A 288,358-nucleotide genomic window follows, 5' to 3' on the forward strand; every position below is an offset into this window, starting at 1 on the left:
CACCAATTCACCACTCAGTGCACACGACGTACAAAGTTTCCTATAAAAACACCGGACTCGCTTAATGAGAGGGGGACATTTCCAGGACGCTCAAGTGAATGCACTGTTCCTGTGATGCAGATGTTGTTTCCTTCTCACTAATCGAGTCCCTCCGATGAGAAAGGATTGCTACAACATACGGTAATGTTGATGCATATTTCTGTTATTGTATAAGATTCTATGACTATAAAGTAGTTCTAATGCCTATGCACCATTGATTATTCATGCGCTATTAAAATAAATAGTATCTTGCTATAAAGAATCTTAGTATTCGTGCCTGCTTAGGATATCAGTGAGCGCTTAGTAAGTACGGGCTTTCAGACCCTTTTTAGGAGAATTTAGCAAGACATTCCCATACACGGTAAGTTTTTTTTAACTGCAAGAGAGGACACACGCTAGGGACCCCAAAGTAAGAGAATACCGTGACAAGGTGTTGGGGCTCTGTTGCATTGATCAATTCAATAGCTAAATTTCTCTTTATTCTTAAAGTTCATGGCAGTTATGCAGATTTCATTGTCATATTTTCATTTTTTCATAGAGCTATTGTATTTTTCATGTCAGTATTCACACAGCAGTTTTTGCTTTACATTTATTCCCCTTGCACTGTCACTGGTGTGCAGCCCTTCTCTTTATACAATATCTAAAGGGGGCTTTACACGCAGCGATATCGCTGGTGAAAACACCCGCCACCGTCGTTTGTGTGTCACGGGCGACAAATCGCTGCCCGTGGCGCACAATATCGTTAGGTGCCGTCACACATACTTACCTGCCTAGCAACGTCGCTGTGGCCGGTGAACCGCCTCCTTTCTAAGGGGGCAGTTCGTGCGGCGTCACTAAGCGGCCGCCCAATGGAAGCGGAGATGAGCGGCCGTAACATCCCGCCCACCTCCTTTCTCAATGCCGGCGGCCACAGGTAAGCTGTAGTCCTTCGTTCCCGGGGTGTCATATGTAGCGATGTGTGCTGCCTCGGGAACGACGAACAACCTGCGTCCTCAACAATCAACGATTTTTTGAAAATGAACGACGTGTCAACGATCAACAATAAGGTGAGTATTCTTGATCGTTAGCAGCCGTTCGTTGGTGTCAAATGCAACGACGTCGCTAACGATGCCGGATGTGCATCACGGAAGCCGAGACCCCGGCGATATATCGTTAGATCCGTCGTTGCGTGAAACGGAGCCTTTAGTCCCAGACCACAATTTTAAGGCTTTCTGCACAGTCAATGAAAAAAAAAAAAGAAACAATTGTACAAAATGTACATGGTAAGTATATACACTGTAGAGCTGATAGAGTCCGGACACACTGATGATCACAAACCTATATTGAGACAGGACACAACCTAAACACGGCCATTCCTCCAGCCCAGACCTGGGCAAGGGGCGGCCCGCGGGCCACATCCGGCCCGCCTGCTCTCTGTGACCGGCCCGCCCGTCTTCAGCCGGTGCAGTGGAGCCGGGCTGCAGCGTGCCGAGCAGGGAGAGATCCTGTGCAGGTCCGCACAGTCAGTGCAGGCAGCGGAACGCAGGAGTCTTTCCTCTGTTCCCTGCCGGCACTAATTGTCAGTGACACACGCGCGCGCGCTCTGACGTTGTCAGTACTGCGCTGCGTGTGTCATTTCAAAAGTTCCCGCTGGGCAGGAGAAAGAAGCAGCACAGCAGACGGAATAATTCATCTTGCAGGACCTGCGATGATGTCACGCCCATGTGACTGTGTGGGAGGAGACACAGGATGCCGGGCAGAAAGCAAAGATACTGAATCCTGAAGGAGATGTGGACACATGATGACTGGTAATGAGAAAAGAGGGGACATGAGGGGGAGGGAGGCTGCAGGGTGAGTGGCATATGAGGGAATATGGAGCTGCAGGGTGAGGGGCATATGAGGGCTGCAGACTGACAGAAGGATGTAAAGGGGTGCAGAGTGTTTGAGAGGGGTAAGTTGGGGTACAGGCAGGGTGAGATATGTGGGCATGGTGTGTGACATATGGGGGTGTAGTGTGTGTGATATGGGGGTGCAGGCTGTATGGGGTGTAGTGTGTGTGATATGGGGGTGCAGGCTAGTGGTGTAGTATATGGGGGTATAGTGATGTAGTATATTACAGGTGTGCTATATGGAGGTGTAGTATATTACAGGTGTGCTATATGGAGGTGTAGTATATTACAGGTGTGCTATATAGTGGTGTAGTATATTACAGGTGTGCTATATGGAGGTGTAGTATATTACAGGTGTGCTATATGGAGGTGTAGTATATTACAGGTGTGCTATATAGTGGTGTAGTATATTACAGGTGTGCTATATGGAGGTGTAGTATATTACAGGTGTGCTATATAGTGGTGTAGTATATTACAGGTGTGCTATATGGAGGTGTAGTATATTACAGGTGTACTATATGGAGGTGTAGTATATTACAGGTGTACTATATGGAGGTGTAGTATATTACAGGTGTACTATATGGAGGTGTAGTATATTACAGGTGTACTATATGGAGGTGTAGTATATTACAGGTGTGCTATATGGAGGTGTAGTATATTACAGGTGTGCTATAAGGAGGTGTAGTATATTACAGGTGTACTATATGGAGGTGTAGTATATTACAGGTGTACTATATGGAGGTGTAGTATATTACAGGTGTGCTATAAGGAGGTGTAGTATATTACAGGTGTGCTATATGGAGGTGTAGTATATTACAGGTGTACTATATGGAGGTGTAGTATATTACAGGTGTACTATATGGAGGTGTAGTATATTACAGGTGTACTATATGGAGGTGTAGTATATTACAGGTGTGCTATATGGAGGTGTAGTATATTACAGGTGTACTATATGGAGGTGTAGTATATTACAGGTGTACTATATGGAGGTGTAGTATATTACAGGTGTGCTATATAGTGGTGTAGTGATGTAGTATATTACAGGTGTGCTATATGGAGGTGTACTATATTACAGGTGTAGTATATAGGGGTGTAATGATGTAGTATATCGGAGGTGTATTATATAGTGGTGTAGTATAATACAGGTGTATATGGGGTGTAGTATATTACAGGTATATGGAGGGAGTGTAGTATAATACAGGTGTAGTATATAGGGGTGTAATGGTGTAGTTTATTACAGGTGTAGTATATGGAGGGGGTGTAGTGATGTAGTATATTGGGTAGAACTGAGGTAATTATATTAGTCCGGCCCTCTAAACCAATCCCAATTTCTCATGCGGCCCCATGGGAAAATTAATTGCCCACCCCTGCTTCAGCCTGTACCTGCCTTCCCCAGCTGTAGGGCCTGGAGGAGGCTGTGCAGCAAATAAAAGGACTTCTACAAGACTCACTCCCGTATGGCTCACATACACAGGCAGCGCTGTACAGTGGGAATATCTGGAGTGCTGCTCCTGTACAACTCTGAATACAGGAAACAAAATAGTGGGATTTCCCATGTGTACAGAGGATTTCCCCTCAAACAGTTGTGTGAACAAGCATTTAGGCCCTGTGCCCACACTGCGGATTTTGATGCAGATTTTCAGAAATCTGCATGTCCATTGTGAAGCCAGCAAAGTATAGGATTCAGAAGTGCTGTGCCCACGTTGAGTATTTTTCCCTTGCGTATTTGGTGCATATTTCTTTTTTTCTGCACCAAATCTGCACCAAATACACAAGGGAAAAATAAGCCACGTGGGTACAGCACTTCTGAATTCTCAGACTTTTCTGGCTTCACAATGGACATGCAAATTTCTGAGAACACGCGTCAAAACTACACAGCATGGGCACGGGGCCTTATGGCGGCCGCACAGACTTACAGAGAACAGGACAGATGATCCGTGCAGTGTGATCAGTGGCAGCATGCGTCAGGGCCTGGCTGTATAATCATGGCCAGGTAGGTTTGGGCTGCAGCGCTTCCGACAGAAACATCAGAAGAAGCTGGTGGGGACCGAGCTGCAGGGGGATCTAGTCAGACAGGCGGGTCCCCGGGGGCTAATCCTTGCTGTTTTGCAGGTACAAGTCTTCACCCATGGGCAGGACCCAGCACCAACTAGTCACCCGCTCCAGTCATGGGGAAATTAACAAAAATTGCAAGGCTCTGAAAATGGGGACAAACCAATCATTTTTCTTTCCTGATAAAACAAAATACACTATGGTGGCTTTTTTTCCTCAGCACTTTTATTTTTTTTTTATTCCCATTTTCAGTACATTGCAAAATAAAATGGTGTCACTGAAAAACACCTCATCTCAAAAAAAAAAAAGTGAAAAAAAGAAACAAAAACAAACAAGCCCATGTACGGTTAAAAAAGGTACAGGAACTTCTCTTGGAAGAAGAGAGATATATAAATGAAAAAAGAAAAAAAAAATGCTTGCAGTAGGAAGGGGTTAAAAGGTCCTTTCCATAAAGGAAGATCTGGTGGGATCCTAACAGGGGGGCTCCGTAAATCAAACACCACACTCACAGGTTGTAGACACAAAAGTGCGTTATCCTGTGGGGTCTCCTATAACTTAGCCCTGTTTTTTCTCCCTAGAGGACGAAGTTGCCTTATAACCCCGGGGCTCCCCCTGATCCGGACGACACTTTGCCTTTACACATCCAACTTTGCCCACATTAAAGATGGCCGCCTGTAGCACCGTGATGCCGCCGCTTATTGGCTAATGATTGATCACGTGAATCCTCTGCAGCAGTCTTGTCTTTCTTTTTTGCCACCTTTTGCAGCGATGCACTGACTGCCCTATATAACAAGTATTGGGCCGAGAGAATGACGCCAGCCCCCATCTTACCCGGAGGGCACTCGGGGCACCTCGAACACTCAGCACAGCACGCCGCCCCGCAGCTGATATCAAAGCCGCCATCTTTCAGTACTACTATTCAAAATCATTCAACTTTATTGACTACATACTCATGCAACATAACCACGTGACCGTCGTCATCAGCTGTCCCTGTGGACTGTGACCTGTGTGTCAGGAGCTGGGTTGCCGCCAGTCCTATCCAAATCCCGTCCACTGTCAGTATAGGTTATAATAATGAACATGCTTTGTTATATGTCCTGTGTTTATGTACATGTAGCGAACAGGTGCAAGAAGGTGCAACTACAAGGTCCAGCATGTCTTCCTATAGTCACCAGCAAGCAGATAATGATTGACAGTGTGAGCGAAAATGTGCCCTTATCTGGAGAGTGTCCCTGTATACAGTATCTAGAGAGTGCCCTGTATACAGTATCTAGAGAGTGCCCCTGTATACAGTATCTAGAGAGTGCCCCTGTATACAGTATCTGGAGAGTGCCCCTGTATACAGTATCTAGAGAGTGCCCCTGTATACAGTATCTAGAGAGTGCCCTGTATACAGTATCTGGAGAGTGCCCCTGTATACAGTATCTACAGAGTGCCCCTGTATACAGTATCTAGAGAGTGCCCTGTATACAGTATCTAGAGAGTGCCCCTGTATACAGTATCTAGAGAGTGCCCTGTATACAGTATCTAGAGAGTGCCCCTGTATACAGTATCTACAGAGTGCCCCTGTATACAGTATCTACAGAGTGCCCCTGTATACAGTATCTAGAGAGTGCCCCGTATATAGTATCTAGAGAGTGCCCCTGTATACAGTATCTACAGAGTGCCCCTGTATACAGTATCTAGAGAGTGCCCCGTATATAGAATCTAGAGAGTGCCCCTGTATACAGTATCTAGAGAGTGCCCCTGTATACAGTATCTAGAGAGTGCCCCTGTATACAGTATCTAGAGAATGCCCCTGTATACAGTATCTAGAGAGTGCCCCTGTACACAGTATCTAGAGAGTGCCCCTGTATACAGTATCTACAGAGTGCCCCTGTATACAGTATCTAGAGAGTGCCCTGTATGCAGTATCTGGAGAGTGCCCCTGTATACAGTATCTAGAGAGTGCCCCTGTATACAGTATCTACAGAGTGCCCCTGTATACAGTATCTAGAGAGTGCCCCTGTATACAGTATCTAGAGAGTGCCCCGTATATAGTATCTAGAGAGTGCCCCTGTATACAGTATCTACAGAGTGCCCCTGTATACAGTATCTAGAGAGTGCCCCTGTATACAGTATCTAGAGAGTGGCCCTGTATACAGTATCTAGAGAGTGCCCCTGTATACAGTATCTAGAGAGTGCCCCTGTATACAGTATCTGGAGAGTGTCCCCATGTACAGTATCTAGAGAGTGCCCCTGTATACAGTATCTGGAGAGTGTCCCCATATACAGTATCTAGAGAGTGCCCCTGTATACAGTATCTAGAGAGTGGCCCTGTATACAGTATCTAGAGAGTGCCCTGTATGCAGTATCTGGAGAGTGCCCCTGTATACAGTATCTAGAGAGTGCCCTGTATACAGTATCTAGAGAGTGCCCCGTATATAGTATCTAGAGAGTGCCCCTGTATACAGTATCTAGAGAGTGCCCCTGTATACAGTATCTAGAGAGTGCCCCTGTATACAGTATCTAGAGAGTGGCCCTGTATACAGTATCTAGAGAGTGCCCCTGTATACAGTATCTGGAGAGTGTCCCCATATACAGTATCTAGAGAGTGCCCCTGTATACAGTATCTGGAGAGTGTCCCCATATACAGTATCTAGAGAGTGCCCCCGTATACAGTATCTAGAGAGTGCTCCTGTATACAGTATCTAGAGAGTGCCCTGTATACAGTATCTGGAGGGTGCCCCTGTATACAGTATCTGGAGAGTGCCCCTGTATACAGTATCTGGAGAGTGCCCCTGTATACAATATCTAGAGAGTGCCCCCATATACAGTATCTAGAGTGCCCCTGTATACAGTATCTAGAGAGTGCCCCCATATACAGTATCTAGAGAGTGTCCCTGTATACAGTATCTAGAGAGTGCCCTGTATGCAGTATCTGGAGAGTGCCCCTGTATACAGTATCTAGAGAGTGCCCTGTATACAGTATCTAGAGAGTGCCCCTGTATACAGTATCTAGAGAGTGCCCTGTATACAGTATCTAGAGAGTGCCCCGTATACAGTATCTACAGAGTGCCCCTGTATACAGTATCTAGAGAGTGCCCCTGTATACAGTATCTAGAGAGTGCTCCGTATATAGTATCTAGAGAGTGCCCCTGTATACAGTATCTACAGAGTGCCCCTGTATACAGTATCTACAGAGTGCCCCTGTATACAGTATCTAGAGAGTGCCCCTGTATACAGTATCTACAGAGTGCCCCTGTATACAGTATCTAGAGAGTGCCCCTGTATACAGTATCTAGAGAGTGCCCCTGTACACAGTATCTAGAGAGTGCCCCTGTATACAGTATCTACAGAGTGCCCCTGTATACAGTATCTAGAGAGTGCCCTGTATGCAGTATCTGGAGAGTGCCCCTGTATACAGTATCTAGAGAGTGCCCCTGTATACAGTTATCTACAGAGTGCCCCTGTATACAGTATCTACAGAGTGCCTCTGTATACAGTATCTAGAGAGTGCCCCGTATATAGTATCTAGAGAGTGCCCCTGTATACAGTATCTACAGAGTGTCCCTGTATACAGTATCTAGAGAGTGCCCCTGTATACAGTATCTAGAGAGTGCCCCGTATATAGTATCTAGAGAGTGCCCCTGTATACAGTATCTAGAGAGTGCCCCTGTATACAGTATCTAGAGAGTGCCCCTGTATACAGTATCTAGAGAGTGGCCCTGTATACAGTATCTAGAGAGTGCCCCTGTATACAGTATCTAGAGAGTGCCCCTGTATACAGTATCTGGAGAGTGTCCCATATACAGTATCTAGAGAGTGCCCCTGTATACAGTATCTGGAGAGTGTCCCCATATACAGTATCTAGAGAGTGCCCCTGTATACAGTATCTGGAGGGTGCCCCTGTATACAGTATCTGGAGGGTGCCCCTGTATACAGTATCTGGAGAGTGCCCCTGTATACAGTATCTGGAGAGTGCCCCTGTATACAGTATCTAGAGAGTGCCCCCATATACAGTATCTAGAGTGCCCCTGTATACAGTATCTAGAGAGTGCCCCCGCACACAGTATCTAGAGAGTGGCCCTGTATACAGTATGGAGAGAGTGCCCCTGTATACAGTATCTAGAGAGTGCCCTGTATACAGTATCTGGAGAGTGTCCCCATATACAGTATCTAGAGAGTGCCCCTGTATACAGTATCTGGAGAGTGTCCCCATATACAGTATCTAGAGAGTGCTCCTGTATACAGTATCTAGAGAGTGCCCTGTATACAGTATCTGGAGGGTGCCCCTGTATACAGTATCTGGAGAGTGCCCCTGTATACAGTATCTGGAGAGTGCCCCTGTATACAGTATCTAGAGAGTGCCCCCATATACAGTATCTAGAGTGCCCCTGTATACAGTATCTAGAGAGTGCCCCCGCACACAGTATCTAGAGAGTGGCCCTGTATACAGTATGGAGAGAGTGCCCCTGTATACAGTATCTAGAGAGTGCCCCTGTATACAGTATCTAAAGAGTGCCACCATATACAGTATCTAGAGAGTGCCCCTGTATACAGTATCTAGAGAGTGCCCCCATATACAGTATCTAGAGAGTGTCCCCATATACAGTATCTAGAGAGTGCTCCTGTATACAGTATCTACAGAGTGCCCCTGTATACAGTATCTAGAGAGTGCCCCTGTATACAGTATCTGGAGAGTGCCCCTGTATACAGTATCTAGAGAGTGCCCCTGTATACAGTATCTAGAGAGTGCCCCTGTATACAGTATCTAGAGAGTGGCCCTGTATACAGTATCTAGAGAGTGCCCCTGTATACAGTATCTGGAGGGTGTCCCCGTATACAGTATCTAGAGAGTGCCCCTGTATACAGTATCTGGAGAGTGTCCCCATATACAGTATCTAGAGAGTGCCCCTGTATACAGTATCTAGAGAGTACCCCTGTATACAGTATCTAGAGAGTGGCCTGTATACAGTATCTGGAGGGTGCCCCTGTATACAGTATCTGGAGGGTGCCCCTGTATACAGTATCTGGAGAGTGCCCCTGTATACAGTATCTGGAGCGTGCCCCTGTATACAGTATCTAGAGACTGCCCCCGTATACAGTATCTAGAGACTGCCCCTGTATACAGTATCTAGAGAGTGCCCCCATATACAGTATCTAGAGAGTGCCCCTGTATACAGTATCTAGAGAGTGCCCCTGTATACAGTATCTAGAGAGTGGCCCTGTCTACAGTATGTAGAGAGTGCCCCTGTATACAGTATGTAGAGAGTGCCCCTGTATACAGTATCTAGAGAGTGCCACCATATACAGTATCTAGAGAGTGCCCCCGTATACAGTATCTAGAGAGTGCCCCCATATACAGTATCTAGAGAGTGCCCCCGTATACAGTATCTAGAGAGTGCCCCTGTATACAGTATCTAGAGAGTGCCCCCATATACAGCATCTAAAGAGTGCCCCTGTATACAGTATCTAGAGAGTGCCCATATATACAGTATCTAGAGAGTGCCCCTGTATACAGTATCTGGAGAGTGCCCCTGTATACAGTATCTAGAGAGTGCCCCTGTATACAGTATCTAGAGAGTGCCCCTGTATACAGTATCTAGAGAGTGCCCCCATATACAGTATCTAGAGAGTGCCCCTGTATACAGTATCTAGAGAGTGCCCCTGTATACAGTATCTAGAGAGTACCCCTGTATACAGTATCTAGCTAGAGAGTGCCCCTGTATACAGTATCTAGAGAGTGCCCCTGTATACAGTATCTAGCTAGAGAGTGCCCCTGTATACAGTATCTAGAGAGTGCCCCTGTATACAGTATCTAGAGAGTGCCCCTGTATACAGTATCTAGCTAGAGAGTTCCCCTGTATACAGTATCTAGAGAGTGCCCCTGTATACAGTATCTAGAGAGTGCCCCTGTATACAGTATCTGGAGAGTGCCCCTGTATACAGTATCTAGAGAGTGCCCCTGTATACAGTATCTAGAGAGTGCCCCTGTATACAGTATCTAGAGAGTGCCCCTGTATACAGTATCTAGCTAGAGAGTGCCCCTGTATACAGTATCTAGAGAGTGCCCCTGTATACAGTATCTAGAGAGTGCCCCTGTATACAGTATCTAGAGAGTGCCCCTGTATACAGTATCTAGAGAGTGCCCCTGTATACAGTATCTAGCTAGAGAGTGCCCCTGTATACAGTATCTAGAGAGTGCCCCTGTATACAGTATCTAGCTAGAGAGTGCCCCTGTATACAGTATCTAGAGAGTGCCCCTGTATACAGTATCTAGAGAGTGCCCCTGTATACAGTAGAGAGTGCCCCTGTATACAGTATCTAGAGAGTGCCCCTGTATACAGTATCTAGAGAGTGCCCCTGTATACAGTATCTAGCTAGAGAGTGCCCCTGTATACAGTATCTAGAGAGTGCCCCTGTATACAGTATCTAGAGAGTGTCCCTGTATACAGTATCTAGAGAGTGCCCCTGTATACAGTATCTAGAGAGTGCCCCTGTATACAGTATCTAGAGAGTGCCCCTGTATACAGTATCTAGAGAGTGCCCCTGTATACAGTATCTAGAGAGTGCCCCTGTATACAGTATCTAGAGAGTGCCCCTGTATACAGTATCTAGAGAGTGCCCCTGTATATAGTATCTAGCTAGAGAGTGCCCCTGTATACAGTATCTAGAGAGTGCCCCTGTATACAGTACCTAGAGAGTGCCCCTGTATACAGTATCTAGCTAGAGAGTGGCCCATATACAGTATCATCTGGAGTTTATCAGTCACCACCATCAGTCACTGTACCCCACACATACCACCATCAGTCACTGTACCCCACACATGTCATCATCAGTCACTGTACCCCACACATGTCACCATCAGTCACTGTACCCCACACATGCCATCATCAGTCACTGTACCCCACACATGTCACCATCAGTCACTGTACCCCACACATGTCACCATCAGTCACTGTACCCCACACATTCCACCATCAGTCACTGTACCCCACACATGCCATCATCAGTCACTGTACCCCACACATGCCACCATCAGTCACTGTACCCCACACATGCCATCATCAGTCACTGTACCCCACACATGCCATCATCAGTCACTGTACCCCACACATGTCACCATCAGTCACTGTACCCCACACATGTCACCATCAGTCACTGTACCCCACACATTCCACCATCAGTCACTGTACCCCACACATGCCACCATCAGTCACTGTACCCCACACATGCCATCATCAGTCACTGTACCCCACACATACCACCATCAGTCACTGTACCCCACACATACCACCATCAGTCACTGTACCCCACACATGCCATCATCAGTCACTGTACCCCACACATACCACCATCAGTCACTGTACCCCACACATTCCACCATCAGTCACTGTACCCCACACATGCCACCATCAGTCACTGTACCCCACACATGCCACCATCAGTCACTGTACCCCACACATACCACCATCAGTCACTGTACCCCACACATTCCACCATCAGTCACTGTACCCCACACATGCCATCATCAGTCACTGTACCCCACACATACCACCATCAGTCACTGTACCCCACACATTCCACCATCAGTCACTGTACCCCACACATGCCACCATCAGTCACTGTACCCCACACATTCCACCATCAGTCACTGTACCCCACACATGCCACCATCAGTCACTGTACCCCACACATGCCATCATCAGTCACTGTACCCCACACATGCCACCATCAGTCACTGTACCCCACACATACCACCATCAGTCACTGTACCCCACACATGCCACCATCAGTCACTGTACCCCACACATTCCACCATCAGTCACTGTACCCCACACATGCCACCATCAGTCACTGTACCCCACACATGTCATCATCAGTCACTGTACCCCACACATACCACCATCAGTCACTGTACCCCACACATGCCACCATCAGTCACTGTACCCCACACATGCCACCATCAGTCACTGTACCCCACACATGCCACCATCAGTCACTGTACCCCACACATTCCACCATCAGTCACTGTACCCCACACATGCCACCATCAGTCACTGTACCCCACACATTCCACCATCAGTCACTGTACCCCACACATGCCACCATCAGTCACTGTACCCCACACATGCCACCATCAGTCACTGTACCCCACACATGCCACCATCAGTCACTGTACCCCACACATGCCACCATCAGTCACTGTACCCCACACATTCCACCATCAGTCACTGTACCCCACACATGCCACCATCAGTCACTGTACCCCACACATGCCACCATCAGTCACTGTACCCCACACATTCCACCATCAGTCACTGTACCCCACACATGCTACCATCAGTCACTGTACCCCACACATGCCACCATCAGTCACTGTACCCTACACATGCCACCATCAGTCACTGTACCCCACACATGCCATCATCAGTCACTCACTGTACCCCACACATTCCACCATCAGTCACTGTACCTCACACATGTCACCATCAGTCACTGTACCTCACACATGTCACCATCAGTCACTGTACCCCACACATGTCACCATCAGTCACTGTACCCCACACATGCCACCATCAGTCACTGTACCCCACACATGCCACCATCAGTCACTGTACCCCACACATGTCACCATCAGTCACTGTACCCCACACATGCCACCATCAGTCACTGTACCCCACACATGTCACCATCAGTCACTGTACCTCACACATGTCACCATCAGTCACTGTACCTCACACATGTCACCATCAGTCACTGTACCCCACACATGCCACCATCAGTCACTGTACCCCACACATGTCACCATCAGTCACTGTACCTCACACATGTCACCATCAGTCACTGTACCCCACACATGTCACCATCAGTCACTGTACCCCACACATGTCACCATCAGTCACTGTACCTCACACATGTCACCATCAGTCACTGTACCCCACACATGTCACCATCAGTCACTGTACCTCACACATGCCACCATCAGTCACTGTACCCCACACATGTCACCATCAGTCACTGTACCCCACACATGTCACCATCAGTCACTGTACCTCACACATGTCACCATCAGTCACTGTACCTCACACATGTCACCATCAGTCACTGTACCTCACACATGTCACCATCAGTCACTGTACCTCACACATGTCACCATCAGTCACTGTACCTCACACATGTCACCATCAGTCACTGTACCTCACACATGCCATCATCAGTCACTCACTGTACCCCACACATGCCACCATCAGTCACTGTACCCCACACATGTCACCATCAGTCACTGTACCCCACACATGTCACCATCAGTCACTGTACCCCACACATGTCACCATCAGTCACTGTACCTCACACATGTCACCATCAGTCACTGTACCTCACACATGTCACCATCAGTCACTGTACCCCACACATGCCACCATCAGTCACTGTACCCCACACATGTCACCATCAGTCACTGTACCTCACACATGTCACCATCAGTCACTGTACCCCACACATGCCACCATCAGTCACTGTACCCCACACATGTCACCATCAGTCACTGTACCTCACACATGTCACCATCAGTCACTGTACCCCACACATGTCACCATCAGTCACTGTACCCCACACATGTCACCATCAGTCACTGTACCTCACACATGTCACCATCAGTCACTGTACCCCACACATGTCACCATCAGTCACTGTACCTCACACATGCCACCATCAGTCACTGTACCCCACACATGTCACCATCAGTCACTGTACCCCACACATGTCACCATCAGTCACTGTACCTCACACATGTCACCATCAGTCACTGTACCCCACACATGCCACCATCAGTCACTGTACCCCACACATGCCACCATCAGTCACTGTACCCCACACATGCCATCATCAGTCACTCACTGTACCCCACACATGCCACCATCAGTCACTGTACCTCACACATGTCACCATCAGTCACTGTACCTCACACATGCCACCATCAGTCACTGTACCCCACACATGCCACCATCAGTCACTGTACCTCACACATGCCACCATCAGTCACTGTACCGCACACATGCCACCATCAGTCACTGTACCCCACACATGTCACCATCAGTCACTGTACCCCACACATGTCACCATCAGTCACTGTACCTCACACATGTCACCATCAGTCACTGTACCCCACACATGCCACCATCAGTCACTGTACCCCACACATGCCATCATCAGTCACTGAACCACACACATGTCACCATCAGTCACTGTACCCCACACATGTCACCATCAGTCACTGTACCTCACACATGTCACCATCAGTCACTGTACCTCACACATGCCACCATCAGTCACTGTACCCCACACATGCCACCATCAGTCACTGTACCTCACACATGCCACCATCAGTCACTGTACCCCACACATGCCACCATCAGTCACTGTACCCCACACATGTCACCATCAGTCACTGTACCCCACACATGTCACCATCAGTCACTGTACCTCACACATGTCACCATCAGTCACTGTACCCCACACATGCCACCATCAGTCACTGTACCCCACACATGCCATCATCAGTCACTGAACCACACACATGTCACCATCAGTCACTGTACCCCACACATGTCACCATCAGTCACTGTACCTCACACATGTCACCATCAGTCACTGTACCTCACACATGCCACCATCAGTCACTGTACCCCACACATGCCACCATCAGTCACTGTACCCCACACATATCACCATCAGTCACTGTACCCCACACATACCACCATCAGTCACTGTACCCCACACATACCACCATCAGTCACTGTACCCCACACATGCCACCATCAGTCACTGTACCCCACACATGTCACCATCAGTCACTGTACCCCACACATTCCACCATCAGTCACTGTACCCCACACATGCCACCATCAGTCACTGTACCCCACACATTCCACCATCAGTCACTGTACCCCACACATGCCACCATCAGTCACTGTACCCCACACATACCACCATCAGTCACTGTACCCCACACATACCACCATCAGTCACTGTACCCCACACATGCCATCATCAGTCACTGTACCCCACACATACCACCATCAGTCACTGTACCCCACACATGCCACCATCAGTCACTGTACCCCACACATACCACCATCAGTCACTGTACCCCACACATTCCACCATCAGTCACTGTACCTCACACATGCCACCATCAGTCACTGTACCCCACACATGCCACCATCAGTCACTGTACCCCACACATATCACCATCAGTCACTGTACCCCACACATACCACCATCAGTCACTGTACCCTACACATACCACCATCAGTCACTGTACCCCACACATGCCACCATCAGTCACTGTACCCCACACATGCCACCATCAGTCACTGTACCCCACACATGTCACCATCAGTCACTGTACCCCACACATTCCACCATCAGTCACTGTACCCCACACATGCCACCATCAGTCACTGTACCCCACACATTCCACCATCAGTCACTGTACCCCACACATGCCACCATCAGTCACTGTACCCCACACATACCACCATCAGTCACTGTACCCCACACATACCACCATCAGTCACTGTACCCCACACATGCCATCATCAGTCACTGTACCCCACACATACCACCATCAGTCACTGTACCCCACACATGCCACCATCAGTCACTGTACCCCACACATACCACCATCAGTCACTGTACCCCACACATTCCACCATCAGTCACTGTACCCCACACATGCCATCATCAGTCACTGTACCCCACACATACCACCATCAGTCACTGTACCCCACACATGCCACCATCAGTCACTGTACCCCACACATGCCATCATCAGTCACTGTACCCCACACATGCCACCATCAGTCACTGTACCCCACACATTCCACCATCAGTCACTGTACCCCACACATACCACCATCAGTCACTGTACCCCACACATGCCACCATCAGTCACTGTACCCCACACATGCCACCATCAGTCACTGTACCCCACCCATTCCACCATCAGTCACTGTACCCCACACATGCCACCATCAGTCACTGTACCCCACACATGTCATCATCAGTCACTGTACCCCACACATACCACCATCAGTCACTGTACCCCACACATGCCACCATCAGTCACTGTACCCCACACATGCCACCATCAGTCACTGTACCCCACACATGCCACCATCAGTCACTGTAGCCCACACATTCCACCATCAGTCACTGTACCCCACACATGCCACCATCAGTCACTGTACCCCACACATGCCACCATCAGTCACTGTACCCTACACATGCCACCATCAGTCACTGTACCCCACACATGCCATCATCAGTCACTCACTGTACCCCACACATTCCACCATCAGTCACTGTACCTCACACATGTCACCATCAGTCACTGTACCCCACACATGTCACCATCAGTCACTGTACCTCACACATGCCACCATCAGTCACTGTACCCCACACATGTCACCATCAGTCACTGTACCCCACACATGTCACCATCAGTCACTGTACCTCACACATGTCACCATCAGTCACTGTACCCCACACATGCCACCATCAGTCACTGTACCCCACACATGCCACCATCAGTCACTGTACCCTACACATGCCACCATCAGTCACTGTACCCCACACATGCCATCATCAGTCACTCACTGTACCCCACACATGCCACCATCAGTCACTGTACCTCACACATACCACCATCAGTCACTGTACCCCACACATGTCACCATCAGTCACTGTACCCCACACATGCCACCATCAGTCACTGTACCCCACACATGCCACCATCAGTCACTGTACCCCACACATGTCACCATCAGTCACTGTACCCCACACATGCCACCATCAGTCACTGTACCCCACACATGCCACCATCAGTCACTGTACCCTACACATGCCACCATCAGTCACTGTACCCCACACATGCCACCATCAGTCACTGTACCCCACACATGCCACCATCAGTCACTGTACCCCACACATGCCACCATCAGTCACTGTACCCCACACATGCCACCATCAGTCACTGTACCCCACACATGCCACCATCAGTCACTGTACCCTACACATGCCACCATCAGTCACTGTACCCCACACATGCCATCATCAGTCACTCACTGTACCCCACACATGCCACCATCAGTCACTGTACCTCACACATACCACCATCAGTCACTGTACCCCACACATGCCACCATCAGTCACTGTACCCCACACATGCCACCATCAGTCACTGTACCTCACACATGCCACCATCAGTCACTGTACCCCACACATGCCACCATCAGTCACTGTACCCCACACATGTCACCATCAGTCACTGTACCCCACACATGTCACCATCAGTCACTGTACCTCACACATGTCACCATCAGTCACTGTACCCCACACATGCCACCATCAGTCACTGTACCCCACACATGCCACCATCAGTCACTGTACCCCACACATTCCACCATCAGTCACTGTACCCCACACATGCCACCATCAGTCACTGTACCCCACACATGCCACCATCAGTCACTGTACCCTACACATGCCACCATCAGTCACTGTACCCCACACATGCCATCATCAGTCACTCACTGTACCCCACACATTCCACCATCAGTCACTGTACCTCACACATGTCACCATCAGTCACTGTACCTCACACATGTCACCATCAGTCACTGTACCCCACACATGTCACCATCAGTCACTGTACCTCACACATGCCACCATCAGTCACTGTACCCCACACATGCCACCATCAGTCACTGTACCCCACACATGTCACCATCAGTCACTGTACCTCACACATGTCACCATCAGTCACTGTACCCCACACATGCCACCATCAGTCACTGTACCCTACACATGCCACCATCAGTCACTGTACCCCACACATGCCATCATCAGTCACTCACTGTACCCCACACATGCCACCATCAGTCACTGTACCTCACACATGTCACCATCAGTCACTGTACCTCACACATGCCACCATCAGTCACTGTACCCCACACATGCCACCATCAGTCACTGTACCTCACACATGCCACCATCAGTCACTGTACCCCACACATGCCACCATCAGTCACTGTACCCCACACATGTCACCATCAGTCACTGTACCCCACACATGTCACCATCAGTCACTGTACCTCACACATGTCACCATCAGTCACTGTACCCCACACATGCCACCATCAGTCACTGTACCCCACACATGCCATCATCAGTCACTGTACCCCACACATGTTACCATCAGTCACTGTACCCCACACATGTCACCATCAGTCACTGTACCTCACACATGTCACCATCAGTCACTGTACCCCACACATGCCACCATCAGTCACTGTACCCCACACATGCCACCATCAGTCACTGTACCCCACACATGCCACCATCAGTCACTGTACCCCACACATGTCACCATCAGTCACTGTACCCCACACATGTCACCATCAGTCACTGTACCTCACACATGTCACCATCAGTCACTGTACCCCACACATGCCACCATCAGTCACTGTACCCCACACATGCCATCATCAGTCACTGTACCCCACACATGTCACCATCAGTCACTGTACCCCACACATGCCACCATCAGTCACTGTACCCCACACATGCCACCATCAGTCACTGTACCCCACACATGTCACCATCAGTCACTGTACCTCACACATGTCACCATCAGTCACTGTACCCCACACATGCCACCATCAGTCACTGTACCCCACACATGCCATCATCAGTCACTGTACCCCACACATGCCATCATCAGTCACTGTACCCCACACATGCCACCATCAGTCACTGTACCCCACACATGTCACCATCAGTCACTGTACCCCACACATTCCACCATCAGTCACTGTACCCCACACATGCCACCATCAGTCACTGTACCCCACACATTCCACCATCAGTCACTGTACCCCACACATTCCACCATCAGTCACTGTACCCCACACATTCCACCATCAGTCACTGTACCCCACACATGCCACCATCAGTCACTGTACCCCACACATGCCACCATCAGTCACTGTACCCCACACATGCCATCATCAGTCACTGTACCCCACACATGTCACCATCAGTCACTGTACCTCACACATGTCACCATCAGTCACTGTACCCCACACATGTCACCATCAGTCACTGTACCCCACACATTCCACCATCAGTCACTGTACTCCACACATGCCATCATCAGTCACTGTACCTCACACATGCCACCATCAGTCACTGTACTCCACACATGCCACCATCAGTCACTGTACTCCACACATGCCATCATCAGTCACTGTACCTCACACATGCCACCATCAGTCACTGTACTCCACACATGCCATCATCAGTCACTGTACCTCACACATGCCACCATCAGTCACTGTACTCCACACATGCCACCATCAGTCACTGTACTCCACACATGCCATCATCAGTCACTGTACCCCACACATGCCACCATCAGTCACTGTACTCCACACATGCCATCATCAGTCACTGTACCTCACACATGTCACCATCAGTCACTGTACCCCACACATGCCATCATCAGTCACTGTACCTCACACATGCCACCATCAGTCACTGTACTCCACACATGCCACCATCAGTCACTGTACTCCACACATGCCATCATCAGTCACTGTACCCCACACATGCCACCATCAGTCACTGTACTCCACACATGCCATCATCAGTCACTGTACCTCACACATGTCACCATCAGTCACTGTACCCCACACATGCCATCATCAGTCACTGTACCCCACACATGCCACCATCAGTCACTGTACTCCACACATGCCACCATCAGTCACTGTACTCCACACATGCCATCATCAGTCACTGTACCCCACACATGCCACCATCAGTCACTGTACTCCACACATGCCATCATCAGTCACTGTACCTCACACATGTCACCATCAGTCACTGTACCCCACACATGCCATCATCAGTCACTGTACCCCACACATGCCATCATCAGTCACTGTACCCCACATTTCCTTCCGCACCAGTAAAACTGTTCGAGTTGTTGAATCTAAGAGATAAGTGAATTGAGTGAGAGCTGAACATGGACGCTAAACCTCTCAAGCAGGTAAGGGTGGAAATCTTATCAGGTCTAGCTGAGCTATGCAGCATGTAGTGGCTGGATGGATGATGATTGTGTAGGATTGTTGGCACTGCCGGGCACAGCTGTACACTGGCAGCAGAGCTCAGAGCGAAAGCCACTGCGACTAAATTCCGTGCATAGCACAGCTATGACCACCAGGTGGCGCTCACGTAGCACATTTCATATGGATATGTGCTGAAAGTAGACAGCGCGGGAGTGCGTGACGTCACGACTGCGCGACTGTGTACACAGAAGAGAGAGCAATGTGGAGGCTGGAGAGGGAGAGTGCGGGAGGTAATGGGGCTGCGAGAGGTAATGGGGCTGCGGGGGAGGTAATGGGGCTGCGGGGGAGGTAATGGGGCTGCGGGGGAGGTAATGGGGCTGCGGGGGAGGTAATGGGGCTGCGGGGGAGGTAATGGGGCTGCGGGGTCTGTGTGCAGCGGCTGCCGGCAGCATGGAGGCTCCATAGGGGATGTCCATAGTACCGACATAGTGTGAGCTGCTGGTTGTAGTGGAGGAGACGTGCACTGAGGGTCCCTGAGCTGAGTCCAGGTGTAAACTAGGTGAAGCCCATACGAGTGGCAGAGAGCCTCTTATATGTGTGTGGATTGTAGTACATTGATGGATCCTTCCTGGGTGTCTTGCAGCCCATACGTGTATATGCAGACGGTATAGCAAAATCTATGGGAAGTCCACACTTAAAGGGAATCTGTCATGAGCTGCTTTTTAGAGGAGGAAGCGTGGTTGGTGTAGCAGGTGTGTGCCATGTATTCCGGGAAATAAGGTCTTGGTGATAAAATGTTTGTTATAAGTAAATAGCACACAGCCTGATAAAAGACCCATAGCTGAATTCTGTTTGTTAACCCCTACTTCATGCTGTTCTCCGATTACATAGCAAAAACCTGCTGACCAATTGCCTTTAAGGCTGGTTTCAGACGTCCGTGTTTCAGGTACGTGTGACATCCATTTTTAACACTGATGCCCCACGTACCCATGTTATTATATGCTGTTACTCACACGTCTGTGTTTTCAAACGGATCATGTGACCCCTCGTGGCCCCACACGCAGACATGTCCGTTTTTTCACCAACAGCACGGATGTCACACGGATCGTGTGTGTGACACCAGTGTGACAGGTCCCAGAGAAAACACAGGTCTTTTTAATAAAATGATTTTCTATATTTACCTGTATCCAGCTATCCTGTCTATGGCTCTGCTGCCTCCCGCTCCTGACCCCGCTCATACTCACTGAATATTCAGTGCCCTGTGGAGCTGGAAGTGGGGACAGCGCTGGAGACTTCATTGCTGGGGACTGTATCACTGGAGACAGGTGAGTATCCAGCATAGTGTGTGTGTGTTCAGTGTATACATGCATGTGCGCTATGTGTGTGTATGTGCTCAGTGTATCCATGTGTGTATTATGTACTCAGTGTATACATGTGTGTATAGTGAGAACTTGGAAGCCGGAGCATCGCTGGGACTCATCACATTTCCCAATGAACTCTGATGAACCCGTGAAGCTGTAGCGTGGGTGTTGCGGATTGTCATCTGGATGTCACCAGAGTTCATTGGGAACTCCAATGACCTCCTGGATGTCACTGGGCTTGTAGAATACTCACCTGTCCCCACGATGCTCCGGCTTACAGGTCCTGAGTGCGGTGAATAATCAATTAATATAATGAGCGGCGGTCAGGAGCGGGAGGCAGCAGAGCCGAAGAAAGCAGGTAAATATGGAAAATTTTTTTATTAAATCTTATTATTTCACAGACCCGTGTTTTCTCCGCTATCTGTCGCACACGTGACTATAACCATGCGTGTGACTTGTACCTGATTAAATACGGATGTCTGAAACCGGCCTAAAGGCTGCTTTACACCAGACAATCTATCGTGCGATAGATCGTCGGGGTCACGGTTTTTGTGACGCACATCCGGCATCGCTGGCGATACCGGCCTATGTGACACCTCCTAGTGACGCAGTATCGCTCACAAATTGTGAGTCGTGTACTGCTCGCTAGGTTCCATATTATTGTTTAATTTAGTTGTTCATCGTTCCCGGGGTAGCACACGCCGCTCCGTGTGACACCCCGGGAACGATGAACAGCAGCTCACCTGCGTCACGCGGCCGCCGCCGGCTATGTGAAGGAAGGAGGTAGGCGGGATGTTTACGTCCCGCTCATCTCCGCCCCTCTGCTTCCATTGGCCGGCGGCCGTGTGACGTCGCTGTGACGCCGAACGTTCCTCCCACTCCAGGAAGTGGACGTTCGCAGCCCACAGCGAGGTCACACGGGAGGTAAGTATGTGTGACGGGGGTTACTGACTTTGTGCGCCACGGGCAGTGATTTGCCCATGACGCACAAACGACGGGGGCGGGTACGATCGATTGTGAAATTGCACAATCGGTCGTACCGTGTAAAGCCCCCTTTACTGTGTTAGGGGCCCTTCTCGTGTAGTGCAGCTCCGCTTGTATTGAAGTGAATAAGGGCAGGATTGCAGCACACCGTCCTCTACGCTGTACACAGCTGTGCCGTCGGGTCCAGTCACTGTCTCATCCAGCCTAACTCGTCATTATTATATGTGCCTCTTAATAAATTGGTCCATATTACTTCATCATACTTTTAGGTTTTCAAGGTTTTTTTTTTTAGTTTAAGAAAACCCTTGTTCTTTAGATGCAGTTTTTTTTTTTGTTTTAAAGTGCTTTACTCCTTCTTCTCAGGTCCAGCGCCAGTCTCCACAACTGCTTCTAGTGTCTTTTTGTCTGCAGCGCTGATGTGATATCCACAGCACTGAAGCCAATCACTGAGCTCAGCGTTTCCCTAGTTGATGGCACGAGCTGCTCTGATCCCCCTGAACTCACCGATTGCCTGCAGTGTTGTTGACATGGTGTTAGCGCTTCATACAATAAGGTGACAGCGGAGACTTAGCTCTGCACCTGTTTAAGGTGAGTCAAGCACAGTTTTGGTTTTTTTTTTTTAAGTCAGAAAAATCCTTTAAGAATCTCTATTTTCTTAGCATTGTCAGGATACAAGGTCTGGTCCTGTTGCAGATTACTTGCGCTGGACTAGTAATCCCTTGTAATACAGTTACTGAGTCTTCAGTGACACTCGATAGTCTCAGGGCATAAAGCACAGCATAGGGTTTTCCACAGATTATATACTGAGGATTTATCCTTCCTATTGGTAATTAATATCCGATCAGTGGCCATCTAACATCTGGCACTCCTCCGATCAGCTGTTGCCAGCTCCACCCGCAGCTGTATTTAATGGTGTATGATACAATGATTTGAGAAGAGCTGATCTGTAATCCCGCAGCTGCCATGGATCTGCAGCGTGTCTGCGCCTGGATTAGCTCCATTTAATGGGGGATAGATATCCTTGTGTGGTTATGCTGAAGTGCCTTTGTCACGGGGCCCTTCTCCAATATCACACAATCAACAGAGCGAGAGATGATTGAACAATCCAAAGAATATTCCATGCAATCCAGAATGTCCATCAAATAATCACACAGAGGGTAAATTAGTCCAGAAACCTGTATATAGTCCAGTAAGTGATAAATGTCCAGGTCTCTCTGGGGAGCCTCAGTTTCTCCCCCAGAGGATGAATCCTCCTGCTTCTCTTTTGTCTTTCTAAAGCCTGCTTTACACCTTGCAATTAAGCATATGATTTCGTATGCGATCGTACCCGCCCCCATCGTATGTGCGGCACGTTCAATTTGTTGAATGTGCCGCACAAACGAGTAACCCCCCATCACACGTACTTACCCGTCCATACGACCTCGATGTGGGCGGCGAACATCCACTTCCTGGAGTGGGAGGGACATTCGGCGTCACATTGACGTCACACAGCAGCCGGCCAATAGAAGCGGAGGGGCGGAGATGAGCGGGACATAAACATCCCTCCTCCCTCCTTCCTTCCGCATTGCCGGCGGGAGCCGCGGGACGCAGATAAGATCTGTTCATCGTTCCCGGGGTGTCACACACTGTGATATGTGCTACCCCGGGTACGACGAACAACCTGACGTTCAATTTGTAGGAATTGAACGTTTTACCGTTCAATCGCAATCGCACGTAGCTGTTACATGCTACAATGTACCTTACGATGCCGGATGTGCGTCACTTATAACGTGACCCCGCCGACACATCGTAAGATACATTGCAGCGTGTAAAGCGCCCTTCAGTCAGAATGAACAATTCGCCAGGTAAGCAGATACTTTAGTTGGATCCCAGGCCCCCCTCCCCTAGACTAAAGGTGGCTTTACACACTGCAACATCGCAAACGACATCGCTGTAATGTCACCGGTTTTGTGACGTTATAGCAGGGGTGGGCAATTAATTTTCCCATGGGGCCGCATGAGAAATTGGGATTGGTTTAGAGGGCCGGACTAATATAATTACCTCAGTTCTACCCAATATACTACATCACTACACCCCCTCCATATACTATACCTGTAATAAACTACACCACTACACCCCTATATACTACACCTGTATTATACTACACCCCCCATATACACCTGTATTATACTACACTCCCTCCATATAAATGTAATATACTACACCCCCATATACACCTGTATTATACTACACCACTATATAATACACCTCCGATATACTACATCATTACACCCCTATATACTACACCTGTAATATACTACATCACTACACCCCATATACTACACCTATAATATAGTACACCCCCATATAGTACACCTGTAATATACTACACCTCCATATAGTACACCTGTAATATACTACATCACTACACCCCATATACTACACCTGTAATATAGTACACCCCCATATAGTACACCTGTAATATACTACACCTCCATATAGCACACCTGTAATATACTACATCACTACACCCCATATACTACACCTGTAATATAGTACACCTCCATATAGTACACCTGTAATATACTACATCACTACACCCCTATATACACCTGTAATATACACCTCCATATAGTACACCTGTAATATACTACCCCTCCATATAGCACACCTGTAATATACTACACCTCCATATAGTACACCTGTAATATACTACACCTACATATAGCACACCTGTAATATACTACACCTCCATATAGTACACCTGTAATATACTACCCCTCCATATAGCACACCTGTAATATACTACACCTCCATATAGTACACCTGTAATATACTACATCACTACACCCCATATACTACACCTGTAATATAGTACACCCCCATATAGCACACCTGTAATATACTACACCTCCATATAGCACACCTGTAATATACTACACCTCCATATAGCACACCTGTAATATACTACACCTCCAGATAGCACACCTGTAATATACTACATCACTACACCCCTATATAGCACACCTGTAATATACTACACCTCCATATAGCACACCTGTAATATACTACACCTCCATATAGTACACCTGTATTATACTACACCCCCATATGTCACACACCCTGCTTCCCATACAGCCTGCACCCCCATATCACACACACACTACACCCCCATATGTCACACACCCTGCCCACATATTTCACCCTGCCTGTACCCCAACTTACCCCTCTCAAACACTCTGCACCCCTTCACATCCTTCTGTCAGTCTGCAGCTCTCATATGCCACTCACCCTGCAACTCCATCTTCCCACATATGCCACTCACCCTGCAACTCCATCTTCCCTCATATGCCACTCACCCTGCAGCTCCATCTTCCCACATATGCACTCACCCTGCAGCTCCATGTTCCCACATATGCCAATCACCCTGCAGCTCCATGTTCCCACATATGCACTCACCCTGCAACTCCATCTTCCCACATATGCACTCACCCTGCAGCTCCATGTTCCCACATATGCCAATCACCCTGCAGCTCCATGTTCCCACATATGCACTCACCCTGCAGCTCCATGTTCCCACATATGCCACTCACCCTGCAGCTCCATGTTCCCACATATGCCACTCACCCTGCAGCTCCATGTTCCCACATATGCCACTCACCCTGCAGCTCCATGTTCCCACATATGCACTCACCCTGCAGCTCCATGTTCCCACATATGCCACTCACCCTGCAGCTCCATGTTCCCACATATGCCACTCACCCTGCAGCTCCATGTTCCCACATATGCACTCACCCTGCAGCTCCATGTTCCCACATATGCACTCACCCTGCAGCTCCATGTTCCCACATATGCCACTCACCCTGCATGTCCATGTTCCCACATATGCACTCACCCTGCAGCTCCATGTTCCCACATATGCCAATCACCCTGCAGCTCCATGTTCCCACATATGCACTCACCCTGCAGCTCCATCTTCCCACATATGCACTCACCCTGCAGCTCCATGTTCCCACATATGCACTCACCCTGCAGCTCCATGTTCCCACATATGCCACTCACCCTGCAGCTCCATGTTCCCACATATGCACTCACCCTGCAGCTCCATGTTCCCACATATGCCACTCACCCTGCATGTCCATGTTCCCACATATGCCAATCACCCTGCAGCTCCATGTTCCCACATATGCACTCACCCTGCAGCTCCATGTTCCCACATATGCCAATCACCCTGCAGCTCCATGTTCCCTCATATGCCACTCACCCTGCAGCTCCATGTTCCCACATATGCACTCACCCTGCAGCTCCATGTTCCCACATATGCACTCACCCTGCAGCCCCCCTCCCCCTCATGTCCCCTCTTTTCTTATTACCAGTCATCATGTGTCCACATCTCCTTCAGGATTCAGTATCTTGCTTTCTGCCCGGCATCCTGTGTCTCCTCCCACACAGTCACATGGGCGTGACATCATCGCAGGTCCTACAGTGCAGGATGAATTATTCCGTCTGCTGTGCTGCTTCTTCTCCTGCCCGGCGGGAACTTTTGAAATGACACACGCAGCGCAGTACTGACAACGTCAGAGCGCGCGTGTGTGTCACTGACAATTAGTGCCGGCAGGGAACAGAGGAAAGACTCCTGCGTTCCGCTGCCTGCACTGACTGTGCGGACCTGCACAGGATCTCTCCCTGCTCGGCACGCTGCAGCCCGGCTCCACTGCACCGGCTGAAGACGGGCGGGTCGGTCACAGAGAGCAGGTGGGCCGGATGTGGCCCGCGGGCCGCCCCTTGCCCAGGTCTGCGTTATAGCGACCTCCCCAGCGACATTGCAGTGTGTGAAACACATCAGCGACCTGGCCCCTGCTGTGAAGTTGCTGATCGCTACAAATCGTTCAGGACCATTCTTTGGTCCTTTGTTTCCCGCTGTGCAGCATGATCGCTAGAAAGTCTCAGTGTGTAAAGGGGCCTTTACAGCGACTTTGTTAGCGACTTCCCTTTCAAAAAGCTGCTTTACAACGTCCCCAATGACTAGCTAGGTCGTTCTGCAGGTCCGGATCGCTGTTGCGTCGTTGGCCAGGTCTGCCTGTTTGACAGCTCACCAGAGACTTTGTAGCGATCCCGGCCAGGTTGGGATCGCTGGTGGGATCGCTAGAAAGTCTCAGTGTGTAAAGGGGCCTTTAGGGACAAAAGCCCGGCAGGGGGTGATTAGCCTGCAAACAGGACAATGTACACAGAATGGACATAGCACCACGCCTAAAATACGAACCTACACAAAATTATACATAACCCCCCCATGTTCCACCATCACAGCCTTGTCATTTATTGAAATGGTTTTCAGACCTGTGCCATAAAGATCGCTTCTACTATCATCCGAGTGACAGCACAGATTACGCATGGGCAATTGCTGGGGCAGGTTCTCAGGCAAATGTTTCTTCATAAAAAAAAATAAGAAATGACAACGTGGCCTTGGATTGTATGAGGCATTACTTAAAGCGTATGAGAAGCAATGCAAAATCTGTAACAAGGCCCCCAACTATCATTGGTCTTCACGTATGGGTCAAAGGAACATTTTAGACTTCCATAGTTTCGAGCGCTCCAGTGGAAATTACCACCCCGGTACCCACATAAGTCATGCATCTTATGGGATGAATGGCAGAAGGATAGGAGTGATATTCTGTGCTCCCGATATATAGATTCAAGGAATCAAAAGACACTTAAGAAATGTGACCATGCGGATTATGCTCTACGCGTTTCCATGTTGTAATGATGACTAACCTTTTTTTTTTTTTTTTGGACTGGACCCACAGCCTGTGGTGTTATCTTTCATTCATCACTTTTTTACTTTTTTGTTAAAGTGTCTCTTTCAGTACAGAATGACTGTTCAAACCCTATACAGGTGCTCATACTTCATAGTGGGGATATGCATTTAAATGTTTGGCCCATCATGATGCACTGAGGGCCTGTGTTGGGTCTGAACAGTCATTCTGTGCTTTAACACTAGAAGTCCCAGAGAGGGGTCATTTAACATTTCTACCATTGAAACCCTACGGAGCTCGAAATTCCTAGGACTTCTAGTGTTAACCTGGCTGAATAATCCTCATTCTGTTGTCTCATCGGGGACCCATCTCTGTATCTCATGCCGAATTATTCCAAGTAGTATTACCCTGGTTAACCAAATACCTCTGGTCAGCTCCAGCACAGCTCCCAAGTACAAACATTGCACCCGACGAAACAGAATGAGGATTATTCATCCAGCCTAACAAGCAATGATGTATAAAAAATAATGCCACAGGCTGTGGTCCCAGTAACAAAAAGTTAGTCCACCTTCGAAATGCGTAGAGAATAAACCGCATGGTCACATTTCTTCAGTATCCCTTGAATCTACACATCGGCAGCACAGAATATCACGCCTTTCCTCCTATCATTCATCCTTAAAGGGACTCAGTCAGGTGATTTTCTAGTACAACACCAGGGGTATCCATAAGTAAGGCTTGAGCAGCCCTTTCAGGATCAGTAACTTTTATTGCTCTACCTTCTCCGGTCTTCTTGCTGTAAGTCCCTGTAAATTAACGGTCTCCCTCTGGCTACTCACGCAGATGTTAATCCAAAATGAATATGCGCGGTTTCCCATGCTGGCGACAGTGATGGTAAATCCAAAATAAATATTTACTGCTCCTCTCGCCGGTGTTGGGGGTAACAAATCCAAAATGTATATTCACTGCTCCCCATGCCCATAATCCCACCCACCTCCCGACACCGGTGTCATTGATAGAATAACTACTGTAACACCGCAGAGAGGTGGGGAGAAGTGAATATTTGTTTTGGATTTACTATCACTGAGGCCAACTATCTGAGCAGCGAATATTCATTTTGGATTAACATCTGCTTGACTAGCCGGTGTGAGACACTGAATTTAAAGGAGCTTACAGCAAGAAAACCGGAGAAGGTAAAGCAATAAAAGATACTGATCCTGAGAGGGCTGCCCAAACCTTATTTCAGGATAGCCCTTGTATTGTACTGGAAAATGGCCTGACAGATTCCCTTTAAAGGTGGGATATCCTGACCTGAGGGGGCTGCAACAGCCGATAATATTTGATTCCTCCGTTATGGGTTTACAGCTCTGTAAGGTGAGCAGTTTCCTATCCCTCACCTAACCTGCCTTTCCTATAATGCCCTATTGCACTTGCTGGCTTCCTTTTTCGTGCATCTGAAAGGACCTATCATAGGGACCTATCTAAAGTCTCCACCAAATGAATGGGGGACCCTACATTTATGAATAAATTGACAACTTTTAGGAAGAGGAACAGGAATGAGTCACACAGTGTATCTGTAAGAAACAATGCTCCAGACCTCCTACAGGGGTGACAGTACAGCGCTCGCCGGAGACTCTGCAGACCTCTCCAGGGTTTCCACACTACAGAGATACTCGTCCAGGGTCACAGAATGAGTGGTTTAGCTCTTTCGTGATGTTTTCTTAGGAGATCCAGCTCGTGTGCTCCTGTCATTCCCGTAACATTGTGTTCTCTCGTCATTCCCAGCACTGACCCATCACTTTCTGACCGGCACTGACTACATTGTGGGGCGGAAGAACTGTGCCATATTGATTGGAGATGACCAGTCCATCAGTAGAGCTCATGCCACGCTTTCTGTCAGCCACCCGCTCTCCAGCCTGGTAAGTCACTAAATAAACTATTGTTTTATAGTAACTTTTTTTTATTTATTTTTGAAAAAAATATTGATTTCATTTATTTAACATCACTATTTAATAAATAAATGAATACATTTTTCTGTACAGTGACCCGTCAGCCCTAATATTAGACTTGTACTTCCAGTTGGACACACACATTAGTGCGCCATATGAGGATTCAGAACCTACTGGATGGTTTTGATGTTTATAATGACCGAGCACTCAACAGGGTCAAGGTCAATGTGACATCACCTGATCGAGGGGTCCTGTGTTTTTCTACTTACAAGGTGGCCATAAAATAACCTATGTGCGCACTGAGTGTTTTTCGCGGCATTTTTGCGCGTTTTCCGGGTGCGTTTTTGGGCTCAATACTGCTTGACTTTGCTTCCCCAGAAAAGTCTGAGTTTTCATTTTTGCTGTCCACACACAGCTTTTTTTTTCTGTTCTTGAGCTAAAAAAAAAAAAAAAATGGACATGTTAATTTTTTTCTGCGTTTTCCTGTGTTTTTTACCCATGCAATGCATTGGAAAAATGCAGCAATACGCAGTGATAAAAAACAGAGCAAAATGCAGCCAAAAACGCACCGAAACATGGTATAAAAGCATATGTTTTTTCCACGGGTGCGTTTTTGTGCATTTTTTTGCAGCCAAAAACGCAGCGTTTTTGAGAAGTGCAAAAACATCATAGTGCGCACATAGCCTAAAGGCTGCTTTACATGGTACGACCGATTTGTGCGATTTCACAATCGATCGTACCCGCCCCCGTCCTTTTTGCGTCACGGACAAATCGCTGCCCGTGGCGCACAAAGTCGGTAACCCCCGTCACACATACTTACCTCTCGTGCGACCACGCTGTGGGCGGCGAACGTCCACTTCCTGGAGTGGGAGGGACGTTCGACGTCACAGGGCCACCGGCCAATAGAAGTGGAGGGGCGGAGATGAGCAGGATGTAAACATCCCGCCCACCTCCTTCCTTCCACATAGAGCCGGCGGCTGACGCGGGAGGCAGGTACGCGATGTTCATCGCTCCCGTGGTGTCACACGGAGCGACGTGTGATGCCACGGGAACGATGAACAACCGGTGCCCGATTTCAGAACCGATATTATGGAACCTAGAGACCAGTACACGACTCACGATTTGTCAGCGATACTGCGTCGCTAGGAGGTGTCACACAAGCCGGCATCGCCAGCGATGCCGGATGTGCGTCACAAAAACCGTGACCCCGACGATCTATCGCACGATAGATTGTCTGGTGTAAAGCAGCCTTTAGGTGTTTGGAGCCGTGTGCAGACTGACCTAGGGGACAGAATTAGCTGAAAATTGGTATGTATGCTATTCAAGGCATGGAGAACCGGAAAACATCTTAAAACATTTTTTAGACCAAAACTCCCCACCAGGTGAAAAAGTGGCTCTGTACAGTGAGCGTGCCTTACAGCTCTGTCTGCAGGATGCCGGTCTCTTTGCCGAATCGTTCGCTGTTAGTGCGGTTGTTATATGAGAATGATGGGAATGCTACAGCTGCACTGAGAGCCTTTCATCGTTTGAAAGCTTTTCACACACGTAACGGTCCAATGGCTGTCGATTCGCTGAGACAGATGACACGTTTTGAGGTAACAGGGTTACTGAGTGTTCAGCCAGGGCGCGGGTGATGACCGGTAAGCAGAGAGGTTGTGTTGGACATTGTCACTGCCGTCGTGGAACAGGGCACGAACAACCCTGCCGGGAACAGCAGTGCACGCAGTGTTTCCAGGAAATTGTGGAAAGTTCTCCGAAAGGTATTGTGGGCATACCCATGCAAAATTAGCCATCATCAACAATTATACCCACATGACATTTGCATTCATGTTTCTGGCGAGAGTGGAAGTGGATGGCACTTGGCCATAGAATATTCTGTGGTACGACGAATGGAACGGTGAACACACAAAAGTGTCGCATATGGGCTACCGAAAATCTGCATTTGCCAAAGTTAACAGTTTGGTGTGGCTTTACCTCATCATTCAACCTTGGACCGTTCTTTTACAAAGAAACGGGGCCCACTGGGGTTGCTACCTGTTCTGTGACAGCAGCGAGATACCAGACAATGCTGGACACAGCGGTCGTTCCACAACTCCAACAGCGGCAGTGTCTTCAGGCAACCACCTCCATGCATGATGGAGACCTCCTCACATCGCAAATCGTGTGGAGAACGTTCTGCGTGCTCATTTTCCCGATGACAGGATTTTGAGCCGCTCCTTCCCTATCGCATGGTCACCGCGTTCGCCCGATCTCGATCCTTGTGATTTCTGGTTGTGGGGACACTTGTCTTTATTGGGGAAATGTCGACACCCTGGCTGACCTCAAAGACCGCATCATTTTGGAAGTGAGCAGCATCCCACCAGACATGTTACATGCAAGTTTCGAGCATGTTATGCATAGGATGAACATGATCATCATGCATGATGGCGGCCATATTGAACAGTTATGCTAGTCTGTGGAACAGTTGTGACATCTCCAGTTATCGGCACATGGTTTTTGGGCCGCTCACTCACTGTACAGCGCCACTTTTTCACCTGGTGGGGAGTTTTGGTATTTTTTTTTTTTTTTTTTTTTTTTTTTTTTTTTTAAATGCCTTTTGTTTCCCCATGCCTTGAATAACATACATACCAATTTTCTGCCAATTCTGTCCACTGGGTCAGTCTGCACACGGCTCCAAGCACCTTAGGTTATTTTATGGCCACCTTGTATATAGCAGTGTTATAAGTAATTGTATAGGAGGAGGAGGAGGTGAGCTGGGCCATCACATTATGAATGATAGGCACTGTTATCAGCTGTGTGCAGAGATATTACCTTTTTACTGTAATTCTGCTGAAAAGTTTTCTGTACAGAAAATTAAGTGTTTTTCTTTTTTTTATTAAAGTTTTATATCAAGAGTCAATACGATACATACATAAAATAGGATCAGAACAGCCACTAATACCTCATATAATTAGAAGGAATGTAGAGTCAATACAAGACTTTTAATTTACATTCAATCAAACAGCTAACGAATAATGAAAACAGCCACTTCTATCTTCATAACTGCATTTTCCCAGCCTAGATGCGAGTCCAGTCCAGTTTCCCAGTAAGCCCTAGTTAATGTCTCTTAGGCTAACAATACCTCTTACTCCGCAATCTTCTCATTTAAAGGGAACCTGTCATCAGAAATTTAGCTATAAAGCTAAATGTTTCCCCCTCTGCAGCTCCTGGGCTACATTCTAGGAAGCTTCCTATAGTTTTTTTGGCACCTTTTATACCAAAATAAACACTTTGTAAACTGGTACCTTTTCGTATGCAAATTTCTAAAATCGTCCATGGGGGCGGGCTGCCTGGGGTCCGTTGCTGTCCTTCTGCAGATTTACGCTGCCCCCGAACGCTGAATTTCAAAAGCTCAGGACGCCGCCCCTGGGTGCCCGTGGTCCCGCGCATGCGCTGTTCCACTGTAGCGGTGCCGTGCACTGCGTGCACGTGTGACCGCTAGTGACGCTTTGCGCGGGCACGAGGTTATGGGCGGCGCTGTGAGTGTCATCAGTAAGTGCCGCCCATAACCTCGTGACCGCACTTTCCCCTATGACTCCAGCGTTATGCGCAAGCGCTCGCTGGCCTGATGCCCGGACGTCCCCTCCTTCCCATCTATTTCCTGCTGCTGAGCAGGATGGGAAGGAGGGGACGTCCGGGCATCAGGCCAGCGAGCGCTTGCGCATAACGCTGGAGTCATAGGGGAAAGTGCGGTCACGAGGTTATGGGCGGCACTTACTGATGACACTCACAGCGCCGCCCATAACCTCGTGCCCGCGCAAAGCGTCACTAGCGGTCACACGTGCACGCAGTGCACGGCACCGCTACAGTGGAACAGCGCATGCGCGGGACCACGGGCACCCAGGGGCGGCGTCCTGAACTTTTGAAATTCAGCGTTCGGGGGCGGCGTAAATCTGCAGGAGGACAGCAACGGACCCCAGGCAGCCCGCCCCCATGGAAGATTTTAGAAATTTGCATACGAAAAGGTACCAGTTTACAAAGTATCATAGTATCATAGTTTTTAAGGTTGAAGGGAGACTCTAAGTCCATCTAGTTCAACCCGTAGCCTAACATGTTGATCCAGAGGAAGGCAAAAAAAACCCCAATGTGGCAAACAAGTTCCAATGGGGAAAAACTTCCTTCCTGACTCCACATCCGGCAATCAGACTAGTTCCCTGGATCAATACCCTGTCATAAAATCTAATATACATAACTGGTAATATTAAATTTTTCAAGAAAGGCATCCAGGCTCTGCTTAAATGTTAGTAGTGAATCACTCATTACAACATCATGCGGCAGAGAGTTCCATAGTCTCACTGCTCGTACAGTAAAGAATCCTCGTCTGTGATTATGATTAAATCTTCTTTCCTCAAGACGTAGCGGATGCCCCCGTGTTCCAGTCGCAGGCCTAGGTGTAAAAAGATCTTTGGAAAGGTCTCTGTACTGTCCCCTCATATATTTATACATTGTGATTAGATCCCCCCTAAGCCTTCGTTTTTCAAAACTAAATAACCCCAAGTTTAATAACCTATCTTGGTATTGCAGCCCACCCATTCCTCTAATAATCTTGGTGGCTCTTCTCTGCACCCTCTCCAGTTCAGCTATGTCCTTCTTATATATCGGTGACCAGAATTGTACACAGTATTCTAAGTGCGGTCGCACTAGTGACTTGTACAGAGGTAGAACTATATTTTTTTCATGAACACTTATACCTCTTTTAATACATCCCATTATTTTATTAGCCCTGGCAGCAGTTGCCTGACACTGTCCACTAAAGTGAAGTTTACCATCCACCCATACACCCAAGTCTTTTTCTGTGTCTGTTTTACCCAGTGTTCTACAATTAAGTACATAATCATAAATGTTATTTCCTCTACCCAAGTGCATGACCTTACATTTATCTACATTAAACTTCAATTGCCACTTCTCAGCCCAAACCTCCAATTTACATAAATCTCCCTGTAATATAAAATTATCCTCCTCTGTATTGATTACCCTGCAGAGTTTAGTATCATCTGCAAATATTGAAATTCTACTCCGCATGCCCCCAACAAGGTCATTTATAAATATGTTGAAAAGAAGTGGGCCCAATACTGACCCCTGTGGTACCCCACTATGAACTGAGACCCAGTCCGAGTACGTACCATTAATAACCCCCCTTTGTTTCCTATCACTGAGCCAGTTTTTAACCCAGTTACACATATTTTCCCCTATCCCCATTATTCTCATTTTATGTACCAACCTTTTGTGTGGCACCGTATCAAAAGCTTTTGAAAAGTCCATATACACAACATCCACTGCATTTCCCTGGTCCAGGCTTGAACTTACCTCTTCATAGAAGCTGATCAAATTAGTTTGACAGGATCGATCCCTCATAAACCCATGTTGATACTCTGTCATAAGGTTATTTTTCTTGAGATACTCCAGTATAGCATCTCTCAAGAAACCCTCAAGGATTTTACCAACCGTAGAGGTTAAACTTACCGGCCTATAATTTCCCGGCTCAGTTTTTGTCCCCTTTTTGAATATTGGCACCACATTTGCTATGCGCCAGTCCTGCGGTACCAACGCTGTTATTAAGGAATCTGAGAAGATTAAAAATAATGGTCTATCTATCACAGAACTCAATTCCTGTAGTACTCTGGGGTGTATGCCATCCGGGCCCGGAGATTTGTCAACCTTAGTGATTTCGAGGCGGCGGCGTACTTCCTGCTGGGTTAAGCAGGTAATATTCAAGGGTGAATTTATGGTATCACTGGTCATGTCACCTGCCATGGCATTTTCTTGTATAAAAACCGTAGAAAAAAAGTCATTCAGCAAAAGTGTTTATTTTGGTATAAAAGGTGCCAAAAAAACTATAGGAAGCTTCCTAGAATGCAGCCCAGGAGCTGCAGAGGGGGGAACTTTTAGCTTTATAGCTAAATTTCTGATGACAGGTTCCCTTTAAAGAGAACCAACCAGCCGGATTTTGCTATATGAGGTAAAGGCAGCGCCATACAGGCACTAGGATGCTGATTCCCGGCATAGCTTTTGTTGATAGATTGGATGCTTGGTTGATGAAATATCTGTAATCAAAGTTGCAGAAAAGCACTGCCTATTTTCCACTTTCCTTTCATTTACGTTTCTGAGATCTTGTCTCATCAGAGAGAATTCCTCTCTAAGGCTATGTGCGCACTTACTGGATTTTGCCGCGGATTTTCCGCGGTTTTGCTGCATGTTTCGCTGCAGAAAATGTTCATAACATCTCTGCAGTGAATCACCAGCAAATCCTATGGAGAAAAAAAATCCTGTGCGCACTGGGCGGAATTTGACAGCTGCATGTTTTGCTGCGGGATTCCCGCAGCAAAAACAAGTGCATGTCACTTCTTTTCCGCACATCGCTGCGGGATTTCACTCCATTGACTCCAATTAATCATGAAATCCCGCAGGGAATAACGCAGGCAGCAAATTCTGTGCGGTTCACTGCGTTTTCCTGCGTTATTCCCTGCGGTATTTCGCGGTTTACCTCCGGTAATGTACATCGCCTGTCTGCGGTTTGCAGGGAAGTGATGTCATTACAGGAAGAGGAAGCCGTGCAGAGAGTAAACACACACACACATCACAGACACACAGACATCACAGACACATAGACACAGACACATAGAACACACATAGAAAGAAAACGGAAATATAGAAAACAAAGAACGTGGGCTCCGCTGCATATTTACCGTCCAGCCGAGGTAAGCACACAGCGGCGGCCCGGTATTCTCAGGCTGGGGAGGGAGAGGGGCAGGGATAATGTCCCCCGCCTCACTCCCCCTCCCGCAGCCGAGAATATCAGCCGCAGCTGCCCTGGCACTGTCGCATGCATTATGCGGCACTACCGGCGTGTCCTCGGCTCTTCTTGCCGCCGTGTAGCAGTGGCAGCAAGGTAATACAAGGGGTTAATGGTGGTGGGGGACCACCGCAATTAACTCCAGGCTTGATCATGGCAGCGTCTATGTGACAGCTGACATGATCAACCCATAAGTAAAGTGAATAAAACACAGACACCGAAAAATCCTTTATTTTAAATAAAACAAACAAGCCTCGTTCACCATTTTATTAACCCCTCCCGCACCAAAGCTCCGGCGTAATCCACCGCTCCGGCGTAATCCACAGGTCCCGCGCTGCTTCCATCCAGCCGCGACTGTCACAGACACAGCGCTGAATGAAAGCAGCAGACAGCAGAGGTAATTACCGGTCATTTCCCACGGCCGGTAATGTGAACTCACTGCCGACCGTGGGAAATGCAGCGATCTATCTATCTATCTATCTATCTATCTATCTATCTGTCTGTCTGTCTATCTATCTATCCCTCTATCTATTCTTCTGTCTATCTACTATCTCAGAATTAAATGACTTTTCTTTTTTTCTTCAATGTGCTTTATTGCATTGAATGCAATAAAGCACATCCCAACCCGCACGCGGCAAAACCGCAGCAAACCGCGGCAAACCGCATGCGGTTTTCGGGTGCGGTTTCCCGCGGTTTTTTACCGCGGGTGCGGTAATCTTTGAGAGCATGCGGAATTTTCTCAAGGAAATTTCATTTCCCAGTGCGCACAAGGCCTAAGTATCCCCACCTGCAGGCTAAGGCTATGTTCACACAGAACGTTTTTGCTGCTTTATTTTTCTGCAGCAAAACCTTATCTCCTTGTCTCCTGGTGGTTTTCTGCATTTTTGGTATGGTTTTTGGCCGGGCTTTTTTTGCGGTTTTCTACTGTTTTTTTGCAGCGTTTGTTTACTGTGTACATTGCACTTCCTCAGGGAGTGATGGCCGGACCAAGTCCAGACCTGCGTGGGTTCAAAGGTACCAGAGTGCCGGGCCGGGATTGATCTGGATCCAGCACTCTGGTAATAATTGTAAAAAATAAATATATAAAAATAAATCCAGTGCACTATACTTGTTTCCAGTGAAGATGTAAACTGCTCTCGCAGTCGCTTCTTCTTCTACTTCCGGGGCCGCTCATTAGCCTCACATTCACTGCTTTCCTCGCTCACAGGCTTCTGTGATTAGCTGCAGTCAGACGCGCCCCAACCGTGAGTGACAGCCTGTCTGACGTTTTCAGTCACAGGCGCTGTGTGCGTCTATCGTGGTATAAAAATAAATAAATGAAGAAAAATTAGCAAAGGGTCCCCCATATTATGATACCAGGCACAGATAAAGCATACGGTTACAGGCTGCAGCCCCCTACCATGCGCTTAGCTTGGCTGTGTATCAAAATAAGGAGAACCGCATGTGGCTTTTTTTTTTTTAATTATTTAAATAAATAATTTGAAACAGCATGCGGTCCCCCCAATTTTGATACCCAGCCATGATAAAGCCCAACAGTTGGGGGCTGGTATTCTCAGGCAGGGGAGACATGCTTATTGGGCCCCACCAGCCTAAACATAGCCTGTAGCTTCCCAGGATTGTTGCATTCATTAGATGCGACAATCCCAGAACTTTACCCGACTCTTCCCAATTGGCCTGGTGCGGGAGTAATAACGGGTTAATACAGCCCACAGCTGCCACTCAGCCCTAGATTAGTAATGGGTGGCGTCTATGAGACCGCCCCCCAATACTAATCTGTAAGTGAAAAGAAATAAACACAATCACCCAAAAATCCTTTATTTGAAATAAAAGACAAAAAAAACACCCTCTCGCCATTTTATTGACCAGCAAAACACCCCTGTAAGTCTCACGTTATCACACTAGGTCCCATGACGATTCTATCTCTGCTTTATCTAAACTCCATTCGAGCGGTCATAGAACATGGCCGCCCTCTGTGAGGTTCAGGCAAGAGACTAGGTGAACCGCACGATCATCAGTGACATCGCTCAGGTGATGGTCACAGTTGGAGATTCCCACTGTCAGCCCTTGATCTTCACTTTCGTCTCTTTGTAACACATATCTGTAGACCATTATAGAGGTATCCGGACTTTCCCAGCTTATTCTCATTTGAGCCTAAGGGACCACTGTGGTGGCACAGTGGCTCAGTGGTTAGCACTGCAGTCTTGCAGCGCTGGGGTCCTGGGTTCAAATCCCACTAAGGACACCATCTGCAGGGAGTTTGTATGTTCTCCCCGTGTTTGCGTGGGTTTCCTCCGGGTTCTCCGGTTTCCTCCCACTCTCCAAAAACATACAGATAGGGACTTGGATTTTGAACCCCAATGGGGACAGAGTTGCCATTGTCTGTAAAGCTCTGTGGAATTAATAGCGCTATATAAATGAATACATATTATTATTTGTATGATAAAAGTCAGATAAATACCAAGATTCATCTGGAGCAATGATTAATTACTTCTCACATGTCTGTGCGATTCTCCAACCCTCCTCAATTACTGCTTTCCATACACCACACACTTTGACACGAGCGGTAATGTAATATTCACAGTGGTAGGTGACTAATTGAAAATGGGCATCATAGTGTGAGCAGAAAAAAGGATTAATTGAAATGTAACTGCAATATCCTTATTGCCCACAGGATGTCAGCAGAGCTCCATGTGTGCTTTGGAATGAATACAGGCCACGTCTCCCCTTATGTTCTCTTATGTGCACTGCACACGTTGAGTATTTGGTTGCAGAAGTTTCTGCATCTCTTGGGAGGGAAAATGCAGCACAAAAACCTGCATCCTTGCCTCATTTTTAATGCGTTTTTACATTTTGTTTTTTTCATTGCTTTCGATGATGAAAAATCCAGGCAAAACCGCTGAAAGAATTGACACGCTGCAGATTATATTTTGCTCCAAATCTGCAAGGAAGAAAACTGTACACGTGCACAACACTTCAGGATTCTCATTTTGTTTGCAGGTTTGTGACGGCTGCACCAAAAAAAAAATGCATCCTAAAATGCTATAAAAATGTACTATGTCCACACACCCTTAGACTTTATCACTTCACTACTGTAACACAAAATCACGGGGAAGGGGGATGTGCGCCCTCCAGACACCTATCAATCACCATCAGCATGTCTATCAGCCAGGTAGGAGAAGAGAAACCACAGCGCTCCTTCTTACCTCTCCGCTACAGACAGGCTGTGGTAAGCACTGCGTCCAGCCCGGATCTCCTCACCACTGCCTGCCGGCCCACTCTCCAAGATGGCACCCACGTCAAGTCCACACTCACCAGATAGATGACTCTTCAGGGCTGCACCTCACTCCTTCCAGACCTGCTCCCCCCTCTCGGTCGTGCAAGGACCCCGCGGTCTTCTGCCCTCAGTGTTGACTGCTCCGTCTTTAAGCGCGTACTGCCCCACTCTGTGTTGCGCTGCAGGGCTTCTGGATCGCGGTCCTTAATCCGGCCAGACACCCACCTCCGTTCTTCAGGTCACCGCATCCAACTACCGCGACCCTTCTTCCTCCCAGATGGTGCCCTCCTTTTTTTTTTCTTTTATACTTAAAGTGCAGATTCTGCATAATTAATCAGTATGAGCCGCCGGAGCTCCTGTGCCACACGTCCTCCTCAGTTGCCGGTGAGGCCACCCCCTGGATGAGTGATTCTAGTACCGGGCCTAGTGACCGGTGGAAATTTCTGCTTTACTGACATTCATTATGTATTTCCCACACATTTATTTTAGATCTGTGTGTGATAATGTGGTGTTGGGGTTGTGCCATTGAAAATGTAATGTAGATTTTATATAGGCTGGCCATCTTCAGTGATCCGGTCCAGTATATGGATATGTAGGATACATACATAGCCATATACATTAGATACAACTAAGCTGAAGGTGGCACAGGCCTTGTAATAGTGGTTGTGTGGATGCCCTTACGCGTTTCAGTCCTTACTGGACATTGGTCTTTCATCCTGGCCGCGTATGTGATCCCGGATGATTCCTCATTCTTTACAGAAAGGTCATTCGTGACTTAGCCACAATTGGGTGAAAATATTAAACTCTGGCGACTTCTTTCCAGATGATTAGAGTCGATCAACAGTCGACTATGGTGATTGTTCTTTATAATTGAAATCCATTCCACTAGTTTAGGGATGTCAAACAAAAATTCATAAACCCCATTAAAACTTAACATTTAATTACTCGATATTAAAAGGATTAAACACCACATTACATGAATATGTGCACAGAGGAAAGAGGGAAAAATTCCCTACAATATCCACTCCCTCCTGTGCTCTACCTAGCCGCGGAGGTTGGCACCCTATATTCTGCGCAGCGGCGCCCCCGCTCCTCGACGGCTATCCCTACTATGGCCCTGTGAGTCCCTAGCCAAGACAATAAAGTGCGGTGCAAAAAATCAATTAAAGTGCAGTGCAGACCATAAAGTGATAATGTGCCAATATGGAACTCACAGTCACCCTCTAAATGCAAGGGGGTGTCAGCCTTGTCACAATGATTCTGTTCGAATAGCAGGGATATAACACTTAGCTTATGCTGCCTCTCAGGCTGCCTCAACGCGTTTCCCCATTTTCTGGTTCATCAGGAGGCCGATATAAGTCTCTTGTGGTATGATAAGACCGTGGCAGTCAAAATGCCAGATTCACATGATGCTAAAGGGGCCACCAGGTGACTGATTTCCCCTATAACCCCTCAGACGTCCTCCAGGATCAAGCGTCACCCAATGGGCACAAGGCTACCAATTACCTTATTGATTAATGCCTGTGTCCGATTACCATTCCAACACAATGTGCAGGCATACACTTCCGCGTTCCACACTGGACCGCACGCAAGCCCGCCCCCAAACGTGGGGCCGCGTCACCCAATGGGCACAAGGCTACCAATCACCTTATTAATTAATGCCTGTGTCCGATTACCATTCTAACACAATGTGCAGGCATACACTTCCGCGTTCCACACCGGACCGCACGCAAGCCCGCCCCCAATCACGTGGGGCCGCATCACTGCGCTCCAGGGTGGTAACCCCGGAAGTACGCAGACGCGGCTCCCACACCCCCATGTTCATCTCCGCGTTCCAACCTGGAGCGCACGGATGCCCCGCCCCCGGCACATGGGGCCGCGTCTACGTGCGCTCCAAGGGGCGGGTACCAGGGCACACAACCACTACGTCACCTAATCATCCCACAGTTTGGGAGGAGCCAAAGTGCAAGCCAGCATAACCGGGTATGACTATAATCCTACCGCACTCTAATGCGGAGGGCATAATGCTGGCAGTAGTGTACTACACACCCGTGCCCTGATTGTTCAGATACACTATTTCCCTATACCCATATGGGCGCACACAGAGCGATATCTCATGTCCGATACAGGGGTTATTAAAATGACCTGTCCCCTTATAGAGAAATTGATATATTAAGCAGGTAAAAAAAGGGGAACCAGCACGATCTGAAATTGGCATGCATCATATAAAAAGTGAAAATTCACAAATTTATTCCAACTGTACTATAATAAAAAAATGAGATTTTTAGCAAATAATTGATCAATTTTTTGAGCCACCCCTGCCAACGTCACGGCAAATCTCAATAGGGGGGTCCTACTCTACATTCTGTATTTCATGTGCCATGCGGCCTCCTAGATAAAATTAAAAGCAGAACCATAATGGAGCACACATACCTGCAACCTGTATATAGCCGCTTCCATGTTGCAAAAAAGGCACTTGTGGATAGAGACCAGCCCAGGTCCCAGCATGTGGAGAAAGCCCCACACATACCAGGACTATATCAGAACTGACCCTCCCAGTGCCAAACAGCAACCATTGATAAAGGCGGACCAGATCCAAGAATGGTGCTTAATTAGCATTGCCTGTGGAAAGGGGTGAGGTAACTGAGTCTGAACAGCTACCAACAGGAGGAATATATTGCAAACCAAAATCAGGCGTGCATGGTATGGTGTTGGTCAGACACCAGATTTGTAGCATAACTACGGTCAAAACAGAGAAAAAAAGGGGAACCAGCATGATCTGAAATTGGCATGCATCATATAAAAAGTGAAAATTCACAAATTTATTCCAACTGTACTATAATAAAAAAATGAGATTTTTAGCAAATAATTGATCAATTTTAAGCACCATCTTGGATCTGGTCCGCCTTTATCAATGGTTGCTGTTTGGCACTGGGAGGGTCAGTTCTGATATAGTCCTGGTATGTGTAGAGCTTGCTCCACATGCTGGGACCTGGGCTGGTCTCTATCCACAAGTGCCTTTTTTGCAACATAGAAGCGGTTATATACAGGTTACAGGTATGTGTGCTCTATTATGGTTCTGCTTTTAACTTTATCTAGGAGGCCGCATGGCACATGAAATACAGAATGTAGAGTAGGACCCCCCTATTGAGATTTGCCGTGACGTTGGCAGGGGTCGCTCAAAAAATTGATCAATTATTTGCTAAAAATCTCATTTTTTTTATTGTAGTACAGTTGGAATAAATCTGTGAATTTTCACTTTTTATATGATGCATGCCAATTTCAGATCGTGCTGGCTCCCCTCTCTCTTCATATTAAGCAGGTAGAAAGGGGGGAGGGGGTGGGGTGTGGACATTCCATGATGTACATATCTTGCGGATCTATAAAGCACCCGAATTGGTATCCTTTATTACACACTGGATCCTGGAGGACAACTGTACATTAATATAATTCCATACTTAATGCTACCCCATACACAAGGCAGCTAAGGCCATAGCTCCCCATTCGAGAACCCTATAGGTGTTACCCTGTTACAGAAAACACGCATAAGACAACTGTTCATTGATTCCATTGGGGGTCAAGGAATCAAATCTAAATGTCCATTCACTTTCTTTTTGAAGTATACACTTGTCAAAATCACCCCCTCTAGGGTTAGGCTTCACAACCTCAATGACACAGAAGGACAACTGGTGTGGGTTTCCCCCATGTTTTTCAATCACATGTCTAGCCAGGGGGGTGTCACGTTTTTTGCGGATGTCACCCAGATGCTCACCCACCCGCCTCCGGAACTCTCTCCTAGTCTTTCCCACATAGTCCAGGGGGCAGGTGCAGGTAGCCACATAGACGACCCCCGCAGTTTTGCAGTTAGCGAAATCTCTTATGAAGAACTCCCTGTCATTAAATGAACTCCTGACAGACTTAGACGGTCTCATATAGCCACAATAGGAGCAGTCCCCACAGCGAAAAAATCCACAAACCCTTCTATCCAGCCATGTCCCTGATGGTGTGGGCTTCCTGTAAAAGCTGTGTACAAGATGATCCCTAAGTGAACGACCCCTCCTATAGGTGATACTCGGCTTTTGGGGGATAAACCTATTGATGTCTGGATCCGCCAATAGCACCCCCCAGTGCCTTTTGAGAATCTCAAAGATGCGGCCATTCTGGCAGTCAAACGTCCCTATCAATCTAGTCAGGGAGTCTCCCTCCTCATGTAATCTCCGGGGATTTAATAGATTCTCCCTGTTTTGCCTCTCCGCATGTTCACGTGCTGGATAGAGAACCTCCCCAGGATAACCCCTATCCATAAACCTTCTGGTCATGTCATTTGCCTGATCTCTAAAATCCTCCAGCCTGGAGCAATTCCTACGTAACCTGAGGTACTGACCCCTTGGGATGCCTTTCTTCAGCGGAGGTGGATGGTGGCTATCCCACTTCAATAAATTATTCGTGGCTGTCGGTTTGCGAAATGTTTTTGTTACAAGATTCCCATCAGCTCCGTGTGTGATTAAAATATCCAGAAATGGAAGGCATGTCCAATCATGCTCTGATGTGAATCTGAGTCCTATATCATTAACATTTAGGACCTCCACAAATTTCACAAATTCCTCTTCCGACCCGGACCATAGTACAAGTACATCGTCGATGTACCTGGACCATAACATGATCCGTGAGTGCCACCAGACCTCCTCATCACCAAACACAATGGTTTCCTCCCACCAGCCCAGGAACACGTTAGCGTACGAGGGAGCACAAGGGCTCCCCATCGCCGTGCCCCTGAGCTGGTGAAAGTACTTCCTGTTAAAATTAAAGAAGTTGTGCCGCAGGATGAAATTCATCAAGTCGACCATGAAGCAATTGTGTCTAATACATTCGCTATTGCGGCTACCAAGATAATGGCGCATTGCTTCAAATCCTTTCTCATGTGGGATGCTACTGTATAACGCCTCCACATCTATGGAAGCCAACAGCACATCCCTACCTACTGACACCCCATCCAACTTCCTCAACAGGTCCATGGTGTCTCTGGTGAATGAAGGCAAGGCATCAACAAAGGGGCGTAGGATGCGATCCACATATATCCCACAGTTTTGGGTCAATGATCCTATCCCAGATACGATCGGTCGCCCCTTAAGGGGCTCCAACCCCTTATGTACCTTGGGCAATGAATAAAACGTGGGTGTTATCGGGAAGGTTGGTTTGAGAAATTTATACTCATTGAGGGACAAGATCCCTTCCTCCCTAGCTGCTTCAAGGATTTGTGACAGAGTTTCAAGATATTCTTGTGTGGGGTCTCCCGGGATGATCTCATACGTATCTTTATCATTTAGTATAGCATTACACATATCCAGGTATCTCTTATGGTCCATTATTACCAAATTCCCCCCCTTGTCAGAGGGTTTTATGATCAAGTTTTGGTCTCTTTCAAGTTTTTACAGAGCCGTCCATTCCTCCTCCGATAAATTGGACCCCATCCCTCTGTTCTTACTTGGGATTTTGCGGAGGTCTCTTTCCACCAGGGTCAGAAATATATCCACACTAGTTGTGTCGCTTCCTGGTGGCATTTTGGTGCTGCCAGCTCTTAAATCAGTAAAGGGACCAAGACCGCCCTGATGTACCCCTGTCTGCTCCTGTGCCAAACCCATAAGCGTCTGATAACACTCGAGATCATCCTCTGTTAGTCCCAGCTCTCTACATTTCTCTCTGTCATTCCTAAGGAAAAACCTCCTCCATTTTAATTTCCTACAAAATAGGTTCACATCCTTAACCCAATGAAAGGGCTAGACATGTGATTGAAAAACATGGGGGAAACCCACACCAGTTGTCCTTCTGTGTCATTGAGGTTGTTAAGCCTAACCCTAGAGGGGGTGATTTTGACAAGTGTATACTTCAAAAAGAAAGTGAATGGACATTTAGATTTGATTCCTTGACCCCCAATGGAATCAATGAACAGTTGTCTTATGCGTGTTTTCTGTAACAGGGTAACACCTATAGGGTTCTCGAATGGGGCGCTATGGCCTTAGCTGCCTTGTGTATGGGGTAGCATTAAGTATGGAATTATATTAATGTACAGTTGTCCTCCAGGATCCAGTGTGTAATAAAGGATACCAATTCGGGTGCTTTATAGATCCGCAAGATATGTACATCATGGAATGTCCACACCCCCCCCCCCCCCCCCTCCCCCCTTTCTACCTGCTTAATATATCAATTTCTCTATAAGGGGACAGGTCATTTTAATAACCCCTGTATCGGACATGAGATATCGCTCTGTGTGCGCCCATATGGGTATAGGGAAATAGTGTATCTGAACAATCAGGGCACGGGTGTGTAGTACACTACTGCCAGCATTATGCCCTCCGCATTAGAGTGCGGTAGGATTATAGTCATACCCGGTTATGCTGGCTTGCACTTTGGCTCCTCCCATACTGTGGGATGATTAGGTGACGTAGTGGTTGTGTGCCCTGGTACCCGCCCCTTGGAGCGCACGTAGACGCGGCCCCATGTGACGGGGGCGGGGCATCCGTGCGCTCCAGGTTGGAACGCGGAGATGAACATGGGGGTGTGGGAGCCGCGTCTGCGTACTTCCGGGGTTACCACCCTGGAGCGCAGTGATGCGGCCCCACGTGATTGGGGGCGGGCTTGCGTGCGGTCCGGTGTGGAACGCGGAAGTGTATGCCTGCACATTGTGTTAGAATGGTAATCGGACACAGGCATTAATTAATAAGGTGATTGGTAGCCTTGTGCCCATTGGGTGACGCGGCCCCACGTGTTTGGGGGCGGGCTTGCGTGCGGTCCAGTGTGGAACGCGGAAGTGTATGCCTGCACATTGTGTTGGAATGGTAATCGGACACAGGCATTAATCAATAAGGTAATTGGTAGCCTTGTGCCCATTGGGTGACGCTTGATCCTGGAGGACGTCTGAGGGGTTATAGGGGAAATCAGTCACCTGGTGGCCCCTTTAGCATCATGTGAATCTGGCATTTTGACTGCCACGGTCTTATCATACCACAAGAGACTTATATCGGCCTCCTGATGAACCAGAAAATGGGGAAACGCGTTGAGGCAGCCTGAGAGGCAGCATAAGCTAAGTGTTATATCCCTGCTATTCGAACAGAATCATTGTGACAAGGCTGACACCCCCTTGCATTTAGAGGGTGACTGTGAGTTCCATATTGGCACATTATCACTTTATGGTCTGCACTGCACTTTAATTGATTTTTTTGCACCGCACTTTATTGTCTTGGCTAGGGACTCACAGGGCCATAGTAGGGATAGCCGTCGAGGAGCGGGGGCGCCGCTGCGCAGAATATAGGGTGCCAACCTCCGCGGCTAGGTAGAGCACAGGAGGGAGTGGATATTGTAGGGAATTTTTCCCTCTTTCCTCTGTGCACATATTCATGTAATGTGGTGTTTAATCCTTTTAATATCGAGTAATTAAATGTTAAGTTTTAATAGGGTTTATGAATTTTTTTTTTTTTTTTTTATAATTGAAATCCTCCATATCGATCAACTTTAGACCATTATATTTGGTAACCATTAGTTTGGTGCAACAAGAGTAAAGTCCCAGCAATCACCGGAATAATATCTAAAGGCCGCTTTACACGCTACGATATCGCTAATGTGATGTCGTTGGGGTCACGGATTTTGTGACGCACATCCGGCCGCATTAGCGATGTCGTTGGGTGTGACACCTATGAGCGATTTTGAATCGTCGTAAAAACGTTCAAAATTGCTCATCGGTGACATGGGGGTCCATTCTCAAATATTGTTGCTGCAGCGTGTACGATGTAGTTCGTCGCTCCTGCGGCAGCACACATCGCTCCGTGTGACGCCGCAGGAACAAGGAACCTCACCTTACCTGCCGGAGGCGGTTCGCTGGTCACAGCGACGTCGCAGAGCAGGTAAGTAGTGTGACTGGTCCGGGCGATGTTGTGCGCCACGGGCAGCGATTTGCCCGTGTCGCACAACCGATGGGGGTGGGTACGCTCGGTACCGATATCGCAGCGTGTAAAGTGGCCTTAAGTCATAAACAAAAAGGTCTATAATATTGTCATGTGCCATACTCAAGGGTAACTACTGGGAAAACATCAGAAAAGTAGGAAATATTCGAGGTGAGGAGGACTCTGAGGCAGGGAATGTATTGTGGGCAGACACAGTCTGGATCTTATATTCTTCTCTTGTTTTTCATGTAATACAGCGATAAACGTAACGATCCATCAGAGGCTGTTCTTAGATTCATCTGACCACAGTAATGCCTGGCTAACCTTTGCAGCATTGTGTAACATGCCTAGATACAAGGCAATCAGGTCTTGACGCTTAACGAGCCAGAAAAAAGTTATAGGAAATAATGTGAAGAACCTGCATGAATTAGATTCAAATACATATAATCAGCTCAATACTAACGAATAAATACTTATAATCTGCACCTCTAACACAAACATAACGCCACTCACACCCTCCAAACCCTCTGCCCTCATTGTGGATGTAAGAAGACACCAGACTATTGTGGAGCACATTGCCCCTTCTGTTATATTACCCTACGTGGACTTAGAGAGCTGTATTTGTCATTCGCGATCCCCCACCCTCCTCATACGTTCTGATCTTTGTTTGCACATAAACCTCAGTAGACTGAAATGTAGGAAAATCTAATTTTCTTCATCGTTCCTTATGGGAGACCCAGACCATGGGTGTATAGCTTCTGCCTCCGGAGGACACCCAAAGTACTACACTCAAACGTGTAGCTCCTCCTTCCTAGCATATACACCCCCTAGTAGCCAGTCCTAGCCAGTTCAATGCTTTGTGTTCAGGAGGTCACACACACATGCATTCTCTGATTTTTGATTTTTTGGATTTCAAAGATTTGGAAGAAAAGCGGGTCCAGTCTGGACCCCCGGCATGTCCCTTCTCACCCCACTGTGTCGGCGGTGCTGTGAAGGTTGATTTTACAAGGCTGGAGCCTTCACATGCCGCGCTCCTTCACCATCCCCTGGGGCTCTGGCTTGAAGTGGGAGCCATCACGGTTCTCACTGCTTTGCAGGAGACCGGTCTCCATCCGCAGCCCTTTCAGGATTCTGCCGGACGGAGCGCTCACCTCCCAGGGACCTGGCACCTGCGTCTCACAAGCTAAGTACTGAGACGTTTTTACCACAGAAAGTGGTCTTTCCAGGGGTCCCTTGTACTTTATATATTGGGGAGAGTGTGTTATATGACTGTGTTAACATCTCCGGCTGGTTCTCCAGTTTTCACTGGAGAACCGCGCCGATGGTGCTTGCACGCTGGCCGCATGTTTAAATCTAGGCCCCGGCTTCGCCTGAGGCCTAGTTTCGGTTTCACTGCCCCTGCATGTCAGTCATGCAGAGGGACAGTGCGGCTCCGTCCAGCGGCTGTTCAGCACAGGGAACGGACACTCCTCACTGAGGAAAGATTCCCTCCCCTGTCTACCTCATTTGCCCGCTCTCAGAGTAGGCCCCGCCCCCTCTCCTCGCTCCGGTCGCCATTTTCTCAGCGTTCTCAATGTCTGCATAGGCACAGAGATACCACATTGTGACAAATGGGGGCCTGGGCTGGGGGACTGGAGGGCACAGAATGTATGTTAAACGGTCTGGCAAGCCACAACCTCCGGTTATGCAGCTGCTTATATTCTCTGTTTATATACTCTGCTGGGGGTCATTCTGGACAGAGCCCCCACTTCTGCAGCATGTCTCACATCAGAGCAAGGCTGCAAGGCTTTTCTTAATATGCACTGCATGTAGACTCGTACTGCCCGTACCGAGCACATAAACACAGTGGTCCCTCAGCCTGGAAGCTCATCAGTGGTCCCTCCAGCTGCTCCGGCTCCGGTGTTGCTGAGCATGCATTAGCCCCCTTCTCAGGGCGCTTCTGCTGCTACGGCTCGCTCAGCAAAGCTCACAGAGGACTCTTCATCTGGTCTCAGACCCCGTCCTCCTAAAATGGAGACGCAGGGTCCCCTGTCCTTCCCCGTCCCGCAGCTCTGATTCACGAGCTGACTCACAGGACGAGGAGGATGTCTTTACTAGGGGCTCGGACGCTACTTCATGTACCATTGATCTGTCCAAAGGTGATGCAGATGCTAATGATTTGATTGCGTCCATTATATTTGTACTGGACCTCAATCCGCCTGTATCAGGGGAGCATCCCCCTCTGGCAGAAAGGCATCAGTATACCTTAAAGAGAACAAGGAGTGTGTTCCTTAACCACTCCAGTTTTCAGCCCACTGTGACCAAGCCCAGAGCCTGTCCTGACAGACGCTCCCAAAGCGTGGTTCTGATGACTGTTTCCCCCTTCCACCAGAGGTGGTCAAGGAGTGGGCTCATTCACCAAGGGTGGTCCCTCCGGTGTCTAAACTTTCAGCCCGGATAGTTGTATCAGTGGCTGACGGCACCTCTCTAAGGATCCCACTGTACATTAATTCTGTACTGGACCTCAATCCGCCAGTATCAGAGGAGCAACCCTCTCTGGCAAAAAGGCACCAGTTTACCTTGCCTAAGAGAACAAGGAGTGTGTTCCTTAACCACTCCAGTTTTCAGGCCACTGTGACCAAGCCCAGGGTCTGCTCTGACAAACGCTTCCCAAAGCGTGGTTCTGATGACAGTTTTCCCTTTCCACCAGAGGTGGTCAAGGAGTGGGCTCATTCACCAGAGGTGGTCCCTCCGGTGTTTAGACTCTCAGCCCGGACCGTTGTATCAGTGGCTGATGGCTCCTCACTTAAGGTTTTGCTGTCCCCCAGGTTGTCCTTCTGGCCAAATCTGTATGGAGGCGGCAGGGGCCTCGTTCTCCCCAGCTTTTGAAGCAGTGCGGGCTTTCAAAGCCATCTCTGCTTCTCTAGAGGAGATGCATTCCCTCACAGGGACTCTATGCCCGAAATGGTTGCCTTAACTTCCAGACTTCCATCTTTTCATCCTAGGCCATGTCTGCCATGCTGGAGACTCTCACCGCACTGCGGTGGCCTCGGCTAATTTCCTCGCTATCCGCAGGCTCCTGTGGCTTCGGAAGTGGAAGGCAGATGCTTCTAAAGAAGTTCCTTGCTGGGCTCCCTTTTGCTGGGACCAGACTATTCGGGAACAACTGGATGAAATTATTAAGGAAGCTCTTGGCGGGAAGAGTTCTTCCATGCCACAAACCTAAACCAGGAAACCTGTCCAGGGCAGGAATCAGTCGAGGTTTCGTTCTTTTCATTCCTCCATCTGATCGTTCTCTAAGCCCTCGGCCTCGTCCACTAGCTCAGCCAAGGATCGTAAACCCAAATGGCGCACGAAGCCGCGTCCTCAGAAGACCGCAGGAGATGCTGCCACTAAGTCAGCCTCCTCCTGGCTATCTGGCCACGCCAGCAACGTCCTTGGTCGGTGGCAGGCTCTCCCACTTTGGCGACGTATGGTTTTAACACGTCTCCGATCAGTGGGTGCGGGATACCATCTCCCACGGCTACAGGATAGAATTCTATCCAGCCCGCCAAACAGATTTTTTTCTGTCAACTCCCCCCTGCTCCAAGGCCGCCGCCTTCTCTCAGGCCGTGGCATTCTTGCAGGCCAATGGAGTAATTGTACCGGTTCCCGACTGGGAACGGTTCTGAGATTTCTGCTTAAATCTATTCCTAGTCCCCGAAGAGGGCGGTGCCTTCCGACCTGGATCTCAAGCTTGTCAAGCATGTTCAGGTGCGGCATTTTCGCATGGAGTCTCTGAGATTAATCAATGACCCAAGGAGATTCCCTAGCATCCATCGACATCAGAGATGCCTATCTGCATGTGCCAATCGCAGTTTCACACCAGCGTTGGCTATGTTTTGCAATCGGAGTGGTCCAATTCGTGGCTCTTCCTTTGGGGTTTGCCACGGCCCCTCGAGTATTCTCAAGGTCGGGGCAGCTGTGATTGCGGTCCTGCACCTCTAGGGGTTGGCAGTGATCCTTTTGTCCTGGACGGCCTTCTAGTCTGGGCTTCATCCAGTGCAGACTGTTAGCGGAGTGCCTCGCTCACTCTCGCCACTCTAACCAATTCGGGTGGCTTGTCATTCTGTCCAAGTCCACTCTGACTTCGACCCAGAAGTTCACGTACCCAGGGACGCAATTCGAGACTCTGTCGGCACTTGTGAAGCTGCCCTTAGTCAAACAGCAGTCCCTCCGCTGGCGGTCGACGTCGTTCCATCAGGCACCTAATACAGGTGCTGGATCAGATGGTGGCGTCAATGGAAGCGACTCCCTTGCCCAGTTCCATCTGCGTCCTCTGCGGCTGGATATTTTCCGCTGTTGGAACAAGCGGACTTCCTCCTTCCACGGGGTGGTGGCTTCGCCACAGACCAGGGGCTCGTTTCAGTGGTGGCTTCGGCCCCTCTGTCTCAAGGACGCTCCTTCCTGGCCCCGTCCCGGGTGATTCTCACCAGGATGCTAGTCTATCCGGCTGGGGAGCAGTATATCTCCACCATGGAGCGCAGGGCACTTGGACTCTGTCCGAATCAGCCCTCTGGATCAATGTGCTGGAAATCAGAGCTGTGTTTCTAGCTCTCTAAGCCTTTCACCATCTGTTGGCGGCCAGGCACATTCGAGTCCAGTCAGACAACGCGACAGCGTTTGCCTACATCAACCTCCAGGGCGGGACACTCAGCCGCCTGGCAATGTTGGAGGTTCAACGCATTCTTCAGTGGACGGAGGACTTCTAGTCCACCATATCCGCAGCCCACATCCCAGACGTGGAAAACTGGGAGGCAGATTATCTCAGCCGTCAAACCGTGGCTCCACGATCCTCAGGCTTTTGCGGCAGACGCACTGGTTCAAGTTTGGTCCCAGCTTCGTCTGTCTTACGTGTTTCACCCTCTAGCTCTTGCCCAGAGTCCTGCGCAAGATCAGAAAGGAGGGCCGTCGGGTCATTCTCATTACTCCAGACTGACCCAGGCAAGCTTGGTACCCTGACCTGCTCCATCTGTCCGTAGAGGTGCCATGGCATCCCCCGGACTGTCCAGACCTTCTCTCACGAGGTCCGTCTTTCCGCCAGAATTCTGCGGCTCTCAGATTGACGGCGTGGCTTTTGAGTCCTGGATCTTGACGACTTCTGGTATCCCTCCTGAAGTCATCTCCACTATGACTCGAGCTCGGAAGTATCCTTTGGTCTTTTTGCCTTGCCGACCCTCCTGTCCCTTCTACAGTCCGGTCTGCAACTAGGACTATCCCTCAATTCCCTTAAGGGACAGGTCTCGGCTCTGTCAGTGTTGTGCCAGCGGCGTATCGCCCGGCTGGCTCAGGTGCGCTCCTTCATGCAGGGCGCATCTCGCATCATTCCGCCTTACCGGCGGCCTTTGGAGCCCTGGGACCTTAATTCGGTCCTCACGGCTTCCGGAAACCCCCCTTTGAGCCTCTTGTTTCGTCTTTCACAGAAAGTGGTCTTTCTAGTGGCCATAACTTCCCTCAAGAGAGTCTCTGTTTTGGCTGCACTCTCTTCGGAGTCACCCCTTTTTTGGTTTTTCATCAAGACAAGGTGGTTCTCCGTCCGACTCCGGACTTTCTCCCTAAGGTGGTTGCTGCTTCCACCTTAACCGGGGCATTTTCCCTGCCTTCCTTTTGTCCGGCTCCTGTTCATCGCTTTGAAAAGGCGTTGCATACTCTGGATCTGGTGCTGGCGCTCCGGATCTATGTGTCTCGCACCGCTGTTCTTAGGCGGTGCACCTCTCTTTTGTGCTGACCACTGGTCAGCGTAAGGGCCTCTCGGCATCTAAGCCGACCCTGGCTCGTTGGATTAGGTCGGCCATTTCCGATACCTACCAGTGTACTCAAGTGCCTCTCCCGCCGGGGATCAAGGCACACTTGACCAGAGCTGTCGGTGCCTCTTAGGCTTTCAGGCCCAGACTACGGCTCAGCAGGTCTGTCAGACTGCCACTTGGATTAGTCTGCATACCTTTTCGAAGCACTACCAAGTGCATGCTCATGCTTCGGCAGATGCGAGCTTGGGCAGACGCATCCTTCAGGCGGCTGTCGCCCATTTGTGAAGTTAGGTTTCGCCTACTTCTCAGTTTTTCTGTTTATTCCCACCCATGGACTGCTTTGGAACGTCCCATGGTCTGGGTCTCCCATAAGGAACGATGAAGAAAAAGAGAATTTTGTTACTTACCGTAAATTCTTTTTCTTATAGTTCCGACATGGGAGACCCAGCACCCTCCCTGTTGCCTGTTGGAAGGTTTCTTGTTCCGTGTGTTTTCACCGGCTGTTGTTGTTGTAGACAGAGGTTCCGGTTGTTCCGGGTTTTGCTCTGTCTCTACTTGTGGGTGGATGTCCTCCTTCAGCTTTTACACTAAACTGGCTAGGACTGGCTACCAGGGGGTGTATATGCTAGGAGGGAGGAGCTACACGTTTGAGTGTAGTACTTTGTGTGTCCTCCGGAGGCAGAAGCTATACACCCATGGTCTGGGTCTCCCATGTCGGAACTATAAGAAAAAGAATTTACGGTAAGTAACAAAATTCTCTTTTTTCATGCATAAATAGTGTCTGTAATTTTAGAACATGACCGTACAGAGTGTAAAATGTGCCACCTACAGCCGTACATCTGACACACAGCACAGGGACTGGCACCTATATTTGCAGGCATTTCAGGCATGTAATACGCCCTACCTCTAGGTATTTGGATTGAATCAGAAAATCTTTCACACTCACAAATCATGTGTAGTAATCACTTTCAACCTTCTTCCAATCCTCTTCTGGTAATACAGACCTGTCCGATGTCCATTTAGCTTATCAAGAGGCTTGTTAGAGGAGGACTGGAGTAATGGGACAGGGGATTAGGTAAATTCAATGTCCCCCAAAATGCATCTTCAAGTTTGAGAACTTGGCCAATGTCTGTAGGGTACCAGACTGAGCACACGATGCGTGACGGAGCTGCGAACATTGAAAATTGGTGCTTCTAGGTAGTAGAGTTGATGTGAATCAATGAGCATGGCCCAGTCCATTAGCTATGACAGTTGTCTGCAGCCGCTATGGAGGAGCAGGTCAGCTGCCTTTTACCTGACCGCATGTGTGGTTCTTCTATTTATTAGCAGACCTGGCGCAACATCGCATGTGCATCATACTGCAACGATGATGTGGGAAGGCTGGCTAATCAAATGAAGAGTCGCGGAAGCCATAGTATCAAAGGTGGCCACAGATCACTGATGTGACCAATAGACTAGGGCTTAGTAGGTAGCTCCTCAGAATGTGAAAGTATGTGACTAACAAACTTGATGCCCAACCTTACCCAAATTACCACTTTTGGTAGAAAATGTAAGTGCGGCAGCTGAGGATTAAACCATACTGGTATTCGGGGGGATAAATATGGAACCACTCTCCCAGAGCAGCTCCTGAGCAGTCATCCATAGCTTTCAAACACCACGTAGATTTGAGTACATGGTGTCCAGTTTTGGACTCTTCTCCGCAGGAACATCGATCTGTTCTATTTCTCTCATTCTGGCAATTTAACATGATGTGAACTTCAGTTGAAATGAGGGCAAAAAACCCCTGAAACTCCTCTAGGGGAAAACAGTAATTGGGATGTGATTAATGACGACATTGAAATTGCGGATAGGAAATCGTCCAAAAATTGGTCAACGACCTAAGTGTGAATGCTCTTGTATATACGGCAGCATGGATCATCAGATGTGGTGCTGCATATCGAAACGTATGATCTAACCTGGTCTAACACTTTATCATTTAGGGTCAACCAGACATAATCCCTAATTTAACGATTAAGGACTCCTCCAAATATGGCACTTTTATCAATGAAGAAAAGATGGAGATTGGCAGCTCCAGGACCCTGAAATCTGGAGACAAGATCACATTTGGTGTTTATAACAGCACCTACAGGTAAGGGCTTCTTGGTTACCAAAGCTGTTTTTGTTTTTTTTTTTTTTCTTTTTTTTTTTTTTTTCTTCAGTGTGATTTGAGGAAATGACTGAAGTCCAAACCATATAAATGGATTGGTATAAATTATTTTAGGACTAGTTATTCTACTTACTACAGTTAGGTCCAGAAATATTTGGACAGTGACACAATTTTCGCGAGTTGGGCTCTGCATGCCACCGCATTGGATTTGAAATGAAACCTCTACAACAGAATTCAAGTGCAGATTGTAACGTTTAATTTGAAGGTTTGAATAAAAATATCTGATAGAAATTGTAGGAATTGTACACATTTCTTTACAAACACTCCACATTTTAGGAGGTCAAAAGTAATTGGACAAATAAACCAAACCCAAAAAAAAATGTTTATTTTCCAAATTTTGTTGCGAATCCTTTGGAGGCAATCACTGCCTTAAGTCTGGAACCCATGGACATCACCAAACGCTGGGTTTCCTCCTTCTTAATGCTTTGCCAGGCCTTTACAGCCGCAGCCTTCAGGTCTTGCTTGTTTGTGGGTCTTTCCGTCTTAAGTCTGGATTTGAGCAAGTGAAATGCATGCTCAATTGGGTTAAGATCTGGTGATTGACTTGGCCATTGCAGAATGTTCCACTTTTTTGCACTCATGAACTCCTGGGTAGCTTTGGCTGTATGCTTGGGGTCATTGTCCATCTGTACTATGAAGCGCCGTCCGATCAACTTTGCGGCATTTGGCTGAATCTGGGCTGAAAGTACGGTATATCCCGGTACACTTCAGAATTTATCCGGCTACTCTTGTCTGCTGTTATGTCATCAATAAACACAAGTGACCCAGTGCCATTGAAAGCCATGCATGCCCATGCCATCACGTTGCCTCCACCATGTTTTACAGAGGATGTGGTGTGCCTTGGATCATGTGCCGTTCCCTTTCTTCTCCAAACTTTTTTCTTCCCATCATTCTGGTACAGGTTGATCTTGGTCTCATCTGTCCATAGAATACTTTTCCAGAACTGAGCTGGCTTCATGAGGTGTTTTTCAGCAAATTTAACTCTGGCCTGTCTATTTTTGGAATTGAATGGTTTGCATCTAGATGTGAACCCTTTGTATTTACTTTCATGGAGTCTTCTCTTTACTGTTGACTTAGAGACACATATACACCTACTTCACTGAGAGTGTTCTGGACTTCAGTTGATGTTGTGAACGGGTTCTTCTTCAGCAAAGAAAGTATGCGGCGATCATCCACCACTTTTGTCATCCGTGGACGCCCAGGCCTTTTTGAGTTCCCAAGCTCACCAGTCAATTCCTTTTTTCTCAGAAGGTACCCGACTGTTGATTTTGCTACTCCAAGCATGTCTGCTATCTCTCTGATGGATTTTTTCTTTTTATTCAGCCTCAGGATGTTCTGCTTCACCTCAATTGAGAGTTCCTTAGACCGCATGTTGTCTGGTCACAGCAACAGCTTCCAAATGCAAAACCACACACCTGTAATCAACCCCAGACCTTTTAACTACTTCATTGATTACAGGTTAACGAGGGAGACGCCTTCAGAGTTAATTGCAACCCTTAGAGTCCCTTGTCCAATTACTTTTGGTCCCTTGAAAAAGAGGAGACTATGCATTACAGAGCTATGATTCCTAAACCCTTTCTCCGATTTGGATGTGAAAACTCTCATATTGCAGCTGGGAGTGTGCACTTTCAGCCCATATTATATATATATAATTGTATTTCTGAACATGTTTTGTAAACAGCTAAAATAACAAAACTTGTGTCACTGTCCAAATATTTCTGGACCTAACTGTATGTCCCAGATACAAGATCTGTGCTATTAAATAAAGCTGGTAATATTTTAAATTTATTTTATTAAAAAGTATATATATTTTTTTACATATATGTGTGTATATAATATATATATATATATATATATATATATATATATATATATATATATAATATATAATATATTCCGCATATCTAAATAACTAAATAAGAATAAGATGCATTTTTCCCATAGCACTAAATATGGGGAAAAAACGTAAGGTTGGATCTGCTCAGAATAACGCAGGGTGAAATTAATCTTTCACAATGGTTTGCATAAAAAAAAAAAAGTTTCTCTGCCTTCTTCTTATGGGATCCCAACCCTGTTTTAGGCATGAAGTACATACACTATATAATATAAGTGAGTACACCCCTCACATTTTTGTAAATGTCTGATACAATGTAAAGTAGTCGGTGTGCAGCTTGTATGACAGCGCTGGTTTGGTACTCTCGAAATAATTGAACACACAGGTATTAATGTCAAACTGCTGGCAACAAACGTAAGTACACCCCTAAGTGAAAATGGTCAAATTGTGCCCAAAATGTCAGTGTTCTGCTTGGCCACTATTATTTTCAACCACTGCTTTAACTCTCTTGGGCATGGAGTTCAGTAGAGCGTCACAGGAGCTGCTGGATCCCCTTCCATCCTCCATGATGACATCACAGAGCTGGTGGATGTTGGAGACCTTGCTCTCCTTCACCTTCTGTTTGAGGAGGCTCCCACAGACGCTCAGTAGGGTTTATGTCTGGAGACATGCTTTGCCAGGTCAGCACCTTTACCCTCAGTTTCTCTAGCAAGGGAGTGGTCATGTTGGAAGTGTATTTGGGGACATTATCATGTTGAAACACGAAGGGAGAGGATCATGCTCTGCTTCAGTATGTTATAATACATGTTGGTATTAATGGTTCCCTCAATGAACTGTAGCTCCCCACAGCCAGCAGCAGTCATGCAGGCCCAAACCATGACAATCCCACCACCATGCCTGACTGTAGGCAGGGCACACTTTTCTTTTTACTCCTCACCTGGTTGCTGCCACACATGCTTGACACCATCTGTATCAAATAAGTTAGTCTTGACCTCATCAGACCACAGCACATGCTTTCAGTAATCCATGACCTTAGTCTGCTTCTCTTCAGCAAACTGCAGCTTTCTTGTACATCGTCTTTAGAAGAGGCTTCCTTCTGGGACAACAGCCATGCAGACCAATTTTATGCAGTGTGCACCGTATGGACTGAGCACTGACAGGCTGACTCCTACCCTTGTAACCTCTGCAGCAATGCTGGCAGCACTCATACGTCTATTTTTAAAATGGCGACCTCTGGTTATGACGCTGAGCACGTTTACTCAACTCCTTTGGTTGACCATGGAGAGGTCTGTTCTGAGTGGAACCTATCTTGGTAAACCTCTGTATTGTCTTGGCCACCTTGATACAGCTCAGTTTCAGGGTGTTTGCAATCTTCTTATAGCCTCGGCCATCTTTATGTAGAGCAACAATTCTTATTTTCAGATTCTCAGAGAATTCTTTGCCATGAGGAGCCATGCTGAACTTCCAATGACCAGTAAGAGAGAGTGTGTGAGTGATAACACCAGATGTAACACATCGGCTCCACATTCACACCTGAGACCCTGCAACACTAATGAGTCACATGACACTGGGGAGTGAAATATCTAATTAGGCACAATTTGGCCATTTTCACTTAGGGGGTGTACTCATTTTTGTTACCAGCAGTTTAGACATTAATGGATTATGTTGAGTTATTTAGAGGGCACCAAATTTTAACTGTTATACATAGTATCATAGTTTTTAAGGTTGAAGGGAGACTTCAAGTCCATCTAGTTCAACCTGTAGCCTAACATGTTGATCCAGAGGAAGGCAAAAAAAAAAAAAAACCCCAATGTGGCAAACAAGTTCCAATGGGGAAAAAATTTCCTTCCTGACTCCACATCCGGCAATCAGACTAGTTCCCTGGATCAATACCCTGTCATAAAATCTAATATACATAACTGGTAATATTAAATTTTTCAAGAAAGGCGTCCAGGCTCTGCTTAAATGTTAGTAGTGAATCACTCATTACAACATCATGCGGCAGAGAGTTCCATAGTCTCACTGCTCGTACAGTAAAGAATCCTCGTCTGTGATTATGATTAAACCTTCTTTCCTCAAGACGTAGCGGATGCCCCCGTGTTCCAGTCACAGGCCTAGGTGTAAAAAGATCTTTGGAAAGGTCTCTGTACTGTCCCCTCATATATTTATACATTGTGATTAGATCCCCCCTAAGCCTTCGTTTTTCCAAACTAAATAACCCCAAGTTTAATAACCTGTCTTGGTATTGCAGCCCCCCCCATTCCTCTAATAATCTTGGTGGCTCTTCTCTGCACCCTCTCCAGTTCAGCTATGTCCTTCTTATATATCGGTGACCAGAATTGTACACAGTATTCTAAGTGCGGTCGCACTAGTGACTTGTACAGAGGTAGAACTATATTTTTTTCATGAACACTTATACCTCTTTTAATACATCCCATTATTTTATTAGCCCTGGCAGCAGTTGCCTGACACTGTCCACTAAAGTGAAGTTTACCATCCACCCATACACCCAAGTCTTTTTCTGTGTCTGTTTTACCCAGTGTTCTACAATTAAGTACATAATCATAAATGTTATTTCCTCTACCCAAGTGCATGACCTTACATTTATCTACATTAAACTTCAATTGCCACTTCTCAGCCCAAACCTCCAATTTACATAAATCTCCCTGTAATATAAAATTATCCTCCTCTGTATTGATTACCCTGCAGAGTTTAGTATCATCTGCAAATATTGAAATTCTACTCCGCATGCCCCCAACAAGGTCATTTATAAATATGTTGAAAAGAAGCGGGCCCAATACTGACCCCTGTGGTACCCCACTATGAACTGAGACCCAGTCCGAGTACGTACCATTAATAACCACCCTTTGTTTCCTATCACTGAGCCAGTTTTTAACCCAGTTACACATATTTTCCCCTATCCCCATTATTCTCATTTTATGTATCAACCTTTTGTGTGGCACCGTATCAAAAGCTTTTGAAAAGTCCATATACACAACATCCACTGCATTTCCCTGGTCCAGGCTTGAACTTACCTCTTCGTAGAAGCTGATCAAATTAGTTTGACAGGATCGATCCCTCATAAACCCATGTTGATACTCTGTCATAAGGTTATTTTTCTTGAGATACTCCAGTATAGCATCTCTCAAGAAACCCTCAAGGATTTTACCAACCGTAGAGGTTAAACTTACCGGCCTATAATTTCCCGGCTCAGTTTTTGTCCCCTTTTTGAATATTGGCACCACATTTGCTATGCGCCAGTCCTGCGGTACCGACCCTGTTATTAAGGAATCTGAGAAGATTAAAAATAATGGTCTATCTATCACAGAACTCAATTCCTGTAGTACTCTGGGGTGTATGCCATCCAGGCCCGGAGATTTGTCAACCTTAGTGATTTCGAGGCGGCGAGTGCTGTAGGCAGTGTGTTTCGAGGCGGCGAGTGCTGTACCGAGTGCTGTACATCGTATCAAGTGTCAGATCTTCAGTGTTGCCCATGAAAGATGTAATAAAATATTAATAAAAATGTGAGTGGTGTACTCTTATGATGTAATATAGGTCATGGTTGTATAATATATATTCATTCTCCTGTTCTTACCTTCAGGGTGATATATGAGCCCCTGGTGGCTTGTTCGTCATGTCTAAGTGGCTCCGAGAAGACTTCTTTAACCCAGTCTGTGCTGGCATTAGGAGGCCACGTTGTGAGTACCTGGACCCCGCACTGCACACATCTGGTCATGACCTCAGTGAAAGTTACTATCAAGGTAAGTGAATACAGGACAGAGATTTACTCTGCAAAATGGCACAATTCTGGTGGAAATAGCTCAAATTGGAGTACAGACTCCACAATTATTTTTTCCTCAAACACCTATGGATATAACTTTCCAAATCCACATGATGGTGCCTGGAATATACTTGCTGCCAATTTTCACCATCCGGTAAAAAACATTTTCTGATACAATCGAAAAGTGTCCAAAAAACGCAGCGTATTGTGGATCTGTTTATTTGTATTTGGGTAACTTGCTTTCCGAAAAACCTCCAAAAACGTGTGGCATATCCTATGTATATGCTCTAAGGTCATGTGCCCACGGGAGAACGTATCTGCGGACTTTTTTGCAGGTATTTCCGCAGGTTCACGTAGCAGCTCCCCGGAATCCGCAGCTATCCGTTGATGCAGAATGTCTGCAGAGTTGTTGCGGTAAACCTGCGGAAACAGTGCGGATTTCGTGCGGAAAGGCAGGAATTCCACAGATAATGCCGCATGAATAATTGACATACCAGAAGAGAAAGGAGTAATTTTCAAAAAAGATAAAAACAGCTTTATTTATCATGCTATTAAAACCGATATCAAAACAGTGTGCAATTTCTAACATACAATAAAAGCTGCAAACATGAAATGACATGTGAGGAGAGGTGGAAGAAGCCTGTGCCAGTGCTAGCAATACACCAAGTGGAATGCTCCCAAAAAGCACGGATGGATGGATGATCATCCATGAGTAAGCAAACAGTATAGCGAAACGTGCGTCTGATGCCTTGGGGGGTTTCCCTTGTCCACCGCCTGCCTGTTCCAGTGCTTTTCCTGACTGGTAATTATTGATCCTTTGGTTTCTCTCCCTCCCTCCTGCTGGGACTTACTGTTCGCCACTGGGCTGGTCTGATCGCTAGGAGGTTATTCTGGGAGCTGGTAACCATAGACCTGTGGTCTCTCTCCCTCCCTCCTGCTGGGATTTACTGTCCGCCTTTGGGCTGACCCCATGCCAGGAGGTTACTTTGGGAGCATTCCACTTGGTGTATTGCTAGCACTGGCACAGGCTTCTTCCACCTCTCCTCACATGTCATTTCATGTTTGCAGCTTTTATTGTATGTTAGAAATTGCACACTGTTTTGATATCGGTTTTAATAGCATGATAAATAAAGCTGTTTTTATCTTTTTTGAAAAATACTCCTTTCTCTTCTGGTCTCTCAATTTAATGGAGTAAACAGTGAGCCTTTGCTCTCATGGTATTGCAGGGCCACTGTCACTTTGCATTATGTGTCATAAGCTTTTTGTTTTATGAATAATTGACATGCAGTTACGTGCAGCTGTGGGAAATCCGCAGCATATTCTGCAGCCGCAAAAACCGTAGCATTGATACAGCACTCCCCAAATCCCACAGGATAACATGGGGAGTGTCTGTACTTGCGTAAACCTGCGGATTTATCTGGAAAATCTAGAAAATCTGCGGGTTTTCGGCAGCAAAATTTGCAGTTACTTTCTCCCGTGGGTACATAGCCTAAATATCTAAGATGGGAATACACAGTGAGAATGTGGGGCTCGGATCTGCCATTTGCTGTATCCCAGTAGACATTTTTGTAATCCCTCCTAACTGTCCATGTAGTGATGTATATGTGCAATAATATACTTGCTGATCATTGACCTTAGAGAGTCGTTCTGGTCCCAGGAGACCATTTGTCAGCATTGCCGGCTCACGCAGGGACGGTTATGGGAGGGCAGTTCTAAATCCATCAATGTGAGCTATAGAGCCTCAGAACTTGTCTCCATAGGGCTCATTAAACATTAGTCCTTTCTTTATCGTTCCTATGGGAGACCCAGACATTGGGTGTATAGCTTCTGCCTCCGGAGGACACAAAGTACTACACTAAAAAGTGTAGCTCCTCCCTCTGAGCATATACACCCCCTGGATAACCAAATATAGCCAGTTCAATGCTTTGTGTTCAGGAGGCACACATCCACACATGCATTCTCATCTGATTCTGATTTTTGGAAAGAGTTTGAAGAAAAGCGGGTCCAAGCCTGGACTCCCGGCATGTCCCTTCTCACCCCACTGTGTCGGCGGTGTTGTTAAGGTTGATTTCAGGGCTGGAGCCTTACATGCCGCGCTCCTTCACCATCCCTCGGGCTCTGGCTTGAAGTGGGAGCCAGCACGATTCTCCCTGCCTTGCAGGAGACCGGTCTCCATCCGCAGCCCTTCATTATCCTGCCGGACGGAGCACTCATCCCCAGGGACTTGAAACCCTGCGTCTCACAAGCTAAGTATCTGAGACGTTATTTTCGGGGGGGTCCCTTGTACTTTATTGTTGGGGAGAGTGAGCTGTGTATCTATTCTGACATTTCCGGCCGGTTCTCTGGTTTTCACCTGAGAACCGCGCCGATGGTGCCTGCGCGCCAGCCGCATAGTTAAATTTAGGTCCCGGCTTCGCCTGAGGCCTAGTTTCGATTTTACTGCCCCTGCATGTCAATCATGCAGAGGGACAGTGCGGCTACGCCCAGCGGCCGTTCGGCACAGGGGAGGGACACTCCTCTCTGAGGAAATATTCCCTCCCCTGTAAATCTCCTTGGCTCTCCGGATCCCGCTCTTAGAGTAGGCCCCGCCCCCTCTCCTCGCTCCGGCGCCATTTTATCAGCGTTCTTATGCCATGTCTGCACAGCGATCGGCGCTGGCTGCAGCATCTCTCTGGGGGTCCGGGCTGTGGGATCTGGAGGGCACAGAGACGTCCCAATGTCAAACGGTCTGGTAAGCCACAACCTCCGGTTGTGGACCTGCTTATATATTCTTTGGGGGTCATTCTGGCTCAGAGCCCCCACTTCAGCAGCATGTCTCACACGAGAGCAAGGCTGCAAGGCTGTACTCAATATGCACTGCTTGTAGGCTCGTACTGCCTGTACCGAGCACATATCCACATTGTGATGCCTGCTCTAACATGGTGGTGCCTCAGCCTGGAGTCTCATCCCCAGTCGTCCCTCCGGCTGCTCCGGCCCCGGTGGCTGAACCCCCGGCTTGGGTAGAATCCTTCTCTAAGTCTATCTCCCAGTCTTTTGCCGACTCCATGAGACAGCTGTCCCGGACTCTGCTGAGCATACATCAGCCCCCTTCTCAGGGCGCCTCTGCTGCTACGGCTCGCTCAGCAGAGTTCACAGAGGATTCTTCATCTGGTCTCAGACCCTGTCCTCCTAAAAGGAGACGCAGGGTCCCCTCTCCTTCCTCGTCCCGCGGCTCTGATTCACGAGCTGACTCGCAGGACGAGGAGGATACCTTTACTGGGGGCTCGGACGCTACCTCCATGTGCCCCATTGATCTGTCCGAAAGTGACGCAGATGTTAGTGCTTTGATTGCGTCCATTAATTCTGTACTGGACCTCACTCCGCCTGTATCAGAGGAGCAACCCTCTCTGGCAGAAAAGCACCAGTTTACCTTGCCTAAGAGAACAAGGAGTGTGTTCTTTAACCACTCCAGTTTTCAGGCCACTGTGACCAAGCCTAGGGCCTGTCCTGACAGACGCTTCCCAAAGCGTGGTTCTGATGACCGTTTTCCGTCACCAAAGGTAGACCCTCCGGTGTCTAGACACTCAGCCCGGACAGTTGTATCAGTGGCTGATGGCACCTCACTTAAGGATTCCACTGACCGCCAGGTTGACCTTCTGGCCAAATCTGTATATGAGGCGGCAGGGGCCTCGTTCTCCCCATCTTTTGCAGCAGTGTGGGCTCTCAAAGCCATCTCTGCTTCTCTAGAGGAGATGCATTCCCTCACCAGGGACACTATGCCCGAAATGGTTGCCTTAACTTCCAGGCTTCAGCCTTCTCATCCTATGCCATGTCTGCCATGCTGGAGGCTTCTCACCGCACTGCGGTGGCTTCGGCTAATTCTCTCGCTATCTGCAGGATCTTGTGGCTTCGAGAGTGGAAGGCAGACGCTTCTTCAAAGAAGTAACTTGCTGGGCTCCCATTTGCTGGGTCCAGGCTGTTCGGTGAACAACTGGATGAAATTATTAAGGAAGCTACTGGCGGGAAGAGTACTTCCATGCCACAAACTAAAACCAGGAAACCTGTCCAGGGCAGGAACCAGTCGAGGTTTCGTTCTTTTCGTTCCTCCAACTGGTCATCCTCTAAGCCCTCGGCCTCGTCCAAACTGGCGCACGAAGCGCGTCCTCAGAAAACCGCAGGAGCTGCTGCCACTAAGGCAGCCTCCTCTTGACTATCTGGCCGCGCCAGCAACGTCCTTGGTCGGTGGCAGGCTCTCCCACTTTGGCGACGTGTGGTTTCAACACGTCTCCGATCAGTGGGTGCGGGATATCATCTCCCACGGCTACAGGATAGAATTCTCTTCCAACCCGCCAAACAGATTTTTTTCTGTCAACTCCCCCCTGCTCCAAGGCCGCCGCCTTCTCACAGGCTGTGGCATCCTTGCAGGCCAACGGCGTAATTGTACCGGTTCCCGCCCGGGAACGGTTCAGAGGTTTCTACTCAAATCTCTTCCTAGTCCCCAAAAAGGGCGGTTCCTTCCGGCCCATCCTGGATCTCAAGCTTCTTATCAAGCATGTTCAGGTGCGGCATTTTCGCATGGAGTCTCTGCGATCAGTCATTGCCTCAATGACCCAAGGGGATTTCCTGGCATCCATCGACATCAGAGATGCTTATCTGCATGTGCCAATTGCAGTTTCACACCAGCGTTGGCTACGTTTTGCAATCGGAGAGGAACTTTTCCAATTCGCGGCTCTCCCCTTCGGGTTAGCCACGGCCCCTCGAGTATTCACCAAGGTCATGGCAGCAGTGGTTGCGGTTCTGCACCCCCAGTGGTTGGCAGATCCCTTTTCCTGGACGACCTTTTAGTCAAGGCTTCATCCAGTGCAGACTGTCAGCGGAGTGTCTCGCTCACTCTCGCCACTCTAGTCCAATTCGGGTGGCTTGTCATTCTGCCCAAGTCCACTCTGACTCCGACCCAGAAGCTCACGTACCTAGGGATGCAATTCGAGACTCTGCCGGCACTTGTGAAGCTGCCCTTAGTCAAACAGCAGTCCCTCCACTGGCGGTGCGCTCTTTGCTGAGGCCCGCCGTCATTCCATCAGGCACCTAATGCAGGTGCTGGGTCAGATGGTGGCGTCAATGGAAGCGGTTCCCTTTGCCCAGTTCCATCTGCGTCCTCTGCAGCTGGACATTCTCCGCTGTTGGGACAAGCGGACTTCCTCCTTGCACAGGTTAGTGGCTCTGTCGCCACAGACCAGGGGCTCCCTTCAGTGGTGGCTTCGGCCCCTCTCTCTGTCTCAGGGACGCTCCTTCCTGGCCCCGTCCTGGGTGATCCTCACCACGGATGCCAGTCTATCCGGCTGGGGAGCAGTATATCTCCACCACAGAGTGCAGGGCACTTGGACTCCGTCCGAATCAGCCCTCTCGATCAATGTGCTGGAAATCGGAGCTGTGCTTCTAGCTCTCTTAGCCTTTCACCACCTGTTGGCGGGCAAGCACATTCGAGTCCAGTCAGACAACGCGACAGCGGTTGCCTACATCAACCACCAGGGCAGGACACGCAGCCGCCTGGCTGCATCCGGCAGTGTTTCGGTCAATCTGCCGCAAGTGGGGCACTCCGGAAGTGGATCTTAGCTCCCACGATCCTCAGGCCTTTGCAGCGGACGCGCTGGTCCAATATTGGTCCCAGTTTCGTTTGTCTTACGTGTTTCCCCCTCTAGCTCTCTTGCCCAGAGTCCTGCGCAAGATCAGAATGGAGGGCCGTCGGGTGATCCTCATTGCTCCAGACTGGCCCAGGCGAGCTTGGTACCCAGACCTGCTCCATCTGTCCGTAGAGGTGCAGTGGCATTTCCCGGACCGTCCAGACCTTCTCTCACAAGGTCCGTTTTTCCGCCAGAATTCTGCGGCTCTCAGATTGACGGCGTGGCTCTTGAGTCCTGGATCTTGACGACTTCTGGTATCCCTCCTGAAGTCATCTCCACTATGACTCGGGCTCGGAAGTATTCCTTGGCCAAAATCTATCACAGGACCTGGAGACTTTTCCTGTCCTGGTGTCGCTCTTCCGGCCATGCTCCTTGGCCTTTTTCCTTGCCGACCCTCCTGTCCTTTCTACAGTCCGGTCTGCAGCTAGGACTATCCCTCAATTCCCTCAATTCCCTCAAGGGACAGGTCTCGGCTCTGTCAGTGTTCTTCCAGCGGCGTATCGCTCGGCTGGCTCAGGTGCGCACCTTCATGCAGGGCGCATCTCACATCATTCCGCCTTACCGGCGGCCTTTGGATCCCTGGGACCTTAATCTGGTCCTCACGGCTTTGCAGAAACCCCCTTTGAGCCTCTTAGGGAGGTTTCTTTGTCTCGTCTTTCACAGAAAGTGGTCTTTCTAGTGGCCATAACTTCCCTCAGGAGAGTCTCTGATTTGGCTGCGCTCTCTTCGGAGTCACCTTTTTTGGTTTTTCATCAAGACAAGGTGGTTCTCCGTCCGACTCCGGACTTTCTCCCTAAGGTGGTATCTCCTTTCCACCTTAACCAGGACATTTCCCTGCCTTCCTTTTGTCCGGCTCCTGTTCATCGCTTTGAAAAAGCGTTGCATACTCTGTATCTGGTGCGGGCGCTCTGGATCTATGTGTCTCGCACCGCTGTTCTTAGGCGGTGCACCTCTCTTTCTTTTTCGCTCCTAATTGGGAGACCCAGACAATTGGGTGTATAGCTACTGCCTCCGGAGGCCGCACAAAGTACTACACTTAAAAGTGTAAGGCCCCTCCCCTTCTGGCTATACACCCTCCCGTAGGAGTACGGATTCCTCAGTTTTAGCTTTGTGCGAAGGAGGTCACACACGCACGCATAGCTCCATTGTTTTTAGTCAGCAGCAGCTGCTGACTATGTCGGATGGAAGAAAAGAGGGCCCATACAGGGCCCCCAGCATGCTCCCTTCTCACCCCACTGTATGTCGGAGGTGTTTGTAAGGTTGAGGTACCCATTGCGGGTACGGAGGCTGGAGCCCACATGCTGATTCCTTCCCCATCCCTTTTTACAGGGCTCTGGGTGAAGTGGGATTTACTGGTCTCCAGGCACTGAGACCGTGCTCCATCTACAGCCCCTGGAGAAGATGCTGGATTGGAGCGGAGTACATCAGGGACATGGCCCTGCTTCCTCAAGGTACTCTGTGTCCCCGTGCATTTCGCGCTCACACCGCAGCATGCTGGGTGTTGTAGTGCGCCGGGGACATCAGCGCTGCGGCGCTTGTGCCATGGCCTCATTTCAGCTTCGCTGAAGCGGGCACACTTTTGGGGAACGGTCGCGCCGGCCGCTGGGACTGCGGCGCGGCTGGCACTTGTGGTGCGCCGGGGACTTCAGCGCGGGCCGCGCTTTTACGGCGGCCGCGCTGATAACTCGAGTCCCCGGCTTTTGCGGCCTGGTTCCGTTCGTTCCCGCCCCCAGACCTGCCAGTCAGGAGAGGGGCGGGACGCTGGTCAGTGCATCAGCGCTGAGGGCTGGAGTCGTTTTTACATACTCCAGCCCTCACAATAGGCACAGAGGGGACACTGTTTCCCGCACTTTTGTTTGGGAACTCCCACGGGCCGCCCCTCTCCACAGACGCCGGCAGCCATTCCTGCTGACACGCTGAGCTGCAGAGGGGAGCCGGGGAGACCCAGACAAGGAATTCTGCGCCTCTTACCCGCTATTCAGCGGGCGGTAAGCAGCCCTCCGGGCTCACCCCCTCTTGTGCCAGTAGTAATCTTAGTATTTTGTTCCTGCAAATACTTTGTACTGCATAGCGCTGGTCGCCTTTTGGCTATAGACTCTCTCACATTGCAGAGAGCCAACAGCATGTCGTCCACAAAACGCAAGGGTGCCAAGGCACAGACATTATATGCTTCCTGTACCGCATGTGGGACTTTTCTACCGGCAGGCTCCAATGACCCCCATTGTGTGCAGTGCTCGGCCCCTGTGGCACTTGCACAGCCGGGACCTCCGCTGGACGTGACCCAGGGTGTACCACCTGTGAATGCTGTCCAAGTGACAGGAACTGAGTTTACAGCTTTTGCTGACAGAATGTCTCTCACTATGTCACAAATTCTTGACACATTGCGGGCTAGGCCTGTACTTCAGGCCACGGACACTGTGCAATCATTGCCCCCTGGTCCCCCTCAGCTGAATTACTTCCAAGCTCCGGGACGGGCACATACACCTCAGGGTGAAGACTCTGACTCGGACGATGGTCCCAGGCAACCTAAGCGGGCTCGCTATGAGAGGCCTTCACATTCATCTCAATGGTCAGGATCCCAGCGAGATGAATCTATGGGTGATGAGGCGGACGTAACTGATCAGGATTCTGATCCTGGGACCGCTCTCAATCTAGATACACCAGATGGTGACGCCATAGTTAATGATCTTATAGCATCCATCAATAAGATGTTAAATATTTCTCCACCAGCTCCTCTTGTAGAGGAGTCAGCTTCGCAGCACGAGAGAATCCATTTCAGATATCCCAAGCGTACATTAAGCACTTTTCTGGACCACGCTGACTTTAGAGACGCAATCCAGAAACCCCACGCTTATCCGGAAAGGCGTTTTTCTAAACGGCTTAAAGATACACGCTATCCTTTTCCCCCTGAGGTGGTCAAGGGTTGGACCCAGTGTCCAAAAGTGGATCCTCCAATTTCCAGGCTTGCAGCTAGATCCTTGGTTGCAGTTGAAGATGGAGCGGCACTTAAAGATGCCACTGACAGGCAGATGGAGCTCTGGCTGAAATCCATCTATGAAGCTATTGGAGCGTCGTTAGCGCCATCTTTTGCTGCCGTATGGGCACTCCAAGCTATCTCAGCCGGGCTTGTGCAAGTCGACTCAGTCACACGTGCATTTGCCCCGCAGGTAGCACCATTGACCTCGCAAATGGCGGCATTCGCGTCGTACGCGATTAATGCTGTTCTTGACGCTACAAGCCATACGGCAGTGGCGTCAGCCAACTCCGTTGTTTTGCGTAGGGCCCTGTGGTTGAGACATTGGAAGGCAGATTCTCATTCCAAGAAGTGCTTAACCAATTTGCCTTTTTCTCGTGACCGATTGTTTGGAGAGCGTTTGGATGAAATCATCAAACACTCCAAGGGTAAGGACTCATCCTTACCGCAACACAGACAAAACAAACCCCAACAGAGGAGGGGTCAGTCTGGTTATCGGTCCTTTCGAGGACCGTGCAGGTCCCAATTTTCCTCGTCAAAAAAGACTCAAAAAGATCAGAGACGCTCAGATTCTTGGAGGTCTCAGTCACGCCCAAAAAAGACAGCCGGAGGAACCGTTGCCAAGACGGCGTCCTCATGACTTGCAGTCTCCGATTCCCACACCCTCGGTCGGTGGGAGGCTTTCCCACTTTGGCGACATTTGGCTGTCACGCGTCAAAGACCGTTGGGTGAGGGATATTCTGTCTCACGGGTACAGGATAGAGTTCAGTTCTCGTCCGCCAACTCGTTTCTTCAGAACTTCTCCACCACCAGACCGAGCCGATGCTCTGTTGCAGGCGGTGGCCGCTCTAAAGGCGGAAGGAGTGGTGACCTCCGTCCCTCTTCAGGAACAAGGTCACGGTTTTTACTCCAATCTGTTTGTGGTCCCAAAAAAGGACGGATCGTATCGACCCGTCCTGGATCTAAAGTTGCTCAACAGACACGTAAAAGTCAGGAGGTTCCGGATGGAATCCCTACGCTCCGTCATAGCCTCAATGTCTCAAGGAGATTTTCTAGCATCAATAGACATCAAAGATGCGTATCTCCACGTGCCGATTGCGCCAGAGCATCAGCGTTTCCTACGCTTCGTCATACACGACGAACACCTGCAGTTCGTAGCGTTACCTTTCGGTCTGGCAACAGCCCCCCGGGTCTTCACCAAGGTCATGGCAGCAGTAGTAGCTGTCCTGCACTCGCAAGGTCACTCGGTCATCCCGTATCTAGACGACCTGCTTATAAAGGCACCCTCTCAAGAGGCATGCCAACACAGTCTGAAAGTGGCACTAGACACTCTCCAGAGTTTCGGGTGGATTATCAACTTTCCAAAGTCTCATCTAACCCCGACCCAATCACTGACTTATCTTGGCATGGAGTTTCATACTCTCTCAGCGATAGTGAAGCTTCCACTGGACAAGCAGTGTTCGCTGCGGACAGGAGTGCAATCTCTCCTTCAGAGCCAGTCACACTCACTGAGGCGCCTCATGCATTTCCTAGGAAAGATGGTAGCAGCAATGGAGGCGGTCCCGTTCGCGCAGTTTCATCTGCGCCCTCTACAATGGGACATTCTACGCCAATGGGATGGGAAGTCGACGTCCCTCGACAGGACTGTCTCCCTCTCTCAGACTGCCAAGGACTCTCTGCGTTGGTGGCTTCTCCCCACCTCATTGTCACAGGGAAAGTCGTTCCTACCCCCATCCTGGGCAGTGGTCACGACGGATGCGAGCCTATCGGGGTGGGGAGCGGTGTTTCTCCACCACAGGGCTCAGGGGACGTGGACTCAGGAAGAGTCCACCCTGCAGATCAATGTTCTGGAAATCAGAGCAGTCTATCTTGCTCTGCGAGCCTTCCAACAATGGCTGGAAGGCAAGCAGATTCGGATTCAGTCGGACAATTCCACGGCGGTGGCGTACATCAACCACCAAGGGGGAACACGCAGTCGCCAAGCCTTTCAAGAAGTCCGGCGGATTTTGACGTGGGTGGAAAGCAAAGCGTCCACCATATCCGCAGTTCACATCCCAGGCGTGGAAAACTGGGAAGCAGACTTTCTCAGTCGCCAGGGCATGGACGCAGGGGAATGGTCCCTTCACCCGGACGTGTTTCAGCAGATCTGTTGCCGCTGGGGGACGCCGGACGTCGATCTGATGGCGTCACGGCACAACAACAAGGTCCCAGTTTTCATGGCACGGTCTCACGATCACCGAGCGCTGGCGGCAGACGCCTTGGTTCAGGATTGGTCGCAATTCCGACTACCCTATGTGTTCCCACCTCTAGCATTGTTGCCCAGAGTTCTCCGGAAAATCAGGTCCGACTGCCATCGAGCCATTCTCGTCGCTCCAGACTGGCCAAGAAGGTCGTGGTACCCGGATCTGTGGCATCTCACGGTAGGCCAACCATGGGCACTACCAGACCGTCCAGATTTGCTGTCTCAAGGGCCGTTTTTCCATCTGAATTCTGCGGCCCTGAACCTGACTGTGTGGCCATTGAGTCCTGGATCCTAGCGGCCTCAGGTTTATCTCATGAAGTAGTTGCCACAATGAGACAGGCTAGAAAACCATCCTCAGCTAAGATCTATCACAGGACGTGGAAGATATTCTTAGCTTGGTGCTCGGCTCAGAGGGTTTCTCCCTGGCCATTTGCATTGCCAATTTTTCTTTCCTTCCTGCAGTCTGGGTTGGAAAAAGGTTTGTCGCTTAGCTCTCTTAAGGGTCAAGTCTCCGCGCTATCCGTATTCTTTCAGAAGCGCTTGGCACGGCTTTCTAAAGTACGCACGTTTCTCCAAGGAGTTTGTCATATCGTTCCTCCTTACAGACGGCCATTGGAACCCTGGGATCTAAACAAGGTTCTCATTGCTCTCCAGAAGCCGCCTTTCGAGCCTTTGAAAGAGGTTTCCCTTTCTCGGCTTTCACAAAAAGTGTTTTTTCTTGTGGCGGTCACGTCTCTTCGTAGAGTGTCCGAGCTAGCGGCGTTATCTTGCAAATCTCCCTTCCTGGTGTTTCACCAAGACAAGGTAGTACTGCGTCCAATTCCAGAGTTTTCTCCCAAGGTGGTTTCTTCCTTTCATCTCAATCAGGATATCACTTTGCCATCTTTGTGTCCGCATCCAGTTCACCAATTTGAAAAAGGTTTACATCTGTTGGACCTGGTGAGAGCACTCAGGATTTACATTTCTCGCACGGCGCCTATGCGCCGTTCTGATGCGCTCTTTGTCCTAGTCGCTGGTCAGCATAAGGGATCGCAAGCTTCCAAATCCACCCTGGCGCGGTGGATCAAGGAACCAATTCTTCACACATACCGTTCTGCTGGGCTTCCGATTCCATCTGGACTGAAGGCCCATTCTACCAGAGCCGTGGGTGCGTCCTGGGCATTGCGGCATCAGGCTACGGCTCAGCAGGTGTGCCAGGTGGCTACCTGGTCGAGTCTGCACACGTTTACCAAACACTATCAAGTGCATACCTACGCTTCGGCAGATGCCAGCCTAGGTAGACAGGTCCTTCAGGCGGCGGTGGCCCACCTGTAGGAAAGGGCTGCCTGACAGCCCGATCACGAGGTATCTTTTTACCCACCCAGGGACTGCTTTTGGACGTCCCAATTGTCTGGGTCTCCCAATTAGGAGCGAAAAAGAAGAAGGGAATTTTGTTTACTTACCGTAAATTCCTTTTCTTCTAGCTCCAATTGGGAGACCCAGCACCCGCCCTATTGTTCTTAGGGTTTCGTTTTTCGGGTGCACATGTTGTTCATGTTGTTTCTTAAGTTCTCCGATCTTGTTATCGGATTGAATTTGTTTTTTGAAACTGTTATTGGCTTTCCTCCTTCTTGCTTTGGTACTAAAACTGAGGAATCCGTACTCCTACGGGAGGGTGTATAGCCAGAAGGGGAGGGGCCTTACACTTTTAAGTGTAGTACTTTGTGCGGCCTCCGGAGGCAGTAGCTATACACCCAATTGTCTGGGTCTCCCAATTGGAGCTAGAAGAAAAGGAATTTACGGTAAGTAAACAAAATTCCCTTCTTTTGTGCTGACCACAGGTCGGCGTAAGGGCCTCTCGGCTTCTAAGCCGACCCTAGCTCGTTGCATTTGGTCGGCCATTTCCGATGCCTACCAGTGTACTCAAGTGCCTCCCCCGCCGGGGATCAAGGCACACTCGACCTGAGCTGTCGGTGCCTCTTGGGCTTTCAGGCACCAGGCTACGGCTCAGCAGGTCTGTCAGGCTGCCACTTGGTCTAGTCTGCATACCTTTTAGAAGCACTACCAAGTGCATGCTCATGCTTCGGCAGATACGAGCTTGGTCGGACGCATCCTTCAGGCGGCTATCGCCCATTTGTGAAGTTAGGTTTCGCCTACTTCTCAGTTTTCTGTTTATTCCCACCCATGGACTGCTTTGAGACGTCCCAATGTCTGGGTCTCCCATAGGAACGATAAAGAAAAAGAGAATTTTGTTTACTTACCGTAAATTCTTTTTCTTATAGTTCCGTATTGGGAGACCCAGCACCCTCCCTGTTGCCTGTTGGCAGTTTCTCGTTCCGCGTGTTATCACCGGCTGTTGTTGTAGACAGAGGCTCCGGTTGTTCCGGTTCTTGCTCTGTCTCTACTTGTGGGTGGCTATTCTCCTTCAGCTTTTGCACTAAACGGACTATATTTGGTTAACCAGGGGGTGTGTATGCTCAGAGGGAGGAGCTACACTTTTTAGTGTAGTACTTTGTGTGTCCTCCGGAGGCAGAAGCTATACACCCAATGTCTGGGTCTCCCAATACGGAACTATAAGAAAAAGAATTTACGGTAAGTAAACAAAATTCTCTTTTTTCTCATGCAAAAAAAAAAATCACTAAGTTTCTTTTTATCAGTTTCATCAGAATTTGGTCAGTTTTTCCATTAGTTTGGTCAGAGTTTCATCAGCTTGTCTCAAATGAAAGAAAAAAAACACTCTTCGGCCCCATTCACTGTTATAGGCATGAGTGCTCTCTGTGAAAAGCACACGTTACTTGTACAATAAAAAAAGACGTCTAAACTAAGCCTTAAAGTGAACCTGTCATCAGAAATTTAGCTATAAAGCTAAAAGTTTCCCCCTCTGCAGCTCCTGGGCTGCATTCTAGCAAGCTTCCTATAGTTTTTGTGGCCCCTTTTTATTCCAAAATAAATACTTTAAAAACTTGTACCTTTTTCTTATGCAAATTTCTTTAATCGTCCATGGGGGCGGGCTGCCTGATGTACGTTGCTGTCCTCCTGCCGATTTTACGCCGCCCCCGAACGCTGAATTTCAAACCTCAGGACGCCGCCCCTGGGCGCCCGTGGTCCCGCGCATGCGCTGTGCTACTGTAGCGGTGCCGTGCACTGCGTGCACGTGTGACCGCTAGTGACGCTTTGCGCGGGCACGAGGTTATGGGCGGCGCTGTGAGTGTCATCAGCAAGTGCCGCCCATAACCTCGTGACCGCACTTTCGCCTATTCCTCCAGCGTTCTGCTCGCTGGCCAGATGACCGGACGTCACCTCCTTCCCATCCTGCTCAGCAGCAGGAAATAGATGGGAGGAGCGGACGGAGCAATCTGTGCCCGTGCAAAGCGTCACCAGCGGTCACACGTGCACGCAGTGCACGGCACCGCTACAGTAGCACAGCGCATGCGCGGGACCACGGGCGCTCAGGGGCGGCGTCCTGAGGTTTGAAATTCAGCGTTCAGGGGCGGCGTAAATCGGCAGGAGGACAGCAACGTACATCAGGCAGCCCGCCCCCATGGACGATTAAAGAATTTTGCATAAGAAAAGGTACAAGTTTATAAAGTATTTATTTTGCAATAAAAGGGGCCACAAAAACTATAGGAAGCTTCCTAGAATGCAGCCCAGGAGCTGCAGAGGGGAAAACTTTTAGCTTTATAGCTAAATTTCTGATGACAGGTTCCCTTTAAATTTAGATAGCTAACATAAAAAGACTGATCTGCACATCCAGTAAGATGTGAACAGGTGCACACTGAAAATTCAACAAAGTTACAAAAATATGTACAGCAGCACTCTGATAAGCTAAATATGTAAACATGAAATATAGGAATATTGGCACTGCATTACTGCTACTGGAATAAATGAGATACCTGGTTTACAACATTGCCAATTCATGTAAGCCCCGCAGCCAACATCAAGGCGTACCTCTCTTTGTCAGGACCTTATCCGGATTAAAAAAAACCTTCAAGTAATGCGCAAGTAGAAGCCATCTATTGAAAACGCTCTGACTGAAGGGCGGACTACTTCGTCAGAAAGGAATGGAATACTAATATAAAAAGACTGACCAGCACATCCACTAGGTGTGAACAGGTGCACACTGAAAATTCAACAAAGTTACATACATATGTACAGCAGCACTCTGAAAAGCTAAAATATGTAAACATGAATTATAGGAATTTTGGCACTGCATTACTGCTAGAGCACTATGCCCTTCAGTCAGAGCGTTTTCATTTAGCTGGAGCCTACCTGCCGTAGGGCAGTGCCCATTACTTGTAGGTTTTTTTTTAACCCAGATAGAGGCGTATTTGGATAGGGATCTGACAAAGAGAGGTACGCCTTGTTGGCTGTAGGGCTTACATGAATTGGCCAATTTGTAAATAAAGTATTTTTTCCAGTAGCAGTAATGCAGTGCCAATATTCCTATATTTCATGTTTCCATATTTAGGTTTTCAGAGTGCTGCTGTACGTATTTTTGTAACTTTGTTAAATTTACATAGCGACTTGCAGTCCCCTGTCTTCAGGTCACACGAGCCAAAAGATGACCGTTGCGACACTGGAAACAGGGGAAGATGACTAGTTTTCTGGATTTTTAGCAATTGAAATACATTTATATGGCGTTACATGAGGTCTGCAAGCAGAATCCAATATATTCGTAGTTCAAAAGGCTCCTGTAAGCCAATGCACATTAGAGATCCATAGTACTGGCCGCAGCGCCCGCCACCGCCGGATGGAAGAATTCTGCTATACTGTCTAAGGCCTCCTTCATAGAAAACAACACATGGGAAAGAGTGGGCACAACTACACCAAACATATACTGGAAAATCCAGAATAATGGAATGAAGCAAGAGGAATCCCTTGTTGCATGCAAAAAGTGTAAGCAAGTTTATTAATAACACAGAGAAATATTATTAAGAACACTTAAAACTGGGGAAGATCAAAGGGGTGATCCACCCATGAACAGTTTAGCACATCACCACTGAAACCTCATGGAATAATACAGATGGAATAAATCACATAGGCTCAAAAATAACAGTACCAGAGAACAGTATACAGCAATACATAGTCACCAAATGTAGGACTAACATAAATATGGTACAGATCAGAGAGAGCCAATACAATACCAGATGAGTAAATAATGAGAGAGGAGGTGTGGGTGCGCCTTCCCCACGCGTTACGCCACCATGTGTGGCTTCATCAGGGGTCATTTATATGGCGTTACATGAGGTCTGCAAGCCGAATCCAATATATTCGTAGTTCAAAAGGCTCCTGTAAGCCAATGCACATTACAGAGATCCATAGTACTGGCCGCAGTGCCCATCACCGCCGGATGGAAGAATGCTGCTATACTGTCTAAGGCCTCCTTCACACGTTAGTGAAAAACACTGACGTTCTTCACGGACGTTCTTCACGGACGTTCTTCACGGACGTGTAAAACACGCACATGTCCCTCCGTGTTCCGTCATTCACGGCACACGTGGGTTGTCCATGTGCAATCTGTGATTGCAAATGGACATTACTCACCTGCCTTCACGACTGCTGTCCATGGTGCTGAACTCCTCGGCTCTGCAGCGTCCGCCCACCACTCTCTGCAGCTACTTCCGGGTCGGCTGTTCCTGCTTTCATGAATATTTATGAGCCGGGCAGGAGCTGCTGAGAGCGGAGGCTGCACAGCGAATTGCTGGAAAGGTGAGTTGAAAATGTTTATTATTTAATATGTCAGTGTTTTTCTGGCACATATTTAATGGGTCACACCGTAGTGTGGTCCGTGGGTCATCAGTGATTCCAGAAAAAAATGGACTTGTCTCCGTGCAGAATCACGGACACGCGTGTACGCTGCACGGAGACACGGTCAGTGAAAAATCACTGACGTGTGAGCAGACCCATTGATTATAATGTGTCTGTGTACGTCAGTGATTCTGGTACGTACAAAAAAAAGCACAAACGTCCCAGAATCACTGACGTGTGAAGGAGGCCTAATGCTGTGGTGTGTAACATGAGGCGTAAAAGGAGATTCTCCTGTAGAAATATCAGCTCCTTTCCCACAAATGAAGGAAGATCTATCTATCCAGTCGAGTTGAACATAAGAGGAAACCTGTTCTTTCCTCATCCTCTATCAGGAGATTCTTGCTGTTTGGTGTGGCAACACATGTAGATCCATGCAAAACAAAAAAGTAATATGCAAGCCCCAACTGCTTTTATTATTGTCAGAGGGACGATGCCTGCAGGCGATTATGTAATGAATGGATAACACCGCTCCTTCTTGTACTCAATGTCTGGGACATGAAAGTGAAAGGGAAAAAGACGATTGGAAAAGTACAACCCTCGTAATATCGTCTGTAGCAGCTCTGCCTCTTGGATATTGCATCTACTTCCAATAATTTATTATTTTCCAGGTATTTTATTAAAAACATACAATGAAAATTGGTGACTTTATCTACAAATTAATCTTGGGGATCAGGCTGGTGCCAAAATATCAGTATTCATCATTTATCAGTTTTCGCTTCATTTGGTTTGAAGCAATTACAGTAAAATGTTAGATGCCGTATTACAGCACATTTCTGATCTAAGAGGTTTTTAAATACTGTATATTTGAACTGTACAATACATGCAAAACTGTACACCTGCACACTGTGTGCGCGCAGATATATGGAAACATGAAACATATCAAATTTCACACTGCACTACTGCGATATAGATAATACTGCAACACTGCTATATAGATAATACTGCACCACTACTATATAGATAATACTGCTCTATTGCTATATAGATAATGATGCACCACTGCTATATAGATAATACTGCACTACTGCCAAATAGATAATACTGCACTACTGCTATATAGATAATACTGCACTACTGCTATATAGATAATACTGCACCACTACTATATAGATAATACTGCTCTATTGCTATATAGATAATGATGCACCACTGCTATATAGATAATACTGCACTACTGCCAAATAGATAATACTGCACTACTGCTATATAGATAATACTGCACTACTGCTATATAGATAATACTGCACCACTACTATATAGATAATACTGCACTACTGCTATATAAATAATACTGCACTACTGCTATATAGATAATACTGCACCACTACTATATAGATAATACTGCACTACTGCTATATAGATAATACTGCACTACTGCTATATAGATAATACTGCACTACTGCTATATAGATAATACTGCACTACTGCTATATAGATAATACTGCACTACTGCTATATAGATAATACTGCACTACTGCTATATAGATAATACTGTACTACTGCTATATAGATTATGATTATACCGTACTACTATATAGATAATACTGCACTACTGCTATATAGATAATACTGCACTACTGCTATATAGATAATACTGTACTACTGCTATATAGATTATGATTATACCGTACTACTATATAGATAATACTGCACTACTACTATATAGATAACACTGTACTATTGCTATATAGATAATACTGCATTACTGCTATATAGGTAATATCGCACTACTGCTATATAGATAATACTGCAGTACTGCTATATAGATAATACTGTACTACTGCTATAGAAAATACTGTACTACTGCTATATAGATTATGATTATACTGTACTACTATATAGATAATACTGCACTACTACTATATAGATAATACTGTACTATTGCTATATAGATAATACTGCATTACTGCTATATAGGTAATACCGCACTACTGCTATATAGATAATACTGCACTACTGCTATATAGATAATACTGCATTACTGCTATATAGGTAATACCGCACTACTGCTATATAGATAATACTGCACTACTGCTATATAGATTATATGATTATACTGTACTACTATATAGATAATACTGCACTACTATTATATAGATAATACTGTACTACTGCTATATAGATAATGCACTACTGCTATATAGATAATACTGTACTACTGCTATATAGATAATACTGTACTACTGCTATATAGATAATACTGCACTACTGCTATATAGATTATAAAATGTATAACTTGTAAGTACTTGGTGAACAAATTGGTTAAAGATTGTGTGCCCATCAGCTACGACAAGGAGTACTCTATGGATAGGAACCTACATTTTTAGTCTTGCCCGTACTGGGCCCAAGCCTACAGATTTAGAAGGCAGGTAGGATCTAGCTCTAATTGAAACCTGCCTTAGACTGATCACTTTGGCCCCAGAGTAGGTTCCCATCAACAGAGCACACCTTGTTGTGGCTGGTGGGCATACATGAATTTGCCAATTTGTGATCTAAATACCTCCAGGTTTTTATGTATAGTCTATATAGCAGTAATGCAGTTCAGAATTCTTATGTTAAATCTTTGCCATCTTACCATATACAGAGGCTGCTGTGCTCTGTGTTGTATATAATGCAATCATGGCAGCTTGCACCTGTTCACACTTGCTTCAATCTTTGTGTGTGTTTATGTATGTGTATAATATATAATTTTTGCGTATACATACAATTTACTTATCAGGTGATCCTTGGTAAGCACCCAGCTTTCGTAGGGCAAACCGTAATGGGCGTCATGGTTATTTGATGCTGAATAGAGATAGACCTGATCCTCAGAATTCTGGTCCTTCAGGTCAGTAATGTGACCTCTGTGCCATAGGCCTTCGACTCTCCTTACCGGCATCCCTCACTCTTCTTTTGATGAACCAGGACAGTGTGACATTGGGTGGGCATCACACTGCAATGATGACATTATGGCTGCCCAGGTAATCAAAAAAAGAGCTGGGAAGTAAGGAGATTAGCAGATTACTGACCTGGCCAATGAATCAGAGTCCTGGAACTCAATTCACTCACTTGTGCTTGGGAGCAAGCCTAGCATTATAGTAGAACATGTATGTGAATGTAGATCTAGTAGTCTAGAAATACTGTATACAATTCCCCCCCCCCCCCCAAAAAAAAAAGCTCTTCACACAGAACCATTTATTAAATCATATGGGGCTGATCTTTTCTTGAAGAACGTTCCTTCACCCGATGACTAGACACGTATGTAGCCTGCTTTCTAATGTGTGTGGCCAGATTATGATGTAATGTAGTGGAGGGATATTGGTTGCTTTAGACAGAGGCTTCATGCTGCAGCCAAATTGTGTTTTCGTAACCGGATAAATGCGCCTGTGTTTGTCCTCTGACCTTTTCTTTCTCAGTTGATGATTTCACACCGGCAGCCTGTGGATCTGCGTCTGCTGCTCATTATCTGGCCTCACTATAACTGAGGGCGTCACTAATACCTGTAATCACTGAGCCATAAGTGACTTTTGTTATTTATTTTAGAAATCTTATATTCATGAGGTTCTATCCAAGTAGTGCAAACTAAAACTAGGCCTCGAACAATAAGTAAAGTATATAATTATCCCTTGATTGCATTAAAACATAAACCGGCAGATATAGCTGTCTGTGGATCCAGCGCAGGCCGCTCCGGAGATCTTGTGCCTGCTCCTGATGTGGTGTCTGCACCATCATATGTCCCCGCAGCCTGTAATTGGTTACCTCGGTCTGGTGATCAGAAGAGCACATCATTATAGAAAAATTCCCTTGTTGTCCATCATCATGATACCATAACCAGTAACCTTCCTCCAGCACATCCTTCCGTTCTGCAATGAGGTCTCTACCACTGTCCAGCATTGTGAGGTCCTTAGCAGGAGGGAGCCTTGTCGACCATTGAGCCACCATAATTGAGTACAAAAACTGTTACAATGTTTATATGTGACATATTTTACAGCCAATTATCTACCCACATGATTTTTCTTTCCCCTCTCTTCTTGCCTTCTAGACATTGTGTGCATTAATCTGCGGCAGATCCATCATAACGCCAGAGTACTTCTGTGAGTTGATAAAAGCCATCCAGCAGAAGCAGCCACTACCTGCACTTGGAAGGTATTGTAACCGGTGACACTCAGGACCCCCTGTAATGTTCCTCCATATAAATCATGACTTTCCTCATGTCTATCTCCGGCCCACTAACCTGAGGATGTTGGGGGTCACGATGTCCAGGGGGCGCGCACACACACACACACACACACACACACACACACACACACACACACACACACACACACACACACACACACACACACACTAATGGGCGTGAAACACGTAGAGAATCCTCTGTGTCTGGACTTCAATATCATTTGTCAGATTGAGGAGAAGCTAATATTCTGGTTCTCACACTGAATAGGAAGTGATGCTGCGCCATATTGTCCCTGGACCTAAAAAGTGACTATGGCTTTCTGGAATACAGAGGAGGAGTGATGGGAATGTTGACGCTAGGATAAAAGTAGTAAAAGTTTGATGTGAGCTAGTACCTACCAAAAGTGGTCAAAGAAAAGACAACCAGTGAACAGGAGTGTGGCAAAGGTCACAAGAGCGTATAAAAAACATGCAATTTTTATCCATGATTTTCTGTTGGTATGGTCATCCCTAAAAGTCAGCAGTTATTAAAATTACAAGATCAAATACGGTTTCCTATGCTAAAAAATTGCAATATATCTATAAAAAGTGGATGGTGTATGGGCAATCTGTGTGGTAGCCGATTTATTTATTCTTGTACGCTCATAGACTTGAATAGGCAAGTCCCATCCGAAATACAGAAGAGAATAGTGCATGTTGCGATCTAATTTTTTACGGACATTTGGTCGATGAAAAATACGAAACAAAAACACTCCTCTGATCAGCTCCATCAAGTAACATTAGCTCTGGTGCTGGCCTTGTGATTTTATATATTTTTTTACGCACCGCGCTCAGACCGAAAATACGGTCTCGTGAACCTCAGGGCCATGGGCCTTTTCTGGCCCATTGATGCACATGTGGCTTAAAGACCCCACTGACCCCGACCTACAGAAGAGCTACTACAGTACACAATGCAAAAAACATTACTGCTGCTTTCATAGGAAGAGACTGAGTCCGGTTTATGGCTGAAGGCGCCTACAGTGGTCACATGAAAATCTGAACTCGACCATAAGGCAAATAAGACTATATATATATATATAGTCTTATTTGCCTTATGGTCGAGTTCAGATTTTCATGTGATATATATATACAGCAGACAAGAGTAGCCGGATATATACACACAGGTCCAGAAATATTTGGACAGTGACACAAGTTTTGTTATTTTAGCTGTTTACAAAAACATGTTCAGAAATACAATTATATATATAATATGGGCTGAAAGTGCACACTCCCAGCTGCAATATGAGAGTTTTCACATCCAAATCGGAGAAAGGGTTTAGGAATCATAGCTCTGTAATGCATAGCCTCCTCTTTTTCAAGGGACCAAAAGTAATTGGACAAGGGACTTTAAGGGCTGCAATTAACTCTGAAGGCGTCTCCCTCGTTAACCTGTAATCAATGAAGTAGTTAAAAGGTCTGGGGTTGATTACAGGTGTGTGGTTTTGCATTTGGAAGCTGTTGCTGTGACCAGACAACATGCGGTCTAAGGAACTCTCAATTGAGGTGAAGCAGAACATCCTGAGGCTGAAAAAAAAGAAAAAATCCATCAGAGAGATAGCAGACATGCTTGGAGTAGCAAAATCAACAGTCGGGTACATTCTGAGAAAAAAGGAATTGACTGATGAGCTTGGGAACTCAAAAAGGCCTGGGCGTCCACGGATGACAACAGTGGTGGATGATCGCCGCATACTTTCTTTGGTGAAGAAGAACCCGTTCACAACATCAACTGAAGTCCAGAACACTCTCAGTGAAGTAGGTGTATCTGTCTCTAAGTCAACAGTAAAGAGAAGACTCCATGAAAGTAAATACAAAGGGTTCACATCTAGATGCAAACCATTCATCAATTCCAAAAATAGACAGGCCAGAGTTAAATTTGCTGAAAAACACCTCATGAAGCCAGCTCAGTTCTGGAAAAGTATTCTATGGACAGATGAGACAAAGATCAACCTGTACCAGAATGATGGGAAGAAAAAAGTTTGGAGAAGAAAGGGAACGGCGCATGATCCAAGGCACACCACATCCTCTGTAAAACATGGTGGAGGCAACGTGATGGCATGGGCATGCATGGCTTTCAATGGCACTGGGTCACTTGTGTTTATTGATGACATAACAGCAGACAAGAGTAGCCGGATGAATTCTGAAGTGTACCGGGATATACTTTCAGCCCAGATTCAGCAAAGTTGATCGGACGGCGCTTCATAGTACAGATGGACAATGACCCCAAGCATACAGCCAAAGCTACCCAGGAGTTCATGAGTGCAAAAAAGTGGAACATTCTGCAATGGCCAAGTCAATCACCAGATCTTAACCCAATTGAGCATGCATTTCACTTGCTCAAATCCAGACTTAAGACTGAAAAACCCACAAACAAGCAAGACCTGAAGGCTGCGGCTGTAAAGGCCTGGCAAAGCATTAAGAAGGAGGAAACCCAGCGTTTGGTGATGTCCATGGGTTCCAGACTTAAGGCAGTGATTGCCTCCAAAGGATTCGCAACAAAATATTGAAAATAAAATTTTTTTTTTTGGGTTTGGTTTATTTGTCCAATTACTTTTGACCTCCTAAAATGTGGAGCGTTTGTAAAGAAATGTGTACAATTCCTACAATTTCTATCAGATATTTTTGTTCAAACCTTCAAATTAAACATTACAATCTGCACTTGAATTCTGTTGTAGAGGTTTCATTTCAAATCCAATGTGGTGGCATGCAGAGCCCAACTCGCGAAAATTGTGTCACTCTCCAAATATTTCTGGACCTAACTGTGTGTATATATATATATATATATATATATATATATATATATATATATTATATTATATTATATTATATTATATTATATTATATTATATTATATTATATTTTTATATATATTATATTATATATATATATATATTATATATATATATATTATATATATATATTATATATATATATATTATATATATATTATATATACATTCCATGTGGGCACTATGTCTCCTAGAGGTGCCATCCTGACGGACTGCCATATTTTTCGGAAAATTAAAACTTTAAACCTCTTTAAACAATACAATTTTTCGTTGAAAAGTGAAATGGTTAAAAAAATAAAAAATGGTATTTCTGCCTTTTTTGGATTCTATATTTTTTTTTTTTTGTATAGGTTTTCATTGTGCAGTAAAGTTACCCAGACACTTGAGACTTCTTGTCAGTACAATGACAGCAATATCATACTTGTAGTTTTATATAGAGTTATATCACAAAAGTGAGTACACCCCCTCATATTTTTGTAACTATTTTATTATATCTTAATGGGACAACACTGAAGATATGACACTTTGATACAATATATCCAGAGATTTCAAAATAGATATGAGTGCTGCCAGCATTGCTACAGGGGTGGGGGGGCCAGCCTGTCAGTGCTTGGACCGTACGCCGCACACTATATCACACCGGTCTGCATGGCTGCTGTCCCAGAAGGAAGCCTCTCCTAAACATGATGTACAAGAAAGCATATGTTTATTAAAGAATGGCAACACAAACATATGTGGTTTTGTTTTTTAAGCTCTTCGTTACTTTATTCAAATTTTATTGAGTGTGTATGTATATGTGTATAAGATATACCTTTATCTGCATAGCTATTCCAAGACTATTTCCAAGCATCATTCTCAACTGGAAGCTTCTTCGATCAGCCAGAATTGCTGGATTAGCCTTTGGATTACAAATAATGCCCTTAAACCGAAATATGGAGATGAGATGCATGTAACTCCCAACAAACTTTTCCATCAAAAATGATAAATCACGCTAAAGCCATATCAACCACAGCTAGGGGTTCATCTGTAACCAAAAGAGCACCAAATAACAAGCCTTCTCTGCTGGAATCCATAAGATCCGACTCCTTACCTGAAACAAACCCTTGCACTGTGAACCGAGTAATTGCCCAAACATCTCTTCGCAATAAAGACTCTCCTGCTAGAAAGAGGAATCCCCCAGGCCTGTAAGACCAAGAAATCTGCATCAGCATTAGCAGAATTTCACTTTTACGAGGATCCGTGGTCAGCGATCTTGGTACACTGCAGCATACAGAAGGTACCTCTGTCTCTCAGGGGAAGGAGTCCCTGCACAGAGTCCTCACTAACCGGAAACTCTGAAGAGGATATCCCTATATGTGATAAAGGGCTCTTCTCTATCGATTTATAAGCTCCACAGCCACTGAGATCAACAGAAGTTCCACAGGAGACACAAAAGAATATATCGGTATCGTACTTCAAGGATCAGGTAAGCACCCTAGAAGCTGTGCAGATAAAAATCTACCACTCACAAGAGTTAGATCTACCATCCTTAGGGGAATATATAATCGTTTAGCACTTGTTTAACCCTTCCCCTGCAACATCTGATAATGCCAAGCCCGGCATGGAACGGAGTTGTTAAGTCTCACTCAAACTCAAGAGTCCCTACACACACACACACAGAGTCCCAGCTCCTTGGGAGCTTTGATAAGGACTTCCCTCTACACTATCCCTTGCAACCTATTACCAATTTGCTATTAGCCCTTGTGAATAACACCAAGACTGTCAAAGATGCCATATATATTAAACAAAAAGGAAATCTAGTTTCAAAGAAAGAAATTACTGGGATGTGGCAGATCCTGATGAAGGTGCCTTTAACAAAGGCATGATAGATGTAAGGGGAAAGAGAAAAGAAATGGAGAATGATAGTAGGGTATTGAAAGAGACAACTGACTTATTCCATGAGGAATCCGAAGAAGAATCTGAGGACTACCTTCCTAATACAAGCCCAAACAAACATCGACCCAGACTAGATATGAGTAGGTTCTTTCCCCCACCCCTTGATAATGTGAGTAACGATAATTTTCCTTTATCGATATTTGATACTCTAACTCAGGGGTGGGCAATTAATTTTCCCATGGGGCCGCATGAGAAATTGGGATTGGTTTAGAGGGCCGGACTAATATAAATTACCTCAGTTCTACCCAATATACTACATCACTACACCCCCTCCATATACTATACCTGTAATAAACTACACCACTACACCCCTATATACTACACCTGTATTATACTACACTCCCTCCATATACCTGTAATATACTACACCCCCATATACACCTGTATTATACTACACCACTATATAATACACCTCCGATATACTACATCATTACACCCCTATATACTACACCTGTAATATACTACATCACTACACCCCATATACTACACCTGTAATATAGTACACCTCCATATAGCACACCTGTAATATACTACAACTCCATATAGTACACCTGTAATATACTACATCACTACACCCCTATATACACCTGTAATATACTACATCACTACACCCCTATATACACCTGTAATATACTACATCACTACACCCCATATACTACACCTGTAATATACTACACCTCCATATAGCACACCTGTAATATACTACAACTCCATATAGTACACCTGTAATATACTACATCACTACACCCCTATATACACCTGTAATATACTACATCACTACACCCCTATATACACCTGTAATATACTACATCACTACACCCCATATACTACACCTGTAATATAGTACACCTCCATATAGCACACCTGTAATATACTACAACTCCATATAGTACACCTGTAATATACTACATCACTACACCCCTATATACACCTGTAATATACTACATCACTACACCCCTATATACACCTGTAATATACTACATCACTACACCCCATATACTACACCTGTAATATACTACACCTCCATATAGCACACCTGTAATATACTACACCTCCATATAGCACACCTGTAATATACTACATCACTACACCCCTATATAGCACACCTGTAATATACTACACCTCCATATAGCACACCTGTAATATACTACACCTCCATAGAGCACACCTGTAATATACTACACCTCCATATAGCACACCTGTAATATACTACACCTCCATATAGCACACCTGTAATATACACCTCCATATAGCACACCTGTAATATACTACACCTCCATATAGCACACCTGTAATATACTACATCACTATACCCCCATATACTACACCACTATATACACCTCCATATAGCACACCTGTAATATACTACACCCCCATATGTCACACACCCTGCTCCCCATACAGCCTGCACCCCCATATCACACACACTACACCCCATACAGCCTGCACCCCCATATCACACACACTACACCCCCATATGTCACACACCCTGCCCACATATCTCACCCTGCCTGTACCCCAACTTACCCCTCTCAAACACTCTGCACCCCTTCACATCTTTCTGTCAGTCTGCAGCCCTCATATACCACTCACCCTGCAACTCCATCTTCCCTCATATGCCACTCACCCTGCAACTCCATCTTTCCTCATATGCCACTCACCCTGCAACTCCATCTTCCCTCATATGCCACTCACCCTGCAACTCCATCTTCCCTCATATGCCACTTACCCTGCAACTCCATCTTCCCACATATGCACTCACCCTCCAACTCCATCTTCCCACATATGCACTCACCCTGCAGCTCCATCTTCCCTCATATGCACTCACCCTGCAGCCCCCCTCCCCCTCATGTCCCCTCTTTTCTCATTACCAGTCATCATGTGTCCACATCTCCTTCAGGATTCAGTATCTTTGCTTTCTGCCCGGCATCCTGTGTCTCCTCCCACACAGTCACATGGGTGTGACATCATCGCAGGTCCTGCAAGATGAATTATTCCGTCTGCTGTGCTGCTTCTTCCTCTCCCGGGCGGGAACTTTCGAATTGACACACGCAGCGCAGTACTGACAACGTCAGAGCGCGCGCGTGTGTCACTGACAATTAGTGCCGGCAGGAAACAGAGGAAAGACTCCTGCGTTCTGCTGACTGTGCGGACCTGCACAGGATCTCTCCCTGCTCGGCACGCTGCAGCCCGGCTCCACTGCACCGACTGAAGACGGGCGGGCCGGTCACAGAGAGCAGGCGGGCCGGATGTGGCCCGCGGGCCGCCCCTTGCCCAGGTCTGCTCTAACTGCTCATCTGACACTTTCAGAAAAATTCCTAAAATAACTAATTATGAACTCCTCCAGTCAACTTGAATCTAATCCAAGTAAAAAAAAAACTCGGTGGCCTTCAAATATCTCTAGCTGAAGTCCAAAACAAAAGTAATTGAGACTGAGAAAAAAGTGGATGCTGTTTAACTCGCTAGTAGTGATGGGCGAACCCGAATTGAAAAGATTGGGGTCCGTGCTGGATACTTAGTATAATGACATTAATTATGTTTGGGGTCTCGAGTAACCGAGGTTCAAAGATCTTTCTTATTCATTTTTGCTGAGTATTGGTATGCTCTTGAGATTACCTTTTGTGGATATCCTGTGCCCACAAATCTCTTAGTAAGATCTCTTGCCGAATCTGCCATGTTGCTGCAATTTCTTTGGAGCCACATGAACTGTCCTGGGATGCCATTCCGTAGCTGTGTTGTGTGAAAACTCGTATAATGCAGCAAACTGTTTGTTGCTGTTGGTTTTTGAAATAAGGTGGGCTTGATGTTTGTTGCCTCCAAAGAGATCTTGAGGTCCAAAAAATCTGTGAAAATGATATGTAATAAGGTGTCAGGGCAATATTCCAAAGATTATCGTTCAGGGGGGGAAACAAAATTTTGACATTCTTCCATGTTGCCGTTCTATAACATTTGAATGTCATCTATGAACCTGTACCATTGAAAGACATTTTGTTGGCATGCTGCCATCTTTTGTACCTGAGTCTTCCCATAATCCAAGAAAAAGAGTTGCATACGATGGGGTGCAACATGCCCCCTATGCTATCCCTGACGTCTGTCTGTAAAAGACATGGTCAAAGACAAAATACTTGTTATTGAGGACCAAAAATAGCAAATCGAAAATGAACGAGTCCTGCTTCCTGCCACCAGTGGTTGAGAGTCCATAAATAAGGAGACTGCCCCTATGCCAAGGTTATTTCCAATGTTTGTATATATAGGAGCTCTACGGCCAAGTTGACCAAAATAGTACGTGATGGAATGAGTGTGTCCAGGTGCTGGATAAGGGCTGAAGAATCTCTGAGATGTGATTCTAATAAAAGAACCAATGGTTATAAATAAAAATACAGATCGATTCATGGATTTTCAAAAAGATCCCCTATGCCAAAGACAATGGGTCTACCTGGTGGTTCTTTTAGGGATTTGTGAACCTTTGGGAGCATATAAAACGTGGGAATAATTTTGTTCCCTGTAGTAAGGAAATCCATTTCATTTTTGGTTGTAATGCCACAATTAAATGCAGATGAAAGCAAGCAGTCAATCTTCTATTTGAAGGACAGTATGGGGTCTGAGGGCAAAACCTGGTAACAAGATTTGTTCAATGTTGACCTAGAGTGAGGGGAGCCAACACGATCTGAAAATGGCATGCATCATATGAAAAGTGCAAATTCACAGATGGATTTCAACTGTACTGTAATACAAAATTAGATTTTTAGCAAATAATTGATCAATTTTTTGAGCCACCCCTGCCACGTCACGACAAATCTCAATAGGGTGGTCCTACACTATATTCTGTATTTCATGTGCCATGCAGCCTCCTAGATCAAATTAAAAGCAGAACCATAATGGAGCACACATACCTGTAACCTGTATATAACAGATTTTATGTTGCCAAAGAAGCAATTATGGATAAGGAGCAGCCCAGGTCCCAGCATGTGGCGCAAGCTCTACACATACCAGGACTATATCAGAACTGACCCTCCCAGTGCCAAACAGCAACCATTGATAAAGGTGGACCAGATCCAAGTATGATGCTTAAATAGCAATGCCTGTGGAAAAGGGTGAGGCTCTTGTTGGTAGCTGTTCACATTCAGTTGCCTCACCCCTTTCCACAAGCATTACTAATTAAGCCCTATACTTGGATCTGGTCCGCCTTTATTTATGGTTGCTGTCTGGCACTGGGAAGATCAGTTCTGATCTAGTCCTGCTATGGTCAATTTTGAGACCCTGAATGTCTCCATAGACCGTGTAAAAAAAATATTTGAATGGCTGGAAGGAGGGAAAATGGAGTGGTCTGAGAGGGCAGTCTGCCAGGAAAACCGGTTCCCCTACCTGATAAATCTTAGTCGTCATACAGTAGGACAATCAGATCCTGGAACACGGCTCTCATCCGGTGACAGTGTATCAATCACAGATGGTTGTTGATAGAGAAGTTTAAAAGTCAATTGCCTGCAGAATAAACATGTCTTTTGTGAGAGTGAATGTATCCATTATTCATGGGTTAAAAAGATAAACCCTTTGTTAACAATCACCTTTCAGTTTCTGTAAATGTATAATTGGACAAATTGATTATTCTTAAAGAGGTTGTCCACTACTCTTAGGCTATGTGCTTACAGTGCGTTTTTCGCGGCGTTTTTGCACGTTTTTCGGGTGTGTTTTTGGCCTCAAAACTGCAGGACTTTGCTTCCCCAGCAAAGTCTGAGTTTTCATTTTTGCTGTCCGCACACATCTGTTTTTTCTTTGTCGCTCCATTGGGAGACCCAGACAATTGGGTGTATAGCTTCTGCCTCCGGAGGCCACACAAAGTATTACACTTTAAAAAGTGTAACCCCTCCCCTCTGCCTATACACCCTCCCGTGGATCACGGGCTCCCCAGTTTTATGCTTTGTGTGGAAGGAGGCACACATCCACTCATGCATTCTCATATTAGTTATATCGGTTGGAAGAAAAGAGGGCCCCCACGGGGCCCCCGGCATGTTCCCTTCTCACCCCACTACGTCGGCGGTGTTGTTAAGGTTGAGGTACCCATTGTGGGTACAAAGGCCGGAGCCTCATGCCGTCTCCTTCACCATCCCTTAGCGGCTCTGGGAGAAGTGGGATCCTAAGCGGTCATCCATTTACTGGGACCGTGCTCCCTCCGCAGCCCCTGTGGGAATCTGCCGGACCGGAGTATATTCAACCTCAGGGACCGGGCCCTGCAACTCTAAGGTACTCTGTGTCCCCATTGGGGACTGTGCAGGGAGCGCACCTTCTTCCCGGACACTGCGGCAGCTGCTGAATTGAGAAGGCCGGCGGACTTCCGTGCCGACCGTGCCTGCTTGTCGGGCGCGGTCTCAAATTTAGTCCCCGGCTTCATCGCGGCCTAGTCGCAAAAATCCCGCCCCCGGGCCTGCCTGTCAGGGGTAAGGGCGGGACTGCCAACCTGACGTCGGATGTGAGGGCCGGAGCAACCTGTATGTTTCCTCCCTCCTCACTGATCACTGTAGGGACCCAGATTCCCGCACTTTCCTGGCGCCGCCCACGGCTCCACTCCTCCCCTGAGAGCTCCGGCAGCCATTTTTTGGCATTCTGCCGGTGGAGGATTCTCAGTGAAGAGCTCTGCAGCTCCGGGGGACCTAAGGCAGGGAATCTGGAGGACACACACTCCGCTTTTTAGCGGTCGGTAAGCCACACCGGTCACCCGGTGCTGGTCCCCCTAGGGTGCCGGAATAGATACGTATTTATATATATATTTCTGTTCGGTCGGGCTGTATACCCCTTTCCCATATACCCTCAGTGATCACTCTCCTAGGAGACAACAGCATGTCGTCCATAAGGAGCAAAGCTGCTAAGGCACAGGTTTTTTTTGCGGCCTGTACCTCTTTTGGGGCTATGTTACCTGCGGGTTCCACCTACCCTCACTGTGAGCAATGCTCGACCCCTGTTTCGCTTGCTCAGCCGGAGCCTCGGTCACTAGTGGGCCCCTCGGCTCATGTAGACCCCCCTGTTCCCCCTGTCCAGGCGGCAGGGACAGAGTTAGCCTCTTTTGCTGAGAAACTCTGAGTCACTTTCACAATCCATGGCTCAGTCTATGGACAAATGGTCTGCCAAGCTGCTAGAAGCTTTGCAGTCCAGACCGGTCCTTACACAGGCCCCGGCCCCTGTTGGATCGTCGCCTCCAGGCCCCTCTCGGTCCGCGCCGCAGCGCGCTCCCAGGTTGGGCCCTAGGTCTCACGTGGAGGACTCCTGCCCGGACCACAGTCCTAGACAGGCTAAGCGGGCTCGCTGGGAATCTTCCCCGACTTCTTCACGCTGCTCGGGTTCCCAGCTTGAGGACTCGCTGGAGGACGAGGCGGACGTCGCAGCTCAGGGCTCTGACCCTGACGTCGCCCTCAACCTTGATACACCTGAAGGGGACGCCTTAGTGAATGATCTTATCTCGTCCATCAACCAGGTGTCTGATCTCTCTCCCCCGCCTCCTACTGTAGAGGAGTCGGCGTCTCAGTAGGAGAAACACCAGTTTCGGTTCCCCAAACGTACACGTAGTGCGTTTTTCGATCACTCTAACTTCAGAGATGCTGTCCAGATCCTAGAGCGGTTCCGGACAAGCGCTTTACTAAGCGCCTCACTGACACGCGTTATCCCTTCCCCTCTGAAGTCGTTAAGGGTTGGGCTCAATGTCCCAAGGTGGATCCTCCAGTCTCTAGATTGGCGGCTAGATCTGTGGTATCGGTTGCAGATGGCTCATCGCTAAAGGATGCCACTGACAGGTAGATAGAGCTCCTGGTGAAGTCCATCTATGAAGCCACGGGCGCGTCTTTTGCCCCGGCCTTTGCAGCCGTGTGGGCACTCCAAGCTATCTCAGCTTGTCTGGCTGAGATTAATGCTGTCACACGTAATTCTGCTCCGCAAGTTGCGTCTTTGACTTCTCAAGCGTCAGCTTTTTCTTCCTACGCCATGAACGCAGTCCTAGACTCTGCTAGCCGTACAGCGGTGGCATCCGCTAACTCTGTGGCAGTCCGCAGGGCCATGTGGCTGCGCGAATGGAAGGCAGACTCGGCCTCCAAGAGGTTCTTAACCGGTTTGCCGTTTTCTGGCGACCGCTTGTTTGGCGAACGATTGGATGAGATTATTAAGGAATCCAAGGGAAAGGACTCCTCCTTACCCCAATCCAAACCTAAGAGACCGCAGCAACGGAAAATACAATCGAGGTTTCGGTCCTTTCGTCCCTCCACCAAGCCCCAATCCTCTTCGTCCAGCAGGCCGGAGAAAGGCCAGAGGAACTCCTATGCGTGGCGGTCCATGTCACGCCCCCAAAAGGCCGCAGGAGGCACTGCCTCCAAGGCGGCCTCCTCATGACTCTTGGCATCCCCGAGCCGCATCCTCGGTCGGTGGCAGGCTCTCCCGCTTTGGCGACGCCTGGTGGCCACATGTTCAAGACCGATGGGTGAGAGACATTCTGTCTCACGGTTACAGAATAGAGTTCAGCTCTCGTCCTCAGACTCGTTTCTTCAGAACCTCTCTGCCCTCCGCTCAGGCCGACGCACTTTTTCAGGCAGTGGACGCCCTGAAGACAGAAGGAGTTGTGATCCCCGTTCCCCTTCAGGAACGTGGTCGCGGCTTTTACTCCAACTTGTTCGTGGTGCCAAAAAAGGACGGATCATTCCGTCCCGTTCTCGACCTCAAACTACTCAACAGACATGTGAGAACCAGACGGTTTCGGATGGAATCTCTTCGCTCGGTCATCGCCTCGATGTCACAAGGAGACTTCCTAGCATCGATCGACATCAAGGATGCTTATCTCCACGTGCCGATCGCACCCGAACATCAACGCTTCTTGCGTTTCGCCATCGGGGACGAACACCTTCAGTTCGTGGCATTGCCTTTCGGCCTGGCAACAGCCCCACGGGTTTTCACCAAAGTCATGGCATCCGTTGTGGCGGTCCTACACTCTCAGGGCCACTCGGTGATTCCCTACTTAGACGATCTCCTAGTCAGGGCACCTTCTCGGGTGGCGTGTCAACACAGCCTTACCGTCGCTCTGGCGACTCTCCAGCAGTTCGGGTGGATCATCAACTTCCCGAAATCCAAGTTGACACCGACCCAATCACTGACTTACCTCGGGATGGAGTTTCTTACACAGTCAGCGGTAGTCAAGCTACCGCGGGACAAACAGCTTTCTCTGCAGGCAGGCGTGCAATCACTTCTTCGGGGTCAGTCACACCCCTTAAGGCGCCTCATGCACTTCCTGGGGAAGATGGTGGCAGCGATGGAGGCAGTGCCGTTCGCACAATTCCATCTGCGGCCACTCCAATGGGACATTCTCCGCAAATGGGACAGGAGGTCGGCTTCCCTCGACAGGAACGTCTCTCTTTCCCTTGCAACCAAGACGTCTCTTCAGTGGTGGCTCCTTCCCAATTCTCTATCGCAGGGAAAATCCTTCCTACCCCCAACCTGGGCTGTGGTCACCACGGACGCGAGCCTGTCAGGGTGGGGGGCGGTTTTTCTCCACCACAGGGCTCAGGGAACCTGGACTCCGATAGAGTCATCCCTTCAGATCAATGTTCTGGAGATAAGGGCAGTGTATCTAGCCCTATTGGCTTTCCATCGGTGGGTGGAGGGCAGGCAGATCCGTATGCAGTCGGACAACGCCACTGCCTTCGCATACATCAACCACCAAGGCGGCACTCTCAGTCGTCAAGCCTTCCAGGAAGTCCGGCGGATTCTGCAGTGGGTGGAAGCCACAGCCTCCACCATCTCCGCAGTTCACATCCCGGGCGTAGAAAACTGGGAAGCAGATTTTCTCAGTCGTCAGGGCATGGATGCGGGGGAATGGTCTCTACACCCAGAAGTGTTTCGAGAGATCTGTCGCCGCTGGGGAACGCCGGACGTCGATCTCATGGCGTCACGGCACAACAACAAAGTCCCGGCATTCATGGCTCTGTCTCAGGATCACAGAGCTCTGGCAGCGGACGCGTTAGTTCAGGATTGGTCGCAGTTTCGACTTCCTTATGTGTTTCCTCCTCTGGCGATGCTGCCCAGAGTGTTACGCAAGATCAGGTCCGACTGCCGTCGTGCCATTCTCGTCGCTCCAGACTGGCCGAGGCGGTCGTGGTACCCGGATCTGTGGCATCTCACGGTGGGTCAACCGTGGGCGCTTCCAGACCGCCCAGACTTGCTGTCACAAGGCCCGTTTTTCCATCTGAATTCTGTGGCCCTCAACCTGACTGTGTGGCCATTGAGTCCTGGCTCCTAGCGTCTTCAGGGTTATCTCAGGATGTCATTGCCACCATGAGACAGGCCAGGAAGCCAACGTCCGCCAAGATCTATTACAGGTCTTGGCAAATCTTCTTATCCTGGTGCTCTGATAACGGTTTTACTCCATGGCCGTTTGCCTTACCCACTTTTCTTTCATTCCTTCAATCCGGAATGGACAAGGGTTTGTCACTCGGCTCTCTCAAGGGCCAAGTATCGGCGCTCTCCGTATTTTTTCAAAAGCGCCTAGCCAGGCTTCCGCAGGTCCGCACGTTCCTGCAGGGAGTTTGCCACATAGTCCCACCTTACAAGCGTCCGCTGGAACCCTGGGATCTTAACAGGGTGCTAACGGCTCTTCAGAAACCACCTTTCGAGCCGCTGCGGGATGTCTCTTTATCACGTCTTTCGCAGAAGGTGGCCTTTCTAGTGGCAGTTACATCACTCCGGAGAGTGTCTGAGCTTGCAGCGCTGTCATGCAAAGCCCCCTTCCTGGTGTTTCACCAGGATAAGGTGGTTCTGCGTCCGGTCCCGGAATTTCTCCCTAAGGTGGTATCTCCTTTTCATCTCAATCAGGATATCTCCTTGCCTTCATTTTGCCCTAATCCAATTCACCAATGTGAAAAGGATTTGCACTCCTTGGATCTAGTGAGAGCACTCCGACTCTACGTGTCTCGCACGGCGCCCCTGCGTCGTTCAGATGCGCTCTTTGTCCTTGTCGCTGGCCAGCGTAAGGGTTCGCAGGCTTCCAAGTCAACCTTGGCTCGGTGGATCAAGGAACCGATTCTCGAAGCCTACCGTTCTTCTGGGCTTCCGCTTCCTTCAGGGCTGAAAGCCCATTCTACCAGAGCCGTGGGTGCGTCCTGGGCATTGCGGCACCGGGCTACGGCTCAGCAGGTGTGTCAGGCAGCTACGTGGTCTAGTCTGCACACTTTCACGAAACACTATCAAGTGCATACCTATGCTTCGGCAGACGTCAGTCTAGGTAGGCGAGTCCTTCAGGCGGCGGTTGCCCACCTGTAAGAGGGGGCCGTTTCGGCTCTTTTTATTGAGGTATTCTTTTACCCACCCAGGGACTGCTCTTGGACGTCCCACTTGTCTGGGTCTCCCAATGGAGCGACAAAGAAGAAGGGAATTTTGTTTACTTACCGTAAATTCCTTTTCTTCTAGCTCCTATTGGGAGACCCAGCGCCCGCCCCTGTGCCCTTCGGGCTGGTTGTTCTTTTGTGTACACATGTTGTTCATGTTGAATTGTTCTTTTGGTTCATGGTTTCAGTTCTCCGAACATCCTTCGGATTGAATTTACCCTAGACCAATTTATAAGTTTTCTCCTTCCTGCTTTTGCACCAAAACTGAGGAGCCCGTGATCCACGGGAGGGTGTATAGGCAGAGGGGAGGGGTTACACTTTTTAAAGTGTAATACTTTGTGTGGCCTCCGGAGGCAGAAGCTATACACCCAATTGTCTGGGTCTCCCAATAGGAGCTAGAAGAAAAGGAATTTATGGTAAGTAAACAAAATTCCCTTCTTTTACCTGCGTTTTTGAGTTAAAAAAAAAAAATGGACATGTCAGTTCTTTCCTGCGTTTTTCTGCGTTTTCCACCCATACAATGCATTTGAAAAACGCAGCAAAACGCAGAGATCAAAAACGCAGCCAAAAACGCACCAAATCGCGGCAAAAACGCATGCGGTTTTTGACGCGTTTTTTCGACGCAGGTGCGTTTTTGTGCGTTTTTAGCGGCCAAAAACGCAGCGTCAAAAAGACGCAGTGTGCGAACCTAGCCTTAAATTGCTGGCCAATCCTATCCGGTAAGCAATGTGTAATCGGCCAGGGTCCGACACATCGCATCCCTGCCGATTAGCAGTGTTCGGTACCGGTGTCGGCAGCAAACAGCCGGAAATGCTCAGTTCCGGAGCTGCTCTGTTTTCTGATAGTGGCCGCAGCCGGGTACTGCACATCCGCCTCATATTGATTAGGATGGCAGGTGGATGTGCAGTACCCGGCCGCGGCCACTATCAGAAGATGGTGCAATTCCGGAACTGAGCATTTTCGGCTGCCTGCTGCCACCGGGACAGAGAACAGCTGATTAACGAGGGTTTGGGGTGTTGGACCCTTGCCGATTAGATATTGATGACCTTTCCTAAGGATAGGCCATCAATGTAAAAGTAGTGGACAACCTCTTTAAATTACCTGCAGGATGAATTGGATCATGGACTACCGTATTTTTCGCTTTATAAGACACACCGGATTATAAGACACACCCCAAACTTAGACATAAAAAAAAAAGAAAAATGGGGTCCGTCTTATAATCCGATGTTCTCTTACCGGAGGGGGGCAGCAGTGGTAGTGAAGCGGGGTCACGGGAGGCAGAGGTTGTGCTGGCAGGCACGGCGGGTCACTGTCAGCGGGGTCCATGGTGGCAGGTGGCGTCCGGGGTGGCAGGAGCCGGGGGACCCGTGGTGGTGGTGGCGGCAGCAGCAGCGTCGGCGACGGCGGGTGAGTCATGCAGCAGGCCGGTGCAGTGAGTGTCCCAGTGTCGGCGGTCCCGGTTCAAATAATGGTGCCTGCGCAGATGGAGCTCTCATCCAAGGGCTCCATCTGCGCACGCGCTGACTCCCGGGGGAGCGCGTGCGCAGATGGAGCTCTCATTCAAGAGCTCCATCTGCGCACGCGCCCGCTGCCATCATTTGAAACTGGGACCGCGGACAAACTGGGTAACTTGCTGCACAGCCACCCGCCCCGCACGCACAGAGTGGCAGCCAGCAGGGTGCCCGCCCACCCTGCGTGCAAGCGGCCGGGTACCTGTGCTTGCGTGCGGGCGGCACCTGGCCGCTGCCAGCACACAGCACCCGGCCGCCGCCCGCACACAGCACCCGGCCGCCGCCCGCACACAGCACCCGACTGCCGCCCGCACGCAGCCACGAGTACCCGGTTGCCACCGCACGCAAGCACAGGTACCCAGCCGCTTGCACGCAGCCACAGGCACCCGACTGCCCGATCACCGCACAGACAGGTCCCCCAGGTACCGCTTTATAAGACGCACCCCCCATTTTCCTCTCAAATTTTTGGGAGGAAAAGTGCGTCTTATAAAGTGAAAAATACGGTACTTCATCTTATTGAGTCTCATGTCCCTATTTTACGGTGAGGATGTTTTTATAACCTTCCTGCCCTTTTCCTATGGTTTACGTTTTCTCCTTCTGGTGCGATTTCCAGATTGCTGATTTCTGATGATAAAAAAAAGAAAATTCACATGATGCTGGGATGTTGGTGATTTTCTGGTTGTCAATCTTGGTTTTCTTTACCATGGAGTGAATTGCCTGCATGATGGACTCCTTGCTAGAAATGGGTTGCATCCTACGACAACTGAAAAACACATATTTGATAGACGCCGTGCTATAATCATCAGGACAGCTTTAAACTAGAGCAATATGGGATTGGAAATATACGGCCAGGAAAAAGTATGCAGCTAATGAATTATTTTGAGAACCTGCTATTAGAAGTTTAAATAAAGAAAAAGGATAACAAATTATGGATGAAATTAGAGGAGCAAAAGAAACAGACAAACTAAAATGTATCTATACAAATGCACAGAGCATGGGAAGCAAACAAGTAGAATTGGAGCTACTAACACAGGAAGAGAGAGAGGTCATAGGCATCCCTGAAATTAGGCGGGATGACACATATGATTGGAATACAAATCTAGAAGGCTTTAACTTATTTATAAGAAATTGGCTTAACGAGGGGAGGAGATGTTGCATTGTATGATAGGAAAAAAATCAAATAGTCTCCTTCCTCCCTGGAGAGACAAACTCTAGCGCCACCTATTGGATGTAGCAATCCTAAAAGTCAAAAGTGACCCTTTAACAAGCCTTTTCATATAACTAAGGATTTATGCCAGATCAGAACCCCAACTTGCAGACAGTGTTTCGGCGTGATTGCCCCTCGTCAGTGCAAAGTATGGGATCTGATCTGGCAGTATGAGAAGCCATAGTGGGTTCCAAGGGGAAATAGTAAAGTGTATATCGCCACAGAAATCCAAGCTTCAGAGATCAGTAGCTCTGTATAAACTAGGTAAGAATGCAAGGAGGGAAGAACAGAAAATACTCTATTGTAGGTATTTACTGTAGGCCACCTAGACAGGTTGAAGATATGGGTGAACTTTTTTTTTTTTTTTTCTTCAAATTTTTGGATCTTAAATTTTGACATAGTTAAAATCTTCCATGATCACTATTCTGATATTTATTTGTAATCCCTCTCTTTTTGGCCAGAGCGATGTACACACTGCAGCCCATCCTTGCTGTAAGTAATACTTAATTTTTGGAGGATATTTATTCTTCTTGTTGCTATTTTTTTAATCCCTCTCTGGCAAAAGTAATTGGTCCAGAAAATTCTTATCTTCTCTTGCTGACGACCGTTACTTTTCAAAAGGTAGACGAGGGAAAAAAGAATCTGCCATCTTCCAACTAATTCTTACTAACAGGAAGGAAATGGCTGAGGAAGTACCGTATTTTTCGCTTTATAAGACGCACCTTTGTTCCCCCAAATTTTGGGGGAAAGTAGGGGGTGCGTCTTATAAACCCAAAATACGGGGGGGGGTGTAATATATTATTATATAATATATATATATATATATATATATATATATATATATATATATATATATATATATATATATATATATATATATATATATATATATTATAATATAATAATATATATACTGCAGGGTCCGCTCTGGAGCGGTGCTGGGGGCAGGTGACAGCTGCGGGCGGCAGCGTTAGATCTCTTGCTCCCGCTCATATAATATGCACAGCCGCTGTCCATCAGCAGCGTGGTGCTGAAACTGCATCACGCTGAGGGGCTGGGGCAGCGGGGCATATTATATCTGCCTGCACCCTCCTTTGATCGCACATGATCCCCCCCCCCTTGTGTTAGATATGGCCGCCGTGCTGCTGCCCATAGTAAAATAAAAAAAGCTTTACTTACCTCCAGCACTGATCTCCGGTCTCCTGCTGCTGTTGTCTGTGATAAGGCACGCAGAGATGATATCACTCTGCTGTGCCGATCACATGACCGGCAGCAAGAACCAGGAAGTGCAGGAAGCTGGAGCTCAACTGCGAGGAGGGAAACACGGAGGGACAGCGCTGAGAAGGTAAGGAAAGAGTGTTTTATTTTATTATGGGCAGCAGCATGGGGGCATATCTAACACAGGGGAGATGTGCCATCTATAGTGGCCATGGGCAGCACACATGGGGGGCATATCAAACACAGGGAGGTGTGCCATCTATAGGGGCCATGGGCAGCACAGGGGGACGTGTCCCAGCACAAGGGGGCTATATTCAATATAAGGGGGCCATATCCAGATTAAGGGGGGCTAATTTTAGGATGGGGGGCTATGAGTGACGTATACCCTATATGATTTGTTAGACAGACACTGGCATTAAAAGATGGACCCCATTTAACATAAAAAAAAAAAAATTCTCTTTTCCTTCACCAAATTTGGGGGTGCGTCTTATAATCAGGTGCGTCCTATAATGCGAAAAATACGGTAAATGTGGCTGGAGATTTAGGAACCCGCAATCATGCTATCCTCGAATTTTGGAATACAAGAGGAGGAAGACCTATGAGCACTCAGACTTTAAGGTTGGACTTCAGAAAGACAGGTTTTAATGGCCTCGGAAAGAGGGAGGAAAGGTCCACTGGCCGGATGTTCTAAAGGACAGAAATATCCAAGAAGGATAGGAGAATTAAGAAATTCTCGCTGCACAATCAGTAACAATCCCTAAAAGAAGGAAGAATTGGGAGCATTTAACGAGACCAGGATGGATGAACGCAGAACTTAAACACTTGCTGAAAAGGAAAAAAAGAAATGTATATCAATTGGAAAGAGGAGCTCATACCTAAAGAAGAATATAATGCTGTTTACAGGGACTGTGCTCCTTTTCCACCCTCTTTCCTCCTTATTCCCCCATTTTTTGGGAATATACTTCCTTAGGTTGTTTGTCTCTTTCTATAAAAATGTTAAAAATAATGCAGATCTTCAACAAAAAAAAATCTTTTTTCTTTCATAACCGTGAGCGTTTTATCTTTGTTGATGGAGCGATGTGAGTGCGGATTATTGCTTGCCAAGGTGTTGGGGTTTTTTTTTTTTTTTTTTTTTAAATTGATATTACTTCACAGTTAATGTCTTTTTTTGTTTGTTTTCCCCAGTTTTTTCCCCATAATCGATGAACCGTCCCTGCAGTCTGAAACATTGGATTTTTCAGAAAACACAAAGCGGAGAACAATCTTCAAAGGCAAGACAGTTCTTTTTTTAACAGCAAAGCAGGTATCTACTGTATCTAAAACCCAAACATTTCCTCTCTGTATTTCCTGACCCCAAATATATTAGAGTTTCCTGTGTGATAATATCTCAATAACATTAGCAAAATATAAAGGATGACTAACACGTCCTACAGCCGGAGCGGAAGCCACAATGCTGGAGGACCATGTTACTCCTGCCGTTCTGCAGCGTGCCTATAGTCTTCTGTTAATGTAGCGTGTTCTTTTAGAAGTATAAAAGGTAATAAAACATCTGGGAAACATTTTTTAAAACAAATTAATCACTGTTTTCCCTGTGTGTCCATTGGCAGAATATAGCCATAGTCCACTAGGGAGGGAATAACTGCTATGGTCCACTAAGGGGAAAACAGTCCACGGGTTCACTAGGGGGTATACAGGCCACATTCCAAAAAAGGTGTAAATACACACCACGGTCCACTAGGGGAGCATACAGGCCACGGTCCACTAGGGGGGGACATTCAGGCCACAGTCTTTTAGTGGGGGGGGCGGCCATACAGGCCACAGTCCTTTAGGGGGGGGGCATACAGGCCACAGTCCTTTAGGGGGGGCCATACAGGCCACAGTCCTTTAGGGGGGGGCCATACAGGCCACAGTCCTTTAGGGGGGGGGGCATACAGACCACAGTCCTTTGGGGGGGGCATACAGGCCACAGTCCTTTAGGGGGGGGCATACAGGCCACAGTCCTTTAGGGGGGGCCCATACAGTCCACAGTCCTTTAGGGGGGAGCCATACAGGCCACAGTCCTTTGGGGGGGGGGGGCATACAGGCCGCAGTCCTTTGGGGGGGGGCATACAGGCCACAGTCCTTTAGGGGGGGCCCATACAGACCACAGTCATTTAGGGGGGGGCATACAGGCCACAGTCCTTTGGGGGGGGGAATACAGGCCACAGTCCTTTAGGGGGGGGGCATACAGGCCACAGTCCTTTAGGGGGGGGGCATACAGGCCACAATCCACTAGTAGAGTGCAGGCCACACTCCTTTAGCAGAATATTGGCCACTGTTCACACAAGACTCTTTTGTGCCTATGGAGCAGCAGTGTCTGTTGAGCTGGGAAGATTTTCTCAGCAGCTTCTGTTTTACCACATCACTGCCAAGTAAACTATTCTGGTAATAAAACTGTATTGAATTAGTTTTCCAGTTCTTTTTAGCATTATTCAGAGAAGTGATGGTTGTAAAGTAAAGAAACGTTACTTTTTTCTCCACACCCCAAGTATCGCCTCTTCATGGCCGGGACTGATGCCATTGATTGGCTGCAGAGTTATGTGACTGACAAATGGGATCAGTCACTTGACGTTTTAAAGGGAATCTATCACCAGGTGTTTGCTCCCCCATCTGAGAGCAGCATAATGTAGGGGCAGAGACCCTCATTCCAGTGATGTCACTTACTGAGCTGTTTGCTGTCATTTTGATAAAATTAATGTTTTCTCTGCTGCAGATCTAGCAGTTATACAGAGTTCATGAGTATGCTGGACTACCTGCAGCATGCCAAGTAGTCCCCTAATGATAATCTACTGCTGATTAGTGTTTATCAAAACTATAGTAAGCAGCCCAGTAAGTGACACATCACTGGAATCAGGGTCTCTGTCTCTACATTATGCTGCTCTCAGATTAAGTGGAAAAAAAAACTGGTGACAGATTCTCTTTTAACCAATCGATGGCATCATGAATCAGGTGTTTGCATGGAATGGAAATAATCACTTATGGCCTTTCTGTACCTCCAGAATTGAGCGCTCTGTACAGGAGCGTATTTATAACTAAACCCGTGTTTGTTGTCTTTTTTTTTTATCTTTTCCAGTACAAGAAATTAAGTGCAGCGATTTATTTAGGAGGGGGCAAGACAGAGCTGCTGACAGGAGAGCCGGATGACCAGTCCCTCCTGGAGAACCCCAATGTTTGTGTGATAGATGTGGGTTTATCAGAGTCACAGTCATCAGAATCGCAGGATTTCCCCACCTGGATCACATCTATTGTGGATACACTGCGCAGGTGATCATTACTGCTCCGGAAATTCTGCCACTTATTGTGCACACATAGTGAATCCCTGGGGAAGGAAACCATTACCACTTTTAATCTGCTCCCCCAACATGAAGCACGTCATGACTCGGAGACTTCCCCCCTGTGTACAAATCCCTGGTCATTGGTCTGGGACCGGAGAGGAAGCGTTCAACAGCATATCTGTACTGACACCACAGAAATAGGACAATGAATGTTTCTATATAAGGGCAGCAAGCAGAGATCTTGACAATTGTTTGGTGTTCATTTAGGAAATTGTATAATTTACTGCATAAGGAATAACTATTGCCACGTGCATCCTCACTGTACATGGGGAGGATATTTCTATGTTAACTTCATATGTATAGTTTTTACTGATGCTGCTTAGTGGTTTTAATTACCCATAAGCTCCCAAACTGTTGAGTATCTGTTTTTCCAATGGATACACTATGGAGAAGTGTAGTCTGCTTTATACTGTATCAGCCAATGGAGGTCAATAGGACATTGAATGGAAGCTGATGAACACGTTAAAAATTTGCGCGATGGGGGGGGGCGGTAATAATATTCAGGAAACTAGTCCACAGACAACTGGTATACCGGTCACTGCAGGAGCTAAGGTGCAAGAATTCTTCTGGATTCCTAATATATATTGCAGTTGAGACGAGATGTTTCCATATAATATCTAAAAAAAGACACATCTGCATGTTTTTCTCACTATCTGACGTGAAATCAGAATAAACCTTTCTCGTTAATTATTTATATTTGCCAAATGCAAGAATAATGCGAGAGAGAATGTTTTAATGCATTTTTATTACTTTTCTGTAAAGTCAAAAGTTTACATATACTAAGAGTACTGTGCTTTTAAACAATATGGAACAGCCCATATGATGTCATGTCTTTGGAAGCTTCTGATGGGTTTATTGGCAACATCTGAGCTAATTAGAGACATACCTGTGGATGTATTTTAATGCACACCTGAAACACACGGCTTCTTTGTGCAGCATCATGGGAAAGTCAAAAGAAATCAGCCAAGATCTCAGGAAGAGAGCAATTTTGGGTGCAATTTCCAAATACCTAAAGGTGCTTCGTTCATCTGTACAAACAAGATGGGAATGTCCTGCCATCATACAGCTCAAGAAGGAGATTGGTTGTGTCTACCAGAAAGTCCCTTGGTCTGACATGTGCATATCAACCCAAGAACAAAAGCTAAGGACCTTGTGAAGATGCTGGCGGAAGCTGGTAAGATTGTATCATTTTTCGCAGTGAAACGAGTACTGTATGATCATGGGCTGAAAGGCCACTCTGCCAGGAAGAAGCCATTACTCCAAAGGAAACTTTAAAAAGCCAAATTCATGTTTGTAAATGACCAAAGACTATAATTTTTGTACACGTTCTGTGGTCTGACTAAACTAAAATTGAACTGTTTGGGTCATAATGACCATCGTTACATTTGGATGAAAAAGGAAGAAGGTTTGAAGCCTAAGAACACCATCCCAACTGTGAAATACGGGGGTGGCAGCATCATGTTGTGGAGTTGTTTTGCTGCAGGAGGGACTGGTGCATTTCACAAAATATATGGCATCACTAGGAAAGAAGATTATGTTGCAATACTGAAGCAACATCTCAAGACATCAGACAGGAACTTAAAGCTTGGGTGGAAATGGGACTTTCAAGTGGACAATGACCCAAAGCATACTGCCAAACTGGCTACAAAGTGGTTTAAGGATAACGAAGTCAATGTTTTGGAGTGGCCATCACAAAACCCTGATCTCAATCCTATTGAGAATTTATGGGCTGAAAAAGCCAGTGCGAGCAAGGGGACCTACAAGCAAAGCTCATTTACATCGGTTCTGTCAGGAGGAAGAAGATCAAAACCATTTGACACAAGTCATACAGTTTAAGGGCAGTGGTACCAAATATTAATGAATTACAGTGGTACCTCGCTTAACGAGTAACCCTCTTAACGAGAATTTCGCTTAACAAGCAAAGCTTTCTGTAAATTTGTAACCCGCTTTACGAGAAAGCTTTGCTGTACGAGCAAAATACTCACTGCACACACTTCCGGTTTCGTCCATCCACCGCACTCTGACCCGCACTTGCAGTCCACACAAACACACACATGTACGCACAAACACACACATGCACACACACACATACAGTATTATGCTCACCTTACCTTCCGTTCCACCGCCGGCCTCATGGTTCTTGTAGTTCCCGGGTACATCGCGACATGCTCGCGGCGAACTACAAGACCCAGGAGGCCTGCGATAGAACGGAAGGTAAGGTGAGCATATAATATAACATAATATGTTTACCTTTCGTTTCATCGCCGGCCTCCTGGGTGCTGTAGTGCGCCGCTGTGCTCCAGTCCACGCTGTGTATCTGCAGCCATAGCGACGAGGGAGGAACTTCCTGTCACCGCTAATGAAAGGCAGAGCGCTGGCCAATCAGAGGCAAGCGGCTCTGCCTTTGACGTTAGCGCTCTGGCCGGGAAGTTCCTGCCTTGTCGTTATGGTAACGCGATACACAGCTCGGTCCCGTACCAGAGAACAGCAAGTCCCAGCAGACCGGCGATGGAACGGAAGGTAAGGTGAGCATAATATGTGCGTGTGCGTGTGTGCATGTGTGTTTGTGTGTGTTTTGTGTGAGTTTGTGCATGTGTGGAATGACAGAATAGGGGACCAGGATGGGACATTTTAGAAGTGGAACAGATCGTCAGCATTGCAATGATTTCCTATGGGAAACCTTGCTCTGCTGAACGAGTACCTTGATTAACAAGCACAGTCCCAGAACGGATTGTTCTCGTTAAGCAAGGTACCACTGTACATGTAAACTTTTAACTTTGCAGAAAGTAATAAAAATGCCTTAAAACGTTCTTTCTCATTATTTTGACTTTTGGTAAATTAGAAATAATTTTGGTATCTAATTGACCTACAATGGGAAAGGTTTATTCTGATTTCATGTCAGATAGTGAGAAAGACATGCAGATGTGTCTGTTTAGATAGTGTATGTAAACATCTGGTGGCAACTGTATATTTGTGTGTGTATATAATATATAAATAATGCAGCTTGGGTATCCATGGTTATGACCACTCAAATAGTGACAGTTATTTGCTCATGGTCATGATACCTAAGCTGCAATGCCCTGCACATGAGGTAAGAGATGTGGCTTAGGGTATTTGCTAATATTATTATTACACATACTACTTATTGGGATTGGATCCTGATGATGTGAATACCCCTTTAAGCCATAAATTTTACACAAGTCAATGACTGAAGTAAGATTTGTCGTGAGATGCACACCTCTTTACACCTCACCTGATTCACTAAGAGGCAAATAAGGCACCTCACACTCCACCCCGTCCCCTCGTCATAAACAGCAGTGTGAGGAGCTGGCCACAAACTAAAGACTATTGGAGTGCTGGTTATGTCGATCGTATTGTTGTGTTTTATGATGGCAAATTTGCTTGTTTGTCACCATTTAAAGGCACTTGTCTGTACACAATTGGAAAGGGGAAGGGGTCGTAACAGTATTTCAACCTAGTTGGCCTCCATCGACTCCAATGCTATCAGGTCTACAGTAAGATTTATTTTGCATCTGTTGGGGGGCTCTGCATCATTTTTCACCTCTGCAGTTGGCTTCCCTAATACAGTGGAACCTCGGTTTACGAGTAACTTGGTGTGTGAGTATTTCGCTATACGAGCAAAGCTTACTGAAATTTGTAACTCTGTTTACAAGCATGTTTTGCTGTACGAGCAAATACTCACCGCACACACTTCCGGTTCCGTACTTTCACTGCGCTCTGACCCACTCTTGCAGTCCACACAAACAAACAAGCAAACACACACACATATTATGCTCACCTTACCTTCCGTTCAATCGCCGGACTCCCGGTTCTTGTAGTTTGCTGGTACAGGATGTGTATCGGGTAACCATCGCGACGATGGAGGAACTTCCGCTGTCAGATGCTTCTCAAAGGCAGCGTGCTGACCAATCAGAGGCAAGCGGCTCATGCCTTTTAATGTCAGCACTCTGGCAGCGGAAGCTCCGGCATCGGTCGCGATGGTTACCTGATACACATCCTGTACCGGCAAACTACAAGAACCAGGAGGCCGGCGATAAAACGGACGGTAAGGTGAGCATAATGTGTTTGTGTTGTGTGTGTGTAGAATGGCACAATAGGGGACCAGGATGGGACATTGCACAAGTTGTGGAACGAATTGTCTGAGCTTGCATTATTTCCTATGGGAAATTTTGCTTTGCTAGACGAGTAACTTGGTTTACAAGCACACTCCCAGAACGGATTGTTCTCGTAAACCAAGGTTCCACTGTATGTATCTTTTCAGACAGGGCTTCTGGAGCCTTCTGCATACTTTGAATTCAAGTAACAAATGTTTTAAGGGTGGTATGTGATCACTCCTCCTAAACTAGCGGGCGGATCCCAAGAGAGGTGGAAGAGTGAGTCACATGCTTAATAATAATATATTTATTCATTAATATAGCGCTGTTAATTCCACAGCGCTTTACATACATTGGCAACACTGTCCCCATTGGGGCTCACAATCTAGGTTTCTACCAGTATGGTTTTGGAGTGTGGGAAGAAACCCACGCAAACACGGGGAGAACATACAAACTCCTTGCAGATGGTGTACTTGGTGGGATTTCAACCCAGGACCCCAGAGCTGCAAGACTGCAGTGCTAACCACTGAGCCATCGTGCTGCTTACTTAGTGAGTTGGTGCTGTGACGTGGAGAGGTGAGGATCTGTTTCTATGGCCTGGTCCTGGTGCCCATGAATGGACGCTAAAGATTGGCGCTGGATACACATGCTACAGTCGTGATATCAGTCGTCTGGATTTGAGGAGCTATGTTAGAGGCTATTGTTGATATTCGTTGTCTGGATTTGGGGAGCTATGCTAAGGACTATGGTTGCTGTAACACAGTGTACAGAATAAGTAAACATTGCTGCGTCGTTAACCTGCCCAAGTGATTAATACAACCGACAACCTCAGATATTCACAGCCAGTCTTGGTGAATTCGGGCTGAACTCCCTTGTTGAATGCACACTGTGTAATGCTCACTTTCCCCTGTGGTGGCGCTGCAGAGAAACTCCACGCTTACTGTCAGGTTTCCCTTCTTACAGCTGATCGGTGGGAGACACTTTGTGATCAGCCTATTGTCTTCTGATAAGTAGTGGTTATCACAGTGGGGCTCCCCTTTAATACTACACTATATCATCCCTGTGTATGGGTGAGGGATGCGGGTCTCTCGGGCTTTCTCTATGCGTCCTGGCTGCATTTACACAGCTTTATGCTGGCCACAGACCGGATTGAAGAGTGCACTCGCCTGCTAACTAACAAATGCGTTTCCTGCATTCCCAGTTTTTCCATTAGAAGCAGTACATGGCTGAATGTCATCTCCTTGATTGTCATCAGATTTTGCTCCGGATTTACCAGACTCCTTGATCTGTTGTATCCGGCTCCTATATATAACCGCTATTCTATTACAAGATGTACTAAATATGAATCTTGCTTTACAGTAATGGCCTGAGGACTGTTCCCGAAGCTGAAATTGGTTTAGCTGTGATCTACGTGTCAACAGAAAAGTATTGCAATCCTCGGAATGGCTCGGAGAATAGAAATGAAGCCGGTATGGTATCTCTTCATCTACTTGTTGCAGAGAAGAACCTGTACGGTCAGGCCTATAACTACAGAGATCAGAGGTTAACTGTCTAAGGCTAATGGGAAATGACTGTGAAATATTGGTATAGTGCTGTACAATCAATTGTATCCCAGGTGATCTGCCCATGTAGTGGCAGAGGTGCGGTTTGTTTCTGAAGTTGCTAGTTATGTCCACCCATGGGCAGTAAGAGAGTGGTGGTGATGCTGCCCTGTTCTCTGTGCTTTTCCTGGCTTCTTTGTATAGTTTTCCTCTGCGTCCTTCCTCTGCACTTACAACATGTCAGGTTGACTGCTCTGCTCCTTTTCTGGGTTATACAAGCATCCACATACTGATGGGTAGTTTGGGATATGACCAGGGCAGCGTAGGAGGTTTTTGCTGTCCCTAAAATGGTCACATTGACACCACAGTGTTTGCAAATGGTCAAAAGAATTAGGAGTGACTGACATTTCTGTGCCATTATCCTTAAAGGAAATCTGTCAGCAGGTGTTTGCTACCTCATCTGAGAGCAGCATAATGTAGGAGATTTTGAACCCAACAATGTATCTCTTAGATTACTGGCTGCAGCCATTCTGACACAATCTGAATTTTTAGCTTTAGTCATGTAGCTGAGCCCAGGGAGCTGTCCTGCCCACACCAGGCTCTCAATTGAGATTGTACATTGACAGTGAGGTGTCAATCATATGAGGGGGCATGCTGTACTGTCATCCACTGCCAGCTAGACCTAGCAATTATAATCACCAATTGATAAAGCCTTTAGGTTAAGTAAACAGCAGGCAGCTTGATAAGAGAGACATAGTTGTTTTTTGTTTTTTAACTCCTACAGCATGCTGTCCTCAAATTACATAGCAAAAACCTGCTGACAGGTGAAAACTTGCTTTCACCTTCACCCTTTAAAAGGGAATCTATCTACAACTTGATCAGTGGGGGGTCTGACTTCTGTGACCTTCACTGATATGGAGACTTTTATCCCGTTAGATTGGAGCAATGCGTGTTCTCGACTGCCGATTTATTCATTTCCTATGGCGCTCGCAGCGCCATAGAATACAGTGCCAGTTGTGCATTCTGCTGATCAGTGCAGGTCCCAGCGCTCTGACACACACGATCAGTAAGTTGGCTCCTATCCTGTGGATAAGTGCTAACTTATTTTATCCAGACAGCCCATTTTATGCAATAAATACACCCCCCTCCCCTGCAAAAAGCTGACTTTCTGCAAACTAGCCTCATCTGCTAGGCCTGCCTCCAGGAAAGCCCACCATAGAGGAAAGCGATCAAGCTACCGACAGCAGCTTATGTCTCCACCACCTTGCTCCTCCTATCACTGAGCCTGTTCCCTTAGGTTCCTATGATGGCGACTGTAGGATATCACAGGACAGCAGCCTTCCAGTCCCTTGTAGACAGCGGGAACCCTGCATCGGTGGGCTATAGAGTAAAATCGCTATGTCCTTCAGGATGTGTGCAGGACAGTGTTGGACGGTAGATCACAGGGTGACTGTACAGGTCGTCCTCTGTATCTGCTCACCCGTGTACTGTGGTAATTGAATATTACTTGTCCTGGGCATTAGTGTGTATAGAAGACAAAGGAGAAATGCGTTGTAATGAAGTTTTCTCCATGTATGCATTCACCTATCCCCTTATCTGCTGACCGCTGCCCTACAATGTTTGGTTATCCCTCCCGCTAGTGCCAGGAAAAGCCTTATACCAGAGACCAGTATGCGTGTATACTGAGGGTTAATGGTCCTGTCACTTATCTATATTTCTTCTTTCAGAAAAGAATGGCAGACATAACATTTTGGGATCTACGCAGTCTTCCAGTATGGCCGTCGATGAGACTATCTTACCGGCAGCCACGTTCAACACCACGGCTTACGTGACCAACACGGAGCCACAAGATCCCACCGATAACTGGTGGGTAATAATGTAGATGGATAAAAAACATGGCGGAGATCTGTGTGTGTGTGTGTGTGTGTGTGTGTGTGTGTGTGTGTGTGTGTGTGTGTGTGTGTGTGTGTGTGTGTGAAATAAAGTGTACAGAACAAGACGCCATTATTTGTCATCTCGCATCTTAGGATGGAGGTCAGCGGGGTTCGCGAAGTTAAAGAGACGCCTAAAAGTAATCGAAGGAGCGGGAAACCCGAGCGAAGGAAGGATCTTGATAGGGAAAGTGATGGCAGTGATTGCAGAACTGCTCTGTTTCCGGAACAAGTCCAGCCAGCTGAAGAAAGACCTCGAGCAATGTCACAAGCTGGAACTCCTGCCTCAAATAGACAGAGAGTATCACAGAAGATGGAGGCCTCAAACACAATACAGAATTATTTCCAGACCGTGCCCAAGAAACGGTAGGTAGCAACATCTGGAGATGATCAAATAAAACCAAACTTGTTCATAACGATGTTCTATCACGCAACTACGGCTGCAGTAGGTAGAATGGACCTGTGGCTTTTTTGCCAGCTGCGAGGGGTTGTTGCTGATTAGACGCCCATTAACCTGGCAAATCATTTAGGCTAGAAGACAACGTACCTAGTGCTAAAGATTCTATTGGTGGATACACTTTTTAAAGGGATCCAACCATTAGGATTTTCATAGATAAAGTGAAGCCAGTGCTATACTGGCACTATCCTACTGAATGTAAGCATAGCTTCTGTTCTGAGATTGGATGTTTTATTTTAGAAATATGTGCAAGTAAACTTCCAGCAATGCACTGCTATTTGATTGACAGGTGCAACAGGGGTGGGAATATGTGGGTCGGGTCTTGCTATCTATTCCCGCCCCCGTCTGCCTGCCTGGCCTTCCTCCCCCCTGTTTCCATCATAGACATTAATTACGGCACAGGCAGACAGACAGGGGCGGGAATAGATAGCAAGACCCGACCCACATATTCCCTTCCTGTTGCGCCTGTTAATCAAATAGCAGTGCAAAACTGGAACTTTGCCTGCAGATATTTCTGAATTAATACCTCCAATCTCAGAACAAAAGGTATGGTTACATTCAGCATCCTAGCACCAGTATACCACTGGTTTTACTTTATGTATGAAATTCCTGATGGTTGGTTCCCTTTTAAACACTGCACAAGTTAGAGATGACATTTTTAGTTTTATTATTGGGAGTTCCTGAGGCTGTGTTTTGGGTGTAGCTCCTCCCCAGTATACTACTGTTTTGAGCATTTTGGCGATATGTCTAAATGCTAACTTTCAGAATATATGGTATTTTCTAATCTCTTATCAATATGTATGTAGTGTAATGTGAATTTGTCAGAAAACTACCTATTTTTTTATTTATTTTTTTATTTATTTTTTTTAATTGACGATATTTTTCTCATATCCCAAATAGTATAAAAAAAAATTCAGAAATCTTCCAGTTTTCACCCTACCATTAGCAAGCATTTCTTTATCGTTCCTTTGGGAGACCCAGACCATGGGTGTTTAGCTTCTGCCTCCGGAGGACACACAAAGTACTACACTCAAAAGTGTAGCTCCTCCCTCTGAGCTTATACACCCCCTGGTAGCCAGTCCTAGCCAGTTTATTGCTTTGTGTTCAGGAGGCATACATCCACACATGCATTCTCATCTGATTGTTTGACTTTTGGAAAGAGTTTGAAGAAAAGCGGGTCCATGTCTGGACTCCCGGCATGTCCCTTCTCACCCCACTGTCGGCGGTGTTGTTAAGGTTGATTTACAAGGCTGAAGCCTTACATGCCGCGCTCCTTCACCATCCCTTCTGGGCTCTGGCTTGAAGTGGGAGCCAGCACGGTCTCCATGCCTGGCAGGAGTCCGGTCTCCATCCACAGCCCCTTGAGGATTCTGTTGGACCGGAGCACTCATCCCCAGGGACATGGCCCTGCGTCTCAGCAGCTAAGTACCTGAGACGTTTATGTTGGGGGTCCCGGTTCTTTATTGTAAGGGGAGAGTATGCTGTATGTGATTGTTTTTAACTTTTCCGTCGGGTTCTCCAGCTTTTGCCTGAGAACCGCGCCGATGGTGCCTGCTTGTCGGCCTCGCCGCTTAAATTTAGGCCCCGGCTTCGCCGGAGGCCTAGTTTCGTTTTCCTGCCCTCGCATGTCACTCATGCAGAGGGACAGGTTCGGCTCCTCCCGGCGGCCGTTCTACACAGGGGAGGGACACTCCCCACTGCTGGGGCGTCCCTCCTTCCCGGCAGGTCTCTATAGCCCTCCAGTTCCCGCTCTTTTATAGGAACGCCCCTAGTCCTGCCCCCTCTCTTCGCTCCGGGGGCCATTTTTCAGGCAGAGTTCACTCTGCTCTGGGACATCCTGCATTCTGCATCTCTGCTGAGGTGCTGCGCTCTGGGGGACCGGGCTTCGGGATCTGGAGGGCACACAACACCGCGCTCAGCGGTCTGGTAAGCCACAGCCGGTCTCCGGTTGTGGACCTCTGTATATTCTCCCTGGGGTTCATTCTCTGCAAAGCCCCCACTCCAGCAGCATGTCTCACACAAGGAGCAAGGCTCCAAAGCTTTATTCTGCATGCACTGCATGTAAGCTCCTGCTGCCTGAGCCGAGCATTTATCCACACTGTGATGGTTGCTCTAACTTGGCGGTGCCACAGCCTGGAGTCTCACCCCCAGTGGTCTCTCAGGCTGCTGCTGCACCTGTGATTGAACCCCCGGCCTGGGTAGAGTCCTTTTCTAGGTCCATATCCCAGTCATTTGCTGAGTCCATGGGACTTTTGTCCAGGACTTTGATGAATATGCATCAGCCCCCCTCTCAGGGTGCCTCTAATACTCTTGACAGAGGACTCCTACCCTCTGACCTCCGTCCATCAGAGCTCACGGAAGATTCATCATCTGATCCCAGACCCCGTCCTTCTGAGAGAAGGTGCAGGGTTTCCTCCCCCTCCCCATCCCACGGCTCTGTCTCAAGAGCTGACTCTCAAGATGAGGAGGATGCTCTCACTGGGGGCTCGGAGGCTATGTATCCCATCGATTTCTCTGAGGGTGACTCAGATCTTAGTGATTTGATTGCTTCTATTAATTCTGTGCTGGATCTCAATCCGCCAGTATCAGAGGAGCAACTCTCTTTGGCAGAAAAACATCAGTTTACCTCGCCTAAGAGAGTAAAGAGTGTGTTCTTTAACCACTCCAGTTTTCAGACCGCTGTGACCAAACCCAGGGCCTGCCCTGACAAACGCTTTCCAAAGCGTGGTTCTGATGACCGGTTTCCATTTCCACCTGAGGTGGTCAAGGAGTGGTCTCACTCCCCAAAGGTAGACCCTCCGGTGTCTAGGCTATCAGCCCGGACCGTTGTGTCGGTGGCTGACGGCACCTCACTTAAGGATTCCACTGACCGTCAGATTGACCTTCTGGCCAAATCTGTGTATGAAGCTGCGGGGGCCGCGTTTTCCCCGACTTTTGCAGCAGTGTGGGCTCTCAAAGCCATCTCTGCTTCTCTAGAGGAGATGCATTCCCTCACCAAGGAATCTATGCCTAAGATGGTTACCTTAACTGCTCAGGCTTCAGCCTTTTCATCTTATGCCATGTCTGCTATGCTAGAGGCTGCTCACCGCACTGCGGTGGCTTCAGCTAATTCTCTTGTTATCCGCAGGATTTTGTGGCTTCGAGAGTGGAAGGCAGATGCTTCGTCCAAGAAGTTTCTTGCTGGGCTTCCTTTTGCTGGTTCACGGCTGTTTGGTGAACAGCTGGATGAAATCATTAAAGAAGCTATTGGCGGGAAGAGTACTTCCATGCCACAAACTAAGACCAGGAAACGCGCCCAGGGTAGGAATCAATCGAGGTTTCGTTCCTTTCGTTCCTCCAACTGGTCATCCTCTAAGCCTTCCGCCTCGTCCGCTAACTCAGCCAAGGATCAGAAATCCAACTGGCGCCCAAAAGCGCGTCCGCAGAGGACCGCAGGAGGTTCTGCCACTAAGGCAGCTTCCTCATGACTCTCGGCCCGCTCCAGCCACGTCCTTAGTCGGTGGCAGGCTCTCCCACTTTGGCGACGCTTGGTTAAAGCAGGTCTCCGATCAGTGGGTGAGAGACATCATATCTCACGGCTACAGGATAGAATTCTCTTCCAGCCCTCCAAACAGATTTTTTCTCTCAACTCCCCCCTGCTCCAAGGCCGCCGCCTTCTCGCAGGCCGTGGCGTCCTTGCAGGCAAACTGAGTGATTGTCCCAGTTCCCGCTCAGGAACGGTTCAGAGGTTTTTACTCAAATCTCTTCCTAGTTCCAAAAAAGGACGGTACCTTCCGGCCCATCCTGGATCTCAAGCTTCTCAACAAGCATGTCCGGGTGCGGCATTTTCGCATGGAGTCTCTGCGATCAGTCATTGCCTCTATGACCCAAGGGGAGTTTCTGGCGTCCATCGACATCAGAGATGCCTATCTACATGTGCCAATCGCAGTGTCACATCAGCGTTGGTTACGTTTTGCGACAGGAGAGGATCATTTCCAATTCGTGGCTCTCCCCTTCGGGTTAGCCACGGCCCCTCGGGTATTCACCAAGGTCATGGCGGCAGTGATTGCGGTCCTGCACCTCCAGGGGTTAGCAGTGCTTCCTTATCTGGACGACCTTCTGGTCAGGGGTCCATCCAGCGCAGACTGTCAGCGGAGTGTTTCGCTCACTCTCGCCACCCTAGCCCAATTCGGGTGGATTGTCAATCTTCCCAAATCCACTCTGACTCCGACTCAGAGTCTCACGTACCTAGGGATGCAGTTCGAGACTCTGCCGGCACTTGTGAAGTTGCCCTTAAGCAAACAGCAGTCTCTCCGGCTAGCGGTGCGCTCTCTCCTGAGGCCCCGCCGTTATTCCCTCAGGCGCCTGATGCAGGTGCTGGGTCAAATGGTGGCTTCCATGGAGGCGGTTCCCTTTGCCCAGTTCCATCTGCGTCCTCTGCAGCTGGACATTCTCCGCTGTTGGGACAAGCGGCCTTCCTCCTTACAGAGGTTAGTGGCTCTGTCGCCACGGACCAGGACCTCTCTTCAGTGGCGGCTTTGACCCCTCTCCCTGTCCCAAGGGTGCTCCTTCCTGGCTCCGTCCTGGGTGATTCTCACCACGGATGCCAGCCTATCCGGCTGGGGAGCGGTACATCTCCACCACAGAGCTCAGGGCACTTGGACTCCGTCCGAGTCAGCCCTTTCAATCAATGTGCTGGAAACCAGAGCTGTGCTTCTAGCTCTCCTAGCCTTTCACCACCTGTTGGCGGGCAGGCACATTCGAGTCCAGTCAGACAACGCGACAGCGGTTGCCTACATCAATCACCAAGGCGGGACACGCAGCCGCCTGGCAATGTTGGAGGTCCAACGCATTCTTCAATGGGCGGAGGACTCCAAGTCCACCATATCCGCAGTCCACATCCCTGGCGTAGAAAACTGGGAGGCAGATTATCTCAGCCGTCAATCCGTGGACGGTGGCGAGTGGTCTCTGCACCCGGCAGTGTTTCAGTCAATCTGCCGCAAATGGGGCACTCCGGACGTGGACCTAATGGCATCCCGTCACAACAACAAGGTTCCGGTTTACGTGGCTCGCTCCCACGATCCTCAGTCCTTCGCCGCGGACGCTCTGGTTCAAGACTGGTCCCAGTTTCGTCTGTCCTACGTGTTTCCCCCTCTAGCTCTCTTGCCCAGAGTCCTGCGCAAGATCAGAATGGAGGGCCGTCGAGTCATCCTCATTGCACCGGACTGGCCCAGGCGAGCTTGGTATCCGGACCTGCTCCAACTGTCCGTGGAGATGCCGTGGCATCTTCCGGACCGTCCAGACCTGCTCTCGCAAGGTCCGTTTTTCCGCCCGAATTCTGCGGCACTCAAATTGACGGCGTGGCTCTTGAGTCCTGGATTTTGACGGCTTCTGGTATTCCTCCTGAAGTCATCTCCACTATGACTCGGGCCCGTAAGTCTTCCTCCGTCAAGATCTATCACAGGACTTGGAAAATGTTCCTGTCCTGGTGTCGCTCTTCCGGCCATTCTCCTTGGCCATTTTCGTTGCCGACCCTTCTGTCTTTTTTACAGTCCGGTCTGCAGCTAGGACTGTCCCTCAACTCTCTCAAGGGACAAGTCTCAGCTCTATCAGTGCTGTTCCAGCGGCGTCTCGCCCGGCTGGCTCAGATCCGCACCTTCATGCAAGGTGCGTCTCACATCATTCCGCCTTATCGGCGGCCCTTGGATCCCTGGGACCTTAACTTGGTCCTCACGGTATTGCAGAAACCCCCCTTTGAGCCTCTTAGGGAGGATTCTTTCTATCGTCTTTCTCAAAAGGTGGCCTTTCTAGTTGCCATAACTTCTCTCAGGAGAGTCTCTGATTTGGCTGCGCTCTCCTCGGAGTCACCTTTTTTGGTTTTTCACAAAGACAAGGTAGTTCTTCCTAAGGTGGTCTCCCCCTTCCACCTTAACCAGGATATTTCCTTGCCTTCCTTCTGTCCGGCCCCTGTTCATCGCTTTGAGAAAGCGCTGCATACTCTGGATCTGGTGCGTGCTCTCCGGATTTATGTGGCTCGCACCGCTGCGCTTAGGCGGTGCACCTCTCTTTTTGTGCTAACCACAGGGCGGCGCAAGGGTCTCTCTGCTTCTAAGCCAACCTTGGCCCGTTGGATTAGATCGACCATTTCGGACGCCTACCAGAGTACTCAGGTGCCTCCCCCGCCGGGGATCAAAGCACACTCGACCAGAGCTGTCGGTGCCTCTTGGGCTTTTAGGCACCAGTCTACGGCTCAACAAGTCTGTCAGGCTGCCACTTGGACTAGCCTGCATACCTTTTCGAAGCACTACCAAGTGCATGCTCATGCTTCGGCAGATGCGAGCTTGGGCAGACGCATCCTTCAGGCGGCTGTCGCCCACTTGTGAAGTTAGTCTCCGCCTACTTCTTAGCTTTTTCTGTTTATTCCCACCCAGGGACAGCTTTGGAACGTCCCATGGTCTGGGTCTCCCAAAGGAACGATAAAGAAAAAGAGAGTTGTGTTACTTACCGTAAATTCTTTTTCTTATAGTTCTGTATTGGGAGACCCAGCTCCCTCCCTGTTGCCTGTTGGCAATTTTCTTGTTCCGTGTGTTATCACCGGCTGTTGTCGTGGACAGAGTCTCCGGTTGTTCCGGTTCTTACTCTGTTCTACTTGTGGGTGGCTATTCTCCTTCAGCTTTTGCACTAAACTGGCTGGGACTGGCTCACCAGGGGGTGTATAAGCTCAGAGGGAGGAGCTACACTTTTAAGTGTAGTACTTTGTGTGTCCTCCGGAGGCAGAAGCTAAACACCCATGGTCTGGGTCTCCCAATACGGAACTATAAGAAAAAGAATTTACGGTAAGTAACAAAATTCTCTTTTTTAGATACATACATCCAGTCTTTTCAGGAAGAATTTGCAGCAGTCTCATTATCATCAGAGGCAGCATTATAATGACAGGTAACACCTCTATACACAGCTGCTATCACTGGATCCACCAATCACAAGTGGTCACTGCCGATCCAACCTCCTCCCTTCACAATCACATTTGCACATGTTTCAGTAGAAAAGATAGGTTCTGAATCCACCTATTGCTGTTGATGTTCTTGTGGATTTCCTAAAAGAACAGGAAGTCGGAGTCTAGAAGTATCCCAGTGACCAGTGTGAAAATTGTAGGATTGAAAATTGTAGGATAATGATAGAGAGATATATATATATACTTACACACATATATATATATATATATATATATATATATATATATATATATATATATATGTGTATGTATATATATATATATATATATATGTGTGTGTGTGTGTGTACGTGTATACATGTATATATATGTATATATATATGTATATATATATATATATAACATAACCCTGAATTAAACCAATGTACTTTTTTATGTTTTCTTCTTTTGATTCCAGTGCCTTCTTGATTCTTTTATGAACCACGTGCCCACATTTCAGCTTAGCCGGCTTGCACAACAGCTCTTGTGTGGACTTGTAGTTGCTTGCCCAATGTAAGCCTTTGAGACTGACATCTTCCCAGGAGATGCTGTGAGCCAGCTAGTCTGAATTGTGGTCATAGTGTAGAAGAGAATCAGAAAGTTGTTGGGAAATGGTAGAAGACAGTGATCGATAAGTATTTAAACATATACTCATTATTTTGCATTCACATTGCTGGGGCCTCCAGCTGTCGGCTTTATCATGGCTGGGTATCAAAATTTGGGGTGGATCGCACGCCATTTTTTAAAATGATATAAATAATAAAAAAGCCTCATGGGGTCCATCTTATTTTGATACACAGCCAATATAAGCGCACGGCTGGGGGCTGCCAGCCTGTAACTGTATGCTTTATCTGTGCTGGGTTTCATAATATGGGGGGACCCTATCCCAATTAATTTGTTTTTACACTATAGGGATGCAGACAGCGTGTGTGATTCTAACCAATCGCATATGCTGTCACACAAGGTGGAGCCACGGTCTGACAGCAACCAATCACAGATGCGTATGGGCGGGGGAAGCAGTGAATATGTATGAGGGTTAATGAGTGGAAGTAGTGTTACAGCCGAGCAGGAGACTCTCTTAAGTATAATGCTCCTGCTCTAATCCCGTTAGCCATATCTACCACCATTTTACAGCACAATGATCGGGACCGTATAGACATTTATGGGGTTCAGCATCCTGGCAGATGTTCGGGTTCAAGTAAAGGCCCAAACTGGATTTTTTTTTTTCTTCAATCTGACCCACCGAACCTGAACCTCTGCGGGCTTGCCCATCTCTAGTCATAACCTGTACTTGGACAACCTTTTAATGTGAGACAAAAATAGAGCAGCTGCCCATAACAATCAGTTTGATTCCACCTTTCATTTCTTCAGGGACTTTTTGGAAAATAACATAACTTTATTTTTTTTCTATTGGCAGCTTGTTACCTTTTGCTTTACAGGAGATTGATGAATTTCCCTTTACTGTATTAGAAAACCGAAAAAAAAAAAGAAATGTACCGACCCTAGAATAACCCTGTGATTGACTCCATGTTTACACTCTACTCCTGTTATGATCGTGCCTTGAACCTGCGATATATTCGTCATAAGGAAAGTTTATGCCAATATTTACACAATCCTGGAATATTGGGTAGAAAAAATATGACATTTCAGGATGTTTGCTTGCACATTAAAAGATTTTAAGATGCAGCTGCTCAATTTTTTCCTTTTTCTTTTAAAGCGACAGAGAAGAAGAAAGAAGTGAAACGTCCACTGCCAAATTATGTAGAACGGAGAAAGTCACCTCTCGGTATTCACAATCCACAAAGGAGGTTGAGTCCCCAAATCCGAAAAATGCAGATCTGGCCCTCAGTAATGCTCTGGGCACTGATATACATACAGAACCGGCAGGGCCCTCCAGTGATAAACTTGGTAACTCGTATGGTCAGGATAAGATGGACACTTCAACCACTAGTCAAACGAAGAGCACATTTATGAGGAAGAGGAAGGAACCTGAGGATGTCGTGGAGGAGTCCGACATAGAAAATGATGATTGTGGTGATGGGAAAAACACTAAACACAATGCCAGCCAGGGGAAGAAGCCTCGAGTGGGAAACACTGAAGACTTTAGAGAAGATTTCAGCATGGACTCCCAAAAGCGAGGCGATAGAGTCACTGTAAGTCTCTAATAATAATAATATTTATTCATTTATATAGCGCTATTAATTCCACAGCGCCATACATTGGCAACACTATTCCCATTGGGGCTCACAGTCTAGAGTCCCTATCTGTATGTCTTTGGAGTGTGGGAGGAAACCCATGCAAACACGGGGAGAACATACAAACTCCTTGCAGATGTTGTCCTTGATGGGATTTGAACCCAGGACCCCAGCGCTACAATACTGCAGTGCTAACCACTGAAATCAGAATAAAGGCCCCATTAAACGCTACGATTTATCTGATGATCTCTTAAACGATGTGACACGCCCAGATCGCTGATATGATTTGCCGAGATCGCACATAGGTCGTTTATTAGCGGTCACACGTACACATCTCACCAACGACGCAACAACGTTCAGCGATATATTTGACCAAGGCGGTCGTGTGGATGTTGTTCGTCGTTGGCAGGACGTCAAACGTATCATTATGTCTGCTGCGTTCCAAACGACGAACAATATTTTGAAAATGAACGACGTGTCAACGATCAACGATTTTCAACCTATTTGCGATCGTTTGGAGTCACTCGTAGGTGTCACACGCAACGACGTCGCTAACGATGCCGGATGTGCGTGCCCCGACGACATATAGTCAGATAAATCGTAGCGTGTAACGCCGCCTTAACTCTAGTTTATTTTCCCTGTGAGATGAGAATGTGTTGTCAGAAATGAATGAATGGATGGTAAGATTGGGCTTTTAAGTTAAAGGGAGTCTGTAACCTTTAAATTCCTAACTAACCAACTTATACAGATATGTAGGGGACTTGGCCCTTGTAAAAGTCATATCTGTAGTGTATCTTTGTGGTTTAGTTGGCATAAAAAAAGTCTTATTTTGAATGGAAATTCGAGGGCTCAACACATTGGAGAAAGAACATGTCTCTAAAATAGCTTAGAGCAGGTTTCTCAGTGTGTGAGATGTAATAATATAACTCTGATCCTCTGGCCTAACCTGCACGTGATTTACCTTCAGATTGAGACTATATCTGTAGATAGTGTTTTCCTAGGTGATCGCTCCCCGGTCGAACATCTTGCATGATTAGAATGTTCTGACAAGAGAAGAGCACAGATGCTAAATGCTTTTCAGATAATGGCCTAGTTGTCAGTGTGGTGGAAGGGACAACACAATAGAGTTTAGTTATGTCATATTACAAACCTTTCTATTAGCCCGCCCCTACACACACACACACACACACACACACACACACACACACACACACACACACACACACACACAGACACACACACACACTGCCTGTCCAGAGATTAGCTCAAGGGTATCCGTATCAAACGTATGTCTTTTGTGCTCACAGCCACTTGTAATTGCTCTGTAGTGAAAGTAGACTTACTCATGAGTGAGAGATGCCATCTGTGCTCTACTCCCTACACTTTCTAATCATGCAGGAGGTTAAGCCAAGAGATCAGAGCTGTATCATTACGTCTCACACAGTGAAAAGCCTGCTCTAAGCTACAGTGGGGGCGTGTCATTTCTTTATCGTTCCTATGGGAGACCCAGACATTGGGTGTATAGCTTCTGCCTCCGGAGGACACACAAAGTACTACACTCAAAAGTGTAGCTCCTCCCTCTGAGCTTAAACACCCCCTGGAGAACCAGATCTAGCCAGTTTATCGCTTTGTGTTCAGGAGGCATACATCCACACATGCATTCTCATCTGATTTTTGATTTTTGGAAAGAGTTTGAAGAAAAGCGGGTCCAAGCCTGGACCCCCGGCATGTCCATTCTCACCCCACTTTGTCGGCGGTGCTGTTAAGGTTGATTCCAAGGCTGGAGCCTTACATGCCGTGCTCCTTCACCATCCCTCCTGGGCTCTGGCTTGAAGTGGGAGCCAGCACGGTTCTCCATGCTTGGCAGGAGACCGGTCTCCATCCGCAGCCCTTCAGGATCCTGCTGGACCGGAGCACTCATCCCCAGGGACTTGGAACCCTGCGTCTCAGCAAGCTAAGTACCTGAGACGTTTATATATTGGGGGTCCCTGTACTTTATTGTTGTGGGAGAGTGTGCTGAGTGAGTTTTTGTGACATTTCCGGCGGGTTCTCTGGCTGTCGCCTGAGAACCGCGCCGATGGTGCCTGCGCGCCGGCCGCACCGCTCAAATTTAGGCCCCGGCTTCGCCGGAGGCCTACTTTCGGTTTCACTGCCCTTGCATGTCATTCATGCAGAGGGACAGCGCGGCTCCGCCCAGCGGCCGTTCTGCACAGGGGAGGGACACTCCTCACTGGGTACATGTCTCCTCCCCTGTAAGTCTCTTTGGCCCTCCAGATCCCGCTCCCAGAGTAAGTCCCGCCCCCTCTCTTCGCTCCGGCGGCCATTTTCTCAGCGTTTTTCCCTGCGATCAGCACTGGTCTGCAGCATCCCTGCTGAGGTGCTTGGGGGTCCGGGCTTCGGGATCTGGGGGGCACACAACACCGCTCCAGCGGTCTGGTAAGCCACAACCTCTGGTTGTGGACCTCTGTATATACTCTCTGGGGGTCATTCTGGCAGAGCCCCCACTCCAGCAGCATGTCTCACACGAGGAGCAAGGCTCCAAAGCTGTATTCAGTATGCACTGCATGTAAGCTCCTACTGCCTGAACCGAGCACCTATCCACATTGTGATGCCTGCTCTAACCTGACGATGCCTCAGCCTGGAATTGCACCCCCAGTGGTCTCTCCGGCTGCTCCGGCTCCTGTGGCTGAACCCCCGGCTTGGGTAGAATCCTTATCTAGGTCTATCTCCCAGTCTTTTGCCGACTCCATGGGACAGCTGTCCAGGACTTTGCTGAACATGCATCAGCCCCCTTCACAGGGTGCCTCTGCTGCTAGGGTTCTCTCAGGACCGGAGCTCACAGAGGATTCATCATCTGGTCCCAGACCCCGTCCTCCCAAGAGGAGACGCAGGGCTCCCTCTCCTTCCTCGTCCCGCGGCTCTGTTTCAGAAGCTGACTCGCGGGACGAGGAGGATGCCTTTACAGGGGACTCGGAGGCTAACTCCATGTGCCCCATTGATCTGTCCGAAAGTGACTCAGATGTTAGTGATTTGATTGCGTCCATTAATTCTGTACTGGATCTCAATCCGCCAGTATCAGAGGAGCAACCCTCTCTGGCAGAAAAGCACCAGTTTACCTCGCCTAAGAGGACAAAGAGTGTGTTCTTTAACCACTCCAGTTTTCAGGCCGCTGTGACCAAGCCTAGGGCCTGTCCTGACAAACGCTTCCCAAAGCGTGGTTCTAATGACCGTTTTCCCTTTCCACCTGAGGTGGTCAAGGAGTGGGCTCATTCACCAAAGGTAGACCCCCCAGTGTCTAGACTCTCAGCCCGGACCGTTGTATCAGTGGCTGATGGCACCTCTCTTAAGGATTCCACTGACCGCCAGATTGACCTTCTGGCCAAATCTGTATATGAGGCGGCAGGGGCCTCGTTCTCCCCAACTTTTGCAGCAGTGTGGGCTCTCAAAGCCATCTCTGCTTCTCTGGAGGAGATGCATTCCCTCGCCAGGGACTCTATGCCCGAAATGGTTACCTTAACTTCCCAAGCTTCAGCTTTTTCATCCTATGCCATGTCTGCCATTCTGGAGGCTTCTCACCGCACTGCGGTGGCTTCGGCTAATTCCCTCGCTATCTGCAGGATCTTGTGGCTTCGAAAGTGGAAGGCAGATGCTTCTTCAAAGAAGTACCTTGCTGGACTCCCTTTTGCTGGGTCCAGGCTGTTCGGTGAACAGCTGGATGAAATTATTAAGGAAGCTACTGGCGGGAAGAGTACTTCCATGCCACAAACCAAAACCAGGAAACCTGTCCAGGGTAGGAATCAGTCGAGGTTTCGTTCCTTTCATTCCTCCAACTGGTCGTCCTCTAAGCCCTCGGCCTCGTCCACTAACTCAGCCAAGGACCAAAAATCCAACTGGCGCACAAAAGCGCGTCCACAGAAGACCGCAGGAGCTGCTGCCACTAAGGCAGCCTCCTCTTGACTATCTGTCTGCGCCAGCAACGTCCTTAGTCGGTGGCAGGCTCTCCCACTTTGGCGACGCGTGGTTTCAACACGTCTCCGATCAGTGGGTGCGGGATATCATCTCCCACGGCTACAGGCTAGAATTCTCTTCCAACCCGCCAGACAGATTTTTTCTGTCAACTCCCCCCTGCTCCAAGGCCGCCGCCTTCTCTCAGGCCGTGGCATCCTTGCAGGCCAACGGAGTAATTGTACCGGTTCCCGCCCGGGAACGGTTCAGATGTTTCTACTCAAATCTCTTCCTAGTCCCCAAAAAGGACGGTTCCTTCCGGCCCATCCTGGATCTCAAGCTTCTCAACAAGCATGTTCAGGTGCGGCATTTTCGCATGGAGTCTCTGCGGTCAGTCATTGCCTCAATGACCCAAGGGGATTTCCTGGCATCCATCGACATCAGAGATGCCTATCTCCATGTGCCAATTGCAGTTTCACACCAGCGTTGGCTACGTTTTGCAATCGGAGAGGAACATTTCCAATTCGTGGCTCTTCCCTTCGGGTTAGCCACGGCCCCTCGGGTATTCACCAAGGTCATGGCAGCAGTGGTTGCGGTTCTGCACCTCCAGGGGTTGGCAGTGATTCCTTACCTGGACGACCTTCTAGTCAAGGCTTCATCCAGCGCAGACTGTCAGCGGAGTGTCTCGCTCACTCTCGCCACTCTAGCCCAATTCGGGTGGCTTGTCAATCTTCCCAAATCCACTCTGACTCCGTCCCAGAGGCTCACGTACCTAGGGATGCAGTTCGAGACTCTGCCGGCACTTGTGAAGTTGCCCTTAATCAAATAGCAGTCTCTCCAACTGGCGGTGCACTCTCTGCTGAGGCCCCGCCGTTATTCCATCAGGCACCTGATGCAGGTGCTGGGTCAGATGGTGGCGTCAATGGAGGCTGTTCCCTTTGCCCAGTTCCATCTGCGTCCACTGCAGCTGGACATTCTCCGCTGTTGGGACAAGCGGTTTTCCTCCTTGCACAGGTTAGTGGCTCTGTCGCCACAGACCAGGAGCTCTCTTCAGTGGTGGCTTCGGCCCCTCTCTCTGTCTCAGGGACGCTCCTTCCTGGCCCCGTCCTGGGTGATCCTCACCACGGATGCCAATCTATCCGGCTGGGGAGCGGTATGTCTCCACCACCGAGCACAGGGCACTTGGACTCCGTCCGAGTCAGCCCTCTCGATCAATGTGCTGGAAACCAGAGCCGTGCTTCTGGCTCTCCTAGCTTTTCACCACCTATTGGCGGGCAAGCACATCCGAGTCCAGTCAGACAACGCGACAGCGGTTGCCTACATCAATCACCAAGGCGGGACACGCAGCCGCCTGGCAATGTTGGAGGTACAACGCATCCTTCAATGGACGGAGGACTCCAAGTCCACCATATCCGCAGTCCACATCCCAGGCGTGGAAAACTGGGAGGCAGATCATCTCAGCCGTCAAACCGTGGACAGTGGCGAGTGGTCCCTGCATCCGGCAGTGTTTCAGTCAATCTGCCGCAAGTGGGGCACTCCGGACGTGGACCTAATGGCATCCCGTCACAACAACAAGGTTCCGGTTTATGTGGCTCGCTCCCACGATCCTCAGGCATTCGCCGCGGACGCTCTGGTTTAAGACTGGTCCCAGTTTCGTCTGTCCTACGTGTTTCCCCCTCTATCTCTCTTGCCCAGAGTCCTGCGCAAGATCAGAATGGAGGGCCGTCGAGTCATCCTCATTGCTCCGGACTGGCCCAGGCGAGCTTGGTACCCAGACCTGCTCCATCTGTCCGTAGAGGTGCCGTGGCATCTTCCGGACCGTCCAGACCTTCTCTCACAAGGTCCGTTTTTCCGCCAGAATTCTGCGGCTCTCAGATTGACGGCGTGGCTCTTGAGTCCTGGATCTTCACGGCTTCCGGTATCCCCCTGAAGTCATCTCCACTATGACTCTGGCCCGTAAGTCTTCCTCTGCAAGATCTATCACAGGACTTGGAAAATTTTCCTGTCCTGGTGTCGCTCTTCCGGCCATCCTCCTTGGCCTTTTTCCTTGCCGACCCTTCTGTCCTTTCTACAGTCCGGTCTGCAGCTGGGACTGTCCCTCAACTCTCTCAAGGGACAAGTCTCGGCTCTGTCAGTGCTGTTCCAGCGGCGTATCGCCCGGCTGGCTCAGGTCCGCACCTTCATGCAGGGCGCGTCTCACATCATTCCACCTTACCGGCGGCCCTTGGATCCCTGGGACCTCAATTTGGTTCTCACGGTTTTGCAGAAACCCCCCTTTGAGCCTCTTAGGGAGGTTTCTTTGTTTCGTCTTTCACAGAAAGTGGCCTTTCTGGTTGCTATAACTTCTCTCAGGAGAGTCTCTGATTTGGCTGCGCTCTCTTCGGAGTCACCTTTTTTGGTTTTTCATCAAGACAAGGTGGTTCTCCGTCCGACTCCGGACTTTCTCCCTAAGGTGGTTTCTCCTTTCCACCTTAACCAGGACATTACCCTACCTTCCTTTTGTCCGGCTCCTGTTCATCGCTTTGAAAAAGCGTTGCATACTCTGGATCTGGTGCGTGCTCTCCGGATCTATGTGTCTCGCACCGCTGCTCTTAGGCGGTGCACCTCTCTTTTTGTGCTAACCACAGGTCGGCGTAAGGGCCTCTCTGCTTCTAAGCCGACCTTAGCCCGTTGGATTAGGTCGACCATTTCGGATGCCTACCAGTGTTCTCAGGTGCCTCCCCCGCCGGGGATCAAGGCACACTCGACCAGAGCTTTCGGTGCCTCTTGGGCTTTCAGGCACCAGGCTACGGCTCAGCAAGTCTGTCAGGCTGCCACTTGGACTAGCCTGCATACCTTTTCGAAGCACTACCAAGTGCATGCTCATGCTTCGGCAGATGCGAGCTTGGGCAGACGCATCCTTCAGGCGGCTGTCGCCCATTTGTGAAGTTAGGCTCCGCCTACTTCTTAGTTTTTCTGTTTATTCCCACCCATGGACTGCTTTGAGACGTCCCAATGTCTGGGTCTCCCATAGGAACGATAAAGAAAAAGGGAATTTTTTGTTTACTTACCGTAAATTCTTTTTCTTATAGTTCCGTATTGGGAGACCCAGCACCCTCCCTGTTGCCTATTGGTAGTTTCTTGTTCCGCGTGTTATCACCGGCTGTTGTTGTGGACAGAGTCTCCGGTTGTTCCGGTTCTTGCTCTGTTTTTTACTTTTGGGTGGCTATTCTCCTTCAGCTTTTGCACTAAACTGGCTAGATCTGGTTCTCTAGGGGGTGTATAAGCTCAGAGGGAGGAGCTACACTTTTGAGTGTAGTACTTTGTGTGTCCTCCGGAGGCAGAAGCTATACACCCAATGTCTGGGTCTCCCAATACGGAACTATAAGAAAAAGAATTTACGGTAAGTAAACAAAATTCTCTTTTTTGCCATTGTTCTGCTGCCTATTTATAGGTTTTATTATTATCCTGTCAGGGATTGACTACTGAAAAGTCATCTGAAAGTCTAGAATCGGGTTTTGTTGCCAGTGTGAAAATTTCAACATTTCTCACGATCCACTATAGCATTGAACGTCAGACTACCTTCATTTTATAGACAATCATCTTGGCTAGCTCATACACAAATTTGACTTGCAACTGTTTAGCATATGATTAGTTATGCAGATTCTTGTCATGTCACTGCAGATTCTTGTCATGTCACTATTGTTACTGTTTTGCTCCTGGTGTTTGAAACCATTTTTTTTTCCTGTATACCATAAATTACAACCTGTTCTCACTTTCCTTAATAGCTCAGTGTTTTATGGGTTGAAACCCAAGTAAAAGGTCACTGGTTTGAATTGAGGAGCAGCCATAAAGACGATTTCTCAAGAAAAGATGAACTGCATCATCCAGCTCATTGATAGCGATCTCTCAGCCAAGAAAATTTCCAAATTGCATCATATAAGTGTCATGAAAGTTGGAAGAATACGAAATAAGTCTGAGTCATCAAGTCAGCTCATCACAATGTTTATTGGTTCTGTTTCTATAAACACTGCAGTGGGGGCGGCTTGTTTGCTCCATAATAGAGAGATCACGGATGTCCATGCAAGCACCATGCAACACATGTTACACAAGTCTGGAATGGATCCCTGAAAAAAGGTGAAGAAGCCTACACTTCAATATCGTCATTAGAAGTGTTGGCTCGAGTTGCAAAGAAGTACAGAAAGTGAACAGTAGAAGATTGGAAATGGGAGATTTGTTGCGAAGAGATGAAAGTCAATAGACTAGGCTCTGAAAGGTGCAAATGGATCTGGAAGAAACAAGGGAAAAAGGGGCTAACAGAAATTGAAGGAACTGTCATGTTTGGAGGAAGCCTGATGATATGGGGTTGTTTCACAGCCAAAGCCATTGGACACTTGACCAGGATCGATGGTGGTCTCAATGCTGAGCTATATGTGAGTATCCCACAAGATGAGTTACTTCACACAGTCGAGTGCTATGGGTATGAAAACGACAATAGTGTTTACAGCAGGACAATGACCTGAAGTATACGTTGAGATTGACAAAGGAATGGTTCAATGACCATGAAGTAGAGGTGCTGGATTGGCCCCCACAGTCCTCAGACCTCAACCAAATTGAACACTTTTGGGTAGAGTAGACAAAAAAGCTGTATACATACCCAAGCGAGTCGACCAGTATACACCATCATTGGGACCAAGTACGAGAAGATACCTGGGATCAGAATTTGGTCGAGACATATTTGAATCTGATTGAGATCATGCCCAGAAGGATTTGGGCTGTCTTGAAAGGTGGATTTACAAAATAATAATAATTTAAAATTTTACGTTTGTAGGAGCAAAACAGTAACAATGCAGTGACATGACAAGAATCTGCATAACTAATTATATGCTAAATAGTTGCAAATCAAATTTATGTATGATATAGCCAAGATGATTGTCTATATAATGAAGTCCAGAATAGAATATTCTCACTCACTTTTTAAGGGCGAGTGCACAGGAAAAAATATATATCATTAAATTCTTAGAATAATCCTGGCGTTCCAAACACAAAAAACGACTGGGTAAAGGAAAAAAAAAATTGTAAAGGCCCAAAACCGCTCAATAAAACAGACCAAAAGGAAAATAGACCAACGTTTTGGCTCAATCTAGCCTTTTGCAAGGCTGATCTAAAGTTGGGTCATACTTTTGCACATGTGTACCTCGGGAAAAGAAAGGAGACCTTGTTGGCAGAGGTTGCTCATCAGAATGTGTAACAAAGCAGATACAGGCCCATATAAGCGAGTATAATCCTTGTGTGGAAAGGGGAAGGAAACCCCAGTGATAAATGGGAACGCTGTCTATAGAGAGCAGGATAAGGCCTTGTGCGCACTGGGAAATGGAATTTTCTTGAGAAAATTCCGCATGCTCTCAAAGATTACCGCACCCGCGGTAAAAAACCGCGGGAAACCGCACCCGAAAACCGCATGCGGTTTGCCGCGGTTTGCTGCGGTTTTACCGCGGTATTATTCGCGGTATTGCCGCGGTTTTGCCGCGTGCGGGTTGGGATGTGCTTTATTGCATTCAATGCAATAAAGCACATTGAAAAAAAAAAAAGTCATTTAATTCTGATAGTAGATAGACAGAAGAATAGATAGAGGGATAGATAGATAGACAGAGGGATAGATAGAGGACAGATCGCTGCATTTCCCACGGTCGGCAGTGAGTTCACACTACCGGCCGTGGGAAATGACCGGTAATTACCTCTGCTGTCTGCTGCATTCAGCGCTGTGTCTGTGACAGTCGCGGCTGGATGTCAGCAGTGCAGGACGCCGGAGCCGGACCTGTGGATTACGTCGGAGCGGTGGATTACGCCGGAGTTTTGGTGCGGGAGGGGTTAATAAAATGGTGAACGAGGCTTGTTTGTTTTATTTAAAATAAAGGATTTTTCTGTGTGTGTGTTTTATTCACTTTACTTACGGGTTGATCATGTCAGCTGTCACATAGACGCTGCCATGATCAAGCCTGGGGTTAATGGCGGTGGTCCCCCATCACCATTAACCCCTTGTATTACCTTGCTGCCACTGCTACACGGTGGCAAGAAGAGCCGAGGACACGCCGGTGCTGCCGCATAATGTATGCGACAGTGCCGGGGCAGCTGCGGCTGATATTCTCGGCTGTGGGAGGTGGGAGTGAGGCGGGGGACATTACCCCTGCCCCTCTCCCTCCCCAGCCTGAGAATACCGGGCCGCCGCTGTGTGCTTACCTCGGCTGGACGGTAAATATGCAGCGGAGCCCACGTTCTTTGTTTTCTATATTTCCGTTTTCTTTCTATGTGTGTTCTATGTGTCTGTGTCTATGTGTTCTATGTCTGTGATGTCTGTGTCTGTGATGTGTGTGTTTACTCTCTGCACGGCTTCCTCTTCCTGTAATGACATCACTTCACTGCAAACCGCAGACAGGCGATGTACATTACCGGAGGTAAACCGCGAACTACCGCAGGGAATAACGCAGGAAAACGCAGTGAACCGCACAGAATTTGCTGCCTGCATTATTCCCTGCGGGATTTCATGATTAACATTGGAGTCAATGGAGTGAAATCCCGCAGCGATGTGCGGAAAAGAAGTGACATGCACTTGTTTTTGCTGCGGGATTCCCGCAGCAAAACATGCAGCTGTCAAATTCCGCCCAGTGCGCACAGGATTTTTTTTCTCCATAGGATTTGCTGGTGATTCACTGCAGAGATGTTATGAACATTTTCTGCAGGGAAACATGCAGCAAATCCGCGGAAAATCCGCGGCAAAATCCGGTAAGTGCGCACATAGCCTAAGGCTGCTTTCACACATCCGTTTTAGCAGTGCGGCTCAATCCGGCTCAAAAACCTATGCAAAGGATGCGGCGAAAAAAACGGATCCATTGCATAAGTTTTTCCATGCGGCCATCCGTTTTTTGACGGATGCGGCTTGATACTGAGCATGCACAGTGCAAAAAACTGCATCCGGCGGCCGGATGCGGTTTTTGCCGCAGGACGCCGCATCCGGCGTCCATAGGCTTGCATTGTAAATCGCGCCGGATCTGGCGCGATGTGGTTTTTTTGCAGCACAAAAAACCGTGCCAGGCAACGTTCCATCCGGCCGCCGCATGGGCTAAATATGCTGCATTGGGCAAAAACCGGACGCAACGCAAGGCCATGCGGCACAATACGGCACTAATGCAAGTCTATGCATAAAAAACGCAACCGGCGGCAAAAAAACCAAACGGTTGCGTTTTTTCTGCAAAGCGCCGTATTGTGCCGCTCAGCAAAAACCGGATGTGTGAAAGCAGCCTAACTGTGTGGTGTCTCCACTCACAGACGTCTGCATCTCGCACAGCACTAGTGATTGGATGAGCGCAGCTTCAAGTCCCCCTAAAAGGACTAGTAAATACAATAAAAAGTAAAAAAAAAAAAAGTTTTTAAAGCTACACAGAAGTTCAAATCACCGCCCTTTTGCCCTTAGGAAAAGAAACCATTAAACAAAATACACATATTTGGTATCGCTGCATTCACAAATGTCCGATCTATCAAAATATAAAGTAAATTAAACCGATCAGTAAACAGCGTAACAAAAAAAAAAAATAATTAAAACTCCAGACTTACGTTTTTCTGGCCACCGCAGCATTGCAGTAAAATGCAATAAGAAGTGATGAAAATATTGTATCTACCCAGAAATGGTATCTGTAAAAAGTCAGCTTAGGACACAAAAAAATAAGTCCTCACTTAGGCCCAGCTCCTGAAAAATAAAAACGATACAGTTCTTGTAAAATGGTGCCATAAACAAAAAAAATGTTTTTCACTACTTTAATTTGAAAGTAAACTATACATATGTGCTCATACTGACCTGGGGAATCATACTGCCACGTCAGTTTTACCATATAGTGAACATGGTAACAAAACAAAACAAACAACAAAATTATGGAATTGCAATTTTTTGCACTTTCACTGTGTTTAGGTGAGACTACAAAGGATCTCTTAAGGTCTGACTGCTGTGTTCAGATTATAATGTCATGTGTGCACACGAGAAAGGATAACCGACTCTAGATCGGTTATGAGCTTTCTTCCATGACAGACACCAAAAGAATTCTATTGTTTATTGTTCACTGTAACTTTTACAGTTCTAGATAAGAAAAGGGTGTAGACAAAATATAGTCCAAACAAATATCGCAGGTCGGGCTCGGGGCGTGTAGCAATTTGCATAGTCTCTACTGGATTGGTTGTTCCAAACTTTGGATATTTTTCCTTGTGCTCATCATCTGGGGAGTTGTCCAGGATGTAGGAGCCAACTTTAAGTTATATATGCTTACATATTGTATTAAGGAAAATCACTGAATATACTGTATGTGTGTGTATATATATATATATATATATATGTGGGTGTGTTAGTAAGAAACAAAAGCATTCAGAAATATATGTTAGGCTACATCAACTAATCTACATATTTGGGTATGTGAAATGGCGGAATTAAGTATTTCAGTTTACTCAATTCTTATCCTCAACAACTGTACTTTGATTTTTTTTTTTTTTTTTTTATTTTTTTTTTTACATTTTCCAGTACATTATGGGGCAGAATGAATGGTGTAATTCAAAAGTACAACTCTTCTCACATAAAACAAGCCCTCTATATGGCTCTGTTGATGGAAAAATAAAATTAATTATCTGTGGAAGAGAAAGTGCACATAGGGTCTTACCCAGTATGGGATTTCACAGATAGGATGCCAAAGGCACACTCACAAGAAAGCGCTAAAACAATATGGTAAAAAAGAGAGATCCAAGTTTAATGCTGCGCTAGAAACCACAGGAATCCAAGGATATATGATGAAATCCTTTTTTCTTTATTTTTGCAGGTCAACGCGTTTCAAAGACATATCCGTCTTCATCAGGACAAAAAGTAAAAGGAACAATCTATCCATTTGTTCCTTTTACTTTTTGTCCTGATGAAGAAGACGGATATGTCTTTGACACGCGTTGACCTGCAGAAATAAAAAGGATTTCATCATGTATTCTTGTGGTTTCTAGCGCAGCATTAAACAGGATCTCTTTTTTTTTACCAAATTGATGGAAAAATAAAAACATTATGGCTCCAATTATGGTTCTAAGAAGAGGAGAAAAAAAACCCAAAAGCATAAAAAAAGAAATCTCCTGCTGAAGAGATTAAGTACATGTCAGTAAACATGATCAATACTTTTTTCCTGTATCATCTCTCATTATTACACACAACTTAATTTATGGACATATATAGTTTGATTTCTTTGCTTGCGTAGATTCACATCAATAGCATCTTTGAGAAATATATTTAGTTAGGAAATTGGTGACATGTTCATTCTTATTCCACCTGCTGTACGTTCCAGCATAATTGTGGGCCCATTGATCCAAATTCATAGATGCCTATAATACTTTTAGTGCAGGTCATGAAAACCACATATGGTTCATTTTGAATAATTATATCGTAAAGAAAGGAAAGACCCCTTCTCAGTCTGTGCCGCGTTGCTGATGTGCTGCCCCTCTTTCCTGTGGCAAGCACCAGGCTGCAAGTGAGCATGTGTTTGACCGCCTGCTCTTCACAGATTCCTCATAGAGCTCTATTTTTGGTTTATGATTCCAATCTTTAGCAGTGACATTTCCTCTATTGCGAGGGGCAGGGGTAACTGCCTCACTCTGCTAGTATTTTTTACTTTGTAGTGTAGGATTCTGGTGGGTTAAACTCCATGTACTGTAGGCTTCGTCAGCCAGGTGGATGTCCTTTGTTTATGGTTTTTTAGACCATTGATCAGATATACTAGGATTAACGCTTTCGGAGACCGTTCACACCCTATCCCTTTGACAGTTTACCATTCTTGCCAATGTTTCATTTTTTGGTGAGTCCCCAAATTCTCTGCCCTTGTGGAGCCATTGTCCCAGAGTAGGGCACCACAATCGAAGCTTCCCTTTTAGAGGCTACTTTTGTACTTTTTCATCCCATATGATATGTCTGTTCCCAAGGCAGTCTCCACCTTATCCCAGTCTTTTTCACCTACAGTCCTTGATGGCTGTGTTGTGTTACAGAACACTATCAGTATTTCTATCTTTTTTTATATCCTAGGGGATCACTGGCCAGGTCTGTCTCATTTGAGCGTTAAGGCAGGTTATTCAGACGATCGATTTCTGTTTTATTGCCTAGACTACCAGGGCTTCTGGAGATTTTATGTCTCTGATGGTCTCCCAAAAGCCTACCTCCTCCATTACAGTTTCCTACAGTAGGTGACTCTTCAGGGCAGAGGTCTGGGGAAATCCAGGGGAATCTTAATCTTTCCCTAACAGGGGAGGATTTTCCTTCTCCAGTTTGAACAGAAGATTTTGAATGCCTGCTAGGCTCAGAATCATTCATACTAGGTCAGAAGTAGCAGATCCAGATAGACCTTTTCCAACGGTCTTCTTCTTCTACACAATTTTTAGGGCAACACTGTTGAGTCCGCAAATCAGAAGGCTTCAGGCCTTTCTAATGAGTAGAATTAGGAAACAAGTGCCTTAGACATCACGTTTCTACCATTGTATTTACAAAGGTTCTCTCCTAAGAACAAGAGGCTATCCACAGCGCTTCTATGGCGATTTACTACTTTTTTATTTTTGCTTACATGTCTTGGGCCAGAGTTGACTCCCAAAGGCCAGGTTCTTACTTGGCTATCCTGGTTCAGGGTAACTTGACTTATAAACCAGGACTGCCTGCCCAGACAAGGAGAACTGTGGGCCATCATATTAGCCCCCCAGGTATCTGAAAGACCCCATTTTGGTCTTGGATGCAATTCAGTCCATTCCATCCCTGCTGATCAGCGATAAGTCTCCAGTTCAGTTTCCGGCAAGGTGATTTCTTTTTCCCCTCTAGCGACCTATTCCATCTGGAGCGCCTCCAAGTAGTGGTTCTGGCCTGTGTCTTTTCTTCTCCGGGAGAGAGTGGTCTGACATTCGGTTCCCTTCTTTTTACTTTGCACATTCCCCACCTTAATGAGGGGATTGCTTTCCTTCCTTGAGTCACTTCATCTCTCATCCCCCTGAAAGGTTTGTGCACAATCTGACGTAGTCAGAGCTATGCAGCGATACCTGTCCAACAGCTCCATTCGGACATTGTTTCCTTTTGGGTCATCCTGGTGTAACGTGACGGTGTCATGGACAAGGTAATCATCTGCCGCACCCCAGCACCCTACATAAAGATGGAGGTCCTGACTGGGTGTGTGGTGTTTCACTCTGTAGGCGATACGCCTTTGCAAGCCGATGGTTTTGGGTGGCCAGTACCAGATGGTACACAGTTCATTGAGGGAGACCACAAGTTCAAAAGAAACGTAGTTTGACTGAAGATAAACCTGGCAACAACAATGTACGTAAGATAGTGGACACAAATCTTCTTGCGTGTTTCAGTGTCACAGAGGATCATTAAGCACATTCTTCACCTCTGATGTTCCAACTCCATAAGTGCTTTTCTTCCCAACACTACCCAGCCTAGTACCACATCACAGTTCTTTGAAGTCATTCTCCTCAAGCAGTTCCACGGGGTTTCCCTCTGAGGGATGTTGCCATTATGGCTGGACTGAGCTATAAGCTACTGAAGACGCCTAGGGGACACCCGCTCAAGCCACGCACTGCATTCCTTGTCTTGCTCTGTGTTGCGCCAGGACCTGTCCCTCCCTGTCACTCCTTCCTTGGTCAGTGCACTTACCCGGCTCCACTAGATCACTCCGCGTCACAGTCACCTCCTTTTCTTTCTCAGTTGTTCCCTCTTTTCCTCGGTCACACTATCCTATGTAACTGTCTCCCTCTCTTCACAACACCCATGCCATGCGGCTCTGCTGCTCCTTAGACCTGAGGTCTGTTCCTGTCACAGTGGTGGTGTTTGTCGTGACTGATCCCACATAAAGAGCCGGTTTCCTGCTATGACTGAGAGGAGTCGGCACACCAGTGAGAGACACTAAGTTTTCTTAATGGCTCTCAATGGGCGTAAAAGTCCAGTGTTCAGTGGACGAAATCCCGCCCACCTGAACTAAACCCCGCCCACTCAACGATTTAATTGGCCAGTTGTGAGTAGGTGGCGTTTAACCGCAGGTGGGTGGAGTTTCAGAGGCATTTATATAACCTGAGGTAAACACACAAGTAATAGGGATCCAGTTAGGATCCGAAAGAGTGGCTCTTTTTGGTGAACGGAGCCATGTGAGCCGGATCATCAAAAAGAGGCGGACTACTCATCACTATGTCACAGGTTGAGCCCTAACTCATGGACTCACAGAAACTGTTTCTCTCCCTCAGCAGTAGCTCCTCCCCTATAGGCTAATCCTAGAATCCCAACTGTCACCTGTTTGTTGCCGGGCAGATTTAGCCTTTCATCTGCACCTATAACACTTATAATACCTTATCCTACATTATATACTAGATAACATTACACCTTATACCAATACCCATATATTACATATTCAACACTGCTACACCTCTATATAGTAACATTCTCTCCTCTGCTACATCTTCTACATTACAATACCTTACACTATACATTCCTACATAACATTACTTTATATGTTAGCCCATATATACTGCACATATACAAGAACAAATTTGGTGTATTCAGGGATAGGAGCTCGACCACCATCTTACAGCGGTATGCTCTGGCAGTGGTCAGGCTATCTCTACGGCTACCATGCTTTTCTGGTTTTGATATACCCATGGGGTAGAGGCCTCCCATGTCTTACTCCTCCAGGTGTCTGTTCTTCTATTCCATTGGGCTGCTACTTAGTTTTCTGTCCACAACGTTGTGGAGCTCTTACCTTTTGTATCTAGAAATGCTAGTCTTAGCAGATGGGTACTTCAAGTGGCAGTTAACCGGGTACTTACCTCCTGAGGGTTGGCTAATCTTCCATCTGCAGCACTGGTATTAGTTTTCCCACCCAAGGACAACTTTCGGACTTTCAGTGGTCTCTGTGTCCCCCAATGAGGTGATCGAGAAATCGTAGCCTTCATTGGGGGCCAAAGCACCCTTCCTTGCTTGGGAGGAGACTGGGGAGGGTGTCTTGGCTTTGCTTCTCCTATGGTTTTTGCACTAACTGAATAGCTGGGTGAGGGCTGCATAGGTGTAGTCTGGTGGGGAAGAGCCAGCTTATTATTTTTTATTTTTTTTAAGCATCTATTCTTAGTGTAGCTAGTAGGTGGCAGCATATTAAACCTTGGTTGCTATGTCCCCCAATGAGGTAAGACATTTTTCAGTGAGTACCAAAAATCTTTATTTTCTCCTATTAGCTACACTTTTAGTAAGGCGGCTACACTGAACTGGTCCAAAACACTGGGACTCCTATTCAAAACCAATCATCCAGTAGTATACCTTCTTTCAATAAGATGGAAGGCAGAGGAGAGACTCCTGAAGAATGATCTTGTGACAACCCATTTAGGCTATGTGCGCACAGTGCGTTTTTCGCGGCGTTTTTGCGCGTTTTTCGGGTGCGTTTTTGGCCTCAAAACTGCATGACTTTGCTTCCCCAGCAAAGTCTGAGTTTTCATTTTTGCTGTCCGCACACAACTGTTTTTTTAAGCTGCGTTTTTGAGCTTGAAAAAAAAAATGGACATGTCAATTCTTTCCTGCGTTTTTCTGCGTTTTCCGCCCATGCAATGCATTGGAAAAACACAGCAAAACGCAGAGATCAAAAACGCAGCAAAACGCATCCAAAAACGCACCAAAACGCGGTAAAAACGCATGCTTTTTTTATGCGTTTTTTCAACGCAGGTGCGTTTTTGTGCGTTTTTAGCGGCCAAAAACGCACAAAAACACAGCATCAAAAAAACGCAGCGTGCGCACATAGCCTTAATTTGTCATTCTAGATCTACAGTTGAAAGCATGAAGTGAGAGATAAGACACCTTAATGACTATTTCTATGCTAATGACTACTTATATGTTCAGCAACATGAACACCAGCACTGATGTGAATCTGTCCGGTTACACAATAATACATTGTTGGCCCAAGGTTGTTACATTCCCATTCAAGGTTCAAGGCTGGGACGTTCTTATTATAAATAAGCTGAGCAGCAGCACTCAATGTCAAGCAGCAGCTGCTAAAGCAAACAAGATTTTAGGGTGTATAAAAAGAGAGATTAGATCCCGTGATCCCAGCGTATTGTTACCCCTATAAATCACTTGTAAGGCCACATCTGGAATACGGGATCCAGTTTTGGGCTCCACATTTTAAAAAGGACATTCAGAAGTTAGAGCCAGTTCAAAGGCGGGCAACTAGACTATTACTATAAATGGAAGGCCTCCCATATCCTGACAGGTTGAAAAAGTTAGATATGTTTAGCTTATAAAAAACACATCTCAGAGGAGATCTCATTTATATGTATAAATACATGTGTGGTCAATATAAAGGACTGGCACATGACTTATTTCTTCCAAAGAGAAGGACCAGGGGCATTCACTGCGAGTGGAAGAAAAGCGATTCCAACAGCTAAATAGGAAAGGGTTCTTTACAGTTAGAGCAGTCAGACTGTGGAATGCCCTACCACAAGAGGTAGTAATGGCAGATACTATAACAGCTTTTATATCAAGGCTGGATGATTTCCTCACTACACAACATTGTCGGTTATAAATGACTTAGTGACCAAATGTAGAACTGGTGGAGGAAGGTTGAACTACATGGACCTAGGGCTTTTTTCAACCTAAGTAACTATGTATCTATGACATATTATGGCAGTGGGGAAAAAAAAGCTTAAAAAAATAGATCTATTTCTTTCTGTTTTCATACGTGACACTGGTATAAGACGGCGATACCACCTATAATGCTGGCTCCGATATTCCAGGCCTGTGGCTCTGTTCTTGATCTCGTTGTCCTTTACACAGTTTGGCAGAGGATAATGTGCACTTTTGCTCAGTTTTAGGAGATAATGTGAATTTTCAGCTTTTGTGATTTTTTTTTTTTTGCTGCTCTTTTGTATTGATATTAATAGAAAATGAATTTGTGCCTTTAATCTTAATTAATCTTTGTGCTATCAGAGTCCGCGCTGCCATCGTGTTCGCACGGCGCCCTGTCTGCTGACTGTGTGGGTCAGCCTTTGTTAAAATGTCACCTTTTATCAGTCACACATAAATGCACAAAATGAAAATGATTCAATGTGTTCTGTAATGAAAAGAATTGGTTTTAAAAGGTACGCTGCCCAGTACCAGAGCGATGCCCACCGCCAAGAATGCAGAGGACTGCTATTCCCACATCAGCAGATTGGCGCTGAGCTGCGTGTCTGCCGCCAAGAACGAGCCCTCTGTCACTGTGGGGTCGGTTCATATCATTTCATGGTCTATATATTTAGATAGTGGTCACTAGCTAGATGCCCAAAAACCCTTTTATAGGCCTGTTTTATGTGGACCATACGCACCCATTAAACCTATAGAGGGCTTCAAATTTTATGCTGAGCTTTTGGCACTGCTAAAGTATTCAAAGGGAATCTGTCACCAGGTTTTTGCCACCTAATCTGAGAGCAACATAGCGTAGGGACAGAGATCCTGATTCCAGCGATGTGTCACTTATTGGGCTGCTTGGTGTAGTTTTGATAAAGTCTCTGTTTAATCAGCAGTAGATTATCATTAGAGGACTACTTGGCGTGCTGCAGGTAGTCCAGCTTATTTACGAGCTCTATGTAACTGCTAGGCCTGAAGCAGAGAAAACATTGATTTCTTTGTCGCTCCATTGGGAGACCCAGACAATTGGGTGTATAGCTACTGCCTCCGGAGGCCACACAAAGTATTACACTCAAAAGTGTAAGGCCCCTCCCCTTCTGGCTATACACCCCCAGTGGGATCACTGGCTCACCAGTTTTGTGCTTTGTGCGAAGGAGGTCAGACATCCACGCATAGCTCCACTGTTTAGTCAGCAGCAGCTGCTGACTATGTCGGATGGAAGAAAAGAGGGCCCATACTAGGGCCCCCAGCATGCTCCCTTCTCACCCCACTTTTGTCGGAGGTGTTTGTTAAGGTTGAGGTACCCATTGCGGGTACGGAGGCTGGAGCCCACATGCTGCTTTCCTTCCCCATCCCCCTTAGGGCTCTGGGTGAAGTGGGATCTTACCGGTCTCCAGGCACTGAGGCCGTGCTCCATCCACAGCTCCTGGGAATCTGCTGGACATGGAGCGGAGTATCCTCAGGGACATGGCCCTGCTACGTTGAGGTACTCTGTGTCCCTGTGGGGACCGCGCACGGACACACGGCAGCATTGCTGGGTGTGTTAGTGCGCCAGGGACGGCGGCGCTGCCCGCACTAGTGCCATCGCACACTACAGCTTGCTGGGTGTGTTAGTGTATTAGGGGACTACCGCGCTAACCGCCGTTGCCATTTCGCGCCGACCAAGGCTTATATGCCGGCCGCGCTTATCACTCGAGTCCCCGGCTTGCGCGGCCTAGTCTCACTTCGTTTCCGCCCACAGACCTGCCAGTCAGGGTAGGGGCGTGATGCTGCACAGCACGGCAGCGCTGAGAGCTGGAGTATGCTTTGCATACTCCACCCCTCTCACTGTGTGCGCTGCGAAACCGGCAGCGCTGAGAGCTGGAGTATGCTTTGCATACTCCACCCCTCTCACTGTGTACACTGTGAAGCCGGATTCCCGCACTTTGTCAGGCACGCCCACGGCTTCCTCCTCTACACAGGACGCCGGCAGCCATTCTTGTCAGTGTTTTCTGTAGCGACAGAAGAGACAAGTTTAGGAATCCCTGGCAGGGATTCGGATAGTCACACAACCGCTGTGACCAGGCGTTAAGCAGCGCCTGTGGGGCTGACTCCACTAGTGCCGAAGTGCACATATACATATATGCTTATTCACTATGCATTGCACTGTTTAGCTGCATTTTTGTATATACCCTCCTTGATTGTGCGGAGGACATAACAGCATATTGTCTGTGTAAAACAGAGGTGCAGAAGCACATGTTTTTCTATGCAGCCGGTACAGCATGTACGGCTATATGGCCGGTATTGTACATAGACCCCCATTGTATACTACGGAGTCTCTGCTAATCGTCCAGGACATGGGGACGGAGCCTGCAGTATTTACTGACAGATTTTCTGAGGCTATGGCTATGATACTAGAAGCCTTGCAGTCCAGACAAGTCTCTCAAATCCATGGCCACTGTTCATTCATTATCCATGGTCCCCCTCAGTGGGAACAACTTTGAGCTCCGAGGGTGTCATGTGCTTCCCAGGGTGACGGCTCTGACACGGCAGGGTCCCAGCAAGCGGACTCTCTGTGTGATGTGGCGGAGGTAGCTGCTCAAGATCTAATCCTGAGACCGCTCTCAATCTGGATACACCTGATGGTGACGCCATAGTCAATAATCTCATAGCGTCCATCAATAGAATGTTAGTTATTTCTCCCCCAGCTCCTCCAGTGGAAGAGTCAGCTTCATAACAGGAGAAATTCCATTCACGTATCCCAAGCGTAAATTAAATACTTCCTTGACCACCCTGACTTTACACAGGCAGTCCAGGAACACCACGCTTATCCAGTTAAGCGCTTCTCCAAACGGCTGAGGATACACGTTATCCCTACCCCCTGACGTGGGCAATGGCTGGACCCAGTGTCCCAAGGGGCATCCGCCAATCTCCAGCTTGCAGCTAGATCCATAGTTGCAGTGGAAGATGGGGCTGCACTTAAAGATGCCACTGACAGACAGAGGGATCTCTGGTCGAAATCCATCTATAAGGCTATCGGCGCGCTGTTAGCTACAGCATGCGCAGCCGTAGAGGCACTCCAAGCTACTTCAGCTTGTCTTACACAGATGGACACGGTCACACGTACATCTGTTCCGCAAGTGTCATCCTTAACCGCTCAAATGTCTGCATTTGCGTCTTATGCGATTAATACTGTCCTAGACTCTGCGACCCGTACGGCAGTGGCGTCCGCTAACTCCGTGGTTTTACGCAGGGCCTGGGTGTTAACTGAATGGAAGGCAGATTCTGCTTCCAAAAAAGGGCTTAACCAGTTTGCCTTGTTCTGCTGACCGACTGTTTAGTGTGCGTGAGATGTAATCATTAAACAGTTCAAAAGTAAGGATTCTTCCTTACCTCAGCCCAGACAAAACAAACCCCAACATACCAAGGGACAGTCGGGGTTTTCGGTCTTTTCAAGGCTCGGGCAGGTCCCATTTCTCCTCGTCCAAAGAGGACTCAAAAGGATCAGAGGAGCTCAGTTTTCTTGGCGGGCTCAGTCACGCCCAAAAAAGACAGCCGGAAAACCCGCTTCCAAGAGGCTTCCTCATGACTTGCGGCCTCCTCTCTCCGCATCCTCGGTCGGTAGCAGGATCTCCCGCCTTGGCGATATTTAGCTGTCACAGGTCAAAGACCGTTGGGTGAGAGACATTCTGTCTCACGGGTACAGGATAGAGTTCAGTTCTCGTCCTCCAACTCAATTCTTCAGAACTTCTCCACCTCCCGACCGAGCCGATGCTCTTCTGCAGGCGGTGGGCACTCTAAAGGCACAACGAGTGGTGACCCCCGTTCCTCTTCAGGAACAAGGTCACGGTTTTTACTCCGAATTATTTGCGGTGCCAAGAAAGGACGAGTATTTCCGTCCCGTTCTGGATCTAACACGGCTCAACCAGCTCGTGAACACCAGGCGGTTCCGGATGTAATCCCCCCGCTCCGTCATCGCCTCAATGTTTCAAGGAAATTTCCTAACATCGATAGACGTCAAGGATGCTTATCCCCGCGTGCCGATTGATCCAGAGCTCCAGCGTTTCTACGCTTTGTTATAAGACGCGAACACCTTCAGTTCGTAACTCTGCCTTCCGGCTGGCGATAGCCCCACGGGTCTTCGCTAAGGTCATGGCAGCAGTAGTACCAGTCCTGCAATCTCAAGGTCACTCTGTGATCCCGTATTTGGGAGATCTACTTGTCAAGGCACCCTCTTAAGGAACATGCCAACACAGCCGAACGTTGCGCTGGAGACTCTCCAGAGTTACGGGTGGATCGTCAACTTTTCAAAGTCAGATCCGACCCCGGGCCAATCACTAACATATCTCGGCATGGAGTTTCATACTCTCTCAGCGATAGTGAAGCTTCCGCTAGACAAACAGCGTTCACTACAGACAAGGCTGCAATCTCTCCTTAGGATCAGTCGCACACATTGAGACGCCTCATGCACTTCTCACGTAAGATGGTAGCAATGGCGGCAGTCCCTTTCGCGCAGTTTCATCTGCGTCCACTACAAGGGGACATTCTCCGCCAATGAGACGGGAGGTCGACGCCCATCGACAGAGACGTCTCCCTTTCTCAGGCGGCCAAAGAATCGCTACGGTGGTGGCTTCTTCCCACCTCATGGTCAGAAAAAAGGTCCTTCCTACCCCCATCCTGGGCGGTAGTTACGACAGGCACGAGTCTATCAGAGTGGGGAGCAGTTTTTTCTCTACCACAGGGCTCAAGGTACGTGGATTCAGCAAGAGTCCACCCTTCAGATCAATGTTCTGGAAATCAGAGCAGTGTATCTTGTCCTACAAGCCTTCCAGCAGTGGCTGAAAAGCAAGCACCTCCGAATTCAGTCGGATATCTCCACAGCGGTGGCATACATCAACCACCACGGAAGAACACGCAGCCGGCAAGCCTTCCAGGAAGCCGGCGGATTCTGACGTGGGTGGAAGACACGGCATCCACCATATCCGCAGTCACATCCCAGGCGTGGTAAACTAGGAAGCAGACTTCCTCAGTCGCCAGGGTATGGACGCAGGGGAATGGTTCTTCACCCGGACGGGTTTCAGGAGATCTGTCGCCGCTGCGGGATGCCGGACGTCGACATAATGGCGTCACGGCACAACAACATTGTCCCGGCTTCATAGCACAGTCTCACGATCATCGAGCTCTGGCGGCGGACGCCTCAGTTCAACATTGGTCGCAGTCCCGGCTACCTTATGTGTCCCACCTCTGGCATGGTTGCCCAGAGTGCTGCGCAAGATCAAGTCCGACGGTCGCCGCGCCATCCTCGTCGCTCCAGATTGGCCGAGGAGGTCGGGGTTCCCGGATCTGTGGTACCTCACGGTAGGCCAACCGTGGGCATTACCAGACCGACCAGACTTGCTGTTTCAAGGGCCCTTTTTTCCATCTGAACTCTGCGGCCCTGAACATGACGGTGTAGCCATTGAGTCCTGGATCCTAGCGTCTTCAGGATTATCTCAGGAGTGGTTGTCACCATGACGCAGGCCAAGAAGCCAACGTCCGCCAAGATCTACCACAGATCGTGGAAGATATTCTTATCTTGGTGCTCTGCTCAAGGAGTTTCTCCCTGGCCATTTGCATCGCCTATTTTTCCTTCCTTCCTACAATCTTGGTTGGAAAATGGTTGGTCGCTCAGCTCCCTTAAAGGACAAGTCTCAGCGCTATCTGTATTTTTTCAGAAACGCCTATCCGACTTCCGCAGGTACGCACGTTCCTGCAGGGAGTTTGTCTTCTCATCACTCCGTACAAGCGGCCGTTAGAGCTCTGGAGTCTGAACAAGGTTCTAATGACTCTCTTGAAGCCGCCCTTCGAGCCTTTGAAGGTTGTTTCCCTTTTCCGTCTTTCACAGAAAGTGGCCTTTCTAGTAGCGGTCACGTCTCTTCAGAGAGTGTCCGAGCTAGCAGCGCTGTCATGCAAATCTCCATTCCTGGTCTTCACCAGGACAAGGGGGTTCGGCGTCCGATTCCGGACTTTCTCCCTAAGGTGGTATCCCACTTTCATCTCAATCAAGATATCACCTTACCTTCTTTGTGTCCTCATCCAGTCCATCAATTTGAAAAGGATTTGCATCTGTTGGATCTGGTGAGAGCACTCAGGATCTACATTCCCGCACGGCGCTCCTGTGCCGCCCGGATGCACTCATTGTCCTTGTCGCTGGTCAGCGTAAAGGGTCGCAAGCTTCCAAATCCACCCTGACTCGGTGGATCAAGGAACCAATTCTTGAAACCTACCGTTCTGCTAGGCTCCCGGTTCCCTCAGGGCTGAATGCCCATTCTACCAGAGCCGTGGGTGCGTCCTGGGCATTACGGCACCAGGCTACGGCTCAGCAGGTGTGCCAGGCACCTACCTGGTCGAGTCTGCACACTTTTACCAAGCATTATAGGGTGCATACCTACGCTTCGGCAGACGCCAGCCTAGGCAGACAAGTCCTTCAGGCGGCGGTTGTCCACCTGTACGAAAGGGCTGTTTGACGGCCCTACCACGAGGTATTCTTTTACCCACCCAGGGACTGCTTTTGGACGTCCCAATTGTCTGGGTCTCCCAATGGAGCGACAAAGAAGAAGGGAATTTTGTTTACTTACCATAAATTCCTTTTCTTCTAGCTCCAATTGGGAGACCCAGCACCCGCCCTGTTTTCTTAGGGGTTTTTTTCGGTACACATGTTGTTCATGTGAATGGTTGCAGTTCTCCGATGTTTCTTCGGATTGAATTGGTCTTTAAACCAGTTATTGGCTTTCCTCCTTCTTGCTTTTGCACTAAACTGGTGAGCCAGTGATCCCACTGGGGGTGTATAGCCAGAAGGGGAGGGGCTTTACACTTTTGAGTGTAATACTTTGTGTGGCCTCCGGAGGCAGTAGCTATACACCCAATTGTCTGGGTCTCCCAATTGGAGCTAGAAGAAAAGGAATTTACGGTAAGTAAACAAAATTCCCTTCTTTATCAAAATGACAGCAAACAGCTCAGTAAGTGACACATTGCTGGAATCAGGATCTCTGCCCCTACGCTATGTTGCTCTCAGATTGGGTGGCACAAACCTGCTGACAGATTCCCTTTAAATGAGCGACCAGCTGCTCAATCTTATGTTCATAGTTGGATGAAAATTGCAAAGTGCTCGAAAAAAACAAACCACTTTGCATGTTATTTGTTAATAAAAAAAAAATTCACAAGAACAGAGCGGTTAAAGAAAACCAAACAGCAGGATTATTCTATATGAGGTAAAGGCAGTGCCATACAGGCACTAGGATGCTGAATCCAGGCATACCTGTTATACAAAGTTGCAGAAAAGCACTGCACATTGATGTGTGCACCGGGTGCGGGCCTTTTGTGGGTTGCGTCCTTGGCGGTTATTCCTCCTCCGGCATGCCCCCTTTTCTTTATTTGAATATTGTGCCGCACCTCCATTGCTGGTGTTAGCGGTGCATGCGCCTTGTCATAGTAATTCGGTCTTCATTAAAATGGCGCCGGAGTTTACACATGCGTGTACTGCGATCTCTGGCATCATTTTATTGAAGACACTGCGGTGAAGACTATGAGAGGCATTGGCACGTGTGAAGATGTAAAAAAAAAAAATAATAAAAATCTGCACACGCGCTCTCATGCTGCTGGTCCACTCTATCAACTAAACAGGAGCGTGCTGGTCCCCAGCAAGCAGGAACTGGGGAGGCTGGAGAGCTGTGTGCTTCTGCACAAGATGTTTAGGCGAGCCATTTAATTGAGTGCTCAGTGGGACAACGCTCTGGGGTAGCATACTGATGAAAGGGGTTTTACCTGAAACAATAACTACCCTCAGGATAGTTAATAAATTAGTGATTGCTGCAACGTGATCGATCTTGGGATCCATATGTCCGATGTGTGAGGGGAGCGAGAGCAAGAAAACCTCTGTACACTTCAGAATTCATCCAGCTTTCAGTCACATTATCAATAAACACTAGTGACCCAGGGCTATTGGAAGCCATGCATGTCCGACCATCACACTGCCGCCTCCATGTGTTAGGCTTTGGATCATGAGCCGTTCCAAGCCTTCTCCATACCTTCTTCTTCCCATCAGTCTGGTACAGGTAGATTTTTAGCTTCTTCTCTCCATAAAATGCGTTTCCAGAACTGGGCTGGAGTTTTTAGATGTTTGTAGCCAAAGCCTAACCCGGCATTTCTATTTTTAACGCTGATTAATGGTTTGCACCTTGTGGTGAACCCTCTGTATTTGCTCTCATGAAATCATCCTACCATGGCAGACTTAAGCCTCCGTCACACACAGCGAGATCGCTGAAACGTCACAGATTTTGTGACGTGCTAGCAAGATCGCTGAAACGTCACAGATTTTGTGACGTGTCAGCGACCTCGCTAGCGATATTGCGGTGTGTGAAAAGCGGCAGCGAGCGGGCCCCTGCTGCGAGGTCGCTGATCGTGACAAACCGATCAGGACCATTTTTTGCTCGTTGGTCTCCAGCTGTGCAGCACGCATCAGCGTGTTTGACGGCGGGAGACCAACGAGCGCCCAAGGTCGGACTGGCTACTGGAGGAATCTCCAGTAATGCCAGGCCTGGATTCAGTTACCTGCATTGCACTCTGGAGCTCTCACCTGAGCTCCAGAGTGCAGCCTAGACTGCACCGCGAGCGCCGAGTGGTTGATTCCTCAGCAATTGCCGGTCAGTTAATGAGAGCTGCAGATATCCTGGGCTGATCTCCGGTGCTCTCACCTGAACTCCGGATTACAGCCCGGTCTGTCCGCAGCTGTTATGAACTGAGCCGCAATCATCGGGGAATCAATCACTCGTCGTTTGCGGCGCAGTCTTGCAAACTCTGAGATCAGACCAGGCTGCAGCTGAGAGCTCCGGAGTGCAAAGCAGGTAACTGAATCCAGACCTGGCATTACAGGAGATTCCTCCGGTAGCCAGCAGGGAGCCGTCGTTAGACGGGTAGCTGGTGGCTGATCTCTGATCGCTGTGGAGATCTGCCTGATTGACAGCTCACCACCGACCATGTTGTGACGTTCCAGCGATCCCTGCCAGGTCGGATCGCTGGTGCGTCGCTACGTGTAACGGGACCCTTAGATCCTGAAACATCTACTGCCTGGACAGTGTTCTTCACTTGGGTGGATGTAGTGAAGGGGTTTTTCGTCATCATGGATAGGATTCTACAGTGATCTACCACTGTTGTCTTGCATGGATGTCCAGGTCCTTTTCAGTTCCCAGCTCACTGTGTTCTGTGTTTTTTGCAGAATGTATACAACTTTTGATTTCACCATGCTTAACATTTCTGCTACTTCTGATGGATTTCTACTTTTATTTACTTTTATTTATTAATGGTCTGTTTCTCCTCCATTGAGAGCTTTTTTGACCATATATTGTGGGTTCACAGCAACAGCTTCCATATGTTAATGCCACACCTGGAATCAGCTCCAGACCTTTCACCTGCTTGATTTATTAATGAGAGAATAGCTCGTGCAGCCATTGAAGGAGCTTGTGAGATAATTGTCCAAATACTTTTGATCCCGTGAAAAGAGGCAGCTACACGTTAAAGAGCTGCAATTCCTAAACCTTTACTCCAATTAGAATATGAAAACCCTCAAATTAAAGCTGAGTCTGCACTTTGTGCCCATATGGATTATATATCTGTATCTTGAATCCATTTTGGTAAAAAGCGAAAATGCCAAAACTTGTGCCACTGTTCAAGTATTTCTGGATCTGACTATAAGTACTTGTGATGGGTGGGAGGGTGAGACTAATTGGGAGTAACAGAAGAATATGACCCTAGGCAACAAGAATCTGCGGCTACTGAAGGTCGAATGCATCACAAGATCTGTCTATAGTTACTTAATTTCTGTCACATTTTTGGCTCGGCCATCACATACCGAATACTGTGTGATTTTCCTAGTTGCGCCCATTTTCGCAGGCTTTGCATGAATAGAGAATACAGCTTGTGCCCGGCTTTACATTCCTGCCATATTTGTATCATTGCATCAGAGGATTAATCGTTTTCAGTTAATTTTGTGGATTTTACTTCTCCCTTTAATTGAAAATTCCACACATGTATTAGCCTGTGCGAGGCCGGCAAGGATCGCAGGAATCCAGTGTAGCTCACCACCGTGCAGATATATGAAGCATCTCATTGGTTTTTTTTTCTCTAGGTGCCAGCGCCGGGCGTCCAGAAAATGAAGACCGAGCCGGACATCAAACAGGAACCTATATCTCAGAATGAAGACACAAAAGTAATCAACTCCTCTTCTTTTTAACGAGAACCAGCCGTATTTAGTAAAGGGATGAGCAGTCATGTCAGATGTTGGACTCATTTAGAACACCTGAATTTTTTTTTTTTTTTTTGTGAAAATGGGTCCAATTTTCATCAGTGATTGATTTGTTTTTTTTTTTTTGGTTTTTTTTGGGGGAAAATTGGTCCAATTTCCATCCGTGATATTTTTTTTTTTTTATTTATTTTTTTATTTTTTTCTTTAGGGGACGAGTTTGGTCAGTGTGTCAGTTCTAGTTTTCAGCAGGTTTTCTGTAATGAGGGAAAAAAAAAAAAAGTTTCTCTCTTTTCCTATCTAGCTGCCCATAAAAAATCAGTCCATATTCAGACAGCACACAGATCCAAAAAGCTGCGTTGTTGATTTTGTTTCGACACTGATCAAAATCGGACATATCTGTGATGCCAGGGTAGTGATAAGATGACTGTAGACCAGCAAACGCAGTATGCCAGACACACTTTGTGCTAGCCGTCATGCCACCGTACACCCTAAAGGGCCGGGGTACTTTACACCCGCCTTCCAGTCCTGGAAGCAGGGACTTTGGCAGAGCCCTTCCCAGATGACAATAGCGGTTGGCTGGTGGCTGGCCACACAGGCTAGTCAGATCAAATACACCAGGATTTGATCTGACTGGCTAAGGAAAGTAGTAACCAATCTGATGGTATAAGGGGAGGCTGGGGACAAAGCCAAAACCAAAAGACCAGAGCAGAGAGCAAACCAGCAGCAACACAAACTACTAACCTTTCTGCAGAATCACGAGAAGGATTAACACCCCTTGACCCTTGGAGACCTGCCAAAACGCCCACAGTCATGCAAACCGCGAGACCTGACAATATCTCCACGATTGTAAGCGGAATGTACGTTCCAAGAAAAGTCATGTGAACAGCCCCATTCACTATTATAGGTACGAGTGTGATCTGTGAAAAACATAGATGGCACTTATACCAAAAATACGATAACGGAATGATCCTTTAGGCCTAAGACACACAACATGAAAATCGGAGTGAGTGGAATACGATAAAACATCGCATTCCACTCGGACCAATATTACCCTATGTGTCAGTGCACATGAGCAATTATTTTCTCAGCCCTAATCGGACCGAGAAAACAGTCGCAGCATGCTGCGGGGGGAATGCGATCCTCTTTCTCTTGCACCCATTCAAGTCTATGGGGCGAGAGAAAAATCGCACTGCACTCGTGGTACACTGGTGTAATGCGAGTGCAGGGCGAAAATGGCAATCGTCGGCAACGGAGGAAATAGGGAGATAAATCCCTCCCTCTCCTGATCAGTGCCAGCCTGCCCCTCCTCAGTGCCGGCCCGCCCCCCGCAGCTGAGGTACCATCGCAAGGTTGGACCTCAGTCGCAGTGACACTGGCATGACACTGGGCTTCAGCTGTGCTGCCAGCGTGAGCCGAGTGTCAAGCGAGGATCGCAGTAGTCCCCGTGTGGCCCCGGCCTTAGGAGGACGGTCAGACGGGTTGATTGGCAGAGGGTAAGTGGTTTGCGGCACCGATCCCAGCATTACCTTAACTAATGCTCTCGGTGCCTGTTATTCTAGATAAGAGGGAACTCAATTTACAGCACTTAATACCCAATAAACTAGGCAGCAGGAGGCATGAAATTGCACACATCTTAGGCAGCCCAAATCCATATAATTTGGGACAACACAAGTAACCGAACGCCCCCACACTCGCATTATCGCTAAGGCTAAGTTCACACATCCTGTGTTTTGCATCAGTCACAATCCGTCGCCTTGGGGAATTACGGTACCCTGCAAAATATTTTGCAGGAATCCTGTATTTCCCCATAGACTTCTATTAGCGACGGATTGCGACTGATGACCCTGCGTTGCATCCGCTGCGTCGCGGTCCGTCGTTTTTGACTGACCGCCGAGCGGGTAGCAACGCAGAATGTAACGTTTTTCGGGCCGTTGAAAACAACGCACCGCGCAGGAATCCGTCGCGATCCGCCAAGCTTGTAATGCATGTCTATGGTGCAGGATTCCGTTGTAATCCGTCTGACAACGGAATCCAGCGCAGGATTCCGTCATGCTCTACTGAGCATGCCCAGCATGCTTGGCACGCCCACTGGGCTGTCCCAAACACAGACGGATCATGACTGATCCGTCAAAAAACGGACGCACAGCGGATGTAACGGACGCAACTGATCAGTTTTTTCACAGGATTCCTGTGAAAGGAATCCTGTGAAAAACACATCAGTTGCATCAGTTGACATCTTGAAAATGACTGATCCGTTGCTGACGGACCTGACGGATTGAAAACACAGGATGTGTGAACTTAGCCTAAGCAAGACCTGTGGAGGAAGAGATTGCATTCCCAACTAAGACCTCATTCAGACATCTGTTTTTCATGCATACGATCCATCCCTGATTGTCATGGATGAAACACAAACTCATTATGTCTATGTGGCTGTTCACAGGTTCATGATTTACTGTGCGCAAAAAAAAACAAATCAGGGCGAAGTTTTTCATTTCTTTTTGTTTTATTAATTGGCATCAAGTTTGAAAAGTGCTCATACAGGTGTATGGAGTTGTGAAAATCACAGATGGCATTAATGTTTAATCTTTGTGCCCCTGGGATTAACATTTTAATGGATAGTAGAAGTTTTATTTATGTCTTATATATGTATATATACTTTTTTTTTCTTTTTTTTTTTTCCTCATACATGAAAATCACAGATTAAACCCTGATAGTAAAAAGTGACCAAGCACTGATGAAACTCAGATCTAACAGATCTAAGTAAACGCAGTAACCCCAGGGTCGTCATGGTGACAATTCAAGGTTACTATGGTAGAGATTGGGTCCCTGTTATACCATTAAGGCTATGTGTCCACGCTGCGGATTTTGCGCGGATTTTGCCGTGGATTTGCCGCGGATTTACCGCGGATTTTTCGAAAATCTGCAGCAGCGTCACTTCCAAGCCATTTCAATGGCATTTTGGAAATGCTGTGTCCATGCTGCGGATTTTTCCGCGGCGGATTTGCCGCGGATTTTGATCCGGAAAAATCTGCAGCATGTCAATTATTGGTGCGGATTTTGGGTATAGAATGGGGAAAAAAAAAAAAAAAAATCTGCATCAAAATCCGCGGTAATCCGTGGTAAATCCGCGGCAAAAATAAGGTGCGGATTTGCCGCAAAAGTCGCGGATTTTCATGCAGAAAAATCCGCAGGTACATTCTACCGTGGACACATAGCCTTAAGGGAACCTGTCACCAGTTGTTCGGCCTATAAGCTGTTCCCACCACCAGTGGGCTCTTATATACACATTCTAACATGCTGTATATAAGAGCCCAGGCCGCTGTGTAGAACATAAAAATCACTTTATAATACTCACCTAAACGGTCACTGCAGGTGGAGTTGGGTCATATGGGTGTCTCCTGTGTCGGTACCTCCTCTTTCGACCATCTTCGTCCTCCTGAAGCCAGTATGCATGATGCGTCCTATGTCATACACACTCGCTGGTCCTGCGCAGGCGCACTACAATACTTTATCTGTCCTGCTCAGGGCAGATCAAATTGTGCCTGCGCAGGACCTCAATGCTGGCTAGTGTGGATGACGTAGGACGCATCATGCACCCAGGCTTCAGAAGAAGGATGACAAAGATGGCCGAAAGAGTACCACAGAACGGAGAGACCCATATGACCCAACTCCACCGCAGCAACTGTTTAGGTGAGTATTGTAAAGTGATTTTTATGTTCTACACAACAGCCTAGACTCTTATATACAGCATTCTAACATGCTGTATATAAGAGTGGTTATAAGAGTTGCCACTGGTGGTAGCCGCAGCTTATAGGCCCCAAATCTGGTGACAGGTTCCCTTTAAAGAGCCCCAATTGCCAGGGAAAGGTAAGCGATTGATCGCAGCATTCAGGGGCTTAAACTACCGGGATCAGCCAGGGCTGTGGAGTCGGTAAGCCAAACCTTCGACTCCGACTCCGACTCCGACTCCTCAAATTCTCTTGCACCGACTCCGACTCCGACTCCGGCTCCGACTCCGACTCCGGCTCCGACTCCGACTCCTACATATATTGCTTATAGTTAGGTGAAAAATTTATTGTAGTACATGAATGTGTGTATGTGAACATCAGACATTTAATAATTTTTATGATACAATAATCAAGATATTTGGATAGAACATAAAATATATTTATTGGAATACAACTTTAGAACACAAAAAACTGTAATAAATTGTAAATATGTAATACACTATGTAATATACAGTAGATTACATATATATCTTGTGTGTGTATATACAATATATATATATATATATATATATATATATATATATATATATATATATATATATATATATATAACATATTTACAATTTATTAGTTTTTTGTGTTCTAAAGTTGTATTCCAATAAATATTTTATGTTCTATCCAATTATCTTGATTATTGTATCATAAAAACAATTAAATGTCTGATGTTCACATTGTACTACAATAAATTTATCACTTAAATATAAGCATTATACTAAATGTTATTATTTAGTAAAATATTCAGCACATTCTGCATTGCACGACTGTCCCCAATTTATTATATATTTTAGGAGTCGGAGTCGGTGCATTTTATACCGACTCCGACTCCGACTCCACCAAAATGAGCTCCGACTCCGACTCCACGACTCCGACTCCGACTCCACAGCCCTGGGATCAGCGCGGGCACCGCTCTGGTCAGGGAAAGCCAAGTCCCAGCTGTTATATCAGCCAGGGACCCAGCGGCGATCGCAGGTGGAACAGTGCCTAAACCCCCGCGATCACCATGACTTAAAAAAAATCACAAAAAAAGCATGGAAAAAATCATATGGAAAAATGCGCAAACACAATAAAAAAGTGGGGTTTCTTCTGCTGCATTTTTTCTGCCAAAACATGATTTTTTTTTTTTTATATGCAGAAAAGAAGCCCATTAAAAAGCAACGTGTACAGACAGCCTAAAACTCTGAAGACTCTCATATGCAGACAAAAAAAATCCCTGACATCTGAATGATGTCTGAAACTGAGTTTGTAGTGTATGGCTGAAGACAAGCCCTTCTCATTTCACGTTACCCCCAATTAAAATAATAAAGCTTATACTCTCCTCCCGCTGCAGCGGTGGCGGCACTCTTGTGAGGTTGTGCAGTCACGCACGCCTCTCATCCAATCACCTCCGGCTTCTCTCTTCCAACCTTGGGACACATGGGTAGTCAACAAGATGTGAGCCTCAGCCGCAGTTCTCACTCCCTATTGATTAACTCATATGTCCGAATGTGGAGAGACAGAAGCCGGAGGTGATTGTATGCCGGACTCGCGTGACGTCACAACCTCGTGAGCACTGGAACCGCTCCGACACAGGAGGAGAGTATAAGCTTCTTTTTTATTTTAATTGGAGGAATCATGTGTAATGAGAAGGGCTTGTCCTAGTAGTGGACAACCCCTTTAAAGAAAAATTACCAGCAAAAGGAATAAAAATAGTATTGGTCAGATAACTGGTGACCTCCACTGTTGCCAATTGGATCCCAATGCCAGTTCATTACAGTCAGGCACAGACCTGTGAGCAGGGAGTGCAGGGATCCTGAGTGAAGGAGAACATCAGGAGGCTGTGACCGCCATTCTTGAAGTTGAGCTTAGGAAAGTTGGACAGGCCGGTTTAATGTTGTGAGTACAGACCGTGATGTACGGACTGGCAGCAGCTCTCGTGACCCGAATGTAAAAGTGTTGTATATGCTGGAAGCTGCTGAGATCAGGTCAGGAGCCCCGCGGTCACTCCATTTATCACAGTCCATACTCACTGTAAAAAACGTGTGTGTGAAAAAAGTGTTAAAACTGAATAGTACAGAGGGGGAAAACAGAGGGCACGTGCATGATGTAGATGACGTCGTGATTAGAAAGATGGATCCGCTTTTAGGATGAGGACACACGAGCATTACTGTGAGTGTATTACATGACACTCAGCTCCCGCTCTGCTGCGAGCATGAGCCAAGTGTCATTATACTGTGATGCGATCCTGCGATTGGGTCACAGCTGCGGAGGAGAGGGAGGGACGAGGGACTAATCTCTCTATCTCCTCCATTTTCAGCTGATGAGATTATCGTACTGCACTCCGGTGTTATCAGAGTGCAGTGCGCTGTTTCTCTCTCACCCATAGACTTGTATGGGTGCGAGTGAATACAGATTGGATGACACCCACATCATGCTGTGATTGTTTGTTTGTTTTTTTATCCAATTAGGGCTGAGAAAAAAAAAACGCTCATGGGACACATATTGTAACATTGGTCCAAGTGGAATGCAATTTTATTTATTTTTTTTTTTTTTAAATCGCATCTCACTCTCTGTTTTACTCGCCATGTGTCCTTAGCCTTAATGTCATTCCACACTAGGACGTTAAACATGGCGTACTGTTGTGCTACATTTTAGACTCTGCTTATTGTTGTAGATGCCTTTTCGGACAAAAAAAGAGAATGATGACGGTCTTCCAAGTAAACTTCTGGTGTCAGAGTTCCGATCTTTAGTTGTCAGTCGATCGTCAAGAGACAGTCAGACCACAAATAAATCTCATCAAGAAAATGTGGCAAATTTTAAGAAATTCAGGAAGGTAACGTGATGGCTTCTGTCCTGATACTTTACAGCTGACGTGTTTTGTGAATCTTTGTAGCGGGCAGGATTTCATTGATGTAGTACACAACTACGACTACACCAGACAAATATAAAGGGTCCTGCACCCCAGAGAGGAACGGTGGGTCCCAGGCAGACAGGAATTACCTGGTCTACAAACCCCAAATCTTATGTAATCCTGAGTTTTTATATTGCTTCTTTTATAGCCCTGATCTCTTGAGTTAGCGGCACTGTGGTTGTTTGCCAGGAAGATGGCCGCATGATATTGCATTCAATGGTTGCCAGTCTGTTCTCTATGGGGCATGCAAAATAATGTGGCCGCATAAGTGTAAAGGTGGTGTCACACACAGCGACGGCGATAACGACGTCGCTGCTAAGTCACCATTTTCTGTGACGTAGCAGCGACGTCCCGTCGCTGTGTGTGACATCCAGCAACGACCTGGCCCCTGCTGTGAGGTCGCCGGTCGTTGCTGAATGTCCTGCTTCATTTTTTGGACGTTGCTCTCCCGCTGTGAAGCACACATCGCTGTGTGTGACAGCGAGAGAGTAACAATCTGAATGTGCAGGGAGCCGGCGTCTGGCAACCTGCGGTAAGCTGTAACCAAGGGTAAACATCGGGTAACCAAGCGAAGTGCTTCGCAGGTTACCCGATATTTACCTTGGTTACTAGTGTCCGCCACTCTCAGGCTGCCAGCTCCCTGCTCCCTGCACGCGTAGCCAGAGTACACATCGGGTAAATAAGCAAAGGTTTGCTTATTAACCCAATGTGTACTCTGGCTAGGAGTGCAGGGAGCCAGCGCTAAGCGGTGTGCGCTGGTAACCAAGGTAAATATCGGGTAACCAGCGAAGGCTTACCCGATATTTACCTTAGTTACCAAGTGCAGCATCGCTTCCACGCGTCGCTACTGGCTGGGGGCTGGTCGCTGGTGAGATCTGCCTGTTCGACAGCTCACCAGCGACCATGTAAGGACGCAGCAGCGATCCTGATAAGGTCAGGTCGTCGTCGCGATCGCTGCTGCGTTGCTACGTGTGACCCTAGCTTTAGACTGCTTTCCTCTCCTCGTTCAGTGGTCCCGTCGGGGCTTCCATCCAAACCATCTTCAATATGGGTTTCGTACATATGCGCTGATGGGGCCACTGACAATAATGCTGCAGACAGAGTTACCGTCTGCTTTGTCGTGCACCATTTTCAGCAGGAAATGCTTACTGGAGGCGTACACCCAGGCACAGTCTACTACGTCTGGGTGTCCGCCTTCAATAGGTGTATACTCCTATACGAAAATGGTGCACAACAGAGCACACGGTGACTCCGTCTGCACCTGTATAGTCAGTGGCCCCATCTGCGCACACCTCCTAATCCCATTTTAATGGGGGGTTTGGATGGAAGCCCCGACTGGACCACAGAACGGGGAGAGGAACGCAGTGTGAAAGTGGCCTAAACCAGCTGGTTGCTTGGACACGGGTACAAAGTCACCACGCAATGTAATAAATCTAAGACTGGATGTGACGTGCAAAAGTCACCATGTAGCATTAGCCAACGTGGCGAGTGATTTACAAAGCATGGCTGTCACTGTAGCACCTGGCTGTTCTACACGATACCCTGACAGCCCATCGATTTCAATGGACCCTGTGTAATACCTCATTTCCCCTGCGGTGGCGCTTCAGGAGAATTGCATCCAGCTTTTCCCACAATGTACAGATCTGCTGTTTCTCCGGGAAGGAGTTGTTTGCAGGGCACAATCTTTGACCTTGGAGGGTAGTATGTACTATATTACATGTAGGACCCCGGGATAAAGATCGATCCTTTTGGTAAGTGCAGTACTGACTGCTTATGTCCAGACACTTCTTGTAGCATTACTCTCCATGTTAACAGATAGCGTACCCCGGGGCTGGAAGCTTTCCTCACATCATCGGAGGATCCGACTTAATCGCTCATGACAGGAAGAAGAATTCTGAATTAGAGCAGTGGTTACGCCAAGAAATGGAGGTAAGAAGCCTGAAAGGGGAAATACAGAAAGCAGAAGGCGGTGCGGAGCGGTGTGTCACTAATTCATAGAGCTTGTGAGGAGCTGTGAAGTATTTCTGTATTGTCTTGCACAACACGGAAAGGAACTGCTAAAATGAGATTTACAGCATTAATCATAAAATGAGATTTATGGAAATAATATCCGGTTAATAAGATGCGGTGAGAAACAGAATCTGCTGCGCCCCTGCTCCGTTATGTGTGGGCGCTTTGCTCAGTGGTGACTTGTGTATTGTAGTGACTGCAGCCTAATAAACAGTAGTTACCCAGCACAATGTGAGGTGTCATTATAATGTACATTTAGGTTATGTGCGCACTAGCCAGTTTTTGCGCGTTTTTCGGGTGCGTTTTTGGACTCAAAACTGCATGACTTTGCTTCCCCAGCAAAGTCTATGACTTTTCATTTTTGATGTCCGCACACAACTTTTTTTTAGCTGCATTTTTGAGCTAAAAAAATAAATAGACATGTCAATTCTTTCCTGCGTTTTACTACATTTTTCACCCATGCAATGCATTGGAAAAACGCAGCAAAGCGCAGTGATCAAAAACGCGGTAAAACGCAGTGCGTTTTTGCCAGGGCTGTGGAGTCGGTAAGCCAAACCTTCGACTCCGACTCCGACTCCTCAAATTCTCTTGCTCCGGCTCCGACTCCGGCTCCGACTCAGACTCCGGCTCCGACTCCGACTCCTACATATATTGCTTATAGTTAGGTGAAAAATTTATTGTAGTACATGAATGTGTGTATGTGAACATCAGACATTTAATAATTTTTATGATACAATAATCAAGATATTTGGATAGAACATAAAATATATTTATTGGAATACAACTTTAGAACACAAAAAACTGTAATAAATTGTAAATATGTAATACACTATGTAATATACAGTAGATTACATATATATCTTGTGTGTGTATATACAATATATATATATATATATATATATATATATATATATATATATAACATATTTACAATTTATTAGTTTTTTGTGTTCTAAAGTTGTATTCCAATAAATATTTTATGTTCTATCCAATTATCTTGATTATTGTATCATAAAAACAATTAAATGTCTGATGTTCACATTGTACTACAATAAATTTATCACTTAAATATAAGCATTATACTAAATGTTATTATTTAGTAAAATATTCAGCACATTCTGCATTGCACGACTGTCCCCAATTTATTATATATTTTAGGAGTCGGAGTCGGTGCATTTTATACCGACTCCGACTCCGACTCCACCAAAATGAGCTCCGACTCCGACTCCACGACTCCGACTCCGACTCCACAGCCCTGGTTTTTGCAGCGGGTGCGTTTTTGTGCGTTTTGTTGCGGCCAAAAAGCAGCGTTTTGGAGAAGTGCTAAAAAGGTCTAGTGCGCACATAGCCTTACAGCATAAGATTGCTTTTTGTTTTACAGGAGCAAACTCAACAAGCCAGAGAACAGTCACTCGCAGACGATCTTTTCAGGTAAGTCCTGTCAATGTCTGTCTTATACAAAGCAATCTCCTACCCAAGCACAGCATAAATGGCGCCATAACTTTTCCACCCTTGAGCTGTGGACCACAGAATACTTTTGCAATATGGTGGTGGTCATTGCCGTTATGATCTAGTATATCATCGCCAATAATAATTTTTATTTCTATAGCGCCAATGTATTCTGCAGCAATTTCCAATCCATTAAAAATCATTCCAACTTTGAGCAGCTTTTGGCTTAGCCTCTATAATCTTCAGCTACAAACTGACCATGCAGCATGAATAATATGCATATGTAGCAGACGTCTTCATCTTTCCACGTTTTGGAATGATTTTCCATTGCACGGTTGCTCAGTGGCCATCGTTACCAGTCTTCACTGGTTTTGCTGACACATAATCCATACATAGATCTGCTCATCAGGTCAATACTTTATTTAGCATCTCTCCAGTTCTGGGAACATCCAGAAACCACATACGTTTGTGTGAATTATTTCCACAGCCTAAAGGGGTTCTTTGGGTATATGCTATTAGGGACTTAAGGCCGCTTTACATGCTGCGATATCGGTACCGATATCGCTAGCGTGGATACCCGCCCCCATCGGTTGTGCGACACGGGCAAATCGCTGCCCGTGGTGCACAACATCGCGCGCAGCCGTCACACTACTTACCTGCCTAGCGACGTCACTGTGACTGGCGAACCGCCTCCTTTCTAAGGGGGCGGTTCGTTCAGCGTCACAGCGACATCACACCAGCGTCACCGAACTGCCGCCCAATAGAAGCGGAGGGGCGGTGATGAGCGGGACGTAACATCCTGCCCACCTCCTTCCTTATTGCGGGCGGCCGAAGGTAAGGTGAGGTTCCTCGTTCCTGTGGTGTCACGCATAGTGATGTGTGCTGCCGCAGGAGCGACGAACTACTTCGTACACCGAGCGGCAGCGATATTCGAGAATAGGGAGGCATGTCTCCGATGAGCGATTTTGACCGATGATTTTGATTCAAAATCGCTCATAGGTGTCACACGCAAAGATATTGCTAAAGCGGCCGGATGTGCGTCACAAATTCCGTGACCCCAACGAGATCGCTTGAGCGATGTCGCAGCGTGTAAAGCGAACTTAAGTCCTACAATGGAGATCCGATCTGCACCCCACCTATCTGCTCCGGCGATGGCCAGATGTAAACGTTGAATGGACCTGCACTGCACAGTTCTGTGTAGTGACTGCTGCCAGATGCTGCAGAAAAGCTCCTATGGAAGAGAATAGTAGCTCATCTGCGGTAGCACGCAGCGGCTGCTCCATATCAAATAAAGCAGAGCTGTGCAATTCCATTCAGTGTTATTCATTCCAGCAATATATTAACAGCTGATCCGAGGCGTTGCCTGGAGTCGGACCCCTCACCAGTCTTATATTGTTGATCTGTGTCAAGCAGTCAATCTTGTATGCCTGGAGAACCCCTTTAAAAGGGTTTTAATTTTATTTTGTATTGTCTCATATTGTCTGTACATGTCCCCTCTGAATTGTAAAGCGCTGCGGAATATGTTGGCGTTATAGAAATAAAAATTATTATTATATTATTAGAAATGTCCCTCAGATACAAACTGATCATAGGGTGTGCTGCTTCTTGGGCCTCCAGTGATCCGCTGTAATTTGTGGAGAATCCCGACAGCCAGTTAAAGGGAACCTGTCATGTTGAAAATGTTATCTGCTCTGCGGACAGCATCCTATAGAGGAGGAGCTGATGAGGAGAATTATATACAGTTTTGTGGGCAAAGTTTCAGTAAAATTTGCACTTTTTTCATTGAAACCCTTGGTGTTTGTACATAGTTACATAGGTTTTAAAAAAAGACCTAGGTCCATCTAGCTCAAACTTCCTCCACCAATTATACATTTTTGTCATATGAGTCAGTCCAGTAGGCGGGCCTATTCGGTGATTGACAGCCTTCCCTGTAGAAGTAGGACCTCCCACTGGACTCAATGAATATAATACCAGTTATACTGATCTTATTAAACCACAAAGCCATGTATCATTCTGCTCAGTTTTTCCTTCTTTGTTCCAAGCTGCCCACATGCTGACTACAGGGCTGGTGCGAGTATGGGGATGACACAACATGGCGGCTCTGGACATTTGTAGAGAGGCACGAGATTTGTAAATTATGTTGTTCTATTGTAACAGATAATCCGCTAAGGCGCCGCTCACATCAGCGGTATTTTGCCGGAAAGGCGGATCCGGCACAAATGCATTTCAGTTCCATTCATTTACAATTGAAGCGCGGCAAATGCGGTCACATGCAGTTGCGTGCGTCATACATAAAAGCATGTGACCGCATTTGCCGCGCTTCCATTGTAAATGAATGGAACTGAAACGCATTTGTGCCAGATCCAGCTTTCCGGCAAAATACCGCTGATGTGAGCGGCGCCTGATTTCTGCCTATAGTTCTGAATGTTAATGTATTTTCCAGACACATATATGTGGGTTGCCTTCTTATTTTCATTCATTTATTTATGTTTTATTTTTTTCTGTGTGTAAAATCACTTTCCTCTAATTTCTTTGTAACACCGGTTTGGTAAAGTTCTGTAATATACTTTCCACGCGGTGACCGGTCATGTATCCTCTGCAGCTGCCATCATGATTAACCATTGCATACTAAACAGGATGGAAAAACAGTCAGTGACCCGCTGGAGAGATTTCCTGTCCTGCCTCATCATTTTCTGGAAAACAGATCAGATCTTTACACTTCTGCCATTATCCTGTCCTAATATATCAAACTTAAAGCATCTCTTTCCAGACCATAAGACGCACTCAAGATTAGACAACCTGGCGGTCAAAGGAAAGGGCTAATGACGGCAACTTAATGTTTTAGGGTAGGAAAGAGTATTAAAAGGGAACTTGTCCAGTGCAATACCCACGAGCAGTTCTAGTTGTATATTGCTAATCCCTGCCTAACCGTCCCTGTATACACTAGCCTAGATAAAGGGATCTTTAGAAAAAGGATTTCTAAACATCTTTTACCGTATGCTAATGAGCACGTGGACTAGTCCACTGGGCGTTACTTCCCTTGCCAGTCGCCCCCATTAGCATGTTAGTACACCCCTGTGGGTGTGCTAACATGCTAATGAATATGCAGCATCACAGGATGATTTGACTCACCTCTCCGCCGCCATCGCATCTGATGGGGGATTTCGGCTCAGTGCGCATGACCCCGGAGTTTTGCTCAAGCGCACTACCTCAGTTTGAAGCCAAGACGCGTACACTGGGCTTTATAGTGCACATGATCCAAACTCCAGGGTCATGCACACTGAGCCGAAATCCAGTGTCGGGCAGCGATGGCAGGGGAGAGGTGAGTGCGATCATCCTGTGACTCTGCTCATTCATTAGCATGTTACCACGCCCACAGGGGTGTACTAACATGCTAATGGAGCCGACTAGCCAAGGGAACTAACGCCCAGGGGACTGCTCGTGGTTCTGGGTGCATATTGCACCTGACAGGTTCACTTTAAACACTATTTTGAGTATTTATTTTTTTTTGTAGGCGGGTTATTGTGTTTTAATTTCCTGTTTGGGTCACATATTTAGACAATATGAATTTTTCTTTTTTTTTTTTATTTATTATTATACCCAAAACGTTATTTACACGCAACATTGCATGAAACTGCGTACATATATAAATGGCTGAGTGAAGTTTTTGCAACGTGCCAGGATTTTTATTTTCAGAATATAGACAGCTGGGGTTAATATCAACACATTATTTAGTAATATATCTTTTTATTTTCACACGTCAAAGGCGCAAAAACTTTCCTGGCACAAAATGTTCAGAAAGCCCTGGCAACGAAAGGGTTTAACCCCTTCACGATATGCGAACTACAATTAAGTTTTTAAAAATATCACAAAAAGTTCAAATTGCTTCCTCTTTTTGCCCCCATTGAAACTAAAATAACAAAAAAAAGTATCAAAACATAAAATAAAATTGATCGGTTAAACAGCGTAACGAAAAAAAAAATCAGTATGCCAGAATTGGCCGCTGAAACATTGCAATAAAATACAATAAGAGGCGATCAAAACATTGTATGTACACAAAAATGGTATCGGTAAAAACGTCAGCTCAGGGTACAAAAAATAAGCATATGGCTATATTGATGGAAGAAGGGGAGGAAAAGACTAAAACGGGCTTTACACGCTACAACAAATCTAACGATGTGTCGGCGGGGTCACGTCGTAAGTGACGCACATCCGGCATAGTTAGTGGTGGTGTAGCGTGTGACAGCTACGTGCGATTGCGATTGAACGTAAAACCGTTCATCGCATACACGTCGTTCATTTCCTTAAAATTGCACGTTGGATTGTTTAATGTTCCCGAGGTAGCACACATCGCAGTGTCTGACACCCCGGGAACGATGAACAGATCTTACCTGCGTCCCGCGGCTCCTGCCAGCAATGCGGAAGGAAGGAGGTGGGCGAGATGTTTGTCCCGCTCAGCTCCGCCCCTCCGCTTCTATTGGCCGGCTGCCATGTGACGCCGAACGTCCCTCCCACTCCAGGAAGTGGATGGGCGCCGCCCACATCGAGGTCGTATGGAAGGGTAAGTGGGTGTGACGGGAAATAATCATTTGTGCGACAAGGTCAACAAATTGAACGTGCTGCACATACGATGGGGGCGTGTCACATCGCATATGATATCGTATGTGATATCGTAAGGTGTAAAGCAGCCTTAAAACGCAAAAGCCCAGAAAATGGACACGGCGGGAAGGGGTTAAGGCACGTAGCTGATGTAGCTCATTGGTATCCTGGCATTACGGGTGACTGGGGCTTTTGAAGTGAATAATCTGTACAGTATAATCCAGGTTACGTGTCATCGTCATAGCAAAAGGCAATCATATTCCAGAAGAAAGGAAGCGGCAGTGAGACGATAAAGCCCTGCCTGCTCCCCGGCCGCCGGGCTCTGCACATTAGGCCCCTGTCACAGCCGCTGCTGAGCTGCACCGCAGGTTATTTTCAGCGTTGTTTGCTTTTTTCCTTCCTGTCTCGTTTATAGGATAATCAGGAGTTGCTTGGAAACGGCAGCCAGCTACAATTATATTCTCACTTAAGTGATGATGCAATTTGGCTGCCGCATGTCCCTGCCTCAGAAAATAGAGCTTAGTAAATGGGATTGAGGAGGGTGAATATGCTCAATCACTTTCTCGTATGTGACGCACTTCTAAATCCTGACTCAGCTCATCTGGGGAGACATCACCCTGGCTGCTTAAATACTGAAAGCCCGGAGATCGTCATGCAGTAAGGCTCCCTGCCTGCATGCCTGCCTGGTATACGCTATGGAGCCAGAATCCTAATTATAGGGGTGACCAGATGACATTTGCTTCCAAAGTGCCTGAATAGATGCCAGCAATAGAAGTGCGTTTTTTTGTGCACCTTGCATATGCAACAACTGGCTGGATGTTATTGCTTTGTATGAAGGGGTGACCATGAGCCCCCACTGCAAAATCTGTAATGGCCCCCTTTTATCATGCATGTAATATTTCACTCCTTGTATACAGCAAAGAGATGTTTTAGGCTCCCTCTGGCTTAAAGGCCTCTGATCCTGAGCATTTAAAGGGAACCAATCACCAGGATTTTCGCATATAACCTATAGCCAGTGCTATACTGGCACTATCAGGCTGATTCTATACATACCTGTAGTGCTCATCTCGGATGTTTAGGTTTTGAAATCCAAGAAAGGGAAGTTTATAAAATCCTCAGCTTCTTGAGTGACAGCAGCTGAGGAGCAGATAATATCTGGGGGTATTCATAGTTATCCCCTCCCCTGATAGAATTTGCATAAGTATTATACAATCGATTTACTTTTTCACTAGCAGGACCTGTGTGAGGTCATACCCATGTGACCAGAAGGGGCGGGGCCTCAGCCTCAGCCAACAGAAGAATGTTGCTTCCTGGTATCAGCTTTGTTGGCTGAGGCCCCGCCCCTCCTGGTCACATGGGTATGACCTCACACAGGTCCTGCTAGTGAAAAAGTAAAATCGATTGTATAATACTTGGGTAGATGCTAGAATGTACGTGCTCCTGACAGGTATGACATAACTTGACATGTGATGGGGGTGTATTCAAAATGCATCCCGATGTTTCCAGCCAGACTTTTCCATTGTTTTTCTAAGTCCATGTGGGAATAGAGTTGATTATAATAGAAGCGGGGGTCTGGGGGTGAGACCCAAATATGGTGGGTGGGGGGGATGAATCCCCCCTTGCATGATTATAGTGGATAGGAAGAAACATCGCCACACCCCCAACGAAGCCGGCCACGCCCACTACCCTGTCAGGAGCCTGTACATTCTAGGCTCAACCATAATACTTATCTCCCCCCCATTTAGAATTAGCATAACTATAAATAACCCCCACACCCGCTATTATCTGCTCCTCAGCTGCTGTCACTCAAGAAGCTGCTGATTTTATAAACTTTCTGGGATTTCAAAACCTATACATCCCGAGCTGTCCACTACAGGTATGTATAGAATCAGCCTGATAGTGCCAGTATAGCACTGGCTTTAGGTTATATACGAAAATCCTGGTGATTGGTTCCCTTTAACATCTTAGGGTATGTGGGTATGACAGCCTTTTCAGCTGGGTCTGCATCAAAAACTGCCTAAAAAAATGCTTAAGGCCCTGTGCGCACGCTGTGGATTTACCTCGGATTTTGCTGCAGATTTACTGCAGAAAATGTGTCTATCATTGCTGCAGTTATTCCCCAGCAAATCCTATGGGTTTTAAAAAATGCTGTGCGCACACTGTGTTTTTTTTATACCTGCGGATTTACCCGCGGATTTTCTGCTGCGGAATTAATGTGCATGTCACTTCTTTTCCGCAGGTACCTGCGGTTTTTGCCATAGATAATAGTAAAATTCTGCAGCAAATCTGCAGTAAAGCCACATGCGGATTTCGTTGCGTTTTTTTTGCCGCGGGTGCTGGATTCTTTAAAAGGGTCCGGATTTTTCTTAAGAAAAAGGCACTTTCTAGTGCACACATGGCCTAAAGAGTGAATATTGATATTGACTAAGAGGGCCACTTAATATGGTGGTGGTTTCCTAAAAAGAGCCACTCCTTGGCTAGGTCCTTCCCGGAGGGATATCTGGCTAGTTTTCTGTGTTGAGACTCCTAACAGAGGCTCCACGGACTTTTTTGATTTGCATATTTCCCAGGGGACAATGCACTTAGAATTTCACTGTCTTGAGCGCCCTTGTTGGCTGCTGGCAGTGTTTTCTCTGGCTGGTCTCCGCAAAGTCTACAAGGCATAGACAATAAGTTGTAATAATTCGCCAACCTTTTTCATTCAGTTTTTTTTAGTTTTTTTGCTTCATTCTTCAAGAACGACTTTTCTTAGAGCCTGGATGCTAGATGAAGAGTGCTGATGACTTCTCTCCTCATTCCCCATAGGTGTGTTCAGATCAGGAGACTCTTGGCCACTGAATCACTTTCACCCTGTTCATGTTCAGAATAAAACAGTGGCCTTAGATGTGTGTTTTGAATCATTGTCATGTTGGAAAAGTGCGCATCATGTGGACGGAGTGATGACAGCATTTTCTCTTTCAATATAGAGCAGTTCAAAAGAGAGTTCATGACACCATCAATGAAATGTAGCTCCTTGCCACCCATCCTGAAGCCCCACGTGAAGACACTGCCACCATGTTTCACTGTAGGCACCATGTGTTTTTCTTTGTACTCACCTTTAGCAACACCATACAGTTTTGAAGTCATCAATTCCAAAAACATGTTTATCTTTGTCTCATTTCTCCAGATATGTCCCAGTAGTCTTTACGTTTTTCACCATAGACCCAGGCAAAAATTGTAGGTGGTCTTTTTTGTGCATGGGCATTAGAAGAGACTTCCTTTGTGGATGACACCCATGATGCCATTCCTCAGCAGTGTACATCCTGGGAATCATGGTGTATCATGGGAAACACCCCGGTTTGGCTTCTACTTCTTTCGCTGAATTTCCATGTCAATTTTCGTCAACCCTTCTCATCAGAAGTCTCTTCTGTTTAGGACGTCTCTGGGAGATACTTGCAGTTCCATCTTTCTTCAATTGTAACACCCTTCTATAATGAACTGTCTGCTGGCCATCTGTGTAATGAATAGTTAGTTAGGCAGGGATTAGCAATATGCACGCAGAACTTGGGTGTATATTGTACCTGACAGGTTCCCTTTAGGCCATGTGTGCACGCTGCGGATTTTACCACAGAAAATGTCTAACATTTCTGCAGTCATTCCCCAGCAAAACCTATGGGTATAAAAAATGCTGTGCGCACACTGTGTTTTTGTTATATTTGCAGATTTTCCGCTGTGGAATTAATGAGCATGTCACTTTTTTTCCCGCAGGTACCTTCGGTTTTTGCCATAGATAATGGTAAAAATCCGCAGAGACCAACCTGCGGCAAATCCGCAGCAAACTGCTTCAAAACCGCATGCGGATTTCGTTGCGGTTTCGGTGCGTTTTTGACTGCAGGTGCAGGATTCTTTAAGAGGGTCTGGATTTTCCTTGCGAAAAAGTAACTTTGTAGTGCGCACATGGCCTTAAAGTGACATTTTTATTATCACAAAGTATCATCATGGGGCAAAACGATTGGTTTAGATCAGAGTTAGAGCATTTATACATTTTTGTAATTAAAGGGAACCTGTCATGTTGGCTCTAAAAAATCACTTCCCGAAGGAGAGGGCGTCCAGAGTCAATGAGCAGAAGAATAAATAGTTTTCTTTGTCGCTCCATTGGGAGACCCAGACAATTGGGTGTATAGCTATGCCTCCGGAGGCCACACAAAGTATTACACTAAAAGTGTAAAGCCCCTCCCCTTCTGCCTATACACCCCCCGTGCACACGGGCTCCTCAGTTTTTATGCTTTGTGCGAAGGAGGCAGACATCCACGCATAGCTCCACAGCTTGGTCAGCAGCAGCTGCTGACTAGGTCGGATGGAAGAAAAGAGGGCCCATAATAGGACCCCCAGCATGCTCCCTTCTCACCCCACTTTGTCGGCGGTGTTGTTAAGGTTGAGGTGCCCATTGCGGGTACACAGGCAGGAGCCACATGCTGTTTTCCTTCCCCATCCCTTAATGGGCTCTGGGTGAAGTGGGATCCGGATCGGTCTCCAGGCACTGGGACCGTGCTCCCTCCGCAGCCCCTGGGAATCTGCAGGATAGGAGCTGGATATCGTCAGGGACAAAGCCCTGCTACTATGAGGTACTCTGTCTCCGTGGGGACCGCGCATGGAGCGCTGGTCCCATACACATTACAGCAGTGCGCCGGGCATGGAGCGCTTGTGCCAGACACTTTCCATCTCTGCTGGGTGTGTTAGTGCGCCGGACATGGAGCGTTTGGGCCAGACACTTTCCAGCTCTGCTGGGTGTGTTAGTGCGCCGGACATGGAGTGCTTGTGCCAGACACTTTCCAGCTCTGCTGGGTGTGTTAGTGCGCCGGACATGGAGCGTTAGTGCCAAACACTTTCCAGCACTGCTGGAGGTGTTAGTGCGTCGGGGGACTACGCGCGGCCGCGCTTATTGCCGGCCGCGCTTATAACTTTAGTCCCCGGCTTCTGCGGCCTAGTGTCGTTCTTTCCCGCCCACAGGCCTGCCAGTCAGGGGAGGGGCGGGACGCTGCACGGATCGTCAGCGGAGGGCTGGAGCATACATTAGTATCCTCCTCCCTCCTCACTCAGTACAGTGGGACGCTGGATTCCCGCACTTTTCTTGGGCACGCCCACGGTCTCCTCCTCCTCACTGAACGCCGGCAGCCATTCCTGTCAGCGATTCAGACGCTGGAGAGGAGAGGCAACACAGGGAGACCTAGGCAGGGAATCTGGCGACCACACAACCGCTCTGAGCGGTCGGTAAGCAGCACCTGTGGTGCTGGCCCCACTGAGTACCGAAGTGTGTATATATATATATATATATAGGCTTTTAGGCTATACATTGCACTGTACGGTCGCTCTGTTGATTTTTGGCTATATACCCTCCTGGTTGTTCTCAGAGGAGACAACATGTCATCTGCAGGGCCGACTGCCGCTGCTACAGGTGGCCCAGGTGGATCCACCTGCTACCACTGTCCAGGTGACAGGGACGGAGTTTGCAGCCTTTGCTGACAAGCTGTCTGAGACTATGGACAAATGGTCTGCTAAAATACTGGAAGCTTTGCAGTCCAGACCGGTGATTCAGGCCCCGGGCTCTAGCCAATCCTTGACCCCTGGTCCCCCTCAATTGGAACAGCAATGTGCCCCGGGGGTAACCCACAGGTCCCAGGGTGAGGTCTCTGACACGGACCGCAGTCCCAGGCCGCCCAAGCGGGGTCGCTGGGAAATTCCCTCCACTTCATCACACTGTTCAGGGTCCCAGCAGGGGGACTCTCTGGAGGATGAAGCGGAGGTCTCAGATCAGGATTCTGATACTGAAGCCGCTCTCAACCTAGATACACCTGAAGGTGACGCAGTAGTGAATGACCTTATAGCGACCATCAATCAGGTGTTGGATATTTCTCCCCCAGCTCCTCCAATTGAGGAGTCTGCTTCTCAGGAGAAATTCCGTTTCAGGTTTCCAAAGCGTACATTAAATATGTTTCTGGATCACTCTGACTTCAGAGAGGCAGTCCAGAAAAACCGAGACTGTCCAGACAAGCGTTTTTCCAAGCGCCTTAAGGACACACGTTATCCCTTCCCCCCCGAGGTTGTCAAGGGCTGGACTCAGTGTCCTAAGGTGGATCCTCCAATCTCCAGACTGGCGGCTAGATCCATAGTTGCAGTGGAAGACGGGGCTTCACTCAAAGATGCCACTGACAGACAGATGGAACTATGGTTGAAATCCATCTATGAAGTTATCGGCGCGTCTTTTGCTCCAGCATTCGCAGCCGTATGGGCACTCCAAGCTATCTCAGCTTGTCAGGCGCAGATTCATGCGGTAACACGTACATCTGCCCCACAAGTGGTGTCCTTAACCAATCAGGCGTCGGCGTTTGCGTCCTACGCCATTAATGCTATCCTTGACTCTGCGAGCCGTACGGCGGTGGCATCCGCCAACTCGGTGGTACTCCGCAGGGCCATGTGGCTACGTGAATGGAAGGCAGACTCTGCTTCCAAAAAGTTCTTAACCGGTTTGCCATTGGCTGGCGACCGCTTGTTTGGTGAGCGATTGGATGAAATCATTAAACAATCCAAGGGAAAGGATTCATCCTTACCCCAGTCCAAACCAAACAGACCTCAACCACGGAAGGTACAATCGAGGTTTCGGTCCTTTCGGACGGCGGGCAGATCTCAATTTTCCTCGTCCAAAAGGCCTCAGAAAAATCAGAGGAACTCAGATGCATGGCGGTCTAAGTCACGTCCTAACAAGACCGCCGGAGGCACCGCTCCCAAAGCGGCCTCCTCATGACTTTCGGCCTCTCCAAACCGCATCCTCGGTCGGTGGCAGGCTCTCCCGCTTTTGCAACACCTGGCTGCCACAAGTAAAAGACCGATGGGTGAGAGACATTCTATCTCACGGTTACAGGATAGAGTTCAACTCTCGTCCTCCGACTCGTTTCTTCAGAACATCTCCACCCCCCGACAGAGCCGAGGCTCTTATGCAGGCGGTGGGCACCCTGAAGGCGGAAGGAGTGGTGATCCCGGTTCCTCGTCAGCAACGGGGTCACGGTTTTTACTCCAACTTGTTCGTGGTGCCAAAAAAGGACGGATCCTTCCGTCCCGTTCTGGACCTAAAGCTGCTCAACAAGCATGTGAAAACCAGGCGGTTCCGGATGGAATCGCTTCGCTCCGTCATCGCCTCCATGTCCCAAGGAGATTTCCTGGCATCAATAGACATCAAAGATGCTTATCTCCACGTACCGATTGCGCCAGAGCATCAGCGCTTCCTGCGCTTCGCCATAGGGGACGAACACCTTCAGTTCGTGGCACTACCTTTTGGCCTGGCAACAGCCCCACGGGTCTTCACCAAGGTCATGGCAACAGTGGTGGCAATCCTACACTCTCAGGGACACTCGGTGATCCCTTACTTAGACGATCTACTTGTCAAGGCACCCTCTCAAGGGGCATGCCAACACAGCCTGAACATTGCTCTGGAAACTCTCCAGAGTTTCGGGTGGATCATCAATTTTCCAAAGTCAAATCTGACACCGGCCCAATCACTAACATATCTTGGCATGGAGTTTCATACTCTCTCAGCGATAGTGAAGCTTACGCTGACCAAACAGCGTTCACTACAGACAGGGGTGCAATCTCTCCTTCATGGTCAGTCACACCCCCTGAGGCGCCTCATGCACTTCCTAGGGAAGATGGTGGCAGCAATGGAGGCAGTTCCTTTTGCGCAGTTTCATCTGCGCCCACTTCAATGGGACATTCTCCGCAAATGGGACAGGAAGTCGACGTCCCTCGACAGGAACGTCTCCCTTTCTCGGGCAGCCAAAGCTTCCCTTCAGTGGTGGCTTCTTCCCACTTCTCTGTCAAAGGGGAAATCCTTCCTGCCCCCATCCTGGGCTGTGGTCACGACGGACGCGAGCCTGTCAGGGTGGGGAGCGGTCTTTCTCCACCACAGGGCTCAGGGGACTTGGACTCAGACAGAGTCCTCCCTTCAGATCAATGTTCTGGAGATAAGGGCAGTGTATCTTGCCCTAAAGGCGTTCCAGCCGTGGCTGGAAGGCAAACAGATCCGAATTCAGTCGGACAACTCCACAGCGGTGGCATACATCAACCACCAAGGCGGGACACGCAGTCGGCAAGCCTTCCAGGAGGTCCGGCGGATTCTGCTATGGGTGGAAGCCACAGCCTCCACCATATCCGCAGTTCACATCCCGGGCGTAGAAAACTGGGAAGCAGATTTTCTCAGTCGCCAGGGCATGGACGCAGGGGAATGGTCCCTTCACCCGGACGTGTTTCAGGAGATCTGTTGCCGCTGGGGCATGCCGGACGTCGACCTAATGGCGTCCCGGCACAACAACAAGGTCCCGACGTTCATGGCACGGTCTCAAGATCACAGAGCTCTGGCGGCAGACGCCTTAGTTCAGGATTGGTCGCAGTTTCAACTCCCTTATGTGTTTCCTCCTCTGGCACTGTTGCCCAGAGTGTTACGCAAGATCAGGGCCGACTGCCGTCGCGCAATCCTCGTCGCTCCAGACTGGCCGAGGAGGTCGTGGTACCCGGATCTGTGGCATCTCACGGTCGGCCAACCGTGGGCACTCCCAGACCGACCAGACTTGCTCTCTCAAGGGCCGTTTTTCCATCTGAATTCTGCGGCCCTGAACCTGACTGTGTGGCCATTGAGTCCTGGATCCTAGCGTCTTCAGGATTATCTCAAGAGGTCATTGCCACCATGAGACAGGCTAGGAAACCAACGTCCGCCAAGATCTACCACAGGACGTGGAAAATTTTCCTGTCGTGGTGCTCTGCTCAGGGCGTTTCTCCCTGGCCATTTACGTTGCCCACTTTTCTGTCCTTTCTTCAATCCGGATTAGAAAAGGGTTTGTCACTAGGCTCCCTTAAGGGACAAGTCTCTGCGCTCTCTGTCTTTTTTCAGAAGCGCCTAGCCAGACTTCCACAGGTACGCACGTTCCTGCAGGGGGTTTGTCACATCGTTCCTCCTTACAGGCGTCCGTTAGAACCCTGGGATCTGAACAGGGTGCTGATGGCTCTTCAGAAACCACCGTTCGAGCCAATGAGGGATATCTCTCTCTCGCGCCTTTCACAGAAGGTGGTCTTCCTAGTGGCAGTCACATCACTTCGGAGAGTGTCTGAGCTAGCAGCACTGTCATGCAAAGCCCCCTTCCTAGTGTTTCACCAGGACAAGGTGGTTCTGCGTCCGGTTCCGGAATTTCTCCCTAAGGTGGTATCCCCCTTTCATCTCAATCAGGATATCTCCTTACCCTCTTTTTGTCTTCATCCAGTTCACCAATGTGAAAAGGATTTGCACTTGTTAGATCTGGTGAGAGCACTCAGATTCTACATTTCTCGTACGGCGCCCCTGCGCCGCTCGGATGCACTCTTTGTCCTTGTCGCTGGCCAGCGTAAAGGGACACAAGCTTCCAAATCAACCCTGGCTCGGTGGATCAAGGAACCAATTCTCGAGGCTTATCGTTCCTCCGGACTTCCGGTTCCCTCAGAGCTGAAGGCCCATTCTACCAGGGCCGTGGGAGCGTCCTGGGCTTTGCGGCACCAGGCTACGGCTCAGCAGGTGTGTCAGGCGGCTACCTGGTCGAGCCTGCACACTTTCACGAAACACTATCAGGTGCATACCTATGCTTCGGCAGATGCCAGCCTAGGTAGGCGAGTCCTTCAGGCGGCGGTTGCCCACCTGTAGGACGGAGCCGGTTGCGGCTCTATTATGAGGTATTATTTACCCACCCAGGGACTGCTTTTGGACGTCCCAATTGTCTGGGTCTCCCAATGGAGCGACAAAGAAGAAGGGAATTTTGTTTACTTACCGTAAATTCCTTTTCTTCTAGCTCCAATTGGGAGACCCAGCACCCGCCCCTGTTTTTTGTGTACACATGTTGTTCATGTTGAATGGTTTCAGTTCTCCGATATTCCTTCGGATTGAATTTACTTTAAACCAATTATAATTTTTTCCTCCTTCTTGCTTTTGCACCAAAACTGAGGAGCCCGTGTGCACGGGGGGGTGTATAGGCAGAAGGGGAGGGGCTTTACACTTTTAGTGTAATACTTTGTGTGGCCTCCGGAGGCATAGCCTATACAACCCAATTGTCTGGGTCTCCCAATTGGAGCTAGAAGAAAAGGAATTTACGGTAAGTAAACAAAATTCCCTTCTTTAGAACCACATTCATTTAACGGTATGCTGGAAGTCACTGAGAAGGACCGCCCACTGGACTAAGACCACCCACAGGACTCCTAAATCCAGAAAAAGAAGATATTTATATAAATAAAATGCAAGTTCTGCTGATTCTGATGTTTCCATCTGTATATGAATCTACTCAGCTCTTCCCTACACTTATATACTATGCTGCCCGCACTGTAATTCTGCTTTAACAACTATTTGTACAGGCCGTCCCCACATTGCTGACGATCAGTCTGAGCAATTTTTTTTTTTTTTTTTGAAGCGTTCAAAAATATAAATTTTTTTCATGCAGAAACTACTTCAATAAAAGCTATTTCTTGAACTATTTTGGAAGTGGCTTTTGCAGCCCTTTGTGTCCAGTTTAGAGTGGATTCCACCAGGAGACACTTAAAAAAAAAAATAAGAAACAGCACTTCCCTTTAACTTTTTTTTTTTTTTGTTACAAAAAATCATAGTTGAAACCAATCACTTAAACTAAACAGCAAAGGAGATTAACATTGAAAAGAATAGGAAGACTCCTTCAAGTGTTTGAGGGTTTTTTTAGGCAATTTTTATAGCTTTTTTTTTTTTTAGCAAACTGTTAAAAAAATAAATACAATATAAATACAAAAAACTCCTCAGAAACACTCCATGTGGACAAAACCTTAAAGGGAATCTGACACCAGGTTTTCGCTCCTTACTCTGAGAGCAACATAATGTAGACAGAGACCCTGATTCCAGCGATGTGTCACTTACTGAGCTGTTTGCTGTCATTTTGATAAAATCAATGTTTTCTCTGCTGAAGATCTAGCAATTATACAGAGCTCATGAATATGCTGGACTACCTGCAGCACATCAAGTAGTCCTCTAATGATCTATTGCCGATTAACAGTGATTTTATCAAAACTACACTAAGCTGTCCATTAAGTGACATCACTGGAATCAGGATCTCTGCCCCTACATTATGCTGCTCTCAGATTAGGTGGCAACAAATTGGTGCCAGATTCCCTTTAAATCCTCACACTTATGATATTTGTACAACACTAGGAATTTATGAGAAATGATGCATGTGAAAAGCTGTATAGTGAAATCTGTCTTTGTGCTAGGCATCTGTCTAGGAAAATAAACCCTCCGTACAAGGTATACAAGATACAGTAGTGCCCAGAAGCCTTAAGTGTACTGTCTGAGCGTCTGTCGCTTGCAGTGGTTGCAGAAATGTCTTGGATCGTCACATTCATCTTAATCACTTGAAATTCACATACTCGCAACCACAATATTGGATGTATTTGGATGTGGCTGTATGTGAATTCACATTTGTGCTGTAAAGAGGTAGAAGAGAAACTGGCAATAAAAGGGTTGCTCAGATTATTGCAAATAATAAATATGTAAGCATAATAAAGATGATCACAAGCCGCTTACTAATATATACTGCTGAAAAAAATAAAGGTGTGTGTGTGTGTGTATATAGTCTGTTTCTCTTCTACCTTTTTACAGCACTAATGTGAATTCACATACAGCCACATCCAAATATGTCCAATATTGTAGGGGTGAGTATGTGAATTTCAAGTGATTAAGATTAGTGTTGAGCGAATCCGAACTGTAAAAATCCGGATCCGTGCGGTTTCAGAGTCCGATCCGGGTCCTACCCGGTCGCGGGAATCCGTCTGCACGATCCGGATCCGGGATAATTTTATTTTTTTTTTCTCTCTCTCTCTCTTCCTCTCTCGTCCCGGATCCGCTCCCCATTCACATACATGGGTCCGGATCGGATCCGGACTTCTTTTCCGATCCGCGACGGATTTGCCGGACCCGGATTATTAGAAATCCGACGAACTCTAATTAAGATGAATGTGACGATCCAAGAAATTTCTGCAACTATTGCAAACGACAGATACTCAGACATATAGATAGATATTGTATAAATATACTGTATGTGTGCGTATGATGGATGCATATATATATATATAAAAAATATATTTTAGTGTAAACCTTGAAAAGGGAATACACAAACTACATCTGCCCCATCATCAACCTGAATTCCCTCCCTCCTATAAGACCCCGGCAGATAGGACGGCCGTAATAAGACATTACTCTGCCTCCTGCATTGAAACCCTGCACCCGCCATCTGTGTCTACACCAGTGGGAGTCGGGCGCCACAGAAGCCGAGTGACTTGTCCCATGAAATCCCCCAATCCGCAGCAAGTTATGGACAGAAATACTGAATGGATGGCAGGGACTTCAGGGTGAACGGGAAGACATAGTTTTACTAATAAAGAAAATGACACCAAGAAGGGATGATATATAATATATATATAAAAAACTAAATGAATATGTAGAAATATTAACAAGATTTGTGGATTTTATAAAAGTGAAATAAATAAAATCTTTATTATTTTACTCATTTATTTTGCAATTCTCTGCTATGAGGCAACTGATTGCAGAGCCCAGACTAAGAAAGCCAGTGTCACAACTTCCTCTAAGCCGGGTTTGGTAAGAGTAAGACTGACACAAGGATTTCACTCCCTACTTCCAAAAAAAAAAAAGTGTTCTTCCCACTTCATTATCGAGAGCCGCATGTTGTACTCCCCTGAGACGAGTCTGAAGTGTTTTGCTGACGTTCTTACATTCTGATTCTGTACTAAATTGTATAGTGATTTTTGGTTTATTTTCTACAGGTATAACCCTAGAACGGTTAAAAGACGACGATGAAGAAACCGTAGAAGACGTCTTATGTAAAGCAAATAAAATGAATGTTTAATGTGTATGCTAGTGAAGTGATCATTGTGTCTTGGGAATTATGGGATGTCGCTACATTTACAGAAGACAGAAATAATCACCCCGTATGTCTACTCAATAGCCATCTCTAAGGCTTCCGTACACATGTGGTAGACAAAATTGTGCAAACCGGGACCTGATGGACTATGTAATGTGGCTGTCTCCTGGATTACCCAGGCAGGGGGCAGTTAGTGGGATCATAGGTGGCACAAAAGCTCTAGATTTTATTTCCTACTAGCAAAATACCTGCGGCTTCACTCGTGGAAATTATGTTTCAAGTTCCCTTGATTCTACCTGTCTCATCCGTTTCTTTTCAAGCCAAAGACGACGTGCCCGGTGTTCAGATGTCTTAGCTTTTGGGTTAACTAGCAAAATACATGGTCAGTCCTCGGTATCATGACCTTTTAGTAATCACCTCACACCGATCAGAGGTCTAATAGGTGAATTTATATTAAGCACAAAATGTGTGTCTTGAAAGATCTCAAATCTCAGTTATGAAAACTGCCTCACAGTAGTTGTCCATAGAAACCAGAGGTCGGCTTTCACTTTACCTCAGCAGCTTCAATGCTGAAAGCTGCACTCTAGTGGCTACAGGCAACCAGAATAATCTTACTATAAGGCAATCTTCATAAATGAGGCTCCAGTTACTTCTGCAGTGGCTATAGGTAACCAGAACAAACTTGCTGTGAGGCAATTGTCAAAAATGAGTCCAGTTTCTTGTGCACTGGTTGTTGACTACCGTTGCTTTAGGTACAGATTTTAGAGGGAACTATCAGGTTCCCCACCTTAGCGGCTATATGGTTGCTGCCCCTTTAACCCCTTCAGCCCCCAGCCTATTTTGACCTTACTGACCTCGCCATTTTGCGCAATTCTGACCCGTGTCCCTTTATGAGGTTATAACTGTGGAACGCTTCAACGGATCCTAGCGATTCTGACATTGTTTTTTTGTGACATATTGTACTTCATGAAAGTCGTAAATTTAGGCCGATATTTTTTTGCATTCATTTTTGGAAATTTGACGAAAAACTAGAAAATTGCGCAATTTTCAAAATTTGAAGTTTTATGCCCATAAATCTGAGAAATGTCACACAAAATAGTTACTAAATAAAATTTCCCACATGTCTACTTTACACCAGCGCAATTTTCAAAACACATTTTTTTGTTAGGAAGTTAGAAGGGGTTAAAGTTCATCAGCAATTTCTCATTTTTCCAACAAAATTTACAAAAAACATTTTTTAGGAACCACATCACATTTGAAGTGACTTTGAGAGGCCTAAGGGACAAAAAAAACAAACAAAAGTGACCCCATTCTAAAAACTGCACCCCTCAGGCTACTCAAAACCACATCCAAGAAGTTTATTACCCCTTTAGGTATTTCACAGGAGTCAAAGCAATGTGGAAGGAAAAAAATGAAAATTTACTTTTTTTTTTACACAAAAATGTTACTTTAGCCATAAAATTTAGCATTTTCACAAGGGTATCAGGAAAAATGACACCATAAAATTTATTGTGCAATTTCTCCTGAATACATAGATACCTCATATGTGGTGGAAATCACTTGTTTGGGTGCACGGCGGGGCTCGGAAGGTAAGAAGCGCCATTTAACTTTTCAAACGCAAAATTGTCTGGAATCGTTAGGGGACGCCATGTTGCGTTTGGAGACCCCATGAGGTACCTAAACAATTGAGCTCCCTCACAAGTTACCCCATTTTGGAAACTAGACCCCTCATGGAATTTTTTTAGATGTTTAGTGAGCTCTTTGAACCTCTGGTGGCTTCACAGAAGTTTATAACGTTGAGCCGTGAAAATATTTATACTTTTTTTTTACCACAATTGTTACTTCAACCAGGTAGCTTTTTTTTCACAAGGGTATCAGGAAAAATTACACCATAAAATTTATTGTGCAATTTCTCTTGAGTACACAGATACCTCATATGTGGTGGAAATCAAGTGTTTGGGTGCACGGCAAGGCGCGCTATTTTGACTTTTGGAGCTAATTTTCCATTCAAAAAGTCAAATGGCGCTCCTTCCCTTCCGAGCCCTGCCGTGCACCCAAACAGTGGTTTATGACCACATATGAGGTATCTATGTACTCAGGAGAAATTGCTCAACAAATTTTAGGATCCATTTTATCCTGTTGCCCATGTGAAAATGAAAAAAATTGAGGCTAAAAGAAAATTTGTGAAAAAAAAAAGTGTACTTTTTCATTTTTACGGATCAATTTGTGAAGCACCTGGAGGTTCAAAGTACTCATTATGCATCTAGATAAGTTCCTTGGGAGGTCTAGTTTCCAAAATGGGGTCACTTCTGGGGGAGCACCAATGTGTAGGCAGACAGGGGCTCTCCATACGCGCCATGGTGTCTGCTAACAATTTGAATGGAAAATTAGCTCCAATTATTTACGGATACCATGTGGCGTATGGAGAATATGTAGTGTATGTCAGGTTGGGTGTGTGTGTGTGTGTGTGTGTGTGTGTGTGTGTGTGTGTGTGTGTATATAGAGTATAAATCAGGTTGGTGTGTGTGGTGTTTACCACACACACACACCAACCTGACGTACAGTGCACCCCACACCAAACTAACATACACTACACCCCACACACCAACCTGACTTAGTGTATGTTAGGTTGGTGTGTGGTGTATACTACACCACATACCAACCTGACGTAGTGTATTTCTTTGTCGCTTCATTGGGAGACCCAGACAATTGGGTGTATAGCTTCTGCCTCCGGAGGCCACACAAAGTATTACACTTTAAAAAGTGTAACCCCTCCCCTCTGCCTATACACCCTCCCGTGCATTACGGGCTCCTCAGTTTTATGCTTTGTGTTGAAGGAGGATCACTGACTTACCTCGGGATGGAGTTTCATACTCCCTCAGAGATAGTGAAGCTTCCGCTGGACAAACAGCGTTCGCTGCAGACAGGGGTGCACTCTCTCCTTCGGACCCAGTCACACCCCTTGAGGCGCCTCATGCACTTCCTAGGGAAGATGGTGGCAGCAATGGAGGCAGTTCCCTTTGCGCAGTTTCATCTGCGTCCACTTCAATGGGACATTCTCCGCAAATGGGACAGGAGGTTGACGTCCCTAGACAGGAACGTCTCTCTTTCACTGGCAGCCAAATCCTCTCTTCAGTGGTGGCTTCTTCCCACTTCCTTGTCGAAGGGAAAATCATTCCTGCCCCCATCCTGGGCTGTGGTCACGACGGACGCGAGTCTGTCAGGGTGGGGAGCGGTCTTCCTCCACCACAGGGCTCAGGGAACCTGGACTCCGACAGAGTCCTCCCTTCAGATCAATGTTCTGGAGATAAGGGCAGTGTATCTAGCCCTAAAGGCGTTCCATCGGTGGCTGGAGGGCAGACAGATCCGCATACAGTCGGACAACGCCACGGCGGTCGCGTACATCAACCACCAGGGCGGCACACGCAGTCGTCAGGCCTTCCAAGAAGTTCGGCGGATTCTGCTGTGGGCGGAAGCCACAGCCTCCACCATCTCCGCAGTTCACATCCCGGGCGTAGAAAACTGGGAAGCAGACTTTCTCAGTCGCCAGGGCATGGACGCAGGGGAATGGTCTCTTCACCCGGACGTGTTTCAAGAGATCTGTTGCCGCTGGGGAACGCCGGACGTCGACCTCATGGCGTCACGGCACAACAACAAAGTCCCGGCATTCATGGCACGGTCTCAAGATCACAGAGCTCTGGCGGCGGACGCATTAGTTCAGGATTGGTCGCAGTTTCGACTGCCTTATGTATTTCTTCGGCGCTCCATTGGGAGACCCAGACGATTGGGTGTATAGCTACTGCCTCCGGAGGCCACACAAAGTATTACACTAAAAAGTGTAAGGCCCCTCCCCTTCTGCATATACACCCCCCGTGGGATCACGGGCTGCTTCAGTTTTATGCTTTGTGCGAAGGAGGTCAGACATCCACGCATAGCTCCACTGTTTTTAGTCAGCAGTAGCTGCTGACTATGTCGGTTGGAAGAAAAGTGGGCCCATATGGGGCCCCCAGCATGATCCCTTCTCACCCCACTTTTGTCGGCGGTGTTTGTAAGGTTGAGGTACCCATTGCGGGTACGGAGGCTGGAGCCCACATGCTGTTTTCCTTCCCCATCCCCCCTCAGGGCTCTGGGTGAAGTGGGATCTTACCGGTCTCCAGGCACTGAGACCGGGCTCCATCCACAGACCCGGAGAACCTGCTGGATATGGAGCTGGGTATCGTCAGGGCAGGGCCCTGCTACATTAAGGTACTCTGTGTCCCCGTACACATCGCGCACACACACACCAGCATTGCTAGGAGTGCTAGTGCGCCGGGGACAACAGCGCGGAGCGCTTGTGCTATTATTCACTGCGGCTTTGCTGAGTGAATTTATGGGTTAGAAACTGCCGCGCCGGCCGCTGCGGGGTGTTTTACACTGTGGCGCGGCTGGGACTTGTGGTGCGCCGGGGACTTCCGCGCTGGCCGTGCACATAGGACGGCCGCGCTTATTACTCGAGTCCCAGGCTTTGCGGCCTAGTTTTCGCTTCGTTCCCGCCCCCAGCCCTGCCAGTCAGGGGAGGGGCGGGACGCTGTACAGAAAGTCAGCGCCGAGAGCTGGAGTCTGCTTTGCATTCTCCAGCCCCCTTCACTGGACACAGTGGGACGCCAGTTTCCCGCTCTTGTCTGGGGCACGCCCACGGCCCGCCCCCCTTCACAAGACGCCGGCAGCCATTCCTGCACGCAGTCTGGGCTGGAGAAGGGAGACAAGCTCTGGGCAACCAGTTACAGGATTCGGGCGACCACACACCCGCGTTTCTGCGGGCGGTAAGCAGCACCTGAAGTGCTGACCCCACTAATGCCATTTGTACTTTATGCCTAGATGGCTAGACTACAGCAGCAAAAAAGCAAGGGTGCTAAGGCACAGGCTTTCTAGGCTGCTTGTATTGCATGTGCTGAAGTGTTCATTTGTACTTTATGCTGGTATGCTATACACTGCACTGTACGATCGCTATTCTTGGCTATATACTCCTAGATGGCTAGACAACAGCAGCAAAAAAGCAAGGGTGCTGAGGCACAGGCTTTCTATGCTGCTTGTACTGCACCACACGGCAGGTTCCACTGTCCCCATTGTGTGCAATGCTCCCCTGTAGCGCTTGATCAGCCGGGGTCTCTGCTAGAGGTGGCCAAAGGAACCACCTGTGAACCCTGTCCAGGGACAGGGACGGAGTTGCAGTTTCGGCTGATAGATTGTCTGTGACTGTGACTAACATCTTAGAGACTTTGCAGTCCAGACGGACCATGGGCAATGTTGATACAATGCTCCCTGACCACCCTCATTTGGAACAAATCAGTGCTCCGGGGGGGTCCCATGCATCCCAGGGCGCAGGCTCTGACACGGACGACAGTCTCAGACAGCCTAAGCGAGCTCGCTGGGAGCGGCACTCGGCTTCATCACTGGTTAGGGTCCCAGCAGGACTCTCTGTATGATGAGGCAGACGTAGCTGATCAGGACTCGGATCCTGAGACCGCTCTCAATCCGGATACACCGGATGGTGACGCCATAGTGAATGATCTTCTAGCGTCCATCAATGGAATGTTGGATATTTCTCCCTCAGCTCCTCCGGTGGAGGAGTCAGCTTCACAGCAGGAGAAATCCTTTTTCAGTATCTCAAGCGTATATTGAGTACTTTTCTGACCACTCTGACTTCAGAGAAGCAATCCGGAAACGCACACTTATCCAGATAAGCGTTCTCCAATCGTATTAAGGATACACGTTATCCTTTTTTCTCCCTGACGTGGTCAAACGCTGGACCCAGTGTCCAAAGGTGGATCCCCCAATCTCCAGGCTTGCGGCTAGATCCATAGTTGCAGTGGAAGATGGGACTTCACTTAAAGATGCCATTGACAGACAGATGATCCTCTGGTTGAATTCTGTCTATGAAGCTATCGGCGTGTCGGTTGCTCCGGCATTCGCAGCCGTATGGGCATTCCAAGCTATTTCAGCTGGTCTTGCGCACGTGGACACTGTCACATGTACATCTGTGCCGCAGATGGCGTCCTTAACCTCGCAATGTCTGCATTGCGACTTACGCTATTAATGCTGTCCTGCACTCTACGAGCCGTACGTCAGTGGCGTCCACCAACTCCGTGGTTTTACGCAGAGCCTTGTGGTTGAGGGAATGGAAAGCAGATTCTGCTTCCAAAAAAGTGATTAACCAGTTTACCATTATCTGGTGACAGACTGTTTGGTGAGCGATTGGATGAAATCATTAAACAGTCCAAGGGTAAGGACTCTTCCTTACACCAGCCCAGATCAAACAACACCAACAGAGGAAGGGACAGTCGAGGTTTCGGTCCTTCCCAGGCTCGGGCAGGTCCCAATTGTCCTCGTCCAAAAGGACTCAAAAGGCTCAGAGAGGCGCAGATTCCTGGCGGGCTCAATCACGCCCAAGGAAGGCAGCCGGAGGAACCGCTACCAAGGCGGCTTCCTCATGACGTTCAGCCCTCTCTCTCCGCATCCGCGGTCGGTGGCAGACTCTCCCGCTTGGCGACCGTTAGCTGCCACAGGTCAAAGACCGGTGGGTGAGAGACATTTTGTCTCACGTGTACAGGTTAGAGTTCTGTTCTCGTCCTCCGACTAGATCTTCAGAACTTCCTCACCTCCTGACCGAGCCGATGCTCTTCTGCAGGCAGGAGGAGTGGTAATCCCTGTTCCTCCTCAGGAACAAGATACGGTTTTTACTCCTATCTGGTTGTGGTACCAATAAACGACGGCTCATTCCGTTCCCTTTTGGACCTAAAACTGCTCAACAAGCACGTGAAAACCAGGCGGTTCCGGATGGAATCCCTCCGCTCCGTCATTGCCTCAATGTCTCAAGGAGATTTCCTAGCGTCAATAGACATCAGGATGCTTATCTCCACGTGCCGATTGCTCCAGAGCACCGGTGTTGGCTACGATTCGTTATTGAAGACGAGCATCTTCAGTTCGTAGCCCTGCCCTTCGGTCTGGCGACAGCCCCACGGCTTTTCACCAAGTTCATGGCAGCAGTGGGAGCAGTCCTGCACTCTCAGGGTCACTCTGTGATCCCTTACTTGGACGATCTACTTGTCAAGGCACCCTCTCAAGAGGCATGCCAACACAGCCTGAACGTGGCGCTGGAGACTTTCCAGAGTTTCGGGTGGATCATAAACTTTTCAAAGTTAAATCTGACACCGACCCAATCGCTGACATGTTCTGGCATGGAGCTTCACACTCTCTCAGCGATAGTGCAGCTCCCGCTGGACATACAGCGTTCACTACAGACGGGGGTGCAGTCTCTCCTTCAAGGCCAGTCACACCCCTTAAGACGCCTCATGCAGAGGCAGTCCCTTTCGCGCAGTTTCATCTGCGTCCACTTCTATAGGACATTCTTCGCCAATGGGATGGGAAGTCGACGTCCCTAGACAGGAACGTACCCCTTCTCAGACGGGCAAGGACTCTCTTCAGAGGAGTCCACCCTTCAGATCAATGTTCTGGAAATCTGGGCAGGGTATCTTGCCCTGCAAGCCTTCCAGCAGAGGCTGGAAGGCAAACAGATCCGAATTCAGTCGGACAACTTCGCAGCGGTGGCATACATCAACCACCAAGGTGGAACATGCAGTCGGCAAGCCTCCCAGGAAGTCCGGCGGATTCTGATGTGGGTGGAAGACAGAGCATACACCATATCCGCAGTTCACATCCCGGGCGTAGAAAACTGGGAAGCAGACTTCCTCAGTCGCCAGGGCATGGAAGCAGGGGAATGGTCTCTGCACCAGGACGGGTTTCAAGAAATCTGTAGCCGCTGGGGGAGGCCGGACGTCGACCTAATGGCGTCTCGGCACAACAACAAGGGCCCGATTTTCATGGCGCGGTCTCACGATCAAAGAGCTCTGGCGGCAGGCGCCTTAGTTCAGCGGGCTAGGAAGCCGACGTCTGCCAAGATCTACCACAAGACGTGGAAGATATTCTTATCTTAGTGCTCTGCTCAGGGAGTGTCTCCCTGGACATTTGCATTGCCTACTTTTCCTTCCTTCCTGCAATCTGGTTTGGGAAAAGGTTTGTCGCTCGGCTCCCTTAACGGACGAGTCCCAGCGCTGTCTGTATTCTTTCAGAAGCGCATAGTACGACTTCCTCAGGTACGCACGTTCCTGCAGGGGGTTTGTCACATTGTCCCTCCGTACAAGAGGCCGTTAGACCCATGGGATCTGAACAGGGTACTAATTGCTCTCCAGGAGCCGCCCTTTGAGCCTCTGAGGGATGTTTCACTTTCTCGACTTTCACAGAAAGTGGCCTTTTTGGTAGTGGTCACGTCTCTTCAGAGAGTGTCCGACCTAGCAGCGCGGTCATCCAAAGCTCCCTTCCTGGTGTTTCACCAAGACAAGGTAGTGCTGCGCCTGATTCCGGGGTCTCTCCCTAAGGTGGTATCTCCCTTTCATCTCAGTCAGGATATCTCCTTACCTTCCTTTTCTTCTCATCCAGTTCATCGATATGAATTGGATTTGCATTTGTTGGATCTGATGAGAGCGCTCAGAATCTACATTTCCCGCACGGCGCCCCTGCGCCGCTCGGATGCACTCTTTGTACTTGTCGCTGGTCAGCGCAAAGGGTCGCAGGCTTCCAAATCCACCCTGGCTCGATGGATCAAGGAACCAATTCTTGAAGCCTACCGTTCTGCTGGGCTTCCGGTTCCATCAGGGCTGAAGGCCCATTCTACCAGAGCCGTGGGTGCGTCCTGGGCATTACGGCACCAGGCTACGGCTCAGCAGGTGTGCCAGGCGGCTACCTGGGCGAGTCTGCACACCTTCACCAAGCGTTATCAGGTGCATGCCTACGCTTAGGCGGATGCCAGCCTAAGTAGAAGAGTCCTGCAGGCGGCGGTTGCCTCCATGTAGGGAAGGGCTGTTTTTACAGTCCAAACTTGAGGTATTAATTTACCCACCCAGGGACTGCTTTTGGACGTCCCAATCGTCTGGGTCTCCCAATGGAGCGCCGAAGAAGAAGGGAATTTTGTTACTTACCGTAAATTCCTTTTCTTCTAGCTCCAATTGGGAGACCCAGCACCCGCCCCTGTTCCTTCGGGATTTTTGGGTTGTTCGGGTACACATGTTGTTCATGTTGAATGGTTTCAGTTCTCCGATGTTTCTTCGGATTGAATTGTTTAACCAGTTATTGGCTTTCCTCCTTCTTGCTTTTGCACTAAAACTGAAGCAGCCCGTGATCCCACGGGGGGTGTATATGCAGAAGGGGAGGGGCCTTACACTTTTTAGTGTAATACTTTGTGTGGCCTCCGGAGGCAGTAGCTATACACCCAATCGTCTGGGTCTCCCAATTGGAGCTAGAAGAAAAGGAATTTACGGTAAGTAACAAAATTCCCTTCTTCCTCCTCTGGCACTGCTGCCCAGAGTGTTGCGCAAGATCAGGTCCGACTGCCGCCGTGCCATCCTCGTCGCTCCAGACTGGCCGAGGAGGTCGTGGTACCCGGATCTGTGGCACCTCACGGTGGGTCAACCGTGGGCACTCCCAGACCGACCAGACTTGCTGTCTCAAGGGCCATTTTTCCATCTAAATTCTGCGGCCCTCAACCTGACTGTGTGGCCATTGAGTCCTGGCTCCTAGCGTCCTCAGGGTTATCTCAAGATGTCATTGCCACTATGAGACAAGCCAGGAAACCAACGTCTGCCAAGATCTATCACAGGGCTTGGAGGATCTTCTTATCCTGGTGCTCTGATCGGGGTTTTACCCCCTGGCCGTTTGCTTTACCCACTTTTCTTTCTTTCCTTCAATCTGGAATGGACAAGGGTTTGTCTCTCGGCTCGCTCAAGGGACAAGTATCGGCGTTTTCCGTGTTTTTTCAAAAGCATCTAGCCAGGCTTCCGCAGGTCCGCACGTTCCTGCAGGGAGTTTGCCACATAGTCCCACCTTACAAGCGTCCGCTGGAACCCTGGGATCTTAACAGGGTGCTAACGGCTCTTCAGAAACCACTTTTCGAGCCGATGCGGGATGTCTCTCTATCACGCCTTTCGCAAAAGGTGGCCTTCCTAGTGGCAGTCACATCACTTCGGAGAGTGTCTGAGCTAGCAGCGCTGTCATGCAAAGCACCCTTCCTGGTGTTTCACCAGGATAAGGTGGTTCTGCGTCCGGTCCCGGAATTTCTCCCTAAGGTGGTATCCCCTTTTCATCTCAATCAGGATATCTCCTTACCTTCCTTTTGCCCTCATCCAGTTCACCAATGTGAAAAGGATTTGCACTTGTTAGATCTCGTGAGAGCACTCCGGCTCTACATTTCTCGCATGGCGCCCCTGCGCCGTTCGGATGCGCTCTTTGTCCTTGTCGCTGGCCAGCGTAAGGGGTCGCAGGCTTCCAAGTCAACCTTGGCTCGGTGGATCAAGGAACCGATTCTTGAAGCCTACCGTTCTTCTGGTCTTCCGATTCCTGCAGGGCTGAAGGCCCATTCTACCAGAGCCGTGGGTGCATCCTGGGCATTGCGGCACCAGGCTACGGCTCAGCAGGTGTGTCAGGCGGCTACCTGGTCGAGTCTGCACACTTTCACGAAACACTATCAGGTGCATGCCTATGCTTCGGCAGATGCCAGTCTAGGTAGGCGAGTCCTTCAGGCGGCGGTCGCCCACCTGTAAGAGGGGGCCGTTTTTCGGCTATTTTTATCGAGGTATTCTTTTACCCACCCAGGGACTGCTTTTGGACGTCCCAATTGTCTGGGTCTCCCAATGGAGCGACAAAGAAGACGGGAATTTTGTTTACTTACCGTAAATTCCTTTTCTTCTAGCTCCTATTGGGAGACCCAGCACCCGCCCCTGTTCCCTTCGGGCTGTTGTTCTTTTGTGTACACATGGTGTTCATGTTGAATTGTTCTTTTGGTTCATGGTTTCAGTTCTCCGAACATCCTTCGGATTGAATTTTCCTTAGACCAATTTATAAGTTTCCTCCTTCCTGCTTTTGCACCAAAACTGAGGAGCCCGTGATCCACGGGAGGGTGTATAGGCAGAGGGGAGGGGTTACACTTTTTAAAGTGTAATACTTTGTGTGGCCTCCGGAGGCAGAAGCTATACACCCAATTGTCTGGGTCTCCCAATAGGAGCTAGAAGAAAAGGAATTTACGGTAAGTAAACAAAATTCCCTTCTTCAGGTTAGTGTGGTATAATGTACGTCAGTTTGGTGTGTGTGGTTTAGTGTACTAGCGCTAGGTTGGGGGTTACTCACACTTTACTGTGGGTCTTCCTCCATGGCCTCCAGCTCTCCTCCCGGCCTCCGGATGATTTCTTGTCCTGCGACGTAGAGTCTGTGTCACTGGAGGAGGAAGAGTGGGAGAAATAGAGAAAAGTGGGATCCTCTCCCTCACTATCAGCTACGGAGGGACGAGCAGGACATATTTGTGTGCGTGTGCAAAAAAAACCCAAAACCCTAAACTTTATTTTGTGCGTGTGTATGTGCAAGTGTTTGGTGAAACTTTCTACTGCAGGAGGGGGCTGAGGAGATGCAGGAGCCAGCAGGGGCCGTAATCACTGGGGCGCAATCTCCGGGGCGCAGGCGGACGCAATCACAGGGGACGTAATCACAGGGACGCAATTACTGGGGCACAGGGGGACGCATAATCACAGGGGCGCAATCGCAGGGACGCATAATCACAGGGGCGTAATCACCAGGGCACAGGGGGGATGCAATTGCAGGGACGCAGGGGAGTGCAGTCGCAGGTGGGCGCAGGAGGAGCACAATCGCAGTAGGACGCAATCGCAGGGGGCGCAATCGCAGGGGGCGCAGGGGGATGACAATCGCACCCTCCTGATGCCCAGTGATCAGCAGGGCAGGGGGATTGATCACTGGCAGCAGCAGTCAGTCACTCACACCAGCCGAGTGTCAGAAGCAGGGCACCGGCAGTGAGTGATCACAGGGAGCAGAGGTCGGGGAAGGCAGCAGAGGTCGGGGAAGGCAGCAGAGGTCTGTGTGGGTAGAATCGGATGGTAGGGGGGAGCGGACGACAGGGGGGAACGGAAGACAACAGAGGGGAGCGCAGAACAGCACAGAAGGGAGGGGAAGCCAGCAGAGAAGGGAGAGAAACTTACGTGATGGCGATCGGTGGCAGCAGATGGCGATCGGAGGCGGCACATCGCGGTGGCAGCAGGGGACCCTCATCTTCAGCATCGCCGTCCACCGTCAAGATGAGGCCTGAAGGGGGAGGGCACTCACCGGTCACACAGCTCCTCCACATCTGATTGGAGGGATAGCGTCACATGGACGCTAGCTCCAATCAGATCAGGGGGGGAGGGGGGATTTCACAGAGTTCTCCCTGCTGCAGCCAATGGCTGATGATATTCCATGATATTCCATCTTCAGCCATGGCTGGATTGTAGTATTTCACCAAGTTTCATTCATTACAATCGTTCTGAGTGAATGTGAAAGTGACACTTTCAACAGCCAATCAGACCGATCGTAGCCACGGGGGAAAAAAGCCACCCCCCCGGGCTCAACTACAAGTTCTTATGTACCTGCAGCGCTGGTGAGATTTCAATGAACCCGGTCACCAGCGCTGCAGGAACGGAAACCCGCCATGACACATACGTTGCATCAAAGGTCGGGAAGGCACAGGGTTTCATGACGCATATGGTGCGTCAAAGGTCGGGAAGGTGTTAAAGAAACGGCACCTAGAGAGTCACTCTAAAGGTTACTTTACACATTGCGATATTGCTAGCGTTCAAGCGCGATAATACCCGCCCCCGGCGTATGTGCGACATTTGGTGATCGCTACGGCAGCGTCACACGCACATACCTGTGCAGTGACGTCGCAGTGACTGCCGAACAATCCCTCCTTTAAGGGGGAGGGGCGTTCGGCGTCACAACGACGTCACTAAGCGGCCGTCCAATAGAAGCAGAGGGGCGGAGATGAGCGGGACGTAACATCCCGCCCACTTCCTTCCTTCCTCATTGCCGGTGGACACAGGTAAGGAGATGTTCGTCGTTCCTGCGGTGTCACACATAATGTGTACTGCCGCAGGACCGACGAACAACATCGTACCTGCAGCAGCAACGATATTAAGGAAAGGAGCGACGTGTCAACGATCACCATTTTTGCGATCGTTGATAGTCACTTCTTGGTGTCACACGCTGCGATGTCGCTGGATGTGCGTCACTAACGACGTGACCCCGACGATATATCGGTAGTGATGTCGCAGCGTGTAAAGCACCCTTAAGGCTATGTGCCTACGTTGCGTATTTGCATGCAGTTACGCTGCGTATTGCACTGCTGCGTAACTGCATACGTCCTGCGTCCCCTGCACAATCTAAGAAGATGGAGCATAATCCATGCCCATGTTGCGTTTTAGAATGCAGCGATTTGCATGCTGCCAAATCGCTGCGTTCTAAAAAGCAACATGTCACTTCTTTCGTGCACTTTGCATGCTGTCTCCATTCTGTCTATAGGGAGAGGCAGCATGCAGAGCGCACGAATTCTGCAGTCGGCAAAGTTTCAGAACGGAGCTTTTCAGCTGCGCTCTGAAGCGGACATGCAGTGACGTTACGCTGCTGTGCAGAGCGCACACATGTGGGCACATAGCCTTAAAGACCCTTTAGGCAAAAACTGGTTTTGCATTCTACACACGCACACACATTTTTCCTTTATTTCTCTACAGTCTAAATTTGGGGAGCCAAATCTCGTGATTGGGGGGGGAGGGGGGTTTGGATTTTAATGTTTGCAGTATTTAGTCTGGTGTTTCAAATACGGGCCATGCAAAATTTCACTCAAATTAAGTAAAAACTGTGGTTTTGTATTAAATGGACTACGACATGCAGATGGATGACCATTAATATAACCCTAGAAAAGCATCGAGAAACAAGGAAATGGAGACTTTATATATGCCAGGTGCTTAGATTGCAGTTACCATATTAAAATCTCAGGTCCATTTCTTGTTGGCTTTCACCAGCTGTAGCAGAAGCTGAGGGCAGCAGTGCAGTGTGGATTCTGCAAAGCAGATTTACCATTAGACTGTTTCGTTTTTATGATCTATACCAGGGAACTTTTTTTCTGGAAATTTCGCCAAATAAAAGGAAAAAAAAAAAAAAAAATAAGTTATTTATTTAGAGAAAAGCAATGATGAATCAGGTTCCTCTCCACTGATTTAGGATTACAGACCATACCAAACAAAATCTAGAGTGCCATGTGATCATGTCTTTTATTGAAGGCTCTGGTATAACATTAACCTGTCAGAATGAGCTCACTGATGGACTCATCCTTAACTCATTCCACAGATGGCAATAGTGAAATACAAATGCTACAGAAGCCTAAAAAATAAAAGCAGAACTTGCTTAGTCCCTATCCTTTAGGGAACCTTGTCAGGTCCAATATGCACCCAGAATCACGAGCAGTTCTGAGTGTATATTGCTAATCCCCGCCTAACCATCCCTGTAATCTCTTTAGCTATGCTAGTGTACTTTAGAAAAAGTATTACTAAAGATCTTTTATTGTATGCTAATGAGCGCAGGGACTAGTCCCAAGGGCGTAGCTTCCCTTGGCTAGTTGGCCCCATTAGCATGTTGGCACACCCACAGGGTGTACTAACATGTTAATGAATGTGCAGCGTCAGAGATGATCTCTCACCTCTCCGCTGATATTGCCACCCGACGCTGGATTTTGGCTCAGTGTGCATGATCCCGGAGTTTCGGTCATGTGCACTACTTCAGTTTGAAGCCAGGACGCGTACACCCAAACTCCAGGTTCTTGTGCACGGAGCCGAAATCCAGCATCGGGCGGCAATGGCAGCGGAGAGTTGAGTGACATCATCCTCTGACACTGCGTATTCATTAGCATGATAGCATGCCCACAGGGGTGTACTAACATGCTAATGGGGCCGACTAGCCCGGGAACTAACGCCCAGGGGACTAGACCCCGCACTCATTAGCGTACGATAAGATCTTTTATAGAAATCCTTTTTCTAAAGATCTCGTCATCTTTGCTAGTGTATACAGGGAAGGTTAGGCAGGGATTAGCAATCTACACCCAGAACTGCTCGTGGTCCTGGGTGCATATTGAACCGGACAGGTTCCCTTTAATAGACTGCTTCCAATAGGGGCAGCTTTCAGGAATCTTCTAACAGACGGTTGCTCAGCCCGCCGCTCTCGCGGTATACAAAGGTCGGCCACTTTGAGGAAGCACAGGAGCCAGGTTTTTCGTCATATGATTTTTATATTGCATAATATAAAGTTGCATTTCAACAACCATATTTTGCACAGCAAATTGTTACATACAGCATCTGAGTAGATTTCCACTTTACACAGCATTATGTGTGAGTAGTGTACGGATGTTTCACAGAGAAACCATAAATGACCACAGCAGATGTTATACATTTTGGGCCTCCTAAGGTTCATCTGTCAGAACACAACATCCTAAAATATTACATACAAACAAAAAGGAATGTGTAAGTGCTAATATGCAGCGGGGTCACCATCCTACTGCAGGCCACACACAGTCACAGGGGTCTGTACTCAGTACATAGGGGTCAGCTTACTGAACACTGCAGCAGGAAAGACATTCATGGAGGCCAGGCCGACACATGCGACTTCTGTGGTTCCCTATGGGTCAGAGTACAACATGCAACTTCACCACTGCAGAAATGTCCATCTGTTTAGAGACAAGACACATACAACTCTGACTCTTCAGGCACAAGCAATTTTAAAGTGGATAGTCAGATTAGAAAGCAGGAGTGTCCTGCCCTCAACAGTGCCACTATTGTGCACAGGCTGTGCCTGGTATTGCAGCTAATACCCATTCACTTTAATGGGGGCAATCTATCATACTAAAACTAACCAATAAATAAGTGCTGTTTCGGAGGGTTCTATTCTCTTGCAACCCCTTTAATTATAACAGTCTGAAGCGAGCCTTAATCGCAGAATCTTCGACATTATCTCATCACTCCCCACATACGAAGGGAGTGGTTGGCCAAATAGCCCCCATCCCTACGGCGAAATGGGCGTTTTCTCTAAAAGCATAATGGGAGCAATAATGTTGATAATCTCTATGAAGAAAATCAAAATTATGTCTGTAGTCCGCTTACAACATTGCAAACATGCAAAGTAGTTTTTTTTACAGGACATCACATCTTTTATGTGCTGCCATTACTTGTCTGATACTCGTTTTATTGTATACTAAAACATTAAAGGTAGGTAACAGCCAGATCATGTGTTATTGATACATTGCCATAGGCCACCATACTTTTATATCAGGACTGGCAATAAAAGGGCACTTACTAGATAAGTAAATACAAGATTGTAAGTACCCCACGGCCAGTTATTTTACTCCAGTGAGGATATGGCACATATTGGGGGCACAATGGTCAAAAGCTTTACAGGGACTTTTAGCACCGAATTGACTGTTCAAACCAAGCAATGTTACTCTGTGCAGCCTTGGTGCAACCAATTTTAGTGCACCCGCCCACATAATTCTTCATCTCTCCTGCCCTTTTATTTGATAGCAAATGTTTTATAGAGCCAGAAATATATATATATATATATATATATATATATATATATATATATATATATATATAAAAAAAAAAATAACCAAGCATAGGGCGGCTCACTGCTGTCTGCCAGCTATATGCATTTGGTAAAGGAGGCTCTGGGTGTCACCATTATGAGCATTGGGATCTGAATGTGGCTCTCAAGGTGAAAGGTTGGGGTCCTCTGTTGTATGTTGTAGAGGATACATTTCAGGACTCTAGGAATCCTTAATACATCCAAAAGGAGAATGTTGCCTCCATCAACTTAACACCCCCCATTTCCTATACATACATTCTTCAGACACCTATTTATCACAATAACAAAAGTTTTAGTTAAATTAGTACACATGTACTTTCACAAGAACGATGCAAGTGATGTCTAGACTTTTAGCCTTTTTTAAATCCCTCACTCTCTATAAAACACCATTGTCCACACTGAGGCATATACAAGTCCCAACTTTCGTTTCTATGTCATTGGGTCTATTAAAAAGGGACTTTAGCTGGTGAGATTGTATGTGAATGTCTTGTGGTTGTGATCAGCTTTATTCTTGAAATATTCTGCATTACATGAGATTGTCATCCATCAAACAAACCAGCCATCTCTCCAGATTTCCTTAAACATGAGCGAATGGTCCAGCAAAACAATCATGTGCTTTCAATGGGGCAAAAAGAGAAAACCACTACCAGACATCTTAGCTCTCCTGAAAATGGAAGGATTGAGCGTTGACATTCTTATTACCCACTACTTCTATCATCCCCACATCATTCATGAGGACCTTTCACATATTGGATAGTCAACTGGCATGTTCAGGTGACTAATCCAACGTATAATTTATACAGCTTTTTGAACCCTAATCTTCCACAGTTCTTGACTTCAGTAGCATCACTTAAAATAGAGTAGGATCATTTTGATAAGAGCACTTAAATACCCCTCCATCCTCTATTTGGCAGAGTGGACCTACACATCAATATACTTCATGTATGCTTGGGCAATAAGCTAAAAACTATAATCAGGAATTACAGTAGTTCCCATTTTCTCCGATAAAGAACAGGTAGCACTTTGGGACACTACGAACCTCATACAATACGAAGGAAGCACAAACTTCCAACTACATCCAAATAACACTGAACTCCCAACAGATAAAATTTACAACATGCCATAAAAATTAAAACATAGTTAAAAAAAAACGCAACAAAATAAATCCATATGCAAATATACCTGACTGCACAAGATTGAGACGTAGGACATTATAAAATCTGGTTATTTAAGGTGGACCGGATCTTCTACAAAAGCAGCACTTAGTTTCAGTCTTGCCATAGATATGAAATACGTTTCACTGTGCAAAAACACATACTGATGGCATCTGCAAGGTGGCAGATCATGGAAGGAGGGGGAGGAATATTAAATGCACCATAAGATAGAAAGTAGCACTTCAAGACACCCCATCCTCACTACCACTTTCCACCATTCGATGACGTGTCTTCTTCTGTCTCAGTTCTACACATCGAGTTATTGCAAGTGCTCCGCCTTTCAGAAACCTAATGAAGTTGTCCCCAACGAGAGGTCCCAGAGCAAAAAGATTTGGTTCTTTACAAGATTCATAAGAGTACGGATCAATTTCCACGGGGTTGCCTTTACATGTGATCGGCTCATTGGGGTGGTGCCCTAAACTCCGACCTTGTTCTTTTAAGAAAAAAAGGTTTGGATGAGATCCAATCAAGACTAAAGCCATAGATATCTTGACGACTTTCTTCAGTCCACTACTCTGAAGGACACACTTCATGTCCGGCTTGAAAGAAAGTACAAAGTGCTCGGGATAACTTGTATAAGAGGGGTACAAGTTGGAAGCAGCTGAGGAGACTTGCGTGCACATCATATGGTACACCTTGTGGTACTCTGGGTACAGTTTTTTTGGCAATTGTTTAAAAATCAAGTTTGGATCGTTGAGTCTTCTTCGGAAAGCATGAATTACTGGAATATTATTGTTGTAAGCGCATAAAACTGCATCAGCTGCGGTCAACCCGGCTCCGACAATAAGGACTGGATCTACCTCTCCACTTAGCCGGCCATTCCCTACAGCTTCTTCAAATTCAGCAATTGAATGTGAAACAAAAGGCAGGTTTTCCCCGTGGACCTCTAGCCGAGCAGGGGCATCAAAGGTTCCCGTAGCAAGAACAAGACTTTCCGCGAAGAGACAGAAAGGCTGATGGGAACCATCCGCCGCCTTCCGATAACCATGAATTTCCCAGTTCTTCTTGAGAATATCTTCATTTTCTTTATCAGTGCGAGTTTCTTCACATGGAACATTTTCAGACTCATGGCTTTCAGATCCGTCTCCTTCCCAGTAAGGCCTCACAACAGAAGTGATAAAGGTTTGGTCTATAAAATTTCTCTGAATTCCCATGAGTTTTACATAATGTTTGTAATAGGAGGCCACTTGTGCTGGTGTTGCCCGGTCACTTTTTATGTTTCTACATGAAAGAAAGAAAAAAAAAAAAAAACACACATATAGTAGTTAAAGTATATATAATATATATATATATATATATATATATATATATATATATATATATATATATATAGTAAATCATTACAAAAAGGTAGACTTAAGAAATATCACATATGGGAACCATTCCTTATTACTGTGGTAGCATGGAATAGCATTGGTGATATGCTTAGCCATTACACTATTGAATAGGAGTTATGGTGCAGTACCCAGCACCGGCCTTTAAATAATGAGCGGCGCTGCTGTGTTCTGCCCTGTACGTTGCGGTCAGCACAGAATAAATGTGGAAACCAAGTACAGGAGCTCAGTGTACCCTTGGCTCGGACAAACATTTAAAAGGGTCTATCAGCACAGGATGACTGTTCACACAAAGTACGAGTGTTCATACATCATGGTGCACCTAATCAATTAAGTTCACTTTCCCACCTCCTTGTCCCCGGTCCCCCCCAAATCTCCACCTTCCCCTCTTTTGTGATTGACAGCTCTAGTTCATAGAGCCAGAGAGAGAGAGGGGGAAAACAAGCAGGTGGGAAACTGTAGTTAAAGGCTTAGCCGCGCCATGATGCCCCGAGAACCTCTACTTGGTACGAATAGTCATGTGCTGATAGAGCCAGAGAGGGGTGAGATAGGTGGAAAGGTGAGCTTAAAAAGGCACTCTATGTGAGACCCCTGGCTTTAAAAAGGAAGGGGGTGATGATAGATGGAAAACAGGAAGGTGCACATATATGTTTGGCCATGCACCAAGCACCTGTACTTAGTTTGAACAGTCATTCTGTGCCGACAATAGAATAAAGAGTTGCACACCAGTCACAATGTATAGAGGAATAATGAAAAGCAGAACCCCTATGGGAATACTAGACTGAAAAATACAATGGACTATCTGAAAAAAGTGAAAAACATGAAAATGATATCTGCATAACTGCTATGAATAATAGGAGTTCCCAGAAATGCTTAGCACTTGTTGGCCCTTTTGCCTTCACTCTGTGGTCCAGCTCACCCCAAACCATCTCAATTGGGTTCAGGTCTGGTGACTCTGGTGGCCAGGTCATCTGGCGTAGCACCCTATCACTCTCCTAAGTCAAATAGTCCTTACACAGCCTGGAGGTGTGTTTGGTGTCATTGTCCTGTTGAAAAATAAATGATGGTCCAACTAAACGCAAACCGGATGTAATAGCATGCCACTGCAAGATGCTGTGGTAACCATGCTGGTTTAGTATGTCTTCAATTTTGAATAAATCCCCAACAGTGTCACCAGCAAAGCACCCCCACACCATCACACCTCCTCCATGCTTCACGGTGGGAACCAGCCATGTAGAGTCCATCCGTTCACCTTTTCTACAAAGACACGGTGGTTGGATCCAAAGATCTCAAATTTGGACTCATCAGACCAAAACACAGATTTCCACTGGTCTAATGTCCATTCCTCGTGTTCTTTGGCCCAAACAAGTCTCTTCTGCGTGTTGCCTGTCCTTAGCAGTGGTTTCCTAGCAGCTATTTTACCATGAAGGCCTGCTGCACAAAGTCTCCTCTTAACCCCTTCAGCCCCCGGGCACTTTCCGTTTTTGCGTTTTTGTTTTTTGCTCCCCTTCTTCCGTGAGGCGTAACATTTTTATTTTTCCATCAATCTTGCCATATGAGGGCTTGTTTTTTGCGGGACGAGTTGTACTTTTAAATGAAACCATAAGTTTTACCATATAGTGTACTGGAAAACGGCAAAAAAATTCCAAGTGCGGAAAAATTGCAAAAAAAGTGTGATCGTACAATAGTTTTTGGGATATTTTATTCACTGTGTTCACTATATCGTAAAACTGAGGTATCTATGTGATGCCTCAGGTCGGTGCGAGTTTGTAGACACCAAACATGTATAGGTTTACTTGTATCTAAGGGGTTAAAAAAAAATTCACAAGTTTGTCCAATAAAAGTGGCGCACGTTTTGCGCCATTTTCCGAAACACGTAGCGTTCTTATTTTTAAGGATCTATGGCTCAGTGATGGCTTATTTTTTGCGTCTCGAGCTGACGTTTATAATGGTACAATTTTTGCGCAGATGCTACGTTTTGATCGCCTGTTATTGCATTTTGCGTAAAACTTGCGGCGACCAAAAAACGTAATTTTGGCGTTTGGAATTTTTTTGCGACTACGCCGTTTACCAATCAGATTAATTGATTTTATATTTTGATAGATCGGGCATTTCTGAACGCGGCGATACCAAATATGTGTATATTTATTTATTTTTTAACCCTTTAATTTTCAATGGGGGGAAAGGGGGGTGATTTGAACTTTTAGGTTTTTTGTTTTTTTTTTTATTTTTTAAAACTTTTTTTTTTACTTTTTTTTTTTATTTTACTAGTCCCCCTAGGGGGCTATAGCGATCAGCAATCCGATTGCTGATCGCTATCTGCTGATCACAGCTGTACCGCTGTAATCAGCAGATTCAGTCACTTTGGTTTTCCCTCTGCTCTCGGCCGAGGGAAAATGAAAGTGAAACATCGTAGCAGCAGGCGTCATCACATGACCCTGTGCTACGATGGCAACCACCGATAGTCACGTGATAACACACGTGACTTCCGGTGGGGGCGGCGGTGAGTAACAAACATGGCCGCGCGCATTTAAATCTTGCTGCCAGACTTTGGCAGCAAGATTTAAGGGGTTAATGGCCGCGGGTGGAAGCGATTCCACCCGCGGCTAGTAGGCACACATGTCAGCTGTTTAAAACAGCTGATATGTGTGCCGATCCACGCCGCCTGCCCGCGGCAGGGGGCGGGGCTTAACCCGACAAGATCCTGGACGGATAGATCCGTCCAAGGTCGTGAAGGGGTTAATGTTGTTCTAGAAAGAAGGTGTGGCCAAACTTTTGGTCTGTACTGTAATATATCATTCATATTATTCATAGCAGTTATGCAGATACAATTTTCATGTTTTTCATTTTTTTCACATAGTCCATTGTATTTTTCAGTCTAGTATTCCCGTAGCAGTTCTGCTTTTCATTATTCCTCTATACATTGTGACTGGTGTGCAACTCTTTATCCTATTTAGTTGTATATTTTTGAGTCTTGCACCCTGTTCACACTATTGGTGTTCCAGACGTACATTCTTTAATTCTGTGCCGACAGGCTCCCGCCAGAGCAGATTTCAGCACAGAACACTATTGATAAATCATCATATGGATAGATCATTGATGGTGTAGCCCCTAAACAACCCTCTGAACAGTCATTCATGCTGTAACCGCGGTATTTAAATAGGACCATATTTTAAACTGTACATTTTCCATTGTCAGAGTTACGTCAAAAGAATTATTTCACAGGGATCGGATAACAATGGAGAGCTTTACATCCAACCAAACCTGTTAATTTCTCTTTGGGGTACATAACAGGAAATGTATGGGGCATACATACAGTATATGGCTGATGCCTTACAGAATAGCATAGTGGGCTACATGTGGCCCCCAGAGCCATATTATAGAAACCCCCCTCCCATATAATCAGGAGCTGGCACTCACCTTCTCTTACCCATGGCCCAGTCTTTAAACTTTAGTCCAGGTAGCTCCATCCAGTCACCAAGGCTGAGAGTCAAAATCGACCCTTCCATATCCTAAAAGAACAATAACACAATAAGAGTAAGAGTGGACTTGTTAGTGAACTATTTATTTGTATTGTTTGAACAATTACAAGACTTTTCTTCTCATGGCTTAAAGGGAACCTGTCACCACTTTGTCGTATAAGTTGCGGCCACCACCACCAGTGGGCTCTTATATACAGCATTCTAACATGCTGTATATAAGAGCCCAGGTCGCTGTGAGAACATAAACACTTTATAATACTCACCTAACGGTCGCGCAGTTGGCCATATGGGCAGATATACAAATGGCCATTATATATGCTAAATATCTCATTTTTCTTAGATTTTCCTTAGCAGTAATGCAGGTTCATGTTCACACATTCATGGTTTCCATACTTTAGCATCATCAGAGTGCAAACTGTCTTTTTTTGTATTTTAGGTCATGTTCAGTTATGCACCTGTTCACACCTCAGTTTGGTGAGTGCCACTAGTCAGTCTTTTTGGCCATATGGGTGTCTCTGTTCTCCGGTGCCGCCTCTTTCGGCCATCTTTGTTCTCCTCTAGCCGCGGTGCATGACGCATCAGACGTCTTCCACACTTACCGGCATTCAGGTCCTGAGCAGGCGCACTTTGATCTGCTCTGAACAGGGCAGATCAAACTATTGTAGTGCGCCTGCGCAGGACCGGCGAGTGTGTATAACGTAGGAAGTGTCATGCACCCAGGCTTCAGAAAGAGGACGAAGATGGCAGAAAGAGAAGGCGCCGGCACCGGAGACGCCCATATGGCCAACTGCGTGACCGTTAGGTAAGTATTATAAAGTGCTTATGTTCTCACAGCGGCCTGGGCTAATATACAGCATGTTAGAATGCTGTATATAAGAGCCCGGTGGTGGCCGCAGCTTATACGCCAAAAAAGTGGTGACAGGTTCCCTTTAATAGTTAAAAACACCAATCCAGGCTGAAAGAACATCCAACCATCCTCTGGATAGGTAAATGCTAGATTAAACTCTTCCTGGCCGAAGTCCCCCATTCTGGTAAGTTCTTGTGGTCTCCATACTAATCGAGCATGCATCTATTATCTAGTGGCTCAGTAAGAGGTTTCATACTAAAATGACCATTTAAAGTCATCACCTGGAGGAGGGAACTTCAGATTGGTATTGATGTGCCTAAAATTAGGGATATGATATTCTCTGACTTGATCTTATTAAAAAGGTGGAAGATCTCTCAATTTTCATATCTCCTGTATGTGCACCAGGATGTTAAATCTACGCAAATCCATGGTCTGGACTCAAGTATAGTAATCATGATGGGCTGTGGAAGGAAACTCTTTGGTGCGGAGCTTTACCCACTCATCAAAAAGAGATGTCGAGAGCGGTATAAAGTAGGGCGCAAATGCAGGTTATTGCGCTAATATTAAGCAAGAAGTTTCCAAATGCTAGTGTGTGCGACAACTGATGCAATGGAGTCACATTCTCTACAGGCACAACACAAACACAGAACAACATTAACTCACATGCCAGGCTCCGCCCGGGGGCCCCTTCCCTAGCACTATATGAGGAATATAGTGCTCTTGTTCCAATTTCCATTGCAGCACAGATGGGTAATCATACCCAAAATCAGCATTTGGGTGCAGGAGTGTGTCAAACAATACAGCAACAGGGTTAGGGGAGCGACCCTCCAATCCTTCCGACAAGTACTCCAAATCCTGCAATACAACAGACAATAAATAGTAAATTTTCTTGGAAATACAATACCTTGAAGGAGTATTCATACCCCGTGAACTTTTCTACATTTTGTTAATTTACACCCGTTAACTTAAAGGGAACCTGTCAGGTGCAATACGCACCCAGAATCATGAGCAGTTCTGGGTGTATATTGCTAATCCCCGCCTAACTGTCCCTGTATACACTTGCATAGATAAAGGGTTTTTTAGAAAAATAATTTCTAAAGATCTATTACCGTATGCTAATGAGCGAGGGCATTAGTCCCCTCGGCGTTAGTTCCCCGGCCAGCCGCCCCTCATTAGCTTGTTAGTAAGCTGCTGTGGGCGTGTATCATGCTAATGAATACGCAGTGTCAGCAGATGATCTCACTCACCTCTCCGCTGGATTTCGGCTCAGTGCGCATGACCCTGGAGGTTCGGTCATGTGCACTACTTCAGTTTGAAGCCAGGACGCGTACACCCAGCTTCATAGTGCACATGACCCAAATCCGGGGTTATGCGCACTGAGCCGAATTCCTCTGTCGGACGCGATGGCGGCAGAGAGGCGAGAGATCATCCTGTGACGCTGCATATTAATTAGCATGTTACCACGCCCAGAGGGGTGTACTAACACGCTAATGTGGGCGACCCGCCGTAAAACTAACGCCCAGTGGACTAGTGCTCTCGCTCATTAGTATACTGTAATCTTTAGAAATACTTTTTCTAAATATCCCTTTATCTATGCTAGTGTATACAGGGACGGTTAGGCAGGGATTAGCAATATGCACACAGAACTGCTCATGGTTCCATTTAATTGTATTTTATTTAGATTTTATGTGGTATAGCAACACAAAGTATCAAGTACTTGTAAAGAGTAAATGAAGTGATACATGGTTTACTAAATAATTTAAAAAAAAAAAACCTGAAAATCTTACGTTCATTTTGCCCTCTGTACTACCTCCAAATAAAATTGAGTGATTAATTGCCAGAAGTCACCTAATTAATGAAATTAGTACACGTGTGTGTAATTTATTCTCAGTATAACTGTTCTGTGAAGGCCTCAGAGGTCTGTTTTAGAGCATTATGGATAAAATAGCATAATGAAAACCAAGGAACACACCAGACAGGTCAGGGATAAAGTTGTGGAGAAAAGTGAACATATCACAGAGCACGGTTCAATCAATTATAATAAACAAATATAAATATGGCACAACTACAAAACTATGGAGCCATGACTATCCACCTAAACCTAACACCCAAGTAAGGAGATCACTGATTAGAGAAGCAGCCTAGAGGCCCATGGTTACACTGGAGGAACTGCAGAGAGCCACAGCTCAGGTGGGTGAATCTGTCCACAGGACAACTGTTAAGGCCCCTTAAACCGCAACAACATCGCTAACAAGATCTCGCTGGGGTCACGGAATTCGTGACGCACATCCGGCATAGTTAGCGACCTCGTTGCGTGTGACACTTACGAGCGACCGCTAACGATCCCAAATACTCACAAAATGGTTGATTATTGACACGTCGTTCATTTTCCAAATATTTCTAGTTCTGGACGCAGGTTGTTCGTGGTTCCTGAGGCAGCACACATCGCTACGTGTGACACCCTGGGAATGACGAACAGCGTTCCTGCATCCTCCGGCAACGAGGTGGGAGTGACCTTAATGCGGCTGCTCTCCGCCCCTCCGCTTTTATTGGTGGCCCGCTATGTGAAGTTGCTGTGATGCCACACGACCCTCCCCCTTAAACAATAGTTTGTTCGCTGGCAACAGCGACGTCGTTAGTAAGGTATTTTCGTGTGACGCGTACTAGCGATATTGTTCGCCACGGGCAGCTATTTGCCCATGACGCACGCACGACTGGGGCGGGTGCGATCGCTAGCAATGTTGCATCGTGTAAAGCGGCCTTTAGTCATATACTCACATGAAGGCCAGATTTGTAAAGAGTTAGAAGAGGCCATTTTTTTAATGCAATCCTTAAAAAGTCCCATTTGCAAAACGATATGTACACGGCTAGCATGTGGAAGAAGGTGCTCTGGTCATAGGAGATCAAAAGTAGATAATTTTGGGTTAAACACTACGTGGCAGCAAACACTACACATCACAATCTGTTACGTCAAACATGGTAGAGGCAGAATCATGCTGTGAGGAGGCTTTTCTTCAGCAGGGACAGGGAAGCTGGTCAGAGCTGATAGAGCTAAATACAGGACAATCCTGGAGGAAAACCTGTTAGAGCCTGCAGAAGACTTTAGATTGTGCCATAGGTTCACCTTCCAACAGTATAACGACGACTCCATAAGGCCAGAGCTAAAAATGGAAGCTTTAGATTAAAGCATAATCGTGTGTGAATGGCGCAGTCACAGTCCAGACCTCAATCCCATTGAGAATCTGTGACAAGACTTGAAAATTGCTGTTGACAGAAGCCTCCATCCAATCTCGCAGAGCTAGAACTAGTGTGCAAACATTTTCAGTCTCTAGATGTGTAATGCTGGTAGACACATCCCCAAAAGACTTGTAGCAGTAATTGCAGCAAAAGGTGGGCCTTCAAAGTATTGAAATTTTCAGATTTATACATTTTTAAAGTTTAGAAAACCATGTATAATTTCTAGGGATGATCGAATACCTCAAATATTCGGCTTTGCGAATATTTTCTGAATAGGTCACCGCTATGTGAATATTCGATGCGGAATGTAAGTCTATGGGAAGCCCAAATAGTTGTTATTTGGGTTTCTCATAGACTTACATTGCGCATCAAATATTCGCGAATAGCGGCGACCTACTCGGAAAATATTCGCAAAGCCGAATATTTGAGGTTTGATCATCCCTAATAATTTCCTTTACACCCCACATATACTTGCTACTTATAGTACAGTTTGGAATATTTAGTGTAGTGCACATCTTAGAACACATGCTATTTTGAGTTTAGCTGTCTTGTGTTTTTTTTTTTATGAATTGGACAGTGGCTGAACCCCACCTTACCGTGCACCTCAATTTGGCTTGTTTTTCCACCTGTCTTGATTTTGGCAATTGGTGGCTATTCACATTCAGCCATCAAGCCCTGTCCACAGGCTATTTATTCCATGCAGCATTTGCTTGGGCCACCCACAGCCATGATTCAGTCATGGGTACGGGATTGAAAAGCACCAGGTAAGTGCTGCTATAAACAGTTCTACTTTCTCATATGTGACGCTGTATGGCACATTTTAAATACAAAATATTTTAGTGTAGGACTGCCCCAAAGATTTGCCGTGGCGGGGTAGCTCAAGAAATTGAATTTTTTTTGCCAAAAATCTCATTTATAATAGTACAGTTTGGAATTTTTAGTGCATATCTTAGAATACATGCCATTTTGAGTTTATCTTGCTTTTTGGGTTTTTTTAGTGGTGTATATCACAAAATGCACTTAGGTTTGAGTGTGAACCTGAAAAAAGAAAAAAAAATAAATCTCGAAACGGTCAAGGGGTAAGGATACTTTATCAAGGCAGCGTATATCCAATATGAAAGGCAGTCTGTCAACACAAAATAAATGTTCAAATCTAGCACAAGATCGTAGTGCACCATTTATGTGGACAAACAGTTTAGTCCACCTTACCACCTACATATTTTGCTTAGTCTTATAGGAGTCAGACAATGGTGGAGATAGATTAAGTAGAGAGGTGCACTAAATTGTTGACCACGCCAAGGGTGCACCGAGCAATAAAATAATGCCATCCACTAAAAAGAGGGATTTCAAAATACAAATGTATAGATTGTGCTACCTGCTCAGGAATAGAAAGGTGCCGGGCCTCTTCTAGCTTGCTGTGCAGTATAGGATTTGGATGTAGCACTTCAGGAGAGAGGTACGGTCTGTATCCAGACAACATATAGGACAAGCAGATTCCAGATGGTCCATTTCCTGCAATGGAAAATCCTTATGTTACAGTATTACCGGCTGTATAGATTTTCCACTACATCGCACCAGCTATTCCTGACAGAAGGTCCGAGCAGACTGATGTGACTAGTGGATGCATGACACACCGCAGATCAGCATGGCCACTAATAGCGGCAACCAGCTTAGGGCAATAATAAGCTGGCATCTAGGGTAGACAGTGTCAGAATTGTGAGATGAGGACTATTTGCAGGATTGTTGGAGAATTCGCCTCGCTTTATTATTGCAGTAAAATGGCAGAATTTGGCAAATGTAATCACAGTATTTACCCAAGAAAATGCTATGACAGATGACATGATCAGGGATACCGTATATTCTGCATTACACATTACCTGCTTAACCCAGCAGAAGTACGGCATCGCCTCAGATATGCTAAAGTAGACAAATATCTGTGCCCGGATGCCAAAAGGATTAGGGGAAAATATGAGACACTGGGTTAACAACTGACTCATTGATTGGAAACATCACAGTTCATGGTGGGGTACCACAGGGGTCAGTTTTGGGCCCTTTTTTTTTTTTTTTTTTTAAAAGAAAAAAAAAATGTATTAATGACCTTTTAGATGGCATACAGAGGAGGATAAATTTAATATTACAGAGGGGTTTATGTAAGCTGGAAGCTTGGGCTGGGAAATTGAAGTTTAATGCAGATAAATATAAAAGGTCATGTCCTTGGAGAAAATATAGTATATAAAATTAGGTACTAAATGATAAAATAGTCACTGAAAAAGAACAGGGACTATGGGTTGATGACAAACTCAACTTTAGTGTCACAGCCAAGAAGCTGATGCCAAGGATAACAAAATAATGGGATGCATTTTAAAAAAAAAAAAAAAGCCTAGATTCTCATGACAAGAACATATTGTATTTTTCATTTTATAAGACACCCCGGATTATAAGACGCACCCCAACTATAGAGACAAGAGGTTAAAAAAATAAAATAAAAATATGAGGTCTATCTTATACTCCGGTAGTGTCTTATTGTATGGGGGCGACAGCAGTGGTAGAGCGGAGGTCACCGGAGGAAGGGGGGTGCTGGAGTAGGGCAATGCTGGCTGCGGTGGAGCAGGGCGGTGCGATCTCGAAATAATGCAGCCAGGAATCGGTGCCTGTGCAGATTGAGTTCCCAGGTCAATGACAATCTGAGAGCTCCATCTGCTCATGCACTGACTCCTGGCGGTAATATTTGAAGATCGCACCGCTGTCAGAGCATCTCATCTACTGTACCGCCCTGCTCCACCGCAGCCAACATTGGTCGGCAGTGCGGGACTATCATCTCACCTACACCAGCACAGCCCCGTTGACAGAGCATCTCACCCGCCGCAGCCAGCACAGCCCCCTCCTGCCGACAGAGCATCTGACGCCGCAGCCAGCAGAGCCGCGCTCCATACAGCGCCAAACCGCAGCCAGCACTTCACCCCATTCTCCACTACTCTGGTAAGCTACATTCCGATTTTAAGACGCACCCCTCCCTCATTTTCCTCCCAATTTTTTGGGAGGAAATGTGCGTTTTATAATCAAAAAAAAAAAAAAATACGGTAGTTTTGCCTCTATATAAGTCACTAGTGCAGCCACACTAATGCTACACGAGTCGACCGATCGTGCAATTTCACGATCGATTGTACCCACCCCCGTCGTTTGTGCGTCACGGGCAAATTGCTGCCCGTGTCGCACAAAGTCGTGAAACCCCCGTCACACGTACTTACCTGCTGAGCAACCTCGCTGTGGGCGGCGAACATCCTCCTCCTGAAGGGGGAGGGACGTTCGGCGTCACAGCGACGTCACACAGCCGCCGGCCAATGGAAGCGGAGATGAGCAGGACGTAAACATCCCGCCCACCTCCTTCCTTCCGCATAGCCGCCGTGAGCCGCGGGATGCAGTTAAGCTGAATTCATCGTTCCCGGGGTGTCACACGGAGCAATGTGTGCTACCCCGGGTACGATGAGCAACCGGCGCCATTTAAATTAAACAATTTTTTATAACTGAGCGACGAGTACACGACTCATGATTTGTGAGCGATACTGCGTCGCTCGGAGGTGTCACACGAGACGACGTCGTGAACGATGCCGGATGTGCATCACGAAAACCGTGACCCCCGACGATGCATCGCGCGATAGCTCGTCTCGTGTGACGCCCGCATTAGAATAATGTGCACAATTTAGGTTTCCAGTGTAGAAGGCAATAGCTGAACTAGAGCTAGCTGCTGCAGAAGGGGGGGGGGGGGGGGGTGACCAAGGTTAAGGGAATGTGTGAATTACAATACAAACACAGATTATCAGCACTTGGTGTTTTCAATATGGGGAAAAATAAATAAATAACAAATGCTAAGGGGCGATCTTATTACAATGTACAAATATATGAGGGGACAGGACAGAGACCATTCTAATACACCCAAACCTGTAGTGGGGATAAAGGAGCATCCACAACATCTAGAGAACCAGATTCTTTACTGTAAGAGCAGTGATACTATGGAACTCTGTACCCGTTTCAAAAACTATGATATTACAGGTTATGGATACTAGATTCTGTGATTGAACTTTGATCCAGAGAACTAGTCTGTCATATTTGGAGGGAATTTTCCCCCTAATATGGGGCAATTAGCACCTGCCGCATGGGGTTTTTGCTATTCTCTGGATTTTGTAAAAAAAGGTAGACATAATGAAGCTGAACCAATTTAATGAGAATTTGACACTTTGGCTTTTGGAATTTGGCTCTACTGTCCAAATCTGAAATATGGAGGCAGAACTGCGATGATTAATACATCTGAAGCAATCTGACTTCACATACCTATGATAACCACTGGAAGAATTAGCGGAGGGTCGCCTGAGAGGGGGTTTTCTTCAGCTAAAGGCATCACTACGGGGCGTAATATGATTACTGTAGCTCCAAACTACCCAGTCAGTCAATGGTCTTCAGTCAGGGACGACGCTGGAGGAGAGAAAAATAAATAAAATTATTATTAATGTGAATTTTTCAGAGAAACCATCACATGTACTCAATAAAGATGTACTTTACAAAACCCACCCCCGGGACCATGATCCAGGAGTTAATATTCTTGCCAAACGGACTATGGAATTCCACTTCTTACTACGCGGCTACAAAGGAGCTCTTCTCTGCAGACGGCGGTGCCGGGACTAGGTGGAGGGTGCCCGGTATTGGGAGCAGAATACCACACACTGTCCATTAACATTTTTTTTGGAAACTAGGTGACAGAAACAAAGTGAATACAGACTGATTTCAGTCACTGGTCTATATTTAAACACGCAAGTGGGGGAATGGAGGTGGTGGCAATCTACTGTCCACCTAAAAGTCAGTAAGGACAAATCTTCCCCAACAGCATAAATAGACAGGCAGGACTTTGCAACATAAATCCATTGATACCTTTATATCTTCTATATGTTGCTGCTTTCCAGAGTAATTTGCATGCAGAAGCAAAATGCGGTGTTAAGTGTTTTGGGTGTGACCGAGCACCTAGCTAATCTTTTCTTACCAAGGTTATTTCCCTGCCTAGTATCAGCCTCTTTACCTTGATTAACCAATAAGGCGGGCTTCACATCAACGGTGTTCTGCCGCAGTGCCGGATCCGTCAGAAATGCAGTACAGGTCAATACAGTTAAATGGAATCGCGGCAAGATAAGGTCACATGCGGCCGCATGTGACCTTATCTTGCTGCGATTCCACTGTATCGAACCGTACTGCATTTCTGACGAATCCGTCATTGCGGCAGAATACCCATGATGTGCGCGCAGCCTGTCTGATTTCCCTGCCTAGTGCCAACTCTCATTTAGACAGTGAACAATCAAGCTAAATAAGCTGGTGCTGAGCAGAGAAACAACCTCAGAGAAACAGTAGCCACCTTTTGCTTTTATTTCTGCTTTGCACACTCTTGGCATTCTCTTGATGAGCTTCACCGGAAATGATCTTCCAACAGTCTTGAAGGAGTTCCCAGAGATGCTTATTTAGCTTGATTGTTCACTGTCTAAATGAGAGCTGGCACTAGGCAGGGAAATCAGACAGGCTGGAGACCAGGTCATCTAGCGTAGCACCCCATCACTCTCCTTCTTAGTCAAATAGCCCTTACACAGCCTGGAGGATTGTTTGAGGTCAATGTCCTGTTGAAAAATAAATTATGGTCCAACTAAACGCAAACCGGATGTAATAGCACGCCGCTGCAAGATGCTGTGGTAGCCATGCTGGTTCAGTATGCCTTCAATTTTGAATAAATCCCCAACAGTGTCACCAGCAAAGCACCCCCACACCATCACTCCTCCTTCTCCATGCTTCACGGTGGGAACCAGGCATGTAGAGTCCATCCGTTCACCTTTTCTACAAAGATACGGTGGTTGGATCCAAAGATCTCAAATTTGGACTCATCAGACCAAAGCACAGATTTCCACTGCTCTAATGTCCATCCCTTGTGTTCTTTAGCCCAAACAAGTCTCTTCTGCTTGTTGCCTGTCCTTAGCAGTGGTTTCCTAGCAGCTGTTTTACCATGAAGGCCTACTGCACAAAGTCTCCTCTTAATAGTTGTTCTAGAGATGAGAAAGTGTGTACAAACTTTTGGTCTGTACTGTAAAAAATATATTATATACACACACACACACACACACGAAAAAGTTTGGGCACCCCTATTAATGTTAACCTTTTTTCTTTATAACAATTTCGGTTTTTGCAATAGATATTTCAGTTTCATATATCTAATAACTGATGGACTGAGTAATATTTCTGGATTGAAATGAGGTTTATTGTACTAACAGAAAATGTGCAATCCGCATTTAAACAAAATTTGACCGGTGCAAAGAAGGGAATTTTGTTTCCTTACCGTAAATTCCTTTTCTTCTAGCTCCTATTGGGAGACCCAGACAATTGGGTGTATAGCTTCTGCCTCCGGAGGCCACACAAAGTATTACACTTTAAAAAGTGTAACCCCTCCCCTCTGCCTATACACCCTCCCGTGCATCACGGGCTCCTCAGTTTTGGTGCAAAAGCAGGAAGGAGGAAACTTATAAATTGGTCTAAGGTAAATTCAATCCGAAGGATGTTCGGAGAACTGAAAACCATGAACCAAAAGAACCATTCAACATGAACAACATGTGTACACAAAAGAACAAACAGCCCGAAGGGAACAGGGGCGGGTGCTGGGTCTCCCAATAGGAGCTAGAAGAAAAGGAATTTACGGTAAGTAAACAAAATTCCCTTCTTTGTCGCTCCATTGGGAGACCCAGACAATTGGGACGTCCAAAAGCAGTCCCTGGGTGGGTAAAAGAATACCTCGATAAAAAGAGCCGAAAAAGACCCCCTCTTACAGGTGGGCAACCGCCGCCTGAAGGACTCGCCTACCTAGACTGGCGTCTGCCGAAGCATAGGTATGCACCTGATAGTATTTCGTGAAAGTGTGCAGACTAGACCAGGTAGCTGCCTGACACACCTGCTGAGCCGTAGCCCGGTGCCGCAATGCCCAGGACGCACCCACGGCTCTGGTAGAGTGGGCTTTCAACCCCAAAGGAAGCGGAAGCCCAGAAGAACGGTAGGCTTCAAGAATCGGTTCCTTGATCCACCGAGCCAAGGTTGACTTGGAAGCCTGCGAACCCTTACGCTGGCCAGCGACAAGGACAAAGAGCGCATCTGAACGGCGCAGGGGCGCCGTGCGAGACACGTAGAGCCGGAGAGCTCTCACCAGATCTAACGAGTGCAAATACTTTTCACATTGGTGAACTGGATGAGGGCAAAATGAAAGTAAGGAGATATCCTGATTGAGATGAAAAGGGGATACCACCTTAGGGAGAAATTCCGGGACCGGACGCAGAACCACCTTATCCTGGTGAAAAACCAGGAAGGGTGCTTTGCATGACAGCGCTGCCAGCTCCGACACTCTACGGAGCGATGTAACTGCCACTAGAAATGCCACCTTCTGCGAAAGACGTGATAAAGAGACATCCCGCAGCGGCTCGAAAGGTGGTTTCTGAAGAGCCGTTAGCACCCTGTTAAGATCCCAGGGTTCCAGCGGATGCTTGTAAGGTGGGACTATGTGGCAAACTCCCTGCAGGAACGTGCGGACCTGCGGAAGCCTGGCTAGACGCTTTTGAAAAAATACGGATAGCGCCGATACTTGACCCTTGAGAGAGCCGAGAGACAAACCCTTGTCCATTCCGGATTGAAGGAATGAAAGAAAAGTGGGTAAGGCAAAGGGCCAGGGAGAAAAACCCCTATCGGAGCACCAGGATAAGAAGATCCTCCAAGACCTGTGAGATCTTGGCGGACGTTGGTTTCCTGGCCTGTCTCATAGTGGCAATGACATCTTGAGATAACCCTGAGGACGCTAGGAGCCAGGACTCAATGGCCACACAGTCAGGTTGAGGGCCACAGAATTCAGATGGAAAAACGGCCCTTGAGACAGCAAGTCTGGGCGGTCTGGGAGCGCCCACGGTTGACCCACCGTGAGATGCCACAGATCCGGGTACCACGACCGCCTCGGCCAATCTGGGGCGACGAGAATGGCGCGACGACAGTCGGACCTGATCTTGCGCAGCATCGCCAGAGGAGGAAATACATAGGGCAGTCGAAACTGCGACCAATCCTGAACTAATGCGTCCGCCGCCAGAGCTCTGTGATCTTGAGACCGGGCCATGAATGCCGGGACTTTGTTGTTGTGCCGTGACGCAATGAGATCGACGTCCGGCGTTCCCCAGCGGCGACAGATCTCTCGAAATACGTCTGGGTGAAGAGACCATTCCCCCGCGTCCATGCCCTGTCGGCTGAGAAAATCTGCTTCCCAGTTTTCTACGCCCGGGATGTGAACTGCGGAAATGGTGGAAGCTGTGGCTTCCACCCACTGCAGAATTCGTCGGACTTCCTGGAAGGCTTGACGACTGCGAGTGCCGCCTTGGTGGTTGATGTATGCGACGGCAGTGGCGTTGTCCGACTGGATCCGGATCTGCCTGCCCTCCAGCCACCGATGAAAGGCCAATAGGGCTAGATACACTGCCCTTATCTCCAGAATATTGATCTGAAGGGATGACTATCGGAGTCCAGGTTCCCTGAGCCCTGTGGTGGAGAAAAACCGCCCCCCACCCTGACAGGCTCGCGTCCGTCGTGACCACAGCCCAGGTGGGGGGGTAGAAAGGATTTTCCCTGCGATAGAGAGTTGGGAAGGAGCCACCACTGAAGTGACGTCTTGGTTGCAAGGGAAAGAGACGTTCCTGTCGAGTGAAGTCGACCTCCTGTCCCATTTGCGGAGAATGTCCCACTGGAGTGGCCGCAGATGGAATTGCGCGAAGGGCACTGCCTCCATCGCTGCAACCATCTTCCCCAGGAAGTGCATGAGGCGCCTCAAGGGGTGCGACTGACCCCGAAGAAGAGATTGCACCCCTGCCTGCAGCGAAAGCTGCTTGTCCAGCGGTAGCATGACTACTGCTGACTGAGTATGAAACTCCATCCCAAGGTACGTCAGTGATTGGGTCCGTGTCAACTTGGATTTTGGGAAGTTGATGATCCACCCGAACTTCTGGAGAGTCGCCAGAGCGACGGAAAGGCTGTTTTGACACGCCATCTGAGAGGGTGCTCTGACCAGAAGATCGTCTAAGTAGGGAATCACCGAGTGGCCCTGAGAGTGTAGGACCGCCACAACAGATGCCATGACCTTGGTGAACACCCGTGGGGCTGTCGCCAGGCCGAAAGGCAATGCCACGAACTGAAGGTGTTCGTCCCCGATGGCGAAACACAAAAAGCGTTGATGTTCGGGTGCGATCGGCACATGGAGATAAGCATCCTTGATGTCGATCGATGCTAGGAAGTCTCCTTGTGACATCGAAGCGATGACAGAGCGGAGAGATTCCAGTCGAAACCGTCTGGTGCTCACATGTCTGTTGAGCAGTTTGAGGTCCAGAACGGGACGGAACGAGCCGTCCTTCTTTGGCACCACAAACAAGTTGGAGTAAAAGCTGCGACCATGTTCCTGGAGGGGAACAGGGATCACAACTCCTTCTGTCTTCAGGAGTGTTCACCGCCTGAAAAAGTGCATCGGCTCGCTCGGGATGCGGAGATGTTCTGAAGAAACGAGTCGGGGGACGAGAGCTGAACTCTATCCTGTAACCGTGAGACAGAATGTCTCTCACCCATCGGTCTTGGACATGTGGCCACCAGGCGTCGCAAAAGCGGGAGAGCCTGCCACCGACCGAGGATGCGGCTAGGGGATGCCGAGAGTCATGAGGAGGCCGCCTTGGAGGCAGTGCCTCCGGCGTTTTTTTGGGGGCGTGCCTTAGACCGCCACGCAAAAGAGTTCCTCTGGCCCTTCTCTGGCCTGTTGGACGAGGAGGATTGGGACTTGGCTGAGGGCCGAAAGGACCGAAACCTCGGTTGTATTTTCCGTTGCTGAGGTCTCTTCGGTTTGGACGAGTCCTTTCCCTTGGATTCCTTAATAATTTCATCCAATCGTTCGCCAAACAATCGGTCGCCAGCAAACGGCAAACCGGTTAAGAACTTCTTGGAAGCAGAGCCTGCCTTCCATTCGCGTAGCCACATGGCTCTGCGGACTGCCACCGAATTAGCGGATGCTACCGCTGTACGGCTAGCAGAGTCCAGGACGGCGTTCATGGCGTAGGACAAAAAAGCCGACGCCTGAGAAGTCAAAGACGCAACTTGCGGAGCCGAGGTACGTGTCACCGCATTAATCTCAGACAAACAAGCTGAGATAGCTTGGAGTGCCCACACGGCTGCAAAGGCCGGGGCAAAAGACGCACCTGTGGCTTCATAGATGGATTTCACCAGGAGCTCTATCTGCCTGTCAGTGGCATCCTTGAGCGATGAGCCATCTGCAACTGATACTACAGATCTAGCCGCCAGTCTAGAGACTGGAGGATCCACCTTGGGACACTGAGCCCAACCCTTAACTACGTCAGAGGGGAAGGGGTAACGTGTGTCATTAAGGCGCTTAGTAAAGCACTTGTCCGGAAAAGCTCTGTGCTTCTGGACAGCATCTCTGAAGTTGGAGTGATCGAAAAACGCACTCCGTGTACGTTTGGGAAACCTAAACTGGTGTTTCTCCTGCTGCGAAGCAGACTCCTCTACAGGTGGAGCTGGGGGAGAGAGATCTAGCACCTGGTTGATGGACGATATAAGGTCATTTACTATGGCGTCCCCTTCAGGTGTATCAAGATTGAGAGCAACGTCAGGGTCAGAGCCCTGAGCTGCGACGTCCGCCTCATCCTCCAGAGAGTCCTCAAGCTGAGACCCCGAGCAGTGTGAGGAAGTCGGGGAAGATTCCCAGCGAGCCCGCTTAGCCGGTCTGGGACTGTGGTCCGTGCAGGAGTCCTCCACGTGAGACCTAGGGGCCACCCCGGGAGCACGCTGCGGCGCAGACCGAGAGGGGCCTGGAGGCGATGATCCAACAGTGCCCGGGGCCTGTGTAAGGACCGGTCTGGACTGCAAGGCTTCTAGTAGCTTGGCAGACCATTTGTCCATAGACTGAGCCATGGATTGTGAAAGTGACTCAGAGAGTTTCTCAGCAAAAACTGCCAACTCTGTCCCTGCCGTCTGGACAGGGGAAGCAGGAGGGTCTGCCTGAGCCGAGGGGCCCACTAGTGACCGAGGCTCCGGCTGGGCAAGTGCAACAGGGGTCGAGCATTGCTCACAGTGAGGGTAGGTGGAACCCGCAGGTAACATAGCCCTACAAGAGGTACAGGTTGCAAAAAAACCCTTTGCCTTAGCGCCCTTGCTCCTTGTGGACGACATGCTGTTGTCTCCTAGGAGAGTGATCACTGAGGGTATATAGCCAAAAGCAAACAACCCGGCCGAACAGAGAAAATATATATATATATATATATATATATATATATATATATATATATATATATATATATATATATATATATATATATATATATATATATATATATATATATATATATATATATATATATATATATATATATATATATACACACACACACATACACATACTCCGGCACCCTAGGGGGACCAGCACCGGGTGACCGGTGTGGCTTACCGACCGCCCAAAGCGGAGTGTGTGTCCACCAGATTCCCTGCCTTAGGTCTCCCAGAGCTCGTTCCTGAAATCCTCCAACAGCAGAATGTTGTATAAAAATGGCTGCCGGAGCTCTCAGGGGAGGAGGGAGCCGTGGGCGGCGACTATTAAAGTGCGGGAATCTGGGGCCCCACAGTGATCAGTGAGGGGGGGGGGGGGGGGGGAGGACACCTATAGTATGCTCCAGCCCTCACTGCCGACGTCAGGTCGACCGTCCCGCCCTTACCCCTGACTGGCAGGCCCGGGGGCGGGAGTTATGGTACTAGGCCGCAATGAAGCCGGGGACTAGATTTAATACCGCGGCCGACAAACAGGCGCGGTCGGCGCGGAAGTCCCGGTCTTCACAAACCAGCAGCTGCTGCAGCGTCTGTGAAACAAGCGCTCCATGCACCGTCCCCATGGGGACACAGAGTACCTTTTGATGCAGGGCCCTGTCCCTGAGGATACAATAGGCTCCTGTCCGGCAGATTCCCACAGGGGCTGCGGAGGGAGCCCGGTCCCAGTGAATGGATGACCAGTTAGGATCCCACTTCACCCAGAGCCTCTAAGGGATGGTGAAGGAAAACGGCATGTGGCTCCAGCCTCTGTACCCGCAATGGGTACCTCAACCTTAACAGCACCGCCGACTTAGTGGGGTGAGAAGGGAGCATGCCGGGGGCCCTGTGGGGGCCCTCTTTTCTTCCAACCGATAATGCTGACTAAAATGGAGATGCATGAGTGGATGTGTGCCTCCTATACAAAGCATAAAACTGAGGAGCCCGTGATGCACGGGAGGGTGTATAGGCAGAGGGGAGGGGTTACACTTTTTAAAGTGTAATACTTTGTGTGTCCTCCGGAGGCAGAAGCTATACACCCAATTGTCTGGGTCTCCCAATGGAGCGACAAAGAAAGTATGGGCACCTCAATATAATAGTGACAATATTTTGTAGATCCTCCTTTTGCAAAAATAACAGCCTCTAGTCGCTTCCTGTAGCTTTTAATGAGTTCCTGGATGAAGGTATTTTTGACCATTCCTGTTTACAAAACAATTCCAGTTCAGTTAAGTTTGATGGTCGCCGAGCTGAGACAGCACGCTTCAAATCATCCCACAGATGTTCAATGATATTCAGGTCTGGGGACTGGGATGGCCATTCCAGAACATTGTAATTGTTCCTCTGCATGAATGCCTGAGTAGATTTGGAGCGGTGTTTTGCTGAAATATCCATCCCCTGCGTAACTTCAACTTCGTCACTGATTCTTGCACATTATTGTCAAAAATCTGCTGATACTGAGTTGAATCCATACGACCCTCAACTTTAACAAGATTCCCGGTGCCGGCATTGGCCACACAGTCCCAAAGCATGATGGAACCTCCATCAAATTTTACTGTGGGTAGCAAGTGCTTTTCTTGGAATGCCGTGGTTTTTTTGCCTCCATGCATAACACCTTTTTGTATGACCAAACAACTCAATCTTTGTATCATCAGTCCACAGGACCTTCTTCCAAAATGTAACTGGCTTGTCCAAATGTGCTTTTGCATACCTCAGGCGGCTCGGTTTGTGGCGTGCTTGCAGAAACTGCTTCTTTCACATCACTCTCCCATACAGCTTCTCCTTGTGCAACGTGCACTGTGTTGTTGACTGATGCACATTGACACCATCTGCAGCAAGATGATGCTGCAGGTCTTTGGAGGTGGTCTGTGGATTGTCCTTGACTGTTCTCACCATTCTTCTTCTCTGCCTTTCTGATATTTTTCTTGGCCTGCCACTTCTGAGCTTAACAAGAACTGTACCTGTGTTCTTCCATTTCCTTACTATGTTCCTCACAGTGGAAACTGAAAGTTTAAATCTCTGAGACAACTTTTTGTATCCTTCCCCTGAACAACTATGTTGAATAATCTTTGTTTTCAGATCATTTGAGAGTTGTTTTGAGGAGCCCATGATGCCACTCTTCATAGGAGATTCAAATAGGAGAACAACTTGCAAGTGGCCACTTTAAATACCTTTTCTCATGATTGGATACACCTGCCTATGAAGTTCAAAGCTCAATGAGGTTACAAAACCAATTTAGTGCTTTAGTAAGTCAGTAAAAAGTAGCTAGGAGTGTTCAAATCAAGAAATTGATAAGGGTGCCCATACTTTTGCTCCGGTCAAATTTTGTTTCAATGCGGATTGCACATTTTCTGTTAGTACAATAAACCATTTCAATCCAGAAATATTACTCAGTCCATCAGTTATTAGATATATGAAACTGAAATAGCTGTTGCAAAAACCCAAATTGTTATAAAGAAAAAAAGGTTAACATTAATAGGGGTGCCCAAACTTTTTCACATGACTGTATATAACTAATTACTTGGGAAAGCAACAACAGTTAGACAATATAAAAAAAGGTCTCAATGGATTTAAACAGTCAAAGACCTGCATGTTCACATGCAAAGAGAAGGGTATGTTGTATTAAGGTTTCTGAAGCAGGAGACACATTCTTAACACACACACACACACACACACACACACACACACGAAAGGATTGGCACACTTGCAATGGTTACAGAAAATTACATATATATTTAATTCTTTTATGTGAATTGGAACACAGAACAAATATAGAAACAAAGGCAGAGTGGACATAATTTCACACAAAACGCCAAAGATGGGCCGGACAAAATTGTTGGCACCTTTCCAAAATTGTGTAATCAACTTTATTTCAAGCGTGTGATACTCATTCATCTCACCTGTGGCAAGTAACAGGTAGGGGCAATATGAAAATCACACCTAAAACCAAAATAAAAAAAAGAGATGTTGACTCAATCTATGCACTGTGTGTGCCACACTAAGCATGGGGAACAGAAAGAATAAGAGAACTGTCTGAGGACTTGATAGCAAAGCAAAAAAAAAAAAAAAAAAAAAAATAGTTGAAAAATCAACAACAACCTCAAGGTCACAAGTCCATCATCTTCAGAGATCTTGATGTCCCTGAATGTTACAACCCATGGCATAGCCAATCTCTCTGGATGTGGGCGGCAGAGAAAAATTGATGAACGATTGCAATGCAGGATAGTAGATAAGCAGCCCCAATCAAAAGCCAAAGAAATTCAAGCCGAGACCCAGGAGAACCCCAATGCTGACACAGATTAAAAAAAAGCTAAACTGCAGTTGCCAAAATGTACATAAGGAATCAAAATCTTTCTAGGATACAGTCTTGTGGACAGAAGAAACCGAGATAAAGCACATTATCTACTATTTACTGAAAAATGGAATGAGGTCTACAAAAGAACACTGTACCTACAGTCAACTACGGTGGGGCTCAAAGATGTTTTGGGGTTGTTTTGCTGCCTTTGGCACTGAGGGCTTTGACTGTGTGTGCAAGGCATCATGCAATCTGAAGATTACCAAAGGATTTTGGGTCACAATGTAGTGTCCAGGGTCAGAAAGCTGGGTTTCCATCCTAAGTCATGGGTCTTCCAGCAGGACAATGACCCCAAACACACTTCAAGAACAACCAAGAAATGGATGGAAACAAACGCTGGAGAGTTCTGAAGTGGCCAGTAATTGGTCCAGATCTAAATCCCATTGAACACCTGTGGAGAGATCTTAAAAATTGCTGTTGGGAGAAGGAGCCTTCAAATATGAGAGACCTGGAGAAGTTTGATAAAGAAGAGTCCAAAATTCCAGGTGAGAAGCTTTGTTATATAGAAGCTTGGTTATAGGAAGCGATTGATTGCAGTTATTTATGCCAAAGGGTGTGAAACCAAATATTACGTTGAGGGGGACAACAGTTTTGTCTGGACCATTTTTGGAGCTTTTGTGTAACATTGTCACAAAAGGAAATAAATGTGCATGTGTGTAACAAAATGTATAATTAGAATAAAATACGTCATTTTCTGGAACACTTTCAAGGGCGCCAACACTTTCGGACAGACTAATGCTCTCAAGCGGTGTTACTGTAGAATTTGAAAATGAAATAAAAGCATTGCCAAGATGTAGACATCATTGTCCTTGAAAACCTGTCTTGTAACATGAGGAAAGGAAATAAATGAAACTAAGTTTTTGTGCTTTTCCTGGTCTCGGCGGAGAGCTGGGAATCTGGCAGCGCGCCAAGATAGTTTTCTGAATAGAACTCGAGTGCACAAGAGCAAAGATGAAGGATAAAAATAAATCCATCTTTAGGGAGTAAAACTAATAAAAGGCCAAGGCGACTCGCAAAGAACTGGGTTTGTAATTTTGCCTCTTCACGCAGCGGTGGAGGGGAATACACAAGTGCTGCTAGGATTAGAATGGATATAAAGCACGAATGGACAGATATGGTCACTCCTAAAGGCCAACGCCGCAAGTTAGGAATCGAGACACTGGAGCACAGTCCACACAAGATTGTGGACAAGCGATCGATGCGCTCCTGGCACCACTTTGTAGGACAACCTCCCTGCCCCAATAGTCACCTCAGGATCCCTCTTCACTAGTGATCATAGAAGGACTATACCCAGAAGCTCAGAGTCTCTGGAGTCACAGCATGGCCCTGTAATGTAGCTGCTCCCACACCAGCTGTGCCGGGCTATGTGCCCACAACAGGCAAAAAGCTGTATGGAGAGACATCCGCAGGAGGCGAATGTGACGCCACTGAACTAGTCAGCGTGTCACAGGGTACTGCACGTCTTTATTGTCTGGTGCAGGACTCAGCCCCTCATGGTTCTGGGATCCTAGCCTTTGGTATTGCTCCATCAGCATGCAAATCCTAGTCACACCTCACTCCACACTCTGTCAGGCACACCAGTGGGTAGTCTAGCTGGAACAAGGACACCTGCCTAGGGGTCAGGCAGACTGGTGGGAGGGAGGAAGTCAGAGCGAGGAAGTGGAGAGCAAAGCTTAGTCAGAGTAGTAGTAGCTTCCAAAGAGTGAGGATCTGGGAGTTGGAGCTCCCTGGGGACTTTTGGCTAGGTCGCAGACAGTGGTCTGGGACCGAAGGAGTCGAAGACCCGGTTACAGGGTATTGGAGAAAGGTGCCAGGCTTAGTTTTGGGGAACGGTTAGCACCGGAGTACCTAGTAACCGAACCGGTACCGAGCACGGCAGGGTACTGGACCCTAGATCAGGGAGTAGCTTCACGCAACCTGATAATTAACCTGTGGAGGATAGTCTCTTTATGAACTTTCCCCAAGAGCTCAGAGATCGAAGGCATCAACACAAAGATGGGGAATAGGGATTTCCAGCTTATGCGTCCCACTGAAATCCCAAGTGTCAGCCATCGAGAGTACAGCTTCACTACTTAACAGTGGGGAGCGGGACCCAGACAGCTTCAAGCAGAGGGGTCACTCAGTACATCTAAAAATACAGTGCATGGAGGCAAGGTACAGACCATCAGCAATACCAAATGGAGCGGCCTCTCGGACGAGCTCCCCTGAAGTGGCAGTGACACCCAGAGACTTGGTTTACATCTGTGTTAGAGTTTGCTTTGCGGTCGCATCACTACCAACACTGCCTGAGTGAATACGCTGTCCTTCCCTGCTTCCCATCTGCACCACACTCCCCTACACCTCCATCATCCAGAGTCCCGGGGCCTCCCCTACCCGTGGAGGGAACGTCATCTGGCTGCCCCACTCCATCTCCCACGGGTACTCTCATCGTCGGCGGCAGTACTCCCCTTACCGCGAACCACGGGTGGCTTCACAAACTCTTATGCCCTGTAAATACCCCCTATACATTTGAAGTGGCCGCGAGCCCCCGGGTCCGGAGACCCTCAAGCCACTGGAAACCCTGGATCCGAGCGGTTTGAAGAACACTCCATACTACAGCCACGGCCCCGACCAAGCAACAGAAAAAAGGATGGCAAGGCGGTCAGTGATAACACAACACTAGGAGGGAGCATCCGGCCACCAGTGTAGTCACCAGGAGCATCTTCTAGTCTGCTCATGGCAACAGTGTCGGTGCTGCCTGTTGCATGGATCTCGTGACTCGATATTGTATGGCCACAGGAATCATGTGATTATTAGCGCTAGCTTCCTCATTCTGCTAGCTTCAGTTCAGATATCGCTAGAATGGTACTGGTGAAGAGTATTGGTGGTGTTCTTTTGGGGGGGTACATAGGGATGGAGAAAGGGGTTTGTCTGAGCAGTGGATGAGCCCTCTGATGACAAATTTTGTATCATTTGTCTTCTCAACCCTCTGGGTTTCACTATTGCTGACAGCAGAATGAGCAAAGTGAAAATCCATCAGTGAGCTCACTTTGACAACTCATCTTCCTTCTTCTAAACTCTTATCAGCTGACTCAAGACTATATGAACATTGATTTGAGCTTAAACAGTATCAACACACAAATTTAAGAACAGTATCCAGTGTGCTCCTTTTAGTCCATTTAAAGAAATGAGCAGTGCCAATAGATGTTACCAATGTGTTCACATTTATCTACATTAAATGTATCAGGATTGTGACTGCCTCGTTTGAGTAAATCATTTCTGTAGAGCTTATGTAATTACATGGTCTGTAAGGCAAGCAATGCGTTTTCACAGTGCCCTTCAGCGATGAGGAGGAGAGGTGCAGACCTACGGTCCTGTAGCCTTCTGCAAGACATGGCCTAATAAATCCTTCCATGGTATTTTTAATTAGTGGAGCATTTTAATTTTGGAAAAGCACCACGAGGACTTTACAATCATCGAGGCAATTGAGGTGCTGGCTTGGATTCAGAAGGAAGTAATAAGTTAACCAGCTCTTGTACAGAAGCCATGGGAAATGCTCCGGAGAGCAGAGAGAAAGCTGAAGATGCCTGCACCCCCTCCGGACCCATCTAAATGTCATTGTTTGGCAATGTGCACAATGCGCGTTTTTCCACGTTTTTTGGGTGCGTTTTTGGCTTCAAAACTGCATGACTTTGCTTCCCCAGCAAAGTCTATGACTTTTCATTTTTGCTGTCCGCACGCAACTTTTTTTTTTTTTTTTTTTAAAGCTGCGTTTTTTAGCTTAAAAAAAAATGGACATGTCAATTCTTTCCTGCGTTTTTCTGCGTTTTCCCCCCATGCAATGCATTGGAAAAACGCAGAAATCAAAAACGCAGCCAAAAACACACCAAATCACGGTAAAAACGCATGCGTTTTTTTGCCGCGTTTTTTGCTGCGGGTGCGTTTTTGTGCATTTTTAGCGGCCAAAAACGCAGCGTCATAAAAACGCAGTGTGTGCACATAGCCTGTCATAAATGGACGTTATGGTGCTGGCATGAATAAGAGCCTGCTCACTTTCCTGTGAGGTGAGGGGATAAGGGACAATAGTAACCACTCCACATGCCTAAAATGGCTTCTCAAGATTTTACAGAATTAGACCCATGCTGTACATCGATAAATATACTACGGCCTTGTCTAATGGTTCAACTAATAATTATCTTTACATTACAGGTCAAATAAAACACACTGGACCCCAAGTGAGTTTGTTTTTGTCATATTTTTGCAGGTAGTCAACCCTCCTCACATTGCTAAGCGAAGTCGACTGCACGTACCACAGCGACCACTAGTGGAAGTATTGTGGAGCGGATAACAAGCCTTCCTGCCCCAGCCCAGGAGCCATTGCTCTTCAAGCTACATACTCAATTTTGGTGACAAGTTCTGAGGTAAATCAAGGAATAGATTCAGAAAGGAAAAAAAAAAAAAAAAAAAAAAATTATATATATATATATATTATATATATATATATATATATATATATATATATATATATATATATATATAATTTGCCTTATTCTGTCTGTCTGTCTGTCTGTCTGTCATGCTCCGAAATTGTGTCCTTACGGTGACACAAAGCTGATTGGCCGCTGGGCTCGCCATGGCCCCGCCCCCCCACACGGATTGGCCTCTCGCCCCGGCTCTCTGCAGGCCCCGCCCCCCTCACGCAATGCACGCTCGCTCTGGCCCAACTGACACGTAGCTCCGACTCCCAGGTGAGTACACACACACACACATCAGATCACACTCACTCTCACACTCACTCTCACACACACCTCACATCACAACATGCTGGGATATCGCTTGCTTCTACACCGGCTCCGTCAGGATCCCGGCAGCGCCAGACATAACCTTGCGATGCTAGGATCTTGACGGAGGCCGTGAAAGCTGGTAACCATTATAAACATCGGGTAACTAAGGTCCCTTAGTTACCCGATGTGTATCATAGTTACCAGTGTACACCGGCTCACACTCACTCTCACACACACCTCACACACACACATCACATCGCATCCACACATCAAGGTCCTGCAGCTGCGGAACATACACACACATAACAGCACACACACAAATCAGATCACACTCACACACACCTCACACATCACATCGCATCCACATACTCACAACATCCTGGGATATCGCTTGCTTCTCGGCGGCGATACTGTGCTGTTGTGAGCTTCCAGGACCTGCCGGGGGATCACATGGCCAGAAGCATGTGATATCCCCGGATGTTGTGAGTATCAGCGCGTATGTGCAATATCGTCAGTGTGTGTGTCTTTGTGTGTGAGTGTATGCGATCGGGTGGGTGTGAGTGTATGCGATCGGGTGGGTGTGAGTGTATGCGATCGGGTGGGGGTGAGTGTATGCGATCGGGTGGGGGTGAGTGTATGCGATCGGGTGGGGGTGAGTGTATGCGATCGGGTGGGGGTGAGTGTATGCGATCGGGTGGGGGTGAGTGTATGCGATCGGGTGGGGGTGTGTGAGTGTATGCGAGTGTATGCGATCGGATCTGTGAGTGTCGGCAGAGGAGCACGGCGTGCTGGAGGAGGCTGAGAGGACAGAGGCTGATCCTGGGGAAGGCTGGGATGGGGAGGCTGATGCTGGACACGGAGAGGCTGATGCTGGGGACAGAGAAGCTGATGCTGGGGACAGAGAAGCTGATGCTGGGGACAGAGAAGCTGATGCTGGGGACAGAGAAGCTGATGCTGAGGACAGAGAGGCTGATGCTGAGGACAGAGAGGCTGATGCTGAGGACAGAGAGGCTGATGCTGAGGACAGAGAGGCTGATGCTGAGGACAGAGAGGCTGATGCTGAGGACAGAGAGGCTGATGCTGGGGACAGAGAGGCTGATGCTGGGGACAGAGAGGCTGATGCTGGGGACAGAGAGGCTGATGCTGGGGACAGAGAGGCTGATGCTGGGGACAGAGAGGCTGATGCTGGGGACAGAGAGGCTGATGCTGGGGACAGAGAGGCTGATGCTGGGGACAGAGAGGCTGATGCTGGAGACAGAGAGGCTGATGCTGGAGACAGAGAGGCTGATGCTGGAGACAGAGAAGCTGATGCTGGGGACAGAGAGGCTGATGCTGAGGACAGAGAGGCTGATGCTGAGGACAGAGAGGCTGATGCTGAGGACAGAGAGGCTGATGCTGAGGACAGAGAGGCTGATGCTGAGGACAGAGAGGCTGATGCTGAGGACAGAGAGGCTGATGCTGAGGACAGAGAGGCTGATGCTGAGGACAGAGAGGCTGATGCTGGGGACAGAGAGGCTGATGCTGGAGACAGAGAGGCTGATGCTGGAGACAGAGAGGCTGATGCTGGAGACAGAGAGGCTGATGCTGGAGACAGAGAGGCTGATGCTGGAGACAGAGAGGCTGATGCTGGAGACAGAGAGGCTGATGCTGGAGACAGAGAGGCTGATGCTGGAGACAGAGAGGCTGATGCTGGAGACAGAGAGGCTGATGCTGGGGACAGAGAGGCTGATGCTGGGGACAGAGAGGCTGATGCTGGGGACAGAGAGGCTGATGCTGGCGCAGCATGGCGGATGGAGCACGTTTGGGAGTGCGCAGCATGGCGGATGGACCACGTTTGGGAGTGCGCAGCATGGCGGATGGACCACGTTTGGGAGTGCGCAGCATGGCGGATGGACCACGTTTGGGAGTGCGCAGCATGGCGGATGGACCACGTTTGGGAGTGCGCAGCATGGCGGATGGACCACGTTTGGGAGTGCGCAGCATGGCGGATGGACCACGTTTGGGAGTGCGCAGCATGGCGGATGGACCACGTTTGGGAGTGCGCAGCATGGCGGATGGACCACGTTTGGGAGTGCGCAGCATGGGAGATGGAGCACGATGGGGAGTGCGCAGCATGGGGGATGGAGCACGATGGGGAGTGCGCAGCATGGGGGATGGAGCACGATGGGGAGTGCGCAGCATGGGGGATGGAGCACGATGGGGAGTGCGCAGCATGGGGGATGGAGCACGATGGGGAATGCACACCTCCCCCCAATACACACACACACACACGCGCGCGCGCACTGCACAACAGACCACACACACACACACTGGGAACCACAAACAACTGCCCTACACAGACAACGCTGCACACACAAATATACGCACATACCGCACAACACACACATTGCACAAAACATACCTCCCCCCAAAACACACCACACACACACACAAAACGCTACACACACAGCGCTCCACAAACAACGCAACACACAAACACTGCTCTCACCCCCCATCACACCCAGACAACACCCAAAACATGTACAGCGCCCTACACAAACACTTGGTAACTACACACAACAACATCTATCCATCCATCCATCCATCCATCCATATATATATATAACAAAAATCATACATGAACTACACAATACGTAAATTCTAGAATACCCGATGCGTAGAATCGGGCCACCTTCTAGTGTATATATATTATATATATATATTAGTATATGTCTTCCATCCTTTTTAGTTTAGCTGCTTGTTTTGTGCGTAGCTATGCTACGAGGGGCCAGCAGTTGTGTCATTCCTTCATGAGTCACATATTACAGGAATCACTCCCATTACATCAAGGATTCTTCCACTTCATGAACTTGATACAGAATCAATCAGTCCTGGAAAAGAGAAGGCAGGGCGGCAATCAGCGTCATCAATGGGGGAAGCCACGTCTGCCCCCGTCAGCTGATCCAATAAATGACTAATTATATATATATCTTCCAATGCCATCTCTAGCCTCTGCTTCTCGTCGTATGAAATTGTAGCACCCTTGAAGCCATCATGGTGCTGCAAGGTTCTGCATCCCCACAAGCATACAGGGCCTACCCCCTTAGGGACCCAGAACCCCAGTGCCTGTAAGAACAAAAACCCAGGTAATCCCAGTTTTCCCCCAACACTCCCCCATACAATGGTACTCAGCTAGGGTGGAACCATGGATGGCCTCCTAGAGGTTGAGCCACTCCAGTCCACTAGTTGACCAGGTGGGAGGGGCGGACTATGGAGAGTAGTCATAGACAAGTGTCAGACAGGCGAGGAGTGAGGGTGGAAGCAGAGTGACATCCTGACTTGGGCTGACGGTGACCTGGTACCCAGGAGAAGTGGTTGCCAGTGGAGTACTCCCGGAACTACGCACAGACTGGGTACATGACCCTAGTCCAGGAAAGAGCTTCAAACCGACCTGTTAACACCTGCAAAGCAAAGAGGACCATCAAGGACCTTGCTGACCCTAAGGAATCTGAAGGACTCAGTAGCAAAGGGAGAACTGGGGACAGGACCAGAGGCTGCAACCCCACAGGGTTCATGCTACCATCAGGCGGACAGAAGTGGACAGACCACAGAACGGGGACCCCCAGTGTTCTATACCACGGGGACCTGCTTACCAGAGACAGGTGCAGGGGAAGAAGGTACCAGAGAAACCAGACTGTCACTGGCACGCTGTTTGCCATCATACGCATGTCAGTACGGTAGCGTATTCTTCAGTGGCAGTGACTGCATGTGCACACGCTGTCTGCGATATGCAGCACAGACCACCCCATGTACACAGCACAGACGTCACTGCTCAGGAAGTAAATGGCCCCGGACACAAATGGACGATTCATATATTTACTATTCATCTGACCGACTAGAAGAAATTTCCACCACGTATGAATGGTAAATTCAGAATATACATCCTAAATCTACAAATGGAGCTGGTGAGAGGAAGACTGACGCTTTTCATACATGAGTTACCTGTTTATAACACTTCTCTGAGCAAAAAAAATAATCCGGAGCCTCTTGTAATAGCCATATTTCGATTACAGTCAATCAGGGTTTCTGATGCCACAGAGTGGCCCAATATCCCTGTGGATTTACTTATCTGTCTCCTCATGTGTCTCCGTGGACACAGACTGCAAAATAAACCTTGTGTAGTCTGGTCATATACCCTTCTTTATTCTACTCGCTTCACACCACCATTTCAATCATCACTGTCCCCATTGGGGCTCACAATCTACATGCCCTATCAGGATGTCTTTGGAGTGTGGGAGGAAATCCACAGAGACACGGGAGACTATGTTGTCTTTGGTGTGATATGAACCCAAAACCCCTGCGCTGCAGAACAAGAGTGGTAACCACTGAGCCACCGGGCTGGCCACTGTACAGCGCAAACCACTGAGCCACCGGGCTGGCCACTGTACAGCGCAAACCACTGAGCCACCGGGCTGGCCACTGTACAGCGCAAACCACTGAGCCACCGGGCTGGCCACTGTACAGCGCAAACCACTGAGCCACCGGGCTGGCCACTGTACAGCGCAAACCACTGAGCCACCGGGCTGGCTACTGTACAGCGCAAACCACTGAGCCACCGGGCTGGCCACTGTACAGCGCAAACCACTGAGCCACCGGGCTGGCCACTGTACAGCGCAAACCACTGAGCCACCGGGCTGGCCACTGTACAGTGCAAACCACTGAGCCACCGGGCTGGCCACTGTACAGTGCAAACCACTGAGCCTGCCTCAAAGAAATACTGACAGAAAGAAAAAGTCCAGCTAAAAGATAAAGGCTAAAGTGTTCAGGTCACCAAATATACCCATGGACCTACATATCTGTGCATAGAAACTACAGACAAACTTTACAAGGACATCTGCAAGGAGTTTGTATGTTCTCCCCGTGTTTCCTTCCACACTCCAAAGACTGATAGTGATTCAGACTGTGATCCCCAATGGGGAGACTGATAATCACATCTGTAAAGCGCTGAGGAAATAATAGTGCTGTATAAGTGAGTAAAATAAATAAATCCAGAGAATTTACACACATTTTCATCTTGCTGCATTGATTAAAACAAAAAAAGAAAAAAGAAAACTTGTTCTAAAAGTCTAGAGGGCAGAATCATAGAGCACGTGCCGTCTCTACCAGAAGTGGCCACAATTCCTCATTCCATGCGTCAGTCAGGGGGTCTGCACTGACACCCCGGGGGTCTGCACTGACAACTACGGACCGGCTCTGCTTCACTTGCTCCATTCTTGTCCCTTCTTCCATGGCCTCCTGTGGTCCTGCTATAAAGGGACCTGCCAGGTCCTCCAACTGTCCCCAACCATTACTATAGAGGAATGGCTGCCGATCTGTGGATACTAATAAGGGGTTATATATGATTACATACTCTGCAGGGTGTCCAGAATGAAGTTTTCATCTACATGGTCACATATGCTCAGGAAGCCCCGGACTAGTCCGGTAGGAGGTTTCTTCCCCTGGACCATGCCATCCCTCGAATATTCTAATCGCGCTTCTTTGGATGTGATCGACCATCTTCTTAAAAGTGGCTGTCGAGAACTTTAATGTCTGATCAGTAGGGGTGCGACCCCCGACCCCCGCCGATCAGCTGTGCTCAGTGTCACCTCTGCTGGCTGGAACGGCTCAGTTGCAGAGCTGCACAACTCCTTCAACAGAATACTGGCCGAGTGCTGCACATCCGCTCCTTAAAGGGTTATTCCTATCTTCAAGATCCAATCCCACTATGAAATAATAATAATAATAGCATATACCTCCAATTAGAAATGTAGTATAGTGCTTCTGATATAGCCATGTCTCTTACCTCATGTGCATTACAGCTTAGGTATCCATGGTTACAACCACACATATAGTCAGTTAGTTGCTTGTGGTCATAACCATGGATACCTAAGGTCCTTCAATGCCCTGCACATGAGGTGAGAGACATGGTTATATCAGGCATCTGTACCAGATTTCTAATTGGAGGTATTTGCTTTTATTATTCCTACTACATATCGGGGGATCTTGGAGGTGGGAATCCCCCTTTAATGACTCCAGTAGTGGGGCAGATGTGTAGTACCCGGCTGCAGCCACCCCTTCATTGTTGATGCGGTGTAGCTCCGCAGCGGAGTTATTCCAGTGAGTGGCAGCACCGGGTGTCGCACCATCACCCATTGATGATTGTTCCTAAAGATAGATTATTAATAGGGATCATCGAATACCGCAAATATTCGGCAACGCCCATATTCACCGAATAGGTCGCCGCTATTGAACTATTTGCAAATATTCGATGTGCAATGCAAGTCTATGGGAAACTCGAATAGTTGCCAAATAGCAATATTTGAATATTCGTCGGATATTCGCAAAGCCGAATATTTGTCGATCATCCCTAAATTATTAATATTAAAGTCACGGACAATCCTGTAAGTCTTGCCATGAGGAATACTGGATGCCGCATGTCAGACATACCCCAGGGAGACATGATTAGAAGATCCAAGTGAAGGCGGGGAGGAGGTTAGAGACCTCCCACTGGACTAGTCCGGCTTCAGGAGGTCACCTGACGCTGCAGGTTTAGACACCACTCAATCACCAGAGCATCAATAATCACATAGAATACCTTAGGCTGCTTTCACACCTCCGGTTTTAGCAGAGCCGGCCAATGCGGCTCTAAAACCTATGCAACGGATGCGGCGACAATACCGCATCCTTTGCATACGTTTTTGACATGCGGCCTGTCTGGTTTTTGCCGGTTGCGGCACACTACTGAGCATGCGCAGTAGAAAAAACCACATGCGGCAACTGGATGCGGTGTTTGCTGCAGGAGGCGTCCATAGGCATGCATTGCAAATCGCGCCGCATCGGCCGGATGTAGCGCAATGCGTTTTTTTTTGCCGGACAAAAAAACGTGCCAGGCAACATGCCATCCGGCCGCCGCATCGGCTAAATCTGCCGCATGCGGCAAAAACCGGACCGAACGCAAGCCCATGCGGCACTAATGAAAGTCTATGCAAAAAAACACGGTTGCGGTTTTTCTGCAAAGCACCGGATTGTGCCGCACAGGAAAAACCGGGGGTGTGAAAGCAGTTACTGAGTGCCTGCCATCACTGTAAAGTGCCCGGGGGGTTCACAGAGCTCTGGACGGGGCCAAACGCCTCACTGCAGGAGAAAACGCACCGACAGCATCACTGCAGGAGAAAACGCACCGACAGCATCACTGCAGGAGAAAACGCACCGACAGCATCACTGCAGGAGAAAACGCACAGATAGCATCACTGCAGGAGAAAACGCACCGACAGCATCACTGCAGGAGAAAACGCACCGACAGCATCACTGCAGGAGAAAACGCACCGACAGCTTCACTGCGAATACAAGTGACTCATAAATGGCTCCTGAAAAAAAAAAAAAAAAAAAGAATAACTGCAGAGTATGAGTTCGGCCCTAGACAGAGGGGACTCCTACATGCAGATGCAGTGCACTCCGGGATGGAGCCGCACATGTGCTGCACCGCATCCGCCTCCACCAGCCCCGGAGCACGGGCCGCTCTCACTATCTGATGCAATCGAGCAGCCGCATCCTGCATCCCCGGCACACCGCCCGCACCGCGCATCCTCCGCATCACCCTGCCCATTCATCCGCACTCACCCGGGAGGAGAAGCCGCACTCACGGGCTCATGCTCCCTCCGCCGCTCGCCTGCACTCACGGGCTCATGCCTCCTCCACTGCTGCAGCCCCGGTGACAGCGCCGCGGATTTAAAGCCCTGATCTGTGGGTGGGCAGAACGCACAGCGCGCCAGCCTGTAATGCCCGTCTGCGGTCAGCAGGGGGCGTGGTGACGGGAGGCCGGGGAGAGGGACGAGCAAGGGGGCGGAGCAACAGTGACAGATGCCAGGGGCGGAGCAACGGCCCAAGCCAGGGCGTGACTATAGTGACGTAAATCAAGGGCGTGGTCATCGTCACGGTGATGGGGAGATAAGAGAGAGGGCACTGCTGCAGTGACACCAGAGCTGAGAGCTGCGCTGTGTATAGACTCTGCTGTCAGTGATGGAAGACACGAGGAGAGGAGGGAGATAACCTGTAACTGAAGCAGCAGAGGCTACAATAAAAACACTGCCCTTCATACAGAATAATAGCCCCCATAGCCCTCCCATAGAGTATAATGGCCCTCACGCAGTATAATGGTCCCTACAGCCCTCCAACACAGAATAATGGTCCCTCATAGCCCTCCCAAACAGTATAATGGACACCCACAGCACTCCCATACAGTATAATGGCCCTTACAGCCCTCCAACACAGTATAATGGCCCCCACAGCTCTCCCAAACAGTATAATGGCCCCTACAGCCCTCCAACACAGTATAATGGACCCCCACAGCCCTCCCACACAGTATAATGGACTCCACAGCACTCCCATAGAGTATAATGGCCCTTACAGCCCTCCCAAACAGTATCATCATCCCTACAGCCCTCCAACACTGTTTAATGGTCCCTCACACACCTCCCAAACAGTATAATGTACCCCTACAACACTCCCATACAGTATAATGTCCCCTACAGCCCTCCCATACAGTATAATGTCCCCTACAGCCCTCCCATACAGTATAATGTCCCCTACAGCCCTCCCATACAGTATAATGGCCCCTACAGCCCTTCAAAACAGTATAATGGTCCCTTACAGCCCTCCCACACAGTATAATGAACCCCACAGCCCTCCCACAGTATAATGCCCCCCCCTAGAGTCATCCCACATAGTATAATGGCCCCCCACAATATAATTGAGGCGCCCTGGACAAGCCAGGACGTCACAGGTACTACAACAACATACCCCACACCCCGGCTAGGCACATCGAGGTCAAACAAAAATCTTTGTTGTCTCCCTCCAGGGGCTGATGTCCACACCAGGGGGTGGGCCAGGCGGTTGGCCCCACCCACCGAGGAGTTCACAGTCCTGGAGGCGGGAAAAGGAAGAGAGTTGAAGTTTAGAGTGGGAGAAGTGAAGTGGTAGTAGAGGAGACTGACCGTGTCCGGGTGCGTGGCCCGGGCACATACAGCAAGGTTGGCAGACGGTGGTGACCGTCTGCAGGAGAGGCTGATTGACGTGAACCGTAAGGACCGGGGAAGGGCGGTGGCCCGCCGGTACCGGATCGGGGAGCGAAGAGAAGCCAGCACCATTCGGCAGGGCTTACGGACCCCGACCAGGCTAGGAGTCGCCGTAAAACCGGCCAAATCCGTTAGCGAAGGGAACCTCCGGGGTTTCCCAGCAGTCAAGACCCGATTGAAGGCAACAGCTCAAACCGTGAGGGGAAATACAGTCACCGCCAAGGCTACAGTTCCCAGGGCCAGAGCTTGCGGGCAAAAGGGGATCTCTCAGCATCCATCCAAGCTGGGGAGCGGGTTACCGGTGGGAAGCCACCAGAACCGAGAACATAACACAGGTGCAGGGAAAGGCAGTCACCACCAACCTACCGGGAGAAGAACAACCGCAGCTGTCTGTGGGACCCGTCCATCCAGTCGTTTGTTTTACCGGAGACTGCATTCGTCATTGGCTGAGTGAGTACCACTGTGCCATGCGGCACCGCGCTGCCCCCACGACCCTGCACCTCACCAGGCCCCGTAACCCGCCTGCCATTCCTCCCTCACCGGGCCCCGGGACAACCAACCCCCCTACCCACGGAGGGGAAGAACAACATCCAAGCTGCTCCCTGTCATCGCTCCCGGGATCCCCGTCCAGAGCAGCGGTGGTGTCACAACCTCACGACAACCGTGGGTAGCGTCACGGACAATAAATCCCCAACACCATTCCCCTTTTCACTCACGGGCGAGGAGCGCCGCTCGAGTCCCCGGATCCGGCCCACCGAGCAGCAGCAGCGCCGGACCCGAGCATTGTGAGCGCAGTGTCCCCTCCCCGCCCGCGACAACTTGGCGTCACGAACAGGATCTTACCACTCTGCTGTCTGGTAGAGGTGCGCCTTGTGACCGCCGGAGGTGTCCGGCCGAAAATTTTGAGAAGCCGCCATTTTGGGCGCGAAAAATCCCCGCTCGAACGTCTTCCCGAGCAGTGGAGGCGCGAAAGCCGAAACCCCGCTCCTATAGAGGAGGAGCCGGAAAAAGACTAAGGGGGTGTCTGGCCGCATGTAGCTCGCGGCTATAAAAGCAGGGACACCAGGACCCTGCGGCCATCTTTCGGTTCCTGGAAAAGGCCGCCGCAGCGATGTACCAACCGTCCCGCAGCACCGTAGCCCCCGCGCCCGGGACCGCGGCGTGGGTGGAGGTCCGGACTGCCCAGCTACAACAACAGCTGCAGATCCGGGTGCAGCTCCTCTTGGAGGAGTGGGAGGCCGACATGGCGGAGGTGGCGGCGGCCATACAGAGACGCGAGGTGGAGAGAGTTCTGGAGGAGCGGGTAAGTGACCCACGCCCCTGTACCCCTAGCAGGTCGGTCATCGTGGCCGAGGGGCCCGGTCTACACCCGCTCGCCCTGCTACCTCCCCCGCTACCCGTATTGGCTGCTGCTGCCCCGTCACTAGGCCCGCTACCACCACAATCGGTAGCGGTACCCTGCCCATCTGCCCCGGCGTACCGGTCTGCAGCAGAAGTCCGTGACCGCCCGGAACCGCTTCCTTGGAAGACACCAAAGGCCGAGCCCGTCGGTGAAGCTGCACCGGAGGCACCGGTGACCGTGCCTGACCTCGTACCGACCCCGGCAGCCCGTCTCATGCAGGAGGAGGCGGAGGCTCAGCGGGAGAGGATCCCTGTGCCCATTCTCCACACCTCGGCTGAGGTTGCGCCGGGTCGCCGCTGTGAGGCAGCACCCCAGGCCAAGTCACCCCGGGACCTTCCACCCAGATTGCCAGTGGTGGGCAGCGTCAAGGAGGTCTCGCGGGGCCCGACCCGTGCGCAGGGGCCCGCAGCAGCCCCGTATTGGGACAGGGAGCCGACACCGCTGGGCCGGGAGATTGCCGAAAGGGAGAGGAGAAAGGCGGAGTTGGTGGCCCGCACTATTGAAGAGAAGGAGCGTCTCCGAAGAGCTACCTTCCGGGTGCGGGGCCCGAGATATGAAGAATATGTGCGAAGATTTGATACCCGAAGGGGGTATGGCTTCATTTACGAACCGGGCCTGGAGGCCGAAGTCTTCGTGGCCCAAAGAGATGTGAATGATCACCTGCCAGAAGACCATCCAAGCCGCAATCTGCTCCCCGGTGACCTCGTCAACTACACCCGACATTGTGGGGAGAGGGGCTGGTACGCCCTGGGTGTCCGCCTGAGAGGAGGCCAGGGGCCTCAAGCACCCGCTCAGCCCCCTACCCCGGTCGGCGAGGTGGACCTAAAGTGAAGCCGGCGGCCCTCCGCTGCAAGTTGTCCCCGTTGGGACCACCAGTATAGAGGAGACGTTTTGAATGATAAGTGAATTAACAGAAGATGTCACCTGATTGGAACTTTGATTGAACCGGCCATTGCCGGCAACTAGTCTCCGTAGGGACTTTCTGCAACCGTTGCGTAAGGGACTTCTTACGGACAAGCCCGAGAACTTGCAGGGCAACCACAAACTAGTGGAATGTAAATAAATGATGGCTTGAAACTGTTACCGCCTCCGGAGAGGCTGATTTGGGAGGATGGGCCTGGAGGAAACGGATGGCCCAGGTCCGCCACTACCGTAACCGGTGGCGATCCTCCGGGGGTTCAGGGATCCCCATGGACGCGGGTCCCCTGAAAGAGACCGTACCCGCTCGGGCAACTTGGTTCTGGACTGGAGTCAAGGGGTGCTGCCCACTTCTTAGGGGCAGCATCAGGGCCAGGTTGTTTGGGTGGGAGAAGAGCGGAAGCCGTACCGTTGTAAAATGTTTGTGATGTTTTTACATGTTTTACCGTTTTCTATCTTTGCAGTTAAAAACAAAAATAAAACCGGTGATGGACGGGCAGCCCGCGGACGGTCTGCATTTTACTAAGGGGGAATGTGGCACCCTGGACAAGCCAGGACGTCACAGGTACTACAACAACACACCCCACACCCCGGCTAGGCACATCGAGGTCAAACAAAAATCCTTGTTGCCTCCCTCCAGGGGCTGATGTCCACACCAGGGGGTGGAGCCAGGCGGTTGGCCCCACCCACCGAGGAGTTCACAGTCCTGGAGGCGGGAAAAGGAAGAGAGTTGAAGTTTGGAGTTGAAGTTTGGAGTGGGAGAAGTGAAGTGGTAGTAGAGGAGACTGACCGTGTCCGGGTGCGTGGCCCGGGCACATACAGCAAGGTTGGCAGACGGTGGTGACCGTCTGCAGGAGAGGCTGATTGACGTGAACCGTAAGGACCAGGGACGGGCGGTGGCCTGCCGGTACCGGATCGGGGAGCGAAGAGAAGCCAGCACCATTCGGCAGGGCTTACGGACCCCGACCAGGCTAGGAGTCGCCGTAAAACCGGTCAAATCCGTTAGCAAAGGGAACCTCCGGGGTTTCCCAGCAGTCATGACCCGATTGAAGGCAACAGCTCAAACCATGAGGGGAAATACAGTCACCGCCAAGGCTACAGTTCCCAGGGCCAGAGCTTGCGGGCAAAAGGGGCTCTCTCAGCATCCATCCAAGCTGGGGAGCGGGTTACCGGTGGGAAGCCACCAAAACCGAGAACATAACACGGGTGCAGGGAAAGGCAGTCACCACCAACCTACCGGGAGAAGAACAACCGCAGCCGACTGTGGGACCCGTCCATCCAGCCGTTTGTTTTACCGGAGACTTTGCATTCGTCATTGGCTGAGTGAGTACCACTGTGCCGTGCGGCACCGCGCTGCCCCCGCGACCCTGCACCTCACCAGGCCCCATAACCCGCCTGCCATTCCTCCCTCACCGGGCCCCGGGACAACCAACCCCCCTACCCACGGAGGGGAAAAAAAACATCCAAGCTGCTCCCTGTCATCGCTCCCGGGATCCCCGTCCAGAGCAGCGGTGTTGTCACAACCTCACCACAACCGCGGGTGGCGACACGGACAATAAATCCCCAACACCATTCCCCTTTTCACTCACGGGCGAGGAGCGCCGCTCGAGTCCCCGGATCCGGCCCACCGCTCGAGCCACCGAGCAGCAGCAGCAGCGCCGGACCCGAGCGTGGTGAGCGCAGTGTCCCTTCCCCGCCCGCGACATAATGGCCCCTTACAGCCCTCCCATATGGTATAATGGCCCCTTACAGTCCTCCCACACAGTATAATGGACCCCCCCACAGCTCTCATACAGTATAATGGACCTCCAAAGCACTCACATACAGTATAATGACCTCCCACATAGTATAATGGCCCCCTATAGCCCTCCTCTCATTACTGTTGGGATCCCTCAAGACTCAGTCCCAGGCCCCCTCTATACACCGCACTTATTGGACAACCCATCAGCAGATTTGGTTATTAATATAATCTCTTATGCTAATGTGACGCCCCTGTGGTAACCAGGTGTCACATAAATAAGGTATGAAGGTAACAGCTCGGGTCCTACATGACTGTGCCAGTCATTATACAAACACCAGCACACCAGGACATTTACACTCGCTGTACCCGGCTAGGAGCCTCACCTAGCCAGATGACAGGGCTGGGCACTGTAGATAACAGGCAGCCATCTGGGAAGAAGAGACCAGGCCTGGGGGAGGAGATAGTGACCTGGGGAGTTTGGGTAGACAGTGGGACAGTCAGAAGAGTTTAGGAGGAGGAGGAAGTAGAAGGTTGTTAGTTAGGAGTAGACCAGGGGTCTCAAACTCGGCTGGGTGTATGGGCCGCACAGAGGAAAAACATAATTTGAGGGGCCACATTCTTTGCAGGACAAAGTGATATTTTTATTGGTACCATATATAATAATTATTTTTTTACACACCTTTGGATCATTGATTTTGAACATTTTCACTTGTTTATTATAGCAAACGTGCACATTCTTTGTTTAAATATAAAAAAAAATTTTTTTACATTTTATTCCTTTCTTGTAACTAATAGTCTTACAATTAGCACTATATAGAAATTTTGACCAACATCTTTTAGTAATGTTCCCCATCTTGTTGTAACGTGCCCATCCTTGTCCCCTTGTAGTATTGTGCCCCATCCTAGTCCCCATCCCACAGTAATGTGCTCATCCTTGTCCCCATCCTAAAGTAATGTTTCCCATCCTTGTCCCCATCCTAAAGTAATGTTTCCCATCCTTGTCCCCATCTTGTAGTAATGTGCCCATCCTTATCCCCATCCTATAGTAATGTCCTCAGTCTTGTCCCCATCTTATCGTAATGTGCCCATCCTGTACTAATGTGTTCATCCTGGTCCCCATCCTATAGTAATGTCCCCAATCTATAGTAATGTTCCCCATCCCTGTCCCCTTGTAGCAATGTCCCCATCCTATAGTACTGTCCCATCCTATAGTACTGTCCCCATTCTATAGTAATGTGCCCATCCTTTAGTAATGTGCCAGCCTTGTCCCCATCCTATAGTAATGTCCCCAGCATTATCCCTATTCTAAAGAAATGTTTCCCATCCTTGCCCCCTTGTAGTAATGTCCCTATCCTGTAGTACTGTGCCCATCCTATAGTAATGTGCTCACCTTGTCCCCATCCTATAGTAATGTGCTCACCTTGTCCCCATCCTATAGTAATGTGCTCACCTTGTCCCCATCCTATAGTAATGTGCTCACCTTGTCCCCATCCTATAGTAATGTGCCCAGCCTTGTCCCCATCCTATAGTAATGTGCTCACCTTGTCCCCATCCTATAGTAATGTGCTCACCTTGTCCCCATCCCATAGTAATGTGCCCAGCCTTGTCCCCATCCTATAGTAATAATGTCCCCATCCAATAGTATTGTGCCCATCCTTGTAATGTCCCCATCCTATAGTAATGTCCCCAGCCTTATCCCCATCCCATAGTAATCTGCACACTTTGTCCCCCTCCTGTAGTAATGGGGGGGGGGGGCAGTGGCTATAACTTAACGATCGATCTCCTCACCTTCCACAGAGTGCTGGAGTGAAGCTGAGGGGAGTGGTCTCCGGCCCCAGATCCACAGTGAATGGACAGATCAGTCACTCCAATTAGAGCTGGCGACGGGTGAGACTGAGGTCATCCAGCTCCAGCCAATGATCGGTGCTACAGCTGCATTGACCATGGCTGGATTTCAATGTTTCAGCCATTTTCAAACATTACAGTGGCTGTGATTGGCTGACGAACGCCGCTCAGCCAATCACAGCCTCTGTAGGTCCGAGGAGGAGACACCACCCCTCCTCCCCGAATCTTAGGTATTTGCAAAGCGATTGCAGCCTCCGTGGTTACGGGGGCGCGATTTTGCCATGACGTCCTGGGTACATCATGGGTCCTTAAGTACCAGGTTGCTAAGGGGTTTATGTGCCATCCTTCACATACACACACACACACACACACACACACACACGCACACGCACACACACACAAAAAAAACAACACCATTCTTCTTACCTGTCCCACGTTCCCTCGGCTGCCTCATCTCTGCTTCGTGCGGCCCCCAGGCCCGTGTCCCTGTTCACTATCGCGGCCATGTCACTGTCAGTGATTTATGTCAGACGATTGTATTTCCGGCGTGAGAGCGCAACGCCTGCAAAATATCTAAGTAACCCTAAACTTTTGAACTATAGTGTAAGTTTTTGGTATGTTTATGTGGTGGAAGCGAATCAAAAGCGCATGTAATCCACTCCTAATGATGTGAAGACCAGGAAGTTTTAAAAACAAACAGCTTTTTTAAAGGATGACACACCAAACAGAGTGAAAAATAAGCAGCGACAAAAATGGAATTAAAACACAGCGTCAAAGATACACACAAAAATGCAATTAATGTGGAAGGAAAAAGTGTGGTAGAAAAAAAGGTGCACAAGCAACCAGGATAACTGCAGCCTTGATAGGATTTTTAAGAAAAGGCCATTCAAAAATTTGGGGAAAATTCACAAGAAGTGGACTGTTGCTGGAGTCAGTGCTTCAACAACCACCACACACAGATGTATCTAGGACATGGGCTACAACTGTCGCATTCCTTGTGTCAAGCCACTCAAGACCAATAGACAATACCAGAAGCGTCTTACGAACTGGACTGTTGCTCCAAGGTGATGTTTTCAGATGAAAGTAAATTTTGCATTTCATTTGGAAATCAAGGTCCCAGAGTCTGGAGGAAGAGTGGAGAGGCCACAATCCAAGCTGCTTGAGGTCTGGTGTGAAGTTTCCACAATCAATGGTTTGTGGAGCCATGTCATCTGCTGGTGTAGGTCCACTGTGTTTTATCAAGACCAAATTCAGCGCAGCAATCTACCAGGAAATATTAGAGCACTTCATACTTCTGTAGAACCCCTGATGTATCAGGTGCCACAAAATGTAAACGTGGAAACCCAAACCCCGGAATATCCGCGCCAGTCCACACACCAGCACCCTCAGGCCACATATATAACCCCAATTCCAGACTGGGAGACTGCCTAGCAACAGGTAAAAGGGATGGGCACTTATTGGCTAATTGCCACCCAATCTGTAGGGAGAGACCCAGCAAGGGGAGGGGCAAGTGGTCAGTGGGGAAGTTGGCGGGAGGAAGTGAAGCGGAGTGTGTAGAGAGAAGTAGCCGGAGAGAGTAAGGAGTACTGTGGAGTAAGGAACTAGGACTCCAGGAACCATGAGTGACCTGTGGAAGTGTAATACTCCAGGAACCACGGGGCGCCTGTGGATGTCTGGAACCTAGGCTCACAGGACACAGCACAAGGCGGGGTGCAGACCCTAGGACAGCGGGACACTTTATGGTCAACTGTTAAATCTGCCAGGTGAGGGGATCTCCAGGGTCCATCGCCAACCAAAGAGTCTGAAGCATCAGCAACAATGTGGAAACCTGGGACAAGGGACAGAAGTCCACCCATTAAATAGTCCAGGCTGCCTGCAATACGACCAAGACTGAAACAGAGGGGTTCGCCCAGACGCTCTAAGCCACGAGAGCCTAATACAAACGAGTGTGCACAGAGGACAGCTACCCCAGGTCATAGCTGGCACGGAGAACAAGGGGAGCGGGGGAACATCTGAAACCGGCACTAGCGGGTCCAGGTACCAAGCCACAAGTAAAACAGGCAAGTTGAAACTGCAATACTTCTGTGGACTGTTTCCTTTCTGCCTCTGTACACATACACTGACTGTTCCCTACTATAACCCCATCATCACTGCTGGGGCCTAGCCCTGCTTGTGGAGGGCCCAAAACACCTAAGATGCGTTACTCTACCAGCCCCAGCAGGCCCCTGCAGCGGCAGCTTCAATAACCTGGCCGCATACCACAAGTGGTGTAGTCGAAAAACTCTTTTCTTTTCTTTTTTTCTCCCATTTTTCACCCCTTTTTATTGCGCCCAACGTGAACAATCTAATCATGCATCCCTCTTAAACTGTCTGCAGTCCAAATTATGAGTCACTCGTGGTAGCATGCATAACCACTATCTTTCACACACACACCAGAGATGTGCTCAGATATGAATAGAAAGTAAGACTGATTTATTTCCGGAAGTTGTACAAGTATATATAACCTTATTGGCTAGGTGCCAAGAATACGTAACACGTCTCCTATTGGATAAAGTAGAACAGCTTATTCTGTGATATACAATTTACTGTAATGTGCTTGGTTCCTCATTTATATTAGGCAATGTCAGCATGATTCACAAATCACATGAATAGCCCAGACTGTCTGAGTCTGATGTCCAAATACAGAACCAGGTGGGATACACAGTCTGAAACTATATCTTAAATCCTGTTCTTTATGGATATCTCCATATACTCCTATATACTCATAATAATTCATAATCTTGTCCATATCAGTCCCCCCTTTGGAGATAGCCAAAAAGTCTTTCCATACTTTTCCAGGTCTATTGATCTGTCCTAATGCTGATGGTTACCTCACTCACATACGAGATACCCCATCCCCTGTGGATGAATCTCCCCACCCAACAGACTATGCATAGGAAGCCAGATCCTGACCGTATTCTCTAGACTGTCCTCATGGCTATGTTCCGCTGGCACACGTTATTCAGGAAGGGGGAACGTGGCAGTAGTCCTCTAATGGGCTAATATTTATCAGGGTTGGTTTCACTCAAAGTCTTATGCTCCTCAGTCCTCAGGCGGTAATGGTGGGACATCATCAAAGGTGAGATGTACAGTCGTCTTCCGGTCCACATGCTTAGATATCATCGTCCTGGCACAAAGTATCGGGTAGAAGAGGGAAGACAGCCATCTCCTGGTCTCAGGCAGGTCCGACATCTCTTTGTAGTGGAATGCATGGATCTTCGTCCGAAAGAAAAAGAGTGAGAGGAGAGAGAGAGAGAAAGAGAGAGAGAAAGATTGAGAAGAGAGGGAGAGAGAGAGAGGAAAAGAGAAAAGAGAGAGAAAAAGAGAGAGGAAAAGAGGAGAGAGAAAAAGAAAAGAGAGAGAAATCTAGATCTGGTTGGATCTGGAGGAGAAAACTCAAAAACGTGTATTAGGCAAATGTTTAAACAAACAACAAGCTTAGTTGAAGTATCTGGGGGTACTTCTAAACAGGATTTCATAGGGCCTCAACCTAGTGATCCCTGCTGGGGTGTGTCTGACACTGAACAATGCAAGCGAAGACTCTCATGCCCTTGCCTTCTACACTGCCCCATCCTCCCAACCTTCCCTCTATTCTGTGGCTGGTATGGGGTGTGTAGAGTCAGTTCTGTGTCTAAGGCCTGCCATATCTCTTTGGCTGGCAGTGAAAGCAGGTCACTAGCCACTTTCTATGGTCTCCGGGAGCCCACAGCTGCACCCTATCTCAGTCCTCTTCTTCTTCTGGGACTTGCTCTTGTAGGGTCAGGACAACGTTTTCTCAAGACTTTCCATCCTTCCTTTCTTCTTCACATCTGGGTCATTCAAAAAGCACAGATTGACTGACTGTTTCTCTCGTAAGTGGTCTTGGGACTTCTTTGGATGTTCTGTCAGTGAGGGCACTTCTCACTGCTTCCCTTGACTCCTCCAATGTAGGCCTCAACCCTGCTCACCGCGACTGTCTGGCAATAGCAAAGCTTCCATCCGTTCTTCTATGGCCTCATGGCGGCGTACAGTTCCATTGGCAGTGATCAAGTCTCTTGTCCTCCACAGAGTAGATGCTGGCTGCCATCTTGCAGGCTTCAGCGAGAGCACATACATCTGCTTCTTCACAGACAGGCATGCGGGTAGCGACTGCTCTATCAGCACAGCGTCTTCTGCCACCAGCACCATACCCATGTGGAACCGTCTTCTTGATGCACATCTTGATCCATCCGCAAAGATGTTAAGTCAGGGTATCGAATCCAGAGTTTCAGCTATGCCAGAGTCGACTACCTCTTCCACCAAGGTGTCAGAGGTGGGACACTCCCCCCTTGGAAGAGGGAGAAGTTCAGCAGGATTAAGGACCCCACACCGAGAGATGGTGACTTTGTCAGGGAGCAGTGATGTCATACGGGCACTGATCTTCAACTGGTGCTTTAGGTAGGTGTTCAATCTGGCTGAGTAGTGTTCAAAGGGCTGCTGTCTTCCTCCATGGCAAACGGGTAGAATGACTTCTGGGCTGGAGATGACATGATGATACTCTTCAGGTGACTGTAACTGTAACTCAGGTGACTGTGACTGTAACTCAGGTGACTGTGACTGTAGCTCATCTGTATGTGGGGTGATCTTGTAAGCTGCTAGATTCATCTCCATACGTCTTGCCATTTGAAGGAGGGTGTCTTGGTCTTTACCAGCTGTAGTTTACATGTGGGCTCTCGGAGACCTGATACAAAGGACTATACCCAGGTTTGTAAGAAAGAGCAATGAGTGTAACTTGGGGTCAGGAGAACACTGAAATTCTAAAAACTAAGATCCCCTAAAACCCCGGGGAAAGAGAAAAGAGCACAAGAGGGTTTGGAAACTACCAAGCAGCACCCCCTGACTACATCTACACAACTAGGAAAAAGCAGTGGAGCGTATCTACTCTACCTCTCCTGTGCTAACCCTGTAACTGGGGGCCCTGCACTCTCCCTCATCCCGACGGTAGACCTGATGGTGGTCAGGGTCGAGCCTCCAGCGTATCCCTCTCTCCTGTCAGACCCTGCAAACTAAGACACAAAGGATTACTGGGTGCTGTCAACGAAAACTCTAATATATGCCAACTCCTGATGATCAATGTCCCCTTGGGACCACATGAACCTCCACCCTCTCTATCAGGGAACTCTTGTGCAAGATATCAGGCAGGATAACATACAAGTGAGAATATCTCAAACCAGGCTAAGCATCAACTGCCATAGGCAGAAAAATATTCACTGTCCACCAGGACTAATAGTGAGCAGTCTATATGGTCTATTAAACTGTATACTAGGTACAGCAAAAACAAACATGCAAAAGTGAAGGGAAAAGTTTCCACAGGGCTATCAGCAATAACCTCTGCTAAGGTTCATGAGTGGGAACATGGAGTGTGTGTGTTCCAGGTCCCTGTCTCTGCTAAAACAAAAATGGGGAACTGGGTGTCGGCTGGACTAAAATGGCGTTTAAAGATGAACTATGTAGTGTCTGAGTTAAAACGTCCACTAAAGATAATTACCGATAAGAAACAGCCGCTAAAAGAGGAAGTAGGTGTTGGCCAAAAATGGCGTCTGAAGAGTCCTGGGAGGGAGTGACATGTCTTGTGACATCTACATTCAGGAGGTATTCAATCTGTCACCGGGAATACGGATTATATAGGGACCCCTGGGCTGACCCTGTAACTAGGGACCCTGTACTCGCCCTCATCTCGACGGTAGACCTGATGGTGGTCAGGGCCGAGCCTCCAGCGTATCCCTATCTCCTGTCAGCCCCTGCAATAATATCCCCATACCATACCCCACCCAGGGCAGAGTGACAGAAAGAAATCTACATTCAGAACAGAAAATAATGGGGTGGGGTAAGTCCACCCTATCTATCAACTTATGTTTCTTGTTTCCTATTTTCACAGACAGGTAAAATACACATAGTGTAGTTGCTAGATTCAGAATTACTCATCAATTCTCATCTAGAATTCTCCATTTTCAACATACGTGTGTCATTTACAACTAAACTTCACCGAATTTCATTCACAGGACTGAAATGGAAACTAACACTTCCCTGTTTTTTTTTTTTTCTTTCTTTTTAACTCTCCTACGGTGTTTCACACCAAAAACTGCGTACATTATACATAAAACATCTTCCAGTGTCACTTGGGTGATAAGGTACACGCACCCTCACTGCAAACCTGGCTCCATTACTGGCCAGAAAGAATCCCCAGCTTTAATCTGGGTGAAAACATCTTTCAGGGAAAACTATATATGAGATATTATGTCAGGGAGAGAATTCATGATGTACATACACCTCCATGAGAACGGTCAATCGAATACTCAATAATTCCGATTAAGACCAAAGTTTAGGGGTCTTCCCCAATGTATTCAATTCTAGGTAAGAATACATTGACATCCACTAAAACAAGACCAGTGAATACGCATACAACGTTCAACTCACTGCTTAGCAGGAAAACCGTACCAGGTAACAGTCAGGGCTCTTTCACCCACTTTTTCCTTAACACTGCACCTGTACATCAGGTCCAAGGTATCAAACATCAATTATTGATGACACGTCACTCATAGGTGTATATATCTCAGTGTTCCTTCACAAGGACTGCAGCCTCTTGAGGCTTCCATGTCACATATTTAGGGCATTTTGTCTAGGACTATCGGAATAATGGTGCGATGCCATGTGTGGCCTGACGTCCTCAAATAAGGACAGCACGTTGGGCGCCAAATGATAAGGCCGTAATTTAGGTTGATGCAATCTAATCATGCATCCCTCTTAAACTGTCTGCAGTCCAAATTATGAGTCACTCGTGGTAGCATGCATAACCACTATCTTTCACACACACACCAGAGATGTGCTCAGATATGAATAGAAAGTAAGACTGATTTATTTCCGGAAGTTGTACAAGTATATATAACCTTATTGGCTAGGTGCCAAGAATACGTAACACGTCTCCTATTGGATAAAGTAGAACAGCTTATTCTGTGATATACAATTTACTGTAATGTGCTTGGTTCCTCATTTATATTAGGCAATGTCAGCATGATTCACAAATCACATGAATAGCCCAGACTGTCTGAGTCTGATGTCCAAATACAGAACCAGGTGGGATACACAGTCTGAAACTATATCTTAAATCCTGTTCTTTATGGATATCTCCATATACTCCTATATACTCATAATAATTCATAATCTTGTCCATATCACCGACCCCCAGGGTCACGGAACCGGGCATCGGACGTGACCTTGACTGTTCTCCCCCTGTGCACCACGCACCCGGGACCGAGTACCCCACAGCCCTGGGGCGTCACCCTTTCCTCTGCCCACAAGCTTTTTGGAGATGGAAATTTCATTTTCCAGCAGGACTTGTTCCTGTCCACACTGACAAAAGTACCAATACCTGATTTAATAACCACAGTATCACTGTGCTTCATTGGCCAGCAAACTCACCTGATCTAAACCCCATAGAGAATCTATGTTGTATTGTCAAGAGGAAGATGAGAGACACCAGACCCAACAATGCAGACGAGCTGAAGGCTGCTATTAAAGCCACTTTGGCTTCCATAACCCCTCAGCAGTGCAACAGGCTGATCACCTCCATGCCACGCCGTATTGATGCAGTAATTCATGCAAAAGAACCCCTGACCAAGTATTGAGGCATTTACTGTACAGACTTTTCAGTAGGCACCAACATTTCAGAGTTTAACATCATTTTTTCAGTTAGTCTTATATAATACAGTATTCTAATTTTTTGAGATAATGACTTTTGGGTTTTCATCGTCTGTAAGCCATAATCATCAACAGTAACAGAAATAAACATTTGGAATAGATCACTCTGTGTGTAATGACTATATTATATATAGAAATAGATCCCTCTTTGTGTAATGACTCTATATAATATATAGAAATAGATCCCTCTGTGTGTAATGACTCTATATAATATACAGTTAGGTCCAGAAATATTTGGACAGTGACACAATTTTCGCGAGTTGGGCTCTGCATGCCACCACATTGGATTTGAAATGAAACCTCTACAACAGAATTCAAGTACAGATTGTAACGTTTAATTTGAAGGTTTGAACAAAAATATCTGATAGAAATTGTAGGAATTGTACACATTTCTTTACAAACACTCCACATTTTAGGAGGTCAAAAGTAATTGGACAAATAAACCAAACCCAAACAAAATATTTTTATTTTCAATATTTTGTTGCGAATCCTTTGGAGGCAATCACTGCCTTAAGTCTGGAACCCATGGACATCACCAAACGCTGGGTTTCCTCCTTCTTAATGCTTTGCTAGGCCTTTACAGCCGCAGCCTTCAGGTCTTGCTTGTTTGTGGGTCTTTCCGTCTTAAGTCTGGATTTGAGCAAGTGAAATGCATGCTCAATTGGGTTAAGATCTGGTGATTGACTTGGCTATTGCAGAATGTTCCACTTTTTTGCACTCATGAACTCCTGGGTAGCTTTGGCTGTATGCTTGGGGTCATTGTCCATCTGTACTATGAAGCGCCGTCCGATCAACTTTGCGGCATTTGGCTGAATCTGGGCTGAAAGTATATCCCGGTACACTTCAGAATTCATCCGGCTACTCTTGTCTGCTGTTATGTCATCAATAAACACAAGTGACCCAGTGCCATTGAAAGCCATGCATGCCCATGCCATCACGTTGCCTCCACCATGTTTTACAGAGGACATGGTGTGCCTTGGATCATGTGCCGTTCCCTTTCTTCTCCAAACTTTTTTCTTCCCATCATTCTGGTACAGGTTGATCTTTGTCTCATCTGTCCAAAGAATACTTTTCCAGAACTGAGCTGGCTTCATGAGGTGTTTTTCAGCAAATTTAACTCTGGCCTGTCTATTTTTGGAATTGATGAATGGTTTGCATCTAGATGTGAACCCTTTGTTTTTACTTTCATGGAGTCTTCTCTTTACTGTTGACTTAGAGACAGATACACCTACTTCACTGAGAGTGTTCTGGACTTCAGTTGATGTTGTGAACGGGTTCTTCTTCACCAAAGAAAGTATGTGGCGATCATCCACCACTGTTGTCATCCGTGGATGCCCAGGCCTTTTTGAGTTCCCAAGCTCACCAGTCAATTCCTTTTTTCTCAGAATGTACCCGACTGTTGATTTTGCTACTCCAAGCATCTCTGCTATCTCTCTGATGGATTTTTTCTTTTTTTTCAGCCTCAGGATGTTCTGCTTCACCTCAATTGAGAGTTCCTTAGACCGCATGTTGTCTGGTCACAGCAACAGCTTCCAAATGCAAAACCACACACCTGTAATCAACCCCAGATCTTTTAACTACTTCATTGATTACAGGTTAACGAGGGAGACGCCTTCAGAGTTAATTGCAGCCCTTAGAGTCCCTTGTCCAATTACTTTTGGTCCCTTGAAAAAGAGGAGGCTATGCATTACAGAGCTATGATTCCTAAACCCTTTCTCCGATTTGGATGTGAAAACTCTCATATTGCAGTTGGGAGTGTGCACTTTCAGCCCATATTATATATATAATTGTATTTCTGAACATGTTTTTGTAAACAGCTAAAATAACAAAACTTGTGTCACTGTCCAAATATTTCTGGCCCTGACTGTATGTGTTTCCCTTTATGTATTGAATTACTGAAATAAATTAACTTTTTTATGATATTCTAATTTATTCAGACGCACCTGTAAAATTCACCCTATGGGGACAAAACCATGTTTTAACCCACCGATATTATGAGGCCTGGCCGTATCCTGCTGAGATGAAAAATCACATGAGGGACCAGTCACGAGCTTTGATTTTTCAAATGGTCTATAAGAAATGAAAGTTGCCCTGTGATTAGATTCTTTGGAGAAAAAAGGTTTTAATTTCAAAACTTTCATGAATCTGCTTCATTGTTGCATTTAATAATGAAATATATTTGGATAAAAGAAAACTTTGTGTTCTGATTACATTTGTTACATTTTGGTTTCCCTGTCAAAATGCAACATTGTTTGATAACAGCTGCTTCAATATCTATACAACCTTGGCCTGATTTTATGTGTTTTCTCTTTTCTGGAAGAAAAAAAACCCCAAACAGATTTACACATATAAAAAAAAACCCTGTTGTTTTAAAAAGAAAAAAAAATGGACAAGTTGCACAGAGCAGCCAATCAGATTACTTCTCTCATTTTGAAAAGATCTGCTAAAAATAATAAGTTTGTCTCTCATTGGTTGCGGGGGACGGCAGCACCACTGTCCCGTTGTCCTGGTGTCTTAATGCACGGTGAAGGATATAATTAAACAGGACAATCACTCTCTCATGTCACCATTGCTGTTTCTCAAGAACAGATTGTGTGCCTGCAAAGTGACATTTTAATGGAAAAGTTCTGACCTTTATGAGGCAAGACTGCGAGTACTGAATATCAGCCAGTGAATCAGTGGAAATCAATGGGATCTGACAAGTTGTGCGCTGGAAGCTATGGCCAGTAATAAGATCTCTACACAGATACGACGACTGCCTGGTGACCATGAACTACACGTGTTCAATGAGGAACATTGTCAGATGCTCAAAGGCTGCAGACAGAACATGGAGCTACTTCCTCAATAACGGCGGATTGTACAATACATAGCCAGAGAGACGCGAGGTTTCACATCACATTGCTGGTTTGCAAAGATGCATGTACACTACTACATGACTATAGTGAATGAACATTCCTAGGAACACTCGTTCACAATAAGTAAAGGGTGCTTTACACGCTGCGACATCGCTAGCGATATATCGTCAGGGTCACGGTGTTAGTGACGCACATTCGGCGCCGTTATCGACATCGCAGCGTGTGACACCAAGGAGCGACCTTAAACGATCGCAAAAGAGTTAAAAATCGTTGGTCTGTAACACGGCATTCATTTACCAAAAATCGTTGTCTGGTCAGTAGCGAGGTTGTTTGTCGATCCTGTGGCAGCACACATCGCTATGTGTGACACCGCAGGAACGATGAACATCTCCTTACCTGCCTCCACCGGCAATGAGGAAGGAAGGAGGTGGGTGGCATGTTCCGGCCGCTCATCTCCTCCCCTCCTCTGCTATTGGGCGGCCGCTTAGTGACGCCGCAGTGACGTCGCTATGACGCTGAACTCACCTCCCCATTGAGGGAGGGATTGTTCGGCAGTCACAGCGACGTCGCTGAACAGGTATGTGCGTGTGACGCTGCCGTAGCGATAATGTTCACTACGGCAGCGATCACCAAATGTCGCACGAATGACGGGGGCGGGTGCTATCGCTAGCGATGTCGCAGCGTGTAAAGCACCCTTAAGTCTTAACTGGCTGCTGATCCCACTTTGATACCATACAGTATACCAAAAAAGTGAGTACACCCCTCACATTTTTGTTAATATTTTATTATATCTTTTCATAGGACAACAATGAAGATATTGAAAGGTTAAACTTGTTAAACCTAGGTCTTTTTTCAACCTATGTAACTATATGACTTAATGTACAGTAGTCAGTGTACAGCTTGTGTAACAGGATTGGAACGATCACAGTCGCAGGGGTCGCGATTGCGACTGGACCTAGGGGATCAGGGGGCCCCCCGTTCCAGGGCCGTCATTAGGGAATGACTGGTGTATGGGGCCCGGTGAAGAGGTGGGCCTGGCCAGTGCCCGAGGAAATTACTTAGCTTTATGAAGCCCCAGGCCGGATCCCCCTCTTTACCAGGCCCTAGTCACAGTCGCAGCATAGGGCCTTGCTGTGTCGCTTCCGCCACATGGCTAGTTTGCATGCAAAGTCCAGTGGCGGAAGCAAGGTCAATGGGGCAGAGTGCCCGCGTGTCATCCCGTGGCCCAGCACGCAGTAGCGTTATAAGGTCATCACTCTGCAACCTCATCACACTGCGGCAGGCAGAGATGTGGAGGTGGCGAGGACGCAGCATCCGGTGGGGAACGGTTGGCATTCTGTGAACTGAAGATCTCCGGGGGTGGGGGGGTCTGCTGACCCCAGTCCCTGCCTTGCTTCAGCTGGATGTGTTTGCCTACAAAATTTCTTTTTTAGGCAAACAACTATACTAGGAGGGGGACATATATACAAGAAGGAGGACATATCTACCAGGAAGGGGAGAAAAACATATATATTCTAGAATATGATCAGGAGGGTGATATGCATACCATCAGGGGCCCAGGATGGGGACATATATGCTAGGAAGAGGACAAATAAACCAGGATGGGGACGTATATACTAGGAGGAGGACATATATACCAGGAAGGGGACATAAACCAGGATGGGACCATACATACCAGAATGTGCCCAGGATGGGACATATATACCAGGATGCGGACAAATAAACCAGGATGAGGACATATATGCGAGGAGGAGGACATATATGCTAGGAAGGGGACACTAAACCAGGATGAGGACATATATACCAGAAATGGCCCAGGAGGGGGACATATATACAAGAGGGGGGACATACATAGCAGGAAGGCCCCAGGATGGGGAAAATACTGTACATACCAGGAAGGGCACAGGATGGGGACATATATGCAAGGATGGGACCCAGGGGAGGAGCATATATACCAGGAAGGGGACAGTATATACCAGGATGCGGGACAGTTATACCAGGATAGGGGACAGTATATACTAGGATGGTGAACATATTTACTAGGATGGGGTGGCATATATACCAAAATGGGGGACATGTATACTAGGATGGGGGAAATGTATATCTGGTTGGGGAACATATATACCAGGATGGGGGACATTAGTTCAGGATGGGGGGACAATGCTACATAATGGGGGGGGGGAGTGCAGCTCGTATGCCTTTATAGTATTTAGAACACTTAATGTATACATACATAAATAAATCGGACCAATATGCGGGGGTGGGGGGGGGGCCCAGGTCCAAATTTTGCACTGGGGTCCATTAAACTCTAGTTACACCACTGAGTGTAAATTTGGTGCCCTCTAAATAACTCAACACACAGCCATTCATGTCAAAACCACTGGCAACAAAAATGAGTACACTCCTAAGTTAAAATTATCAAATTGTGCACAAAATATCAATATTTTGTGTGGCCACCGATATTTTCAAGCACTGCCTTAACTCTCTTGAGCATGGAGTTCACTAGGGTTTCACAGGATCTGCTGGATCCCCTTCCATCCTCCATAACAACATCACAGAGCTGGTGGATTTTAGAGACCTTGTGCTTTTCCACAATCTGTTTGTGGAGACCCAACAGGTGCTCAATAGAGTTTAGGTCTGGAAACGCTTGGCCAGTTCAGCATCTTCACCCTCAGTTTCTTTAGTAAGGCAGTAGTCATCTTGGAGGTGTGTTTGGGGTCGTTATCATGTTGGAATACTGCCCTGCTAACCAGTTACTGAAGGAAGGTGATTATGTTCTGCTTCAGTATGTCACAATGTCACAGTACATGTTGGCTTTCATGGTTCCCTCAATGAACTGAGGCTCCCCACATCTGGCAGCACTCATGCAGCCTCAAACTATGACACTCCCACCACCATGCTTGATTGTAGGCATGAAACAATTGTCTTTCTACTCCTCACCCTTTTGCCGCCACACACTCTTAACATCAACTGAACCAAATAAGTTTATCTTGGCATCATCAGACCACAGGACGTGGTTCCAGTTAATTTATGTCCTTAGTCTGCTTGTCTTCAGCAAACTGTGGGCTTTCTTGTGCATCATCATCCTTCTGGGACAACAGCCACGCAGACCAATTTGATGCAGTGTGTGGCATATGTTCTGAACACTTGACAGGCTGACCCTCCACCCCTGTAACCTCTGCAGCAATGCTGACTGTACTCATATGTCTATTGTGAAGAGACAACCTCTGTTATATGACGCTGAGCATGTGCACTCAACTTCTTTGGTCAATCATGGTGAGGCCTGTTGTGAGTAGTGGAACCTGTCACATTAAACCTCTGTATGGTCTTGGCCACCATCGTGCCGCAGCTCAGTGTCAGGGTGTTGGCAATCTTTTTATAGCCTAGGCAATCTCTATGTAGAGCAGCAATTCTTTTTTCAGGATCCTTAGAGAATTCTTTGCCATCAGGTGCCATGTTGAACTTCCAGTGACCAGTATGAGAGTGTGTGAGCGGTAGCACAAAATGTAACCCACCTGCGCCCCATTCACACCTGAGATCTTGTAACACTAATGAGTCCATGACACCAGGGAGGGAAAATGGCTGATTGAGCACAATTTGGCCATTTTCACTTAGGGGTGTACTCACTTTTGTTGCCAGTGGTTTAGACATTAATGCCTGTATGTTGAGTTATTTAGAGCTCACACCAAATTTACACTGTTATACAAGCCGTACACTGACTACTTTACATTGTATCACAACAGTAAAGGAACAAAAAGAGATTGAACCAGCCCTCCGAATCCAGAAGGAGATCACAAGACCCAGGTGGACGGACAATTTTCTAGTCGGCCAGACTGCAGTCACGGAAGGAGAAAAAATCCAGCATCCAAATCCAGGTAAGTGTTAAAAATTATCCATTTATTTGATATGCATTAAAAATATTGCCATCGGTTTAAAACCACATGTGAATGACGGTAGATAGGACGCGTTTCGGACGCTTTGTCCTTATTCTAAGTCTATGACGATGGAAATATTTTTAATGCATAGGAATTAAATGGATAATTTTTAACACTCACCTGGACTTGGATGCTGGATTTTCTCCCCTTCTTCTTCCGTTTACAATGTATCACAGGGTCAGATCTTCAGTGTTGTCCCATGAAACGATGTAATAAAATATTTACAAATATGTGAAGGGTGTACTCACTTAGGTGATATACTGTATGTACTAGAGGTAATGGAGGGCTGGTTACCGTCATAAATATGATCTGAGAATACCCTATTATCCAGGCTCATTGTTACGATGTTCATAACTTTTTAAATAGAAATTTGAGGATCCTGGGAGGTGTGATCCCCAATAAACAGTCTACTATTGTAGATTTAGCAATTAGTCTTATCCCCGCTAAATTTGCCAGAATCTGTACAGCTTTTTAATGATCCACGCCAGCAAATCTGAAGTTCCTGAGCCTACCTACCATGTTATAATATCTGTAAAGCCCAACCTTTATGGTCTTCATAGATCATTAGCTTCATATTATATTGGTGATCAAGCAGTTTTAAGCTCAGTAATTAAAAATACCCTGAAAATATTGAAAAAAATATGTGAAAGCTTATGCCACCAAAAAAAATAACATACCGTATTTTTCAGACTATAAGACTCTCCAGAACATAAGACGCACCTAGGTTTTAGAGGAGGAAAATAGAGAAAAAAAAATTGAAGCAAAAATGCGGACAAGACGCACCATTGTGGGAGGAGATATGCTGCTGACACTGTTATGCAGGGGATCTGCTTATGACACTATTATGGGGGTAATGTCCCCAGTTTCTGTACTAATGTCTGCCATCCTGAGCCCCTCCCTGGTAAACAGTTGTCCCACAATCTGGTATATAAGTAGCCCATCCTGGTGTGTATGTCCTCAATCCTGGTATATATATTCCCCATCCTTGGCCCAACCTGGTATACATGTCCCGCATCCTGATATATATATATACAGTATTCTCCATCCTGGTATATATGTCCCCCATCATGGGCCCATCCTTCATCCTGGTATATATGTCCCCATCCTGGTATATATGTTCCCCATTCTTTTATATATTCCTTCATCCTGGTATATATGTTCCCCATCATGGGCTCATCCTGGTATAAATAATAACCACCCTGGTATATATGTTTCCCATTCTGGTATATATGTCCTTCATGAGCCCATCCTGGTATATATGTTCCCCATCCTGGTATATATGTTCTCCATTCTGGGATATACGTCCTTCATTTTAGTAAATATGCCCCCCATCATGGGCCCATCCTGGTATATATGTTCCGCATCCTGGTATATATGTTCCCCATCCTGGTATATATGTTCTCCATTCTGGGATATATGTCCTTCATCCTAGTAAATATGTCCCCCATCATGGGCCCATCCTGGTATTTATGTTTTCCATCCTGGTATATATGTCCTTCATCCTTGTATATATGTCCCCATCATGGGCCCATCTAGTTGTATTATATGCCTCCCGTTATGCCATACACATAAAAAATAAAGTATTCTACTCAACTTCCTTCTGCTCCTCAGGCACGCGGCGTCCTCTTCTGATGCCAGCAACTTACTTCAGCGTAATCCTATAAACTCCTCCATTTAAATTGGTTCCCCAATACCTTATAACTTACACCTACAATATATAGGGACTGAACCAGATGTCAATACAAAATATTTTTATTTAGTACAAAAAAAAAAAATATGGGGCGTGTCCTGGCTATGAAGGAGTGAGGACGTGACTTGTCTTAGCTCCTGCCACTGGACTTTATAACTGATGATCCACGCAACTGAGGACTCTGCAACACAGGCTATGCAGCGGAGGAGACGAGGGAGATCCCAGGGGTGCAGCAGCAGAGCTTCACAATCGGAGGAGAGAGGGATCAAGCACTTTTTATCCAGGCCGGGGCAGAGAGAAGCTTCACAGGTGGCACCCAAGATGGCTGCTAAGGCTACACACGAGGTGAGCTCAGCATGCAGCAGTGAGATGGCAGCTATGGAGATGCAGGGAAAGGCTCAGCAGCTGACGCGACTGAGAGGAGAGACCACCCGGAGTGAAGAGGAGATACAGAAGATAAGGCCAGACAGCCCAAGATTGCAGGTACAGGGGAAACCCGGAGTGAGAAGCACGGGGGAAGTGCCTGCTGATACAAACAGTAGCCCTGAAGCCTGGAGGCCTCTGGAGGGGGAAGTAACGTCCTTTCCTATAACACACATGCAGGAGTGTGAGGAATTTCAGGAGGGGGGACACTGCACTGCAAATGAGTTACAGGTCCCTGACAGAAGTGAGACTGCACCCAGGGAGAAGCACAACATAAATCTAAAGTTACCAGATGCAGACAAGCATGCAGGGACAGGGCCAGCCATAACAGAAACACAAGAGTCAGGAGTTCTGACAGAGCTTAATGAGATGCGGGCACGTTTCTCAGCTATACCCACCAGGGAAGATATGGAGGCATATATAACCAGGCTGGAGCAGGCGTACCGCACAGAGCTGTCAGCCCTGAAGGGCAAGGTGGAGAGAGTGGACACCCAGAGTCAAGTGCAGGCAGCTAAAATTCAGAATATGGAGGACACTTCACAGGCCCACGGGGCACTATTAGAACAACACTCCCGCCAAATACAATACGTGGTTGAAGCAATGGATGATGCTGAAAATAGGGGCCGAAGAAACAATCTCAGAGTGCGCGGCCTGCCTGAGTCTGTCGAGTCCAAGGACTTACATGGCACCCTTCAAGTGATCTTCAATAATATTCTGGGTGAACCATCAAGCCAACCCCTGGAATTGGATAGAGCGCATAGAGCGTTGGGCCCCAAACCAGCCCAGAACGACCGACCTCGGGATGTGATCTGTAGGGTCCACCGCTATGTTATTAAGGAGGCCATTCTGTTTAAGCTCCGCAGTGGAGTATCACCATCATATGAGGGGAGCCAAATCCAGATTCTACAAGATCTATCCCGTTTTACCTTACAAAGGAGAAGAGCTCTTAAACCTCTGCTGGACATTCTCCGCTCATACGAGTTTCCATATAGCTGGGGGTTCCCCTTCCGCCTGCAGGTTCGGCACGCGGGACGAATGCATGTTCTTCGGTCTCCGGCGGATTTACCCTCGTTCACCGCGGCCTTGGACATTCCATTAGTGCCTATAGAGGACTGGCCGGACTTTCCAATGGGGGGGGGAGTCACCGTCCCAGCCGGTGATCGGATGCGTGGCTCTCGTAGAGAAAGAGGAGGGAGGCCGGTCTGATGTATAAGAGAATGGTGGATTAAATTGTTCTAGTATGTTTTTGGTTATAGGATCACAGTACGATGGAGTCTATCCCCTGGTCCTGATGGGAATTTCGCATTGTGGGGTTATTGTATCGCCCTGGACAGGGGGGTGGGGGGGTTCCCTCCTTTCATCCTGGGTGTAATGGGGGGCGCCCCTCAACATTATAAGGTACAATACCCTCTCAAAGCCCCTTCTCCCTTCTTTATACAGAGCTTTAGTTGCAAATCAAAATATATATAGTTAAAAGTTGTTTTTTAGTCCAGGGCAGGGGGCTCCTTTGTGGAAAGTTCCCTCCCTGATTGGGATAACACGCCACAGGGTAGTGGCGTAGGATTAACATCCCTGGTATATAGAGATTCTTATTTTTCTGCATTTACCTCTAGTCTATTTGACCAAGTATAAGGGTCACTTTACGACCCTACAGGCAAGAGGTGCTTTGACCTTTTTGCCTACGGTACTCTCTCTTTGTTTGTAGTTTCCTTTATATACTTAATCCTTCTACCCCCCCCCTCTTTTTTTTTTTTTTTTTTTTTCTTTCTCTCCCCCTCTCCTAACCTTCTCTATTCTCTCCACCCACACCTCTCTTCCCATCCCCATCCTCTGACCCTACTTCCCGGTTCCTCACCGTTCCTCCTCCTCAGAATGACGCAGATTACCTTTGGCTCATTGAATGTGAGAGGCCTCAATGTCCCGCAAAAACGGTCTCAGGTATTCTTTGACATGCATAAGAAACGAGTCCATATATTATTGATTCAGGAAACACATTTCAAAACTGGTCACCTCCCTAACTTTAAAGACAAATAAGAAAGCCGCGGAGACACCATCACGTGTTTCTCAACGCTGGCAGGAAACTAGCCAGGTCTTTCACCGGGAAGGAACAACCACGGGAAGGGCAGTCTCCAGTCAAGGAGACCACCTATACCAAACATGGTATCCATCCACAGACAGCCGTTTCGGGGTATTTGCCCCTCATCAGTGTGGAGTAGGAATTTGGCTAGTGGGGGCAATGCCTAGTATAAGACTACTTAAGCAAACATTGTTGACCTTAGGGAGAACAACATATCCACTGCGGAGACACCATCACGTGTTTCTCAACGCAGTGATTCTAGAGCATTGCCCCCTGGGAAGTATGCTACTCCACACTGATGAGGGGCAAATACCCCGAAACGGCTGTCTGTGGATGGATACCATGTTTGGTATAGGTGGTCTCCTTGACTGGAGACTGCCCTTCCCGTGGTTGTTCCTTCCCGGTGAAAGACCTGGCTAGTTTCCTGCCAGCGTTGAGAAACACGTGATGGTGTCTCCGCGGCTTTCTTATTTGCATACTTCCCAGGGGGCAATGCTCTAGAATCACTGCGTTGAGAAACACGTGATGGTGTCTCCGCAGTGGATATGTTGATCTCCCTAAGGTCAACAATGTTTGCTTAACTTTAAAGACAGATATTACACCAAATGGGTCCATAGCACCAACCCAGAGTCAAAATCAAAAGGGGTGTCTATAGGCATCCATAAAGCCCTGGTGCACACGGTTCTGGACACGAGAGTGGACACTGAGGGAAGATTCATTTTTCTGAAAATTAATGTTAATTCATCTATCTTTACCATTGTCAATTGGTATTTACCAAACAGAGATCCGGCGACGTCCTGCTCCTCTCTCCTGTCATCATTGGATGAATTCGCAGAAGGGACCGTGATCGTGGGTGGCGATTTAAACTTCACTTTGGACCCTAAGGTAGATACAACTTCGGGACACAATTTTCTCTCTCTCAGAAAGCTAACAAAAGTTAAACGCTCAATACAAGAGCTTCGATTGGTAGATGTGTGGAGAACGTTACACCCAGTGGAGCGTGACTACACATACTTCTCCCCGGCTCACTCCTCGTACAGCCGCATAGACCTGTTTCTTGTGAGCCAAAAGGCTCTGACTTGGCAGATACAGGCCTCTATAGGCAGTATATCCTGGTCTGACCACGCTCCTATATTCCTGAGCCTTACTATCCCAGATGGGGCAGGGAGGCCGTGGTCTTGGCGGCTGAACGATAGTCTGCTTGGGGATCAGGGGTGCATGAAGGATCTACAGAACACGATTGATGAATTTTTAGAAATACACTCAGAAGACCCCACAGCCCTTCCCGTGAAGTGGGAGGCACTTAAATGTGTGTTGAGAGGGGTTTTGATCAAACATGGGGCTAGGCTTAAGAGAGAGAGAGCCCAAACCATTTTGTCCCTACTTCAGAATATTTCAGATCTGGAAAGGGCCCATAAGAAGACATTATCACCTTTGACACTGGCGGAGCTAGTCAAAAATAGAGAGGAGCTTAAATCGATTCTCGACCGACAGTATGAGCGACATAGGACTAGAATAAAAAGATTCCTCTATGAGTATGCAGATAAATGTGGTAGACCACTAGCTAGGATTCTACACCCTAGGGGAGACCCCAGCCACATTCCCATGATTAAACAAGCAGACGGCTCTTCGACTCAGAACCCAACTCTCATCGCGGAACAGTTCCAAAAGTATTATAGAGACCTATATAACATAAAGGGCAAATTTGGAGACATGCCACATGACGCATTAGAAAATAAAATAAACGACTACGTATCCAGAACGGCCCTACCGGTTATACCCAGCGCTGAGGTTGAAAATTTAGAGACGGACTTTACAGAAGCAGAAGTGGCATCTATCATTAAAGAATCTCCCTCAGGCAAAAGTCCGGGTCCAGATGGGTTCACCCCTAAATTTTATAAAATATTCCAAACTCAGCTATCCCCGTTCTTGACTAAAGTATTTAATTCCATCTCAGAAAATTCCCAATGGGTGGCGCAATCTCTCGAAGCCCATATATGTGTTATCCCCAAACCGGGGAAGGATCACATGTTAGTTACAAATTACAGACCCATTTCACTGATCAATCTAGACCTAAAACTTTTTTCCAAAGCCTTAGCCAACAGACTTGCTCCTTCCTTGCCCGGGATAATACACACAGATCAAGTGGGGTTCGTACAAGGTCGGGAGGCGCGTGACAATACCAACAAACTGTTCCTCCTGATGACCCGGTCGAGGGCTCATTCTCTTCCCATGTGTTTACTCTCAGTGGATGCGGAGAAGGCCTTTGACCGGGTCAGTTGGAATTTCATGATGGCCGCTCTAAAGCAGGTGGGTTTGGGCAAAACATTTTTAGATAGGATTTAGATAGGATAAAGGCGTCCCTTTATTCGAGACCCTCAGCAAAAGTTAGGACGGATGGGTTTCTGTCGTCATCGTTTCAGGTCCACAATGGAACAAGGCAAGGATGTCCATTGTCACCTCTGCTCTACGTCATTGTCATGGAGCATCTCGCGGTCGCCATAAGAAATAATGCTAGTATCCATGGGATAGAGGCCAGGGGAGGGAATCGCAAGTTAGCTTTATTTGCTGACGACCTTCTCATGTTTATTTCCCAGCCACACATATCCTTCCCGTCTTTGCTCAAAGAGTTCGAGGAGTTTGGTAACTTAAGTAATTTTAAAGTGAACTTCTCTAAATCAGAGGCTATGAATGTGACCCTGTCGGCGGAAGATCTAGCCCGTACAACCCAAAATTTTCCCTTTAAGTGGCAACCGTCAGCTATAAAATATCTGGGGGTAGTTGTACCTCGGGATCCAACAAAAATTATGCATCATAATTTTCTACCCCTGTTAGAGAGGACAATTAGGGATTTAAAGAAGTACGACAAAAAAAGACTATCGTGGTTTTGGCGTATCAACGCTATTAAAATGGATGTTCTTCCTAGGTTTCTTTTCTTGTTCCAAACGGTACCTATTCAGCTGCCGGGGAGTTACTTTTCCAAAATTCGGACGGCTTTGTCAAGGTTCGTTTGGGGGAATAGGAGACCTCGGATAAGCATAAAAACTCTTACCAGACACAAAAATAATGGAGGGGCAGGGCTCCCAAATTTCCAGTTATACTACAGGGCAACTATTCTAACGAGGATAATGGATTGGCACTTCCATAGGAACTCGAAACAATGGGTCGCGATCGAACAGGACGGATTGGGAGTCCCTTTGCACTTCCTCTCATGGATGGGAAAGGAGAGTAGGTCACAGATAGAGAAGGGAATGGAGTTTATTTGGACAGTGATGGGGACGTGGGACGGTGAGGTTAAGAGGGGTTCTCTCTCACAGGGGAAGGGTCCACTTACCCCCCTCTTTGGCAACCAGGAGTTCCCTCCGGGGCTTCATTCCAATAAATTTCTGGGATATGCTCGGGTGGAGGAAACTCGTTTTTTTCATGTGCTCCAGGGAAATACCCTGCCCCCTTATGCATCTCTACGGGCCACAGGGAGAGAGGTTTCCTGGATAGAATATATGCAGCTGAAATCGTTTCTATCCAACCAGGACAGGGAGAGGAAGTTGAGGACCCCCCTACTCCATTTGAGAAATTGTTCTTGCAGGGTTCGTCACCTGGGCATGTCATCTCTCTTATTTATAAAATGCTGAACCAGAGAGACATGTCGGACAAACCCAAATTTGTCTATAGATGGGGAGAGGAACTGGGAGAGGACATTTCGGAGGACAGATGGAGCAGGGCGTTTCTGTGGACCCACAAACTTTCTCTGGCTTGTGCCGCCCAAGAGAAAAACTATAAAATTCTCACAAGGTGGTACCAATACCCGACCAAATTGCATGCTATCTTTCCCTCAGTGTCCGACATGTGCTGGAGATGTGGTACAGAAAAAGGGTCTATGTTACATATATGGTGGAGCTGTGCTAAATTGCAACCATTCTGGGACTCAGTGTTTTCTCTGTATAAAAAGATGAGTGGGGGTGAGGTGGAGAGATCTCCCCAGGTGGCCCTCCTCTCTATCCTCCCAGGTTCATTCAAGTCACAAAAGAGGGACCTGCTGCGATTTTGTTTAGCGGCAGCCCGTATAATTATTCCCAGATACTGGAAACAGACTAGATGCCCCACGTTAGCTGACTGGGTAGAGGAGATGGCAAACCTCCAGAGAATGGAGGAACTCACAGCTGAACTTAATGGGCTCACGGAAAAATTTATCACAGTGTGGGGACCGTGGATTACGTTTATGGAGTCTCCTGAGTTCACGGTGAGTCTGGCAGGTTATTTGGGATGAGAAATGGTGACATACCTTGTCTTCCCCTCTCCCCACACACTTTTTTCCCCCACCCCCTCTTTACCCTACTTTCTTCACTCTATTTGATTCCTTCTTTTCTAAGCTTATATCTGTTCTTTTTTTTTTTCTAGTTTTCTACTTTTTCTTAAATGTTTATTCAATAACTTAAAAGGGGATTGTTTTATGCTGAGAGTGGTCTTGTCAATTATCAGGAAGACATGTTTAGCTGGAACTCTGATTTCTAGTGTATGGTTTGTCATGGAGTGTTAGCATAAGGATAGCTTATAGAGTTCCAATGAAATCTACAATGTGATGTTATTTTTGTCATTCCGAAACTGAGAGATCACTGTTTATGTTTTATAATCTTTATAAATGTTCAAGATGTATGCTTGATTTATAAACTTAATAATAAAACAGATTTGAAATAAAAAAAAAATATAAATACATATAACTCTTGAACAGAGTATAGAAGGTGAAGAGGGGGAGTAGATAAAAAACACTCAGGACATGAATACAAAAACTGGAAAAAAATAGGCCTATAAGGAGCTCATACATCTACACATCAATTGTACAGGAACAGTAAAAAATACTATACATATAAGGGACCTATAAAATATAGAAATGACCCAGGCATACATTGAGAGGATCGATTAGTACTAACCTGCATATGTGTAATATGGCAATAATTAACAAAAAATAATAAACAGCCAACATACACAGTATATACAGTAAATGCAAGAATATAATGTAACCACTGCCTTAATATGCAAAAGAACTGCACATGGGCAGACAGCATGAGTACATATATGCAAATGCCATCAACTCATGCACTGTACAAGTTATCATCTGTATGATCTAGTAATACCGTAGTAATAACAAAACCTGCTATCAAGGTGAATATAATCAATACATAAAGAGGGCTGTACATACAGTATATATGAGCAGATAACATAAGCCCTATAGGTGCTACTGCCATAAATATAAACGTAATTGCAGAGATGGATATAAAGAATTCAAAAAAATATACAGACTATAAGTTATCATCCATATGACTCACTAGCAGTCACCACAGTGCCCTCTATCAATGCCTAAATGTACACAGTCAATACATCAGTATAGCTACCTGTAGCCATCAGTGCAGGATGTATGGTAGTAGCCTCCACGAGCCACCTCGACACGTGTTTCACCTGTACGCAGGTTTCGTCAGGAGGTGCTACAGATACGAATTGGCCGCTTTTTATGTTGTCATCCATTAGGTAATGCGGTGTCAGACATGTACGTGCTTGCACAAAGTGTCATGCCAGACCGCAGCAACAGAAGTGCTCAACTATGCACGCCCCCCGAGTCACATGACCGCTCACGTGGCCCGCAACCTGGAAGGCGCACACGTCGCCAGGAGACAGGATGCCAAATCAGCAGCCTGCCCCCCGGCGAAAACGAGCACCCTCCCGCAGCGGCCTGACAGCGCACGCTGCCAAGCGTCACGTGTGCACCTGCCCAAAGAATAATGCAAAATGTATAGTATGAACCATAAGACCTAAATATTGTAATAAAGAGAAGTGGCTAACGATATAATAACCTAGTTAAAGAAGATATAATACAGTATCATGGAATAGAATATTGACATACAAATACAATATAATCCATCACCATATTAACATACAGACATCATGAAACGTTTTACAACAATATGTTTATTAATGTTCATGTTGTTAATTTATTAGGCCACAACAGACCACTTCAACCAGATGGTGTTAGGGCCAGGTGGACGGGCAGACCCAGGAGGTGGATCCACTGGGCCGAACTCCTTGATGAAGGCAAGGGGTCCGGTAGCCGGAGCACTACGGGTAGCGGGACAGTCCGTGTACAAGAGTAGAATGCAGAAGTCCCTGGGACCACGGAGTCACTGATGGTAGTCCGGGTGACGGAGCTCAGGTTCGGAGGCCGAGATGTTGTCAGGCGGAGTCCGGAACCGATGGAGCATGAGGACGGGTCACCACAGGGATCAGGGATGGTACGGACTGACAGGATGGCAGATAGTCAGCGTTCGGGAATCAGCAGGACCGGATGGCGAGGCAGGATCGGCTCTAGAAGAGAGAGAGGTGAGTATATCACAGGGACAAGGAGACCTGACTCCTAGCTTGGGAAACACGAAGAACAGGCCCCGCCCACTTGGACACTAAACCCCTTTCTACCCTGTACCTGTGTGCTCAATTTCCTGTCAGTGGACGCTGGCCCTTTAAGAAAGGGTCAATGACCGCGCGCGCGCCCTAATGCGCATGCGCGCGGCCCGGGTGCCAGAAGCCAGGGCAGGGAGCGGTGAGCAGGAAGCAGGAGAGCCAGGCTGGGGCTGTGTAGCCGACGGGCGCCAGGAGCGGGGACCGGGCCGCCTGGAGACCGCAGGCAATGGAGGCTGGAGACCGGGGAGAGAAGCCGGGGAGCGTGGCAGGTGAGCCGGGGAGCAGAGCAGGGGACCCAGAGAGCGTGACAGTACCCCCCCCCCCACGCCCCCCTCCCCGCAACCGGGACAGGAAGGCACGGATCAGAGGAGTACCCACATTCTCCCGGGGCTCCCAGGACCTATCTTCAGGACCATACCCTGCCCAGTCTACCAGGAAGAACTGTCGGTCCCGTACGGTCTTCATGGCCACGATATCCCTTACCGCATAGATGTCGTCATCGGCAATAGGAGGAGGAGCCGAACTGGCAGCAGCGGAGAAGGGACCAAGGACAACCGGCTTGAGCAGGGAGACGTGGAAGGAGTTGGGTATCCTCATCGTGGCCGGGAGCTGCAGTTTGTAGGAGACCTCATTGATCTTGCTGAGGACTTTAAACGGCCCGATGTAGCGAGGACCCAGCTTGTAGGATGGTAGCTTCAATCGGACGTACTTGGAAGCAAGCCAGACGAGATCTCCTGGAGAGAAACACGGAGGGTCCAGACGCCTCTTGTCTGCGTGTCTCTTCATCCGCAGGGAAGCTCGTCCAAGGGACGCCTTGACAGAGTCCCAAATGGTTGCAAAGTCACGGGCTACAGCATCAGCAGCAGGGACATCCGAGGAAGAGGATACAGGTAATGGGACGGAAGGCTGAAGTCCGTAAACGACATGGAAGGGAGAGCTGGAGGAGGACTCACTGACGTGGTGGTTATGGGAGAATTCAGCCCAAGGAAGAAGCGTGGACCAGTCGTCATGATGGGCGTTGACGTAGTGACGTAAGAAGGAGGTCAAGATCTGATTGACTCGTTCCACTTGGCCATTCGACTGAGGATGGTAGGCTGAAGAAAAGTCCAGAGTCACTCCCAGATGTTTGCAGAGGGCCCTCCAGAAGCGGGAGGTGAACTGAGTTCCTCTGTCGGACACAATGTGTGATGGAAAGCCATGCAAGCGGAAGATGTGTTGTATATAGGCGTCAGCGAGTTCCTGGGCAGAGGGCAGTCCAGCCATAGGGACGAAATGAGCCATTTTGGAGAACCGATCCACAACAACCCATATGACTGTGTGTCCGGAGGACAGGGGCAAGTCCGTAATAAAGTCCATCGCAATGTGTTGCCACGGAACTGAGGGTATAGGCAGAGGCAGAAGACGGCCATATGGCAGATGTTTGGGCGTCTTGTTCCTGGCACAAGAGGAGCAGGCTGAGACAAAAGAAGCGACGTCCGTGCGAAGGGATGGCCACCAGTAATGACGTACAATCGTACTCCATGTTCTCTTCTGACCAGCATGGTCGGCTGTTTTCGAGGCATGGCCCCAATGCAACACTTTTTGCCTGTCAGTCTCAGAGACATAGGTCTTCCCGGGCGGTATCTGGGCCAGGGTGACAGGGGCCACCGGAATGATCTTACTAGGACAGATGATGGGCTGGGATGTCTCCTCCTCCTGTTCCATGGGCAGGAATGACCTGGACAAGGCATCTGCGCGTACATTCTTGTCCGCAGGTCGGAAATGGAGCTGGAAGTCGAACCTGGCAAAGAACAAGGACCACCTGGCTTGCCGTGGGTTCAGTCGCTGAGCGGACCGCAGGTATTCCAGGTTCTTGTGGTCCGTGTAAATGATCACGGGGTACACTGCTCCCTCTAGAAGGTAGCGCCATTCCTCCAGAGCCAGTTTGACTGCCAATAGCTCTCGGTCCCCGATGGTGTAGTTGCGTTCAGGCGCTGAGAAGCTCTTGGAGAAGAAACCGCAAGTCACCATCTTCCCGGAGGAGGACTTCTGCATGAGCACTGCTCCGGCTCCCGAGGAGGAGGCATCCACCTCCAAGGTGAACTGTCGGTTTAACTCCGGACGGTGGAGCACAGGGGAGGAGGCAAATGCCCGCTTCAGAGAGCCAAATGCGGCGTCGGCCGCAGGTGACCAGTCCTTTGGATTAGCCCCCTTCTTGGTCAAGGCGGAGAGAGGAGCAGTCAGAGCCGAGAAGTGAGGGATGAACTGGCGGTAATAGTTTGCGAATCCCAGAAAGCGTTGGATTGCCTTCAGTCCAGAAGGAGGAGGCCAGTTGAGAATGGAAGAGACCTTCTTCGGATCCATCTGCAGTCCGGTATCGGAGATGACGTAACCCAGGAAGGGAAGAGAAGACTGCTCGAAGACACACTTCTCGTACTTGGCGTACAGACGATTTTCCCTCAGTCGTTGTAGTACCAGCTGCACGTTCTCTCTGTGGGTCTGGAGGTCCGGAGAAAAGACCAGGATGTCATCAAGATACACCACCACACAGATGTAGAGAAGGTCATGGAACACGTCGTTCACCAATTCCTGAAAGACTGCTGGTGCGTTACACAGGCCGAAGGGCATCAACCAGTATTCATAGTGCCCATCGCGAGTATTGAACGCGGTCTTCCATTCGTCCCCAGAGCGGATGCGGACCAGGTTGTAGGCACCCCGAAGATCCAACTTGGTGAACACACGAGCTCCTCTAAGCCGATCAAACAATTTGGTTCAATCCCCGGTAGTCTATGCATGGGCGTAGGTCGCCTTCTTTCTTCTTAACGAAGAAGAAGCCTGCTCCAGCAGGAGGAGGATCTCCGAATGAATCCCCTTGCCAGGTTCTCTGTGATGTAGGTAGACATGGCCCTTGTTTCGGCAGGAGACAGCGGATATATCCGTCCTCGAGGTGGTGTAGTTCCCGGGAGCAGGTCAATGGCACAATCGTAAGGACGATGTGGCGGAAGTACCTCAGATTCCTTTTTGTCAAAGACGTCCGCGAAGGACCAATAGGCCGAGGGCAGTCCCGGTAGGGACTCTGGAACCGGAGGTCGTCGGATGGGTTGTATGATCTTCAGACAGTTCTCGTGGCAAGAGGAGCCCCATCGGGTGATTTCACCAGTGCCCCAGCTGACTGACGGTTCGTGTGTCCGTAACCAGGGGAGTCCTAGCAGGATTTGATGGGACATGTGTGGGAGGACGTAGAGAGCGATGTTCTCGGTGTGCAGGGCACCGATACGCAGTTCGACCGGCCTGGTGATCCAGGAGATGGTGTCAGAAAGGGGTCTCCCATCCACAGAGGCAATCACGAGGGGTTTGTCGAGTGGAGTAACAGGCACCTGGTACTTGTCCACCGTGGCCTGCTGGATGAAATTGCCAGTGGACGCTGGCCCTTTAAGAAAGGGTCAATGACCGCGCGCGCGCCCTAATGCGCATGCGCGCGGCCCGGGTGCCAGAAGCCAGGGCAGGGAGCGGTGAGCAGGAAGCAGGAGAGCCGGGCTGGGGCTGTGTAGCTGACGGGCGCCGGGAGCGGGGACCGGGCCGCCTGGAGACCGCAGGCAATGGAGGCTGGAGACCGGGGAGAGAAGCAGGGAAGCCGGGGAGCGTGGCAGGTGAGCCGGGGAGCAGAGCAGGGGACCCGGAGAGCGTGACAGATGGTCATCCATATTATGAATATCTTCCATAAAGGGAACCCAAAGATATTGTGCACAAAGTTTCAACCAATAATCCCGTCATATAGTCATCAGACCATGAGAATACTAAAAAAAATGAAACAAAAAACATATTAAGACAATCTAATAAAAAGACAATCTAATAAAAAGACAGACAATTTAAAATTCCCGCTTGCTCATTAAAGAAAGGATTTGAAGCTCAGGAAATCGTTCAGACCTTTAGATGCGATGGTGTCCAAGACCACTATCCATTTAGTTTCACATTTTAACAACTCTTGCTTGTAATAATTACCCCCCCTGGCTTCTAAACTGATCTTATCTATGCCTTTAACCCTAAGGGCGGCTTTGCACACTACGACATCGCAGGTGCGATGTCAGTGGGATTAAATCGAAAGTGACGCACATCCGGCGTCACTTGCGATGTCGTAGTGTGTAAATCCTAGAAGATACGATGAACGAGCGCAAAAGCGTCATTATCGTATCATCGTTGCAGCCTCCGACATTTCCATAATGCCGGTGCAGCGACAGGTACGATGTTGTTCCTCGCTCCTGCGGCACCACACATCGCTGTGTATGAAGCTGCAGGAGCGAGGAACATCTCCTTACCTGCCGCCGGCCACAATGCGGAAGGAAGGAGGTGGGCGGGATGTTTACATCCTGCTCATCTCCGTCCCTCCGCCGCTATTGGCCGCCTGCCGTGTGACGTCGCTATGACGCCGCACGACCCGCCCCCTTAGGAAGGAGGCGGGTCGCCGGCCAGAGCGACGGTCGCAGGGCAGGTGAGTGCATGTGAAGCTGGCGTAGCGATAATTTTCGCTACGCCAGCTATCACACGATATCGTACCTGTGACGGGGGCAGGGACTATCGCGTGCGAAATCGCAGGATCGGCTTGCGATGTCGCAACGTGCAAAGCCCGCCTAAGACCCCTCGGGTTACTGTGGTTTTTCAAAAAAAATGATTGGTCTTGAGCTCACCCGAATTAGTGGAGGTTTTGGCATTAACGATATCTTGTGCATGTTCCACAATTCTCACATGAAGTTGCCTGGTTGTCATGCCTATGTAAATTAAATCACATGGGCATGACAAATGGTACGCCACCATGTCTGTCCAACAATTGATATGGTGTGGGATGGTAAATGTTTTGGTTCCATCAAAAATTGGTGAAATCCACCGCCCTCACCATATATCTACAAGCCCTCTGTCCGAAGACATTGTTGAGTACATAGTGACTCCTTGTTAGCATGTCTTTCAGGTTTCTAGACCATCTCCACATAATCGAGGGATACGTTTTCAAATGCAAAGACAGATCCTTATCCAGAAGAAGAATTTTCCAATATTTATCAAAAATGTGTTTAATATCACACCATCTGGAGTTAAAAGTCATAATAAATCTTACTGGCTCAGAATTTCTAGAGGATTCCTTCTTCTTACTAGTAAAGCAATTTCTCACGTGGGATATATTGTGCACCCCTATATCCTGCTCTCATTATTTTCTTATTATATCCTCTCTGTATCAAATTATTAGTGCGGATATTAGCCTGTCTTTCATAATTTTCTTATTTGGAACATATTCTCTTCATTCTCATAAATTGGCCTTTTGGTATGGCTTTAATTGTTTGAGGATGATGAGATGACCAGCTAAATGCTTGTTTTTCAGTGGAAATAATCTTTTCATTTGCTTAAAGGTACCGTCATACTAAGCGACCCTCCAGCGATCCCACCAGCAACCTGACCTGGCAGGGATCGCTGGAGCGTCGCTACACGGGTTGCTGGTGAGCTGTCACACAGGCAGATCTCACCAGCAACCAGTGACCAGCCCCCAGCCAGCAGCGACGCGTGGAAGCAATGCTGCGCTTGGTAACTAAGGTAAATATCAAGTAACCAACCCGATATTTACCTTGGTTACCAGCACACACCGCTTAGCGCAGGCTCCCTGCACTCCTAGCCAGAGTACACATTGGGTTAATTACCCGATGTGTACTCTGGCTATGTGTGCAGGATGCAGGGAGCCGGCACTGACAGCGTGAGAGCAGCTGATGCTGGTAACGAAGGTAAATATCAGGTAACCAAGGAAAGGGCTTCTTGGTTACCCGATATTTACATTGGTTACCAGCGTCCGCAGAAGCCGGCTCCCTGCTCACTGCACATTCAGTTGTTGCTCTCTCACTGTCACACACAGCGATCTGTGCTTCACAGCGGGGGAGCAACAACTAAAAAATGGTCCAGGACATTCAGCAACAACCAGCGACCTCACAGCAGGGGCCAGGTTGTTGCTGGATGTCACACACCGCAACATCACTAGCAACATCGCTGCTACATCACAAAAGTTGTGCCTCAGCAGCGATGTTGCTAGCGATGTTGCTTAGTGAGATGTGGCCTTTAGAGTATAAAGCTGAGGACAAAAGAGCACAAATAGGTTCTTATCATATATTATAGTGAAGTGTGTACAATATAACACTCACCTATTAAGGTTGTAATAGTCACAACCCCTATGAAGGCTTAAAGGGAACCTGTCAGGTCCCTTATGCGTTCTAATCTACAAACAGGGTGATGTGTGGCCTAGAAATCCCTTCCTACCCATCCCTGTGTTGTAATATTGTGTGATATGAATGTATAAAAAAAACCGTTTTATTACTTACATGTTCGTTATGTAAATCAGCAGAGGGTCTAGTCCTCTGGATGTCGCTTCGCCCCGTAGGCGTTTGCATGCTTTCCGTGGTATCACACCCCTGTGGGCGTGATACCATGGATTTACAGTACATGAGTGACGTCACCATCAGCTCCTGGAGATCCCGCGCATGCACACTTCTCATTCGCGCAGACTTCTTATCCGGGTGTTTACTTGCCAGCTTGAGACGCTCTCTGCGCATGGTCGGAACCACAGGAGTCTTCTGATCATGCGCAGTGCTCTTGTGAAACCGACAAGGTACTAGTTATTTTGAATAGATGAATTCATAAAGTATTGTGCAAATATTTCTGTTGATACTGTACAAAGAAAATGTAATCAAATGTTTGTTAGTCAATTTCATGTGTTATATACACAGTGTCATGCGCAAAAATAATGACTACCGTATGTACTTATTCCAATGCTCGAACTGCTACTTAAATTGCCTCGGAACTCAGATAAGCAATCGCTGCAAGTTACGCCAATTTAGTTGAGTTGAGTGATTTTTTTCAAGTGGAATTGAGTTTTACTCGAATATACAAAAAAATATGCATTTTTGAGAATAACATTTTTTGCTAATTTGCTTTGACGCTTATTAAAAAAAAAAAACAAAACAAAAAAAAAAACAACCCCTTATACTTACCTCACCTCCTACTTTCTGTATGCCATCCAGTACTCGGAGCCACCTCTTCTTTCCCATGTCGTGAGGAGCATCCCTTGGCCTGTTCCCTCTAGACTGGGATTTCTGGCTGCGTCAAGTCTCAGAGATCATTGCGCATCACATGTCGGCACGACGTGCTATGCGCTGTGAGCTTTAATGCAGACCTATCACTAATATTATTATCAGTTAGTATAATAGACTAAACCCTCTCAAAATAAATTAGCATATACTCTACAGTAAGTAAATAAGCAAAAAGTAATAGTACATGTAAGTAACATAGGATACTTATTTAATGCTAATTTTATATATAAAAAAAAAACCATAAAAGCGATCCCATGTACCCATTGGGATAGTCCTATCTGTCTCTAATATTAAGATATTCTCATATGTTATATGATGCCAATGTGAATAAGGGAAGAGCAGGACAGGGTTCTAACTCACACACCCATCCATGGGAAGCTATACAGAGTAAATACTTGGGTCATGATGAAGGGCCACTCTCCTGTTTGTACTAAGTACAAAAACATGCAGCAAAACCAAAAAGATGAGCCAGACTATAAGCAGGTATGTCGAGGGCGGGGGCTACTCGAAGCGCTCGGATCCGGGAGCGTGGCTGCGGCTCGAGTGGTGACCCGATCCGGGGCTTGTGCAGCGGCCCGCTGCCCACAACACTAGGAAAAGGGGATATTTACAGAGGAACAGTCTGTCAGTGACGCCATCTGTGGGTTGCGGTGAGAGTTGGTAGCACCGCCGCTGCCTGGTGATGGGACGCCCGGGGCTGATGGAGCGCGGCAGCCGGATGGAATCCCCTCCACTGGTAGGGGAGGTATAGTCCCGGGGCCCAGGTTGAACAGGAGTAATGGCTGCGGAGAATGTCATGCAGGGTTGAACCGGGGATGGATGGTGTACTCCTAGTTCCAAAGAATTGCACACAGAGTCCAGTGGTAAACCAAATTGCCAGTGACCGGTTGCCTCCGGTGGGTATATTCGGGTCCCACATCCTGATGTAGCAAACAGGAGTCCCTTCCTCCTGCACTTAGTGTTTGTGTCTTCAATGGGACAACTCCGCTTGAAACGGGAAAGTCCACTCCGGTACTTTGTATGTTGGGAGCTGTGGCCCGCGAAATCTGACCCATGGGATCTCTGTGGGTTCTGGCGGACACCCTATCCCTCGCATTGGGCTTCCGTTTTGCTCTCTGGGCTTACTGTGGAACAAGGCCTGGAACCTTGTCCCCGGTTGGTCAATTGACAAGGGGCTTGAAACCTTCCTCGCCCTAGGGTCCAGGCACCCTGACTGTGCACGGCCTCCGAACCAGATTCCCGCTGTCGGCACCGGCGGGCTACACCCTGCCCCGGTCCACTTAAGGTTTCCCACGACCGGATCTCCGTCGCCTGTGGTCCTGCTTGCCGTCTGCCACCTTGTCAATAGTCCGGTAGTCCAGGGGCTCCAACCCCTGACTCCGCTGTCACTCCACACTCTTCTCTCCTCAACCGTCAGTACTGTTCTCTTGTGTTCCCTCCCCTAACACCTCAGGACCCCTAGGTGGGCGCTCCCATCCGCCTGGTCCCGCCCATTCGTGTGTCCCTATTGTCATGGGGGGTGAGTAGGCTTTACTGGCTGGTGTTGTGCACCTGGGTGTGGGTTTTGTGTTGGTATGCCAAGGAGGATGGAGTCTTACACCTGAGAGATTTGTACAACCTCTGTGACTACCTGGTTTTGCCAGGGCATCACAGGTACACGCGCAAAGTGTAAGAGCACCTTCACACTATGGTCATTTCACAGACAAAACCCAAGACAAAAGCAAAAAAATGAGCATATACCCTACAGCAGTTATCCCCAACCTTTACGACCTTGAGAGCCACATTCGGCTTTGTGAGAGGGTCGTGAGCCATTTCCAACCCCTGCCTCCTCACAGTAGTGACACCCACAGTCCCAATTACTTTTTTTAATGACAGCTAAAGCTTCTCTGCAGAACACCGAAATCTAAGGGTTCCTACCCTATAGATTCAGATTTGCTCTTCTGTTCAAGGCTACTCATAAAAATCACCAACTGGAGACCTGCTCTTCATAGATGTTTGATAAACTTGGTGCTAATACACCAAGCTGGAAAACAGCCGTGAGCCTCACATGACGGGCCCACAAGCCACATGTGTCTACTGAGCCACAACTTGAGAACCCCTGACCTATAGCAAATAAATAGAAATAGTATATGTAATTATCATTAGCAATTAACATTAGTTAACACTAATTTGATAAAAAACCATAAACGCCATCCAAACGCAACACATGTACTCATCGAGACAGTCCTAACCTGTTTCTAGTTTTAAAACATTACCATGTGTTAAATGACGTCTGTGAGCAGTAAGTAGTGTAGATCAGAATGCAGTCTGCCCATACTGATTATGGACACATAGAAGCTGAGCTATCTTGTTTTACAGCCCTCAGCTGTGTTGAACTGATCAGCTCATTTACAGCTGATGAAATAAGTATTGAAGACATCACCAATTTTCAAAGTAAATATATTTTTAAAGGTGCTATTAATATGAATTTCTCATCAGATGTTGGTAACAACCCATCCAATGTACACAGGTAAAGAAATCAAACCATAGATGTTAATAAATTAAGTTATGTATAATAATGAGAAATGACAAAGGGAAAAAGTACTGAACTCTCTCACTGAAATGTATTTAATACTGTATGCAAAAGGCTTTGTTAGTGATGACAGTTGCAAGATGCCTCCTATATGGAGAAACTAGTCACATGCATTGCTCAGGTGTGATTTTGAACCATTCTTACAGACAAACACTCTTCAAATCCTGATGGTACTGTGGGCTCCTTCTATTAACTCTAAAGGCTGCTTTACACCAGACAATCTATCGTGCAATAGATCGTCGGGGGTCACGTTTTTTGTGACGCACATCCGGCATCGCTGGCGATGCCGGCCTGTGTGACACCTCCTAGCGACACAGTATCGCTCACAAATCGTGAGTCGTGTACTGCTCGCTAGGTTCCATAATATCGTTTAATTTAGTTGTTCATCATTTCCGTGGTAGCACACGCTGCTCCGTGTGACACCACGGGAACGATGAACAGCAGCTTACCTGCGTCACGCGGCCGCCGCCGGCTATGTGAAGGAAGGAGGTGGGCGGGATGTTTACGTCCCGCTCATCTCCACCCCTCCGCTTCCATTGGCCGGCGGCCGTGTGACGTCGCTGTGTCGCCGAACGTCCCTCCCACTCCAGGAAGTGGACGTTCGCTGCCCACAGCGAGGTCGCACGAGAGGTAAGTATGTGTGACGGGGGTTACAGACTTTGTGCGCCACGGGCAGCGATTTGCCCGTGACGCACAAACGATGGGGGCGGGTACGATCGATTGTGAAATTGCACAATCGGTCGTACCGTGTAAAGCAGCCTTGAGCCTTAGTTCCTTCCATGAATTTTCTATTGGATTCAGGTCAGGGGATTGGCTTGGCCATTCTGGCAGCTTTATTTTCTTTTTCTGAAACCAATTGAGAGATCCCAGGTTTTGAATCATTGTCTTGCTGAAGTGTCCACCCTCGTTTCATCTTCATCATTCTGGTAGATGGCAGCAGATTTTTATCAAAAATGTCTCAGTACATTTGTTTATTCATCCTTCCTTAAACTTTATGAAGTTTTCCTATATGGAAAGGTGCCTTAAATACACAAAGACTTCCAGCCATTGGCTGGGGACATTTTAGGATGTAGGCACACTTTTCCTTAAAGAGGCAGGGAGCAAGGCGAGTAACCTAAAAATCATACTAGGAGACCTGCATGACGTGCATAGATTCTGGTACATGCAGACTTGGGACCGAAGAAGCTCCCCAGATGGACCAGAGACAAGAAGGGGAGAGGACCCTCATGGGCAACTGTGGCAATCAGCACTTCGGTGTCCCTGTCAGGAAGAGGCAGCAGGGCAGTGCAGGGACACCAGCATTACATTTATACATTTATTTGAAATCTCCTCTAAGATATTTGATGCTAGTCACTATTTATGGTAGTATGGATGAAAAAGTAGTCAGGAAAGCTGGGGTCTGGTAACAAGAGGACATGTATGAGCACAAGGAGTAAACAGGGGCGTAGTCAGGTCACATTCCGAGGGTCAGAAATTCAGGAGAGTACATTATAGGTTCAGGGAGAAAACAGAGACATGGTCTAGTAATGGTCCGAGGTCAGAAGGCAGAAAGTCACAATAGGAATAGGGAGTGGGCAGAGAGAAGTCAAATAACAGTCCTGGGTCAGAAAACAAAGTTAGAACACTAGCAGAGACACAAGCCAACAGCACAACTGCAGAACCAGAGAATTTAATTGGCAAGGTTCTGGGCGTGCATGCTCAATAAAGAAGTCTGAGCAAAAACCAGGAAAGTGGAATACATGAGTAATCAGCACCAACATGGAATCCTGAGTTGTCACTCGAGCTGCTAGCTCAGTAACTCAGGAAAGTGCAGCGGAGCATCTTCAAAGACAAGATGCTCTGCACAGAGAATATCCATGACAAGATGCTTTTTTTCTAAGATAAGCATGTTCAACTTTTATAGCCTAATAATATAATAATAATCTAGCTGTCTGCTTTTGAACCAACTTTAACTTCTAAAGCGAGCTTTACACGCTACAATATATCTAACGATGTGTCGGCAGGGTCACGTCGTAAGTGACGCACATCCGGCATTGTTAGTGTTTTAGCAGCATGTGAAACCTACGTGCGATTCCGATTGTACGCAAAAATGTTGATCGCATACACGTCGTTCATTTTCTAAAAATTGAACGCCCGGTTGTTCAATGTTCCTGAGGCAGCACACATCGCTGTGTGTGACATCCGGGGAACGATGAACACAGCTTACCTGCGTCCCGCCGGCAATGCTGAAGGAAGGAGGTGGGCGGGATGTTACGACCCGCTCATCTCCGCCCCTCCGCTTCTATTGGCTGGCCGCTATATAACGTTGCTGTGACGCCGAACGTCCCTCCCCCTTCAGGAAGTGGATGTTTGCTGCCCACAGTGAGGTCGTATGGAAGGTAAGTGCGTGTAACGGGGGTTACAGCATTGTGCGACACGGGCAACAAATTGCCCGTGCCGCACAAACGATGGGGGCGGGTGCGATCACATTGAAACGTGTAAAGCAGTCTTTAATATCCTTTTTAAAATGTGGAGCCCAAAATTGGGTCGCATATTCTAGATACACATGCTGAGACTTATGTTTCCACAATGATGACTACTTGGTAGAAGGTCTGTATAGTAATTCCCAAATAGCTTATTTGCTTTCATTTGTTTTTATACATATTTGTACTTACAATTCAGGCTATTCAGTGTCACACATCCACTGTAGGGAAATTAGTTTTCGCTTTGTGATAAAGCTTGTTTATTTCCAGCATGCTTGGCTCACTGCTGACATTGCATGAAGCACTGTTTACAGCACAATCCCATACAGATAGTGAGCAAAGGTCACCACAATGACAGAACACAGAATTAATTTTAAGATTGAACTTGGCATGAGACTTTTTTTGGTGAATACTATGTGTGGAGAATGTAATCATTAATTGTTTATATGGTCTAAGGCGGGCTTTGCACGTTGCAACATCGGTAACAATGTGTTACCGATGCTGCAGCGATAGTCCCGCCCCCGTCGCACGTTCGATATATAGTGAAAGCTGCCGTAGCGATTATTATCGCTACGGCAGCTTTACACGCACATACCTGCCGTGCGACGTCCCTCTGGCCGGCGACCCTCCTCCTTCCTTAGGGGGCGGGTCGTGCGGCGTCACAGTGACGTCACACGGCAGGCGGCCAATTGAAGTGGAGGGGCGGAGATGAGCAGGATGTAAACATCCCGCCCACCTCCGTCCTTCTCATTGCAGCCGGGAGGCAGGTAAGGTGAAGTTCCTCGCTCCTGCGGCTTCACACACAGCGATGTGTGCTGCCGCAGGAGCGAGGAACTACATCGTACCTGTCGCTCCCCCGGCATTATGGAAATGTCGGAGGCTGCAGCGATGATACGATGACGACGATTTTGCGCTCGTTCATCGTATCATCTAGGATTTACACACTACGACATCGCAAGTGACGCCGGATGTGCGTCACTTTCGATTTGACCCCACCGACATCGCACCTGCGATGTCGTAGTGTGCAAAGCCCGCCTAAGGGCGGCTTTGCACGTTGCAACATCGCACGTGTGATGTCGGTGGGGTCAAATCGAAAGTGACGCACATCCGGCACATCGTAGTGTGTAAATCCTAGATGATACGATGAACGAGCGCAAAAGCGTCGTTATCGTATCATCGGTGTATTCTCCGACATTTCCATAATGCCGGTGCCGCAACAGGTACGATGTTGATCCTCGTTCCTGCGGCAGCACACATCGCTGTGTGTGAAGCCGCAGGAGCGAGGAACATCTCCTACCTGGCCCCGGCGGCTATACGGAAGGAAGGAGGTGGGTGGGATGTTTACATCCTGCTCATCTCCGCCCCTCCGCCGCTATTGGCCGCCTGCCATGTGACGTCGCTATGACGCCGCACGACCCGCCCCCTTAGGAAGGAGGCGGTTCGCCGGCCAGAGCGACAGTCGCAGGACAGGTGAGTGCATGTGAAGCTGGCGTAGCGATAATTTTCGCTACGCCAGCTATCACAAGATATCGTACCTGCGACGGGGGCGGGCACTATCACGTGCGACATCGCAGCATCGGCTAGAAATGTCACAACGTGCAAAGCCCGCCTAAGTTGTCTTTGGCAGAAAACAGATTTTTTTCCAGAAGATTTAAATAGTTAGTGTAATTTCAGACAACTTGATAGATAATGTTGTAAATAGACAATGTGCAATCAATTTATGTAAAAATGTTTTTGTTCTAGGCTCCCAAAAATCACTTTGAAGTGCAAGCCACTAAAGACTGCTTTACACGGCTTTAAGTGCTAGTGGTAAATCTGAAAGCACCCGCCCCCGTCGGTTGTGTGTCACGGGCAAATCGCTGCCCGTGGCGCACATCGCTAGTACCCGTCACACGTACTTACCTGCCTAGCGACATCGCTGTGGCCGGCGAACTGCCTCCTTTCTAAGGGGGCCGTTCGTACGGCGTCACAGCGACATCACACTGCAGGCAGACAATTGAAGCGGAGGGGCGGAGAGCAGGCGAAAGAAAGTGCCGCATACATCGTTACCGTAGGACGGAGGTACGGTGTTGTTCCTCGTTCCTGGGGTGTCACACGTAGCGATGTGTGCTGCCTCAGGAACGACAAACGACCTGTGTCCTGCAACAGCAACGATATTTGGTATTAGAACGACGTGTCAATGATCAACGATTAGGTGAGTAATTTTGATCATTAGTGGTCGTTTGTACGTTTCACACGCAACGACGTTGCTAATGAGGCCGGATGTGCGTCACGAATTCCGTGACCCCCAACGACATCTCTTTAGTGATGTTGTTGCGTGTAAAGCCCCCTTTAGTCTCTCTGTTCTCTGTAACTCGCTTTCAGCTGCCTGTTGTCAAATGTAATCCGTCTCTAGCTGCGAGACCCTGAGATTGCATGATTACAAAAAGTGCTAATTACCATGTGAGGAGAGGACTTTGTTTCTGCTATATTGGTTGATATAGGTGTGACGCCCTGGGCAAGCCAGGTCACAGGTCATCACACCACCACACCCTACATCCCAGTTAGGAACACCAAAGCTACTAAAATCCTTGTTGCCTTCCTCCAGAGGCTGATGTTCACACTAGGGGGTGGGCCAGGCGGTTGGCTCCGCCCACCGAGGAGTTCACAGCTCTGGAGGCGGGAAGAACCAGCATATAAAATAAGATAGGGACGGAAAGGAGTAAACAGCTAAGTGAAAGTGAAGTGGTAGTGGAGCAAAGAAGAAAAGGAGTAAAAGTGAGCGTAGAAAGCCCTGAAGTTGGTCCGGCTAAGTGCAGGACAGTGTCAGCAAGGTCATCAACAGCGATGATTGTCTGGAGGGGGACTGCTCGGAGGTTGCTGGAAGGACCGCGGACGGGTAGTGGCCCGGCGGTCTGGAGCAGTATACGAAGGACAGTCAGCACCAGGGTAGGGGCCTCTCGGACCCCGGCAAGGCTAGGAGTCGCCATAATTTGCCGAATCCGTCAGTGAAGGGGACGTCGATCCCCCAACAACCAAGTCCCGACTGAAGGCAAAAGTCCAACCATTAAGGAGGAACACCGCCACCGCCAGGGCAGCAGTTCCTCGGGGCCAGCGTCTGCGGGCAAAGCAGGGCTCCTCCGGCCCATATCCAAGCCGGGGAGCGGGTTACCGGTGGGAACCCATCGCTACCAACACAGAAACACTAGGTGCAGGTCAAAGGGACATCACCGTTACCTACTGGGAGAGCAAGTGCAGCCGTCCGTGGGAACCGTCTTTCCAGCCGTGTGGTTTACCGAAAAACTGTGTCAACATCTCAGGCTGAGTGAGTACCACAGTGCCGCAAGGCACCGTGCTGCCCCCGCGTCCCTGCGCCCACCAAGCCCTGCATCTCCCATCTCATCACTGGGCCCCGGGATCACCAACCCCCTACCCACGGAGGGGCAACACAACAACTGGCTGCTCCATACCACTCTTCCCGGGATCCCCATACAGAGCAGCGGTGGTGCCAATAAATCACCACAACCGTGGGTGGCGTCACGGACAATAAACCATCCCCACACCCAACAACCCCCTTTCACTCACAGGCGAGGAGCGCCGCTAGAGTCCCCGGGATCCGGCTCATCGCTCGAGCCACCGAGCAGCAGCAGGCCGCAGCAGCCGCGGCGGCCGGACCCGAGCAGCAGTGGGAGAGCGCGGCGTCCCCTCCTCCGCCCGCGACATAGGCAAAAAAGATAGATAGGCTGGGCTTCTTATTGAACAGTCACAGGAGCAATGCCAGCTGGAAAGTGATGGAAAAGAAGATCCGGCTCATATAATTCTGGCAGAATGCACATTACTCTGAATTTTAAGTGCTAGTAGTAAATCTGATAAGCTTTAGGAAGGAAGCCAAAAAAACAACTCTAAAGGTATGTGCGAACGTGTGCGTATTACATGCAGTTACGCTGCGTTCTGCACCGCAGCGTAACTGCATGCGTCCTGCGTCCCCTGCACAATCTATGGAGATTGTGCAGGGGCAGTGCGCACGTGGCATGTTAGAACGCAGCAATTCGGCTGCTTGCCGAATCGCTGCGTTCTAAGAAGTGACATGTCACTTCTTTCGTGCATTCTGCATGCTGTCTATAGGGAGAGGCAGCATGCAGAGCGCACGAATCTGCCGGCACCATGCGCTTTAGAACGCAGCTTTTCAGCTGCGCTCTGAAGCGCACCTTTTCGGTGCGGTGCAGAGTGCACACGTGCGCACATAGCCTCAGGCCCGTTTCACACGTCAGTGAAAAACAGTGACGTTTTTCACTGGCGTGTAAAACACGCACATGTCCCTGCGTTTGCCGAAAATCACGGCACACGTGGGTTGTCTAAGTGAAATCCGGGCTCCGTTCTCCGTGGCCCGTGATTGCACTTAGAGATTCACTCACCTGTGCGCGCTCCCGCTGTCCATGGTGCTGATCGCTCCCGCGACACAGCATCCGGCCGGCGGTGACCCCTGCAGCAGCTGCTTCCGGGTCGGCTGTGTTGCGCATAATGAATATGCGCGACAGTAATCAGCCGGCACAGAAGGAGCAGGGAGAACGGGCTGCAGAGGACATCGCTGGACGCCGGGTGAGTTAAAATGTTTTTTATTTTAAAAGTACGTTTTTTTCTGGCACGTGTTTCACGGATCACACCACTGCGTGGTCCGTGGAACATCAGTGATGCCAGAAAAAAATGGACATGTCTCCGTGCAGCAATCACGCACACACGGGTACGCTGCACGGAGACACGTGCAGTGACAAATCACTGACGTGTGAGCAGACCCATTCATTATAATGGGTCTGCGTATGTCAGTGATTCTGGTACGTTTAAAAAAAAGCACAAACGTACCAGAATCACTGACGTGTGAAAGGGGCCTTAAGAGGTTGTCCACTACCCTAAGAGCGGCTTTGCACACTACGACATCGCAGGTGCGATGTCGGTGGGGTCAAATTAAAAGTGACGCACTTCCGGCATCGCATGCGATATCGTAGTGTGTAAAGCCTTGATGATACGATTAATGAACGCAAAATCGTCGTAATCGTATCATCGTTGCAGCGTCGGCGTAATTCATAATTACGCTGACGCGACGGTCCGATGTTGTTCCTCGCTCCTGCGGCAGCACACATCGCTGTGTGTGAAGCCGCAGGAGCGAGGAACACCTCCTACCGGCGTCACTGCGGCTTCCGTAGGATATGCGGAAGGAAGGAGCTGGGCAGGATGTTTACATCCTGCTCATCTCCGCCCCTCCGCTCCTATTGGCCGCCTGCCGTGTGACGTTGCTGTGACGCCGCACGACCCGCCCCCTTAGGAAGGAGGTGGGTCGCCGGCCAGAGCGACGGTCGCAGGGCAGGTGAGTGCGTGTGAAGCTGGCGTAGCGATAGTTTTCGCTACGCCAGCTATCACACGATATCGTACCTGCGACGGGGGCGGGCACTATCGCGTGCGACATCGCAGCATCGGCCTGCGATGTCGCAACGTGCAAAGCCCGCCTAAAGGTGGCTTTACACACTACGATATCGCTAAAGCGATCTCGTTGGGATCACAGAATTTGTGACGCACATCCGGCCGCTTTAGCGATGTCGTTGCGTGTGACACCTATGAGCGATTTTGAAACGTTGCAAAAATGTTCCAAATCGCTAATCGGTGACATGACCCCCTCTTCCCAAATATTGTTGCTGCTGCAGTAACGATATTGTTCCTCGTTCCTGCGGCAGCACATATCGCTACGTGTGACACCGCAGGAACGAGGAACCTCTCCTTACCTGCGTCCCGCCAGCAATGAGGAAGAAAGGAGGTGGGCGGGATGTTCGTCCCGCTCATGTCCGCCCATCCGCTATGATTGGGCGGCCGCTTAGTGACGTCGGTGTGACGCCAAACGGACCGCCCCCTTAGAAAGGAGGCGGTTCACCGGTCATAGCGACGTCACAGAGCAGGTATGTGCGTGTGACGCTGCCGTAGCGATAATGTTCACTACGGCAGCGATCACCACATATCAGCCGTACGATGGGGGCGGGTGCTATCACGCTCGACATCACTAGCATCGGCTAGCGATATCACAGCGTGTAAAGCGGCCTTTACTCAATGTTTTTGTAATAAATGCTTAAGGATAATGCACATAAAGTTCTCCATATACAGCTGAAACCCGAAGTTTACATCCACTATCTAAAAAGACACATATGCATGCTTTTCTCATTAGCTGACATGAAATCAGAATAAACCTTTCCCGTTTTAGGTCAATTAGTTACCAAAATTATTTATATTTGCCAAATATCAAAATAATGAGAGAGAGTGTTTTAAGGCATTTTTATTGCTTTCTGCAAAGTGAAAAGTTTACATACACTGAGGCTATGTGTCCACGGGAGAATGTAGCTGCGGATTTTTCTGCATCAAAATCCACAGCTTTCCCGCAAAATCTGCACCTTTTCAAAGGTGCAGATTTACCGCGGAATTGCCGCGGATTTGATGCGGATTTTGGTGCGGATTTTTTTTTTCCCCCCAATTTTAAAGCCAAAATCCGGATGAAAATCTGCAACAATAATTGACATGTTGCAGATTTTTCCGGATCAAAATCCGCACGAAATCCGCTAGCGGAAAAATCCGCAGCGTGGACACAGCATTTCCAAAATGCCATAGAAATGGGCGGAGCCAGGCGCTGAGGATGTCAGTGGCAGTGCTGCGGTCTGCATGGCTGGAGACAGGTGAGTGTGTGAGTGAGTGAGTGTGTGTGTGTGAGTGAGTGAGTGTACACATGCGGAGTGTGGGAGGGGGCGGAGCCGAGCGGGGCCAGGTGCTGAGGATGTCAGTGGCAGTGCTGCGGTCTACAGGGCTGGGGACAGGTGAGTGTGTGTGAGTGTGAGTGTGTGTACATGTGCGGAGTGCGGGAGGGGGCGGGGCCGAGCGGGGAAGTGTCGGCTCCCTGCACACGTAACCAGACTAAATATCGGGTAAAGCAAAGCACCCGATGTTTACCTTGGTTACCCGATATTTACCTTGGTTACGGGCGTACACCGCTTAGCGCTGGCTCCTTGCACCGTAACCAGGGTAAATATCGGGTAACCAAGCAAAGCTGGTGACGTGTGCAGGGAGCCAGAGAGCATGCGCAGCGAAATCCGACGGATTGCATTGCTCAAAAAACGTTACACTCTGCGTTCCTTCCGCCCCATGGTCAGTCGTTCCACGACTGATCAGTCGGGCAGAGGGTGCAACACAGCATCATCAGTCACAATCCGCCGCTCATACAAGTCTATGGGAACAAAGGAATCCGCTAAACGGATGCCGTTGTTTACCAGAACAGCGGATTGTGACTGATACAATTTAACGGAAGTGTGAACCTAGCCTTATCTGGGTGCTTGCATGTCAGCTTCAGACATTCTCTGTGCATGGTCGGAACCGCAGTAGTCTTCTGAGCATGCGCAGTGACAGCCTATATGATGATGTCATGTCTTTGGAAGCATCTGGTTTATTGGCAACATCTAAGTTAATTACAGACACACCTGTGGATGTATTTTAATGCACACCTGATACACACTGCTTCTTTGTGCAGCCTCATGGGAAGGTCAAAAGAAATCAGCCAAGATCTCAGGAAGAGAATTGTGGACTTGTATAAGTCTGGTTCATCCTTGGGTGCAATTCCCAGATTTTATCACATATGTATATGTAGCGACCCACGGGGCCTCAAGGGTTACTCGTCACCGTCCAGTGGTTTTGTGGGGTTGCTGTGACTGGCCTGACCCGGCTCCGTGGCCCCGTCGGCTACATGTAAAGAACAAACGAATGGGTGTCCGGTGTAAAAGGGGGATGGAAGGAGGGTGAAGGGTCCCTAGGAAGCATGTCACCGGTTGCAGTGGCGACGGGTGTCATAGCCTCCTCCGCCGTGGACCCTCCCTGTTACTTTTCCTCTTCCAGGAGCGGTGTTGGATGGGAATGGGGGATGCTTTGCAGCACCACCCGTGGTGCACAGCCAGGAATTGGCCACCGCTGCAAGATGTTGCTCTCCTCCGGGCCTGATGTTAACGCAGCCCAGATAGTTCAGCTGCCCACAGGTGGAGCGAGCCCCAGGGAGGCTGAGGACGATGGGGACGGCTGATGGCGCCAAAGTGGGGGGTGGCGGCGCCGGCAATGACAAGAACAGTACTGGGGCTGGGCTGTGGTTCAAAGTTCTTTTTACTCACAGTTCTTAAAGGTCCCCGGAGGTGCCACTTTCCACCACCATGGATGGATTCCAGCCGCTCCCGGGTGAATTGGAGACAATCTGTGTCTATGGAAATGTGTGAGACCTTCCTCCTTGTGCTGACTCGCGGCTCCCAGTGGCCTGAAGCGACTTGGGGACTCTGCTGTCTGTGTTAAGTGTCCCGGTCCATATACAGGTGATGCGGGTCCCCGCTATGGGGCCTGGCTGTAAACCCGACTCCAGATCCTATATGTCACTGTGCTCCAGGAAAGTGGGTGGTGGGCGATGGGATATGAAATCTCCAACCCCTGCAGATTTGCTAAGGTCCCGTCACACGCAGCGACGTATCTAACGATATATCACCGGGGGTCACGGATTCCGTGACGCACATCCGGCATCGTTAGCGACATCGTTGCGTGTTACACCATTGAGGGACCGTTAACGATGGAAAATACTCACCAAATCGTCCATCATTGACACGTCGTTCCTTTTCAAAAAATCGTTGATTGTTGAGGATGCAGGTTGTTCGTCGTTCCCGAGGCAGCACACATCACTACGTGTGACACCCCGGGAATGACGAACAACAGCTTACCTGCGGCCGCCGGCAATGAGGAAGGAAGGAGGTGGGCGGGATGTTACGGCCGCTCATCTCCGCCCCTCCGATTCTATTGGGCGGCAGCTTAGTGACGCCGCTGTGACGCCGCTCGAACTGCCCCCTTAGAAAGGAGGCGGTTCGCCGGCCACAGTGATGTTGCTAGGCAGGTAAGTCTGTGTGACGGCTCATAATGATATTGTGCGCCACGGGCAGCGATTTGCCCGTGACACACAAACGACGGGGGCGGATACGCTCGCTAGTGATATCGCTGTGTGTGACGGGGCCTTTAGAATCCGTGAATGTGTCCCCAACCAAGGGTTCTGCACCCCGACTGCGCTGGGACTGTGGAAGCGGTTAAGAGCTCCCCCCAGCTGCTATGTCTCCTGTGTCTCACCATCTCCTCCTTTGTCTCTTGCCCTCTTCCAGTCTGGACGATCATAGCTATAAATGTTCTGTGAATCACTCTCTACAGTAGGCGTGGTACTACAAGTCCCATGATGTTCTGGCACTCTCTCCTCCTTCCCCGAGATAGCTCCTAAGCACACATCCCAGGCGGTCCCCCTGAGGGGAGCTGAATGTAGCACTCCCCCCAGGGGACCTGTTGTTTCTTCGCTGTCTCAGACTGTTCTGATCTCAAAACTGTTTGTGTTTTCTCTTCCTCACTCAATGTCCCCACCCTTGGGGTGACTCTTAAGGCGGCGGCGTCACACGCGATGATATGCGATCGCACCCACCCCGTCATTTGTGCGTCACGGGCAATTAGTTGCCCAAGGCGCACAAAATCGTTAACCCCTGTCACACATACTTACCTCCCTAACGACGCATTGCCGGCGGCCGCAGGTAAGCTGCAGGTCATCGTTCCCGAGGTGTCACACGTAGTGATATGTGCTGTCTCGGGAATGATGAACAACCTGCGTCCTCTACAATCAGCGATATTTTAAAAAGGAACGACGTGTCAACGATGGCCGATTAGGTATTTTCCATCGTTAATGGTCGTTCCTTGCTGTCACACGCAACGATGTTGCTAACGATGTCGGATATGCGTCACAGAATCCGTGACCCCGGCGATATATCATTAGATCCGTCGTGGCGTGTGATGGAGCCTTTAATGGCTGTTGTCCGGGTAACCTGGTATTCTCCAGACTGTCCAGCTTCCTGTGTAAGTGGTGACTTATAGCTAGATGTTTTGTGTAAGTGAGAAAACAACACCAGTGATTAACTCCTTCATCACCCGAGTCCAAGCATTGCACCATAAATGAAATGCAATGCTCTGTGGCTACTGAAGCCTCAGGGGTGCCACATATACACACTGCTGTATACATAAAAATACAAGGGAGAGCTGCATTTACAAAGAGCGCTGTGTCTGCAGGGAGAGCTGTCTTTGCAGGGAGAGCTGTCTTTGCAGGGAGAGCTGTGTCTGCAGGGAGAGCTGTCTTTGCAGGGAGAGCTGTGTCTGCTGGGAGAACTGTGTCTGCAGGGAGAGCTGTGTCTGCAGGGAGAGCTGTCTTTGCAGGGAGAGCTGTTTATGCAGGGAGAGCTGTGTCTGCAGAGAGAGCTGTGTCTGCAAGAAGAGCTGTTTATGCAGGGAAAGCTGTTTATGCAGGGAGAGCTGTGTCTGCAGAGAGAGCTGTTTATGCAGGGAGAGCTGTTTATGCAGGGAGAGCTGTGTCTGCAGGGAGAGCTGTGTCTGCAGGGAGAGCTGTTTATGCAGGGAGAGCTGTTTATGCAGGGAGAGCTGTTTATGCAGGGAGAGCTGTGTCTGCAGGGAGAGCTGTTTATGCAGGGAGAGCTGTGTCTGCAGGGAGAGCTGTGTCTGCAGGGAGAGCTGTGTCTGCAGGGAGAGCTGTGTATGTAGGGGAAGTTATATCTGCAGGGAGAGCTGTGTTTGCATATAGAGATGTGTGTGCAGGGGGGAGTTATATCTGCAGGGAGAGCTGTGTCTGCAGGGAGAGCTGTGTATGTAGGGGGAAGTTATATCTGCAGGGAGAGCTGTGTCTGCAGGGAGAGCTGTGTATGTAGGGGGGAGTTACATCTGCAGGGAGAGCTGTGTCTGCAGGGAGAGCTTTTTCTGCACTAGGAGTTATATCTGCAGGGAGAGCTGTGTGTGTAAACGCCCCGTTACACATAGTGATGTTGTTAGCGAGATCACTGAAACGTCACAGGTTTTGTGACGCAACAGCGATCCCGCTACATGTGACACATAGCAGTGACCACCCCCCTGCTGCGATATCGGCGATCGTACCGGAACGTCCTGGTTCATTTTTTGATCGTTGGTGTCCCGCTGGGCAGCATGCATCTCTGTGTTTGACGCCATAACAACGACGAGCGACCTTGTTGGCGACTCAGAACTCAGCGACGCGGGCGTGTTTTTGCTTTGTTTTTTCAACGCCCCCTCAGCTCCGATTG

The 288,358-nt window shown here is 47.8% G+C and overlaps 3 protein-coding genes across 5 annotated transcripts in view; 1 reads left to right on the plus strand and 2 right to left on the minus strand.

Annotated features, from left to right (window-relative positions):
- The window catches only part of DECR1 (2,4-dienoyl-CoA reductase 1), an 83,863-nt gene extending 78,992 nt beyond the window's left edge, over window positions 1–4,871 (minus strand). The window contains exon 1 of the mRNA XM_075316269.1: window positions 4,791–4,871. Coding sequence (XP_075172384.1) covers window positions 4,791–4,862 — 72 coding nt within the window. The 5' untranslated portion in view covers window positions 4,863–4,871. The remainder of the gene's footprint in view (window positions 1–4,790) is intronic.
- Window positions 4,872–20,299: 15,428 nt separating this feature from the next.
- NBN (nibrin) lies at window positions 20,300–178,712 on the plus strand. Of its 2 annotated transcripts, none has more exons than XM_075353104.1 (16): window positions 20,300–20,367; window positions 29,937–30,070; window positions 55,888–56,036; window positions 61,550–61,709; window positions 82,414–82,517; window positions 102,784–102,901; window positions 104,711–104,901; window positions 110,447–110,556; window positions 112,356–112,494; window positions 112,656–112,925; window positions 121,704–122,139; window positions 150,930–151,010; window positions 157,485–157,643; window positions 159,537–159,650; window positions 161,113–161,162; window positions 178,626–178,712. In XM_075353104.1, exons 1-16 carry the CDS (start codon window positions 20,337–20,339, stop codon window positions 178,657–178,659), a joined length of 2,280 nt encoding a protein of 759 aa, XP_075209219.1. In that variant the 5' UTR covers window positions 20,300–20,336; the 3' UTR covers window positions 178,660–178,712. The 2 variants fall into 2 exon arrangements, with proteins under 2 accessions (XP_075209219.1, XP_075209218.1); XM_075353103.1 differs by having other exon boundaries at window positions 20,307–20,385.
- A 15,148-nt stretch (window positions 178,713–193,860) lies between these two features.
- OSGIN2 (oxidative stress induced growth inhibitor family member 2) lies at window positions 193,861–232,706 on the minus strand. Of its 2 annotated transcripts, none has more exons than XM_075353105.1 (6): window positions 232,524–232,706; window positions 209,703–209,843; window positions 206,749–206,885; window positions 202,800–202,991; window positions 201,228–201,319; window positions 193,861–197,694 (listed from the first exon to the last, which is right to left on the minus strand). In XM_075353105.1, the coding sequence occupies exons 2-6, from the start codon at window positions 209,767–209,769 to the stop codon at window positions 196,656–196,658; spliced, it is 1,527 nt and encodes a 508-aa protein (XP_075209220.1). In that variant the 5' UTR covers window positions 209,770–209,843; window positions 232,524–232,706; the 3' UTR covers window positions 193,861–196,655. The 2 variants fall into 2 exon arrangements, with proteins under 2 accessions (XP_075209220.1, XP_075209221.1); XM_075353106.1 differs by lacking the exon at window positions 232,524–232,706 and adding an exon at window positions 209,940–210,078.
- Window positions 232,707–288,358: the final 55,652 nt, after the last annotated feature.

This window comes from Anomaloglossus baeobatrachus, chromosome 6 (genome assembly GCF_048569485.1).
Source record: "Anomaloglossus baeobatrachus isolate aAnoBae1 chromosome 6, aAnoBae1.hap1, whole genome shotgun sequence".
Lineage (NCBI taxonomy): Eukaryota > Metazoa > Chordata > Amphibia > Anura > Aromobatidae > Anomaloglossus > Anomaloglossus baeobatrachus.

Bases quoted from the DNA above. Each gene is read 5' to 3' on its own strand.
- NBN (XM_075353103.1), top strand. From the start codon at position 20,337: ATGTGGAGGCTGGAGAGGGAGAGTGCGGGAGGTAATGGGGCTGCGAGA. The intron at 102,902-104,710 runs GTATCTACTGTA...TATCTTTTCCAG, and splicing joins TTTTTTTAACAGCAAAGCAG to TACAAGAAATTAAGTGCAGC. The intron at 151,011-157,484 runs GTAATCAACTCC...TTATTGTTGTAG, and splicing joins CTCAGAATGAAGACACAAAA to ATGCCTTTTCGGACAAAAAA.
- OSGIN2 (XM_075353105.1), bottom strand. From the start codon at position 209,769: ATGCCTTTAGCTGAAGAAAACCCCCTCTCAGGCGACCCTCCGCTAATT. The intron at 202,992-206,748 runs GTAGCACAATCT...GTTGTATTGCAG, and splicing joins ACCTTTCTATTCCTGAGCAG to GATTTGGAGTACTTGTCGGA. The intron at 197,695-201,227 runs GTGAGTGCCAGC...TCTTTCATGTAG, and splicing joins TGGGCCATGGGTAAGAGAAG to AAACATAAAAAGTGACCGGG.